The following is a 286,677-nucleotide window of genomic DNA, read 5'->3' on the forward strand; positions in this document are numbered from 1 at the left end:
GCAAAAACATTTTGAGTTTGGTGACAAACCACACAAATTACTCGCCAGACAACTTCGAAAAAATGTGAGTGACCGAATGATTCACAAAGTTAAATCTGCATCTGGGGAATTACTCTCTTCCCCCAAAGACATCAATGACAGATTCCGTCAGTTTTATGAGACTCTATATACATCTAAAGCAGATCCTAACCCCTTAATTATGCAAAACTTTTTGTAGGACTGTAATCTTCCTGCCCTGAACCAGGAAGATTCTAACTTCCTGAATAAGGAAATATCTCTCGAAGAAATTCGAGAAACAATCAAAACTCTAAAGAGTGGCAAGACCCCGGGCCCAGATGGATACCCTGGTGAATTCTATAAAACATTCAGCAACATGCTCTCTCCCTACCTGCACAAAATGTTGGTTAAGGCCAGAGAGGATGGAGCTCTCCCATCTACTTTGGAGGAAGCATTCATTACAGTTATACATAAGAAGGGTAAAGATCCGGAAGAGGTAGGGTCATACAGACCAATATCCCTCCTCAATACAGACCAAAAGATTTTAGCAAAAACCCTGGCTAACAGGCTTAGCACTTTAATTGGCAAACTGGTCCATTCGGACCAGACCGGCTTTATCCCGAACAGAAACTCATTCTTCAATCTCAGGCGCCTCTTCAACATTATGTATTCTCAGAGGTTACCAAACGTGGACCTTGCCGTTATATCTCTTGACGCCAAGAAGGCTTTTGACCAAGTTGAGTGGTCCTATCTATTCAAAGTCCTACAGAAATGTAATATTGGAGATGGGTTCATAAATTGGATCCAGCTTTTATATAGGAACCCCTGTGCGAGAATACTCACTAACCAATCATTGTCGCCCCGATTTAACCTCTACAGAGGGACAAGGCAGGGCTGTGCGCTGTCGACTATGCTCTTCGCCCTAATCATTGAACCTCTCGCTCAGGCGATTAGATCTGATGCAGCAATACACGGCTATAATACTAAAGATACTCTAAATAAGATTTCCCTATACGCAGATGACATTCTCCTCTATGTAACAGAACCCCAAGCTAGTATTCCAGCTATTCTTGATGTGATTAATTTGTTTGGTACCTTCTCGGGATACAGAATAAATTGGAACAAGAGTGAATTAATGCCCTTACGGTTACAAAACACCTCCTGGCTAGAACATCTTCCAGTTAAGTTATCTTCAGAAAAATGTACCTATCTAGGAATTGTAGTTACCAAACAATACTCCTTACTATTTAAAGAGAATTTCCCCTCTCTGATGCAAAAACTCAAGACAAACATACAATTTTGGAGAACTCTCCCAATTTCTCTGCTCGGAAGAATTAATGCCATTAAAATGGTCTTCCTCCCACAACTGCTCTACCTATACCAGAACATCCCAGTATTCATACCTAAATCCTTTCATAAACAACTGGACTCAATTATCAATCCTTTCATCTGGGATTATAAAACACACAGGATAGGTAAAAAACACCTCTGCAAATCCAAGATGGAAGGAGGATTGTCTCTCCCAAATTTTATATTTTATTATTGGGCCGCTAACCTCCGCGCGGTTACGTTTTTGCTGGATGACGCACGTCCGTCACCCAGCTGGCTTAGTATGGAGCGGGAGGCGTGTCACCCCTTCTCTATTGGTGCTGTGATTGTCGCCTGTCAATCTGGAGAGGTCACTTTATCGTAACAATCCTATTATACATAGCACAGTCCGAATCTGGAAGCAAATTAAAACCCACTTTGAGCTTAGACCAATGTCATTCATGCTCCCGGTTGCCAGGAACCCCTCCTTTGCCCCCTCCAACCTTGATAACACCTTTGAGCAATGGGGCGAGTTGGGGATAAGTACCATAGGGGATTTATATAGAGAAGGGACCTTTGCTTCCTTTGAGTTGCCGAGGGAAACTTATAATCTTCCCAGAAGTAACTTTTTCAGATACCTACAAATCAGAGACTATGTTAGGAAACACCTCCCAACATTTGGGAACGCTAAGCCTTGCATGTTTGACGGATGCATAAAAACATCCCCCACCTCAGACAAACTGATATCTCGTTTATATGATTCTTTTCAATCGGTTAGCACACCCTCTACAGATGCCATTAAGGCAAAATGGGAGGAAGAACTAGGGACTGACATTTTGGTGGCAGACTGGGAAGATAGCTTGGAGTATATGCACACCTGCTCCATTAACTCCAGACATCGTCTCATACAGTTCAAGGTATCACACAGATTACACTATTCCAAAACCAAACTGCATAGGATATTTCCTGATACATCCCCTATGTGTGATAAATGTCAGGCTGCACAGGGTACACTACTCCACTGCTTTGCCCTATGCTCTAGCTTGTATGGTTACTGGTGTGGAATTTTTAGGATCCTCTCTGAAGTTCTGGAGACTTCATTTGACCCAGACCCGCTTCTGATAATCCTGGGAGTGTCTGATTCCCTAAACGGATTAACCAACCCCCAAAAACAACTCATCTCTTACAGTCTCATTTCGGCAAAAAAACTAATCTTGTTGTTTTGGAAAAAGAAGGAAGCGCCCACTACCAAATTATGGCTCAGCAAATTGGCAAACACTGTACACTTAGAAAGGATTAGATATATTCTGAACAATAAATTATCAACATTTGATCAAATCTGGCAGCCTTTCCTCTCTTACTTGGACCATTCGGCGCTGTGAATTTGTACTTTTTAACGCACTCTCAATTGTAATATTTTAATCCACCTCTGGGCAGCACGTGCTGGCACCGCCACCCGAGCAGTAGGGAGGGGAATAAGGGGAAGGGATAAAGGGGGGAATAAGTGGGGGGTGACACCCACCCTCTTTCTACCTGTCCTTGTTCTGTATGTCTTGTTTTGTAATAATTGTTTTGTACCCAGAACTCTGGATCTTTTTATTTCTGTCTGCTCTTTTATGTTTAGTTAAAAATTGTATACCTGCCTTTCATACCTATACACCATTCCTGTGTGTGTTCAATAAAAAATATTTGAACGAAATCTATCAAAGTAGAGGACTTTCAGGACCATGCCTTGTCTTGTTGCACTACATGCAATCAGGAGATGAAGAAAGGGTTTCCATGGTATAGCTGACCCTGCTCATTCATTTCTGATTCATTTAATAAAGAGAGACAAATCTGATGGAGATTAACCAAAATCCTGACACAATTTTTTAGGAATCACAGTTTTCAGATACTGTAAAGTCAGGAAACTACATGAGATTCTTTAAGTTATTTAATTTTTGCCCTAATTTTTTCATTAAATACTGAAAAAATAAAAACAACCATACAAATTACGTTTCCCTTCCCAGACAAAGATTGTCCTGAATTTCAAGAATCCCTTAGCAAGGATCTCTGTTAACAATATAACACAACAAGAAATGGAACATGGTATACACATCTGAAATGTACAACAGCCATGTAAATCATGTTCTTGAAAGTTTTAAATACATTTTCTCTTACAGTATCAATCAAAAGTTTGGACACACCTACTCATTCAAGGGTTTTTCTTTATTTTTACTATTTTCTACATTGCAGAAAAGTAATGAAGACATCAAAACTATGAAATAGCACATATGGAATCATGTAGTAACCAAAAAAGTGTTAAACAAATCAAAATATATTTTAGATTCTACACGATTCCATATGTGTTATTTCATAGTTTTGATGTCTTCACTATTATTCTACAATGTAGCAAATAGACCAAATAATGTACATTTAATGATAAGAACTATATATCTATCCCATTACCAAAGCAGTTAGGACTTTGAAGTTTTCAGGCCAATCACCATTTGTTCAACTAGCATTTACAGTGCAATACACCATTAAAAAAATAAACATAAATAAAATATACAAATTTGAGACCATTTACCTAAAAAGATGAAAATCCCTACACAGTGTTCATTCTCTATATATCAGAAACAATTTTCTGTCATCATTCCCACAGACATTTGTTATTTAAGAAATTAGGTACAGTGGCTTGCGAAAGTATTCACCCCCCTTGGCATTTTTCCAATTTTGTTGCCTTACAACCTGGAATTAAAATTTATTTTTGGGGGGGGTTTGTATCATTTGAGTTACACAACATGCCTATCCTTTTGAAGATGCAAAATATTTTTTATTGTGAAACAAACAAGAAATAAAACAAAAAAACAGAAAACTTTAGCGTGCATAACTATTCACCCCCCCCCCCCCCCCAGAGTCAATACTTTGTGAGTCACGTTTTGCAGCAATTACATTTGTAAGTCTCTTGGGGTATGTCTCTATAAGCTTGGCACATCTAGCCACTGGGATTTTTGCCCATCCTTCAAGGCAAAACTGCTCCAGCTCCTTCAAGTTGGATGGGTTCCGCTGGTGTACAGCAATCTTTAAGTCATACCACAGATTCTCAATTGGATTGAGGTCTGGGCTTTGACTAGGCCATTCCAAGACATTTAAATGTTTTCCCTTAAACCACTCGAGTGTTGCTTTAGCAGTATGCTTAGGGTCATTGTCCTCCTGGAAGGTGAACCTCCATCCCAGTCTCAACTCTCTGGAAGACTGAAACAGGTTTCCCTCAAGAATTTCCCTGTATTTAGCGCCAGCCATCATTCCTTCAATTCTGACCATTTTTCCAGTCCCTGCCAATGAAAAACATGGTGTTTTTGCTGTTCTCGAGGTGATGAGATGTGTTGGGTTTGCACCAGACAGTGGTTTCCTTGATGGCCAAAAACCTACATTTTAGTCTCATCCGACCAGAGTACCTTCTTCCATATGTTTGGGGAGTATCCCACATGCCTTTTGGCAAACACCAAACCTGTTTGCTTATTTTTTTCTGGCCACTCTTCCGTAAAGCCCAGCTCTGTGGAGTGTATGGCTTAAAGTGGTCCTATGGACATATACTCGAATTTCCGCTGTGGAGCTTTGCAGCTCCTTCAGGGTTATCTTTGGTCTCTTTGTTGCCTCTCTGATTAATGCCCTCCTTGCCTGGTCCGTGAGTTTTGGTGGGCCCTCTATTGGCAGGTTTGTTGTGGTGCCATATTCTTTCAATTTTTTAATAATGGATTTAATGGTGTTCCGTGGGATTTTCTACGTTTCAGATATTTTTTTATAACCCAACCCTGATCTGCACTTATCCACAACATTGTCCTTGACCTGTTTAAAGAGATCCTTGATCTTCATAGTGCCACTTGCTTGGTGGTGCCCCTTAGTGGTGTTGCAGACTCTGGGGCCTTTCAGAACAGGTGTATATATACTGAGATCATGTGACCGATCATGTGACACTTAGATTGCGCATAGGTGGACTGTATTGAACTAATTATGTGACGTATGAAGGTAATTGGTTGCACCAGATCTTATTTAGGGGCTTCATAGCAAAGGGGTTGAATATATATGCACGTACCACTTATCCGTTTTAAATTCTTACATTTTTTTTTTTAAACAAGTCATTCTTAAAATTTCACTTCACCAATTTGGACTATTTTGTGTATGTCCATTACATGAAATCCAAATAAAAATCGATTTAAATTACAGGTTGTAATTCATCAAAATAACGCCAAGGGTGGGAATACCTTTGCAATGCACTGTAGTTGCTGAAATTAGGGTTGGTGTGGCTTCAGCAGAAAGTCAAAAACATGGGTTAGAGACATCACCTCCAGACTTCTCACAGAATCAGGTAGTACACCATGGCCAGGATCAACAGACAGAACTGAATAAAATAAAGACAAGGGAACGTTAGACTTACAGCAAGAAAGTACAAATGTTGTTAGACTTTATGTTACGATCATGTCTCTACTGTATGTTGTGTAGTATCCAAAGGTGTCCGATAAATCATTTTCAGGTAATTAAACTGTTGCAACTGAATACTTAACTATTTGCCAACCTAAGTAGACCAACTGAATACTCACCATAAACATTAGCACAGCGAAACCATACCAACTGATAGCCCATGTATATCGACTGAACACAGACTCAATGTGGTTGAAGCAGCCCTGGGTAGAAAGATAGAGCAACATTTTTTTATTTTACCTTTATTTAACTAGGGGCAAAACAACCAATTTTTACCTTGTCAGCTCAGGGATTCGATCTTGCAACCTTTCAGTTACTAGTCCAGCGCTCTAACCACTAGGCTACATGCCGCCCCAATGTGCTTGTGCTTCAAGAATGTGCTTACTTCAAGTGGGAGGTATAAATGACCCCTAACCACTGATAATGTACATGGTCAGATATTTTCCATACTGTTATTAGTTACGGTACAGTTATAATTCATGGTAGGTACTGTATAATCAGATCCTAGATCTGTGGTTATGAGCTACTTAAATCTTGAGCCTTCAAGTGCAAATTAGAGAACCAGAGAATCTCTTAGGTTTTAGGCAATGGGAATGTGTTCTCACCTTAGTGAACATGATGGTGTCCTGGCCGTTCTTGCAGGCCTCTACATTCACCACCTCGTAGTTGTTCTTCCTCTTGCAGCAGTAGGTGGGCCAGGGGTAGGCTGTACCAAACTTCTCCCTGAAGGTGGAGTTGTACTCTATCCAGTCCATTGGGCCATCTGTTCCACAACACTCCACCTGAAATAGGAGAGGAGAGGATGTTGTAGAAACAATACATGGGTGAGGAATATTCTTCAATCAAACAGGAATAGTTCAGTTATTCAGTCGACAAACTGATGTTGTGACAGACTTAACTCACTTCACTCAAACTGAACAAGCTACTGTATAAGTATTTGTAGAACGTGTTACTGATACACATGTTTACTGTGACAATTGTCTACTGTGTCCCTCAGCTCTACATTCTTTATCCTAGCTACATCAACACAGTCTGCAGTGGTTGTTTCTGTCCCTGTGCAGCAAACTGATCCTATCCCTTGTCTTTCCCACACTATTGGGCTGTCCAAACCGGTTCACCCAGCAGAGACGCAGCGTCACTCTGGCATTGATGATGGAGAGAGACAGGCATGCTAAGACATGCCAGACCTGAAAAATCATCTGCTACTCCCAAGGGTGTGTGCGTGTGAGTGTGTGACTGTGTGTGTGTGTTAGTGGAATGTGATACCTTTCCCTAACAGATACTCCACACAATAACCAAGGTTTAGTCGGTCTTCGTGCTAGTCGTCTGTTTGGAATGTGTGGTGTGGCTCTGATTAGTCAAATGATCCTATGTCAGATTCCTTTGTTTTGGTGACCAGTCACCTCATTCATCACTTTGTTCCATGTCAGTGTGATCCGACTGCCAGAGTCACCGTCGGCTGCATAGTACTTCAGCATCTGCTTCTTCACCAGATTACTGTTTCCAACCAACTACAAACAGCACATAGGAGAGGATGAGACAAAACGGGAGAATACGTTTAAGGTGTGTTTCTAGAATTGTACTGGTCAAACAATGTGAAGATCTGAAGGTACCCCAGGGTGTCCATTTCCCATGTACTCACATAGTCTCTGTGGGTGACTGCAGTGATACACGAGGCACACTCAAATATGTAGATGATCAACATCAGGATCAGATACTGTCAAAATCACAAAATAAACATTTTCCTTTACTTGAAAAGAACAACAGGGAAAGAGATATAGACAAACCATATATTCAACTTGAATGATATATTTTGAAGCAGTGTTCAGATGAACAAATGAAGAACTTCAGTGACCAAATAAATTGTGATGAATTTAGTATCAAAGTCTTACTGTTAGCATTAAGGCACGGCTCTTCATCGCAGCAGCCAAGATACCAAAGACACACATGCAGAAGAAGGCAAAGCCTGTGAAAATGGCAATCCAGGCCCCGGCAAAGATGTCATCCTTCCCCGACACACTAGATATTGGGTAGAGCTTGTAATCATCTACTGCAACCCAGATGGCCAGAGCGCAAAGGGCAAGACCTGCTGCCTATAATAAGGTAATAACAGGTTTATTAAGAGTTATAACAAATTGTAACCCATTATTATAACAGAATCCTACATTACAATAGAAAGTGTTAATAACCCGTACAGTATAGTGCTGAAAAGGACCAGACATCTAATGTACTGTAATACATTTCTAGGACAGCACCATAGATCTGCACAACATTCGTCTCCAATATGATTACATATGATTAAAAAAATACTTTCAAAATACAGCTACTATAGGAATAAAATCAAGTGCAACTCTTACAGCTCCAAATATATTCCCCAGGATGAGAATGACCATAAGACAGGTGGTTCCTATGCCATCAGCCATGGTAGCAGTCCTTCTGTCAGCTCCTTCTAAACCCACTGCTCCTGAGCAGAGAAGAAAAAGACAGTGAATAAATAACAGACCCAAGTGCAAGTGTTCCTAACAGATCCAAGAGAATGTAGGGCCTGGCTGGATGTAATGAATTGTTGACATGGGAATGTGTCCAGGGAGTGGCTTGATCTTATTCACACTAGCAGCAACAGAAGTGGTCCAACCAGTCTGGCGCAGCAAGAGATTGCATTGTGGTCCTTTTGAATGGAAACACTGAGATATTGACTACAAAATATGACAAAAGAAATGGATTCATGATAAACCTAGACTATATCTGGCCCAGACAGAAAGTGAGCAGTTCTGCCTGAAGCCATCAGTCCTCAGTCTACCCTTAGGCTATATAATGTTACACCTATAGCAACCGGTATTTAACCATTCTTGACCTTTTTAGGTTACAACAGTCTCTTAAATTAGCAGGTTTAAAGACTGTTAGAGTTAGAGCAATCGTCACATCATCTATTTTTACACACAACAAACATTACCTCCCCTGCAGTGATGTCAGGCCCTGAGCATCTTCTGTTGACCAAACACCTGTCATTCTGTTGCACCTGCTGTGCTCAGCACCTGTCTCAGCTTGCTGTTAAATGTAGTCTACTTCCATGATGTCATGGGGCATGTCTGCACATGTCTTGATCCCAAGTTCCTAAAAACATGAAAGAATATACATCTTTGTACAGTATGTTTACATGCATCTTCATTGTTTTGTATGTGTGCATTGTATATTGACTAATTGGGTGGTTTGCAACATTGAATTTATTGTCAACAGGCCTATTTAACATAGCTCAATAATACACTATTCCAGTGGGCTGAGTGGCATTACTATTAGTAGGTTGAGATGAAAAGCAATGATGACATCTGCTGGGGAGAAGTGCCATTGATCTTCTTAACTGTTCACACTCAAACAGGATACAGGACAATTTCATTAGGTAGTAGGTTACATTGTTGAGAATTGTGTTTCTCATGCATGGATGATTGAAAACCTCTACAAAGTAATTTCATGTCACAATAATGCTTTTGTTAGGCTCTACATTACATTTGGTCTATAAAGAAACGTGTAGGTTATTGTCTTAAAACCTCTTTGTCTTTTAATACATTATCTTAAAATGTTCCTTTCACTTGTCACTTCTTTTTGTGTGTTTAATATATATCCTAAACACACGGCTAGTGTAACAGTATAACTTTAAACCGTCCCCTCGCGTGAACCAGGGACCCTCTGCACACATCAACATAAGTCTCAGAGCAAGTGACGTAACTGATTGAAATGCTACTAGCGCGCACCCGCTAACTAGCTAGCCATTTCACATCCGTTACACTAGCAACCCACCTCGACAACATCCAGTGAAATTGCAGTGCGCCAAATTCAAATGACAGAAATAGTAATAATAAACATTCATGAAAAAACAAGTGTTATACATCGGTTAAAAGATTAACTTCTTGTTAATCCAGCCGCTTTGTCAGATTTCAAAAAGGCTTTACGGCGAAAGAATAACATACGATTATCTGAGGACAGCGCCCCGCACACAAAAGCATACAAACATTTTCCAACCAAGCAGATGAGTCACGAAAGTCAGAAATAGCAATACAATTAATCACTTACCTTTGAAGATCTTCATCTGGTTGCAATCAGAAGGGTCCCAGTTACACAATAAATGGTCGTTTTGTTCGATAAAGTCCCTCTTTATACTTCCTGGATGGATTTTACTCAGGTTTTCGCCTGCCATATCAGTTCTGTTATACTCACAGACATTATTTTAACAGTTTTAGAAATTACTTCCGAGTGTTTTCTATCCAATTCTACCAAGTATATGCATATCCTAACCTCTGGACCTGAGTAACAGCCAGTTTACTTTGGGCACGTCATTCATCCGAATTTCCGAATACTGCCCCCTGTCACTAAAAAGTTAAATGTAAAGTAAAATAAGTGACATTTGTAATTTTATGGTAATAATTATGATCTGAATATCAAACAACAAATGTAATCTTGTTTCATACCAAGTAATATTCTTGTGATGAAAGCAGCCAGTTCTTGTGTTTCCAATAACAGTCACCAGTTTGTCTCTCTCTGTATTCACACACCATAGTCTTGCTAACACCAGCCTCTCTTGCTCGCTGAATTTTCCCGTGGGACTACACACACCTTGCTCCACCTGAAAAAATATCTATATCTGTGGTGTATTTACGATGCAGCATGTGACTGACTTGGTCAACAGTGAAGTGAACAGGGTTCAGATGTTATTCCTAAAGAACTTACTACATCGGCAAACCTCTAGAAGTGAAGGATTACTCAATACAAGAGGAAAAACCACTCTAGTGATATTAGCCTTAAAATCAAGTCTGCATATCATTTTTATTTTATCTCTGCAAGGTAAGTAGTCTGTCATTATTTATGCTTAAGTATTCTCTGTCCAACTAAATCAGTATCACTTTACATTACAGTAGACGGGAGAAAGTGCTGTAATGTAGTGCTACCCTAAAATCTGATTGTTTCTTACTTCATAGTGTTATGTAGTAGGTAGCGTAGTAAAAAGACGAATAATATGAAGAAAGTGATCGTCAGTCAGTATCCCACCTTGCAAGCTGTAAAGGCTGTGGGTTTTGTTTGGTGGCCATGAGGCCTTTCGTGTCACATATGCTCCCTCTCCGGCCTCTAGGTCACCAGGCTGCTCCTTATGGCTCACGCCTGTCACAATAGTTACGCGCACCTGTGCGTCGTCAGACTCACCTGAACTCCATCACCTCCCTGATTACCTTCCCTATATATGTCACTCCCTTTGGTTTCTTCCCCAGGCGTTATTGTTTCTGTTCCAGTGTTAAGTCTGTGCGCCGTTAGCGTTTCTTGTTTTGTATTATGTTCCGTTTATTTTATTAAAACACGCACTCCCTGAACTTGCTTCCCTACTCTCAGCGCACATCGTTACATTTCATTTATTTTTTGGACTTTATTTATATTTACATATACATATTTATATTTCGTCACCAACTGAAAATATATATAATAGCTTTGACTGGCTGACCAACAGGTCAAGAGAGACAGAGCTGGCCCTGGACCAAGGTAAGATTGCTGTCTCCCTGGGCACATGTACATTCAACACCTAGGCACATACGTTGATTTCTCACATAAATGTACATTCATTCCGGTTAGCCTAGGACCCCTAGACAAAGAGAGTGCAACAATATTCGTAGGCTAGTTATTGGTTTTGTCACGAGCATTGTGTACATTATAAAGTCTTAGGAACATATAATTGTGACACATACCTTTTTAATAGTCCTTTGTTTTTTCTCAGGGAGATAAACTGAGCTCATGATGACTGGGAAACTGAGTGAAGAAATGGTGGAGCTGCTGCTGGCACCATGGCGATCGTCTCCACGGGCGACAGGACTGGAAGGCACGCTGGTGGTGGTGTTGGAACTGTATGACCACTTCCCTTTAGATGTGGCTGTTACTGGGGGAACCCAGGAGGCCAACACTCAGCTGGCCAGAGCACTGTGTGGGTTAGGAGATGAGGAGAAAAGTGCGGATGAGGAAGCTAGTGATGGAGATGCAGATGATGAAATTGAGTTTTCTGAGACTCTGACAAAAGTGCTTGAGAGAAGGAAAAGGACAGGTTTAGGAAAGTGAGGAGGATGACAATAAGAGGAATAACCCTCCCACTGAGAACCAACCGATCGTCCTACACCCCAAATCACCAATGGTCCTGCACCCTAAAATCCCCAACATTTGGATTTGGACAATTCCAAGCCTCGATGGTCAAAACCACCCTATTGAACACTTCGATGTGTAGGTGGTCCTCACCTCAGACTCTGGGAGGTTGTCTTGGTGCTGCACTATCATGAAGCTCTGAGACAGGGACCAACCTCTGTTCTTAGTCAGAGCTGAACAGGAGTGGGACCTGGTCCAGGAGAAGCTCACAGGACCCTGTAAGACCTGTGCCTGGGAGAGAATGAGAATGCGTCAGATGGAGATTGAGAGGAAGAGGCTGGCAGCCACAGCTGGAGGAGTTGAGGTCCCAAAGGATGTGAAGCAAATGTCCTGGTGTCAGCTCTCCACCCAGGGGAGCTGGACTTCCCCAGGCTGCAGGAGCTGTTGTGTAGTGCACTAGCTTCCCACAGAAAGGCTGCCCTTGTTCATTATGTTGTAGAACTTTTGGAATCAGAGGGAGGGGTGGGGGAAAGCAGACAGACAGACTGACCCTTGCAAGCTTTAGTGACATGTCATTTCAACAAACTGTATATTTTTAAAACATTTTATTTAACTTTTTATTTAACGAGCTAGATACATTATTGTCTCCTGTTGTATCAAAGCCATGATGTGAGATGTCAGAGGCTCTGGATAATCTGAATGACCTGGTCAACGTTCTATATTAAAATCTAGATAACGTCTAAGTTTATTGGTTGCATACACAGATTTAAAATCAAATGTTAATTGTCACATGTGCCGAATACAACAGGTGTAGGTAGAGGTAGACCTTACAGTATAATTTTGGCAAGTCGTTCAGGACATCTACTTTGTGCATGACACAAGTCATTTTTCTAACAATTGTTTACAGACAGAATTTTTCACTTAAAATTCACTGTATCACAATTCCAGTGGATCAGAAGTTTACATACACTAAGTTGACTGTGCCTTTAAACAACTTGGAAAATTACAGAAAATTATGACTATAATATAGAAAATGATGGCTATAGAAGCTTCTGATAAGCTAATTGTCAGGACCCGGTGCGAGAAACAGTCACTAGTAATCGTCAGAACCCAGAAGATGAGGCAGACACAGCAGTACTAGAGATGGTGGTTTAATAAAAGAACAAAATCTTCAGGCAAAGAAACTAAATCCACAATGTCCAAAAATAAAGCCAAGAGGCACAAAATGGAAATCCTCCAAAATACAAAAGAAACTCCACAAAGTAGTAAAAAACAGCAGGGAAAAACAAACCTCAAAAGACTACTCAAATAATACACAAGAACTAAACCAGAGAACCTCTGGAAAATCCAACAAGAGAAATATCTGTATAAAACAAGGCTGGGGCTGGGTGCTAACTTACAAACACTGAGCAAGGAACTGAGGAACACACAGGGTTTAAATACTAACAAGGGAATGACCTACAGGTGCAAACAATAATTAGAGCAAGAAAAACAAAAGGTACAAAAAAGGTGCAATGGGGACATCTAGTGACCAAAACCCGAACAGTCTTGGCCAAAACCTGACACGAATTGATATATTTTGAGTCAATTGGAGTTGTACCTGTGGATGTATTTCAAGGCATACCTTCAAACTCATTGCCTCTTTGCTTAACATCATGGGAAAATCAAAAGAAATCAGCCAAGACCTTAGAAAAAAATGGTAGACTTCCACAAGTCTGGTTCATCTTTGGGAGCAATTTCCAAACGCCTGATGGTACCACATTCATCTGTACAAACAATAGTACGCAAGTATAAACACCATGGAACCACGCAACCATTATACCGCTCAGGAGGCAACGCTACCAAATACTAATACCAAATACTAATTGAGTGTATGTAAACTTCTGACCCACTGTGAATGTGGTGAAAGAAATAAAAGCTGAAATAAATCATTCTCTCTACTATTATTCTGACATTTCACATTCTTAAAATAAAGTGGTGATCCTAACTGACCTAAGAAAGGGAATTTTTACTAGGATTAAATGTCAGGAATTGTGAAAAACTGAGTTTAAATGTTTTTGGCTAAGGTGTATGTAAACTTCCGACTTCAACTGTATCTCTAACAGTGCAGTAGAATGTCTCACAAATACAGTACAAATAAATATATATATATTTTTTTCTTCACCTTTATTTAACCAGGTAGGCCAGTTGAGAACAAGTTCTCATTTACAACTGCGACCTCGCCAAGATAAAGCAAAGCAGTGCGACAAAAACAACACAGAGTTACACATGGGATAAACAAACGTACAGTCAATAACACAATAGAAAAATCTGTATACAGTGTGTGCAAATTAAGTAAGGAGGTAAGGCAATAAATAGGCCATAGTGGCGAAGTAATTACAATTTAGCAATTAACACTGGAGTGATAGATGTACAGATGAGGATGTGCAAGAAGAAATACTGGTGTGCAAAAGAGCAGAAAGAAAACAAATATGGGATGATGTAGGTAGTTGGTTGGATGGGCAATTTACAGATGTTCTGTGTACAGCTGCAGCGATCGGTAAGCTGCTCTGACAGCTGATGTTTAAAGTTAGTGAGGAAGATATAAGTCTCCAACTTCAGTGATTTTTGCAATTCGTTCCAGTCATTGGCAGCAGAGAACTGTAAGGAAAGGCGGCCAAAGAGATGTTGGATTTGAGGATGACCAGTGAAATATACCTGCTGGAGCGTGTGCTACGGTTGGGTGTTGCTATGCTGACCAGTGCGCTGAGATAAGGCAGAGCTTTACCTAGCAAAGACTTATAGATGACCTGGAGCCAGTGGGTTTGGCGATGAATATGTAGCGAGTACCAGCCAATGAGAGCATACAGGTCACAGTGGTGCGTAGTATATGGGGCTTTGGTGACAAAACGGATGGCACTGTGATAGACTGTATCCAATTTGCTGAGTAGAGTGTTGGATGCTTTTTTGTAAAGGACATCACCGAAGTCAAGGATCAGTAGGATAGTCATTTTTACAAGAGTATGTTTGGCAGCATGAGTGAAGGAGGCTTTGTTGTGAAATAGGAAGTCGATTCTAGATTTAATTTCGGATTGGAGATGCTTAATATGATTCTGAAAGGAGAGTTTACAGTCTAGCCGGATACCTAGGTATTTATAGTTGTCCACATATTCTAAGTCAGAACCTTCCAGATTAGTGATGCTAGTCGGGCGGGTGGGTGCGGGCAGCAATTGGTTGAAGAGCATGCATTTCGTTTTACTAGCATTTAAGAGCAGTTGGAGGCCACGGAAGGAGTGTTGTATGGCATTGAAGCTTGTTTGGAGGTTTGTTAACAGTGTCCAAAGAAGGGCCAGATGTATACAGAATGGTGTCGTCTGCGTAGAGGTGTATCAAAGAATCACCCGCAGCAAGAGCGACATCATTGATATATACAGAGAAAAGAGTCAGCCCGAGAATTGAACCCTGTGGCACCCCCATAGAGACTGCCAGAGGTCCGGACAACAGGTTTGACACACTGAACTCTATCTGAGAAGTAGTTAGTGACACTGTTGCCACCTTCTCAGTTAGGAAAGTAGCTATTGGCTGTCCGAAAAGTCGCTAGAAGTCGCTAAATGACGTTATCACCTAGTTTGCATAATTGGCCATGTCCATGTAATTGTGATGGACGCTGTAGGAGAGAGGAATAATGTCGTGAGAGAGACAAAAAGTGAGTAAAAAACAACTTAAATATGTTGAGAACTACAAATGAGCAAGCTATAGAGCGTGGCACACACAGCGAATAAGAAGCAGATATTTGAGGCCATACTCCTCCTTCAGCACTTTATGGACCCCATTGTTAATCTCTGTCATAACAGAGGCATTGTCAGTCCCTATCCCCAAGAGTTTCTCTTTTTTAAGACAACACTTCTCGAGGAAAGCCACAACAGAGGGCTATAGATTTGGCATCTCCTCCCTCCAACTCAACAAGCCCCAGAAACGTTGATACAATTGTCTGCTTGGTGTAACTAAAGTACCTTATCACAACCCCCAGGTACTTAGAAACACTTACATCCGTGGACTCATCGAGGAGGAGGCTGAAACGCTGGTCACCCACATCTGCGACCAACTTTTTCAGAAAGTATGGTGCTAGAACACCATTAATAATTTCTGTGCACTTTGTCCTGTGCATTTTGAAGTGGGTAGCAGCAGTGGAGTCTGAGAAAGCAGCTCTACATTCTTCTCCAATGTGATCACATGCCAGGATGGAACAGTGTTCAGTGATAGCTAATGCCATGGTGGCCTCAGCCTTTTTTGCAGTTTTTTAACCATAAATGGCAGCTTGTTTTGGGTGGAACTGTTATAAGGCTTTGCCTTTTGAGTATGTTTTTGAGTTGTCATGTGTTTTTTTTACATCACTAAGTTTGGCGTAGAAATCAGCCTTACAATACAGGCAGTATGCTCATGTATCATCTCCAATAAACGGCTTCAATCAGCCTTTGAATTCAGGGTTTGATTCCCACTCCTTTCTATATTTTTGAGTGTACAGTTTAGACTGAGACATGGTGAGCTAGCCAGCTAGATGTTTAGCTTATGTCACAGAGAGGCACACACACAGTGGACAAGGTGAGTAAGTGACTGAGGCTGTGTGAGTCAAATACAGTGATTTATTTTTGTGCAGTGATTTATTTTAGACAAAGAACATTTTACATTTACATCCCGCTCTGAATGTAAGCCATGATCAGCCAGCGGCAGCTTCCCGCATGCGCAATTCATTTGCAGTCTGGATGTGGAGGGGTGAACATCTCCTGCTCTGACTGCAGCTGGGAGGGACTGCTGCGCGAGAACTGGGCCGCGTGTGAGTGCTTGTTGAGAAGAGTAAGAACCATACGTGCTTTCACATCAGAGTATCCAAAAGTCTCCAATAACACCAGAAAAAGTCGCTAGATTTGTCACTAGACGATTTTTTAAAAATGTGTCGCTAGAGGGGTCTGAATACTCCCTAAATATAGCGACAAAGTCGCTAAGTTGGCAACACTGGTTAGTGAACCAGGCGACGCAGTCATTAAAGAAACCAAGGCTGTTGAGTCTGCTGATAAGAATACGGCGACTGACAGAGTCGAAAGCCTTGGCCAGATTGATGAAAGTCGATGATAATCATTGTATGGTGAAGTTGTATCCAGTTTATGAAGTTATGGGTCATTATGGTTTTAATAAAATAAAATACATTAAATACAAATACCGCTGCAAATGAGTCATTTCATTTTTTGCAATAAAAGAAAGCCATGTTGTAATTGCTTTCCCGTACACTAGATGGCAACCATACAAAAAGAACAAGCAAAGGATTTCCAGCAAAGAAGACAACATCGGTGATTGTAATTGGTTGTTCAACGCAGCGACGAAGTCCTCTGTCATCAATGGTATGTCACGGAGGTTCATATGAGTCGTGACTCCAACTTTAGACCGCAAAAGGTAATTTCTAGACATTTCTACATTTATTCCAATAAGCATATCGTTATGTCTGTTTACCTCTCGTGAAGTTGTGCCTTCCTTTCCAACGTATGCTACACTTTTCCCCAGTTGTTTTGCATGCTAACCGGCTAACAACGTTTGCGGTTATTTTGAATGCATTGGGTAACACCTGAGAACAGGTGTTGTGAGCGAAGACTCCTTCAAAACTAACGTTACTTAGTTCCATCTGATATATTGCTGGTGTATTGTCATTTACAGTAAAACTGCACACAACCGAATGACTGCCTTTGGCCCCTACCGTAATTTGGCATCATGCCTTTACACGTTCACTGGTCTTACTTATCTAACTAATTATTAGCTAGCAAATCAAATCAAACTTTATTTGTCACATGCGCCGAATGCAACAAGTGTAGACCTTAACGTGAAATGCTTACTTACAATTCCTTAACCAACAGTGCAGTTCCAGAAGAGTTAAGAAAATATTGACCAAATAAACGAAAGTAAAAAGTAACACAATATCATCTTCAAGCTAGCTGTATTTAGGCTATTGCTGTATCCAGCTACTGCTAGGTATATGCTCAACTGGATCAAAGTGAAAACTGTCACTGACTGTACACAAAAGTTTTTATTTCAAGAAAGTACATTTCTCTTGTCTCTCTGAGTCTCCAGACAGCAAGCAGATTGAAAGGGGCTGTCATTATGTCATCATCTTATCAGGGGCCACCACCCAGACCCAACCCTCCTTCTCCACTCAAGATTAGTGGGAGACATAGGCTACAACTCTCTGAGTCAGTCATCTGTTTGATGAGTGAGAGACACCATCATATTGTTTTAGTAATGGGCCCTTGTAGCTAACTAAACTCAACTCTGTGGTGAAGGAAGTTTCTGATTATCTCCACCCACGGAGTTGAGCAGGGACCAGGCTTTGTGGAAGTCAGTCTCTGACTACATCGATTCAAGGTTATTACTTTAAAAAATGTAAATTATGAAACACTTACCTTGTACCTATGTTTGTCTTCTGTAGTTGCATGCCTTTCTTTGTCCATACTTTTTAACAAAACATTGGTCAAATACAACCACTGACCATTTCAACGTTTTCTATTTCTCAAAGATTGCTCTAAAACGTACATTACCCTGCCTAAACTGAGATTCAATTGGCACATTTTAGAGCAACAGAAATTAGGAAACGGTCGGTGGTTGTATTTGACGAACGTTGCATAACAAAGTTTGGATTTCAGCAAACAGGCACGCAACTACAGAGGACAAATATAGGTACAAGGTAAGTGTTTAACAATTACAATTTTTAGAAGTATTGACCTTGAGCAAATCGATGTAGTCACAGCTGAATTCCACAAACCCTTGTCACTGCTTCACCCCGAGGGGAAGCTCATCTTCAAAAACACTTCCTCATGGGGTCAAGTAGGCTTGGCCAGTTACCGGTCTGACAGTGTGCAGCTGTCCTTGTTTCCCCCCACTTTAACCAAAGCCAAGCTTGGTCACTTCACTGAAGTTTCTACTAACATTACTTGGTTTGCTCAGTTGCTCTTAATGCCATTTATACATTGATGCTTGAGGGATTTGTGTGGTACAGAATATACATTACAGCCCTGTTCTGTTCCATTGCACAGAGCTGGCCATCCTAGGGCCGAATGCAGAAGACAGTGGCTGTCCTGGGAGGGGGGATCGGGGGCCTGTCAGCCTGCTTCCACCTCAGCAAGAGCCCCCAGGTCTCCAAGGTAAATATCATTACCACAACTATCTCAACATATGCTGCAGGTAGACTACATCTCTACTGTAAGGCCAAACATACTGTAATTAAGCTGTTATTACACTACTGAGATGCCCACTAGGCCCTGCACAGGTACAACATTAGATTAATATCTCTCCCTGTCTGTCTTTGTAGATAGTGCTGCTGGAGAGGGATGGACGGTTCGGAGGCTGGCTAAGTTCAACTCGTAGGGATGATGGAGCTGTGTTTGAACATGGACCCAGAGGGATACGACCTGCAGGAGCCATGGGACGAAACACACTCAACATGGTAGGCACTGTAGTGTGTGTGTGTGTGTGTGTGTGTGTGTGTGTGATTGAGAGTAGGTAAAAATCAAAGTCTGTTTTCTACAGGTGGAAGAGTTGGGGCTGGAGAGCGAGGTCCTCCCAGTCACCTATGATCACGTGGCCTCTAAGAACCGTTACCTCTACGTGGGAGGCCAGCTACACAAGATGCCTTCTGGCTTAGGGTAAGGGGGGTAAGGATGAGTGATAAAATAGTACCACGTTAGACACAAACAGCTATGTTCATGCATTCACAACATGGTGAAATGAATCAACTGTAGGTAGTCTGTCTATCCAAGTCACCCTCTGTCTCTCTCCCTCCATCCAGTGGAGTAGTACGTACAGTCCCTCCGTTCTCTCGTCCTCTGGTCCAGAGCATTCTGAAGGAGATACTGATCAGCAGAGGAAAGGAGGAGGATGAGTCTGTTCATTCCTTCGTGTCAAGAAGGCTGGGCACTGAGGTGAGATGGAATTAAAAACAATACCCTAAATTATGTCCACACAACTTCCACATCAGTTCAGAGTGACAGTATGCTCCTCTTCTCTCGCTGCAGCTTGCAGACATTGCCATCGACAGCCTGTGCAGGGGAGTGTTTGCAGGGGACTGCAGGAAGCTGAGTGTGCGCTCTTGTCTCCCGCCACTCTACAACGCAGAGAAGGCCAGAGGTTCCATCATCCTGGGAATGTTGCTGGGCTCAGGTGAGAGAGAGTCCGCCACCACACCGACGCTACATAGGAATTCAGAGTCTTACATGTCCCCATAAGTCATATTGCTGACCTGTCTAATTAAGTAGATGAATAACAAGTGTGACTGTCCCCCCAGGCCCTGGACCAGACGTACCCCGCTCTACTCTGACCAAGAGGGCCGCTCAGGAGAACTGGGCCCAGTGGTCACTGAAGAGGGGCTTACAGAACCTTCCAGAAGCCCTGGAGGAGAGGATGAGGAATGGGGGACGTGTAGAGGTGCACAGAGACACCCCTGTGATGGGGCTAAGTACTAATGGCACCGGCTGGGAGGTGAGACTGCTGGAGACCTGGGGGTTGAGACGCATGTATGTGTACTGCCATTGCACTGGCGTTGTGGTGGTATATGTATTTTTAAGTTGTTTATTAAATCCAGTAAATTAATCAACTGATGTCTGTGCAATTGACTTTTTAACACAGATTCAACTGGAGGACGGCACCATCAAAGCTGATCATATCATTGCTGCTCTACCGGCAAAAGGTAAATTAACTTTTACTAAACTGGATCACTGAGCCTAAATCTTTTAACTTCAAACAGTGATTCTTAAATTCAGTCCCTGCTGTTTTGCCTGTGGACCTGGAAGCCTGTGTGGTTTTGGTCTTCAGTTGTGCTTATGTGTTGCTTTAGCTCTGGCCTCAGCACTGCCCTCTGCTGCACAGCCCCTGTCACAGCAGCTACTGGAGATCGCCACAGTGACCGTTGCCGTGGTAAACCTGGAGTACGAGGGTTCCGTCCTGCCTGTCACGGTGAGAACACTCAATGAGAATGAAGCAATTTGTTTTGCAAGATTCTCTGTTATTTTCTATGGATATGGGTGTGTTTCAGAATGTGTGTGTGTGTATCTAATGTGAGTGTTGTCTTGTGTGGCCTCAGGGCTTTGGCCACCTGGTGCCATCCTCAGAAGACAGAGGTCTCCTAGGGGTGGTCTATGACTCTGTGCCCTTCCCTCAGCACAACCGCACTGGAGGACCCACCACCAGACTAACAGTAAGAGACACACAATATATATGTACTATATTCTCTCTCTCATACACAAACAATTACAATGTGTGTGTTATAGGCCGTGCAAGAATGCTTTCCTATGTTAATAATGCACAGCATGGCAGGGACCAACCTTCCATGTATAAACTACAGTGGAACCCATCAACATATACAGTGTTCCACTCAGCGTGAATTATACATGCTTTAGACAACAGGATGACAGATCTCCAAGTCACTTACAAACACAGTCCAGCCTCAGTCAGGCTTATGGGGTCATGTCACAAGGAGGTGGTGGTGGTAGGAGTTTTCTATTTGGAATACCCTGGTGTGGAAGACATAACTAACTGCAAATAGCCTCAGGTGCCATGTGACTTGACTTCTACAACAGATATCACTCCATTATTGATGTTCCTCCTAGCCTTCTTAAGACATTATTTGATTACTGGGCAGATGCCTGTTTCTCTAGACATGTATGCAAACAGACAAGCTGCTGGCCAAGGCAAATACGGTGCAGCCATCCGTGGGACTATATCTCAGTAGCCCTGAACTAGGCTGTTGTGGAATGTAAACTCAGCAAAAAAATAAATGTCCTCTCACTGTCAGCTGTGTTTATTTTCAGCAAACTTAACATGTGTAAATATTTGAATGAACATAAGATTCAACAACTGAGACATAAACTGAACAAGTTCCACAGACATGTGACTAACAGAAATGGAATAATGTGTCCCTGAACAAAGGGGGGGTCAAAATCAAAAGTAACAGTCAGTATCTGGTGTGGCCACCAGCTGCATTTAGTACTGCAATGCATCTCCTCCTCATGGACTGCACCAGATTTGCCAGTTCTTGCTGTGAGATGTTACCCCACTCTTCTACCAAGGCACCTACAAGTTCCCGGACATTTCTGGGGGGAATGGCCCTAGCCCTCACCCTCCAATCCAACAGGTCCCAGACGTGCTCAATGGGATTGAGATCCGGGCTCTTCGCTGGCCATGGCAGAACACTGACATTCCTGTCTTGCAGGAAATCATGCACAGAACGAGCAGTATGGCTGGTGGCATTGTCATGCTGGAGGGTCATGTCAGGATGAGCCTGCAGAAAGGGTACCACATGATGGAGGAGGATGTCTTCCCTGTAACGCACAGCATTGAGATTGCCTGCAATGACAACAAGCTCAGTCCGATGATGCTGTGACACACCGCCCCAGACCATGACGGACCATCAACGTCCAAATCGATCCCGCTCCAGAGTACAGGCCTCGGTGTAACGCTCATTCCTTCGACGATATACAAGAATCCAACCATTACCCCTGGTGAGACAACTGCGGCCCGTCAGTGAAGAGAACTTTTTGCCAGTCCTGTCTGGTTCAGCGACGGTGGGTTTGTGCCCGTAGGCGACGTTGTTGCCGGTGATGCCTGGTGAGGACTTGCTTTACAACAGGCCTACAAGCCCTCAGTCCAGCCTCTCTCAGCCTATTGCGGACAGTCTGAGCGCTGATGGAGGGATTGTGCGTTCCTGGTGTAACTCGGGCAGTTGTTGTTGCCATCCTGTACCTGTCCCGCAGGTGTGGTGTTCGGATGTACCGATCCTATGCAGGTGTTGTTACATGTGGTCTGCCACTGCGAGGACGATCAGCTGTCCGTCCTGTCTCCCTGTAGCGCTGTCTTAAGCGTCTCACAGTACAGACATACAGGCAATTTATTGCCCTGGCCACATCTGCAGTCCTCATGCCTCCTTGCAGCATGCCTAAGGCACGCTCACACAGATGAGCAGGGACCCTGGGCATCTTTCTTTTGGTGTTTTTCAGAGGCAGTAGAAAGGCCTCTTTAGTGTCCTAAGTTTTCATAACTGCGACCTTAATTGCCTACCGTCTGTAATCTGTTACTGTCTTACTGTCTTCCACAGGTGCATGTTCATTAATTGTTTATGGTTCGTTGAACAAGCATGGGAAACAGTGTTTAAACCCTTTACAATGAAGATCTGTGAAGTTATTTGGATTTTTACGAATTATCTTTGAAAGACAGGGTCCTGAAAAGGGGACGTTTCTTTTTTTGCTGAGTTTAGTTCCATTTCTTCAGCAACGGTCTTATAGGTCCTTTAGGACAAAGGATGTTTGATGATTCATTTGTTATTAAACTGGCTGGCTGGCATACAGTTTCCTAAACTCAGTCCTGGGGCCTCCCATGGGTGTACGCTTTGGTTTTTGCCCTAGCAGTACACAGTTAATTAAAAAAAACAACTCCTCAAGCTTTGATTATTTGAATCCGCTGTGTAGTGCTAGGGCAACAACCAAAATGTAGGACAGAGTTTGGGATAACCTGCTCTAAATGGTTGGGCTCATGGCCTTACTGTGTACTGTCTGTGTTCCCTAGGTGATGATGGGCGGGGCCTGGTTCCAGGAAGTGTTTGGGAATCCAGAGGAAGTGACTGAGCAGCTCCTCCTGGATAGGGCCACCCAGGCGGTGACATCACACCTGGGCGTTACCACACCACCTATCTGGAGCGTCGTAGCACTACTCAAGGTAAGACGTGTGAGCGAACTGTTTCACAAGTCTTCATTTGTGTTTCAAGAGACTTGAATCAAAAGCCTCTTCTTGTTCAATTTCATTCATTAACCACTGTGTCACCAGAGGCCCTCATTGGGCCCTGTATTCAGTTAGTATTCGAACCAACCAATGATGTATTCAGTTGAGCTCCACTATGTCATAACTTATTCATGTCCCAGGGGAGAAAGACTGGAGCAAACAGATCAACAAGCCTGTTGATGATCACTATCTCACCAGATGGATGGCTCCTCTGTTTCTGTATTGGTCTTTCTCCCCCATTCCCTCTATGGAACTGGATAGGGAGGATGGAGAGGGGCACTGGGATGTTAGATCCTCTTCCCCTACTCCTACACACACCTTCACAGACACACACTACCCCAAGTCAGCTACATCAGTATTCATAGTGCTGCATCTCCTGGTTTCTAGCTCAAATCCTGATGTTTCCCTTGCACCAAGTCATTCCCCCTGTTGTATGCTAAGATGCTCTTGTCATTTATTTCATCAGCACCAACAAATCCTTTTCCATTTGTGTTATCTTTCTGCGCTCCCATGTCAACCAACAACCAGGCAGCAGAGATAGCAGGAAGTTTTGAGCAAGACAAATAGTTCAATTTGAATGGTATGGTCTGTATAGATAGACGACGCGATATTCACTTCCGAACTGACACTGTAGGGGAACAAATGTCCTATTTTTTTACATTTGTTGACAGGATGGATTCATCATTCACTGCTATCGTCCATAAATGTGATCTGAGTGCCTGCTTTCCTGTCCAGTCACTCTTAGTTTTAACGTCCTCCACCATTTGTAGGCTGGTCTGTATGTGCTTAGCCAACTCCTTGGCATTATGATGATAGTTAAGCGATGGCTTTAGCTCATACAGGTCTGGGATCAGGACAGCTAATATAATTGTCTTAATATGTAATTTATCTCCTGTAGGACTGCATTCCTCAATATTACCTTGGACACTGGAAACGACTTGGTAAGACGGGGACAGTCTTCATTTAATAGATTTAACTCTTTCTATTGTGCTGGGTATCTCTGATTGTGTGTTCTGTCTTATCTCTGTGCCCTGTACTGAAAAAGAGGTATACTTTTTATAATATACCTATCCACTGTATATCTGTTGATTTGGGCTTGATTTTTCTATCAACAGAAAATATGAGACAATACATCAGAGACCACAATCTACCCCTTAGCCTGGCTGGGTCCTCTTATGATGGCGTCTCGGTCAATGATGTCATCTTCAGTGGACGGACGGCAGCAGAGGGCCTTGTGGGAAAAGTCTAACCAGACGTTCGGGTTCCCAACCATGGATATAAGCTTATATTGTGAAATAGATTTTGGTTTTTTTCCTCATCGCATTGCGTTGTACATTTTAGTTTTGCTTTTACACAACTGTATCACAACCGGCCATGATTGGGAGTCCCATAGGGCGGCGCACAATTGGCCCAGCGTCGTCCGGGTTTGGCCGTTGTAGGCCGTCATTGTAAATAAGAATTTGTTCTTAACTGACTTGCCTAGTTAAATAAAAATACAAATAAAATGTACATACAACTTACTAGTCACCCTCTGCATTTAAGCCCTCTGCAAAGGGATGTCATTTTTTGCGCAATATTCCTGATTTAGAAGCAGCATATTTATGAAGTTTTCCATTTCTATCTCATTTGGACAAAGTACAGATTGATCCTCTAGAGATGATTCTATGTCTGAGACATCACCACTAGCCTGGAAACCACGGGTAACCCACAGAACAGTTCTCATTCTAATAAAATATTGTTTTTGAAATCAAGGTCTGGATGAAAGTCATATGTCGTCACTACGTAAAATGGAACCACAATCTGAACTGTTTTAGAATGATTTGTCCCCGTAACCTTACTTCAAGGATTTCATTTTCCATGCAGTAGTGCAAAATGTAGAGTAACATTTTAAATTCAGGATGAGATTTCATATTTTAGTTATGGTGCCTTTTTGCTAAAAGAAATCACCACCCCTTCATGAATGCACAGGCATATTTCATGTGGGAGACATGTTAAAGATGTGATAATCAGTGGTGTGTATATCCCTACTCCAACTGTCCTTTCCAGCCATCCATTTTTTACCCTATTCTCTGTGACTATAGCAGACAAAAATCTGTTATTATTATTATTATTATGATGGTAAAGTATGTGCGCTGATGTTTCATCACCGTGGTAACAGAACTACACAGACTGATATGGTGGTCTATCATATATTTGGAATCTAATTACGATAATGGAAACTTTAATTTATAAAGTGCACGCACAGTGGCAAGGGGATGGCTTGATAATGTATTTTTATACACGTTTATTAAATGAAACTTTATTATTTGGAGAATGTTGCAGAGCAATAAATATGACGCTTTGTCATCTTGTTGTCTACGTCATGGACTGTCTCAGTGAAGGACAAATTGTCTGAAAAATATATATATATATTTTTTGCCTGCATCATGTCCTTTTCAACTGACAGTGAATACCAATATGTTTTACTACCAAATGCCCATATCCAAGGCCAGAGGAAAGAGCCTGCAGAGTAACAGCTGTACAACAGTGAGCTGATGACATATTTAGGCCACAAGTCACTTCCCTCTGATCTGCTTCACAGAATGAAATAAAACAACTTGAGGCCTTGAAAGTCAGTCGCATTAACGAGAGAGCATGCAGGAGAGAGAGCGCTTTTCTCTGCTGCCTCCTTAGATATCTTGCGGAAAGTTTAGATGCCAAATTTAGGGCGAGCCGAAATGAAGAGCGGCCCTGGCACGGTTAAGAGCTTTGCTTGACATACCAATTGGTTTCATGTAACCACTCTCAACGCTGGAGCAGACTTCCTCGTTGGTTTGGGGTCGAATTCAGGCATAACAGCAGCCTCTCACAGAAGTCCTCCACCTGCGAATCCGAGACCATTATTTTTTTCCCAGTTGTGGGTGTGGTAGCGAAGCAACCTTTATTTGGATGCAATTAACATGTATTAATATTCATAACCATTACTCTCGAAAGTGGAATAACTGCTCTGGCGCACTGCATGAAAAAGAGGTGTGCTTCACAGCACCCCACCAAAAGAGTGGCAGAGGCTGCAGAACTATCGTCAAAAGTCAGACGAGGCGCACTTAAAGGTTTCAGACGGCACGCATGCAGCATTCTAAACAATGGCGGCTGGCAGTCACTTATAGATGGCCTGGAAACAGTGGGTCTGGCGAAGAATATGTAGCGAGGGCCAGTCGACTAGAGCATACAGATCGCAGTGGTGGGTTTTATAAGGGGCTTTGGTGACAAAACAGATGGCACTGTGATAGACTGCATCCAGTTTGCTGAGTAGAGTATTGGAAGCTATTTTGTAAATGACATCCCCGAAGTCGAGGATTGGTAGGATAGTCAGGTTTACGAGGGTATGTTTGGCACGGTGAGTGAAGGAGGCTTTGTTGCGAAATAGGAAGTCGATTCTAGATTAAATTTTGGATTGGAGTTTACAGTCTAGCCAGACACCTAGGTATTTATAGTTGTCCACATATTCTAAGTCAGAACCATCCAGAGTAGTGATGCTAGTCGGGCGGGCAGGTGCGGGCAGCGAATGATTAAAGAGCATGTATTTGGATTTACTAGCATTTAAGAGCAGTTGGAGGCCACGGAAGGAGTGTTGTATGGCATTGAAGCTCGTTTGGAGGTTAGTAACACAGTTTCCGAAGAAGGCCCAGACGTATACAGAATGGTGTCGTCTGCGTACAGGTGGATCAGGGAATCACCCGCAGCAAGAGCGACATCATTGATTTATACAGAGAAAAGAGTCGGCCCGAGAATTGAACCCTGTGGGACCCCCATAGAGACTGCCAGAGGTCCGGACAACAGGCCCTCCGATTTGACACACTGAACTCTATCTGAGAAGTAGTTGGTGAACCAGGCGAGGTCATTTGAGAAACCAAGGCTGTTGAGTCTGCCGATAAGAATGTTGTGATTGACAGAGTCAAAAGCCTTGGCCAGGTTTATGAAGACGGCTCCACTGTACTGTCTTTTATCTATGGCGATTATGATATCAGCTCAGAAACCGGATTGCACAGCGAAAAAGGTACGGTGGGATTCGAAATGGTCAGTGATCTGTTTGTTAACTTGGCTTTCGAAGACTTTAGAAAGGCAGGGCAGGATGGATATAGGTCTATAACAGTTTGGGTCTAGAGTGTCACCCCCTTTGATGAGGGGGATGACCGCAGCAGCTTTCCAATCTTTAACATGTAATCGTTAACATAAACATGTAGGCTATGATTTTAGATTAATATGTAATTTATGAAATTATCAGTAGGACTGTAATCGGGGGGGGGGGAATCGATGACTACACAAGTAATACAAGTTTATTTACAATGTTAATCTCGTTCTGCAGAGCAACCAGTTGTGCAGAGAGAGAGAGGTTCAGAGCCCAGTACAGGGAAAATAGAATGGGACAGCGAAAGCACTGAAAATCCATTTGTATATTTTGCCTGTCCTCAGTCCAAGGATTTTGACTTATTTTTCCAGTACCACCCAAAACAACCCCCTCACAGAGTCATTCGCAATGTATTCCACTCCAAAGATGGCACAAACAGAAAATGGCTGACATACAATGTAGTAACTCACTCCTTGTTCTGCTCAGTATGTCTTGCATTCGCAAAACCTTCAGCCAGTGATAGTGCATTTGTCAATTGAGACATGCAGGCCTGGAAACATGCCCATCTGAGAGTATAGGAACATGAGAGAAGCAAGACCCATAGAGAAAGTGCAGACGCCTTTTTCCTCAGAGCCAGTAAAGCAGACATCCGTACCCTTCTGAGTGATATGCAAATGGGAAATGTGGGCTTAGCTACAGAGGACACAGACACGAAGCTGCATATAACTTGGAAAACATGGCCGTCAATCATGGCAAGTTTCCTGAGCTTATATTGTTGCTAAGCAAATATGATGTCTGCCTACAAGAGCATGTTAGTGATTGCATTGAGAAGAGCAAGTAGCAGATGGGAAGTAAAGGGAGAGGGTCCTTGGTAACTATGATGTCCAAAACAACAGCAAATAAAGTAATTGAAGTCATCAGAATGTTGATTCAACAGACAATTGCTGTTGAAGTGAGAAAGGCAAGGATGTTCTCAATCAAATGGACACAACACAGGATTTAACATCCAAAGACCAGTGTGCAGTAGTTCTGCGATATGTCACTGATGTTGTCCACGAGAGACTCATTGCGGTCATTGACTGTGAGTCATCGACTGGACAGTACTTTGTGGACCTTGTGAAACAGACCCTTGAGAAGATGGACATAGATATCAAACAGTGTGTCGGTAATGCAACAGATGGAGCAGCTAATATGCAGGGACAACACAGGGGCTTCTCTGCATTGCTCACAGGAGAGTCTCCTAACCAAGTACACATATGGTGTTACCCACATGTCCTCAACCTTGTGCTAACTGACACCACTGGGGTTGTTGTGGCAAGTGAATCCCTTTTCTCACCCAAGAGAAGAGAAGAGAGTAGAGAGTAGAGAGTAGAGAGTAGAGAGAAGAGAGAAGAGAGAAGAGAGAAGAGAGAAGAGAGAAGAGAGATTTGAGATAAGGAGTAGAGATTTGGAGTTTTGGAGATTGAGAGAGAAAAATTAGATTGTGATATAGTGTTGGTTGTGTATCAGAAAGTGTGGTATGTACTGTTGTTGTTGGTAGCAGTTTTTCTATGTCCTGTGTTTGTGAAATCGTTAATAATTACTCTGTTTCGTTTGTTCCCAGGGGGGAAGGAGAAGGCACTTTGGGAGTGCTTAGGCAAGAGGCCCGCGGGCATACATATACCCGTAGTATATTTACTGTCTAGGCACACTAGGTAAGGCCTGGGCGGACCACCCCCTGTATTTTGGTTATGGACTTGAAGGTGCATTATGACAAAAAGGCTGTTGGCTGTTCTTTTGCACCAGGGGATCAAGTTTTAGTTTTGTTGCCAATTCCTGGCTCATCTCTGTCAGCACGTTTTTCTGGACCATATCTGGTGGAAAAGAAACTGTGACACAAACTATGTGATAAAGACCCCAGATCGAAGGTGTTCTTCCCGTGTGTGTCATGTTAACATGCTAAAAGAATATTATGTACGTGACTCTCCAGACAGCTCCTCAAGTAAGCCGGTCCAGCCCACCGTCTCCAGTGTGGCTGCGGTGGTGCTGAAGCCTGGCTGGGACCTAGAGGAGGATAAGGAGGATGGGTTGGAGTTACGCCATACGTTACAGCAGTGTGAACGCCTATGTAATTCAGAGATGCTGAAGAAGTTACCCTCTCAAATGGAACATTTGGATAGCGATCAAACTAAGGACCTTATCCTATTGATAAACAGTTTTCTCAGTGTGTTTCAGGACGTTCCAAGTCGCACGTCCATCTTGGAACATGACATGGATGTGGGCAACGCTGCTCCTATACGTCAGCATCCGTACCGGGTTAATGCAAAGAAAAGGGAGGTAATGAAAAGTGAGGTAGCTTATTTATTACAGAATGACATGGCAAAACCCAGTAACAGCTCCTGGAGTTCCCCATGTATTCTTGTTCCTAAGCCTGACGGTACGTCCCGCTTATGCACGGACTATCGTCGAGTAAATGCAGTTACAAAGTCTGATTCTTTTCCTCTACCTCGATTAGATGACTGCATTGATAGAATTGGCTCTGCTGCTTACGTTAGTAAGTTAGATTTGTTAAAAGGTTATTGGCAGGTGCCTCTGACCTCTAGAGCTTCTGACATATCGGCTTTTGTTACGCCTGATAACTTTGTACAATACACTGTGATGCCCTTTGGCATGTGTAATGTACCTGCTACTTTTCAGCGTCTAGTTAACATTGTGTTTGCAGATGTGCCAAATTGTACTGCATACCTTGATGTGGTGATCCATTCGTCTACTTGGTCTGATCATCTCTCCACTTTGAAAAGTGTTTCAGCGGTTGGAGAATGCTTCTTTAACCCTCAATTTGGCCAAGTGTGAGTTTGGGAAGGCTACGGTGACTTACTTAGGGAAACAAGTGGGACGAGGTCAAGTGCGCCCAGTAACTGGCAAGGTGGAGGCAATTGTTGCTTTTCCTGCTCCCACGACTCGACGCCAGTTGCGCAGATTCCTAGGGATGGTAGGGTACTATCGTACATTCTGTAAGAATTTCTCGACGGTAGTAGCTCCCCTTTCGTCTCTGCTTAGTCCCAAGGTACCATTTAGGTGGTCCAAGGACTGTAACCATGCTTTTGAGTCCGCTAAAGCGCTACTTTGTAGTGCCCCAGTGCTTGCCGCCCCCAACTTTGACAAACCTTTTAAGTTGGAGGTTGACGCTAGTATAGTGGGTGTGGGTGCGGTTCTCTTACAGGAAGATGAAGACAGAGTGGATCGGCCCGTCAGTTTCTTCTCCCGTAAGTTCAACTCGTGTCAGTCAAGGTACTCCACAATTGAACAAGAGACGCTAGCTTTATTGCTAGCCTTACAGTTCTTTGAGGTATATGTGGGATCCAGTGCCTTGCCTGTAATGGTCTTCACGGACCATAATCCTTTAGTGTTCTTAAAGCAAATGTACAATCAGAACCGCCGCCTTATGCGGTGGGCTCTGATTGTACAAGGATATAATGTACAGATAGCCTATGTGAAGGGCTCAGCGAATGTGGTTGCTGACGCTCTATCACGGGTTTACTAACTGGGGAAGCGTTGGTTTTTGTTATTACAAACTGTATGTTTGCAATTTGTGGTGGGCGTGTTACGTTCCCCAGTTTCTGTGTTCTGTTTTGTATTTTAGTGTGTGTGTTTCAGGAGATGGCTTCCTGAAGTACTCCCCAACCAGCTGATTGGTCGACCCCAGACTAATTGGTGATTGGAGCTGACCCCGCCCCCTCGTCAAGAAGCAGCTGACACTAATCACCATTGCCACCTGAAGATAAAAGCCAGTGTTCTGCCCCAAGAGGAGAGGAGAGGAGATATTTGGCGATTGAGAGAGAAATTAGATTGTGATATAGTGTTGGTTGTGTATCAGAAAGTGTGGTATGTACTGTTGTTGTTGGTAGCAGTTCTGTTGTTGTTGGTAGCAGTTTTTCTATGTCCTGTGTTTGTGAAATCGTTAATAATTACTCTGTTTCGTTTGTTCCCAGGGGGGAAGGAGAAGGCACTTTGGGAGTGCTTAGGCAAGAGGCCCGCGGGCATAAATATACCCGTAGTATATTTACTGTCTAGGCACACTAGGTAAGACCTGGGCGGACCACCCCCTGTATTTTGGTTAGGGCACCAAGTGGTGCTAAGTTAGGTAAGTTAAGTGGGTAGGCAGGTTAGATAGGAGAGGGGGAACTTTGATATTTACTTTCTTTGCTTTGGTTCCGTCCAGCCCTTTTTCCCCATTTTACCGTGTAAGAAAATAAATTCTAGTAAACGGTAAATTCTGCTTTTGTGTCATCCTTACTCGCACCTACAGTCCATACCTCTTGCACTTCAGAGAGTTGAGTTGTAGCAGGGAGTTGCGTTCCCTCTTCTCAGAGGCGTGCGTAACACCTACAAAAGTAGCAGTCTAGTGGTTTGCGTGGCCTGGGATGGAGTTGAATTCCCGGCCTGAATTATTGTTAAAGTCCGCCCTTGATTCTAAACAACGTGGAACTCGGACATCTCTGACTTCGGACTTCAGTGCGTTCAAGACAATTGTGAATTCCCCCCGCCCCCCCCCCCCCCAAAAAACGAGTTCCGTCTTGGAAAATAATTTAGGAATCTCTGGCATCTTTCTAGAACTTCAACCTGAAGATCACTGACGTCATAATTTGACCTGTTTTTTAAAATCGGCTTCTCACCTTTGGATCCTTCTCTCCAAGGCCAATCACATCGCACCGAATATGGATCTAGCATTCGTCTGCCAATCGTTCAGTGTGCTGTAGACGTCTGAGTGCTGACATTTTTCACACGATTCTACGAATAAAAATTGGTGCTCAAATTACGTTCCGAGGTGCTAAGTACTCTCGGCCAGCGAACACTATTGGTGTGTCTCAGCCCTTTGGTGACAGCCCCATTGTGTTGGTTATCTAGGCTAATGCCCCAATTATCCAGTATTTATAGTACTCAAGTCATTATTCTTACAATTCTACTTTGTTGAACAACAATGATGTGAGTGTTCTTCCTGTAGCAGTAATAATGCATTTTGATAATGCCATTTGAATTATTGTATTTGATTATTGATAACTGGGTGATGGAAGGCCTTTGCTGCTATAAAGCCTCAACTCTTCTGGGCAGGCTTTCCACTAGATGTTGAAACATTGCTGCAGGACATGATTCCATATATCCACAAGAGCATTAGTGAGGTCAGGTACTGATGTTGGGCGATTAGGCTTGGCTCGCAGTCGGCGTTCCAATTCATCATAAAGGTGTTCGATGGGGTTGAGGTCAGGGCTCTGTGCAGGCCAGTGAAGTTCTTCCTCACCGATCATCACAAACCATTTCTGTATGGACCTCGCTCTGGGCATTGTCATGCCACAAAATTGGAAGCACAGAATCGTATAGAATTTCATTGTATGCTGTAGCGTTAAGATTTCCCTTCACTGGAATTAAGGGGCCTAGCCCGAACCATGAAAAACAGCCCTGGACCATTATTCCTCCTCCACCAAATTTTACAGTTGGCACTATGCATTGGGGCAGGTAGCTTCCAGAGGCAGTTTGAAACTCGATAGTGAGTGTTGCAACCGAGGACAGACAATTTTTACGAGCTTCAGCACTCAGCGGTCCCCTTCCGGTGAGCTTGTGTGGCCTACCACTTCGCAGTTGAGACGACGTTGCACCTAGACGTTTGCACTTCACAAGAACAGCATTTACAGTTGACCGGGGCAGCTCTAGTAGGGCAGAAATCTGACGAACTGACTTGTTGGAAAGGTGGCATCTTATGACGGTGCCACGTTGAAAGTCACTGAGCTCATCAGTAAGGCCATTCTACTACCAATATATATCTTTGGAGATTGCATGGCTATGTGCTCGATTTTATACACCTGTCATACCCGAATCTACTAATTTGAAGGGGTGTCCACAGACTTTTGTGTGTGTATATATATTAGAGGTGTATAATACATTTCACATGCTGTTGTGCAAATGGAATAGACAACAGGTGGAAATTATAGGCAATTAGCAAAACACCCCCAATAAAGGAGTGGTTCTGCAGGTGGTGACCACAGACCTCTTCTCAGTTCCTATGCTTCCTGGCTGATGTTTTGGTCACTTTTGAATGATGGCGGTGCTTTCACTCTAGTGGTAGCATGAGACGGAGTCTACAACCCACACAAGTGGCTCAGGTAGTGCAGCTCATCCAGGATGGCACATCAATGCGAACTGTGGCAAAAAGCTTTGCTGTGTCTGTCAGCGTAGTGTCCAGAGCATGGAGGCGCTACCAGGAGACAGGCCAGTACATCAGGAGACGTGGAGGAGGCCGTAGGAGGGCAACAACCCAGCAGCAGGACCGCTACCTCCGCCTTTGTGCAAGGAGGAGCACTGCCAGAGCCCTGCAAAATGACCTCCAGCAGGCCACAAATGTGCATGTGTCTGCTCAAACGGTCAGAAACAGACTCCATGAGGGTGGTATGAGGGCCCGACGTCCACAGGTGGGGGTTGTGCTTACAGCCCAACACCGTGCAGGACATTTGGCATTTGCCAGAGAACACCAAGATTGGCAAATTCGCCACTGGCGCCCTGTGCTCTTCACAGATGAAAGCAGGTTCACACTGAGCACATGAGCACATGTGACAGACGTGACAGAGTCTGGAGACGCCGTGGAGAACGTTCTGCTGCCTGCAACATCCTCCAGCATGACCGGTTTGGCGATGGGTCAGTCATGGCGTGGGGTGGCATTTCTTTGTGGGGCCGCACAGCCCTCCATGTGCTCGCCAGAGGTAGCCTGACTGCCAATAGGTACCGAGATGAGATCCTCAGACCCCTTGTGAGACCATATGCTGACACATGCACATTTGTGGCCTGCTGGAGGTCATTTTGCAGGGCTCTGGCAGTGCACCTCCTTGCACAAAGGCGGAGGTAGCGGTCCTGCTGCTGGGTTGTTGCCCTCCTACGGCCTCCTCCACGTCTCCTGATGTACTGGCCTGTCTCCTGGTAGCGCCTCCATGCTCTGGACACTACGCTGACAGACACAGCAAACCTTTTTGCCACAGCTCGCATTGATGTGCCATCCTGGATGAACTGCACTACCTGAGCCACTTGTGTGGGTTGTAGACTCCGTCTCATGCTACCACTAGAGTGAGAGCACCGCCAGCATTCAAAAGTGACCAAAACATCAGCCAGGAAGCATAGGAACTGAGAAGTGGTCTGTGGTCACCACCTGCAGAATCACTCCTTTTTTGGGGGTGTCTTGCTAATTGCCTATAATTTCCACATTTTGTCTATTCCATTTGCACAACAGCATGTGAAATTTATTGTCAATCAGTGTTGCTTCCTAAGTGGACAGTTTGATTTCACAGAAGTGTGATTGACTTGGAGTTACATTGTATTGTTTAAGTGTTTCCTTTATTTTTTTGAGCAGTGTATATATATATATTATTATTATTTATTTATTTTTTAAATAATAAATCGTCCGATTAATCGGTATCGGGTTTTTTGTCCTCCAATAATCGGTATCGGTATCGGCGTTGAAAAAGCATAATCGGTCGACCTCTAATATATATAGTGTATTACAGGTCAGTGACACATTTTTCAGTTACATAATTCCTGCTTGTTTATCATCCCCGGGGCGCTGACCTCTGAATGAAAACAGACTGTAACGTTCCTGACCTGTTTTATGTTGTTTTTGTATGTGTATATGGTCAGGGCGTGAGTTGTGGGTGGGCAGTCTATGTTTTCTGTTTCTATGTTGGTTTTGGGTTGCCTGGTATGGCTCTTAATTAGAGGCAGGTGTTTTGCGTTTTCCTCTAATTGAGAGTCATATTTAGGTAGGGTGTTCTCACTGTTTGTTTGTGGGTGATTGTCTCCTGTTTCGTCCATGTCTGTACCATACGGGATTGTTTGGCTGTTCGTTCGTTTTGATGTAGTCTGTTCCTGTCCGTGAGTTCTACGTGTAGTTATGTGAGTTCATGTTCAGGTTTCGTCTACGTCGTTTTCTTGTTTTGTAATTTTGTAAGTGTTTTGTTTTCGTGTTGCCGTCGTATTTAAATAAAGAGATGGCTTATTTCCCTACTGCTGCGTATTGGTCCACTGATCCTTCTCTCCTCTCCTCATCTGAGGAGGAGGAGGACAACAGCCCTTACAGAATCACCCACCAAACTAGGACCAAGCGGCAAGGGAGTGCTCAACAGAGCAACAAGGACTCCTGGACTTGGGAGGAGATCCTGGACGGTAGAGGACCCTGGGCTCAGCCAGGGGAATATCGCCGTCCCAAGGAGGAGTTGGAAGCAGCGAAGGCTGAGAGGTGCTGGTATGAGGAGGCAGCGCGGCGACGCGGTTGGGAGCCCGTGAGTCAGACCCAAAAATTTCTTGGGGGGGGGCACACGAGGAGTGTGGCAAAGCCGGGTAGGATACCTGAGCCAACTCCCCGTGCTTACCGTGGAGGTAGAAGGCGTCGTACTGGTAAGACACCGTGTTATGCGGTAAAGCGCACGGTGTCCCCAGTACGCGTGCTTAGCCCAGTGCGGGCTATTCCACCTTGCCGCACTGGGAGGGCTAAGTTGGGCATCGAGCTGGATGTCATGAAGCCGGCCCAACGCATCTGGCCACCAGTGCGTCTCCTCGGGCCGGCATACATGGCACCAGCCTTACGAGTGGTGTCCCCGGTTTGCCAGTATAGCCCAATGCGGGCTATTCCACCTCGCCGCATTGGCAGGGCTACGGGCACCATTCAACCCGGTAAGGTTGGGCAGGCTCGGTGCTCAAGAGCACGTGTCCTCCTTCACGGTCCGGTATACCCGGTGCCACCTCCATGTACCAGTCCTCCGGTGGCAGCCCCCCGTACCAGGCTGTCTCTCCGGGTTCTCTCTCCAGCTGTTTCCTCCTCTCCAGCGCAGCCAGTGCCTAGACCACGCACCAGGCTGTCTCTCCTTCTCCTCCCTACAGAGCCGTCCTGCCATGACCTGCCAGAGCCGTCCAGCCAGGACCTGCCAGAGCCGTCCAGCCAGGACCTGCCAGAGCCGTCCAGTCGGGACCTGCCAGAGCCGCCCAGCCGGGACCTGCCAGAGCCGTCCAGCCGGGACCTGCCAGAGCCGTCCAGCCGGGACCTGCCAGAGCCGTCCAGCCGGGACCTGCCAGAGCCGTCCAGCCGGGACCTGCCAGAGCCGTCCAGCCGGGACCTGCCAGAGCCGTCCAGCCGGGACCTGCCAGAATCCCTCAGCCGGGACCTGCCAGAGTCCCTCAGCCGGGACCTGCCAGAGTCCCTCAGCCGGGACCTGCCAGAGTCCCTCAGCCGGGACCTGCCAGAGTCCCTCAGCCGGGACCTGCCAGAGTCCCTCAGCCGGGACCTGCCAGAGTCCCTCAGCCGGGATCTGCCAGAGTCTCTCAGCCGGGACCTGCCGCCCCTTATCCCGGTGCTGCCCCTTGTCCCGGTGCTGCCCCTTATCCCGGCGCTGCCCCTTATCCCGGTGCTGCCCCTTATCCCGGTGCTGCCCCTTATCCCGGTGCTGCCCCTTGTCTCGGTGCTACCCCTTGTCCCGGTGCTGCCCCTTATCCCGGTGTTGGCTGTTCATTTAGGGGATGTTAGTTTGAGGGTGGTCATTGGGAGGGGAAGACAGAAGCGGGGAGTGACTATGGTGGTGTGGGGACAGCGTCCAGAGCCTGAGCCACCACCGTGGTCAACTGCCCACCCAGACCCTCCCCTGGACTTTGTGCTGGTGCGCCCGGCGTTCGCACCTTGAGGGGGGGGTTCTGTAACGTTCCTGACCTGTTTTATGTTGTTTTTGTATGTGTATATGGTCAGGGCGTGAGTTGTGGGTGGGCAGTCTATGTTTTCTGTTTCTATGTTGGTTTTGGGTTGCCTGGTATGGCTCTTAATTAGAGGCAGGTGTTTTGCGTTTTCCTCTAATTGAGAGTCATATTTAGGTAGGGTGTTCTCACTGTTTGTTTGTGGGTGATTGTCTCCTGTTTCGTCCATGTCTGTACCATACGGGATTGTTTGGCTGTTCGTTCGTTTTGATGTAGTCTGTTCCTGTCCGTGAGTTCTACGTGTAGTTATGTGAGTTCATGTTCAGGTTTCGTCTACGTCGTTTTCTTGTTTTGTAATTTTGTAAGTGTTTGTTTTCGTGTTGCCGTCGTATTTAAATAAAGAGATGGCTTATTTCCCTACTGCTGCGTATTGGTCCACTGATCCTTCTCTCCTCTCCTCATCTGAGGAGGAGGAGGACAACAGCCCTTACACAGACAAGCATATTGCCACAGCCGATTCACTGTAGGAATGTGACATGGCGGCGGGGTAGAACGTGGAACGGCATGAAAGGGGCCCTAGAATTGTTGTTGAATCATTTGATGTTTGACAGTCTTCAAATTTCATCAGGACCATTTGGCCGGACCGACCGTTTTCTCTTGGATTCCAGACAAAACCTGCTTAACTAGCCTACTGCTTCTGGCATCTACTGTATGGAGAGCAGTGGCAGCTGCTGCTGCTGTTGAAATCTTTAAAATGGTTCTGGACACTGGCTTCCTCCACAGCAGATGGCCCTTGTCTCCAAGAGGAGGAGAGAAGTGATTGTGCTTCTATTTGATTAAAAAATCTATTGAGGAGGAAGTCAGGAAGACAATGAGATTTTCCCATCTATCTACTGTATTGCTTTCCAAGAATAGGCTGAAGGTAATTTCCTCACTTTCTGTTCCCTGTCCATCAGTCTTAGGGCAGTGTGTCAGCATTTAAAATTATGTAGACTATCAAGAAAGTAAGATTTCATTTTAGATTTGTGAAGAAAGTTTAAAGTTGGTGGCTTGACTTTTGTAGCCAATGTGTTTGTCTTAAGTTTGTACTCTTTCTCCCTCTGACCCCTCTTCTTCCTCCTCCTCTTCTTTGAGTGCTCTGTAATTCACACGTTGGTGGAGTAGCAGGAAGCCAAGAGGGGACAAGACTGAGAAACAGGGTTAATTCTCTCCCCACCATCCTCCTCTTAAAGGAAAATTCCACACAAAACTATATTTTGGTATTGGTTTCATTAGTCCATTGTTGACATAGTCTCAAAATGTTTTGTTTGTCAGCAATCAAGTTTTCAAGATATGTAACTATTAAATATGGGCATGATTTCTGTATTTTGAAAGTTACATATCTTGAAAACTTGATTGCTGACAAGCAAAACATTTTGGGACTACACTCTTAGAAAAAAATGTGCTATCTAGAACCTAAAAGGGTTCTTCGGCTGTCCCCATAGGAGAACCATTTGAACAACTCTTTTTGGTTCCAGGTAGAACCCTTTACACAGAGGGTTCTACATGGAACACAGAAGAGTTCTACCTGTAATCTATAAGGGATCTACCTGGAACCAAAAAGTGTTCTCATATGGGGACAGCCGAAGACTAATGAAAAGGGGAGGGACTAATGAAACAAATACCAAAAGATTGTTTTTGGGTGGAGTTTTCATTTAATGGTGTCTGGCAAAGAGAAACGGCAATATTGGCGAGCCGCATGGCCGCCAACTCCAGACTCTCCTCTGGAATATAAAATCAGCCTGTGAATGCAACTTTCATTACGCTTGTGAAACGTTGAGAAGTGAAGTGATTGGAGCAGACCCCGTCTACATAAATCAACAGCCTCTTCAATGTTTGTCTGCCCTCATCTGAATGGTTATACTGAAATGAGGATACTTGAAAGGTTATACTTTATTAGTTGATTTCAGGTTCAGATACTCTGCACAAGTTTTATGTCAACTTAATTGGTTGTTTTTCCTCACTTTGAAGAGTTTTGTTTTTCATTATCACAATCTGGAGTTAGGCGTTTTCTTTCGCCTCGAGGGGTTAACTGTTTTCAATGCATTGAAGTGAAGCACCTGCTTTCATTCATTTACCACTAACCCTCTATCTTCTGAGGCATCGACTAAATGAGCAAATTGTAATGGTCTACTGTCTCTCCTCTGTGACTGTCAATCAAATATGTATCCTTTCACTTTGCCTGACTATATTCCCTTACAGTGTCTCAATGAGAGAGATATATACTGTATATTTACTATTTCTTTACTAAAGCCTGTTGTAACACATTCCGCATTATGAGAGAATTATTGAGTTTCTGTGGGAGTGGAAAACAAATGAAGATGATTTTCATCATGCTGTTAATTCTGACTCCCTGCGTGAAGGTGAACATTTGAAATTTACTGCCCTTATCCAAAATGAGTTCTCCTTCCCTTTTATTTAGAATACAAATATTGATAGCAGTTGGCCATGGTTGTCGAGCTCCAGGTTATTGCACTCGAGTTGGTATTAATATCGTTATGAAGTCTGCGTAGGTGATTGGTAGCTGGTCTATTTGAACTGTGTTCTTTGGAAAGTCGAAGGTCATAAAAAGGTCCTCAGGTGTTGTGCACTTAAGATTATCTGAGTACTACAGTAATTGTGGGTGAAAAAATATTTGCTGCTGCCACAGTGGAAAGGGGAGATGTATTGCATTATATAATATGGTGATGTGAACCATAACACATTTTCATAAAGCTGATAATCCAGATGGTTTCGCTTTCTGAGTGACGGTTTGATTTCCATTTTGGCTGCTAGTTTTCTGTTAGCTCGAGGTTGCATTGTATTTCCCAATCAATCAGAACTGTCTAAGAGACACATCCGTGCTGTAAACTGTAAATGGCCATTTGTGTGGAGCATTGTTTTCAGCTCAGCCAACTCTCTCTGCAGGTCTCCTAGGAGGATTCAGTTGGACTAGTTTGTCAGTGCCCTGGACAGCCAGTTTATCTGGGCTTCCCCTCGTAACCCACCCTTTCTGTTTCAGTCGGACCAATACTATACAATGATCTCTGCTCTGCTGTAGTACACGGAGTCTGTCAGGCCACACCATGGACAGGAGAGGAGAGAGAGAGAACTCTCCCTCTGAGCCTCATTAGGGCTAGATTATATAAAATACTGGGGAGCTAACTGCTTCACTGCAGCCGAGCCTGATTGCTGGGAGAAGAAAAGGGCCCCAGCAGTACTAGAGTGGATATGGTCTGCAGTGCAGCACATGAGATGAAGTTTCTCAGCAATTAAAACCAAAGACATTGTCCCACTCCTTTGAAATGCAGCTAAGCGGCTAAGAGGTTGCCGTTTCCACAGTCCTTACCATCTTACCCATGTTTAACATGCAATCAAGACAGAGGGAAGGAGAAAGACCTTTACCACTCGGCACACACTGGTTGAATCAACGTTGTTTCAATAGATGTTGAGATGACGTCTGAGCTCAGTGGGTTGTGACGGTTGTAAATCTATCTAGGCACTTGACTCATCAACATCACCCTCAAACCCCCGTTGAGTGCTGTTGGGCTGTGTGTGTTGTGGGGTATATATCACTCTCCCTGTTTCCTTTCATGTTAGGGATCATATTGACAAGCGTATTACCACTCTATGCAATTACCCAGCCGTCTGCGAGGAACATAAAAAAAACACTGCTGTCGAGTTTGCATCCAACCTCTTCATAAACATGATCCACGGGAGTCTAATTAATCAGCTAATAGCATTATCTCTGTCTGAGAGAGAGGAGGTGCCATTCATGTGTGACAGTCTCTCTGCTTTTTACCCAAGCTGCCTACACTCACTCTGGTAGATCTGAAATAATAATGTATTTCCCTCATATTTAACACGTGGTTTTACGTCCCGTTAATGAATGTGTTATCATCACCCTTCATCTGCTCATCCAGCGCCCCTTCCACCACGCGTTACTAATGGTCCCGAATCATTCATCCTTTTTCCCTCCTCCACTACTCATCTTCTCCTCTACTCATCTTCTCCTTTACTCATCTTCTCCTCTACTCATCTTCTCCTCCACTCTTCTCCACTCATCTTCTCTTCTCCACTCTTCTCCACTCATCTTCTCTTCTCCACTCATCTTCTCTTCTCCACTCATCTTCTCTTCTCCACTCATCTTCTCTTCTCCACTCATCTTCTCTTCTCCACTCATCTTCTCTTCTCCACTCATCTTCTCCTTTACTCATCTTCTCCTCCACTCATCTTATATATATTTTAGAGGCCGTAAGTGACGGATGGAAATGGAGACTAATTGAAGGGATAGACATTCGGGATGTTTCCCTGGGTATTCAGAGGGAATGAGGAAAAGATATGGACAGTTTCAATTAGACGCCCTGCCACTCACTCTAGCCAACAGCCCCCATCAGGAATCATGGAGTTTAACCCTGGTATAGAGGTGAAGACCGTGAAACCATACATTACTAACTAACTCGGTATCTCTCCTGTATGTCCTTTGAATCAGGATCCTGCCTGTAAGAGGGTATATTATGTGTGTGGGGGGGTTCCAGAAAGGCTCAGAGTACTTTTTATCAAATATATTTTTATTTGATGCTCTTTGTGCTCCACGAAGCTCTATGGCACGGGTACTCAAGTACTATTTGAGAAGGTCTGGTCACACAAATGTCCTAAGTGGCAAAGATCCGAATGGATAGTCATTTATCTGTAACGGTGGTCCTCCTCCTCTTCAACCGAAAAGAAATTTTTGGGTGGTACTCACGGGCTTTTCGGGCTTCCGTGCTAGACGCGTCCCCTCATAACGCAGGTTGCCTTCTCCGGTTGCCTCTGCTCTCCTCAGTGCCTCCAGCTGTTCCCATAGGAGGCGATCCCTTCCAGCCAGGATCTCCTCCCATGTGTAGCAACCTTTACCGTCTAAAACATCGTCCTAAGTCCATTCCTCCTTCTTGCGCTGTTCCTTCCTCCGATTACACCGCTGCTTGATTCTGGATTGGTAAGTGGTTCTGTAATGGTGGTCCTCCTCCTCTTCAACCGAAAAGGAGGAGTAGTGATGGAACCAAGGCGCAGCGGGTTGTGAACACATCATTTATTTAAAGACAAGACGAAAACACGAACTTCACTATAACTAACAAAACAACAAACGGAGTAGACAGACCTGGACGACGAACTTACATTAAACACGAAGAACGCACGAACAGGGAAAATAGACTACACAAAATGATGATGTACAAAAACAAACCGAACAGTCCCGTATGGTGCGACAAACACTGACACAGGAGACAACCACCCACAACGAACACTGTGAAACAACCTACCTAAATATGACTCTCAATTAGAGCGCCAAACACCTGCCTCTAATTAAGAGCCATACCAGGCAACCCTTAAACCAACATAGAAACAGAAAACATAGAATGCCCACCCAAACTCACGTCCTGACCAACTAACACATACAACAAACTAACAGAAATAGGTCAGGAACGTGACATTATCAGCATAGTAACAAGCCCCCACCTCGCAACCCATGCAACCTCAAACTGTTCACACCCCTCATGTTGGCAGAGAGAAATTGCAGTATTAAAGCAAATTTTCTGCAATTCTACACATTTTGCAATTCCTTATGTGTGTTCATATACCAGGGGTCGAAGCTCAACTGGGTTCCAAAAAAAAGACAAAAGTGTCCGCAGTCCGCCTGTTGAGCATGGCTGTAACGGCCTTCATGTAAGACTCCATGGCCTGTAGAGTAGTGCTTTTAACAGCCATATAATAACTCCAGCCGTGTGGTTGGAATATAGGAGCAGCTAGGACATCAATAGCAGGCATTATAGTTAATGAGTGGTGTGTTTCTCACATTAAATGACTCCTGAGACCCTGAGTATCCTACGCAGTGCTGCTATGGTAATCTTGCTCCACACCTTACCAAATGGATACCTTACTGAGTGTACAAAACATTAGGAACACCTTCCTAATATTGAGTTGCACCCTATTTTGCCCTCAGAACAGCCTTAATTTGTCGGTGCATGGATTCTACAAGGTGTCAAGCATTCCACAGGGATGCTGGCCCATGTTGACTCCAATGCTTCTCACAGTTGTGTCAATTTGGCTGAATGTCCTTTGGGTGGTGGACCATTCTTGATACACACGGGAACCTGTTGAGTGTAAAACCCAGCAGTGCTGCAGTTCTTGACACTCCAACCGGTGCGCCTGGCACCAACTACCATACCCCATCAAAGGCACTTCAATCTTGTGTCTTGCCCATTCACCCTCTGAATGGCACACATACACAATCCATGTCTCAATTCTCAAGGTTTAAAACTGTTTGTTAACCCGTCTCCTCCCCTTCATCTACACTGATTGAAGTGGATTTAACAGGTGACATCAATAAGGGATCATAGCTTTCACCTGGTCAGTCTATATAATGAAAAGAGCAGGTGTTCCTAAATGTTTTGTACACTCAGTACATATGACTGTGGGAAATGGATTTGATGCAGTTAGAATAAGGAGCGCAGCCAGGATGTCAGATAACAGAGCGGACCTGAGTCCCCACCCTGCAGCGTGGCCCCAGCCCCAACTACACTGGTGATTGCAGATAAGAGCTGTGTTTGTGTAGCTTTATTAACGCATTTCTACCACAGTTTGCACCATCCCTGTGTGTCACTAACAGGATAATCAACTTGTTTATCCCTGAATGAGGCTGAGCAAGATAGATGGACACATATTGCAGTACACACACACAGGTATACGCACAGCACGGGTACACACACACACACACACACACACACACACACACACACACACACAGGTATACGCACAGACAGAGACACACAAAGGTGCATGCACAGACACTATGCAGATACACACAGGGATGGAGGTATGATTAATTCCCTGTTGGATCCACCAAATGCTGTAGATATCAATCTTTTAATTTTGAACTACAGCAGAATTGTTTTAAGTCACCCAATTGAGCACTGCATTATATTACTATGGGATTAAACATTTATTACGTTTTCTTGCAATGTTAACTCAAAAGTCCGAAAATGACAAATTTAAATGCTGTTTTGTATTTTCCTCAAACTGGACCGTCCCAAACATGACTAATCTACATCAAACAGCCTCTGTGAGTTAAAGCAGCGACTAGCTTTCAAGTCTTTGAAGATATTTCTGAAAATACTCTCCTAAATCTGTATCTCCTGAGAAGCTGTGCTAGCAGTGGGTTTTCTGTTGACTTTGTGCTTAGCCTGGAGTCTTTAAGTGCAGCACTGCGGCTGCCTCCCCCATCCTCTCCTTAAGCCCTTCTGTGGCTTCAATTCAGTTCCTGTCTGGCTTGCGGGTGAGGTTAAAATTGCTATTCTTAATCTATAAGTACCTCTGATATCAGCCAAGGCTTTTTAATAAAACTCACTGTGACCTAAAGGCTTTATAAAACACCCACCTTTTCTGTTTTCATATCTGGCCATTCTAGTTTCATTACTTCATTCAAAGTATTATAATTGGGTAAAGTAAGGCAAAACCAAGCCTCCTGATGATCTCTTCTACTGTCTCATTTGTTTGAATGAAATGTAGCCCTATGGGTGTTTTCATCTGCGTAATTACGTTGTAAAATTGTTATGAGTATGAATTGTTATAAATATAAGACGTGTTATATTATGGTCTGTATCTTTTGCCATGGATGCCATTTTCTGAGGAGGCACTCATGGATGAAGTGCAGTAACAGTACAGCATGTTGCCAGCCTGCCTGTTTCCTTAGAGAGCTGGAGTTGCTTAACAGCTATCCATGTCCTTAGCCAAATCATGAGGAGGACTTGGGCCTCACCAAAGCCCCTCTTCAAATACATTTAACTGTGTACCCAAATGCAAGGTAACAAACTGGAGAGGTTGTCGGGGTTTATGTGAATTCCTTTGTGTCCTATTGGCTTTCAGACCAATGGCTCAATTGAATGGCATCATGTTTTGTTTGAGCTGCACTCAATCTGTCTGTTTTACAAACAGGTCTGAAGAGTTTGTAGTATGTGACAGTGGGGTGATGTTAAATCACATATATTACTTGGACTTGTAATCAGCTAAGGGGATCTGAAAGAATCAGAAATGGGAGGAGGGCAGAAACTCAAGGGGAGAAATGTTTGCATAATTTGCCACTAGTATGTCATTGATTGCGAGATTAATCATTTGAGGGGCATTGACAAGAATAAATAGCAGCTCTTTCCCTGGTAATCACTAGTCATTGGCATTTACACTTAACTGGGTCTCTCTGAAGTGACTAGGACGCGGCTGGCATTAAACGAGACCGCAGAGGCCTTTACTGCTCTCTCTCACTGGTCACGTCAGGAGTCTATTGAGAAGACTGAGAGGGTAGGAAAGGATGGATGTGAGAAAAATTTAAATCTAATCAGAGAGAGTCCCTATGAGGTCCTGAGAGAGGCATTCATTTAACACCAGTAGCAACACCAGTACAGCGTTTTTCCTAGTAAGAACCAAGGACTGTAGGGTATACGTGCCTAGTTAAATAAAGGTTAAATTATTATTATTATTGTTTGTTTTTTTTATATCGGAAGGACATACTATCTGAGAATGACCTTTCACATCAACCAAACTGTAGCAGTCCAGGTGGTAATGTCCATTATTAGATGACTCCTGGGTTTAACTCCTGTTCTATTTCATACAACCATCTGGACTCTTGGTATGAACCATTCCCTTAGCTGCCATTGGACGTTTGCTCTTCATTTCCAAATGTTAACGTATTCAGTAATGTTAGTAACAGTGTTTAGATCCCATCTTTTTGCCCACACTGTTGTCAACTTCGCCCAAGCGTCCCCAGCTTCTCCTTTACCCATATCCAGATAGCAGATGTTCTGAAAGAGCTGGAAAACCTGGACCCATACAAATCAGCTTTGCTTGACAATCTGGACCCCCTATTTCTGAAACTGTCCGCCGCCATTGTCGCACCCCCTATTACCAGCCTGTTCAACCTCTCCTTCGTATCATCTGAGATCCCCAAGGATTGGAAAGCTGCCGCTGTCATTCCCCTCTTCAAAGGGGGAGACACCCTGGACCCAAACTGTTACAGACCTATATCCATCCTGCCCTGCCTAGCTAAGGTCTTCGAAAGCCAAGTCAACAAACAGATCACTGACCATCTCGAATCCCACCGTACCTTCTCCGCTGTGCAATCCGGTTTCCGAGCCGGTCACGGGTGCACCTCAGCCACGCTCAAGGTACTAAACGATATCATAACCGCCGTCGATAAAAGACATTACTGTGCAGCCGTCTTCATCGACCTGGCCAAGGCTTTCGACTCTGTCAATCACCATATTCTTATCGGCAGACTCAATAGCCTCGGTTTTTCTAATGACTGCCTTGCCTGGTTCACCAACTACTTTGCAGACAGAGTTCAGTGTGTCAAATCGGAGGGCATGTTGTCCGGTCCTCTGGCAGTGTCTATGGGGGTACCACAGGGTTCAATTCTCGGGCCGACTCTTTTCTCTGTATACATCAAGGATGTTGCTCTTGCTGCGGGCGATTCCCTGATCCACCTCTACGCAGACGACACCATTCTGTATACTTCCGGCCCTTCCCTGGACACTGTGCTATCTAACCTCCAAATGAGCTTCAATGTCATACAACACTCCTTCCGTGGCCTCCAACTGCTCTTAAATGCTAGTAAAACCAAATGCATGCTTTTCAACCGTTCGCTGCCTGCACCCGCACGCCCGACTAGCATCACCACCCTGGACGGTTCCGACCTAGAATATGTGGACATCTATAAGTACCTAGGTGTCTGGCTAGACTGCAAACTCTCCTTCCAGACTCATATCAAACATCTCCAATCCAAAATCAAATCTAGAGTCGGCTTTCTATTCCGGAACAAAGCCTCCTTCACTCACGCCGCCAAACTTACCCTAGTAAAACTGACTATCCTACCGATCCTCGACTTCGGCGATGTCATCTACAAAATAGCTTCCAATACTCTACTTAGCAAACTGGATGCAGTTTATCACAGTGCCATCCGTTTTGTTACTAAAGCACCTTATACGACCCACCACTGCGACCTGTATGCCCTAGTCGGCTGGCCCTCGCTACATGTTCGTCGTCAGACCCACTGGCTCCAGGTCATCTACAAGGCTATGCTAGGTAAAGTGCCGCCTTATCTCAGTTCACTGGTCACGATGGCTACACCCACCCGTAGCACGCGCTCCAGCAGGTGTATCTCACTGATCATCCCTAAAGCCAAAACCTCATTTGGACGCCTTTCCTTCCAGTTCTCTGCTGCCTGCGACTGGAACGAATTGCAAAAATCTCTGAAGTTGGAGACCTTTATCTCCCTCAACAACTTTAAAAATCTGCTATCCGAGCAGCTAACCGATCGCTGCAGCTGTACATAGTCCATCTGTAAACTACCCACCCAATTTACATACCTCACCCCCATACTGCTTTTATTTATTTACTTTTCTGCTCTTTTGCACACCAGTATCTCTTCTTGCACATGATCATCTGATGATTTATCACTCCAGTGTTAATCTGCTAAATTGTAATTATTCGATTTATTGCCTACCTCATGCCTTTTGCACACATTGTATATAGATTCTCTTTTTCCTACCATGTTATTGACTTGTTTATTATTTACTCCATGTGTAACTCTGTGTTGTTGTCTGTTCACACTGCTATGCTTTATCTTGGCCAGGTCGCAGTTGCAAATGAGAACTTGTTCTCAACTAGCCTACCTGGTTAAATAAAGGTGAAATAAAAATAAAAAAAATTAAAAAAAACTTGATAAACAAGGTTGATGAACGTCATGCCTTTTACTAAGAAATAGTAATCCGCCTGGTATGAAGTGTGTCTTCCGACAGACCTGAATGTACCACCCAATTAGATGAGTGCATTAATCCCATGTTCCAAACAGCTTGTTAGTAAGCAGATGCACAGAGACACAGAAACATTCTGAAGAGGGATCAAGGGATTTTCTGAAATAATTCCCTTATTTCTAAAATGCTTAAAAAATTCTGTGTGTGTTTGTGCGACTGCCTGCCTATAGTTTCTGAGTCAGTAGTTTGCTTGTAACATACAGAAGTAGATTCTCAGATCCATGTGAATAGGGAGAGTTGTTTAGATTGTGTGCCACTGTATTCAGAATCGCCAAATTAAACTTGTCTAAAATTGGAAATAATTGGGCCGCTACAGTAGTAAAGTGAGTTGATTGCTACATGAGATCATCAGGACCGTTTCCAACTCTTGAAATGCTTCCCTGCATGTGGTATTCTAAACGTCTAATCTCCGTCTAATAGCAACTAGTACCTCTATCTCCACAAGCCAAAATATGTGTCACTCAATTCGGTATAATACACACACGCGTGCACACACACACACAATAGGCTTCAGATATATGTTTTTTATGATTTATGAAAGAATAAATCTCCCCCCTGCCATCTACCACAATCCAGGGAGATTTGCATGAGTCTCTCACTGCTGGATCCGTGCTCAGATGCAGCAGCTTACCTTGCGGGCGTTGTGAGTGAGTTTATGATAGGCAGAAAGGTGTGGAGGATCACCAGTGAATCCCCAGGGGCTCTGAGTCCTACCATCAGCTCCTCTTCATCTCCTCCCCAGCCCCTAGATACAGGACAGGGCTGTTTCTCCACATCTATTAGGCCTGTAAATGTGATGTACACACCAACACGCCACTGTATTTCTGTTCGACATCGTTAAAAGCGGTAACTACTTTTTTGGCAACCATCCTTCATCATAGGATTACACAGCAGCACTCGGTATGAATTTTTTATGATTTCTGTGAGAGAATGGAGAGGAATGGAGTCTCTGAATGTGCTCTCATGAGAATTGAGATGCAGGGGAGGGGAAGTTGAATAAAGGATGGGGAGGGGGGAATGGTGAGGAGAAGGAAAGGGGAAAATGGATGGAAGAGTAAAAAACATATCAGTGGAGTGTTTGTGTGCACTGCACTAAGCAGACTGTCTGGGTCCAGTGGCAGTGAAGTGTATGAAACAGAGAGGGAGAGAGGCATGGGGAAGTGCTACTCAGAAAGGCTGGGACCGGTACAGGCTGATTAATATTGCTGCAAAGAGATGAAAACAAGAGCATAACTGAAGACAGTGGTGTCTCCAGTCCTGAGTGTGCAAGGTAAATGCTCTGTAGCTTAAGTGTGTATAGCCAGCAACACAAAATTAAACATACCTCTCATATCAGCTCGCTACTTGCATATAGCAGGACAAGAAATAAAAATGAATGATCAGGGCTGGATGGAGGCATGAAAAACACGAATTCTACCCCAACAGATTGTTCTTTCAAATAGGAATGAATAAATGTGCTTAATTCAAGCACACATGCAAATGAGAGTGTAGAATTACAGTTCATTCATGTGGGGGGTCTTAGGACTGAGATGTCATTTTGTAGTTCCCCATTAGCTTCCAGTGAACAGTACAGAACAACAGCATTGTGGCATGAGGTGGCAGCTCGGTCTCTGAATGTACAAACACATCCTGCCAGCGCCCCTCTGATCCCTACTCAAGTAAATAGAGAGTGAGAGAATTTCCCACCCGTCTGTGTGTGTGTGTATATGTTAGATGTTATTTTTTTCAGAACATAAAAACACAGCACAAATGGAGACCAATCATGCACTGGGAATTTCTGGAGTGCTTTTAACATGGCTGGTTTTCAGGCAATTAGAAGGACCAAGCGAGGAGGAGGAGGACTGGAGAGAGAGTTGGGAGGTAGTGGTGATAATCAAATCAAATCACATTTTATTGGTCACATACACATGGTTAGCAGATGTTAATGTGAGTGTAGCGAAATTCTAACAAGTAATCTAACAATTCCCCAACAACTACCTTATACACACAAATCTAAAGGGATGGAATTTTTTATTTATTTCACCTTTATTTAACCAGGTAGGCTAGTTGAGAACAAATTCTCATTTACAACTATAAGAATATGTACATATGAATATATGGATGAGCGATCGCAAAGTGGCATAGGCAAGATGCAATAGATGGTATAAGATACAGGATAAACATATGAGATGAGTAATGTAAGATATGTAAACATTATTAAAGTGGCATTGTTTAAAGTGACTAGTGATCGTTTATTGAAGTGGCCAATGATTTGAGTTTCTATGTAGGCAGCAGCCTCTCTGAGTTAGTGATTGCTGTTTAGCAGTCTGATGGCCTTGAGATAGAAGCTGTTTTTCAGTCTCTCGGTCCCAGCTTTGATGCACCTGTACTGACCTCGCCTTCTGGATGGTAGCAGGGTGAACAGGCAGTGGCTCGGGTGGTTGTTGTCCTTGATGATCTTTATGGCCTTCCTGTGACATCGGGTGCTTTAGGTGTCCTGGAGGGCAGGTAGTTTGCCCCCGGTAAAGCGTTGTGCAGACTGCACCACCCTCTGGAGAGCCTTGCGGTTGAGGACGGTGCAGTTGCCGTACCAGGCGGTGATACAGCCTGACAGGATGCTCTCAATTGCGAATCTGTAAAAGTTTGTCAGGGTTTTAGGCGACAAGCCTAAAGAATGGGAGAGGGGAGGATAATTGAGCTGTACATCATACCTACTGTATTTGCAGTGTAAAACCATCTCTCTAGCTTCCTGGAAGAGCTGAAGGTGCTTTAAACCTAGAATCTGCAGTTGAAACAATAACAAAGCTACCACCCTGCCTTGGTTTAGGTAAAAATTGAAGGATGGTCTTGGAGAAGTGTAACCACTCTCAAATTCATAGACGGAGCTATGGATGCAAGGATTGCTTAACCATGGTATAAAAATGATAGTTTCAACCATGTTTGAGGCTATACAGCGTTAGTTATTTACAAACATTGGAGTAAAAAAGCTTATTGTAGGTTCTGATGGGGTATGACAGTTGAACTAAGCTCATGAGGCATGTATAAGTTATATTCTTGAAGAATCAATGGGTATACAGTACATAATTCATTTATAAATCCAAAAATTGGTGTAGCAACTAAGGATTCTAGCTTGAAAGGAAACAAATAATAGCTGCAGAGTTAGCAGGAGAACAGAGAGCGGAGAGGGGGTGGGAGGATGGGACAGTAGACCTCAGTTTGAGGTCAGTGCTGTAGTGCTAACATATCACATTTTGCAAGGTTGGCATGGAAGGTAAATCAATGGTGTACTAGAGCCTATTGTAATACTGACTGTGTCTAGGAGATCTGTGTTCCAAGGGAAGTTTGTCTGTGTTGCTTCCAATACTTTTTTGCAGAGCAATATACTGTGTATCTCTATATATGGCTCCAGAGTTTTTGTATTTGATGTCGTCACTCTGCCATAGTTCATTTTGTGCGGAACTGTTGACATTAATTATTTAATTCAAACACTCTGACTCTCTCTCCCTCCCCCCTTCTCTTTCTCTCTCCCTCATCTCTCCTGTGCACTGCTCTGTCCTGCCCCACCTGTCTTCTGTTCATCTTGTCTTTTCCTCCCCTCCTCTCCTTTTCCCCCTTTCACTCTGTCTGCCCTTTGAATGGTGCAATTCTGCACTCACACACACCAGCACTGGCAAGATTTCTTCCCATTCATTACTGACCAAAGTGTTCTCCCCTCACAACGCAACTTTGCAGATTAGATAACGCATGAAGTACCTCAAGACAAGTTCTTTCAACACTCATCATCCCTTTAGGAACAAGAACAGATGCTAATGCTTCGTGGAAGGAGATGAAATGAGACCAAGAGTATTCTCAACATGGAACTCTGAAAGTGTAGGTCGCAAGTCAAACAAGAACAAAAATGTGTAGCATTTTTTATTGGGCTGAGAGAAAAACGGTAAGTACTCTTAAACTGCCTGACTGCACTTGAAGTTCCCAGAAGCACCAGCTCCTCTGTGAAATAGAATACAATAATATTGGAGAAAACTACCTAGACTGCATTCTCCATTAACTTGCATGAATGCATCGATGTGCTTCAGATTCTGCACTTAATAATGGGTCTCGAATCAAAGCGGTGATGTCACTGTGACATGGTGCCAGAACTTCTGAGGCTGCATCAAAGGCCTTCATCCAATCCCTCTCTCCCTATCTCTCTCTCTCCCTCTCCCCATCTCTCCCTCTCCCCATCTATCTCTCCCTCTCCCCATCTATCTCTCCCTCTCCCCATCTCTCTCCCTCTCCCCATCTTTCTCTCCCTCTCCCCATCTCTCTCTCTCCATCTCTCTCCCTCTCCCCATCTTTCTCTCCCTCTCCCCATCTCTCTCTCCCCATCTCTCTCTCCCTTTCCCCATATTTCTCTCCCTCTCCCCATCTCTCTCTCCCTCTCCCCATCTCTCTCCCTCTCCCCATCTCTCTCCCTCTCCCCATCTTTCTCTCCCTCTCCCCATCTTTCTCTCCCTCTCCCCATCTTTCTCTCCCTCTCCCCATCTTTCTCTCCCTCTCCCCATCTCTCTCCATCTCTCTCTCCCTCTCCCCATCTCTCTCCCTCTCCCCATCTCTCTCCCTCTCCCCATCTTTCTCTCTCCCCATCTTTCTCTCCCTCTCCCCATCTTTCTCTCCCTCTCCCCATCTCTCTCTCCCCATCTCTCTCTCCCTCTCCCCATCTTTCTCTCCCTCTCCCCATCTTTCTCTCCCTCTCCCCATCTTTCTCTCCCTCTCCCCATCTCTCTCCCTCTCCCCATCCTTCTCTCACTCTCCCCATCTTTCTCTCCCTCTCCCCATCTTTCTCTCCCTCTCCCCATCTCTCTCTCCCTCTCTGCATCTCTCTCTCCCTCTCCCCATCTCTCTGTCCCTCTCATCCTCATGATGTCTCCTCACACTATGGAGCTTCAACCGCTGCATATCCTTCACAGGAACCTCCTGGAGGCAGGCACTGTAATAGCCTCATTTCCACCATTTAGGCATTGTACAGTCATTGTGATGGGTAATTTGGTGGTAATTTACGCTGGGCCGTGGCCCCTGAAGGAATCCCATTTCACAGTGATGAAGGCTGTCTCCGGGGCGACGGTGTGCCTCACTGAGCCACAGAATGGGCTACGCCCCACCCCCCCTGAATTTTAGCAGGGATAATTGGCAGTAGCCAAGGCTTTTCCACTGGCCTTGAAAACAAAGTAGGGCAGAGGGTTATACCTACAGTACTATATGTAGTGTTAGTGTGTAAGTCTGGAGGACATTCTCTGCACTACTGTGTCAGTCCATCAGATGGAGATATTTATTAAGAATGGATTGTGGTCATGGATCATACCCTGCAGAAAGGCATCCTAGCTAAGTGAGCCTGCTGGTATTATAATTCCTCTGTGTTGAGCTGGTCTCTAATGATGACATCCATGGAGAGTGGTAGCTAATGGCCACATCATTGACTGTGAGTTGAATGATTGGCTCAGTAACAGGTAGACAGAAGCAGGTGTGTATTTAGTAAACCGCGTTAAGATGCCATTTTCATAATTCTTCTCAGGTTGGGTGCAGTTACATGTAATGTTGTGTGGAGCCGGAGCGGGCAGAGGGCCCTCTTAGTGCTCTTCAAAAGGCCCTTGTCGCTCATAATTAGGGGAGCCATTTGAAGATGCACTGAGAAGAAGAAACAGCACCACAAGCATCTCAAGGGGGACGGCCTCAAAGCCCAATAACCTTTTAGAGAGAGAGAGAGAGAGAGAGAGATGGACCACTTCACTTGTTTGTTATGTACAAGGACAGAAAGTGCTCAAGTTCCTCGTAGAATTAAAAAAATAATACAAACAACCATCGAGACTATTGTCAAGTATACTCTGCATAATACATTTTATTGTGTGAGTGTGGTGCATTTATCCTTGAAAGTTTTCATGGGAGGGAGGGAGGGAGGGAGGGAGGGAGGGAGGGAGGGATGAAAAGGACTACTTCTCTTGATTGTTATGTACAAGGACATAAATGTCTGTTGCACTATAAAGTGTTAGAAAATCCTTTGGCTAAATAATGTTCATGGTAAGAGACAGCAGAACATGCATCTATGTAAATGCCACAGAAGCACTGGTCCTTAAGAGTTTTCCTCTGTAAAAACTACTTTACAATACTCAAGCTCCAAATTACGGGCACACACAGAGAGCACTGTCCTCACAGTCAAGATCATTGTGGATGCGATAAGTTGGAGGGAGGTGGGAGGGAGGTTTGAACAATGTGAAATTTAGGACATGAGTAAGATTTCTGACTTTGTCAATTACCAATCTGGGTAAATGATGCAATAGAGATTAATACAATATGACACCTGATTGATTACCCTGCCATTCAGTCTATCACTCAAATATCTATTCCTTACACAAGAGGAATTATGCTTTAAACATACCACACACGCTAATTGATATACCTTAGTCTAGAATTGACTCCACAATTGTTTGGTCATGTATCACATTCATTACCTCTCATGAGCAGTCTCCAGCCATCACTCTGTTCTCGCTCACACACTCTCGCCATCACTCTGTTCTCGCTCACACACTCTCGCCATCACTCTGTTCTCGCTCACACACTCTCTCCATCACTCTGTTCTCGCTCACACACTCTCTCCATCACTCTGTTCTCGCTCACACACTCTCTCCATCACTCTGTTCTCGCTCACACACTCTCTCCATCACTCTGTTCTCGCTCACACACTCTCGCCACTCCTCTTTCTCGCTCACACACTCTTGCCATCACTCTGTTCTCGCTCACACACTCTCTCCATCACTCTGTTCTCGCTCACACACTCTCTCCATCACTCTGTTCTCGCTCACACAGTCTCACCATCACTCTGTTCTGGCTCACACAGTCTCTCCATCACTCTGATTCTCGCTCACACACTCTCTCCATCACTCTGTTCTCGCTCACACACTCTCGCCATCACTCTGTCCTCACTCACACACTCTCTCCATCACTTTGTTCTCGCTCACACACTCTCTCCATCACTCTGTTTTTGCTCACACACTCTCTCCATCACTCTGTTCTCGCTCACACACTCTCTCCATCACTCTGTCCTCGCTCACACACTCTCTCCATCACTCTGTCCTCGCTCACACACTCTCGACATCACTCTGTTCTCGCTCACACACTCTTGCCATCACTCTGTTCTCGCTCACACACTCTCTCCATCACTCTGTTCTCGCTCACACTCTCTCCATCACTCTGTTCTCGCTCACACACTCTCTCCATCACTCTGTTCTCGCTCACACTCTCTCCATCACTCTGTTCTCGCTCTCACACTCTCTCCATCACTCTGTTCTCGCTCACACACTCTCTCCATCACTCTGTTCTCGCTCACACACTCTCGCAATCACTCTGTTCTCGCTCACACACTCATCGCCATCACTCTGTTCTCGCTCACACACTCTTGCCATCACTCTGTTCTCGCTCACACACTCTCTCCATCACTCTGTTCTCTCTCACACACTCTCTCCATCCCTCTGTTCTCGTGTAACGGATGTGAAATGGCTAGCTAGTTAGCGGGTACGCGCTAGTAGCATTTCAATCAGTTACGTCACTTGCTCTGAGACTTTAAGTAGGGTTGCCCCTTGCTCGGCAAGGGCCGCGGCTTTTGTGGAGCGATTGATGCTGTTGACCCGGATCACTGGTTGCTGCGGAAAAGGAGGAGGTTGAAAGGGGGGTGAGTGTAACGGATGTGAAATGGCTAGCTAGTTAGCGGGTACGCGCTAGTAGCATTTCAATCAGTTACGTCACTTGCTCTGAGACTTTAAGTAGGGTTGCCCCTTGCTCGGCAAGGGCCGCGGCTTTTGTGGAGCGATGGGTAACGCTGCTTCGTGGGTGACTGTTGTCGATGTGTGCAGAGGGTCCCTGGTTCGCGCCCGTGTCGGGGCGAGGGGACGGTTTAAAGTTATACTGTTACACTCACTCACACACTCTCTCCATCACTCTGTTCTCGCTCACACACTCTCTCCATCACTCTGTTCTCGCTCACACAATCTCTCCATCACTCTGTTCTCGCTCACACACTCTCTCCATCACTCTGTTCTCACTCACACACTCCCTCCATCACTCTGTTCTCGCTCACACACTCTCTCCATCACTCTATTCACGCTCACACACTCTCGCCATCACTCTGTTCTCGCTCACACACTCTCGCCATCACTCTGTTCTCGCTCACACAGTCTTCGCCATCACTCAGTTCTCGCTCACACACTCTCTCCATCACTCTGTTCTCGCTCACACACTCTCTCCATCACTCTGTTCTCGCTCACACACTCTCTCCATCACTCTGTTCTCGCTCACACACTCTCTCCATCACTCTGTTCTCGCTCACACACTCTCTCCATCACTCTGTTCTCGCTCACACACTCTCTCCATCACTCTATTCCCTCTCACACACTCTCTATATCACTCTGTTCTCGCTCACACACTCCTGCCATCACTCTGTTCTCGCTCACACACTCTCTCCTTCACTCTGTTCTCGCTCACACAATCTCTTCATCACTCTGTTCTCCCTCTCACACACTCTCTCCATCACTCTGTTCTCGCTCACACACTCTCTCCATCACTCTGTTCTCGCTCACACACTCTCTTCATCACTCTGTTCCCTCTCACACACTCTCTCCATCACTCTGTTCTCGCTCACACACTCTCTTCATCACTCTGTTCCCTCTAACACACTCTCGCCATCACTCTGTTCTCGCTTACACACTCTCGGCGTCACTCTGTTCTCGCTCACACACTCTCTCCATCACTCTGTTCTCGCTCACACACTCTCTCCATCACTCTGTTCTCGCTCACACACTCTCTCCATCACTCTGTTCTCGCTCACACACTCTCTCCATCACTCTGTTCTCGCTCACACACTCTCTCCATCACTCTGTTCTCGCTCACACACTCTCTCCATCACTCTGTTCTCGCTCACACTCTCTCCATCACTCTGTTCTCGCTCTCACACTCTCTCCATCACTCTGTTCTCGCTCACACACTCTCTCCATCACTCTGTTCTCGCTCACACACTCTCGCAATCACTCTGTTCTCGCTCACACACTCATCGCAATCACTCTGTTCTCGCTCATACACTCTTGCCATCACTCTGTTCTCGCTCACACACTCTCTCCTTCACTCTGTTCTCGCTCACACACTCTCTCCATCACTCTGTTCTCTCTCACACACTCTCTCCATCCCTCTGTTCACGTGTAACGGATGTGAAATGGCTAGCTAGTTAGCGGGTACGCGCTAGTAGCATTTCAATCAGTTACGTCACTTGCTCTGAGACTTTAAGTAGGGTTGCCCCTTGCTCGGCAAGGGCCGCGGCTTTTGTGGAGCGATGGGTAACGCTGCTTCGTGGGTGACTGTTGTCGATGTGTGCAGAGGGTCCCTGGTTCGCGCCCGTGTCGGGGCGAGGGGACGGTTTAAAGTTATACTGTTACACTCAATCACACATTCTCTCCATCACTCTGTTCTCGCTCATACACTCTCTCCATCACTCTGTTCTCGCTCACACACTCTCTCCATCACTCTGTTCTCGCTCACACACTCTCTCCATCACTCTGTTCTCGCTCACACACTCCCTCCATCACTCTGTTCTCGCTCACACACTCTCTCCATCACTCTATTCACGCTCACACACTCTCGCCATCACTCTGTTCTCGCTCACACACTCTCGCCATCACTCTGTTCTCGCTCACACAGTCTTCGCCATCACTCAGTTCTCGCTCACACACTCTCTCCATCACTCTGTTCTCGCTCACACACTCTCTCCATCACTCTGTTCTCGCTCACACACTCTCTCCATCACTCTGTTCTCGCTCACACACTCTCTCCATCACTCTGTTCTCGCTCACACACTCTCTCCATCACTCTGTTCTCGCTCACACACTCTCTCCATCACTCTATTCCCTCTCACACACTCTCTCCATCACTCTGTTCTCGCTCACACACTCCTGCCATCACTCTGTTCTCGCTCACACACTCTCTCCTTCACTCTGTTCTCGCTCACACACTCTCTTCATCACTCTGTTCTCCCTCTCACACACTCTCTCCATCACTCTGTTCTCGCTCACACACTCTCTCCATCACTCTGTTCTCGCTCACACACTCTCTTCATCACTCTGTTCCCTCTCACACACTCTCTCCATCACTCTGTTCTCGCTCACACACTCTCTTCATCACTCTGTTCCCTCTCACACACTCTCGCCATCACTCTGTTCTCGCTTACACACTCTCGGCGTCACTCTGTTCTCGCTCACACACTCTCTCCATCACTCTGTTCTCGCTCACACACTCTCTCCATCACTCTGTTCTCGCTCACACACTCTCTCCATCACTCTGTTCTCGCTCACACACTCTCTCCATCACTCTGTTCTCGCTCACACACTCTCTCCATCACTCTGTTCTCGCTCACACACTCTCTCCATCACTCTGTTCTCGCTCACACACTCTCTCCATCACTCTGTTCTCGCTCACACACTCTCGCCAATCCTCTTTCTCGCTCACACACTCTTGCCATCACTCTGTTCTCGCTCACACACTCTCTCCATCACTCTGTTCTCGCTCACACACTCTCTCCATCACTCTGTTCTCGCTCACACACTCTTGCCATCACTCTGTTCTGGCTCACACAGTCTCTCCATCACTCTGTTCTCGCTCACACACTCTCTCCATCACTCTGTTCTCGCTCACACACTCTCTCCATCACTCTGTTCTCGCTCACACACTCTCTCCATCACTCTGTTCTCGCTCACACACTCTCGCCATCACTCTGTTCTCGCTCACACACTCTCTCCATCACTCTGTTCTCGCTCACACACTCTCTCCATCACTCTATTCCCTCTCACACACTCTCTCCATCACTCTGTTCTCGCTCAGACACTCCTGCCATCACTCTGTTCTCGCTCACACACTCCTGCCATCACTCTGTTCTCGCTCACACACTCTCTTCATCACTCTGTTCTCCCTCTCACACACTCTCTCCATCACTCTGTTCTCGCTCACACACTCTCTCCATCACTCTGTTCTCGCTCACACACTCTCTTCATCACTCTGTTCCCTCTCACACACTCTCTCCATCACTCTGTTCTCGCTCACACACTCTCACCATCACTCTGTTCTCCCTCTCACACACTCTCGCCAACACTCTGTTCTCGCACACACTCTCGCCATCACTCTGTTCTCGCTCACACAATCTCTCCATCACTCTGTTCTCGCTCACACACTCTCTCCATCACTCTGTTCTCGCTCACACACTCTCTCCATCACTCTGTTCTCGCTCACACACTCTCTCCATCACTCTGTTCTCGCTCACACACTCTCTCCATCACTCTGTTATCGCTCACACACTCTCGCCACTCCTCTTTCTCGCTCACACACTCTTGCCATCACTCTGTTCTCGCTCACACACTCTCTCCATCACTCTGTCCTCGCTCACACACTCTCTCCATCACTCTGTTCTCGCTCACACACTCTCTCCATCACTCTGTTCTGGCTCACACAGTCTCTCCATCACTCTGTTCTCGCTCACACACTCTCGCCATCACTCTGTCCTCACTCACACACACTCTCCATCACTTTGTTCTCGCTCACACACTCTCGCCATCACTCTGTTCTTGCTCACACACTCTCTCCATCACTCTGTTCTCGCTCACACACTCTCTCCATCACTCTGTTCTCGCTCACACACTCTCTCCATCACTCTGTTCTCGCTCACACACTCTCTCCATCACTCTGTGCTCGCTCACACACTCACGCCATCACTCTGTTCTCGCTCACACACTCGCTCCATCACTCTGTTCTCGCTCACACACTCTCTCCATCACTCTGTTCTCGCTCACACAGTCTCTCCATCACTCTGTTCTCGCTCACACACTCTCTCCATCACTCTGTTCTCGCTCACACACTCTCTCCATCACTCTGTTCTCGCTCACACACTCTCTCCATCACTCTGTTCTCGCTCACACACTCTCTCCATCACTCTGTTCTCGCTCACACACTCTCTCCATCACTCTGTTCTCGTGTAACGGATGTGAAATGGCTAGCTAGTTAGCGGGTACGCGCTAGTAGCATTTCAATCAGTTACGTCACTTGCTCTGAGACTTTAAGTAGGGTTGCCCCTTGCTCGGCAAGGGCCGCGGCTTTTGTGGAGCGATGGGTAACGCTGCTTCGTGGGTGACTGTTGTCGATGTGTGCAGAGGGTCCCTGGTTCGCGCCCGTGTCGGGGCGAGGGGGCGGTTTAAAGTTATACTGTTACACTCGCTCACACACTCTCTCCATCACTCTGTTCTCACTCACACACTCTCTCCATCACTCTGTTCTCGCTCACACACTCTCTCCATCACTCTGTTCTCGCTCACACACTCCCTCCATCACTCTGTTCTCGCTCACACACTCCCTCCATCACTCTATTCTCGCTCACACACTCTCGCCATCACTCTGTTCTCGCTCACACACTCTCGCCATCACTCTGTTTTCGCTCACACAGTCTCGCCATCACTCTGTTTTCGCTCACACAGTCTCGCCATCACTCTGTTCTCGCTCACACACTCTCTCCATCACTCTGTTCTCGCTCACACACTCTCTCCATCACTCTGTTCTCGCTCACACACTCTCTCCATCACTCTGTTCTCGCTCACACACTCTCGCCATCACTCTGTTCTCGCTCACACACTCTCTCCATCACTCTGTTCCCTCTCACACACTCTCTCCATCACTCTGTTCTCGCTCACACACTCTCTCCATCACTCTGTTCTCGCTCACACACTCTCTCCATCACTCTGTTCTCGCTCACACACTCTCGCCATCACTCTGTTCTCGCTCACACTCTCTCCATCACTCTGTTCTCGCTCACACAATCTCTCCATCACTCTATCCCCTCTCACACACTCTCTCCATCACTCTGTTCTCGCTCACACACTCCTGCCATCACTCTGTTCTCGCTCACACACTCTCTCCTTCACTCTGTTCTCGCTCACACACTCTCTTCATCACTCTGTTCTCCCTCTCACACACTCTCTCCATCACTCTGTTCTCGCTCACACACTCTCTCCATCACTCTGTTCTCGCTCACACACTCTCTGCATCACTCTGTTCCCTCCTACACACACTCTCCATCAATCTGTTCTCGCTCACACACTCTCTTCATCACTCTGTTCCCTCTCACACACTCTCGCCATCACTCTGTTCTCGCTCACACACTCTCGGCGTCACTCTGTTCTCGCTCACACACTCTCTCCATCACTCTGTTCTCGCTCACACACTCTCTCCATCACTTTGTTCTCGCTCACACACTCTCTCCATCATTCTGTTCTCGCTCACACACTCTCTCCATCACTCTGTTCTCGCTCACACACTCTCGCCACTCCTCTTTCTCGCTCACACACTCTCGCCATCACTCTGTTCTCGCTCACACACTCTCTCCATCACTCTGTTCTCGCTCACACACTCTCTCCATCACTCTGTTCTCGCTCACACACTCTCTCCATCACTCTGTTCTCGCTCACACAGTCTCGCCATCACTCTGTTCTGGCTCACACAGTCTCTCCATCACTCTGTTCTCGCTCACACACACTCCATCACTCTGTTCTCGCTCACACACTCTGTCCATCACTCTGTTCTCGCTCACACAGTCTCTCCATCACTCTGTTCTCGCTCACACACTCTCGCCACTCCTCTTTCTCGCTCACACACTCTCGCCATCACTCTGTTCTCGCTCACACACTCTCTCCATCACTCTGTTCTCGCTCACACACTCTCTCCATCACTCTGTTCTCGCTCACACACTCTCTCCATCACTCTGTTCTCGCTCACACAGTCTCGCCATCACTCTGTTCTGGCTCACACAGTCTCTCCATCACTCTGTTCTCGCTCACACACACTCCATCACTCTGTTCTCGCTCACACACTCTGTCCATCACTCTGTTCTCGCTCACACAGTCTCTCCATCACTCTGTTCTCGCTCACACACTCTCTCCATCACTCTGTTCTCGCTCACACACTCTCTCCATCACTCTGTTCTCGCTCACACACTCTCTCCATCACTCTGTTCTCGCTCACACACTCTCTCCATCACTCTGTTCTCGCTCACACACTCTCGCCATCACTCTGTTCTCGCTCACACACTCTCGCCATCACTCTGTTCTCGCTCACACACTCTCGCCATCACTCTGTTCTCGCTCACACACTCTCGCCATCACTCTGTTCTCGCTCACACAGTCTCGCCATCACTCTGTTCTCGCTCACACAGTCTCGCCATCACTCTGTTCTCGCTCACACACTCTCTCCATCACTCTGTTCTCGCTCACACACTCTCTCCATCACTCTGTTCTCGCTCACACACTCTCTCCATCACTCTGTTCTCGCTCACACACTCTCGCCATCACTCTGTTCTCGCTCACACACTCTCTCCATCACTCTGTTCTCGCTCACACACTCTCTCCATCACTCTATTCCCTCTCACACACTCTCTCCATCACTCTGTTCTCGCTCACACACTCTTGCCATCACTCTGTTCTCGCTCACACACTCTCTCCTTCACTCTGTTCTCGCTCACACACTCTCTTCATCACTCTGTTCCCTCTCACACACTCTCTCCATCACTCTGTTCTCGCTCACACACTCTCTCCATCACTCTGTCCTCGCTCACACACTCTCTTCATCACTCTGTTCCCTCTCACACACTCTCTCCATCACTCTGTTCTCGCTCACACACTCTCTTCATCACTCTGTTCCCTCTCACACACTCTCTCCATCACTCTGTTCTCGCTCACACACTCTCTCCATCACTCTGTTCTCGCTCACACACTCTCTTCATCACTCTGTTCCCTCTCACACACTCTCTCCATCACTCTGTTCTCCCTCTCACACACTCTCGCCACTCCTCTTTCTTGCCATTCCTGTTTTCTTTCTCCATCTCCATCCTATGCTCTCCACCCCCCCCATCAGTGGTGTAAAGTATTTCAGTAAAAATACTTTAAGTACTATTTAAGTCGTTTTTTAGGGTATCTGTACTTTACTATTTATATTTTTGCCTACTTTTACTTCACTACATTCCTAAAGAAAATAATGTACTTTTTACTCCATACATTTTCCCTGACACTCAAAAGTACTTGTTACATTTTGACAGGAAAATGGTCCAATTCACACACTTATCAAGAGAACATCCCTGGTCATACCTACTGCCTCTGATCTGGCGAACTTACTAAACACAAATGCTTCGTTTGTAAATTATGTCTGAGTGTTGGAGTGTGCCCCTGGCTATCTGCCAATAAATAAATAAATAAATAGTGCCTTCTGGTTTGCTTAATATAAGGAATTTGAAATGGTTTATACTTGTACTTTTGATACTTAAGTACATTTTAGCAATGCCATTTCATTTTGATACTTTATGTATATTTAAAACCAAATACTTTTAGACAGTTACTCAAGTAGTATTTTACTGGGTGACTTTCATTTTCTATTAAGGTATTTTTACTTTTACTCAAGTATGACAATTGAGTACTTTTTCCACCACTGCCCCCCATTCCTCTCTCTTCGACCCCCTTGCCATCTCTTTCTTCATCTCTCTCTGGCTTGATTCAGTGAGGTTATCATTTAGCAACTATACCAGTTCTACTAGCTGCTCGTCTCTGGTCTCCTGAGGAAGTGCTTGTTCTGAAGGGAGTGATAATGACGACACCACACTACACCAGCTTTTCCCGGAGCGCCACAGGATTACCGTCCTCCTCTCCTCCCCTGGCTGTCACTCTCTCCCTCTCTCCCCTCAGCCAGGTGATGTATAAATAAAGCCTTGGATCAGTACCGACCAATGGGAGAAATGTATCATTAAGTCTCCTCGCCCCCCGTAACCTCTTTGACCTTTAGAAGATCAGTTCAACGTACTTCTCTACACCCAAGCCCCACTCTGTTCCCCACTCTGAGGACATGGGCCTATACTGTGTATCATATGGATTATAATTAATGCGCATTTTTGTAGGGGTTGATACATTTCTTGTAAGGGAAAATCATATCTAAAATTTCTAAGTGGAAACTCCAAACTTCAGAAGCCTTTTTAAATCTCAAATACACTACACGTTTTACATTTCCTGCATATACTCTGTAGCTACTACTGTGAACAGATTGGGAGCCTTAAATTAGCCTTTCCACACTGCATTCACCCAGTGTGATGGAATGGAGTCATAAAACAGATTGTGACAGTGCTTTGGGGACTCGTGTGCTGCACGACTTCAACTGGGAATGGAAAAGATGGTAAGCCTTGAGTGTGCAAGATCACTGATTTACTCCGGTGTGTATTAGGAGGACTGATGGTATTCAACTTGAACACTTGTTTGGGAGTGTACAATGGGATAGATAGGCTTAATACTGTCTGTGTACAGCATTGTGAGGCTGAATAAGCATTAACGCCCCCTGAATCCTCTGTGAGAGTATAATTCCACACTCCATATCTGCAGCAGGCATTTATCTCTTCCATATCATTATCATGAAATCTATATTCTGTCAGCTCCCTGGCGCCATAATTTGGTTCTGAAGTATATTCACAAATAAGGTGCATGTAGATTTGAAGATGTAATAATTCAGTCACTACTACACAGCAGTCATAAAAAATAGATGTGATTTGAATGAAAGCCCCGCGAGCCAATTAGCAACGGTAGTTTGAACAGGAGAGTGGGTAGATTGCTCACAGAGGAATGTGTGGGAGGGGGTGGGGGCATTCATATACAGAGAGAAGTGTAATTTCCGGAAAATACAATTACGTTCCGACCTTGATTCATTGTCACTAGTTACTTTTCTGCACCTGTGATTCAAGGTGGAATTGGAAAGTGACATATCTCTTTCTTTCTCTCTAAATCATTGGGCTACACAGGAAGAGACTGACATTGTTTTCTTTCTTTCCCCAGTCACTCATTTTTTACATAATAAGTGAAATACAGTATATTCCATGTTTTACATGATAGACAGGTGAATCTGACAGTATCGACCCAAGGTGTCTGTGCAACTTCAGAGACTATTTGATCTCAGTTAACTAAAGCCCAAGGCATCCGCTCAGGGAGCTAACATTAATCTTCAGATTTCAGTTATAGTTATGTGACAATGTAGTCAAGCAAACTTCATACACTCCCCCTTTAACCCCCTTTAACCACCACCTCTCCACAGTCATCCCAGGTCATCTGTATGCCAGAAGACGGGTTAGCCCACTGAACTAAAGCCGCACCCACTGGGCAAAAACTGGTTGAATCAACATTGTTTCCACTTCATTTCAACAGACAATTTCTATGTGATTACGTTGAATCAATGTGGGAAACTGATTGGATTTTTAAAAAGTAATCAAAGTAAGGGAATTTCTTCATTTTTTTCACCTAACGTTTAACCTAAATCTAATTAGAGCCTGTAAGTAAGCATTTCACTGTAAGGTCTACCTGTTGTATTCGGCGCACGTGACAAATAAACTTTGATTTGATTTAATGACATTTTGTTGTTGATTTCAAATTGAATTCAGGTTAGTTGACAACTCAACCAAATGTGAATCAAAACGAGAAGTTGAACTCAGGTCTGTGCCCAGATGATAGGCATTCGCTTGGGGAGTTATAGCAAGTTTATGGTCTCAACCAAGGTTTTTCATCATGCAAGAGTGTCTCACACATTAATGGCTGATACAATGTTATTGCTCTTAAATTAACTCTTGAAATGTAATCTCATAGATAGATCATGCAGCCACCTACCTCTGCATTTCTTATAGTCTACCATTTTTCAGCAGGCAATCTTAGCATTCCCGCTGAGAAAAAATGATCACTCTTAATGAATGATTTGCACCGACTCTTAATGAATGATTTGCACCGGGTCAAATGGGACTACTGATGCCACTGTGCAGAGGGCAGTCAAAGCCGAATAGTAATGTTATCATACCAAGACGATTGCCACTCGGCAATAGAGGTCTAGCACTACGCACAGCACGGAAACCCATATATTAGATCGCACATAATGAGAAAAGCCTAGCAGTCTATAAAGTACAGGGGCGGATGAGGGGGAGGGGATTTTTGCATTACGCGTACAGTATGAGTGGCAAGCCTAGTCCGTTCCTTCGCGCACAATGAACTGTAGACTACAGCTGGCTGTTACGTGTAGTCTATGAGACCGGGCTGGGCTACAGGAGGAACAAAAAAGTGACAGTTTACTGTGGTGGTTTTACCTACAGCTTTAAATCGGCCACCTAATCTGCTATGGCAGCGATCATGGGACTCTCAAATCCAGTTCGGAAAGAAGGTAAGCACAGCGCAAACAAAGGATGCCTTGCCACTCATGGATAACCACCGAGCCAATATAACCAGAGGTGTTAATTCCAAACTACTATATTGATAGTAAATGCAACTTATTATTTTAATTAATTCCGTTTTCTGTCAAATTACAGGAATAAAATGTGTTGATATGTGGACACGCACTGGCGGCGCGCTCGGTGGTCGTGTTTGATGTAACCTACCTTTGACAGGTACTGGTCAGAGTTCGTGCAGACGTGTCGAACCAAGCACTGTTGTAGAACCGAGGTAAGGTATTTTATTAACTACCATAATTATTAAATGCTTAATAGATTAGTAACCCTGACAGTGCTGTATATATGTCCGTAGTAGCCTATATGACTGAACAGACATGGCTATTAGACAACCAAACTGGGTTCATGTATGGTCGGAGTCTGTCAGGGGGGCAAACTTCATTTGCATCAGTTTTGGGTAGCCTATATGATTCCGGCATGTTAGGCTATGTGTCTATTAAACTAGTGAAGCCAACATGCGGACAACTTCGTTTATTGAGGTTTCCATTTGTGGTTCTAATTAAAACCAGCAAATGGAAACCTGAATAAACGAAGTTGTTAATTTATTAATACATTGTTAATTTATACTGTATTTATTTTCTATCCCCATTCATCCATCCCAAATTTGTCTACGCTTTTTCTTTTAGTCTCTTCCACGCTCACGCTCTCTCTCTTCTCCCCTCTTTTTTATTCTCTCGGCAGTTTTTAGTGTGCTGTGTTATCGCCCTGTTTTCATGTTGTTTTTCAGCAAGTGAATGAAAACGTGCCCACATGTTCCTCTTATGCTCCAACACATTTCACGCTCGCCTAGGATTTTGACAGCTAGTTTAATTCTTTAGCCTACCCAGTACCCACGTGTAAACTACAATTTAAAACAGCCCCATTCTTCCTTCCTGCACAGCATGTGAAGTGTTCCTGTATTATTTCTTACCCCATTATTAACGCGCTCTGCTTTATTTGCGCCTTGCTGCTGTTTGTCATCAACGATTCACGTTCTGAATAAATAATAATTCCAGATCTGACAGTCAACTGCGACTATGCCCTGGGCGCTGTGTGTTCAACGCATCCTGTAATCCATGTCAAGGATGTTTAGAATAAGATATTTTCTCTAACTATTCACACCTTGTCAAATTGGTTATATTTTTTTACATAAAATATTATTGAAATTCTAAAAGGAAGGCATGGCTGCTCAAGAGCAATTGACATGCTTCAGATTTGATGACAGCGAATTGGATATCATGGAACCATTGGAATAGGATATGGGCGTCAGATGGAATAGTTTAGATTTGTTCTTGAATATTAAATATGACTGGGAATTGCTAAATGGTTACACTGCCTATCCAGCTTAACCACTACTCATGGCTCTGAAGATGACCCTAAGGTCAGTGGGGTGTTCACGACCCTTGGTTAGGCGCGGAAATCGACTCTGCCGCACGAGCATGCTTTTGCGGCACAGTCGATAGCGCGCCGGACCTCGGGCTAGAAGGTTGAGGGTTCGAGACCTGCTCCCTGCCTGTTTCATTACAGTATGTTGAATCATTCAATCAAGGACTTTCAGCTAACACGCATTAGGAAACTCTCAAGAAGTATATATAAGCTCTGAAAAGGTTAAGTACTGTTGTTTCTTCAAGGCCATTTCAGTCATTTTCTGGCCAGTGCAGAAATAGCCTCTGTTTTATTCTAGGAATGTATTCCTTTCCAATCATTTTTTTGTGTGTTTTTGTTTTCCAGCATTGTGATTTGTATTCTCTTTGCTGATTTAATTTAATTACTTGGCATGCATGCCTACACCTAAGGGATAATCAATTGAGGGACGTTCTATGGAAAATATTGAAGAATGTGGAAAGTGTGTTTCATAAATCACGACGCGCTAGCAGACTGGAACTGACCTTCTATGGAGCTGGATTATTTTCCAGAGAACGTATAGCGCCCCGAATTGATTATCCCTTTTATACCATGGCTATAATTGAACATATTTGCTGCTATAAATGTGTTCATTTGCTGATTGAAATGTGTTTAACACCCACTGAAGTAGCTAGCACGTTTACTAGATAGCTACAGTAGTTGCCGTGGTAACCAAACAAACTGTAACAGAGTAGGGATTGAACCAAAATGCAGCGTTGGAATATGACATACTGATTTATTGAACAAGACGAAGACGAAACGAAATACACTTGATAAACTACAAAAACATATAAACGATGTAGACAGACCTGAACGACGAACTTACATGAAACAAGAAGAAACGCATGAACAGGAAAACTGACTACATAAAACGAACGAACAAACAACACCGAAACAGTCCCGTGTGGCGCAACGTACATAGACATAGACACAGACACAGGAGACAACCACCCACCAACAAACAGTGTGAAAACACCTACCATAATATGGCTCTCAATCAGAGGAAATGAAAACCACCTGCCTCTAATTGAGAGCCATATCAGGTCACCCTTAACAAACATAGAAACACACAACATAGACTACCCACCCAAACTCACGCCCTGACCGTCAAACACATACAAAATAACAGAATACCGGTCAGGAACGTGACACAAACAGACTTGCTAGTTTAGCTAACCAAAACATCAGCCCTGGCTTGCCATTATTAAAATCCAATTCAACAATGCCAATAATGGTTTCGTTTCAACCTTTGCTTTCAAAAGCAGCTCAAACATAGAACATGTAAGAATTAACTATAGCCATTTAATTTTACCGTGCAAATATACTGTGCGTTATAGGGAAATAATGCACGCTCTAGAATGCCAATCAGAAACAATTATTCAACAACGTCATGGTATAATTAAGCAATAACGCATGAAGGGGTGCGGTATATGGCCAATATACCACGGCTAAGGGTTGTTATTACGCACGACGTAACGCAGAGTTGCCATATACCACAAACCTCTGAGGTGCCTTATTGCTATTAGAAACTGGTTTACCAACGTTATTAGAACAGTACAAAAAAAAATGTCATACAGCTTTCAGCCATTCAGCATCCAGGAGCCAAACTATTCGGTTCATGTTTATGTTAACACTAGTTGAAGAATTTTTCATTTTTCAAACACCTAAACCAGCCTTTTCCTGCAATCTAGAGCCATAATCATTATGCTTAATTCTATTCAAAATATATGTTTATTTTCCTGCATATCTAAGCATACCTCTTAAACTGTATCTTCCAGACTATGCTTCTCTGCATCTCTGCTAAAATCTGGGTGAACGATTGAAAGGAATGTGATCTGAAGGCCACGTTTCACTGTGTCCACTATGGGCATGAAGCCTCTGACTATTACCATGTCAGGGGCATGAAGCCTCTGATTATTACCATGTCAGCCTGTCAGGTTTGGCTTTGGACATGATGCTGCAACAAGGCTCCTCATTCACATTGTTCAGTTCACCAACAGCCGTAACCACATTATACATTTTTCATATTTACTTTCCATTAATGTTGTCAGCTACAAATCTCTGCATACATTTTTTGTGATTCTATACTTAGCCTATACGGTTCACATAGAGAACATTTGTTCCATTCAAGGTTTAAAACATTCTCTCTCTCCCACCTCCTTATCCCATCCTCAGTCAACCTATCACCTGGGTGGCTTTCTATTTCCCAAAGATAAATTAAAGCGTTTGCATGTATGCCTCATCTGCCTGAACTTGTCAATTTTAGTTCATTGGGGTGGAAACGAGGCAGTGAGGGAGAGAGATTGGGAGAATATTAAGGACTACAGGTGTTGGCAATGACAGTGATTTGATTAAGAATACAGAGGTGCTGTTCTGGCATACTGCTCATGCTCAGCCACCACAGCCCATTATCAGCCTTACTCAGCAGACTACCGTGCGTTGGCGGAGGAGAAGATCGCGTATTGAGTTGTCCTTTTCACTTTCAAATTGCCTTCAAATTAATGTCAAAATTGGTTTATGACACAATCGCGGTGAAGAGCAAATAAGTTTACACCATTTAATTCTGTCAATTTGTATTCTGTGTGCGGAGGAAGTGTATTTGATTTCTACATCTAATAGTGTTTCATTTTATCTGTAGCATTATACAGACCAGGCCTTGAAATACATCCACAGGCACACCTCCAATTGACTCAAATAATGTAAATGAGCCTATCAGAAGCTTCTAAAGCCATGACATAATTTTCTGGAATTTTCCAAGCTGTTTAAAGGCCAAGTCAACTTAGTGTATGTAAACCTCTGACCCACTGGAATTGTGATACAGTGAATTATAAGTGAAATAATATGTCTGTAAACAATTGTTGGAAAAATGACTTGTGTCATGCACAAAGTAGATATCCTAACCGACTTACCAAAACTATAGTTTGTTCACAAGACATTTGTGGAGTGGTTGAAAAACGAGTTTTAATGACTCCAAGCTAAGTGTATGTAAACTTCTGACTTCAACTGTATAAACCCCAAACTTCCCGGAGCGCTCCTCTCAAACGAATGTCATGACTGATGTGCTACCCATCCTTAATTCAGGCAAACCTGGATTCTCTCAGTTATGAGAATCGAAGCTTATGGCCTTGTCTAACGTCCGTGGCGGCTATGAACTTCACTAGAGCATACACACCATACCGCCAGTAACTATGTTGTGTAGATGAGGGGCCAGGGGAATAAGATGGGGGGGGGGGGGCTCTTGTGGGCCCTTGTGTCTCAGAGTTATAGTCCAAGGGAGTTACATTGGCATTCTGGAGAGTAAAAATTGATTTAAATTATCTCTCATCCTATGGATGACAGAGGTTTGTGCAGGGGTGGCTGTTGTGGCCTTCTCTTAAGGTAATAAAAAGAAAAACAGACACCGTCCTCACGGGAGACACTTCTGAAACACCTTGGGCCAGAATGGTAACAGTGAAGAAGTCAAGCAAGCTAGTGTGATACCTTCATCACACTGGCTTGCAAAGCCACTAATGGGATTTCCCTGCTCTGCTCTGACTTCTTGGTATTGGCCAAAAGTTACAAGACAATTTTCACAGAGTTTGTACTATATGAAACAGCCATAGAGGGGTCCCATACCTTGTCGTAAAAGTGACTGATCCATCACTAAGACCTGGCAATGAGTATACAGTAAGAACAAAAGTGTTTCTGTAGCTCTCTCATGTTACCCAGCTTCTCTCCGTTGTTATGCAACCATTCAGCAAATTAACATCCCTTCATCATGAAGCCATAAGACTAAAACAGGACAGAACCTGACCTGACCTGAGGCTTTAATTAAAGATACTAAATGCGGGAAGTGACTGGACTTCCCACGATACCGTGCTTATTTACCCAAGAGAACACCAGGATTGTTTATTCTGAAATAAGCTCTCGTAGTGGGTTTAAAACAAATGCCAAATCTAGAGCAGTAAATCGCTCACAGGTATCAACCATCTTCCTGCCCCGCTACCTCCCCCAAAAAACATTTGACACAGTAAGGCTGTGTGGGCTCTTCAAACAACCTCCGTTACACATGCCCACCTCCCCCTCAGTTCAAAACCAAGGCTAACACCCCTTCTGAACCCTCATTAGTATTCTCTGCAGTGCATTCGTAGCTGACCATCGCTGACCATTTTGGTTACTACATGATTCCATATGTGTTATTTCATAGTTTTGATGTCTTCACTGTTATTCTACAATGTAGAAAATAGTAAAAATAAAGAAAAACCCTTGAATGGGTAGGTGTGTCTAAACTTTTGACTGGTACTGTATATGAGCCAAAGGCTTACTGTGAAACATGCTAAAATCGTAGGCAGGAAGTCTCATTAAAGGCCCAGTGCAGTCAAATAATTTTCTGTGTTTTACATATATATTTCCACACTAAGAGGTTGGAATAATACTGAAATTGTGAAAATAAGGATAATGCCCTTTTAGTGTAGGAGCTGTTTGAATAGACAGCCTGAAATGTCAGCCTGTTTTGGTGGGAGGGAGTTTTGGCGTGCCTGGTGACATCACCAGGCGGTCAATAACAGCTGGTGCGCGATGTCTAATATTAAGGTAGTCTTGAGGTATTGCTCACCTGAGGTATAGTACCTCATGATAAGCTGTAGACCACACTATTTGTATTTTTCATAGCCGTTTATTTACCACCACAAACCAGCGCTGGCGCTAAGACCGTACTCAGTGAGCTGTATAAGGCCATAAGCAAACAAGAAAATGCTTATCCAGAAGCGGCGCTCCTATTGGCCGGGGACTTTAATGCAGGCGGTGCTCCTAGTGGCCGGGGACTTTAATGCAGGCAAATTTACATTTGTTTTACCTCATTTCTACCAACATGTTACATGAGGGAAAAACAGATGGGGGAAAATATATAATAGACCACCTTTACCCCACACACAGATACGTGTACAAAGATCTCCCTCGCCCTCCATTTGGAAAATCTGCTTTCAAGCAAAACCTAAAGCAGGAAGTACCAGTGACTCGCTCAATACGGAAGTGATCAGATGACGCGGATTCTATGCTACAGGACTGTTTTGCTAGCACAGATTGGAATATGTTCTGGGATTCATTCAACAGCATTGAGGAGTATACCACCTCAGTCACCGGCTTCATCAATAAGTGCATCGACGACGTTGTCCCTACAGTGACCGTACGTACATATCCCAACCAGAAGCTATGGATTACAGGCAACATCCGCACCAAGCTAAAGGCTAAAGCTCACGCTTTCAAGGAGCGGGACACTAATCAGGACGCTTATAAGAAATCTCGATATGCCCTCAGACGAACCATCAAACAGGCAAAGCATCAATACAGGACTAAGATTGAATCCTATTACACCGGCTCTGACGCTCGTAAGATGTGGCAGGACTACAAAGGGAAACCCAGCCGCAAACAGCCCAGTGACGCGAGCCTACCAGACGGGCTAAATTCCTTTTACGCTCGCTTTGAGGAAAGCAACACTGGGCCGAGCAGGCGCCCATTCACAGCGACAGTGCTGTAGGGGAGTGGGTCAAGAGTTTCAAGTTCCTTGGTGTCCACATCACCAACAAACTATCATGGTCCAAACACACCAAAAAAAGTAGTGAAGAGGGCACGACAACAACTTTTCCCCCTCAGGAGACTGAGCCCCAGATCCACAAAACGTTCTACAGCTGCACCATTGAGAGCATCCTGACTGGTTGCATCACAGCCTTGTATGGCAACTGCTCGGCATATAACCGTAAGGCGCTACAGAGGGTAGTGCGTACAGCCCAGTACATCACTGGGGCCAAACTTCCTGCCATCCAGGACCTATATACTAGGCGGTGTCAGAGGAAGGCCCAAAATGTGGTCAAAGACTGCAGTCACCGAAGTCATAGAGTGGCGCAGCGATCTAAGGAACTGCATCTCAGTGCAAGGCGTAACTGCAGTCCCTGGTTTGAATCCAGGCTGCATCACATCCGACCGTGATTGGGAGTCCCATAGGGCAGCGCACAATTGGCCCAGAGTCGTCTGGGTGTGGCCGGGGTAGGCCGTCATTGTAAATAAGAATTTGTTCTTAACTGTCTTGCCTAGTTAAATAAAGTTTTTTTTTTAAATTAAGTATAGCAAGCGGTACTGGAGGGTCAAGTCTAGGTCTAAAAGGCTCATAACAGCTTCTACCCTCAAGCCATAAGACTGCTGAAAAGTTAATAAAATGGCCACCTGGACTATTTTCATTTTACACTACTGCTACTTTATGTTTATTATCACTTTACCCCTACCTACATGTACAATTTCCTTGACTAACCTGTACCCCCGCACATTGACATGGCACCGGTAACCCCTGTATATAGCCTCATTATTATTATTTTTATTTATTTTTTACTTTAGTTTATTTAGTAAATATTTTCTTAACTCCATTTTTTTTAAACTGCATTGTTGGTTACGGGCTTGTAAGTAAGCATTTCACAGTAGGGTCTATACCTGTTGTATTCGGCGCATGTGACAAATAAAATTGGATTTGATTTGAAATTAGTGAAAGACGTCCTTCAGCTAACTTTAACTGTTGAAAAGTCCCAAGTATAAATACTCTAAAGTACACACACTAAGGGGTAAAAAAAATTTATAAGCAATATAGTGTTTTTTTAGAAAGAACTGCAAACTTCAAGGAGTAGAGCATTCAAGGAGTTGGTCTAATGAGAATCTGTGATGTCATCGGTCTCCCCTCTTGCTTGAGGAACAATAGAGGAGCAATAGAGAACAAAAGAGGAAAGCCCCCCCCACTTGTGCTGTGTAATGACTTACCTGGGCCACCTATTGAGATGTGCCTCTTGTTAAGTAAATCAGGTGTTAAATGAGGTGAAAAGGAGACCAATAAGAAAGAGATTTCAAAACCTCTACCAATAAGAGTGTCACGATCGTGTGGCGGATTGACGGACCAAAACGCAGCATTTGGAAAATAAGCCATCTTCTTTTATTTTAAAGACGACGAAAAATAAACACGAAACACTTAATACAAACTAACAAAACAACAAACGATCGTGAAGCTAATAAACGTTGTGCACACACACAGGCTACAAACGTTCTGACATAGACAACTACTCACAACCAATGAAAGCCTATGGCTACCCTAAATAAGGCTCCCAATCAGAGACAACCGAAATCAGCTGTCTCTAATTGGGAACTCATTCAGGTAACCATAGACTCTCCTAGACAACTAAACATACATAGACAACGCTAGACACATGTACTCAACACAAACCCATATACTATACCCAACAACCCCTTTACCATAAAAAACACCCAAAACCAACAAAACACAAACATTCCCCATGTCACACCCTGACCTAACTAAAATAATAAAGAAAACAAAGAATACTAAGGCCAGGGCGTGACAAAGAGCTAGTTTTCAGTTTTCCCCTTTCCACTCAGACCACTCTTAGTAACATTTTTGCTTGGGAAATTGCTCTTCGCTAAGAAGCTATTTTTGTTTATTTTTGACCATTTTAATTGGAAACAATTACAGTAAGGTATTTAATTTCAACCCAGAAATGATTTGATATTAAGATAACCACGGTTGCATTAGACATTTAAGATCATATCAAGCCATGTAAATGATTATGCTCATATCTAATAATGCTACACAAGCTATTTGAAAATAAAAAATAGCAGTTACAACTCATTCTCTGACCCCCTAAGATGAAGTTCTCTCAAGGGCAGAGTGTTTAAGTGTGGTACAAAGCCCTTAAAGATAATGTGTAGACTACAGTGTGAAGTGGGAATGCAGTGAGTCTGCCTGGCTCTCGTTTCAGCCTCACCCACTTCGTTTTACCTCCACTCCATTCTCGTTCTTTTCACTTCTTCTTTCTTGCAGTATTCTTTAATTCCCGTCTACCCATTCTCTCTCCCAACTGCTGTTCTCTTTGGCTATGTAATTTAATGGCTGAGGGGAGTGAGCTCAAACATCCTCTCTCTGTCCTGGCAAGTCTGTCTGTCTCTGTCTGCCTGTGGCTCTCAGTTTGTACTGGACAGGTCATTTCATTATAAAGCATTACACTTCAATGAAGCCATTATACCCTCATCATCCTGAGCCAAAATGGGAACCCAGATGAAATGAGTAAAGTGACTAGGGAAAGAGACTGAGGAGCAGGGGAGAGTGATACATGGAGTGAGAAAATAAGAATAAAAAAGTAGAGAATCACTGGTGCTCTCGACAAGATTCTCACAAAGGCGACACAGAGAATGAGACTTCATATTTTTCTCATACTGGTGACATGACATTTCATCCCAGCAGGCTGGCCTCCATCCCTTATCCCTGACAGAACTATTCTTTATTCTGGGTGGCATTAGCGCTGTAACATGCTGTGCCAGTGGAGCTATGCTTCGGAAGCAGATGCTGCCTGGCTGCTCTGCACTGGGGTCAGTCCTGTCTTTAGGACGAAGCCATGTTGGTTGACTGAGCCTCTGGGGAAGCTGCTGTGGTCAGAAGGAAAACTTGGAGAGAAGCCTGTGAAAACACACACAGACATGGCCACTGCTACTGCTATTGGCAGTAGTGGTACTGGTGTCAACACTAGACCTAACACTCACCGATTCGCCTAACACCTGGCTATTCCAGCCTCTCCACCAGTCACCATCTTCCCTCTAGCCTCTCCTCTCTGACCTTTCCAACCACACCTGTCATTTCCTTTCTAACCATGAACCCCTTCTCTCCATCTCTCTCTTTCTGTCCCCTATTAAACTATTCTTTACTGTCTCTCTCGTTATCTCCCTCCCTGAAACCCTCTACTTGACCGATCTGCTCGCCAATCTACTCTGTCACCCTTGCCTTTTGCCCTGTCCAACATGACACCTTACTCTGTCCCTCTCTCTTTCCTTCTCATTTTCACTCCTCATTTATTTTTCTCTTTTCCCTTTCCTATATCTCTTTATCTACTTCCTTCTCCCTGTTTATTTACTTGTCCCCCTCCCTTATTCCCTTTCTCTCCGTACCCCGCCAGTCCTTGGCTAATGTCTCTCCTCCCAGTCATACATGTATGCAGCATGTTGTCCCCTTGTCTCTTTAATCTTCTCTCGTCAGGCGAGCCCACCTCTAGATGGATCAGTGGCTGATTTGTGGCCTCCCAGCGTGTTCCGTCTGTCTCTGCCTGTCCTCCCGCCGCGTACCCCACAGAGACCTGCATTATTAATATGGCTTTCAGCTTTCACACATTTCCTGCTGACTAACAGGCAACTCCTCATCACACCCACACCTACTGCCAGTGTTCTACCACTGGACAGAGCATGGGGAATGGAGGCTGATCCTTTTAAGCGTATGACTTCAAAGAAGTTTAATCGGGAGTGTGTGTGTGGCAGAGAATGTTTTCATCTCAACATCTAAAACCAGGGACTTAATGAATCGCTGCTGTCAGGTAGGGGTCATTAGAGAAATATGCTGAGAGTAGGTGGTGTTGGTAATGATTCATTATTTGTCCATTATAAATGCTGGGCGGCAGTTTATAGAACGGGGGCAGTCTGGATCGCAGTCTGGACCATTACTTTGCCACCCTACTCTATAATTAACATCTATTTATTTAAAGTGTTGGGTGTTTTGTTCCAGAAGCTCTGTGCCCTGTAAACATGTTTTAAGCTATGACACTGCTGAGCTGAGAGAGAACAGTTGAGAAGGGTGGGAATGAGAGGGCTACTTCCACTCTGTTAGAAAGGGATCACAGCAGCGATTGAATGAGGGTATGAGGCATGAGTTGATCAGAGGCTTGACTTCAGTGCCGGACAGGGGTTGAGGTGTTCAGAGCCTTCAGTGCCGGACAGGGGTTGAGGTGGCCAGAGCCTTCAGTGCCGGACAGGGGTTGAGGTGTTCAGAGCCTTCAGTGCCGGACAGGGGTTGAGGTGTTCAGAGCCTTCAGTGCAGGACAGGGGTTGAGGTGGCCAGAGCCTTCAGTGCCGGACAGGGGTTGAGGTGGCCAGAGCCTTCAGTGCCGGACAGGGGTTGAGGTGGCCAGAGCCTTCAGTGCCGGACAGGGGTTGAGGTGTTCAGAGCCTTCAGTGCAGGACAGGGGTTGAGGTGTTCAGAGCCTTCAGTGCCGGACAGGGGTTGAGGTGGCCAGAGCCTTCAGTGCCGGACAGGGGTTGAGGTGTTCAGAGCCTTCAGTGCCGGACAGGGGTTGAGGTGTTCAGAGCCTTCAGTGCAGGACAGGGGTTGAGGTGTTCAGAGCCTTCAGTGCCGGACAGGGGTTGAGGTGTTCAGAGCCTTCAGTGCAGGACAGGGGTTGAGGTGTTCAGAGCCTTCAGTGCCGGACAGGGGTTGAGGTGTTCAGAGCCTTCAGTGCAGGACAGGGGTTGAGGTGTTCAGAGCCTTCAGTGCAGGACAGGCTCATCATGGATGGATGGTGTTGGAGACGAGCTCAACTCTTCCGCTGAGGGCAGGACAGGATTTGACTGGGAAGACAAAAAACAATAACACAATACACTACACAGTTAGACAAAAGAGCTAAGAATGAGTTAGTCCAAGCAAGGAGTAAAATCATTGATGTTTAATAATGTGATTGGGTTTGTGTATGTGATTGAATCTACATACAGTAATGAGAGAAAATTGACAGGGCTACTCACAGTGCTTGGAGTAGAAACATTCAATGTGCCAGTGGATGAGCGGACACATGAGACATGGCTTCAGTTCATGTCAGGAGAGAGTTGACAATGGTAGTGGAGTGGTCATCACCTCTTAATCAGGGAACAGGAGGGGACATTCCATTACAGCTGCGGCATCACAGGTTTGGGCAACAAGTTTGTCCATGAAGTAAAACTTAGGCATCTCAGAATTCACAAAGTCAAACACAGACTGCGCATCTCGCACACTTGACACATTAAAGTAGCCCAAGAAACATTCCTGAATAAAGCCCCGATAAAGCCGTGGGGAAAATTGTTCTCCCTGGGGCCTGGAGTTTTTCTTTTGACAGTGATTACGTCTAGTCTATGAGAACATGCTGGGCTACAGGAGTATTGTAAAAAGGGTTTATATGGGCTATGATGGGACAATTTTTTCTAATCAGATCACATAGTTATAAAAATCTCCTGAAGAAAACCCTGTCAAACTGCAGCAACCTTGTACTTGTTCATATTAATTATATTTAGACTAGACGAACAGGGGAGTTTCCTCTACCCAGACACAGAGACAACAACTGATAGACAATATAACTCACAGGGCAGAGCTTGCAACTGTAGGCCTCATTAAAAATGAACTCACAGTCTATGTCATCACTCTTATGTTGATTGATAAATTCCAGTTAATCATTTTGGATTGAAAAGGTATAGGCAGCATAGCCAGCCCAAGTTTGAATATAAACCAAATTTGATCACATTCACATTTTCTCCTGACAAACAATGGTCTATAAATACATATATGGTAGCTAGCTAACGCTTATTTTTTTATTTTTTTATTTAACCTTTATTTAACTAGGCAAGTCAGTTAAGAACAAATTCTTATTTACAATTACGGCCTACACTGGCCAAACCCTAACCCGGACGATGCTGGGCCAATTGTGCGCCGCCCTGTGAGACTCCCAATCACAGCCAGTTGTGATATAGCCCAGGATCGAACCAGGGTCTGTAGTGACGCCTCTAGCATGCCTCTGAGATGCCGTACCATAGACCACTGCGCTACTCGGGAGCGATGTTAGTACTTTCTACTAAAGTTAGCGAGGCAAATAGAAATAAATTGCACTAACTCCACCCAAAAATACAGTTCTAAAACCAAGAAAACAATATATAATCTACCTCCGTCTCCTATAGTTTGAAAAAACGAATTTGAATTGAATAATATCCCTAAAAATGTTCAACTATCACTCTTCACTGTCAATCTCTATCCAATAAGTCACCAACTCACCAAGCATCTCAACACATAGAACCCCCATAATGCTCTGTGGCACAACCGCAATACAACACACTAGGTTCGTTCTCTGATCCTAATCCTATGATTTGATGGACAACATGTTTGTTCATATTGCAAAAGCTTTGATTGGTTGGAGGATGTCCTCCGGAAGTGGTCATAATTACATTGTAGGTCTATGGAAGGAGGTAAGGCCCAAGAGCTTCCTAGGTTTGGTATTGAAGTCAATGTCGCCAGAGGAGGACGGGGAATAGCTGTCCTCTGGCTACACCATAATAATAGCCTAAAGTGTGTTGTTGAGACTACTGTAGACCTTCATTGCAAAACAGTGTGTTTTAATCAGGTATTTGGTGATGTGAATATATTTAATGTTTCATTATTTTTAATTCACTGAGTAAGATGGTCCTCCCCTTCCTTCTCTGATGAGCCTCCACTGGTACACACACACACGTACACAGACATACACATACACACACACACACTCGGAAACACACACACGGACACACTCAATCTTGTCATTAGTTTATCTTAAGCGCTGCTTGTAGATCTTTATAACAACAAAAATGCAACAAGATGACATGAGGTGAGTGAGAGTGTTCCTGAGGGAGGGAGAATGTGGCTTTCTGCTCTGCCCCCCACACTTACCACGGGAGACTGGAACTAGGAGCTTTGATCCCAGCAGCTCACAACAGCAACTTCTGTCAATACAAAGGAACAGATGGCCATGGAGCAGTATCCTTGGACTATCTGAGTAATCCTTAAGCTCACTCCCTCTCACATTACACCTGCTATACTGCCTTTAGATAGCAGTAATCCGCTCTGGAATCTACATAACGACAAATGAGGAAGCTGAGTTGTTTTGTTTTGCTGGTGGCAGACATTGCAAGTCGCTTTGCAACTAACCGAGATTTGTCTCAGGCTGATGATCATGCAATCTACATCTCCAGTAGTCTGCAATCCATCTGAAGTTCAGTCGTTCTCATCTTTAGAATGCTGCAAGTCACACACCGCGGTGGTGGATAGATCTGCATTGACTGGAGTGATTTGGGAGGATGACAAAAGGCATAATGAGGCAGATTCACTTAAAAGGGTTTCACTGTATCCTTTCTACAGTGAGCCAGGAGTCACGTAGTTAGCTGTGAAAAAGAGAGGGTCATATGTGTATGTGTGTGTGTGTGTGTGTGTGTGTGTGTGTGTGTGTGTGTGTGTGTGTGTGTGTGTGTGTGTGTGTGTGTGTGTGTGTGTGTGTGTGTGTGTGTGTGTGTGTGTGTGTGTGTGTGTGTGTGTGTGTGTGTGTGTGTGTGTGTGTGTGTGTGTCTGTGTTTGTGCCCTAGTGTGTATGTGGGATTTAACACTGTGAAGTTGTTCTGAGCATAATTAATTACTTGTGTGTTCTCTGTTTGGCTTGAGGGTGTCTGCTGTTGCTGATCAATGGCAGAAATGAACCATGTCTCTGAGCCTCGCCTGCCCAGGCTGACAGAGGTGAACAGCAATAATGAGTTGATCTGGAGAGCTGTTCATAAAAGCTTACGTAGGCTCTTCTATATTTTATGATGAATTTCTGGTATTACTAAAAAAGCACCACACCTCATTTCAGTTTGACATGAAATGTCACAGGTTTGTCGCTAGTCCGCTACACAGTGGAATTTGAATAATCTTTCATGTAAATATGCTTTTATGTTTTCCAGCAAGAAAGCGTACTGTTTGGGGCCAGAAACTGTGGCCCAAAGCTTCGAGGCCATGAATTGCTTCAAAAGGCGTTTTGGACAGGATGTGGAGAAACAGGACCAAAAGCTGTCAAAACCAAGATGGGATACCCCCAAAAACAAGGTGATGGAAGTTTTGATGGAATGTATCAATTTATCAATAACTTACTTTGTTAAATCACACAGTCATTAACCCTCTTCTTTCTTTCTTTTTCTTTCTTTCTTTCTTTCTTTCTTTCTTTCTTTCTTTCTTTCTTTCACACAAACAATACACAGGTGCCCACAGACCGGACCATGGTGGTGGGTGGCAGGCAAGGTGGGGGCGGTAAAGGTTCCAACCGTTCAGGACGTACCCTGAGGAAACGGCGCCAGCGCTACGTGGAGAAGGACGGCAAGTGTAACGTGCATCATGGCAACGTGCGCGAGAAATATCGCTACATGACAGACATCTTCACTACCCTGGTGGACCTGAAGTGGCGCTTTAACCTGCTGGTGTTCACCCTGGTCTACACAACCACCTGGGTGTTCTTCGGTCTCATCTGGTGGCTCATCGCCTACATCCGCGGAGACCTGGACCACACCGACGATGGAGAATGGATCCCCTGCGTCAACAACCTCAACGGCTTCGTCTCCGCCTTTCTCTTCTCCATCGAGACGGAGACCACCATTGGCTACGGCTACCGGGTCATCACTGATAAATGCCCAGAGGGAATTCTCCTGCTTTTAGTCCAGGCCATCCTGGGCTCCATCGTCAATGCCTTCATGGTGGGATGCATGTTCGTCAAGATCTCCCAGCCAAAGAAGCGAGCCGAGACGCTCATGTTCTCCCACAAGGCGGTGATCTCTGTGAGGGACAGCAAGCTGTGTCTGATGTTCAGGGTCGGAGACCTGAGGAACTCGCACATCGTGGAGGCCTCCATCCGAGCCAAGCTGATCCGCTCCAAGCAGACCAAGGAAGGGGAGTTTATCCCTCTCAATCAGACGGATATCAATGTGGGCTTCGATACGGGGGACGACAGGCTCTTCCTGGTGTCGCCACTCATCATCTGTCACGAGTTCAACGAGGGCAGTCCCTTCTGGGAGATCTCACAGGAACAGCTGGAGAGAGAGGAGTTTGAGGTAGTGGTCATCCTGGAGGGCATGGTGGAAGCCACAGGTGGGTTCTTCTAATTTAAGGTTCGGACCGGGGGAGAGTAAGCTGATCCTAGATCTGTGCCGCCAAACTTCTACCTGGAGAGATTTTTATTGTAATCAAAATGATGTAGAAAAGGATTATTAAAATAACATTAATAACACTATAATTACAGGTACTTTAATGTATAATATGAGAATCTAATGCAGGTTTGTGTGACATTGTTTAGAAGCATTCATTCACTTGGTGAGATAAAGAGGATGCAGTCGACAGGAATCACTCGAGACTTGCAGGGTATCACCAATTAATGTTGGCTCTGAATGCACTTGACAAGGACTGCAATTACATTGGCCTAAATGGCCACAGCATTGTCCTGTACGCTAATATACTCTATTAGGGTCTTCTGGCTGCTGTGAGAAGCGGAAGGGACTCCACGGAAGCCCGTCTGTGTGTTTGTGGGAGAATCCCAGACCTGTCAATAGCATAGCCTCTGGGAAATTAAACGAGTAGAAGACGTCTAGGGAATTCTGGTCGGAATGGTGATTGAATTGGGTCGTTCCAGCAATTTTGTGCCTTTTGTGAAGTGTAACTTGGACAAAATAAATGTTTGATTTCACCCACATAAAGAGCACATGTTCAACTTAATAAAAAACTGGTTTTCCCATTTCAAGAAGATAAAAAAAAATATATATAGTAAGTGCCTATTAAGTGACAAATAAAGTAACAGGGTTGTCAATTTCTTCTTAAATCAGCCATAAATCCCCTTGTGACAGGGGGAATGGAAGCTTGTTGGGTGCAACACGGAGTGGCAATTGAATGAAAGCTTGCCCCAAAAAAGTATTTGTTAAAACATTTCTAGCCTGTCTACGGTTGACGTGTTATGTTCGACCCTTTCAGTTTTCCACCACAAAACACCAGAAAATGGCCAAAAAGATTAGAACCAGCTCACCTGCTTTTACTCTAGGATTTGACTATTAGATGTTCAATGTTTCTGTTAAAAAGGAATAATTTCACCATATTAAAATGAGAGTTCAGTTCACTTAACAGGGTTGACCTTAAAATGAGGGACACTAGTCACATGAAATAAATAATAATCTTCAGATATGACTTTGTCAAAGCAACAAAATAGCTAGGTCTTTACAATGATGGTGAAACTTGGAGACATTTTGGGGTTAAGTGGGTTGAAATCTTCCTAGAAGTGACATAGGGTTGACAGAGGGACATGTCAAAATGCTGGATTTTGGCACTTTAGCAAGCCTTTAGTCATATTAAAATTCTCCTTTATTGAATTATCCATATGGTCTATATTAAAGGGCACTTCATTTAATATAACAGACTTTTAAAATTAAATATTGGTGCACAATTTCTACTTAAAATATCAAAGCGACACAAAAGGCACTCTTTTCATGGAATGACACAATTCCCTTTCCCACCCTATCCCTCCCACTGGCAAGGATTATCGGTCCAGGAGTGGGCGGTGGCAGTGAACTGAACCACTGCTCAAAGACACACTGTGGGTGATTTACCCTTGGTTTTCTTCATGAGGATGCAGACCGGGTGGGTGTTATTGCTTCAGATTTGTTTTTGATATTCTACTCAATATATAGACTTTGGTTTAACGGAGGGACAACGTTTGATCCATCGCACAGCAAGGGCTGTTTTTTCCTCAGTATCCCATGTCAATATTGACAGTTTAGTCAAGGGACAAACTAAAAGATAATGCTTTATTGAATTTTTAAAAGCTATCGACAACAGTTTGTTGTTTTGCTCTTTTCCCTCAGGGATCAAACCCAATCAGGCCTTGAAGTGGGATTTGCCTGAAGTAGGAAAGAGTTTGCTGTTAATCTCTCAGGTGCTTAAAGAATGGGAGCTTCTGCAACGTAGATGCAGGGAGTGTCACACCCTGGCCTTTGTTATATTGATTTTCTTTATTAGTTTAGTTAGGTCAGGGTGTAACATGGGGGATGTTTGTGTGTTTTGTCTAGTTTAGGGTGTGTGTATTGTTTAGGGGGTTTTGTAGTAGATATGGGGTAGTGTTCAGTGTAGGTGTTTAGGAAAGTCTATGGTTGCCTGATTTGGTTCTCAATCAGAGACAGCTGTTTATTGTTGTCTCTGATTGGGAGCCATATTTAAGGCAGCCATAGGCTTTAGGTGTTTGTGGGTACTTGTCTATGTTTAACGTTTGTAGCTTGTGTATGCACTAACGTTTGTAGCTTCACGGTCGTTTTGTTGTTGTTTTGTTAGTTTGTCTAAGTGTTTGGTTTCGTGGTTTCATCTTTTAATAAAGAGATGTATTCATATCTGTAACGGCAGTCCTCCTCCTCTTCATCTGAAGAGGAGGAGTATTGAGGGAACCAAGGCGCAGCGTAGTGAAATGACATATTTTATTAACGAAAACACGAACTTGACTAAACTAACAAAAACAACAAACGGTGTAGACAGACCTAGACGACGTACTTACATAAAACAAGAAAAACGCACGAATAGGAAACATAGGCTACACAAACCGAACAAACCGTAAACAGTCCTGCATGGTGTACAGACACAGACACGGAAGACAATCACCCACAACGAACACTGTGAAAAGGCCTACCTAAATATGACTCTTAATTAGAGGAACGCCAAACACCTGCCTCTAATTAAGAGCCATACCAGGCAACCCATAAACCAACATAGAAACAGAAAACATAGAATGCCCACCCAACCTCACGTCCTGACCAACTAACACACATAACAAACTAACAGAAATAGGTCAGGAACGTGACAGTATCCCGCTGCGCCTTGGTCCGCTTATATTGACTATCGTGACAGGGAGTTAGGAAGCAAGTGCAGTTGGTGAGTTTAATAAGGAAGAACATGACGATATACAAAACAAGAGTAGCGTACTGGGAATGAAAACCAAGACTGCCTGAAGACTGAGGCTACTGAGGGCTAAATAAAAGGGAAGTAATCAAGGTACTGATGAAGTCCAGGTGCACATAATGATGGGGAGCAGGTGTGCGTAATGATGGTTGCCATGTGTGATGCTTCATGAAAATACATAGGCTAATTGGTATGTTGATTGTATATTAAAAATCATCATCAGGTACAGTATGTAGGTATCCCACTGTATACATGATACCATTGATACAATTGGCAGTATTTTTTATTCATTCAGCGTGCAGTTTACATTCTAAGAATTACAGCAAAATCATTATAATGTGATACATTTGCTGCAAGTGAAATGCAAATTAACTTATATACATATACATTATGGCCGCTGAAAAAAAGAACTGTTGATACATTGCAAGGTTGTGAATCCTCCAACCCGCAACCCCTTACTTCTCTTAATATCAGTGTGTGTGTGTGTGTGTGTGTGTGTGTGTGTACATTGGTCTGTCTGCCTTGATATACCCCTGGTGCTGGCTGTGCATGGTCTGTCGGTTTGTTTCAGCATTCCTGTGGATAATATGTACTGTAATTGATGTGGCTCTTCACGGTTTACTTGAGCAGAGGATGAAAATACTCACAAGCTATTTATAGGCAATCCACGTATAAATATTCAGAAAGGTGTGTGTGTGTTTTTATCTGTGTGCGTTTCTGCATCTGTGTGTTTGATGTGTGTACACATGTGTGATTGAAAGAGAAGATGCACATCTCTGTATTAGAACCACTCGTCAGCCTATTTCCTTTTCCCCGGTGAGTTCCTGTCTCTCTCTCTTGTCTCAGTTGTTTTAGTACAACCCTGGAAACCCTGCTAAAATGTTTGCTCAATGAAAGGAGTACAGCTCATTTAAAGTCAGGAAGACAAAGCATAGTGAATCTTAATTAGATCCTCAAATCACACCGACGCAGCTTGAATCCGGGTCTTAATATAGTTCCATGACAAGGGCTTTTTTTTTAACATTTAGATTATACCCAATCACACAGTCGTTTCAAGTTCCTATCCTCTATTTCATGTATGTAATGTCTGTCTCCCTCCCCCTTTCTCTCTCCAGGAATGACATGCCAGGCGCGCAGCTCCTACCTAGACTCAGAGGTCATGTGGGGGGAGCGCTTCACCCCTGTGCTCTCCCTAGAGGAGGGCTTCTACGAGGTGGACTATGAATCCTTTCACCACACCTACCCTACCCCGACCCCCACCTGCTCTGCCCAAGAGCTGGCAAAGAAGGGAGAAGCCATCCCCTTACCTCCCCAGTCCCCACCTCCAGTCCTGGAGCTACCCCCACCACGTCCAGAGAAGGAGGAAGACAAAGGGGAGGAAGAGGTTGGGGCGGAGGAGCTAGGGGATGGAGAGGGGGATAACGTTAGCAATGGAGAGGCCAACAGGATGGATGATGGGCATGAATGAGTGTGCATTGGTGAAAACACAAACCATGTCATCCGATGATGCTGCTCACTGGTTTAAAAGAAGTTCATACATGGAAACGAGGCTACAAGAGGTAAGATTTCAAAATCACAACATCATGAAGATAGGCAAGAAGTACTTGTGCAATTGACTCAATGTCTCAAATGGCTTTGATATCAAACTTCATCAACTGATGAGTGTCAAACATAAACTATGATATACTATAGTTTTTGACTACTATTAGAGGGACCAAAGGTAAGTCTTCACGCGGACTCATTTTTTTATTACAGCATTTAGTGCCAATATTCTGATCTAAAACAACTTGGATAACTGGGTGAATATGGTTTAAAAAGTTTCAAATAATGGTATGTAAATTATTGAATACTTTGTACTAGACTAGAGCAATGTGTGTAAGAATGAATGTGAAAGAGGATGAATTAAAGGAGGCCTGGCCAAATGCCCATCCATTTCAAGTATTTTGATACACAGGTTTTGCTTACATGTGTTCATTTTCGTGAATGAATATTGACCTTGTATTCAAATCATAAATCACTAAGTTTGAAAGGCCTTTGCCTTTGAATTAATTGTTTAAAGTTATGGTTTGGATTTCTTGCACCATTTTGTTGGCTTCACAAATGATCCTGTTCAAGGCATTTTGGAAAGGTTTGCTATTAGTGGGCGTTGGCAACCACCTAATAAATAATTGAGCGCTTATCATGGAAATTGAAATGTTTGAAGCCTTTTTTGTATATTTCTGCATTTTACATTCACGCCACACAGTGACCACACAGATAGGTTTTTAGAGGTTGATCATTCACTCTGAAGTTGTGCCATATTGAGTCTTACCTTGGTGAAGATTTCCCTCTACTGGCTGTAGAACGTCATGACAAGAGCAACCTGGTCCTCTTGGGTCTCTCTCCAACTCCTTCCAAGCCTGATCAAGTAAGAAAAAGATGAGGGGAAGGAATAATCAGTCCAATTTTGTTATGCAGTCATATATAAGTCAGTCATTAATCATCGGACAAGGCGTAAAACCCCCAAACACAAGCAAATTGTGACATTGGCAAGTATGGTGAAAGGTGTGTTTATCATAATGAAGCAGCAGGGGTCCCTTAAAACTGTACCCATTCTAATTGTTAACAAGGAATACTGCACTGCCACTGAAATCAAACTCAAAATGACATAATACCGTCAAATCACATAGAAAACAAATTATACATAAATCAAATCATACACAAAGTCCTACATGTGATCGCTAAGGTGACAGGCATACTACATGTTATACAAATTGTTGTCATGTAGTCCAGGGCAGAGTTAGCTCTACAGCTGGAGATCGAATGGGAATACTGAAACAATGTTGCAAATGTCGAAGAGACAGACAGCAAGGTTTATATAAGTCTCTGATGTTGAAAACTAAATGTTAGTCTAAAAGAAATGTGAGATAATGTCTAGATGCTTTTTATAGTGGAGATCAAGTTTATAAATTGACTGGCTGGGATGATGAGACAGTGGATTGCGTAGTCAGATGAAACAGAGTAAATATCCATTTTAACGTCATAGATTTATCTAGTGGTAATTTGTGGAATAGACACCGGCTGGAATGAGGTATTAACCAATCAGCATTCAGGATTAGTCCCACCCATTGTATAACCTTTATTATAAACTGAGTGGTTCGATCCCTGAATGCTGATTGTCTAACAGCAATGGTATACCACGGGTATGACAAAACATTTATTTTTACTGTTCTAATATATACCTCATTAGACCACACCCCCTCGTAATCATTGCATGCAATATGCATTTGGAAACCTCAGAAACCTCAGCTATACTTTCATAGCACACCAAAATAGTTTTCAGGGGTTGCATTAGCGCAGTATTCTGCCTTTGTTCAGCAAGAAATATCTTGCTAAAATGCATCTTATTGTAATTTCTGCATGGCCTCAGACAAATATTGTGCTTGACTTGCATTTCTCCAGTCGGATGAGAATTCACCAACGTGTATCTCTGGTATTTTTCTCAGCGTAGCCTACTTTTCTCTGGTAAAATGCAAGATTAACTTCAAACAGAACATTAGGAAATGTAACTGGCTACATTATTTATATGGTAAACATTTGAAATATAATGGCCATGAATTGTTTCTGCAAAAAAAAAAGACCTTGCCTTTTAATTGTAAGCTCATTTACTTGTGTGGGTGCTAGCCAAATAGCATTGCACTGCTGTTGTCAGCTGATGAAAATTAAGCTATTTTCTGCCAAATGTGTTGCACTAATGTATTTTCTGTGAAGGAAAACTAGTTGCATACCCCTGATCACTCTATGATCAAGTGAAATGGTTTAAAATGCAGATTTATTGATGGTCTGCATTTTGAAAATGCAGATTTCTGAACTCTAACATGACTCCTGGGAGTCAGGAAGCAGGTGCAGATGGTGAGTTTAATAATAATGAACATGGAGAGTTACTAAACAAAAGCAGCGTCGAGACACCAATACTGCCTGATGACTGAGATTGGTGAGAGCTATATGAAGGGAGAGTAATCAGGGTGGCGATGAAGTCCAGGTGTGCTTAACGATGGGGAGCAGGTGTGCGCAACGTGGGTTGCCAGGATCGGTGGTTAGTAGACTGGCGACATCGAGCGCCGGAGGGAGTAGGAGTGACGGTAGTAACCCCCCCCCCCGACGTGCGGCACCTGCCGCAAGACGACATCGGCCAGGAAGACGGCCCCAAGGGCAAGTAGCGGGCCGGACGACGTAATGGAAATCCAGGATGACGTTGGGATGTCCGCCACTGGGACCCAAGAGCGCTCCTCAGGACTGTACCCATCCCACTCCACCAGGTACTGGAGCTGACCCCCCCAACGTTGGGAGTCATGGAGAGACCTAACAGCATAAGTGGGGGTCCTCGAAGTCCAGGGCAGGGGTGTCGCGGGGGACAGCATCAGCCAGGGGACCAGGAACCACCAGCCTGAAGAGTGAAACAAGGGTGAGATCCGGTAGTTGGTGGGGAGTTCTAAACAATAGGTTACCCCATTGACCCTCCGGAGGACCTTGAAGGGCCCCACAAGCCAGGGGCTCAGCTTCCACCAGGATGGAACACGGAAGCCTCACTGCGGTGGTGCACCGCCTGATCCTACTGACGGCGGAACCACGCTTTAATTACAGGGGCCTCCGAGCCAGGGCCGGCTGATATCCCAGGATGCACTGGATGATTGTCAGCCTGGTGGTGGAGTGACGAAGTGAGTTCTGGGCAGGGAAGGAACTCGGGCCCACTCCCCCTGCCGGTCCTGGCAGTGACTCCTTAGGAACCTCCCCAGCTCCTGGTTGGTCCTCTCCACCTGCCCATTAGACTGAGGCCGGTACCCAGATGTGGGGCTGACCGTGGCCCCCAGGTCCTCCATAAAGGCTTTCCAGACCGGTGACGTGAATTGGGGACCATGGTCAGAATTGATGTCCTCCAGAAGGCCATAGTGCCAGAAGACCTGCTGGAATAGTGCTTCAGCGACCTGGAGAGCGGTCGGTAGACCAGAGATGGACATTAAGGTCTATGGACATAAAGTTTATGGACAGATGTGATCAAGGCCGCTGAGACACGGGAAGGGGAAGTAGTTTACCTGCTGGAGCATGCCGGGAGATCTGGATTGAGTACCAACCCGAACATGAGTTGACACAGTGGGCGACGTCCTGCACCAAGTGGGCCGCCAGTATTTATCGGAGAGGGATTGGATGGTGCGGGGGATACCTGGGTGTCCAGCGGCGAGGGATGTGTTCCCAGGTCAACAGCCAATCTCTCACCCCGTGGGGATGTAGATGCGCTCTGGAGGGCAGGTGGCAGGAGTGGATTCTCTCTCCAAAGCCAGGCGGATGTCCACATCTACGTTCCAAAACACCGGGCCAACGATATGAGAGGACGGCTTGATGGCCTGGAGGAGACTCGCATGGCCCTCCCACGACGTGAAACCAAAGGGTGCGGGAAAGCAGGTCCTCCAGCATCCTGGTCCCCAGGCGGTGATTCTCATCCTTGACCAGGAGATGATGGGGTTATGGAGTTGGAGCCACGGGAGGCCTAGGATGACTGTGTACAGGTGCGGTGTTGAAGGGAAGGCTTTCCTGGTGCTTGGGTCCCATAGTGAGGGTGAGTGGTGCTGTGACATGAGTAATTGTGCCGGATCACAATGGTCACATATCCAGGGCTTGGACAGGAAAAGGACAGGAGAGCGGGTATGAGGTTAAGTTCAGGGAGGAGGCGAATGCCTGGTCGATAAAGTTCCGTGGCACTGGAATCCACTAAAGCTGTAGAGACAACACTTAAGGGACTGCCAGTGAAACGGGAACCAGAAAGGGTTTGGAGGAAAACGATGATAATGGAATACTCACGTCTACCCTGGGAGATGAAAGGTCACGGGGCCACCCCTCTGCTCTAATGGACCCTGGGTTAGGATGCGTCGGACACCACTGAAGCTGGTGCCCCTCCTGGCCGCAATAGGGACAGAGCCCCAGCTGTCTCCAGTGACTCCGCTCTGATGCGGAGAGGTGTGGCCCCTACCTCCATGGGTTCAGGCTCTGCCTATGGACAGCCAAAGGATGGAGGTGAGTGGCGAGGTGGGCACTCCCAAAGAAGGTTATCCAGATGGATGGCCATCGAGAAGAGAGCGTCCAAGGATATGTTGTCATTCCGACATTCCAACTCGGTCTGGACCTCTTTGCGCAGTCCACTAAGGAATAGAGTGCGAAGCGCCAGCTCATTCCAGCCGCTGGAGGCTGCCACAGTCCGAAAGGTGAAGGCGTACTCCGCAGCAGTCTGGACAACCTGCTGGAGTTGGAAAAGCCCTCCCTCTTTGCCCTCTGGAGGATGGTCGAAGACTGCACTGAACAGAGCCATGAATCTCTCATAGGAACCCAGCTCCTCCTCTCCTCTCTCCCAGATGGCCGTAGCCCACTCCAATGCCTGTCCGGTCAGCAGGGAAATGACCGTGGCAACCTTGGACATCTCGGTGGTGGGGGCTCCCGTCTGATAGGCAAAATGGAGGGAGCACTGGAGTAGGAAGCCACGGCATTTCGATGGAGTGCCGTCATACTTCTCCGGAAGAGACAGTCACAATGCGCTGGGCGGATGGCTGGGTAGGCTGGGGGACTGGCTCAGTGTGACGAACCATGGTAGGAGGCCCTCTGTCAAAGGTATGGAGAACCTTGCTGGTGTTGTCCAGGCGGTGGACAATGAGGAGGACCTCCTTCATGGTCGTACCCAGTAGAGCCAGCTGGTCGTGGTATTGGTGGAGTAGATGACCCTGTTCCTCGACCGTCTGGAAGATAGTGTAATCATCTGCTGCTTCCATAATTTCTGAGGCAGTATTCTGTAAAAAAGACGTAGGGAGTCAGGAAGCAGGTGCAGATGGGGAGTTTTATAATAATGAACATGGACAGTTACAAAACAAAATAAATGTTGAGACATGAAAACAGAACCAATACTCCCTGATGACTGGTGGTGAGGGCTATATGAAGTGAGAGTAATCAGGGTGGTGATGAAGTCCAGGTGTGCTTAAAGATGGAGAGCAGGTGTGCGCAATGAGGATTGACAGGTGTGCGCTATGTGGGTTGCCAGGACCAGTGGTTAGTAGACAGGCGACGTCGAGCGCCTGAGGGGGCTCTAATGTAACTCTAATGTATTGTAGTCAGAAGGGTAAAGCCGAGGATAGGCTCCTTCACACAGAGCTAAATCAGAAGCCAGTGGCCTACGTGTAGTGTCTAAAAATGCATATAATCTTAAAGAAAAAAATCAGTTGGCTCGCTAGAATTGACACTAAATGCAAATGAATATCCATGAAGAACAACTTTTCGATATCTTGTATGTCGTCACCATAGTCCCTATTGCAGGGGTCACCAACTACATTCAGCCGCAGGGTGATTTTTTCTAGAGTGGATGGTCGGGGGGCTGGAACATTATTATAAATCATTTGTACACCGCAAATTGACCACACGAAGCTCAAACAATTATAGTATTTGACAAAAACATAATCATTTAAAATCTTGATTACTTCTTCTTATTCTTTGGTATCATGGAGTTTGCACATTGTGTTTGTGCATGCTGCCGCCTACTGTGTGGTAGTGTGTGTTTAATCCCGTTACATTTTGTGATACAAAAATGTAAAAGGGGAGGGAAAAGGAAAGAATTGCACCACCAACTAATCCTCCGCCTACAGTCTATACCACTATTTCATAAATACATACAAATCACCACCCCATTCCACTACTTTGACCCTAACTGATCCTACACCAGGCCGACGGCCTGGGAGGACGGGACTCTTTCATTCAACACAACTTGTAACTCTTCTGCAGTAAAACATTGTACACCCGAGTACTTCTCCGCAACTGCCACCACAAAAAACAATTATGTGATTTACATTTAATTTCTGAGGTACAACTGATAACCATGGCAATGAATGCTAAGAAGTTAACCTTACTGAAGCACAAATTCATATCACTCTCTAATGGCCTTGGCCTACTACTCACCCTTGACCCATCATCCTCTACTCTCTTCACTGCCTCAGCATATGACAACATCTTTTCTACTCTGACCCTGGCAATCTTAACCTGTCTCTCTCACAGCAACATGGGCCCCCCCACAATTTACACACAGTTTATTCCACCGATACTACACATTCCTTTGTCCCATGCACTTCTTCTCAATTCTCGGAATCTCCCTCCTACACACTGTTGCAATATGACCATAAGCTTGGCATCTGAAACACCTTAGTGGATTTGGCACAAAAGCTCTCACTGGGTAACTGATATATCCTAACATGACTTTGTCAAGTAAAGACTCTGCTTCAAAACTCAAAAGGACAGACAATGTCTCCTCAGTTTCACCACGCTCGCCACCGGGTCTGCGTCGCACCAAACGGTGGGCGTCACAGGCATAGGGAGTTTTCCATTTCAGTTGCTCCACCTCAACACTTAACGTCACCCCAGTAATCACTCCTTTCAAAGGCCCCCTGCCCCCGGAGAGCAAAGCAAGTCACAGATCTTGTCCCTAGTCACGTGATGCTCCCTCTGGATGGAAGAAATACAGAAAATAATCACAAGTCCACTTCGAGCTACCTTCACCAATTTAACAGTACCCAACCTATTTCCTACCCAGCCTGAGACTACATATGGATTAGCCAAAAGGCAGGGATACACTTTCTCCAAAAATGTCTCTCCCACTGGGCCCGAATCATCATTTGGATGACCATTTGGGCGAGGCTCGTACTCTGAGGACTTCACCACACCTGCCACCATAGGTAATTCATCCTCATGCTCGTCAGGTTCCATTTCTGAGCCATCAGAGACAGTAGAATAGGGTTTGTACCTGGCCCAATTCTTAATCAACACACATCTTCCCACTACACTCAGCTCTTCTCCTTCTTCCTCGCTGTCCATAACCATGTCTATCTGTTCCCCACGCACGCTCTTGCCGCGCTTTCATTGCTTGCAGAGCATGCACTGATGGCATTTCTCCAAAGTCCAACTTCTGTTTCTTAGCCCATATTACTAGTCTGGCTATCTCTGGCCTCTCCGTGATTCCATTTCCAAACCTTGATTACATTGGGATAAAATCAGTAGTGGGGTGTGGGTAAAATCACTGGGGAAGCCCCCAAAAAAAGGAATATTACAACTTATGTGGTGTGATAATTGCATTGTTTGCTCTATAACGAGCTAATTCATATGCCTTGCGACCTCCGATATATAGGCCTAAAGGCAGAGACAATAAGACACAGTGGTAGAATAAATTAAACCAGACATTTGTTTTATCACAAAACCGGAGAGCAACCTCTGCCCGGTGAAGTCCACAAAGCATGTAAAAGACAGTTACATGACCTACAGCATGGTCAAGCAATTTAATGTTTACAACATTTTTGGATCACAAACAACTATTGATTTAGAACCAAAGAGGTTTACCGCAAGTCGTAAAGAAAACAGAAGCTGCCTCCACTATACCAGCACCATTTAAACTTGAACATTTCAATATCATCAAATCACCTCTGCTTAGTCTAATAAAGTGACAACTAAAAGATACCAAAAACAATTTAGTCCAATCCACATAAGCTACATATGATGTGGCTGTCAAAGTTTCTGATTTCTGTGTGCGTGTGTAGATAGTATCTGTGCATGCACGTTAGTGCAAGTAGAAAAATCATGTTGACCCTACTTGTAGAGGATGCCATCCTCCTCTCATGTTGACAAAACAGTCTTTCACTCTGTCATGCAGTACATGCTTTCATTTTTTGTTGTCCTAGGCTACCTGGCTAAAATGCTTGCTCGCTAGCCTAACTTTCATTCATGGGCAATGTCAGCTAGTTAACATTAGCCTTTTACATCTAGCTACATATTGAACTTCCATCTCAGGCCAGGGGCACAACAATGTATATATTAATGATTGGATCAGAATCACCTTTATAATCATTGGCCAATAGGGAGAATTAAGTAAAACCAGTCCAAATCCCTATCTCCTTCCATGGCTAATTTAGGAAAGGGACAATTTTAGGTAGCTAGCTAGCCACCGAAGGACAACAATACAATCAGCTGCAACAATTCAAGTTCTTTCTGTACACTGCATTCGGCTTGACTTTTTCCACATTATGTTGCAGTCTTATTCTGAAATGGATTCAATTATTTTCCCTCCTCATCAATCTACACACAATACCCCATAATAACAAAGCAAAAACAGCTTTTTTGACATTTTTGAAAATGTATTAAAAAAACCGGAAAGATCACATTTACATAAGTATTCAGACCCTTTACTCAGTACTTTGTTGAAGTACCTTTTTGCAGCAATTACATTCTCACGTCTTCTTGGGTATGATGCTACAAGCTTGGCACATCTGTATTTGGGGAGCTTCTCCCATTCTTCTCTGCAGTTCCTCTCAAGCTCTGTCAGGTTGGATGGGGCAGCGTTGCTGCACAGCTATTTTCAGGTCTCTCCAGAGATGTTAAATTGGGTTCAAGTCCGGGCTTTGGCTGGGACACTCAAGAACATTCAGAGACAACACTCCTGCGTTGTCTTGGCTGTGTGCTTAGGGTCATTGTCCTGTTGAAAGGTGAACCTTCTCCCCAGTCTGAGGTCCTGAGCACTCTGGAGCAGGTTTTCAGCAAAGATTAGTCTGTATTTTGCTCCGTTCATCTTTCCCTCAATCCTGGCTAGTCTCCCAGTCGCTGCGTCTGAAAAACTTTCCCACAGCATGATGCTGCCACCACCATTCTTCACCGTAGCGATGGTGCCAGGTTTCCTCCAGAAGTGACACTTGGCATTCAGGCCAAAGAGTTCAATTTTGGTTTAATCAGAATCTTGTTTCTCATGGTCTGAGAGTCCTTTAGGTGCCTTTTGGCAAACTCCAAGCGGGCTGTCATGTTCCTTTTACTTCGGAGTGGCTTCCGTCTGGCCACTCTACCATAAAGGCCTGATTGGTGGAGTGCTGCAGAGACGGTTGTTCTTCTGGAAGGTTCTCCCATGTCCACAGAGGAACTCTGGGACTCTGTCAGAGTGACCATCTGGTTCTTGGTCAGCTCCCTGACCAAGGCCCTTCTCCCCCGATTGCTCAGTTTGGCCGTGCGGCCAGCTCTAGGAAGAGTCTTGGTGGTTCCAAACTTCTTCCATTTAAGAATGATGGAGGCCACTGTGTTCTTGGGGACCTACAATGCTGCAGAAAGTTTTTGATACCCCTCCCCAGATCTGTGCCTGGACACAAGCCTCTACGGACAATTTCATCAACCTCATGGCTTGGTTTTTGCTCTGACATGCACTGTCAACTGTGGGACCTTATATAGACAGGTGTGTGCCTTTCCAAATCAATAAAATTTCCCACAGGTGGACTCCAATCAAGTTTTAGAAACATCTCAAGGATGATCAATGGAAACAGGATGTACCTGAGCTCAATTTCGAGTCTCATAGCAAAAAGTCTGAATACTTATGTAAATAAGGTATCTGTTTTTTAATTTTTTATAAATTAGAAAAAATGTCTAAAAACCTGTTTTCGCTTTGTCAAGGCTGTAACATAACAAAATTAATTTCACAAAAACACATTTACTGGAAGAACTGTGCAGATGCAAAGTTTCGTAACAGAATATGAGCTTAGAATAAAAAAAAATGTTGCAAAACCTATCCATGGCCATAATATTTCTAATGCTTATCATAGAAAGAATGTAGCCAGCTACATTTCCTAATGTTTTGTTTGAAGTTAATCTAGCATTTTACTGTAGAAAAGTAGGCTACACTGAGAAAAGTATCTTCATACCAGTTAGAGCGTTGTCTGCTGACAGAATGCCCTTTCGTGAATTCTCATCCAAGTGGAGAAGTGCATCTGAATCAACATATTAGTCTGATGCTAAGCAAAAATTACAATAAGAAGCATTTTAGATCTGCGTTTATAAAACGCAGCAAGATATTTCTTATGAGTTTTGTATTTTTTTCCAGCGTTAACGCGACCCCTGCATGGTGATGTACAGTGGCTTGCGAAAGTATTCACCCCCATTGGCATTTTTCCTATTTTGTTGCCTTACAACATGGGGGAAAAAATGATTTTTGGGGGGTTTGTATCATTTCATTTACACAACATGCCTACCACTTTGAAGATGCAAAATAGTTTTTGTTGTGAAAAAAAAAAGTAATAAGACAAAAAAACTGAAAACTTGAGCGTGCATAACTCTTCACCCCCCCCAAAGTCAATACTTTGTAGGGACACCTTTTGCAGCAATTACAGCTGCAAGTCTCTTGGGGTATGTCTCTATATGCTTGGCACATCTAGCCACTGCGATTTTTGCCCATTCTTCAAGGCAAAACTGCTCCAGCTCCATCAAATTAGATGGGTTCCGCTGGTGTACAGCAATCTTTAAGTCATACCACAGATTCTCAATTGGATTGAGGTCTGGGCTTTGACTAGGCCACTCCAAGACATTTAAATGTTTCCCATTAAACCACTCGAGTGTTGCTTTAGTTGTATACTTAGGGTCATTGTCCTGCTGGAAGGTGAACCTCCGTCTCAGTCTCAAATCTCTGGAAGACTGAAACAGGTTTCCCTCAAGAATTTCCCTGTATTTAGTGCCATCCATCATTCCTTCAATTCTGACCAGTTTCCCAGTCCCTGTTGATGAAAAACATCCCCACAGCATGATGCTGCCACCACCATGCTTCACTGTGGTGTTCTCGGGGTGATGAGAGGTGTTGGGTTTGCGCCAGACATAGCATTTTCCTTGATGGCCAAAAACCTCAATTTTAGTCTCATCTGACCAGAGTCCCTTCTTCCATATGTTTGGGGAGTATCCCACATGCCTTTTGGCGAACACCAAACGTGTTTGCTTATTTTTTTTCTTTCACAATGTCTTTTTTCTGGCCACTCTTCTGTAAAGCCCAGCTCTGTGGAGTGTACTGCTTAAAGTGGTCTTATGGACAGATACTCCAATCTTCGCTGTGGAGCTTTGCAGCTCCTTCAGGTTTATTTTTGGTCCCTTTGTTGCCTCTCTGATTAATGCCCTCCTTTCCGTGAATTTTGGTTATATCCACATTATACCATATCAAATACAGACATGTAGCGAATACAATAATTTTTTTGACAATTTGTTTTGTATTCATTTTAATGATTCTAAATAGTTTCCCTCTCTTGGCAGGTGCCATATTCTTTCAATTTTTTAAAATAATGGATTTAATGGTGCTCCGTGTGATGTTCAAAGTTTCTGATATTTTTTTAGAACCCAACCCTGATCTGTTCTTCTCCACAACTTTGTCCCTGACCTGTTTGGAGAGCTCCTTGGTCTTCATGGTGCCGTTTGCTTGGTGGTGCCGCTTGCTTGGTGATGCCGCTTGCTTGGTGGTGCCCCTTGCTTCTGTGGCCATGCAGAACAGCTGAGATCATGTGACAGATCATGTGACACTTAGATTGCACACAGGTGGACTTTATTTAACTAATTATGTGACTTCAGAAGGTAATTGGTTGCACCAGATCTTATTTAGGGGCTTCATAGCAAAGAATACATATGCATGCACCACTTTTCCATTTTTTTTAAACAAGTTTATTTATTTTTTTCACTTCACCAATTTGGACTATTTTGTTTATGTCCATTACATGAAATCCACATAAAAATCTATTTAAATTACAGGTTGTAATGCAACAAAATAGGAAAAACGCCAAGGGGGTTGAATAGCTTTGCAAGGCACTGTATCCTGAATAAATACACAAAAAGGTAGAAATAAGCAATATCCTACTTTTGCATATTATTGTAATGAGCTCCGCCCCTGAACAAGGCCACATATGTTTTGTCCGGACCAGACCAAATCTGAAACAATCATAGATGTCTATGCTTCGTAAGTTTGGACATTACAGTACAGCAAAGTAGAGCACACTACTGTACTGAACTCTATTGTATTTCTAAAAACGTGTTTTCGCTTTGTCATTATGGGGTATTGTGTGAAGATTGATGAGGGAAAAAATTATTTAATAAATTTTAGAATAAGGCTGTAACGTAACCAAATGTGGAAAAAGTCAATAGGTCTGAATACTTTCCGAATGCACTCTATGCTCTCAATGCGATTTGATTGGTGTGACACTAAAATCCAAGCTGGCTTCCCTTGACACTTTTTTTTTTTAGCTGCGCCAGGATACACTATTTTATGTTTTCTTACTTTTTTTCCTTGGTTAAATTTTGGGGGAAGCCTGGCTTCCCTTGGCATCCATGAATACATGCCGCTTATATAGTGGGGTCCGAATTTGTATATATATATATATATATATATATATATATATTATTATTATTATTAAACAGTAACGTGCAAAACACAAAAGACAGAAAAGCCAGAGGGACAAAAAAAGAAGAATAAGGAAGAGGGATTTTTTTTATTTTTGTATAATACAAATCCACATTATACCAAATAAAATACAGACATGTAGCGAATACAATTATTTTTTAGACATTTTGTTTTGCATTCATTTTAATGATTCTAAATAGTTTTCCAAATCAGATTTAAAACATTTTTAAGGGCATTTTTCTTAATACATTTTGATTTGTGTATGAAAAATGTTCCTCGTAAAATAAAGAGATTTATGACATACTGGCATTCAATTGTGGAATCAGTGTAGTAAAATAATGTCAAATTTAGATATTTCAATGGTTATATGCATTTTGTTGCCAAGACATAGTTTCACATCAGTACAGAACACCTCACTATGTAAACAATTACAAAATAAGTGTTCAATAGATTCAGTTTTTAGTTCACAAAAACTGCATTCACTGGTAGCATCAGGTATATATTTAGAAATCAAGCTATTACACAGGTAAAATCTATGGACAATCTTAAAGGAGATCTCCTTTTGAGGGGCGAAGGTAGCCTAGTGGTTTGAGCATTGCGCCAGTAGGTTGCTGGATGGAATCCCCGAGCTGACAAGGTAAAAATCTATCATTCTGCCCCTGAGCAAGGCAGTTAACCCACTGTTCCCCGGGGACGTGGATGTCGATTCAGAGGGGTTGGGTTAAATGCGGAAGACCCATTTCAGTTGAAACCAATTTGTGTGGAGTGAGCCAAGCACGGCGCCAGTTTACATCAAACGATGAAGCCCAACAAAATATAGCAGAAGGAATAGAATTCCTGTAGAAAATATCCCTTAATAAACGATTGCTGAATTTCTTATCTAGTAAACCAATGCCATTCACCTGTGTATCACTTACAATAGGAGATGATATATGCATATATCCAAAATATGCATTATTCTGAAGTAAAGATTTTATCCCACTTTTCCAAATTAAGTTGTACAATCGCTTATCTAAGGTGGATTTGGGAAAAAATATAGGATGAACGAGATAGCCCCTCAGTTTTGGATTAAAGCACCCTCCCTTGAATATTTAAATCCCTCCCTAACCATGAGGATAATTTATTTTGATAGATTCAGTTACAGGATTCAAATTAAGTGTTTCTGATCTGTTTCACCTGTCTTTGTGCTTGTCTCCAACCCCCTCCAGGTGTCACCCATGTTCCCCATTATCCCCAGTGTATTCATACCTGTGTTCTCTGTTTGTCTGTTGCCAGTTCGTTTTGTTTGTCAAGTCTACCAACGGTTTTCCCTTGCTCCTGTCTTTTTCTAGTTCCTGTTTTCCCGGTTTTGACCATTCTGCCTGCCCTGAGCCTGCCTGCTGTTCTGTACCTTGTCACACCACCCTGGATTATTGACCTCTGGCTGCCCTGACCCTGAGACAGCCATTCTGTACCTCATGGACTTTGATCTGGATTACTGACCTCTGCCTGCCCTTGACCTATCGTTTTGCCTGTGTCTTGTCCTGAAACGTGATATTAAGCTCATTCACAGCCTTAAGATTTTTGGTGATCTTTACACCTAGGTAGGTTACAGTATCTTTTTCAGTGATGTTACAATCTGCTGGATTGACAGCTCCTTTCAGAACAAACTTCTCACATTTCAAAATATATAATACCAAACAACCTCTCTCTCAATGTGAGCAAGACAAAGGAGCTGTTTGTGGATTATAGGAAAAGGAGGGCCGAACAGGTCGCCATTAATATCGACGTAACTGAAGTGGAGCGGGTCAAGAGTTTCAAGTTCCTTGGTGTCCACATCACCAAGACAGCTGTGAAGAGGGCACAGCAATACCCTTTCCATATCAGGACACTGAAATGATTTGGTACGGGTCCCCAGATCCTCAAGGTTCTACAGCTGCACCATCGAGAGCATCCTGACCAGTTGCATCCCCGCCTGGTATGGCAACTGCTCGGCATCTGACCGTAAGGTGCTACAGAGGGTAGTGCGTACGGCCCAGTACATCACTGGGGCCAAGCTTCCTGACATCCACCTATATACTAGGCGGTGTCAGAGAGGCCCAAACAATTGTCAGGCTCCAGTCACTGTTCTAGACTGTTCTCTCTGCTACCGCACGGCAAGCAGTACCAGAGCGCCAAGTCTAGGAACAAAAGGCTCCTTAACAGCTTCTACCCCTAAGCCATAAAACTGCTGAACAACTAATCAAATAACCACCCGGATTATTTACATTTTGGAGAACTGCTTCACAATATCCAATGCTAATCTAGCTTGTGACACATTTTTCAAACAAAAGTGAGGTGTCATCTGCCAGTTGGGGATATCTTGATCTCTCTGACCTAGAATTGAAGGCATGACATTCTAGGTCAGAGAGATCAAGATATCCCCATATCTTGATCTCTCTGACCTAGAGTGTCATGCCTTCAAATAGACTTTGATAAACTAATGAGCAGAATGTTTGAGATACTAATAAAAAAAGTGAGATTGGACAACTTTGTCATATTCCTTTGTAAATGTTAAACATTGAGGATGTTCCATGGCAGTTTGATACAGCTATTGCCACCATTATACAGAGTTCTAATAGCACCAACAAAAAAATGACCAAACTTCAAATGCTTAAGACAATCAAAGATAAAATTGTGACTTACGGTATTGAGAATTGTGTAAATTGTGACTCCTTCAATTGAGCTTTCTCATTAAGATCAAGCTTCTTATAGAGCTCAGCTACCTCACATCGCCTTAAACCAAGCAATTTTCCATAAGTAATACAGGCTGAGTGGATTTTAAATTTCAGCAGTTCCCAATATTTCCTATATTCTGCATTAGAGGTAGTTACATTTCCATTAAACAGATGTTTTAAATCATCATGCAGTTATTCAATTTCCAATAACCACCAGAGTATTTCTTATCATCATTACTGCACATTCTTAGTCAGCCATATGACTTTATGATCCGTCAGGACTGACTTTAGGCAGTATTTTTTACCTCTACAGTATTGGGCTCAAGACAAGAAAGTCCGACATTATTGACACAATTGATAAAGATGAGCAAAAACAACTGGAGTGTACTTATGGACGTCCAAGCTAGATGGCGACAAAATCCCAAGCGTCCAGACCGTGGTGTATCATGGGAAGGAGGAATCTGATGACCACTTTATTACGTAGTTTCTGAGTCTTCACAAGAAGAAGGTAGAAGAGAAAACCGGTAAAGCAAATTCGAGCTGTTTTAGATTGAGAACACAGCAATCGACCAAATATGACACCAGGTAAGTTATTTTATCAATTGAGTAAACGAGGATACATAATCGAAATGCCGGTCAAAGTCTAACAATTATGAAGCCCAAATATTATTGTGAAGTTGTTTAATATTCCGGCCTGGTGTTGCGAGCAGTAACGTTAGCCATGGTTTCTCTTACACAACTTGGACAAAAAGTAAATGGTGCATATAGCTAACGATACAGTTTCAAGTAGGACGTGTGTGTTCAATTTCACCTAATGATCATTCATATTAAAGTGTTTGGACTGTATTTGCATCTGCTGTGATTTAATGCACATTTTCCGCAATGGTGAAGCCCGCATGGCACTAAAATTAAACACGTGTTCATACGCACTAGCGTTAGCTAAGTAGCTAGCAAGCAATCTAGGTAACGTTAGTTGTTGTTCGCACATAACATACGTATTCTAGTTATATTGCCTGAACGTGGTTTGGGTTTGAGTGCCTAGCGAAATATTTTTTTTACGTTATTGGCTCATATACTCTCAACATGCTAGCATTGGTAACCAGGTCATTAACTAACCCATTGCATTCGCTAGATTCATGGCCGCCCATGTCATGCTGTTTACCCATTATCTTTGGTTTACCACTCGATCTCAAATACAGTATTCTAGTTAGATGGTAAACTAACACCGAGACATACAAAAATATTGAATGTCCTGTTCCATTTCCAAGTTCTTTGTTGTACCCCTTTAATCCGCTATTAAAGTATCAATTCATCACAGATGGTGAAATCAACCTGTATTTAGTTAAGTTATCATGGCTGTAAGACAAATAGGCATGCATTAGTTGTTGGGATCTATGATTCTATAAGTAATCTATACTGTAACATGCACCATAAATCTGAAGCATCTCTTATTTGTTTGCACCAGGTCCTGGCAACATGTAATGTGCCATAGACATTTGAATGTTACTGTAACATGCACCATAAATCTGAAGCATCTCTCATGCATTTGTTTGCACCATGCCCTGTTAACATGTCATGTGCCATACACATTTGAATGTTAATCTCCATTTTTCACAATCTTTCATCTTCCTTTTAGGATTCAGCCCTCGGGGTGGTGATCGAGGAGGCTTCCGAGGAAGAGGGAGCTTTGGAGACAGAGGTGGTGGACGGGGAGGTTTTGGAGATCGAGGCGGGCGGGGAGGTTTTGGAGATAGAGGCGGACGGGGAGGATTCAGGGGCAGAGGTGGTGGTAAGTCAAACATAGTTAGATTTTATTTGACAGGTTTTTAGGTTTGATGCCATGGATGAAAGTTGTTTTCCACAAGTGGTTAATTTGGACAAGAACTGGACATTAAGTGTTATTTCCCTGTTACAGGAGGTGGATTTAGGTCTCCAAGTGGCGAGGGTGGCTTCAGAGGCCGTGGAGGTGGTCGTGGCACCCCCAGGGGTAGAGGTGGACGTGGGGGCTTCAGCGCGGGCAGGAAAGTCACAGTGGAGCCTCATAGACATGAAGGTGAGTGGAAAAGTTGGGGAGCTGTGCAATACAAGCTGTCTCCAGCAGAGGCCTGTAGTTGCACTTTTGTTTATAGTTCAGCAGCACCCACTCTACACAATTTCTTCTTAACTGTAATGTTCCCAATATATTGGAGTGTTGTAATTTCACACGTCTCTTTTTTTCCGCCTTCAGGTGTGTTCATCTGCCGTGGTAAGGAGGATGCCCTGGTGACAAAGAACATGGTAATTGGAGAGTCTGTGTATGGAGAAAAAAGGATGAATGTCGAGGAAGGAGAGACGAAGATTGAGTACAGAGCGTGGAACCCTTTCCGGTCAAAGCTGGCAGCAGCCATCTTGGGAGGGGTTGACCAGATCCACATCAAACCTGGCTCGAAGGTCATGTACCTGGGAGCTGCATCAGGGACAACAGTGTCCCACGTGTCAGACATCGTTGGACCTGTGAGTATATCCCCCCCCCCCCCCACACACACACATAATCAGAACTCATTGGTTTAGTTGGGCTACTCGATAATGGTCTTGTTTAGAACAATTAACTATCACAATGAAGTGTGGACCTTCATTCCTTTGACCCCTGTACATGTAAGAACTTTTCCTCTGTTTTGCAGGAGGGTCTTGTGTATGCTGTGGAGTTCTCTCACAGGTCAGGGCGTGATCTGCTCAATGTTGCCAAAAAGAGAACCAATATAATTCCCATCATTGAGGACGCCCGGCATCCACACAAATACCGCATGCTTGTTGGTAAGTCATCAAAATCATACACTGATGCCAAAATACTGTGGTGGTTTATGTATGTTTTACTAACTCTGGCTGTACCCTCTGTGCAGGCATGGTAGATGTCATCTTCGCTGATGTGGCCCAGCCTGATCAGACCAGAATTGTTGCACTCAACGCTCACAACTTCCTCAAGAATGGAGGGCACTTTGTCATCTCTATCAAGGTAAAACATTGAGACTGTGCAAAAGGCTGTGTTATTCAGGGTTAGTGGTGCCATCTTCTGGAATACTATTCTTAATTAAGCAGGCAAACTAAGATATTTGACGTTGAACATTCTGCATTGAGCTGCAAAGCTTTTGATTTTAGGAGCAACTTAGATTACTGTTACTGAGGGCCAGTGCTTCAGGTGCAGTGGGTTTAAAGTACGTTTGTCCCGTCTCCCTCCAGGCAAACTGCATTGACTCAACGGCAGCACCGGAGGCTGTGTTTGCTGCGGAGGTGAAGAAGATGGGCTCAGAAAACATGAAGCCCCAGGAGCAGCTGACACTGGAGCCTTATGAGAGAGATCACGCCATCGTAGTAGGAATCTACAGGTGAGGAAATGCTTGTTTATAAATGTACATGGGTCACATTAATGGAAAAAACAATATGCATAATAATAATCTTGCTGCGTTTTATAAACGCAGATCTAAAATGCTGCTGCTTGCAATTTTCTGCTAACACTAATTTTGCTTCAGTTGCACTTTTCCACTCGGATGACGAACGGTACATATTCAGACAGCGTTCTAAACTTCAAGCAAAACCTTAGGAAATGTAGCTGGCTACATTATTTCTATGATAAACATTGCAAAAAAATACCTTGCTTTTTCGTTGTACGCACATTTAATTGTGTGGCTACTAGCTAAATAGCATTGCACCTCTGATGAATGAAGTGATTTTGTGCTGAATGTGTTGCACTAATGTATTTTCTGTGATGGAAAACTAGTTGCACGCTCCTGGTCACTTTTGAAGCAAAAAAAATAAAAATACTTGCTTTAATTATAAAATGCAGGTGAAATGGTTTAAAATGTAGATTTTTGTTTATCGTCTACATTTTGTAAATTCAGGTCTCTGAATTCTAACACGACCCCTGATGTATTATATTTAACTATTTTGCCTGGATTTGTTGCATAAATTCATATCTATAAATCTGAGTTTTGGCACAATTAATTTACAGTCTTTTACCCTGCAGAATGTATTTTGTCTTTGTAATAAGAATGTATCAAATATTCCTTCTTACAGACCTGCCCCCAAGAATAAGAAGTGAACTGGCCCTTAGCAGCTGTGGCATAGTGACTTTTTCTGTGGACCCACCTGCCGTGGGGGGGGGGGGGGTTGCTCAGCACCGGGGTACTGATTGGACCCCCACATGCTTACACCCATATCCGAACTGACCATTTTAGTATTCCTGTCTCCAGAGCTCGGAAGGTTGCTTGTCTGTTTTTTTGTGTTGGGGGGGGATCACTTCGCTAATTAACTCTGTGGTGCCATGTACTGTACAGAGGGAAAGCCTGATATGTTGATTTAACTTTTTTGTTTTTTTTGTTTAATATTCACATTTGTAATCTTATGCTTTTAAAGAGCAACTATTTCTGTTTATCGTTGAAGTCAAAGACAATTGTTTTTCCTTGATGTTAAAACAAGACTATGGCTTACCTATGTGTATGTTTCTCTTTGATATTTTTATTAAAACAGTATGTGATTGTATATTTTATTTAGTTCTGCACTTTAAGACCTGGTCAGAGGAACAATGTGTTATCATGACATAAGTTATGGTCGCTCAGAACTATGCCGAACAAAAATATAAGTGCAAGTTGAGGGAGTTCGCAATTGGCATGCTGACTACAGGAATGTCCACCAGAGCTGTTGCCAGGGTATTGAATGGTGATTTCTCTACCATAAGCCACAACACATTTTTTAAAGAGAATTTAGCGGTATGTCTTGCCTCACAGTCGCCGACCAAGTGTACCCAGGATCTCCACATCTGGCTGCTTCACCTGCGGGATGGCTGAGGGGAGGAGCAGGGTGCTGAGGAGCATTTGTCTGTAATAAAGGCCTTTTGTTGGGGAAACGCATTCTGATTAGCTAGGCCTGGCTCCCGTTGCCTACGGGCTGCGCAGTCATGTGAAATCCATAGATTCGGTCTGAAATCATTTATTAACTCGGTAAAATTGTTGCATGTAGCGTTTATTTTTTGTTTTGTGTAGTTTGCTATAGGTTAACTTCGTGTGGACGTCGCTTTTGAGTAATGACGAAATTGTATTCACCGTTACCAAATGACGGTTTCTGAAAGCGGTGACTAGCTGCTATAGTATTAAAACAACCTACACACCGATTGTGTCAGCTCGTGCGACAAAAGACCATTTTCATCCCAGTGGTGACCGCCGCCATTTTAAGTGAGTGAACGACCATACAGATTGGTCAGTGGTTTTCGTCAACGCGCGAATGAGGCGGGTAATTTGAACATGATTGGTGCTTGGTTGATGGGATATGATTCACTGATGTTAACTAGTTAGGTGCTGGTAGTATGATAGTCCCTCAGAAAATTTGTTAACAAACACTTAAGTTTCAAGCACAATTGAAACATTCTAAGTGCTATTTCTCATTTACCAGTATTACGACCATTTAAATAGCTAAATATATCTAACAGCATGCCCGTGAATCTAAATGTACTCATTTAGCTAGTTAATTCGCTAAGGTGCTAACCGTATTGGTGATAACGTCAAGGTTTACTGTTCAGGAAACATGCACGTGCGTGCTTGCTAGCTATGTTACGGCTTGCTAGCAACGTTGGCTTGGTTGGTTAACTCACCCTAAAACCTAATGTTGCCCTTTTAAATGCCGAGGCAGTTTACATAAACATGTATTACCGCTGCGTTAGATTATGAACAGGCTATCCATGTGCTGTTTAATTTCACACCAAGGGTAGTAGATAGTTTGACTGTCGCAGGTTTATTTTGGCGGCCATTTTGTAGGGGGAATGCAACTCAAACAGGCGGGAACGAGCTTCGTGTCGAGGGCGCGCTTTTCGTGTAGACCCTGGTCTAAGCGATAGCTAAAGCTGTCTGTGGTGTGATCGAGATTAACGGGCAGAGAGGGGGGGTCCCTTGCGAATGCACATCGCTAGTTATAGCGGTGCAACAAATACCCCAATTTTATTTTAATCGTTTATTTTTTATTTAAACAATACTCACCCCCCGTTCACCACAACATGCAACACGTAGTTGGATATTAGTACTAACAGTTACAGTGAAAGCTAGCTAGTTAGTTAGCCAGCTAACGTTAGCTAGCCTCCCAGACTCAGCAGCTACGATAAACCCAACGTTACCCGTTTGCTAACGTTACATGGTTTCTTAAGTGAAACAGCGGCCACGAAAGAATCAACGGGGAGATAATGTATATTTTGGATGACAATCTAGCCATCGCCATGCTACCCAAGCGGTACCACATCTGTTACCTGTGAACTGCTCAATTAACTAGCTTGCGCTGCGCTGGGCGGACCGCGCCGAACCTCCGGTTTCATCCTGCGCTCTTGCTGGACTGCGTTTTGGAGACTAAACTCACTGAAGACCCGAGTTTTGACGGGGATTTATTGCAAAAAACGGGACTACCCTCTCGTTGTTAGGATATCTCACCCATCAGAGGGGTGACAGTTTGGGGGTGGGGGGGGATTGGTTTACCGGTTCTTATTCTGCCCGGTACCTGTGGTGGAGGCTAGGACGGAGGGAGAGAGGGAATACTGATAATGGCTGCTCCGGGAAGCTGGAAACGAACCACCGCCTGAGGTAAGAGAAGCTTGGTTTATTCACTCACTGGGTTTTAACTCATTTGTTGTGAAGATGCCCTTTTTTGTCATCAGTCGTCATGTGTTTGAAGAAGACCATGATGATAAACTGACATCCATACAAACAGCACCTTCCGTACCCTCCCATGTCCTCCAACCTTCAGCATCAATATGCCATTTCAATCGCTATGGTTCTAGTTAATTGTACAGGACATTCATTTGGCTTGTAACATTATTTATCGATTCGTACACTTTGTGGACAATTGAGAAAGTAGCTACATTTCCCCCGTAGTGATGCCTTGCAATGTAGTTGGTTGTGATTCGCCATGATGGAAAACTGCCATAGACAGCTACAATGTATCCGAGGCTAGTTCAGACTATCCTTTTCCATCTTTTAGAAATCACATTCTCAGTAGGAATGAAGTAGGATTATCAAAAGTCACCCTGCCCAGTAGTCTTAATATTTTGTATGGGCAGTGTTGGCCATGTAAGCTGTCCATTAATATGCATCATCATGGACTTATTACGATTTGATGTATGACTGGGATATCCTCCCTTTTCAATGCATCACACAGCCACTGTTCCTACTTGTGGTAAAATTGAGAAATGATGGATGCCATATTCTAAATCACTCCTGCCTAATTTTATCTGCAGTGTTTCCTTTAACTAGCTAATGCAAATATTTTAAAGAATGTCCAAAAGCCACTGCACTGCTGCAAACTGCATTTTAGAATTCACAGCAAGACAGCGTGGAAGGGTATTGTAATCTCTGATGAAGGCTGTGGTTGGTGATTCAGGAAAAACTGATACATTAAAGAATGTCATAATTATATATATATTTTGATTTCGGTATGAAGGATGACATTACAACCCTTGGATCTTCATACGTTCACACGCGTGTGAATTGGGAGTGACATGCAGTTTCTGATGAAATTGCCACCTAAGACTGTGAAAAGCAGTCTGTTATTGTGTATTTGTTGGTGAATATTTTGAATAACCTTTGTTGCAAAGTCATACCCTGGATAAATCTCGGTGCCGACACCCTTTCCATGTAGCATTATGAGCAAGCCCCTTGCTGTGGTGCTGAAGTAGAAATGCCGGTTCAAAATGGATTCACTTTCCTCTTTCCTTACCATGTTGGCTTCATTCTCTTACTGTTACCACTGCACTGAAGTGAAACCGTTATTACACGTTAATGCATATGTCGTTATGATTTGTACACGTCATAATTTGATGTATTTTGATCTTAATGAATGTATCCATAATCCACGTCCATCATGTTTGTTAACCCTAACCAGAAAAATCATTCCCTCGTTGGTTTTTAGGTGAAAGGTTGGGTGCAGTTTGACATTGTCTCTAAGCTACTGAGTCATGATTCTTTATTGAAGTGTTGCATGTCCTCATACATTTGGAGCATTAAAATGGATGATTCTCAGTAAATGCTGTATTTCCAAGTTGCATAGATGATTTCAATGGTCAATGTTGAATTGGTCAATGTCATTTATTGTGGTTTAGCATTCTGAACCATATTATAAACATTTGACTGCATGTGACAAGGACCCATTTATTTTGTCAACAGCTTTGCTGAATACACGGTGTGATACATTCTCTTGCAAAGATATTGAAAGACCAACTTGAGTGTGCATTACATCCCTCCATACCATAGCTTCATGTTGTAGGCCTGTACACCCCCCTCTCTAGTACTCTTTCCCTCTCAATTTGGGGTGAGAGAAAAGCTCTGTTCGAGGTTTCTTTTGGTACCGGTAGCGGAGTGACACGCTGTTGTGAATGGACTGGCTGACTAACTTCATTGTACCGAACCTTGACATGTCTGTGAAGTGCAGCAAGTTGGTGTTGACTGGTCACCAAAATACTGACTGTGTGAAGAGGTGCTGTTTTGTGTCAGTCAAGCTGGGTGTTTGGGAGTGTGATTCCGGGATGATGAGATGCTCACCTGCAAGGATGACTTTCCGGTTATGTTGCAAATATGTATTAGAGCTCATGAGCACTTGGTCCAGTCAAAGGGCATGCCACTGTTTTACTGGTGAGCATGTGTGAAAAGTTTGTGCTGGCGTTTGCAGGTGCAAGTCGGCGTGTGTGTGTGTGTGTGTGTGTGTCATGAAGCCTAGTAGCGATCATGATGATGATGGGGGTAGCTGTCTGTAAATCGGACTCTTACTTGAATCTAGTAACTTTAACCCAGGTACCAGCTTGTTACCCCCACTCCCTTCCCAGGCTCTTTTTCTGGTGAACCTGGCACTGGTGAGGCAACAGATCGCTTGTTTGTCTTTGGAGAGACCACTTGAGGGGGCCTTCCCCGTTCATCTATTGATTTACTCCTGAGCTTGATAGCTTAGGGAGGAGTTGCAGGGGACACCCACTCGCACACAAGTTCACAGTCCCCCGCCACCACCTCCCGCGCCTAGCGTTTACACGGTGGCAAACTTGATATATAGCGTAAGCAGTGTCTTGCCTGTTACCGAGAAGGCACAGTCCATAGCCCACGCTTTTCGAGGCAGTCCTCTTTGAGCACAAGCCCTTGAAAAGTGTGTTAGAGAGGGACTGGAAGGAAGCAGGTCCAGGGAGTTTACAGTAGAGTGAAAGTTTGCACGTGGACTTTAGAAGGGCCTGGAACGCTACTTGGACCAAGGTTGATTGAACTGCAGCCTGTCGGTCCCCTATTAAACCTGCCCAATATGCCCCTTCCCCTCCCTATTCTATTCCTGTCCAGCAGTCCCAATGTGACTTTGCCCTCAGTGTCTCCATCTCTCTCTGAGAGGACAACCCCACCCACTTCTCCAGTCCTCTAAAAGTACATTTGATTTTGATCTGGCTCTGAATGAACCCATTTCCTGATGCACAGCAACTTCACTACCTCATCAGTACTCAAGTTGCCCACGTGCAGTGTTTTCCCTAACATCACCCTCATCTCAGCCTTGATATGTTGCCCTGTATCTTGTCTTAGATTAGTTTTTATAGAAAATGTTGTTTTTAGGTGCCACTGGATACTGATTTTGTATCTCAGATGGACACTGAAGGCCCCAATCTGGGGGACACACTGGTGAGTGTACCAGTACATTCACTGATGCTTTCTTGGTCACAGACTATATGAGGTCTCTGCTTGCACCTTTGGCTCATTATCACCCCACCTTGACTGGCATGTGTCTCAGTGAAGTTTGAGTTTCAAGACTGGGCTACCTGCACAGTGTAACCATAGAGTTGGCAACTAAACCGCTACTTCTTCAGCCAATTCAACATCTGATCAGCTTTGTGTTCTTATAATTGTGTTTATAATTCTCAGGACGTCTAAGGTAATGTTATGGAAACTGGAAAATGTTGAATGTGAGAGAAGGCAAAGGACATTCCATTCCGTATGCTACGTCAGTCAGTAAAATCTGCCTAAAGTGAATGGTTAGATCAATTTGCAATGGAGGAACGCTTGGAATGGATTCGATCAATGGCATCATATGTACATTTGTCATCAGTCATTTAAGTAAGTGAGCGTAGCGATCATAATTACATAAGTTGATTACTCTTTGATTCATTATATGTATTTACTACAGTGATTAGCATGACCATAACTTTTTTTTGCCCATCTAGTTTTGAATGATAACTATTGGAGAAAGCCCAGCATCTTAAAAACTGAAGGACACTACTGTAATCCCACAGTTCCAATTTCTCCCCCTGCTGTTGCCAGGAGCAACCAGGCAAGCTACAAGAAAACCACAACATTTTCTCACTCTCCCCCCTTCTCTCCTTCCATTTAACCCATATCCTCCTTTTCAGGATACCTTTTTTTGGTACAGATGTGAATCAAGGTATATTTCAAGAACTGAGGTGAGGGTTGTGGATGAAACCCACCAAGTCAGAATTAAAGCCCAGCAGGGCCTCCCGGGTGGCGCAGTGGTCTAAGGCCACCAGAGATTCTGGGTTCGAGCCCAGGCTCTGCCGCAGCCAGCCGCGACCGGGAGGCTCATGGGGCAATGCACAATTGGCCAAGCGTCGTCCGGGGTTAGGGAGGGTTTGGCCGGCAGGGATATCCTTGTCTCATCGCGCACTAGCGACTCCTGTGGCGGGCCGGGCGCAGCGCACACTGACCAGGTCGCTAGGTGTACGGTGTTTCCTCCGACACATTGGTGCGGCTGGCTTCCGGGTTGGATGTGCGTTGTCAAGAAACAGTGCGGCTTGGTTGGGTTGTGTTTCGAAAGATGCATGGCTCTCGACCTTCGCCTCTCCCGAGTCTGTACGAGAGTTGCAGCTATGAGACAAGACAGTAACTACTACCGTAATTTCCGGACTATAAGCCGCTACTTTTTCCCACGCTTTGAACCTTGCGGTTTATACAATGACGCGGCTAATTTATGGATTTTTCCCGCTTTCACAAGATTCATGCCGCCTAAAAACTGAGCACCGTCACATAATGTGACGTAAATCGAGCGCGCTCAAACTTCCCATAATTCTGATTACGGTAGTCATTTTGTCACCCTCATCATGGCAAAGACACGGAGAAATTGTCACGTTCCTGACCTGTTTTTCCTTTTTCTTGTATTTATTTGGTTGGTCAGGGCGTGAGTTGGGGTGGGTTGTCCATGTGTTATTTTTCTATGTCGGGTTGTTTGTGTTCAGCCGGGTATGATTCTCAATCAGAGGCAGCTGTAAATCGTTCTCCCTGATTGAGAATCATACTTTTTGTATCTCGGGTTGTATCTTGTGTCTGTATTCGGGTCGTTTCTCTTTTGTCATTTTGTTTCGTTAGTGTTCCGTTTATTTGGTTAATAAATAATCATGGACACAAACCACTCCGCATATTGGTCTGATCCTTCTCGCCTATCCTCCTCGTCCGAGGAGGAGGATTACGCCGAACGTTACAGAAATGCATATGATGCAGCTTTCAATTTGAAGGTGATCGATCTGGCTGTTGGAAAAGGAAATAGAGCTGCTGCACGGGAGCTTGGCCTTAATGAGTCGATGATAAGACGTTGGAAACAGCAGCGTGAGAAACTGACTCAGTGCAAAAAGACAACAAAAGCTTTGAGGAAAGAAAAGCAGATGGCCCGAACTAGAAAATGAGGCTTGGATGACAAGTGGGGAGAAATCCTTCACTAAAACGGGCCGCATGCGAAGAGCAACTTATGGTCAAGTCTGCCAGTGGGTCCTGACAGCATGGAGCATTGTCAAAAAAAATAAAAAAATAATCCACTATCATCAATGGGTTTCGAATGGCTGGACTGCTGCGTATTGAAGAGGGCAGCATGAGCTCAGCGGGGAATTTGCCTCCGGATGAAAGTGACGAGAGCGACAATGAAAACGATCCAACATCGGATGAAGCAATTCTGAGGCTATTCAACTCCGACACCAAAGGAGATGACTTCAGTGGTTTCAGTGCACAGGAGGAAGATAGTGACCAATGACTTTCTTGGTAGGCTACTGTTTACTGTTATTTTTTTTTAAATTTGTTACAAGCCGTGTTTCGTTAAAGCCTATTTATTTTTGTTACAAGCCGTGTTTCGTTTAAAAAGCCTATTTATTTTTGTTACAAGCCGTGTTTCGTTTAAAAAGCCTATTTATTTTTGTTACAAGCCGTGTTTCCTTTTAAAGGCTGTGTAAAGTTCATTTATTTCAATGTACCGGTAGGCACCTGCGGCTTATAGACATGTGCGGCTTATTTATGTACAAAATACATATTTTTTTTTTAAATTCAGTGGGTGCGGCTTATATTCAGGTGCGCTTAATAGTCCAGCAGGCTTATATTCAGGTGCGCTTAATAGTCCAGCAATTACGGTACTAATTGGATACCACAAAATTGGGGAGAAAAAAATAATAATAATAAAAAAAAAATTAAAGCCCAGCCTTGTGGTACAGACCAGTAACTGAAGTGGAAATGCTCAGTCTGTTTGAAAACTAGTGTGTCTCTTCTAAGTTAATTGACAGACAAGACCGCTGAATAGTTGGTTGGTGGTTTGGTTTACTTTAATGTAGCTGTAAGCTAGGTGTTAATAGCAACTGGCAGACTCGTGTAGTGCTAACATAACGTTAGTAGGGAATAGGCTGACTTGCCGGGTTCTCAATATTACATCACCCCCCTGGGAAAAAAATATATTTTTCCGATATGACTTCGGCATTATTCGGAATTCTGATTGGTTTTATAGAATAAATAACTATTGCAAATCCATATGTTACATGTGGTTTATGTTACCCTTTTAAAACTGAATCCAACTATTTTAAAACATTTATTGAACTTAGTAGGGAGTCAACTAAATGTATTAAATTAATTAATTAGCCCAAGTTTATCATAAGACATAAACAGAATGCAATAGTGATTTGTATTTCCTGCAACTTTCTGAAGAGGCAACAAGAATTCCCCGTCTGTGTATGTGCTAGAGGTCGACCGATTTTGATTTTTCAACTCCAATACCGATACCAATTATTGAAGGACCAAAAAAAGCCGATACCGATTAATCGGGCTAATTTATAAAATGTAATTTTTAAAAACAATTTATATATATATATATATATATATATATATATATATATATATATATATATATATATATATATATATATATATATATATATATATATATAATATATATATATATATATATATAATATATATATATATATTACAACAATACTGAATTAACACTTTTATTTTAACTTAATATAATACATAAATAAAAATCTATTTAGTCTCAAATAAATAATGAAACATGTTCAATTTGGTTTAAATAATGCAAAAACACAGTGTTGGAGAAGTAAGTAAAAGTGCAATATGTGCCATGTAAAAAAGCTAACGCTTAAGTTCCTTGCTCAGAACATGAGAACATATGAAAGCTGGTGGTTCCTTTTAACATGAGTCTTCAATATTCCCAGGTAAGAAGTTTTAGGTTGTAGTTATTATAGGAATTATAGCACTATTTCTCTCTACCATTTGTATTTCATATACCTTTGACTATTGGATGTTCTTATAGGCACTATAGTATTGCCAGCTTAATCTCGGGAGTTGATAGGCTTGAAGTCATAACCAGCGCTGTGCTCAAGCATTGCGAAGAGCTGCTGGCAAACGCAGGAAAGTGATGTTTGAATGAATGCTTACGAGCCTGCTGCTGCCTACCACCGCTCAGTCAGACTGCTCTATCAAATATCAAATCATAGATTTAATTATAATATAATAAACACACAGAAATACGAGCCTTAGGTCATTAAGCCTGGTTCCTCTCCAGGTTTCTTCCTAGGTTCTGGCCTTTCTAAGGAGTTTTTCCTAGCCAGCGTGCTTCTACACCTGCATTGCTTGCTGTTTGGGGTTTTAGGCTGGGTTTCTGTACAGCACTTTGAGATATCAAATTTATTTATATAGCCCTTCGTACATCAGCTGATATCTCAAAGTGCTGTACAGAAACCCAGCCTAAAACCCCAAACAGCAAGCAATGCAGGTGTAGAAGAACGGTGGCTAGGAAAAACTCCCTAGAAAGGCCAAAACCTAGGAAGAAACCTAGAGGAACCAGGCTATGAGGGGTGGCCAGTCCTCTTCTGGCTGTGCCAGATGGAGATTATAACAGAACATGGCCAAGATGTTCATAAATGACCAGCATGGTCAAATAATAATAATCACAGTAGTTATCGAGGGTGCAGCAAGTCAGCACCTCAGGAGTAAATGTCAGTTGGCTTTTTTAGCACGTGCGGTGAACAGGTCAGGGTTCCATAGCCGCAGGCAGAACAGTTGAAACTGGAGCAGCAGCAAGGCCAGGTGGACTGGGGACAGCAAGGAGTCATCATGCCAGGTAGTCCTGACACATGGTCCTAGGGCTCAGGTCCTCCGAGAGAGAGAAAGACGGAGAGAATTAGAGAGAGCATACTTAAATTCACACAGGACACAGGATAAGATAGGAGAAGTCGTCCAGATATAACAAACTGACCCTAGCCCCCCAACACATTAACTACTGCAGCATAAATACTGGAGGCTGAGACAGGAGGGGTCAGGAGACACTGTGGCCCCATCCGATGATACCCCCGGACAGGGCCAAACAGGAAGGATATAACCCCACCCACTTTGCCAAAGCACAGCCCCCACACCACTAGAGGGAAATCTTCAACCACCAACTTACCATCCTGAGACAAGGCCGAGTATAGCCCACAAAGATCTCCGCCACGGCACAAACCAAGGGGAGGCGCCAACCCAGACAGGAAGATCACGTCAGTGACTCAACCCACTCAAGTGACGCACCCCTCCTAGGGACGGCATGAAAGAGCACCAGTAAGCCAGTGACTCAGCCCCTGTAATAGGGTTAGAGGCAGAGAATCCCAGTGGAGAGAGGGGAACCGGCCAGGCAGAGACAGCAAGGGCGGTTCGTTGCTCCAGAGCCTTTCCATTCACCTTCACACTCATGGGCCAGACTACACTCAATCATATGACCTACTGAAGAGATGAGTCTTCAGTAAAGACTTAAAGGTTGAGACCGAGTTTGCGTCTCTCACATGGGTAGGCAGACCATTCCATAAAAATGGAGATCTATAGGAGAAAGCCCTGCCTCCAGCTGTTTGCTTAGAAATTCTAGGGACAATTAGGAGGCCTGCGTCTTGTGACCGTAGCGTACGTGTAGGTATGTACGGCAGGTCCAACTCGGAAAGATAGGTAGGAGCAAGCCCATGTAACAGTAAAACCTTGAAATCAGCCCTTGCCTTAACAGGAAGCCAGTGTAGGGACGCTAGCACTGGAGTAATATGATAAAAAATGTTGGTTCTAGTCAGGATTCTAGCAGCCGCATTTAGCACTAACTGAAGTTTATTTAGTGCTTTATCCGGGTAGCCGGAAAGTAGAGCATTGCAGTAGTCTAACCTAGAAGTAACAAAAGCATGGATTCATTTTACTGCATCATTTTTGGACAGAAAATTTCTGATTTTTGCAATGTTACGTAGATGGAAAAAAGCTGTCCTTGAAACAGTCTTGATATGTTCGTCAAAAGAGAGATCAGGGTCCAGAGTAACGCCGAGGTCCTTCACAGTTTTATTTGAGACGACTTTACAACCATCAAGATTAATTGTCAGATTCAACAGAAGATCTCTTTGTTTCTTGGGACCTAGAACAAGCATCTCTGTTTTGTCTGAGTTTAAAAGTAGAACGTTTTCAGCCATCCACTTCCTTATGTCTGAAACACAGGCTTCTATCGAGGGCAATTTTGGGGCTTCACCATGTTTAATTGAAATGTACAGCTGTGTGTCATCCGCATAGCAGTGAAAGTTAACATTATGTTTTCGAATGACATCCCCAAGAGGTAAAATATATAGTGAAAACAATAGTGGTCCTAAAACGGAACCTTGAGGAACACCGAAATGTACAGTTGATTTGTCAGAGGACAAATCATTCACAGAGACAAACTGATATCTTTCCAACAGATAAGATCTAAAGCAGGCCAGAACTTGTCCGTGTAGACCAATTTGGGTTTCCAATCTCTCCAAAAGAATGTGGTGATCGATGGTATCAAAGGCAGCACTAAGGTCTAGTAGCACGAGGACAGATGCAGAGCCTCGGTCTGACGCCATTAAAAGGTCATTTACCACCACCACAAGTGCAGTCTCAGTGCTATGATGGAGTCTAAAACCAGACTGAAGCCTTTCGTATACATTGTTTGTCTTCAGGAAGGCAGTGAGTTGCTGCGCAACAGCTTTTTCTAACATTTTTGAGAGGAATGGAAGATTCAATATAGGCCGATAGTTTTTTATATTTTCTGGGTCAAGGTTTGGCTTTTTCAAGAGAGGCTTTATTACTGCCACTTTTAGTGAGTTTGGTACACATCCGGTGGATAGAGAGCCGTTTATTATGTTCAACATAGGAGGGCCGAGCACAGGAAGCAGCTCTTTCAGTAGTTTAGTTGGAATATGGTCCAGTATGCAGCTTGAAGGTTTAGAGGCCATGATTATTTTCATCGTTGTGTCAAGAGATATAGTACGAAAACACTTAAGTGTCTGTCTTGATCCTAGGTCCAGGCAGAGTTGTGCAGACTCAGGATAGCTGAGCTTTGGAGGAATACGCAGATTTAAAGATATCAGCTGATGTATGCTTTAATAATACATTTGATTTGTAAATAATAATACATTTCATTTGTAAACAACAGCTGGTGCACGAAATCTAAGGAAGTCTCTAGATTTTGCTCGCCTGAAGTAGAGTATATTGTGATAAACTGCAGGCCACACTACTTGCCTAGAGTTCTCAGCTATACTTTTCGTGGCTGTTTATTTACCACCACAGAAAGATGCTGGCACTAAGACCGCACTCAGTCAGCTGTATAAGGAAATAAGCAAACAGGAAACCACTCACCCAGAGGCGGCGCTCCTAGTGGCCGGAGACTTTAATGCAGGGAAACTTAAATCAGTTCTACCAAATCTCTATCAACATGTTAAATGTGCAACCAGAGGGAAAAAAATTCTAGATCACCTGTACTCCACACACAAAGACACGTACAAAGCTCTCCCTCGCCCTCCATTTGGTAAATCCGACCACAACTCTATCCTCCTGATTCCTGGTTACAAGCAAAAATTAAAGCAGGAAGCACCAGTGACTCGGTCTATAAAAAAATGGTCAGATGAAGCAGATGCTAAACTACAGGACTGCTTTGCTATCACAGACTGGAACATGTTCTGGGATTCTTCCGATGGCATTGAGGAGTACACCACATCAGTCACTGGCTTTATCAATAAGTGCATCGAGGATGTCGTCTCCACAGTAACTGTACGTACATACCCCAACCAGAAGCCATGGATTACAGGCAACATTCGCACTGAGCTAAAGGGTAGGGCTGCCGCTTTCAAGGTGTGTGACTCTAACCCGAAGCTTACAAGAAATCCCGCTATGCCCTGCGACGAACCATCAAACAGGCAAAGCGTCAATACAGGGCTAAGATTGAATCATACTACACCGGCTCTGACGCTCGTCGGATGTGGCAGGGCTTGCAAACTATTACAGACTACAAAGGGAAGCACAGCCGCGAGCTGCGGGCGGCAAGAAACACTGAGGCATGCATGAGAGCATCAGTTGTTGCGGACGACTGTGTGATCACGCTCTCCGTAGCCGACGTGAGTAAGACCTTTAAACAGGTCAACATACACAAGGCTGCGGGGCCAGACGGATTACCAGGATGTGTGCTCCGGACATGTGCCGACCAACTGGCAGGTGTCTTCACTGACATTTTCAACATGTCCCTGATTGAGTCTGTAATACCAACATGCTTCAAGCAGACCACCATAGTCCCTGTGCCCAAGAACACAAAGGCAACCTGCCTAAATGACTACAGACCCGTAGCACTCACGTTCGTAGCCATGAAGTGCTTTGAAAGGCTGGTAATGGCTCACATCAACACCATTATCCCAGAAACCCTAGACCCACTCCAATTTGCATACCGCCCAAACAGATCCACAGATGATGCAATCGCTATTGCACTCCACACTGCCCTTTCCCACCTGGACAAAAGGAACACCTATGTGAGAATGCTGTTCATTGACTACTGCTCAGCGTTCAACACCATAGTACCCTCAAAGCTCATCACCAAGCTAAGGATCCTGGGACTAAACACCTCCCTCTGCAACTGGATCCTGGACTTCCTGACAGGCCGCCCCCAGGTGGTGAGGGTAGGTAGCAATACATCTGCCACGCTGATCCTCAACACTGGAGCTCCCCAGGAGTGCGTGCTCAGTCTCCTCCTGTACTCCCTGTTCACCCACGACTGCATGGCCAGGCACAACTCCAACACCATCATTAACTTGGCTGACGACACAACAGTGGTAGTCATGATCACCGACAACGACGAGACAGCCTATAGGGAGGAGGTCAGAGACCTGGCCGGGTGATGCCAGAATAACAACCCATCCCTCAACGTTACTAAGACTAAGGAGATGATTGTGGACTACAGGAAAAGGAGCACCGAGCACGCCCCCATTCTCATCGACGAGGCTGTAGTGGAGCAGGTTAAGATCTTCAAATTCCTTGGTGTTCACATCAACAACAAACTAGATTGGTCCAAACACACCAAGAGAGTCGTGAAGAGGTCACAACAAAGCCTATTCCCCCTCAGGAAACTAAAAAGATTTAGCATGGGTCCTAAGATCCTCAAAAGGTTTTACAGCTGCAACATCAAGACCATCCTGACTGGTTGCATCACGCAAGGCACTACAGAGGGTAGTGCGTACGGCCCAGTACATCACTGGGGCTAAGTTGCCTGCCATCCAGGACCTCTACACCAGGCGGTGTCGGAGGAAGGCCCTAAAAATTGTCAAAGACCCCAGCCACCCCAGTCATAGACTGTTCTCTCTACTACCGCATGGCAAGCGGTACCGGAGTGCCAAGTCTAGGACAAAAAGGCTTTTCAACAGTTTTTACCCCCAAGCCATAAGACTCCTGAACAGGTAACCAAATGGTTACCCGGACTATTTGCATATTTTACGCTGCTGCTACTCTCTGTTTATCTTATATGCATAGTCTAACTATACATTCATGTACATACTACCTAAATTGGCCCGACCAACCAGAGCTCCCGCACATTGGCTAACGGGGCTATCTGCATTGTCCCACCACCCGCCAACCTCTCTTTTTTACGCTTCTGCTACTCTCTGTTCATCATATATGCATACCGTAATTTCCGGACTATAAGCCGCTACTTTTTTCCCACGCTATGAACCTTGCGCTTTATACAATGACGCGGCTAATTTATGGATTTTTCCCGCTTTCACAAATTCATGCCGCCTAAAAACTGAGCACCGTCTCATAATGTGAAGTAAATCGAGCTCGCTCAAACTTTCCATCATTCTGATTACGGTAGTCATTTTGTCACCCTCATCATGGCAAAGACACGGAGAAATGCATATGATGCAGCTTTCAATTCGAAGGCGATCGATCTGGCTGTTTGAAAAGGAAATAGAGCTGCTGCACGGGGGCTTGGCCTTAATGAGTCGATGATAAGACGTTGGAAACAGCAGCGTGAGAAACTGACTTAGTGCAAAAAGACAACAAAAGCTTTCAGAGGGAAGAAAAGCAGATGGCCCGAACTAGAAAATGAGGCTTGGATGACAAGTGGGGAGAAATCCTTCACTAAAACGGGCCGCATGCGAAGAGCGACTTATGGTCAAGTCTGCCAGTGGGTCCTGACAGCGTGGAGCTGCTGCGTATTGAAGAGGGCAGCATAAGCTCTGCGGGGAATTTGCCTCCGGATGAAAGTGAGGAGAGCACAATGAAAACGATCCAACATCGGATGAAGCAATTCTGAGGCTATTCAACTCCGACACCAAAGGAGATGACTTCAGTGGTTTCAGTCCACAGGAGGAAGATAGTGACCAAGGACTTTCTTGGTAGGCTACTGTTTACTGCTATTTAAAGAAAAAAAAAATGTTACAAGCCTGTTTCGTTAAAGCCTATTTATTTTTGTTACAAGACGTGTTTCGTTAAAGCCTATTTATTTTTGTTACAAGCCGTGTTTCGTTTAAAGGCTGTGTAAAGTTCATTTGTTTCAATGTACCGGTAGGCACCTGCGGCTTATAGACACGTGCGGCTTATTTATGTACAAAATACATTTTTTTTTAAATTCAGTGGGTGCGGCTTATATTCAGGTGCGCTTAATAGTCCAGCAATTACGGTAGTCACTTTAACGATACCTACATGTACATACTACCTCAATAAGCCTGCCTAACAGGTGTCTGTATATAGCCTTGCTACTCTTTTTTTCAAATGTCTTTTTACTGTTGTTTTATTTCTTTACTTACCTACACACACACACACACACACATACCTTTTTTTTCTCCGCACCATTGGTTAGAGCCTGTAAGTAAGCATTTCACTTTAAGGTCTACACCTGTTGTATTCGGCGCACGTGACAAATAAACTTTTATTTGATTTGATTTGATTAGATATTTGATTTGATTAATATGGTCAAATCCAGAAACGATCATTTCTAAAACAAAACATTTATTCTTTCAGTGAAATACGGAACCGTTCTGTATTTTTTCGAACAGGTGGCATCCATAAGTCTAAATATTGCTGTTACATTGCTACAATGTTATGTCATAATTATGTAAAATTCTGGCAAATTCATTACGGTCTTTGTTAGGAAGAAATGGTCTTCACACAGTTCGCAACAAGCCAGGCGGCCCAAACGGCTGCATATACCCTGACTCTGCTTTCACAGAACGGTACATTGGTGCTGCGACAGTGCTTTTTTTCGCGAATGCGCTTATTAAATCATCACCTGTTTCGCAAAGTAAGCTGTGATTCGATGATAAATTAACAGGCACCGCATTGATTATTTGCAACGCAGGACAAGCTAGTTAATCTAGTAATATCATCAACCATGTGTAGTTAACTAGTGATTATGTTAAGATTGATTGTTTTTTATAAGTTTAATGCTAGCTAGCAACTTACCTTGGCTCCTTGCTGCACTCGCGTAACAGGTGGTCAGCCTGCCACGCAGTCTCCTCGTGGAGTGCAATGTAATCGGCCATAATCGGCATCCAAAAATGCTGATTACCGATTGTTATGAAAACTTGAAACAGGCATCGGTCCACCTCTAGTATGTGCGGTACGCGCCACGTTGTGTAGCCGTTAGCGATGATGTTAATGAAAAGTATTCTGGTAGATAGAAAGGTTTCCCAAAAACCTTCTCAATTAAATGTTAACTACAAAGTTGCCTATGCTTACCTGCCAGAATAAGATCATGATTATTTGCATCAATCGAGTAGGTATTTGGTTTTCACGTGTGCTACAAAAACACGCTAAACAGCCTCATTCTAGGTGTGCACTGGAATTAAATTAACATTTCTCAAACTTTTCCCAGACCTCAAAAGTTGTTTCCTGGTGTGATTTAAGCAAAAAACATAACAGATTTTATAGGGCCCTACTTTAGGCACAGATCTACGATAAGCTTAACCTTAAAATGCAGAGCTGCTTTTGTACACCATTCATTCATTCACATATCTCCCTTCCTGTCTGTCCGCCATCCTCTATCATTCATCTGTAACGAAGGTGTAGGTCTTGGGTTTCGATGGTGCCAAACTGTTTACTGATCAGTTTGGTGTTTGTGCAATTCGAGGAATAGGACACCTGACCCCAGATCAGTGTTTTTAATTAGTAACTTCCAGAAAGGACCTTGCCAGGCTAATTCTCATTTTCTTGCCCTGCCCCTGTTAGTTTCCTGTCCCCTTTAATGCACTTTTCTCTCAGTTCTTCGAATGGCTCATAAATGACTAATGAAAGGCAACACACACTACACTGGCTCCTTCACCACTGGCTGACAGGTAGAGGAGTGCTCTGCCTGGCTCTTGACTGGGGGATGAAGATCATCACCTGTATGATGATCAACCATCATCATACAGGTGACCTGCCAGCCAGGGATATAAGGTGAAATGGTTAGCGGTTGTTATCCTAAACTTGTCCCGTAATGAACAGTTTTGATTTATATTATAGCTCCTTGAGAACTGTATGTAGGCCTACTACTGTGGATTGTTGTAGATCTGTTGATTGTCTTCATGAATCCTGAATAAATTCCAAAAAGCTTACTACCCTCCCACAGGTCACTGCTTCCCTCCACAATATCAGAAAGTTGTCGCTTGAGGAGGCCCTGGGTCATTTCCAGTATGTAGGTGTATTTACAATATATATGGGCGTACATGGGGTCATTGGGGTGGTTGATTAAGTGTGTGTGTGTGTGTTATGAGTGGTTTATTAACTTCTCTAGGATATGTGGGACGGTAGCGTCCCACTTGGCCAAAATCCAGAAAAAATGTAGCGCACCAAATTCAAATATATTACTATAAAAATCAATATTTCATGAAATCACACATGAAAGACACCAAATTAAAGCTACACATGTTGTGAATCCAGCCAACAAGTCTGATTTCAAAAAGGATTTACGGGGAAAGCACACCAAACAATTATGTTAGCTCAGTACGTAGCCACAGAAAAACACAGCCATTTTCCCAGCAAAAGATAGTAGTAACAAAAAACAGAAATAGATAAAATTAATCACTAACCTTTGAACATCTTCATCAGATGACACTCATATGACATCATGTTACACAATACATTTATGTTTTGTTCGATAATGTGCATATTTATATCCACAAATCTCGGTTTACATTGGCGCCATGTTCAGAAATGTCTCCAAAATATCCAGAGTAATTACAGAGAGCCATGTCAAATAACAGAACTCATCATAAACTTTGATGAAAGATACATGTTTTACATATAATTAAAGATACACTTGTTCTTAATGCAACCACTGTGTCAGATAAATAAAAAAAACTTTACGTAAAAAGCACACCATGCAATAATCTGAGACAGCGCTCAGATTTAACAACATTTCTCCGCCATGTTGGAGTCAACAGAAATACGAAATTACATCATAAATATTCCCTTACCTTTGATTATCTTCATCAGAATGCAGTGCCAGCAATCCTAGTTCCACAATAAATCTTTTTTTTGTTTGATAATGTCCATTACTTATGTCCAATTAGCTAATTTTGCTAGCATGTGTAGTACACGTGTCCAAATGCTCGCGCAGATGCAGGCAAACGTCGGACAAACTTCAGAAAGTTGTATTCCAGGTCGAATAAACTGGTCAAACTTAGTAGACAATCAATCTTCAGGATGTTGTTATCATTTATATCCAATAACGTTCCAACTAAAGCATTCTTTCATGTCTGTATAAGTAATGGAACGCAAGGCGACAACATGAGGAAAGCCCGTGATCATGAACTGGCAATCTGCCAGACCACTGACTCATTCCCCTCCCATCCGGTCCCACAACACAGCATAAGCTTCATTCCACGTTCTACGGACTGTTGACATCTAGTGGAAGGCGTATGAAGTGCAAACAGATCCATATATTACAGGGAATTGAATAGGCGATGACTTTAGCAACAACCACTCTCAGAATTTTCACTTCCTGTTTGGATTTTTATACTCACAGACATCATTCAAACAGTTTTAGAAACTTCAGAGTGTTTTCTATCAAATAGTAATAATAATATGCATATATTAGCATCTGGGACAGAGTAGGAGGCAGTTCACTATGGGCACGCAATTCATCCAAAAGTGAAAATGCTGCCATCTATCATAAAGAAATTAAGCATGACGCCCTGCCCTTGTTTGTGTAGTGGTAGGCACAGTGGCTTTTCTGAACAGTGCTTGGCCTGTTGGAGAGCTGACGGTGTGGTGGACAGGGCCCTGGGTGTGTCCCCTCCTTGGAGTGAGTCACTGCTGGGCTGAGCCTGGCTGGTCTGGGGCTCCAGTCTGTCCATTTACCTTTACTGGAAAGAGGTAGTGGACTGGAGAAATTAAATGTTCAACCCGGGGTCTGAAGACTCACAGAACGTGAAGGGCAGGCTTTTGCTTAAGCCCAACACTAACACACCTGACTCAACTAATCAATATATCACCAAAACCTTTTTTTATTTTAATGTTTTAGTACTCGTCTGGAACAAAAGTCTGCACACCTTTTGGTTCCTACTAACCAGGATGGAAAACTTGAGGGAGCAACTCCACTCATCACAGTCAACATCTCACTGTCACTCTGAGAGGGCCAGACTTTTATGTTGTTGCCAGAGCAGTCCATAATCACTCTAAGTGTAAGGTGGACTCTGTAATCATTGGATCTGGAGGACAACCACAGGTGCTAGTTGTTCTGTAGCACAACTCCCTCCCAACTGGCTGGTTAGTTTTTAGGTTAGTATTCAATTTGAATGTTGATCAGTTTATGGGTAGAAAACGTGTAACATCACTATGACTAGGGCCAGTACATGTGTTCTCCTGGCTAAGAAAAATGAATGTGACCTCCTGGCTAGGGCCCTATATATGACACCTTTCAGTCCGTAAAGGGTGCTTGTTTAGTTATGTTGTAACCATATTTGTCAGTGGCTCTGTGGTCTACTTCCATGTTGCTGAAAAAGCCACAGGATGGTTTTTCATTACCGTCAATACCGTTAACTATTTATTTATTTGTTTTTTTAATGAATACCTGTAGTCAACTTGTGCAATACATTAGGAGATAAAGAACATTGCGTTCTTCATTTCACCTGTCACGTTATTATGAAGAATATGGTAGTCCCCAGTCACGTGGTGTTTGTTTACAAGCACACAACAACTAGAGACTGAAGACTTGTGAGTCACTGTTGTGCAGCATGCACCAGGTGATCTAATTACAGTATGGAATTCACAACTAAATGTTTGCTAGCCAGATATCTTTTAACTATTAAGCTAACTGTCTGTAATGTGCTAAATGCTCTGCAGTTGTGCATTTGGTTTGCTATTTAGTAGCTAGTTATCTTCTTCCAAAATCAAGGATTCACTTGGTAACAGCAGAAAATCCCCTTCTGGATCAAGAGCCTTGCTGGCTAATATTTGAATTGTGCCTTCAGCAAACTGTGACAATCAATTTTTTGTTACTTGTAGAGTTTAGGTCAGAACCTGTACAAAATGTTCGCAATGCGCTCGCTAGCATTCTCTATGGGATTTCACATGTACAGTTGAAGTTGGAAATTTACATACACTTAGGTTGGAGTCATGAAAACTAGTTTTTCAACCTACACAAATTTCTTGTTAACAAACTATAGTTTTGGCAAGTCGGTTAGGACTTCTACTTTGTGCATGACACAAGTAATTTTCCCAACAATTGTTTACAGACAGATTATTTCACATATAATTAATTGTATCACAATTCCAGTGGGTGAGAAGATTACATACACTAAGTTGACTGTGCCTTTAAACAGCTTGGAAAATTCCAGAAAATGTTATCGCTTTAGAAACTTGTGATAGGCTAATTGACATGTATAAAATGGCGGATTTGGCGGATGCCAGGAGAACGCTACCTGCCCCAATGCATAGTGCCAACTGTAAAGTTTGGTGGATGAGGATTAAGGGTTTGGGGCTGTTTTTTCATGTTCCCGGCTAGACCCCTTAGTTCCAGTGAAGGGAGATCTTAATGCTTTACCATGCAATGACCATTCTAGATTATTCTGTGCTTACAGCTTTGCGGCAACAATTTGGGGAACGCCCTTTCCTGTTTCAGCATGACAATGCCCCTGTGCACAAAGCGAGGTCCATACAGAAATGGTTTGTAGAGATCAGTGTGGAAGAACTTGACTGGCTTGGACAGAGCCTGACCTCAACCCCACAGTTAGGGATTTTTATTTTTAGCTGACGGTCTTATCCAGAGCAATTTACAGGAGCAATTAGAGTTAAGTGCCTTTCTCAAAGGCACATCAACAGATTTCCCCCCTGCACCTTGTTGGGTCTGGGATTTTCAGTTACTGGCCCAATGCTCTAACAACAAGGCTAACTGCCACCCTGGGATGAATTGGAACGCCGATTGCGAACCAGGCCTAATCTCCCAAATTCAGTGCCCGACCTCACTAATGGTCTTGTGGCTGAATGGAAGCAAGTCCCTGCAGCAATGTTCCAACATCTAGTGGAAAGCCTTCCTAGAAGAGTGGAGGCTGTTATAGCAGCAAAGGGGGGGGATCAACTCCATATTAATTCCCAAGATTTTGGAATGAGATGTTCAACAAGCAGGTGTCCACATACTTTTTTTCATGTAGTGTATGACAATCTGGATACCGCCCAAGCCTAGTGAACATGTTATTGATGCACCAGGAAGATGCAGAACGGTGTGAGAGGGGTGAGTGGGTGTGTGTGAGAAAAATGCATGTTTCTGTGTGAGTGTGTTTGCAGTGAGCGGCTGCTCTCCTTGGTGCTGCTTTTTTCCTCGGCAGCCTGCTGACCTGCTTAACTCAGCTGAGAGGGAGCTGATGGAGGAGACAGAGACACTGAAAAGCAAGGTAACAGAGGAAGAAAATAAATAAGGAGATTAATCAAGTAAAGTGGAAAGGGATTTACAAGGAGAAGGAAAGAGGGAGAAAGACGACAACATAACATGTCAAGATAAGAAAGTGTAGGTAGCCACTGTTTGTCAGTGTGGGGGAGGGAAGAGGGACAGCAGCTCTTAAATAGACCTTACTACTTCATCACTTCAGCAAGCCTTGATCCATGCCTGTACTGTACTAGATGATCCTCCTATGAATAAAAACATCTCTTCATTATGCATATTTTATATATGATGAGCTTTTATAGATGGTGGAGCATACAGAGACACAAAACCTGACTGATGGATTGGTTAATGACTCTTCTACTGTAGGTTTTATACATTTCCATGTGACCAAGGCTTGGAATTTAATCAAACCACCCATAGCAATGTTTACATTGTTTGTTAACAAACTACTATCACTGCACTCACCTATTCTGACAACTGGAAGCATATGGGCATTTCCATATAAAAGGACACATGAGCATCAACATGTGAAGTTCATAGGAGCATTTCAAATGAAAGTTGAGTCTATTTTTTTTTTAGAAAGTAAGGCATATATAACATTTTTCAACCATTTTCCATCCTAAAAACTAGGGATACGCAAAGGCTTTGATTTCTGGTCAAATAGATGGAAAAGGGGTCTTCGACAATATCTACCAGAAAGTCTTAAAAGGTATTAGAAATACATCAAAGCACAATGTTAAAGACCCCTGCCAACTAATATTTAATTCATTTTTATTTAACCATTATTTAACTAATTAATATCAACACTTCTATTTAGTTTTGGAGAAATTATTTACCTTCTGTAAATTTAAGAAACATTGCCTTGTGCCTTGTAATTCCGTTACCAAAAACACACATCTGTGTAAGATATTTTCTAATTTCTCTCCCTCGTGAGGGAGAATACTGAAAGTTCACAAAGTAACAAGTAATGGTAGATCTACCAATTAGTTCGTGTTTTTACTGATATCAAGTTTGTTTTTGAATGATGTGACTAAAACTGTTAACTCTGTTACGAAATTGTAGTCACAAACCCCAGTTGGGTCACCTGCTACTGTTCTCCCTTCCACTGGCATACTGTTATTCAACTCAGAACAGTTATTTTGTCTTTCTGTCGTCTGGTGGTCAAAGCAAGACTGTGAAAACAGTCTGGACAATCCCTCCCTCGCTCTCTGTCTCTCCAGTTGTCACCTCTCCCAGCCCTTACTGACACCTACCACCTACCCTGTTTCCATCTACTGTAACAAGCATCCTCGCCCCTCATCACCGACAAATACCGGATGTCCATGGATGTTGAAAAGTAGTTGAAATTTGGTCAGTCCGCCCTGGCCAGACCAAATCTGAGTTTGGACAGTACAGCACAGTAGAAAAAAGTAAAGAAAAGTACACTACTGTAGAGCTCAGTACAGTAGCGCACACTACTATAAACTCTACGGTACTGTACTGTACTCTAGTGTGCTCTACTTTGCTGTACTGTAATGACCAAACTTGCGAAGCATGTCTATGATTGTTTCAGATTTGGTCTGGTCCGGACAAAACTTATGGGGCCTTCTTTAGGGGCGGAGCTTATTACAATAATATGCAAAAGAAGGATATTGCTTATTTCTACCTTTGTATCTATTCAGGATACATCACCATGCAGGGGTCGTGTTAATAACACAGAATTCTGTTTTTTCACGCAGATGTTTTTTTTTTTTTTTTTAAAGCATAAGAAATATCTTGCTGCGTTTTGTAAACGCAGATCTAATATGCTTCTTATTGTAATTTTTGCTCCGCATCAGACTAATTTTGTGCTTCCGTTGCACTTCTCCACTCGGATGAGAATTCACGGCATTCAATCAGCAGACAACGCTCTAGCTGGTGTGTAGCATCTTTTCTCCAGTAAAATGCAATATTAACTTCAAACAAAACATTAGAAAATGTTGCTGGCTACATTATTTTTATGATAAACATTAGAAATATTATGGTCATGGATAGTTTTTGCAAAAGAAACCTTGCTTTTTCATTGTAATCTCATTTACTTGTGTGGCTGCTAGCCTAATAGTGTTGCACTTCTGTTGTCATCTGATGACAATTAAGCTTTTTTCTGCGGAATGTTTTGAACTAATGTATTTCTATAAAGAAATACTATAGGAAAACACACCCCTGATCACTCTGTTGAAGCAAAAAAAAAACACTGGCTTTCAATATAAAACATAGATAGTTTTTATGATCTGCATTTTTTTTAAATGCTTATTTCTGAACTCTAATGCAACCCCTGCCATGAAGAGAATGCTATTCATATCCATAATTATGCAGGTCTAAATATTACAGGTCAGGGACCCATGATGTAAATCCATTTTACCTACTGTAGTTCAGTAACCAAAATTTAAAAAAATCAAACTCAAGATGTCATAGCTGACACCCATTCTTTCTGCAGACATTATTGATTCTTAATTCTGCGATTTTGGAAAACATGGTCACACAAAAATAAGAAGTATTAAAAAAAATAGTAAATGTGTTTTTGAGATTCTATTTTAAATTGTTCAAAGTAGTCCTTGTGTATGGTGTGTTAAACTTTGAAGTGTAATGTTTTTTTAGCATACAATAGCATACAATTTAGCATACAATTTAAAATGAGAAATCGGGGCCTCCCGGGTGGCGCAGTGGTCTAGGGCACTGCATCGCAGTGCTAACTGTGCCACCAGAGTCTCTGGGTTCGTCCCCAGGCTCTGTCGCAGCCGGCCGCGACCGGGAGGTCCGTGGGGCGACGCACAATTGGGCTTGCGTCGTCCGGGTTAGGGAGGGTTTGGCCGGTAGGGATTTCCTTGTCTCATCGCGCTCCAGCGACTCCTGTGGCGGGCTGGGCGCAGTGCGCGCTAGCCAAGGGGGCCAGGTGCACGGTGTTTCCTCCGACACATTGGTGCGGCTGGCTTCCGGGTTGGAGGCGCGCTGTGTTAAAGAAGCAGTGCGGCTTGGTTGGGTTGTGCCTCGGAGGACGCATGGCTTTCGGCCTTCGACTCTCCCGAGCCCGTACGGGAAGTTGTAGCGATGAGACAAGATAGTAATTACTAGCGATTGGATACCACGAAAATTGGGGAGAAAAGGGGAGAAAAAAAAGAAGAAGAAAAAAAAAAAAGAAATCTGAGTCAAAGTGTAATTCCTTTACCATGGTAATTCCCATCTACAAAAAAGCTAATGTGGAGACTAAATACACCATTGCACGTTTGATTGAATTGACCCATAACTTCTTTACTTTGAAGGTTAACCTGGAATGTATTACTGCTGTGGATGACTTTGCACTTGTGGAATACACTGTACTGTATTTGTTAATGATAGGTTGGTGTATGAATGACAAGATTGTGACCTTTTATCCCCGCAGGTTCACATATTGCTCTTGTACTCTTACAGTGCATTCGGAAAGTATTCAGACCACCTTTTGTTACGTTACAGCCTTGTTCTAAAATGGATTACATAAAAATGTTCCTCATCAATCTACATACAATACCCCATAATGACAAAGCGAAAACATGTTTTTAGAAATGTTTGCAAATTTATGAACAATTAAAAACAGAAATACCTTATTTACATAAGTATTCAGACCCTTTGCTATGAGACTTGAAATTGAGCTCATGTGCATTCCATTTCCCTTGATCATCCTTGATGTTTCTACAACTTGATTGGAGTCCACCTGTGGTAAATTCAATTGATTGGACATGATTTGGAAAAGCACACATCTGTCTTTATAAGATCCCACAGTTGACAGTGCATGTCAGAGCAAAAACCAAGCCATGAGGTTGATGGAATTGTCTGTAGAGGCTTGTGTCGAGGCACAGATCTGGGGAAGGGTACCAAAAGCTATCTGTAACATTGTAGGTCCCCAAGAACACAGTGGCCTCCATCAGTCTTGAATAGAAGAAGTTCGGAACAACCAAGACTCTTCCTAGAGCTGGGCGCCCGACCACACTGAGCAATCGGGGGAGAAGGTCACCTCCCTGACCAAGGCCCAAGAACTCAATGGTCACTCTGACAGAGCCCCAGAGTTTCTCTGTGGGTGGGAGATCCTTCCAGAAGGACAACCATCTCTGCAGCACTCCACCAATCAGGCCTTTATGGTAGAGTGGCCAGACGGAAGCCAAAGGGCACCTAAAGAACTCTCGAACCATGAGAAACAAGATTCTCTGGTCTGATGAAACCAAGGTTGAACTCTTTGGCCTGAATGCCAAGCGTCACTTCTGGAGGAAACCAGGCATTGCTCATCACCTGGCCAATACCATCCTTACGGTGAAGCATGGTGGTGGCAGCACCATGCTGTGGGGATGTTTTTCAGTGGCAGGGAGCTTAGTTAGGATTGGGAGGAAAAATCAACAGAGCTAAGTACAGAGAGAACCTTGATGAAAACCTGCTCCAGAGTGCTTTGGACCTCAGACCCGAGCAAAGGTTCACCTTCCAACAGGACAATGACCCTAAGCACACAGTCAAGACAATGCAGGAGTGACTTTGGGACAAGTATCTGAGTGTCCTTGAGTGGCTCAGCCAGAGCCCGAACTTGAACCCGATCGAACATCTCTGGAGACCTTACAATAGCTGTGCAGCGACGCTCCCCATCAACCTGACAGAGCTTGAGAGGATCTGCAGAGAAGAATGGGAGAAATTCCCCAAATACAGGTGTGCCAAGCTTGTAGCGTCATACCCAAGAAGACTTGAGGCTATAATCGCTGCCAAAGGAGCTTCAACAAAGTACTGAGTAAAGGGAGTCTGATTACTTATGTATATAGAATATTTATGTTATATTTTGTTTTATATACATTTGCAAATTAAAATAACCCGTTTTTTCTTTGTAATTGTGGTATTTGTGTGTGTGTGTGTATATTGGTGTGGAAAATAATGCATTTAATACATTGTAGAATAAGGCTGTAACGTAACAAATTGTGGAAAAGTGAAGGGGTCTGAATACTTTCCTAATGCACTGTGTGTAAATGCCGAGGTCCTTGCTATCCAGATGTTGAATATTACAGAAAATCCATGATATCTCCTTTGACCAGCCGTATGAATAATGAGACCCTTAAGTTTTGCTAGAGTTAACTCCTAAATCCAGTGTGTCCTCCTTTCAGCATGCAACAAACACATCTTTCATCAGAGATGACCCTCGAGGCACCGTCTGTGTAACGCTATCACATTGTCTATGGGGAATGTTTACGAGAGAGGAAGGGGTATCAGGTGGTCGGTTTGACTATAGGTAGTAGGCCTACTTGTTTGTTACTATCACTTTTAAGCTGTTGCTATGGCAGTATCCATCCACACAGTGGCTTGCTTGTTGTGAATATTGTCCATTCACATCTCCCACAGCAGGGTGTTTCACTGACGCAGGTCAGGTCCAATTTAAGGGCAAACTCCACAAGAGTGAACCCTCTTCATTCCAAGGAGTATCTCTTACCTCTTATTCTCTCTTAACGTCTCCACTTGTGCCCTTCTTTCCCACTCTCTATATCTACCTCATCTCACTCACCCTTTTTTCATTTCTCCCCTACCTTCTTCAGCTTGCTCTCGCTCCCACCTTCCTCCACCTTTCTACCTCTTCCTTTCTTATTCCCCCCTTAGCTCTGTTTCTCCACCCCTCTCTCTTAGAGATTTCATTCAGCCGCAAATTTTGAGAATTGTTTCGGCCGCCGGGATTCGGGCTTGCCGTGCTGTGTAAAACAAAACATTTAAATAATAACTCTGTCTACATACCTTTTACTACTGCGCTCTCTCAGCAGCTGCAGCCACTAGCGGCGCCAGGATTCCAATATTGTCTGGGCTAGAGAAATTTGTGGCCATGATGAAACACATTTTTCTGGAGATTTCAATGTTTTAAATTGCATTACGAATATGCTGGAGTGTACTCGGCAGAATGATGATCCACAAGACCATGACTGGCAGCGCATCCCAGAATTAGGAGAAGCCCATATTCCAATGGCATATGTTAACACCGATACATCCTAATAAATTACACCCTATGACTGCCCTGCTACTGTACCTTGCTGGACCTGGTAAACTATTGAAATTGGACCCAAAACTGATCAAAATGTTTTCCTAATCAGGCATAGGCTTCATGCAGTTATTTTGTAATAAAACATGCATTCATGTTTGGCAGAAAATCTTATTTATTTATTGTTTAAATATTAAAAGCTCTTTTATTTCCCTTTCAAAAGAAAATGGTTAATACACTTGATTTATGCTACATAATTGAATACTAAATGTGTCTGATCATTGATAGATGACCAAATGAATAAATGAGCTACCACCTCCACTTGTTTGCCCAGCCATGTAGAGATCAATTAGTTAAACCAAATCACATTGATTCATTATCAGGCAAGTCACAGGCTTTTGTTTGGGAGTTGGACAGGCTGCTACTATACGAGTGAAGATCTACTTGTTAAGCTACATGAAATTAGGGCTGCACGATATATCGGTGAGCATATCGGAATCGGCCGATATTAGCTAAAAATGCCAACATCGGCCCGATGTCTAGTTTAATGCTGATGTGCAAAACTGATGTCAAAGCTGACGTGCATACCTATATAACGTAGGTAGATGATGTAATGACGCCGCAAAAAATACAGCGCTACACAGAACAACGCAGAAAAATATTAAGCGCACACTTCCAACTACTAAACAAGTTCAAGTTGAGCAGTTGTGGGCTAGTTGTAAATCATGCAGCACCTTATGTCAAGATCGCAGATTTTAGAGAAACAACAAATGTCGGTACATATAAGTGTCTTATATTGGCTGAAAGCTTAAATTCTTGTTAATATAACTGCACTGTCCAATTTACAGTAGCTATTACTGCGGAAAAAATGCCATGCTATTGTTTGAGAGCTCCTAACAACAAAACACTTTTTTCACTGCGATAGGTTTGATAAATTCACCTCTGAAGGTGAAATGTGTACTTACATTCTGAAATCTTGCTCTCATTTATCATCCCAAGGGTCCCAGAGATAACATGAAGTGTCGTTTTGTTAGATAAATCCTTTTTCATATCCTAAAAAGGTCCATATAGCATGCATGATCGATTTTGTATTTCCACTCGTTCAATTTGCAAAGAAAGGAATCTGTGAAAGTCTCACCCTAAATGTTGTTTCAACGAGTCAAATCACGGTTGTATGTATTCCTCAGAGATCCTAGAACGTAACAAAACTTCACTTTATCATTAGGGGTGTAGTATATCCTGTAGGACAGCATATTTGGTCAGAGAGCGACGCCTTCATGGCACGCTGATAATGCGGGCGGTCTTCACTTGAACGATCGTATCTTTGTCAAATAAGCCCCAATCAGGGTCAAACAAAGCTAGCTAGATAGCCAATCAGCTGGGCTTTACAGGAGTATCCGGAAACCCTGTGTCTGTCGCAAAATGTAGGTGCTAACCTTTTGCGACAGCATGCCTTTTCCTTTTGGACAAAAATTATAAGAATATTCAAAGTTATGAAGTTATGAAAACCGGTTGTTTTGCAAATGTTGAAATTATAATATGGCTACTAATACAGGAAAAGCTAAATCAAAGTCCAAGTATACAGATTTGACGATATTCTTGCAGAGAAATGTAATATGAATGCAACTGTCTCCTTCACGATTTGCCCAAATGGTTCTGGGTGACTTCACACTAAATGTCATGGAGAACGCTCATACTTCAAGTTAACCGTCTGAAGCTTTGCACATACACTGCCATCTTGTGGACACCATCGGAATTACAACCAGAATGATGGCTAGAACTGGGACCTTTCTCTTGCATTTCAAAGATGGTGGTAGAAAAAAACTGTTTTCCCCCTTTGTTTTCTTCTACTAGATCTATTGTTATATTCTCCTACATTCAATTCACATTTCCACAAACTTCAATGTGTTTCCTTTCAAATGGTACCAAGAATATGCATGCTTTAGGGCCTGAGCTACAGGCAGTTAGATTTGGTATGTCATTTTAGGCAAAAATTGATGCCAAAAATGTCAAATCGGTGCATCCCTACATAAAATGCTCTCAAAATGTTCTGATCAGTGATAGGCCTATATGAGAAAACTAGAATAAAGATGATCATGAGCACACCTCAATTTAGCCAGATATCCAGATATCTGGTAACCAGATATCCAAAGATTCAGTGAAAAGATAAGTCTGACATTGATTTATCAAGACGAGTCCCCACGGTTGTCTCAAAGCTACGTGATGGCACTGTCCCAATCAAAACGGTGCTGAAATTATCATCTTGTTGACCACACACTGCTATTACTTTACATTTTGTGTAATGGTCGGATATGACTTTTGGGAATTTCAGTATAAGCAACAGTTTGATACATGCATTGCCTTCAATTGCATTAGCCTACTTTATACCAATATTTTCCGTCATTCAGTTGCTCATAACTACGGTGAGTTTTCCTCTCTCGCTTTTCTAAGATGAGGCCTGTTTCCTCTCCTCACTCAGCTGCCTCCCGCCTCCGCTGCATTGTTCTCAACACCAGTTTTAAATTAATATACAGTTCTAGAAATCAGGCTTTTTCCCCGGGTTCGGGCTTAATACATTTCTGTGATGTAGGACCGAGCCTGGGTTCAGGCTTCAGTTCACCAGGCTGGGTTAAGACCGGGCTCTACTCTCTATACCCCTCACTCTGTCTTTTACCCATCCTCCTAACATCCCTACTCACCCTTCCCCATGTTTGACTTATGCAACTCATCCCTCCCCTCTCCCCCTCCAGTCTGCAGCTCCCTGCCTGCATGATGTTGGGACACTAATGCTACGGTGGTGGACAGTAGGGGGGTAGTGCTGTTGCTAGGGCTGCCTCCCAGCCCTCTTATGGAGAGAAGAGAGAAAAGTAGAATGGTTTGATTTCTGAGTCCTGAAACTGGAAAAATGTCAGTGCCAGGTCTCAGGAAAAGCAAGCATCCCATTTATCTTGGCATGAGGGGTTTTGAAACCATTGAATGGTGTACCTGTATATGTTATGTGACTTCTCTTAGCAGGACATTTACAGAGCGGTTGTGCGTGGTGCCACTGACAGGTGTGGCATTGTGACTTTTCTGAGGTGAACGGATTCCTGAACTGAGGGGTCTTACATCACTGTAAAGGTAAATAATTGAGGCCATCCCCTCGCATGTAAAGTAGCGTTGCTCATTCCCCCCCAAAAGAGGACTGTATTGTTAGCAGAAGTATCGTAATCTACATAGAAAAGATAGGGTGTCACATTCTAGTTGTAAGAGTGGAGGAAGCTATTTAGTGTGATACCTGCTTATTCCTCAATAGCTCTAAATGGGCTGTCGCTGATGGTGACTGTGCTGTTCCTGGCGCTTCACTTTAGCTCTAGTGGGTGGTGGTGGGGATGTGTCAGTGACCATTGACAAGTCTGCAGTTTCTCTCTCTGTCTCGCTCTGTCTTTCTCTCTGCCTCGCCCTCTCTCTGTCTCTGTTTCTCCCTCTCACAGCCTGGCTCTTCAGGCGCTGAACGCATCACTGTGATGTAATTTTACTTATGGAGCAGGGTGGTTATGTGTGTGCTGTCTATAAGGGCTGTTTGCTGTGGCGTATGATGGCTATAGGATAGGATGTACACTGTGAGCAGTGCGGAGAGCATATAGGATCTGTATCAGGGATGATGCTGGCTGGGTCAGCAGAAAGTGGGTCAGCACTGGGGGAAGAGAAGAGAAGCTTTACACTGAAACATGCCACACAGAGACAGCCACGGATGGAGCGGGCCTCTATTATTTCATCATGGTGCTCTCAAACACAGACGTGACCATGGTGGCCACCTTTCCACACCCAGGTTGACAAATGTATCTGTGTCTTTCTGTGGGTTCTTAGAAGACCCAGTCGAGGAACAGAACATTACCCTGATCCCTTTCAGGCCAACCCAGGGGCTTTGTCCCCTAACTAGTAAATAGTCTGCTTGTCTCACAGCCTTTGTGATCCCTGAAATAAAAGCATCACGCTACAGTTATGGGCTTTAATGAGTCATTGGTTTCACCTCAGAAAAGGTTTTCGATGGAATGGATACGAGGAGAGGTTACCAATTTTTTTTCAGGGACAAAGTAACAGGGGCTTAGGAGAGGGTTGAAGAGCCTATGACGTGTGTGAACCTGTGTGACATATGGCCTAGTCAAACATTTGACCAATGACGTATATAAATGAGAATGTGTTCTCAGTCAACTTACCTGGTAAAATAACGGTAAAATAAAATAAATAAAATATAAACCCTGGATAGCTGACGCTATGTCTTGGCCAATAAGAGCCTTTGAAGCCACCCGGCCGCCATATTCATACTCCTCCTTTCGAGGCTTTGCGCAATGGGAGTGAATCGAGGAAAAACGATATCTCCACATTAAAATACCCAACTTGTGAAAAATACCACGATGTACGGCATATGGATGCAGCCAGCCCCAATTCAAGGAATATGGGAAGACCTTTCAAATTTAAGTATTGAAATTATTAGTGTAGAAAATGTAATTGTAGGTCTATTTTGAGAGACTACTCCTGACAGCTTGTGGTCCTGTGTAACCATAGTAACGCATGTAAGCATGTGTCTGTGGTTTAACTAAATTACATTAGCTAGCTAGTTAACGGCTAATGTATGCTAGCTAGCTTACAAAGCAATAACCTATTGTTGATGTTATTAAGCATTGATAAGGTGGTGATAAATGTGTACCATTGAACTGCTGTTCTTACGGAATTATATATAGTCCTTTCACCGTTGTGACAATGGATGTAGTTAACGTTAGCAGCCAGCCTAGTAAGAAGGCCAACAGTGAACCAGTTCCTAGGTTTATTATACTAAGAGTAATTTATTGATCTGGACTTTCTTGCAATTTCTTTTTACTGGCTTCATGGGGGGAGTAAATTTACATCAGATTGATCTTAAATTGGTCAACAATATTTAAAACATTATGGGATCCTGCGTTAACTTCTCCAGCTTTACATTCTAGAAATTAACATTGTGCTGCTTTGTAGGGTAGAGGGGTGAGCTACATGTAATCATTTCAATCAACTTTTCCCCCCCTTACAAACACTGTAATGCATACTTTTTAAACAATGCATAATATTGTATGAACTGAACAGGAGTCAATCCTTTCTCAATAAATATGAAAAATATTAACATTTCAATACATTTTTTGAGTTTGTATGTTGCCGTCCCCACTACAACAAATAAATACTTCAATGCACGTATTTTTGTCCTTGAAACATTCCATTGAAATAGTGTAAATTCCCATTAATTCCTACGGAGTTTGTTCCTAATGAGTAGTATCAATATGGCGGACGGTGACTTCAGAACAACCTCTGTCAGTCATCTAGTGAATACATATAGAGTACCAGTCAAAAGTTTGGACACACCGGGTGTGTCAAGGGTGTTTCTTAATTTCTACTATTTTCTACATTGTAGAACTATGAAATAACACATACGGAATCATGTAGTAACCAAAAAAGTGTTAAACAAATCAAAATATAATTTTGATTTTTCAAAGTAGCCACCCTTTGCTTTGATGACAGCTTTGCACATTCTTGGCATTCTCTCAACCAGCTTCACCTGTAATGGAACAGTGGGTTAACTGCCTTGTTCAGGGGCAGAACAACGTGTATATATACACTGCTCAAAAAAATAAAGGGAACACTAAAATAACACATCCTAGATCTGAATTAATTAAATATTCTTATTAAATACTTTTTTCTTTACATAGTTGAATGTGCTGACAACAAAATCACACAAAAATGAACAATGGAAATCAAATTTATCAACCCATGGAGGTCTGGATTTGGAGTCACACTCAAACTTAAAGTGGAAAACCACACTACAGGCTGATCCAACTTTGATGTAATGTCCTTAAAACAAGTCAAAATGAGGCTCAGTAGTGTGTGTGGCCTCCACGTGCCTGTATGACCTCCCTACAACGCTTGGGCATGCTCCTGATGAGGTGGCGGATGGTCTCCTGAGGGATCTCCTCCCAGACCTGGACTAAAGCATCCGCCAACTCCTGGACAGTCTGTGGTGCAACATGGCGTTGGTGGATGGAGCAAGACATGATGTCCCAGATGTGCTCAATTGGATTCAGGTCTGGGGAACGGGCGGGCCAGTCCATAGCATCAATCCACCATCCCCAATGGTGGAACAAACTCCCTCACGACGCCAGGACAGCGGAGTCAATCACCACCTTCCGGAGACACCTGAAACCCCACCTCTTTAAGGAATACCTAGGATAGGATAAAGTAATCCTTCTGACCCCCCCCTTAAAAGATTTAGATGCACTGTTTGTAAAGTGGCTGTTCCACTGGATGTCATAAGGTGAACGCACCAATTTGTAAGTCGCTCTGGATAAGAGCGTCTGCTAAATGACTTAAATGTAAATGTAAATGTAAATCAATGCCTTCCTCTTGCAGGAACTGCTTACACACTCCAGCCACATGAGGTCTTGCATTAGGAGGAACCCAGGGCCAACCGCACCAACATATGGTCTCACAAGGGGTCTGAGGATCTCATCTCGGTACCTAATGGTAGTCAGGCTACCTCTGGCGAGCACATGGAGAGAAATGGAAAGAAATGCCACCCCACACCACATGGAAAGAAATGCCACCCCACACCATGACTGATCCACCGCCAAACCGGTCATGCTGGAGGATGTTGCAGGCAGCAGAACGTTCTCCACGGCGTCTCCAGACTCTGTCATGTCTGTCACATGTGCTCAGTGTGAACCTGCTTTCATCTGTGAAGAGCACAGGGCGCCAATGGCGAATTTGCCAATCTTGGTGTTCTCTGGCAAATGCCAAACGTCCTGCACGGTGTTGGGCTGTAAGCACAACCCCCACCTGTGGACGTCGGGCCCTCATACCACCCTCATGGAGTCTGTTTCTGACCGTTTGAGCAGACACATGCACATTTGTGGCCTGCTGGAGGTCATTTTGCAGGGCTCTGGCAGTGCTCCTCCTTGCACAAAGGCGGAGGTAGCGGTCCTGCTGCTGGGTTGTTGCCCTCCTACGGCCTCCTCCACGTCTCCTGATGTACTGGCCTGTCTCCTGGTAGCGCCTCCATGCTCTGGACACTACGCTGACAGACACAGCAAACCTTCTTGCCACAGCTCGCATTGATGTGCCATCCTGGATGAGCTGCACTACCTGAGCCACTTGTGTGGGTTGTAGACTCCGTCTCATGCTACCACTAGAGTGAAAGCACCGCCAGCATTCAAAAGTGACCAAAACATCAGCCAGGAAGCATAGGAACTGAGAAGTGGTCTGTGGTCATCACCTGCAGAACCACTCCTTTATTGGGGGTGTCTTGCTAATTGCCTATAATTTCCACCTGTTGTCTATTCCATTTGCACAACAGTATGTGAAATTTATTGTCAATCAGTGTTGCTTCCTAAGTGGACAGTTTGATTTCACAGAAGTGTGATTGACTTGGAGTTACATTGTGTTGTTTAAGTGTTCCCATTATTTTTTTGAGCAGTGTATATATTATTTTTACCTTGTCAGCTCGGGGATTTGATCTAGCAACCTTTTGGTTACAAGTCCAACGCTCTAACCACTAAGCTACCTGCCTCCCAAATTATTCCATATGTGTTATTTCATAATTCTAATGTCTTCACCATTATTCTACAATGTAGAAAATAGTAAAAATAAAGAAAAACTCTTGAATGAGTAGGTGTGTCCAAACTTTTGACTGGTACTGTATATCATTGCATATGACCATGGTTGACAAAAAAAATTGCAGTAAAGACATGTCTTTTTCCCATGTCATTTCAGCAAGCCATGACACTGGAAGAAAGCAAGCCATGACACCCACCATCCCAGATTGTTCTGGAATTGTAGAGAACTGGTTGTTAGGTTGGAATTGGTGTGGGGGGTCCGCCAGTGGCTTTTGTTCATTTTATTGGATTCCTCATGTCTTACTCATTATTAAGAATATTATGGTCCAAATCAAATGTTCGGTACTATATTTATTGAAGATAGTAATCCTATGAATTAAAATGGCCAATTTGGGTGAAATCTATAAGCTTAATTTCTCAAATCAAATGATAGTTCAACTAAATGTTTCAGGAACGCTAATCTTATATGTTTCCTAATTACAGAAACAATTTCAGCACAATCTGAGATGGTGGGTGTCAAAACCCTCTTTCTTGTGCTTTTTGAGGTGGAACGACCCTATTACAATTAGGGATGCACGATATATCGGAATCGGACGATTATTAGCTAAAAATGCATTTGTCTGTCAAAAAAGATGCAGTAGCACTGCCAAAGCTGTACAGAAACTTCTGCAAACAAGCAAACAACGGCCACGACCAATGTGTTTACAATACCGTGTTGGTAATAATGCATCATTTGTTCAACCGGAACTTCTGGGGTAGCTAGCTTTAGCTTGTTACCTAGCTAGCACCAATACAACCAGCCTGAAAACAATGATCAGTAGAAACTGCAGTCATTTTCATTATTCTTAGCAATGATTTTCGGGAATCCTTTTTAGTAAGTATTAGCTATGTTGCTATTTGTTCATCTATTGAAATTGAACTTCAGTACATGAAAATAAATAGTTAGCCAGCTACTTAACCCTGTTGCACAAAGCTAATGTTATACGCAGCCAGCTAGCTTCATCTGGCTAGTGAGGCTCGACCGGACCGGGTTATGTGTTGTGAAGCTAGCCACAATAAGGATTAGGCACAATAGTAGAATTTGCGGTTTGCCTTCATAATATAAGTATGTCTTTGACAGTGATGCAAATGAATAAAGAGTAGAATTATGCCATACTTTTATTTTGAAGGCTAACCGCAAAGTCCACTATTGTGGCTAATCCTCATTGTGGCTAGGTTCACCATTAATCAATTAAGAACTGTCTTATAAGTTAGGGTTATTTTAGATGATGACACCTAGCTATATAGTTAGCTAGCTAACTAAAGCTACTGAAATAGATTATGTCGTGTTATTTGACATGTCTCTTTTTTGACACGCAAAGACCCAAACGGTGTTCCATAGAAATCCTGGTTGAGAATGAAACGACTGAACAAATGAACAACGAAACAGCACAGCAAGTAAGTGAAAGAAATAGGTTTTGATTATGTTTTACTGGTAATGGGGACATGCGTAAATGCCAACAAAATAACTTGTTGGTCAGTGTGTGTGTAACCTTTATTTAACTAAGCAAGTCAGTTAAGAACAAATTCTTATTTACAATGACGGCCCGGACGATGCTGGGCCTATTGTGCCCCACCCTATGGGACTCCCAATTACGGCCAGATGTGATACAGCCTGGATTCGAACCAGGGACTGTATTGATGCCTCTTGCACTGAGATGCAGTGCTTGAGACCGTTGCGTCCATGTGTGTGTGTAACTATTTAACTGGACTAGAATGCTTAATAGGGATCGGCGTCCCGTCAACGGGCTAGTTGTAAATCATGCAGCACCTTATGTCAAGATCGCAGATTTTAGAGAAACAACAAATGTCGGTACATATAAGTGTCTTATATTGGCTGAAAGCTTAAATTCTTGTTAATATAACTGCACTGTCCAATTTACAGTAGCTATTACTGCGACTAGAATGCTTAAAAGGGCGCTAAAATGTTAAATATCGGTATAGTTGTTTTTTCTTTGCAAGGAAAATATTGGTATCGGCCGAAAATGTCATATTGGTGCATCACTAATTACAATTCATAAATCTGACAACATCAATGCGGGGTAGAGTAGTGTTTTTGACTTCGATACCAGGTTTAGTATCACAATACTTAATACCAAAACAATACCACTGCATAAAAAGGCATATTATCCAAAGTCACAGAATAGCACTTGATCCAGACAAACTCAGCTACTGCTTTATTCAATCGTTGGGCGTCTTGAGTTCAATATCAGTACATTTGCATTTTTTTTACATAATGGTAATCACTTATTTGAATGGTAAATCTCTATTGATAAACTCGGTAAATTAAGCTGTAGTCTATCCACAATACAGGTGAATGCATATTCAATGTGTGCATGCATTGAATTAATAATTAGGCTACAAAATAAACTTTCCAGTGACACTGACACACCCATTGATGAAGATGAAGCATAGACTACTCACCGGAGATGGCCGAAGCACTCGTGCCAATATCTCAAGGTAAGCTACTTTTAAAAACAGTGCTGTTTGCTCCAACTCGCTCAAAAGTTGAGAAAAAAATGGTTCGCTTCTACAGACAGATTAGTCTTCTCTTTTCAGCAGTAGGCATTTGCTTTACAAACGGTAGGCCTACATTTTTCTCGCAATTGTATTTTGAAATTTGTGAAAGGCAAACTGACAGCCGCAACCAACTATAAAAATATAATTCATAGATGGAGGTTCCCATTCAAGTCAGGTGCACACAGTCCGACGCACAAAGTGACAGGGTTAGAGCTTCCAAAATCCTTCTGTGGATTATATCTATGACCACAACGCAACAAGCTGTTCTACACTGAGTGTACAAAACATTAAAGACACCTGCTCTTTCCATGACAAACTGACCATGTGAATTCAGCTGGAAGCTATGATCTCTTATTGATGTCACTTGTTAAATCCACTTCAATCTGTGTAGATGAAGGGGAGGAGACAGGTTAAAGAAGGATGTTTAGGACTTGAGACAATTGAGACTGGGATTGTGTGTGTGTGTATGTGTGCCATTCAGAGGGTGAATGAGCAAGACAAAATATGTAAGTGCCTTTGAACGGGGTATGGTGTCAGGTGAACCTGTTTGTGTCAAGAACTGTAACCCTGATGGGTTTTTCACATTCAACAGTTTGCTATGTGTACCAACAATGGTCCACCACCCAAACAACATCCAGCCAACTTGACACAACTGTGGGAAGCATTGGAGTCGACATGGGCCAGCAAACCTGTGGAAGGCTTTCGATACTTTTGTGAAGTCCATGCCCCGATGAGTTGAGGCTGTTCTGAGGGAAAAGCGTTTCAGTATACAGAAGTTTCATATACTGTTCGTGCAACACTAGGGTAGAGAGCAGAGACCAAGTCACATATTCATAATTGCGTCCCTTGAAACACTTAGGCTGCATTTATACAGGCAGACCAATTATGCTATTTTTTCCACTAATTGTCTTTTGACCAAACACATCAAATCTTTTCACCTCAGCTCTTTTTCAGAGGTGATTAGATTGGTCGAAAGACCAATTCGTGAAAAAAGATCAAAGATGTGTGAACACCGCCATAGAGATCCACTCACACAAACAATTATCCACACCATAAAGATGTTCAGACACCTGAGGAGCCACATTACCCTTGAGCATACTGAGCCCATATCCATGCACTCGCTGATCCCATGGCAAGCAGACACATACCAACCCGCCTTGACATATGTTCACCCCCCGCACACACCTCCATGTGCCCACATACCCGAATGCATCCATATGACACTGGCAAACAGTGGCAGGGTCCAGAACATGCCACCAGTCCGAGCCGCCCAGCCCACCCACCTGCCACAAAGATCCCTTGTTTGGACACAGGAGTGACCAGTAGATCAGCCAGACCACTCAGACCCAGTTGGACTACGGACAAAGAGCACCATTCCTTAATCCCCTCCTTGAAGTAAACACAGATCTGAGATGGTATGGAGTGGTGAAAGCTCTCTCTTATCCAATCACACATAGATCTGTGATTACCTCTAGGAATGAGGAAACATTGTCCAACTATTGGAGCAGGGCCCTAAGAGGTAGAGCTATGTGGGAGTGTCAGGAAGCAGCGCTTGGAATTTCCAGGTGTGTGGCGTGATGGGTAAGGTGGGGAAAGGGGGTGGTGGATGTGCCCCCTCCGGTTGGTCTGCCCCAAGGTAACACCCGGCACTTTACCCTGATTGCCCTAGAGATGAACCCCTACTACAGAAATGGGTTCCACAAATTGTAAGTGGCTTTGGATTAAACATGTCATTCAAATAAATTAATTAGCTAGCTCGTCTGTCTGCTCAGTAGACTCTAGGCAATGGCTATACATCTGTGTTAATGATTGTGAATATTTACATCTTTTGTCCCTTTTGACAGCCTGCGTTTGTACACCTTTGCTTGTGCTGCAGACCGTGTGCTCCCATGGACAGGCTATTTGTGCTCACATACGTGTGTGTGTGTATGCTTGTAAGTGAAAGGCCCTGTTGTCTCTGTGGGAGTGTGAGACTGTTCCCAGCTTCAACAATGACAGCCAAAGTGACTGTCTGTGTCCCTGCATGCCTGCACATACCCTTTGCCAGCCACCATGCCAGCTCTAAACTGGCACAGCAAGAATTAAATAGCCAGAGCTTCTAGAGATTATAGCTGGCTTAACAGAAGCTTAATCACATCATATGTGCAGTATAGGGTGAATAGGAAAGGAACAGTGACCAAGAGGGGGAGGAATATATATATTTTTCAGTGAAGACTGGGAGAGGACTTTAAAAGGAGATGGGAAATTGTTATTTTAGGTACTTTGCAGGCTACAGCTCTACCACTGTGGATTTGAATAGAATGAATGGTAGGTGCAGGTTCCCCTAATAAAAGCCTGTTTAACCCTTAAGCCAACATCAGCTAACTTCTGTTTTTAGGGTTTTCAACTCTGGTGCTCTTTGTGCTGTAACACATCTCACAAAGTTTTTTCACCACTGCTAGCTGAGTCACTGAAGTCAGAACTCTTCAGATAAACTTGACGACAGCACTCTTCACTGATAACGCAGAGCCAAACATGCTTTTGTGAGGCAAACCAGTAACCACAGGAGTAACGCGGTCCTTGTTATCGATGGACTGTCAAGCATGATCCTTTAAATTACAGTCAGATTTTCTCTTGGGGACTTTCCTTTACTCCTAAGGTGTCAGTTGGAATTAAATTGTGCAGCTATTTATAAACCGTGATCCATCTTTACCCATTTTGTCTGTGTAAGTAGTCCCATGTCCGGTGCTGTGTCAGTTACAGGGCAACCTTGTATCCTAGTGCCGATGCAGAGCTGGACTGGCTGGATCCTTCCAAGTGAGGGAATTATTACCCAACGAATGTGATAAGTAGTTAGTATTGATTGAATTTGTATTTGACTACATCCTCCACAAGCCCTCCCTCTGCAGGAAGAGGCCACATCTGTGACAGATCCATGTCAATTAACCCACAGTGGCCTGTTAACCCGTGTACCTGAAGTTAAATCAACGTTATTCAATACTCAGATGTGCCTGGTGTGAAACACTGGACATGAGAGGAAGACTCTAATGAAATGCTGCTGCAGAGTGTTGGGCTCCTGTGAGGAAAAGACCACCACACTTGAGACCTTGGGGTGATTGGAGGGCAGAGGCCCTCCAGTGCATTTTTGTCATCAGTTTAAAGGTGCAATATGCAGAAATCGCTCTGCTATTTCCTGGTCACTAAAGTTCTAATAGTTTGCCTAATTTCAGTTTGTGACCCAAACAAGTGTAGAGAATCATTGTACCATCTAAACCGCTGTGAAATATATTTTCAATAACCAAAAATATTGTATTTTCAACTGTTTGAAGCTGGTGCACAAAACCAAAAGTAAAAGACGCAAAAATTAAACTTAAAAACGGTAAGCATAGAAATAGCCCACATAGAACAGATCTATTGCTTCTTAGACTTGCTTTCAATGAGTGACAGATCTATAACTCACATTTAAAATCAAATGTTATTTGTCACATGCGCCGAATACAACAGGTGTAGACCTTACAGTGAAATGCTTACTTACAAGCCCTTGACCAGCAATGCTTTAAGAAGTTAAGAAGAAAATTTTTAAATAGATAAGTAAAAACAAACAAAAAAAGGAACATAATTAAACAAGCACAATTTCTATGTCAATTTGGTCAGGTCGCCCAAAAAGTTATATATTGCAGCTTTAAACTGGATCGGTTGCTTGCTGGATGGCAAATTGAGTGTCTTATTATTTTTATGTCTCTGTTTAGATATTTGAATAGATGCTGCAGCTGTCCTTGTCTGTCTGTTCTTCCTTACTGTAGTTTTTTCTGTAGCAATGCTACCGTACCTGTAGACTTACGGTAATTGTGCTATTGGCTTGCGAAACTTCCTTCTTACTGCACGCAGAGACATAAACATTTTATAACTCCAGATAAATGCCAGAATCTCTAAGGCAGATGTTTAGATTTATATAAAGAAAACTGCCACTGCTGTTCATTGATAACAGCTAACCGTGTGGTTTTCAGCTGGGGGTTTTGGGAGAGACCACAGCCTACAATATATAATGTCCTCACTCCCCTATCAGAATTGAGTCGGTGTCTACAACCGGCCGGTACTTAGGCTACAATTTATTAATTTCAGTCGCTGTTATGTCACTGTTTCTTCATCATTATGCATAGATATTGTAATGAATCTAGGATGGAGAGCAGGTAGATTTGACTCTCCAAACTGTAGGCTAAAAATAACTTCAGCCTGTTTCCAGAAAATCTGCAAATTATTGTTGTGATGCTATTTCGGTTAGATAGTCAGTACAAGGTCTAGTCCTGGCTGTGGTGGTATGTGTTCTGTTTTCCAATAGATTTTGTAATGGGTTTGTCTTTTGGCAAGTCATACTGCCGGAGCCGTTTCTAATAATGTTATTGGTGACTGTGAAATGTTTCTGCCTGCCTATCCCTCTCCAAATCCATCCTGACAGTATAAACTGCAGCTATTTTAGGAGTTATAAGTTCATGTTGAAGCAGGAGCTGATGGCAAAAAGGAGTTTCTCTATACTTGACACTGAATCTAGAAAATGTTGACCTACATTTAAAAAAGCATTGTGTGACGTGATCCTAGCCACATCCATGTAGTATTTAATTGCACTTTGCACTGGAGTGAGTTGCTCCCCTATAACACAGTGCAGTTGCTTGGTGCTGGTCAGAAAAGACATCACTCTTCCTCTGGCAGTGCCCAGCCAGTGGTTTGTTGTAATAGCTAGGGTTGGCCACTGGGGGCAGCAAAGGAGGGACCACCAGACCCTCCTCAAATTTAACAATGTTTGGCCTGCATCACACCCGTTAATCTACTTCTCTGGATGTTTATCCTGGTCCTAAAGTCAGCCCGGTGCTGTCACAAAGCCTCAGTTCCAATTCCTCTTACTACTATCAGTTGATTAAAATATATTTTGTTATTTTCTGCCTTTACTTGTATGCAAAATGTATGCTGTTAATTTAAATGGAAGAGCAGGAGGGTATTTTTTTGCACACAGACAGACTGTCAGAACTAGAACTGTGCCATTGCCTCTTATGGGTATATCCCAAACAGAAACCTGATCTCAACATAAACTCTCCCTGACCCCTTAAGAAAAAATAACCCTTAATCCTGGCATTGTAAACCATGACATAGTGCAACATTGGAAATGTCTACATGCATGCCGAGACAACATTGTGTTATGTGCAATAGATGAGGATCCTGTTTAACGCTTTTGGGTCTCTGTGTGACACCGTTTTGTGGTATGTGTGACTAGCCCCTTCTGTCTGTCTGCTGGAATGAATGTGTGCTTTTCAGGTGAAAGGTCGAGCAGGGGGAGGGGGAGCCTCATCAGGGATTAAGGGTGGGGATTCTCTGTCTCTCTCCGGAAAGGGTCAGGCATAAACGCAAAGATACTTGCATAGTGATGCCGTGTAAGCCCTCTGTGCCATTATCCCTCCCCCTTTAATACAGACACAGTAATGCACACAAATGAGGGTGGACCTGCACCTGCTTGAGAACAGGTTACAAGTTTCTGGCAAAAATGTATATATATATAAATAAGGAGCCAAAAGAAATTTGGGAATTAAAATATTGTAAAATGTAAATGATAGAGAAGTATAATTAATTAATTAAATTGTGATGAAAATCATCATTTATGTTGTAGAATGCTTCCTGAATTTATTAGAATTGAAATGGAAATGATGGTAACTCTGTGCAGAACACATTTATACCTCAGTTATGTTCAGCGGTTTCATACAGGAGAATGGAGACCTCTAGGTGTCATTAGCAGACATTGAAGGAGATGTTTGACTAGAAAGATTTTCCTTTTTTTTTGTTTTTAAGTGATCATACAAAAAAGTTATTTCCTCTTTTCTATTCAACAGTTATCATTTCTAAGCATCACATAACAAAAACATAAGAGATTATGGGACTTTATGAAATGCTTTCTGTGTTGAATTTCATTTGTAAATCTGCATGGTTACTCGCAAGGAAGCAAACAGTTTAAGTTTACCCCTGCTATAAAAAATAATGTCATAACTTTATGACACTAATATTATCTAGATTGCTCAATCTGTTTGTCCAGTATTCCCGGCACGGACCAAGTATTTGCCTCCCCTTTACTTCACTCCTACACCTGTTCTTGCAAGGACCTCCCGGGTCCTATTTATGGACGAAGCGCCTCTAACTTCTTTCAGTGTTAAACTTGACTCTCTGCCTGCTCTTGGGTTTCTTGGCAGAACTCTAGTGGCAGTAGCAACATTAGGCCATTTTTGTCACATGTAACTCCAACCTTTCCTGTACACTATATAGCCCACTGGGAAACATAACACATGCTCATGCTCATCACCTATGACATGCCTTGCGCCTGTTTTGTAAACGCCTGTAGTTGCCGGGTGGAATTATGGGTAATGGCTAGAAGGGATCCAGCTTTTGTCAAATTAATGTAAAAAGTATTCTTTTTTGCATTTTAGCTAACCCTAAACCTTTTCCTAACCTTAAGCTAATTCTCCTAACATGCAACGAAAAGTCAACTCTGATGTTAATTTCACAAAACCTGGATCCCTTCTAGGCATGACCAGGAATTCTGTCACATTTCCCATTCCTCCCTGAGGTCCTTGAGCTGTTGTGATGATCAGAGGGGCATGTTGTAACAGAGGATGAGGCATAGATGTATATTTTGTTTTACATTGTTTCACTCAAGTCAAAGTTAGAGATTCAAATATCAGTTTCTTGTCAGTGTGTTACTTTTAACAGTTGCAGCTTGATGTACCATACTGCAAGTTCTAGATAACTTTAATAAATCAAGCGTTTTACATCACTTTCTATTGCATATTTTTCTATGTTTTACAAAGTGAATTGTATTATTGGCAAATTTTATTATATTCCATTCCTAAGGGACTGGCATGGGGTGTCAACGGGTAGTAAAAAGGTTAGTGCCTTTTTTTTTTTTTATGTGGAGACCTTGGCCACAAGGAGCCATGTAACCTTATTTAGTTGTCAGGATTTCACCGGTCGGCAATGAGAGCTATGATATATATTTGGATATTCTGCCTGTAGATAGGGAGGTTGAAAATACAGCAGAGAAGCATGTGATTCGTTGTTGGTAAGGATTCCATCATCCCTGCGCTGGGTGAGAATGAGTGATGATTAAGATGGGTGAAATCAATGCTTGTCTCTGGGTTTACTTATCGCATAAATTAAATGACATTTAGTTCAACACTATACACACACCTTATAAAACATCTTCCCAGGCTTTAGCTGAGTTGAAACGCAACCCCGGTAACCTCCCCGCAGTGTAATTGTAATTCGCTGCTGTGTTACCCCTCCGTTCCTCTGGCGCTCGCTAGCTTCTTCTGTAGAGTTCGACTACCGTATCTTCCCACTGCATCATGTTTACCTAGCAACACGCATCACCCGCTGCCGGCCCTCCCATTGGTCATTTCAAAACGCACCCGGGACCAATGGCAGGGCTGTTACCATGGTACAGTGTGTAGTTGCCGGGTGGAATTTTGCTGCAAGGCACGTGAGTCCCGGAGTCTTCGCCTTGCGTTTTTAATCTCGGGTGTCTGGGAGCTTTGCAAACGTGATTTATTGGAACCGAGTCACACTCCCTTTGGAGAGTCAGCTCACATAATACACGTACACAGTTATCTATACATTTGTGCGTATACAATCAAAATAGTGTAATGACACAAGGAGGCTGCACCAGTTCGGTTTGGATTGTATGTGCCATGCTGTGCCTCTGTTCGGCGCTAAGGGGAAAGGGGGACTGAATTTGCTGGCTAATTGCTCAACCAAGTTTAGTATAACGTTATGATGTTGCTATTCATATTTGGTGTGTCATATTTTGGAACAAAGATGGAGAGCGGCTGTGGTGTCAGTCTCCAGATCCGCTTAAAGACTGTCGAAGTCCCTGGCATTTTGGAATTAAGTTATAAGCAGTTTACACATACATTTGGGGACATAATTGTTATTTATTCTATTAGATAGTAAATGTATTGTTATTTTTCTCATAATTTGTATGTTTCTGGTAACACAGTTTTTTTTAATGTTCAGACCATTGAGTCATTGTTGTTGGTGACTGTTTACATCCTAATTTGTGGTCTAGAGAACATTCGTAATTGAGAAATATAGCAATACCCTGCGACTTTTAAATTGCCAGTCTTCCCCAGAACATAGCAAATGCATACACAGTGCAAACTGCAGAGCAACCCCAGGTGCTATTGTAAAAGTAATTCTAAAGTTCTTGTCCTGCATGCAAATTGTACATTTATTTTGGGTGTGAGCACCCACATCCCCCTTCCCATGTCACCTACCACCTCAGTAACATCCCTGACCTATAACCTGTCATTGGGGTTTAGTTTTTGCATCAACAGTGCTCTCTTATGGAAGTGACACGTGCTGCATAGCTATTGCAAATATCTCCAGCTCGCAGTTTGATTAAATTGTGTGCTGAAATCTATCCCAATCCTTGCATGATGACAGTAGCTGTCTGCAGTGAAGTGAAGTTAAAGTTTTTCTGAAGGGGGAACACGCACATTCACTGGCTACCGTGGAGGATGAATGACAACACGGTTAACCTCGTTTTGTACATCCCCTCCCATCTCTCCAGTTGCTGTTCTTTTGGGGGAGAATATGGAAACGGATACCCAACATGAACACGCAGGATTTCACAACATGCAATCTCCTTGAGAACAGACAATGTTGTTTTAGCTCCATACTTCACAGGGAATTATTTTCAGAGTTTTCAAAATACCAAGGCTAAATTATCACAACATTACTTAACCTGCCCTTTTGTGTTTTACTGGATTGAGATACATATACATTTTTGAAGTCGTCTGTTATTATGTCATAGATAATCATTTACCCCATTGCCATTTATTGGTGTCATAAGGGTGTAAAATAGTTTTTCTTCCTGTATTTGATCTGAAGAAACAAAGTATATTTTGTTAATATTCCCCAAAAAGTAACTCAGTTTGATCACATTGTCAGTGTTTTCAGATATTCTGGATCATGTAATTGCCTGTTTTGCTTGTTAGCCTAGTTTGTGTGACTTGCAGGCAAGTTTTTTATTTTTTATTTACTGGACACACTATTTTAACTAGATGTGAAAGGTCACCTGGCAGATGTCCCTGTGCATTAGATATTCTCGTTTTCTGTTTTTTTTGTGCTCTATCAAGTTATGCATGCTATTTATGGGAAGTTTAAAGTATTGTTTGAACTTTTCTATATAGATCTTTTTTGCATGACTTCATGAGCTACCCCTTTGGTCGCATTTCTAGTGATATTTCCCCCTTCCCCTATCTGTCTACCTGAGGTCTTTAACTGTTTCCGCGGGCACGTCTTTCTGCCTCCGCGATGCATTTGGCGACGACGAGGAGGCAAGGGGACAGGGCAGCCTCATTTTCTATCTCCGCCCACATATCCAATTTGACCAATTCAAGCAGCTGAAGGGACGTCGTCTGACCAATCACGCTCGAGCTGCCGCGGCGTCGGATAGCAACAGAGTCTGCGAACGCGCACACTGGGGGTGGGGAGTGTTGAGCTCACGATCGAGGAAGGCGCGCCAGGGAAAGCGGAGAGTAGTGGCGGTGGAAAGCAATAAGAGAAGGGGAAGGGTTTTGCCAGTGTGCGTTCTTTAGCACAGAAAAGGTGGAATCATTCTCAAGGACTGGTAGAACTAAATGAAGCTTGCAGAAATAGACATGGTGAAGGACAGCAAACAAATTAGCTGTCTTAGTAATTATTTTCTGAATAAACCTGAGGAACAGGAAACAACTTTTGTCCTTATCATGACTTGTAATACACTTCTGAAAGATATAGTCATAAATAGGCTACAGCTTCAAGTTGACTCAAATATAGTGTCACAAAATGCTTGCTTTACCGATTACATTACTGGTTCTAAGGTAACTTGTTTGACTTTATCCAATACCTTAGTTATTAGTTAGTTATTTTCGTTATGCGCCATCGGACTCAACCTTTTGTTATATATTGAGATGAGTTGACAAGTTTTTCCCATAGCATGTATACTAGTTGCGGAATATTGTTGCGGTTGTCAATTTCAGATATTGTGTGAATAATGGTAAGGGCTTTTATTTGGGCACGCGCACCTAGTGTCGCCCCATCAATGTAGTCCTTGTCTATATATATGTGTGTATGTACAGTATATATATGTAATGTATATATATCTGCCTGTTACTATAAATGGAGAGGAGCAACTTTGTGGCGCAACTACTCTCGAAAAGGGGGGATATGAAAAGTCTCAGGGTTGACATCATGTAGCAGTGTGTGTTACAATATTTAAAGTGCCCCGCGTGTAATTTCACATAAACAGATAAATAAATCTCTGCGTAATGTCTCCTTGCTGTACTGTGACTCTACGTAGCCCCGCTAATTTAAGAGTTTTAAACATTAATGTGCGTGGAGCTGCGTCAACCCAGCTGCTATCGGAGTGTATCTCCACAGCCCCCCCTGCGCTCGAATAGCTGTTGGAACAATCCGCATCGCAGGGTGTGGATCCAGAGCGGTCCAGAAAGGGTAGCCAGCACAGGGAGTAATAACGGGAGAGGGGCGAATATGAGTTAATGCTACCCGGGAAGAACACCACCTCGGAGGTGAATATCCTGCGAGAAAAATTTGAGGATTGAATGAAAAAATAGTTAATTGTTTGACCTGGAGGTATCAAAGGCGCGAGGAGAGAGCATCGAGCCACATACGGAAGCTCCTTACTGACTGGCAGCGAACGACTGCGTAGAAGACAGTGTGAGAGGGAGGTGACAGTGTTGAAAAGTATATTGCTTTTGTTCATTTGTAACTACGGAGTATTGGGTTTTGTTTTAAAGGCACGTTTTTATTTTACTTTCGCGGGGATCGCGACTCACTTCCGGAAACCCACTTTATTTTTTGTTGAGCAGTCGCTACATTTTTGTATCAACACTGACGAAGAGACTCCAAAACCGGAATATTGTACTGTCGACAATGTTTTGTCAGACGAGATACGGCAATTTAAAATAAAAAGTATATGGGAGAGTGCGGACCGCATTTATTGAATATATGTTAAATATTATATTCAACTATTTTACATTCTGTAGTTAACAAACAGCCTTTGCCACCCAAGTGAACTGGCGAGAGAGAAGGATACATTTTTGCTGCGTATGTGGACGCGTCTCTGGCACGTCAAAGAAAATCAAAATTGAAGATTCACTAATCTTTTTTTTTATTATCAAGAGAGGCGCATTGACTCTACCTAGATCAGAGACTTTGGAATAGAGCGCAAGAAACTTACACTGAAAACGGTTTTACTTTTGTTGTGCCTTGGAATACCCTTACTTGCACATTAAAACTTTGCTTTGTCGTATTTCTTTTTGCATGCATATGTTTATTTCCTCTTCCTGCACACGATAACATTTTTCACAAGCTAAAGGTTGTCACTCGTGTTTTTAGTTCCGTGTCCCTCTCCTCCCACGGTTTCGACCTGGCAGCGCTTAAGGGCACCAGTTAACTGTGGACTTCGCTAGTTCCGTTCAAGGGGGAAGGGTAGATTTTCATGTTTATGCATCTGGTGAAGGAGACAAAGACAAAAAGCTTTTACTGTGGATGATTTATCTCTCTGAACTGTACCTTTTGTGTCACTGGATTAAACCACCAGGTTGAAGTTCGGGAAAGAAAACAGCACAGATGTTTTTGGATTGCCTTCACCTGCTTATTTTTTGAGTGATTCGTTCACAATAGGATACTTAAACAGAATCTAAGAGGCAAAGGCTATTTTTAGGGAGAGTGATGGGGTAAATGGTGGTAGTTGGAAATTGAGACCCCCACCCTCAGCCCAACAACACTTCCAGCTTTAGCTCTGGTTCCATTGTCAGCTGCTGAATTATCAAAACTGGAAATCCGAGTGGGGGTCCTGTCTCAGTCAAGCTCCCAGATATACATCTCACCCTTGTCTACAATCTGACTGTATCTTCTTTGCATCTTTGACTGGAATTAAAAAATAAATTCAACAAGGAATAATGCATGAAACTCCGCACTTATAAGAAGCAAACTTGAGTAACCAAATATTTTCTTCCCCATATACACAGAGAAGCATATTTTTATATATAATATATATATATATATATATAATATATATATATATATTAAATAAGAAATAGCTATGAATTATATAAGAATATGTAGTTTAAATAATTATATTATATTTTTACGTCAGAAATAAATAAGTATTGTTGCCTGAAACCCAGTTCATTGCCTTAGAGAATCATTGTAATAAAGAAAACAGGAAAGACGACGTGAAACTTTTTTGGAAACAAGTTAATGGTGCCTTTTTAGTTTCGTTGGTTCCTAATGTCTCCACCACTTCAGGATTGAATTGTTGACAAAGAAATATTTTTGTGTGAAACCCTTATATATACCTGCCTTTCCGGTTCAAACTTGAGTTTTATTGTCGTTGGATGTATATTGCTGAATTGCAGAGATTTCTGAAGATTTCTGAGGCGAGGATTACCCCTTCACTCTACACTTGATGCATCCTCATAGTTTTCCAAAGTAATTTTGGAATCCCCAAATTATAAACTTTGACTTGATTTCTGGGATACAGCGGCCCAACACACAAGAGTTTCCGATGGTGATCACTTCGTCAGTGGAGGAGAAGCCACAGCCTTCTAACAGAATGGTCGCAAATCTGCCGACTGAATCCTGGATCAACAACCCAGAGCAAAGTCGCTACTTACCAACTCAGTCACACCTACTCCGGAAACCGACAAAAAGTTAGTACCAATATTTTTGGTTTGTGAATGAGTATACACACTCTTACTTGAACATACTGATGCACATAAACACTCACACTCTCGCTCTCACTAATCACATGTGTTGTAAACTTTTAGTGGATCAATCTAAGCAAAGATAGTTATTTGTCATACTTGAATGATGAGTGTGGAATTATAAGTAGTAAAGTATGTCACTATTGCATCACCTGTGTAGTTCTCTGTGAAACCCCTCTCTTCCAAAAGGTTCACCACCTCTGTGGGATGTTATCATGGAGCTTTTGTACCATGTGATATCCTCAATGCTCTTAGTTGAGATATGAGTGTTGTGTATCCTTACACGTTCATCCTGTATGAAACAAACCGAAAAGACCGATGTTCGTTATAGCATGAGTTGAATCAAGAAGTGTCTGCCTATGGCACAACTTCCTGGTTTCTCTTGGTTGGTTCAATGCGTGTAAATGTTCGGTGTTGTGAGCTGAAGCAGTTTGGTCTCTTTGACTTGAGCATTGTTCATGCACAGTTTTGACTTGTGCGTTGTTCATGCATAGTTTCTACGATCTGGGGTGTTGATGACACTGTGGCACTTATCCTCCTCCAAAAGTCATGAACAATGACAAAACTGCGTGTATAAAAAAAATAAAACAAAAATAAAAAAGAAGCAAGCATTATAGTGATGACGTAATGAGAGGAGGGCGAGAGAATCGGGGAAAGACCTATCCATTATTTCCATATGAGTCGGAGGATTAAACTTGAAGCTGCAGAGCTCCATTGGTCGGTGTCCTACTACTGTTCGCATGGATGCATCAAGTACAGTTTTCATCATTGTTGTAGAGCGCTTCGGTGGAATAGCGTACACGTGTTTTAACGTAGTAGAATGGAACTAATACAGATATTGAAATGTTTTGTCACTGGCATAACAATGATGTAATTACAGACTCAACCTGTTCATATTGTTCTGGCTTCATTTTGGACCTCGGGTTGGACAAAACCACTACCTCAACAATAGCTGTGTTAAACTTTTATGCTCTATCATTTTAAGTCGTTTTAGGTTTATTTTAGGTTTATTTTAGTAGGGCCTGGGATTTCCAGGAATACTCATCACAAAAACTCAAGCAAGCCCCACCTAGAGGAGTTCCACCTAGGAGACCCCTGCCAACCCCCTCTCCCCTTCTCCTTTCCCACAATTGTCTCCAGCCACTTGTTCAAACAATTGTGGGAATAAATTCATTCCCTTTCAAGGTTACTGTTGCTCAGGCTTTACTACTGGAGTCCATTGATCTTTTGGTCCCAGTGTTTCCATGGATGGACACATGCCTTTTATGTTCTGCACAGCTGTGCTCTACTTGTACGAGTCGTGTGGTTCACACTAGAGCGTGTTTTACCATGACAGCCCGGCAGCTGGGAAATCCTAGCGAACTTGGGAGATCCACAGTCCGTGCGTGTGGTTGCAAAACAACTTTATTGATCTGAGTGTTAAACCTCAAAGCCTGTGATGGGGCCCTTCTCCACCTATCCTTTCTTGGGGTCTGATGCATATTTTTAATTCTTAGATTATGTTTCTATCACCTCTGTTGTGGAGATTCCCTTAAAGTTTCACAGGGTTACATAATATTTGACATTTGGGCAATTCACAGTTTATTTTATGAGTATCATGACAGATTTATGTTGTTGCTGTACAAGTCAAGTGCCTCACGGAATCCCTGCCCCTGGGGAATTGCACATCTTATGTTCTGTCACGTTTCACAGTATCTAACTGTTTTAGATGGATTCTCACTGTCTGGACCTGCTGGATCAATACAGGTCAATCAAAAGCAACACCTGGACCTACAGGTGCAGGGGTTCAAACTACTTTTGAACACCAGGCTTATTGTTGTGTTATTACAGAGGATGTAGCCTGTTTTATTAATGACAAAGATACCTTAGTGTGGTGATATTCAGGCAGTGAATAGCAAGGTCTGTGTTTAGTACAGGAAGCAGCTTGTGGAGATGATGATGCCTATTCAATGGACGGAATAATAAAGGTGGAAGTGGAGGGAGAGTTGGGGATGGGGGTAGATGAAGGCATGAATGAATACTGAGTTTGGGGTTTATCGGTTTATCCTTTCATTTGATTATTTATTTGTATAGGGGTTTCCCATTCTTTCCCAGTTCCGGCACTGGCTCAAGAAGGGAATTCAATTGTCCGTCAATCATTTATCCACTTAATGCTCTTTAGATATAAATTACTTAATTGGCCCATTTTTAAGAAAGTTTTCAAGCAAGCAATCTAAAGCTTCTACGAGGACGACCACACCAGCCACCACCCCCACTGATCCCAGTCTGACCAGCTGGTCCAGCATGGTAGCATGGAGCCACCTCTGACACTGCCATTGGTCAATCACAGTCAGCCATGCATTTTGTCCATGGCTGTGCCCTTGATGCTTGACATTGTAGCACTTATTTTAAGGTCACAGCTTTCCATGGTGCTGTTTATCTCAGGAGTTTCCCTTAAAGCTTAAGCGAGTTATCGGCATGCGGCTGAGAAGCCAGGAGAAAGGTTGGGTTGAAGAGTGAAGCACGAGGAGGACACTTGTTGAATAGCTGACGGGATTCACCTTGTAGACTGCTTAGTGTACTGTAGTTTAATGCAGGTTCTCCCCATAAGCCTTAAATTGGATTGCAGCTTGGCTCAGGAAAGGACTGTCTGTGTCCCTCGCTGGCCTGTCGTCCCATCCCCCCGCTGAGAGACTCCCTCTCGTGACACAGTGAGCCGCCACTGAAGTGGGCACGGTGTCTTGGGGTTACATTGAAACTTAGCTCACCTACTGTTGTCTGTCATAGCATGGTTGGTAGAAGTCTAGTCGATATTCAACAAGGTTTCTGCTTGATCAGAAACAAAAATGATCATGCACTGAAATAACGACTTGGTGATTACCTAAGTTGGTGGCCAGAATGTTTTGGCAGTTGGAAAGTTATCTAGTCGCCCCGCCTCCCCTCAACCATAAGTATTTCTCATTGGCCAGACCTCGGGCTCACTCCTAATATTGCTATCTCTATTGGAAGGGGGTAGGGAGATGGTGACACTTTGAGTCCAAGTTTACAGCTGAGTGCATAACTTTTCAATGCTGCCATTATCACTTCCTAGTAACAGCGATTTAGCAGGCTAATTGTAAATCAACACATGGCTGTAGTTGTCAATTGTAACTCAAAGCTCCTCTCTGGACTTTAAGAGGTATCAGACTCTGTGAGACAGGAATAGAAAGTGCAGTCTTTATACCCACATATCTGGGTGACTTCAGCTATTTCCCCCTTTAATTTAAGTTATTTTTATCTGAGTATCCAACTCTCTTTCTCTGCTGCCTATTTCCATCCTCACAGTGTGGTGCGGGCTGAGCGGACGTGTGTAGGTTACTGACTTGAGTAACTGGGTAAGCATTTCACTGTTAGTCTACACCTGTTGTTTACGAAGCATGTGACAAATAACATTTGATTTAACTGTCTGAAAAATGCCGGAGAGAAATAAGTAATGTTTGAGAAAGTGTGACTCTGTCTGGTTCATTTATTTTCTGTCTGGAAATGTTGAAGATATGATAATAGTTAGGCCTAAGGCCAAAGGTAAAGGCATGGTGGGAGCTTCTTTTCCAGAAGTAGAAAAACACACGGAGAAGACAAGGGCCATATCAGAGCTGGGGAAAGAAAACAAATCTCAGGTTAGGCCCTCCATTAGTGGAGTTTGGACTGTGAGACTGAAAGCAGAGGTATCTGAAGCAGTCACACAAACCCCACGACCTCACCGCTGCCCTTTGCTCCTTTCCCTCCCTTCATCTTGTTTGTTTCCTGCACTAATTTATGGTTTAAAGGTGAAACGTCTCGTCCCCTTGCTTACTGTGGTTGAGTTATGTTTATCTTTCTGACTTTCCAGTAAACAAGATACTGAAGTTATCATTCATTCCCCCCTCCAAGAATGTGACTGAAGTGATGTAATCAATGCTCTTGATTGCTGTGTTAACAAGATCCCCAGACAGTATTGCCTGTTGGACTGTGTTGTGTTTTGTGTGGTTACAGTTAGTGGCAGGTGGCTGTTACAATGAGCCTGTCCTCCTATAGCTCCTCCCACCAGCCTCCTCTGGTGTAGAGGAGGTGGTGGTGGAGTGGTGCTATATAAACTGCTGTCCCTTGAGATTGTCCCACTCTGTGGAATGTGATTCATGTGGAAGTAAACAAATGCACCGTCCAATAAATCAGTCTGGATTGAGTATCCTTGTTGTTGTAGCTTAGCTGGTTAGGGGGGACCTCTGCAACGCTCCCAAGTCTGTCAAAATGGCCCTTTAGGCTTCACCCCTCCATCTCCCTCAGAATGTAGCTAAGGGGGAAAGTAAGTTTGTCCTTTTCTGTGGCTGTGACTTTTAGACTGGTGATGAAGCAAGGGATGTGTGGACTAGATATTGTTAGGGAGGCGAGTACGTAGGCTAAGTGTTTGTGGTGGGGGAGGGTTGAGGAGATTTGTGTTGTGGTGGTGTTTCGCTTCACACTAGTTAAACACGTTAAAGGGTAGGAAGCATGAGTTTTTACTCACCAATGTAACAGTGTGGTCAGAGACTTAGTTGGAGTCATGATCTGGTTACTTACAAGTACAAACATAGTTATGTTTTTGGGTTATTACATATTTATTACCTTATTCCTGGATAACTTCTAAACTTCCTACAATGCACTATTTCTCAGTCATTTGGAGGATATATGCTGTGCTATTGAGTTTGTATGCTTGCTCAGTAGCCATCTAAAGCTGGCTAACGTTAGCCACTAGCCATGCTAGCATGTAATTCAATTCCAGACCATGTGTTGGCGGTGGTGACCTACAATCCACCAATCACAGGAAGTGTGACGTGAACAAGAAGTAGATGGGGCACGTACGGCCATGGACACGGCAGGCTCTAGTGCCTTCGTGCAATGGGCTTGTCTGTTCTCCTTTTTGTTTTGTCAACTTTTCGGGCATGTTCTCTAACATTAGCTCTCTAGTTAGCTTGCTGGCTAAGATAACTGCATATAGCTAGCATTCTTTGATAACTGGTTAGATGGCGTTATGTATTTCTAAAACTTTGGTTTACTTTGATGTAGCTATAAGCTAGTTGTTAATAGCAACTGGCTGACTCGTAGTGCTAAGGTAACGTTAGCAGCCTGGTAGGGCTAACCTTAGCAGGCTAGTAGGGTTAACGTTAGCAGGCTAGTTGGCCAGCAACCTTGCAGGTTGATTTGGTACAATAAATTGATAAAGTATTTGCTTTTAAGTTGGCTGAAAATGTATTTGAAACCAATAGTCATGAGTGCAAACAATTTGGTTTAATTTTAAGTTATACATTGTGTTAGTTTACCACCCCTTCGACCTCCTCTAAACCTTCCCTCCCCAACACCCCCTTTGATGACGCAAGTTTGAAAGGAAAACATTTATTGTGCAGCAGAAGCAGAGCTCAGTGTGCTTGTAGCCTGCATCTGCGTGACCAAGCGGTGGTCCAGCCGTCCGACATCTTTTGGCAGACAAACAAACCCCCCCCGGCCTCCCCCTGCTGCGCATAACTCACAGTATCCACGCTGACACAGCCACTTCCATCATGGAAAGCACATAAAACATTTAGCAAGCAAACTCTCCCGTGCTTCTCTCCATCTCTCTCGACTCTCGACTCATCTCTCTCGACATGCCCAGGCTGCTGCCTACCAAAGGAGCTTGGTCACACTGAGATCGATTAGACAGTCTAATGAGTTAGTCCAGAGCTGAGGAGAACCTGCAGCCGTCCTAAGATGTGAACAAGCCCTTCTCAAAAGGGGGTGAGAATTTAAGGTTCTTTGGGTCACAGTTGAAACTTATTGGGAAAGGGGGAGTGGTGTAGGTGAGCGGCTGTAGGTTGCTACGTTTTTGGAAACAATAACAAACATGGCCACCTGACCCAAGAGGCATGGGAAAGCTTGCATGACGTTGTGTGTGTGTTTGATACCTTCTGTTGTGCCACCCTATGTGCCATCAGGGGTTTCAGGCAGCAGATTAGCTTCAGTCGTTGCTGACAAGATGGGCATTTGGGTACTAAGCACATCCTCATCCGTACTAGCTCTCTCTGTAGTAGAAGTTGTCGAGCCAGAGCCCAGAAAGTACCACGGCCACAAATCGTCCTGTACCAGGGCTGTCGTCGGCCCTCTTCTCCCATTGCATTTGGGAGAGGATTTAGTTATATTTGTATGTACTGTGTGAGCGCTCAATTTACCAGTGTCACTGTTTGATTAGAGGTCGACCCAGATGGGTGTTATTTATTGCTTTCAGTCTGACTCAGCTTTGAGGGGCTGACTGTCTAAAGTTCATTGGGGGTGTTGGGGTAGAGGATAATTATTTGAGCTGCTCTCAAATAAATAAAGCACTCTGTTGCTGCCCGCCGGCCGGCGCTGTGAGCAGGCCAGTGATATGAGGAGGTTTAGCTGGTGTCTGGGCATTGGCAGGTGGAGATTGTCACCAGGAGAATAAGGAGTTTTTCCTGACCTAATCGTCAGTCAGTCCACTCCATAGGATGGCTCACACTTCCAGGGAATGCCCAGAACTTCCTCCTTTATCAAACTACTGTGATCGGTCATATGATGCTACTTCCCTCCGGCCTGTCTTTATCCTGTTGGATTGTATCCAGTGATTGACAATGACCAGATGTACAAGCCAGTCATGTCATGACAATGATCTGATGCAGCAATCATGTCGGGCAGTGCAGGCTGGAAGCGGACATTACCGCTGTGTTCTGATTGGATTGTTGCCCGGTATGTAGACGCAATAGTATGACATTTGACCTTTGAGAAGAAGCTAATGGTCAGGGTCAGTATACTGAGGGTCCAGAGCCTTTACATTGAGGGACATACTGAGATTCTGGACAACTAGAGATGTCGTGTGGAGGGACAGGAGGGACACACAGGTACGGTATGACATAGAACATGACATGACAGATGGAATGTCATATTCATGATGTACAAGTGATGTACAAGTGATGTACAAGCAGCCAGTCTTGCTCTCACACCCCCCCCTTTCACACTCTTTCACAGTCTGGGCCTGAAAAGTGCAGTGTCAGAGTGCGCAGTATCTGTGTCTCAGCTGTGCCTGTCCCTCAGTGCCAGCGAGCCGGCCATGGAGGGAGAGAGGAGAATGAGTGTCCTTAGTGACCTGACCTGGCCCAGACACAGTCGGCACCACGAGGGCATGGGCTTAGCTTCCCCTGCCACTCTCCCTCGCCGGGTCTGCACCCTGCACGAGGTCAGCTCAGAGACAGTTCTAGAAGAAGATTTAGCTTTTGGAACTTTCTATAGACAGTGGTGCCTTCTCTTGTGACCACTGACAATGGACATGATCAGTCAGGAAAGTAGTCTGGCTGTCGTCAGCGTGACAGAAGGAAAAGTGTTCTATTTACTCTTGTGCTAAACACTGAAGTAACTTGTTGGCAGCATTGTGAATGAGTTGCTGTCTTCAAAGTTCAAGGTGATCTTACCATTCACAGAGGGAGCTCTAACGGTACTGCATTACCTGCCTGTTACCTGGCTCTGTCAGGTGTGCCTGTATGAGAGCTTGGAGATCCTGACCGGACAGTGGAGAGATGACGGTGGTCCTCCTTGCCCGTGTTGTGGCGGTGAGTGTGTTGTTAGTGTTGTTAGTGTGTCAGTGTACCAGCCAGGCATCCACAGTGTCATTGCCTGAATGGGAGCATACAGACCTGCCTCTTTACCTCCACTCTATCCCTTCCTTCCATCATTCCATAGCCCCCCCCCCCCCCCCGCCTTTTGCTCTGTGTCCAACTTTGGCTTGGTGGCACCACTGCTCCCGTTACCCTAACAGGGTATAAGAGGGGTCGACAGGGCCAGGGAGGGGGAAGGGACGGTGGGTTCAGCTGTTGGCCTTACACACCCCACCCCATTTCATTCCTGTTCCTTGGAGACAGGGAGTGGGCTAGTCTGTTGCTATGGTGACACCCTGATTGGCAGCTGTATTTGGTCAGCTGTAGAGGGGTGGGGTGGGATACCTCATGGTCCATGCACGGTTAATTGGTGTAAATGATTACTTTAGTATGTATATATTTAACCCAGTCCGATTTGACTCTTGCATAAGTGAGGATGAATTTTACCCTGTGCAGTACACCTGTGTGTCTGTCTATAGATGGCTGTGTGCCCTTACCTACTATATTTTATTAATATCCAGCCCCATTAGAGACAACATTTGTGTGAGTGCTTTGGCCGATTAGGCGAGAGAGACTGGGGGAGACAGAGAGCGAGAGAGACTGGGGGAGAGGGAGAGAGACTGGGGGAGAGGGAGAGGGACTGGGGGAGAGGGAGAGAGACTGGGGGAGAGGGAGAGAGACTGGGGGAGAGGGAGAGAGACTGGGGGAGAGGGAGAGAGACTGGGGGAGAGGGAGAGAGACTGGGGGAGAGGGAGAGAGACTGGGGGAGAGGGAGAGAGACTGGGGGAGAGGGAGAGAGACTGGGGGAGAGGGAGAGAGACTGGGGGAGAGGGAGAGAGACTGGGGGAGAGGGAGAGAGACTGGGGGAGAGGGAGAGAGACTGGGGGAGAGGGAGAGGGACTGGGGGAGAGGGAGAGGGACTGGGGGAGAGGGAGAGGGACTGGGGGAGAGGGAGAGGGACTGGGGGAGAGGGAGAGGGACTGGGGGAGACGGAGAGGGAGAGAGACTGGGGGAGAGGGAGAGAGACTGGGGGAGAGGGAGAGAGACTGGGGGAGAGGGAGAGAGACTGGGGGAGAGGGAGAGAGACTGGGGGAGAGGGAGAGAGACTGGGGGAGACGGAGAGGGAGAGAGACTGGGGGAGACGGAGAGGGAGAGACTGGGGGAGACGGAGAGGGAGAGAGACTGGGGGAGAGGGAGAGAGACTGGAGGAGACGGAGAGGGAGAGAGACTGGGGGAGACGGAGAGGGAGAGAGACTGGGGGAGACGGAGAGAGACTGGGGGAGACGGAGAGGGAGAGAGACTGGGGGAGACGGAGAGAGACTGGGGGAGACGGAGAGGGAGAGAGACTGGGGGAGACGGAGACTGGGGGAGACGGAGAGGGAGACGGAGACTGGGGGAGACGGAGAGGGAGAGAGACTGGGGGAGACGGAGAGGGAGAGAGACTGGGGGAGACGGAGAGGGAGAGAGACTGGGGGAGACGGAGAGGGAGAGAGACTGGGGGAGACGGAGAGGGAGAGAGACTGGGGGAGACGGAGAGGGAGAGAGACTGGGGGAGACGGAGAGGGAGAGAGACTGGGGGAGAGGGAGAGAGACTGGGGGAGACGGAGAGGGAGAGAGACTGGGGGAGAGCGAGAGAGACTGGGGGAGAGCGAGAGAGACTGGGGGAGACGGAGAGAGACTGGGGGAGACGGAGAGAGACTGGGGGAGAGAGACTGGGGGAGAGAGACTGGGGGAGAGAGACTGGGGGAGAGACTGGGGGAGAGAGAGAGAGAGAGACTGGGGGTAGAGAGAGAGAGAGAGAGACTGGGGTAGAGAGAGAGAGAGAGACTGGGAGAGAGAGAGAGAGACTGAGGGAGAGGGAGAGAGACTGGGGGAGAGGGAGAGAGACTGGGGGAGAGGGAGAGAGACTGGGGGAGAGGGAGAGAGACTGGGGGAGAGGGAGAGAGACTGGGGGAGAGGGAGAGGGACTGGGGGAGAGGGAGAGGGACTGGGGGAGAGGGAGAGAGACTGGGGGAGAGGGAGAGAGACTGGGGGAGAGGGAGAGAGACTGGGGGAGAGGGAGAGAGACTGGGGGAGAGGGAGAGAGACTGGGGGACAGGGAGAGAGACTGGGGGACAGGGAGAGAGACTGGGGGACAGGGAGAGAGACTGGGGGAGAGGGAGAGAGACTGGGGGAGAGGGAGAGAGACTGGGGGAGAGGGAGAGAGACTGGGGGAGAGGGAGAGAGACTGGGGGAGAGGGAGAGAGACTGGGGGAGAGGGAGAGAGACTGGGGGAGAGGGAGAGAGACTGGGGAGAGGGAGAGAGACTGGGGGAGAGGGAGAGCGACTGGGGGAGACGGAGAGGGAGAGAGACTGGGGGAGACGGAGAGGGAGAGAGACTGGGGGAGACGGAGAGGGAGAGAGACTGGGGGAGACGGAGAGGGAGAGAGACTGGGGGAGACGGAGAGGGAGAGAGACTGGGGGAGACGGAGAGGGAGAGAGACTGGGGGAGACGGAGAGGGAGAGAGACTGGGGGAGACGGAGAGGGAGAGAGACTGGGGGAGACGGAGAGGGAGAGAGACTGGGGGAGACGGAGAGCGAGAGAGACTGGGGGAGACGGAGAGCGAGAGAGACTGGGGGAGAGGGAGAGAGACTGGAGGAGACGGAGAGAGACTGGGGGAGACGGAGAGGGAGAGAGACTGGGGGAGACGGAGAGGGAGAGAGACTGGGGGAGACGGAGAGGGAGAGAGACTGGGGGAGACGGAGAGCGAGAGAGACTGGGGGAGAGGGAGAGAGACTGGAGGAGACGGAGAGGGAGAGAGACTGGGGGAGACGGAGAGGGAGAGAGACTGGGGGAGACGGAGAGGGAGAGAGACTGGGGGAGACGGAGAGGGAGAGAGACTGGGGGAGACGGAGAGGGAGAGAGACTGGGGGAGACGGAGAGGGAGAGAGACTGGGGGAGACGGAGAGGGAGAGAGACTGGGGGAGACGGAGAGGGAGAGAGACTGGGGGAGACGGAGAGGGAGAGAGACTGGGGGAGACGGAGAGGGAGAGAGACTGGGGGAGACGGAGAGGGAGAGAGACTGGGGGAGACGGAGAGGGAGAGAGACTGGGGGAGACGGAGAGGGAGAGAGACTGGGGGAGACGGAGAGGGAGAGAGACTGGGGGAGACGGAGAGGGAGAGAGACTGGGGGAGACGGAGAGACTGGGGGAGAGGGAGAGAGACTGGGGGAGACGGAGAGGGAGAGAGACTGGGGGAGACGGAGAGACTGGGGGAGAGGGAGAGAGACTGGGGGAGACGGAGAGGGAGAGAGACTGGGGGAGACGGAGAGGGAGAGAGACTGGGGGAGACGGAGAGGGAGAGAGACTGGGGGAGACGGAGAGGGAGAGAGACTGGGGGAGACGGAGAGCGAGAGAGACTGGGGGAGACGGAGAGCGAGAGAGACTGGGGGAGAGGGAGAGAGACTGGGGGAGACGGAGAGCGAGAGAGACTGGGGGAGACGGAGAGCGAGAGAGACTGGGGGAGACGGAGAGCGAGAGAGAATGGGGGAGACGGAGAGCGAGAGAGAATGGGGGAGACGGAGAGCGAGAGAGAATGGGGGAGACGGAGAGCGAGAGAGACTGGGGGAGGCGGAGAGCGAGAGAGACTGGGGGAGGCGGAGAGCGAGAGAGACTGGGGGAGGCGGAGAGCGAGAGAGACTGGGGGAGGCGGAGAGCGAGAGAGACTGGGGGAGGCGGAGAGCGAGAGAGACTGGGGGAGGCGGAGAGCGAGAGAGACTGGGGGAGGCGGAGAGCGAGAGAGACTGGCGGAGAGCGAGAGAGACTGGCGGAGAGAGAGAGAGAGGTAACATGCAGAGCGAAATAGAGGAGGAAAGAGGGAGGGCGAGAGCGGCATTGTGGGAAGGGTTGCTGATACAGCACAAGCTACCAGGTTTATTTATAGAGACCTCGCCGCCCGGCCCTTGGATACTAGCAGCCAATGAGCAGCTAGAGAGGAAGGGGGTGTCACACTCAGGAAGTTCTCAATGTGTTCACTTCAGCATTTAAAGGCACAGTGTGACATTTCTCAGTGCTCGGCAGATAGCCCTCATAACTATCGTCATATCCCTCCCAACTGAGGCCAGGGCAGAACAAGGCCTCTCATAACAACAGCAGTTTCCGTGCGTTATGAAATTTCTCTTCTGTTTTTTGTAGACCGGTTTTCTACTGCTTTGCAATTCTGATTCCAGTGCATCTACAGTCATTACTGTAGCATAAAACCACAACATTGCAGGTGCAGCTGTCCTATTTAGTTGACCATTTTAAAGCTGGGTTGTATTGTTAACCTCTCACAATGCATGTCCAATGCTGATGGAGATTTATTAAACAGTCTTTGCTGTAGAACGTTGTCGTATTGATCTGAAAGGCTGATTAACTGTAGCCCTGTAAGCTTTTGATACAGGTCTGTGTGAGTGCGGTTACATGCACACAATAATGCAATTTATTGTGGATAGTCAGATTAATATAATAGTTTGATTAAAACGTTTACATGCTTTGCAAGAAGAAGGATTTCCCTAATAATACTGTTTATATGGACACATCTGAGATCAGGCTACCTGAAAATAAATGTTCTACCACAGCGAGCATATTTCATTTTGAATTCGGACAAAAATTGTATGTGAAAACGACTTCTAAAACGCATATATTGTTGTTCCAAACACACTTCACTCTGGCTACAGAGGGAGGCTCGCCCTGCTGGTGCTAGCACATGTGCAGATCAAAGACACCGCTGGAATGTCGGTGTTCACATGTCCTAATAATTAAAAAGATTGCTCAGAAAATGATCTGCCTACTGACATAATCAGTTTAATATTGAATTATTAGTGTACATATAAACATACTGTGTGTGTTTTAAAGTTTTATTAGTGGTAGTATGTACAGGATACACATGGCATACACTGTTCAACGAAGTGCTTACTTGCAGGTTCCTTCTCGACAATGCAACAACAATAAGAAATATGATAAATATTTGTGTCTGTGTTTCTTTCTTTCTCTCTGTATCTGTGCCGAGAAAGAAAGCAGTTTGAGATGAGTCACATATGTAATGTTTCCTCCTTCCCTCTCAGCCCACTCCTGATGCCGGTGTTGGGACTCATCCTATCATTGGATGGAATGTGTGCAGTCACCCCTCAGGACCGATGGTGCTCAGATGTGCTGTTTTGCACTTTGTTTAAACTACGGCCATTGATCGGCGGGCTATTTCAAGTTGTAATGTGTCGTTAATAAATTTCACCCCCGTTATTCCTCACTTTAAAAGCCAGTGATAAAAGCATTGGCTGTGAAATATCTCAATTTCATTAACCCCTTTTCATATAATTTTTTTCTGCACTTTACTGGAGATGTGCAATTAATCTGTTGGTTTTGCAGGACACTAGCACAGTGGTTGAGATTTTCATCAGACATTGCACTGTAAGATGTGTTGAAAGAGTTTGCACTAAGAGTAACCAAACCGTTGAACAGGACATGCTGTTGGTACTGTTCAGTAGTGTAAGGTCATTGGAGCCCCATGTCCTCTGTTTGATCTTCCTCACATCTGGAGGGAAGAACAGAGTTGGGGACGGACAGACTGTATAAGTTAAGGGACATCATTTCCCCGTCTTGACATTTGACCGGCAGCATTTTTAATTTACCGGACATTTGAGAGATTTACCGGAACCATATGCATTGGATGCATAACCTGATCAGGGAGTCCACCCACAGTCCTCAGAATGACAGAAATCACATTTTAAATGATAGTAATTCATATTAACAGAACGTGCAATTGGAGGATGCAACGATGTGCGTCCTTCTTACTGAATTCTGACGTGCACTTTGAAGATGTTAGAATAACTGCACGTTTACTTTTCCTCAGCCAACAAGAAGAGTAACGAACAGCAACATCACTAGCCTGTCAATCTACTATCCCCATAGTGGAAAAGTTTACTGGTCAGCTTGTCGAGAAAGAAATAGCCCATTCCAAACAGACTCTGGGACAGTTGTGGAACGATATATCCCAAATTCATACAACCAGTAGGCCTAGGTAACATGAAAATGAGTCTGATGCAACCGATCAGAACGTTTAGCTTAAAATGTTGAAAAAATATTATTTCACATTATAAGCGCAGCAAAGCACACATGGTTGTAGGTTACGCGCGAATGTTTGTTCCATAATGCAATTCGCGGGAAAGACAGCAAAAGCGTAAAGCACATACGAGTGGTTTCATGTGACAGAGATGGACAAATCTGTTCGAAATTTAAGAAAGAGGGAAATGTAATATGCAACAACTAGCACGGGTTGCTAATATGACTAGTATTGTGCCTTTGGCTACTGGACAATGAAAGAAAAGTTGTCTAATTTTGGCTAGGCTTTTTTGAGGCAAGGTAAGACATGCCTCATAGGTAGTAAAACGTTCATGTTTCAAACAATTAAGTAAATGTTTTGAAAATGCGTACTGCCTCCAGCTCATGCAAAGTGGTGTGTGACACGCTGATGAAGCCTGCTTTTCGTTGCCTATGCATTTTCTGTTTGAGCTGCTGTAGCAGCAGTTCTCGCGCTGTCTGACAGATTCTCCTCTCTGTATCTGTACGTGTGTGATAAATATGATACATAACCAATGTACTGCCAATTTAATTCCACTAAATTATGCAAATTAACCTAATAGACCGATAAGCATGACCAGTCAAATGTATTTCCATCGACTGGTATTTCCATCAATGAATAGGCTAAAAAGCATTAGTTTTCAATGTTTTGGCCGACGCCAAATTTTATTCACCAGCTTTTCTTTCTTTTTTTTATTGGCTAAAAGCCGTCTATTACAGGCTAACGGAAACCCGGGTCTGAACTTAAATTTGATTCAAACTTTAACTTAGAACAACCAGGATGAACATCTTGTCGTAAACCTTCTACCATCCACAACTAGGTCAAAGCGTGGTCTGACTCCGTATGTGTTTAATGCCAGTGGAATGAGTTTCCAGGCTGGTTTGCTGAGCCACTGGCGGATGTTTTTTGTTTTTGTACAAGCGACCAGCCCCCCTTAAGCTAAGTGAGTGAGTTCAAAATTCTGCAGAGGCCAAGGTTTACCCAGGAGCCAGCGGTCCGAACTGCTGTGTCTTGGCTTTGGTGGAAATCAGGCTTGAGCGTGCGGCACTGTCAACCCCACACTGGACTGCTCTTACCAAGCCTGCTGTGTTCCAGCCATGATTTTAGCTCGACTGCAGTCAAACTGCAGGCAAAGCAAAGTCTCAAGACTGCAGAGAATCTCAGTCAAGTTGAACCTGGGATTCTGACAGAAAAACAAGTCTGGTGGAACTTAATGACAAAGCAAAGCAGCACACTAAACAGTGACTCGTCATTTTTTCGTAGGATGATGCAACAGTCTTGTCACACATTGGTTTGTCCCATTGAAGCTTTAACCCACATTGTCCATCTTTGCTAGCTCCCTTGATAGAATCAGAAGATTTTAGTGCTCACAGCATTCAGCAACAAAAATGGTTTTGGTTAAGTTCCATCTTCTATATCTTGTGAGAAGCCACCTCTCCTTTCTCTTTTCATATAAAAGCAGGAGTTGCAGTGAAAGAGTTCTGCTTGGAAATGTCCTCCTGGTTTTGAGGTGTGACAATCTGGACTACTGACCTCCACAAAGGTCTCTTATATCTTTCTCTCTGTCACACACTCACAGACTCACTCACACACACACACACACACACATATACACTCACAGACACACCGGCTTTGTCAGGTTGACCTTCAGTAGAAAAAGCTAATGCTTTTTCTACTGAAACAGGACACCCTCTTGCATAGAGATATTTCACGCCACCATTATTTGTATGATCTTTCTGACAGTGAGCTAAATGGCCCTGTGGAGTGGTACCCTACTAAGTAGCCACCCTACCCTCTTGCTCTACATCCTTGATAGGGTGTATGTGTGTGACTTCAAAGAACAGCCAAGAAGGGTGTGTGAGAGAGCACATGTGTGCTTCTCCTCTGCAGTGCAGTGCTCGTGCCCACACCCACGGCAGTGCCAGTGTATGTATGATGAGTTAGGAAGCTTCATGTCGATGTATTTTTTCTAAAAACCTCTCCCCCTCTTGTCGTCCTTTCTCCCCCTTCCCTCCATCTCAACGTCTATCCTGCGAAGGTGGAAGCAGCTCAGGATGCAAGCCCCCCTCCTCTACCCTCTGCCAGCCTGCCGCCTTGGGCTTCTCCCCCGCTGAGCCAACCATGTCGAGCCAGCACAGCCACCCCTCCTTCAGCAACATCCACTCCATGGCTGAACAGCAGCAGGTACCCAGCGGCTAACGCCCTCACAGGACACTCCTCTAATGCTCTGTTTAGAATAATACTCTGTTTAGGAACTGACCTTATACTGACGCTATATATACACACACACACACACACCCTGATGCTATACACACACCCTGATGCTATCCACACACACACACACATCCTGATGCTATACACACACACACACACACATCCTGATGCTATTCACACACCACACACATCCTGATGCTATTCACACACCACACACACCCTGATGCTATACACACACACACACACACAACCTGGCGCTATTCACACACACACAACCTGGCGCTATTCACACACACCCTTATACTGACGCTATACACACCCACAACTCATCACGTGAACGTAGGTATTAGCATCACATACTGAATGGACATAATGATAGGCTACCTACCTGTTGGATTGTACTATACATCCACAACTTCAAACACGTCAGCATCACGTACAGTACCAGTCAAAATTTTGGACACACCTACTCATTCAAGGGTTTTTCTTTATTTTTACTATTGCAGAATAATAGTGAAGACATCAAACTATGAAATAACACATATGGAATCATGTAGTAAAGAAAAAGGATTAAGCAAATCAAAATATATTTGAGATTCTTCAAAGTAGCCACCCTTTGGTTTAATGACAGCTTTGCACACTTGGCATTCTCTCAACCAGCTTAATGAGGATTGCTGAGCACTTGTTGGCTTCTTTTCCTTCACTCTGCGGTCCAACTCATCCCAAACCATCTCAATTGGGTTCAGGTCAGATGATTGTGAAGGCCAGGTAATCTGATGCAGCACCTTCACTCTCCTTCTTGGTCAAATAACCCTTACGCAGCCAGGAGGTGAGTTTTGGGTCATTGTCCTGTTGAAAAACAAATGATAGTCCCACTAAGTGCAAACCAGATGGGATGGCGTATCGCTGAAGAATGCTGTGGTAGATATGCTGGTTAAGTGTGCCTTGAATTCTAAATAAATCACCAACAGTGTCACCAGCAAAGCACCATCACACCACCTCCTCCATACTTCACTGGCGGAACCACACATGCAGAGGTCATCCGTTCATCTACTCTGCGTCTCACAAAGACATGGCGGTTGGAACAAAAAATCTCAAATTTGGACTCATCAGACCAAAGGACAGATTTCCACTGGTCTAATGTCCATTGCTTGTGTTTCTTGGCCCAAGCAAAGTTCTTCTTATTGGGGTCCTTTAGTAGTGGTTTCTTTTAGAGGTCGACCGATTAAACGGAATTGCTGATTAATCGGGGCCGATTTCAAGTTTTCATAACAATCGGAAATCGATATTTTTGGGCGCCGATTTCAAGTTTTTTGTTGTTGTTTTTTTCAATGACGGCCTAGGACAGATTTTTAATCTTGTCAGCTCGGGGGATCCAATCTTGCAACCTTACAGTTAACTAGTCCAATGCTCTAACACCTGATTACATTGCACTCCACGAGGAGCCTGCCTGTTACGCGAATGCAGTAAGCTAAGGTAAATTGCTAGCTAGCATTAAACTTATCTTATAAAAACAATCAATCAATGACTATCATTGCTCCAATGTGTACTTAACCATAAACATCAACGCCTTTCTTAAAATCAATACACAAGTATATACACGGCTCAAAAAATTTAAGGGAACAGTAAAATAACACATCCTAGATCTGAATGAATGAAACATTCTTTTTAAATACTTTTTTCTTTACATAGTTGAATGTGCTGACTACAAAATCACACAAAAATTATCAATGGAAATCAAATTAATCAACCCATGGAGGTCTGGATTTGGAGTCACACTCAAAATTAAAGTGGAAAACCACACTACAGGCTGATCCAACTTTGATGTAATGTCCTTAAAACAAGTCAAAATGAGGCTCAGTAGTGTGTGTGGCCTCCACATGCCTGTATGACCTCCCTACAACGCCTGGGCATGCTCCTGATGAGGTGGCGGATGGTCTCCTGAAGGATCTCCTCCCAGACCTGGACTAAAGCATCCGCCAACTCCTGGACAGTCTGTGGTGCAACGTGGCGTTGGTGGATGGAGCGAGACATGTTGTCCCAGATGTGCTCAATTGGATTCAGGTCTGGGGAACGGGCGGGCCAGTCCATAGCATCAATGCCTTCCTCTTGCAGGAACTGCTGACACACTCCAGCCACATGAGGTCTAGCATTGTCTTGCATTAGGAGGAACCCAGGGCCAACCGCACCAGCATATGGTCTCACAAGGGGTCGGAGGATCTCATCTCGGTACCTAATGGCAGTCATGCTACCTCTGGCGAGCACATGCAGGGCTGTGCGGCCCCCCAAAGAAATGCCACCCCACACCATGACTGACCCACCGCCAAACCGGTCATGCTGGAGGATGTTGCAGGCAGCAGAACGTTCTCCACGGCGTCTCCAGACTCTGTCATGTCTGTCACATGTGCTCAGTGTGAACCTGCTTTCATCTGTGAAGAGCACAGGGCGCCAATGGCGAATTTGCCAATCTTGGTGTTCTCTGGCAAATGCCAAACGTCCTGCACGGTGTTGGGCTGTAAGCACAACCCCCACCTGTGGGCTTCGGGCCCTCATACCACCCTCATGGAGTCTGTTTCTGACCGTTTGAGCAGACACATGCACATTTGTGGCCTGCTGGAGGTCATTTTGCAGGGCTCTGGCAGTGCTCCTCCTTGCACAAAGGCGGAGGTAGCGGTCCTGCTGCTGGGTTGTTGCCCTCCTACGGCCTCCTCCACGTCTCCTGATGTACTGGCCTGTCTCCTGGTAGCGCCTCCATGCTCTGGACACTACGCTGACAGACACAGCAAACATTCTTGCCACAGCTCGCATTGATGTGCCATCCTGGATGAGCTGCACTACCTGAGCCACTTGTGTGGGTTGTAGACTCCGTCTCATGCTACCACTAGAGTGAAAGCACCGCCAGCATTCAAAAGTGACCAAAACATCAGCCAGGAAGCATAGGAACTGAGAAGTGGTCTGTGGTCACCACCTGCAGAACCACTCCTTTATTGGGGGTGTCTTGCTAATTGCCTATAATTTCCACCTGTTGTCTATTCCATTTGCACAACAGCATGTGAAATTTATTGTCAATCAGTGTTGCTTCCTAAGTGGACAGTTTGATTTCACAGAAGTGTGATTGACTTGGAGTTACATTGTGTTGTTTAAGTGTTCCCTTTATTTTTTTGAGCAGTGTATTTTTAAACCTGCATATTTAGCTAAAATAAATCCAGGTTAGCAGGCAATATTAACCAGGTGAAATTGTCATTTCTCTTGCGTTCATTGCACGTAGAGTCAGGGTGTATGCAACAGTTTGGGCCGCCTGGCTCTTTGCGAACCTATTTGCCAGATTTTTACGTAATTATGACATAACATTGAAGGTTGTGCAATGTAACAGGAATATTTAGACTCATGGATGCCACCCGTTAGATAAAATACGGAACGGAATAAGCGTTTTGTTTTCGAGGTGATAGTTTCCGGATTAGTCAAAGGTATATGGTTTAGAGAGAAATAGTCGACGCGTTATAATTCCTGTAATAACTTGCGGCTGAACTTGAAAGAGGTTCCTTCGTTATTTTACCGTTCATGTCTTCCATAGAGAATGTCTTGATCTACTTCAAATAAGGTCTGTGTTTCGTGCAGGCTTAAACCGCCTCAACGTTTTGATACCCTTGTAAATCTCACTAGGATAAGGAAACGTTTGTCAACATATTTTCATAAATCCACTCTACAAAAAAATGATCTTCACTTATCAGAGTTACCTTGTCCTATGAATATCTACACAGTTATAAAATTGGCAAGGTGGTGTTAGCCTACACGAAACACAGACCTTATTTTAAGTGAATCAAAAAATATCCTATGAAATAAATGAAGGCACCGCTTTTCAGATTTTGCTAGAAGGTGTCATGGGAATTATGACTCGCACTTTGGTCGTCAATTCTTACCATGCCCATTTTTAAAATAGGATTTCCTGCATATAGAAATGACAGTTTTTGTTTTCAACTTTCATCACAGGTAACTTACTCTATTTTTATTCAAACAGTTGAGTATTTGTCTCCTAAGCAGACTCTTCAGTATCATTGTCACTTCAGAGCTGTGTGTGTGTGTATTTATGTATTATATTAAGTTAAAATAAAAGTGTTCATTCAGTATTGTTGCAGTTGTCATTATTACAAAAATGTGTAAATTATTACAAAAATGTATTTTATATATAATACACATAGCCCTATATAGCCCTATTTGGGCTATATACAGTGGGGAGAACAAGTATTTGATACACTGCCGATTTTGCAGGTTTTCCTACTTACAAAGCATGTAGAGGTCTGTAATTTTTATCATAGGTACACTTCAACTGTGAGAGACGGAATCTAAAACAAAAATCCAGAAAATCACATTGTATGATTTTTAAGTAATTAATTTGCATTTTATTGCATGACATAAGTATTTGATACATCAGAAAAGCAGAACTTAATATTTGGTACAGAAACCTTTGTTTGCAATTACAGAGATCATACGTTTCCTGTAGTTCTTAACTAGGTTTACACACACTGCAGCAGGGATTTTGGCCCACTCCTCCATACAGACCTTCTCCAGATCCTTCAGGTTTCGGGGCTGGCGCTGGGCAATACGGACTTTCAGCTCCCTCCAAAGATGTTCTATTGGGTTCAGGTCTGGAGACTGGCTAGGCCACTCCAGGACCTTGAGATGCTTCTTACGGAGCCACTCCTTAGTTGCCCTGGTTGTGTGTTTCGGGTCGTTGTCATGCTGAAGACCCAGCCACGACCCATCTTCAATGCTCTTACTGAGGGAAGGAGGTTGTTGGCCAAGATCTCGCGATACATGGCCCCATCCATCCTCCCCTCAATACGGTGCAGTCGTCCTGTCCCCTTTGCAGAAAAGCATCCCCAAAGAATGATATTTCCACCTCCATGCTTCACGGTTGCGATGGTGTTCTTGGGGTTGTACTCATCCTTCTTCTTCCTCCAAACACGGCGAGTGGAGTTTAGACCAAAAAGCTCTATTTTTGTCTCATCAGACCACATGAACTTCTCCCATTCCTCCTCTGGATCATCCAGATGGTCATTCGCAAACTTCAGACAGGCCTGGACATGCGCTGGCTTGAGCAGGGGGACATTGCGTGCGCTGCAGGATTTTAATCCATGACGGCGTAGTGTGTTACTAATGGTTTTCTTTGAGACTGTGGTCCCAGCTCTCTTCAGGTCATTGACCAGGTCCTGCCGTGTAGTTCTGGGCTGATCCCTCACCTTCCTCATGATCATTGATGCCCCACGAGGTGAGATCTTGCATGGAGCCCCAGACCGAGGGTGATTGACCGTCATCTTGAACTTCTTCCATTTTCTAATAATTGCGCCAACAGTTGTTGCCTTCTCACCAAGCTGCTTGCCTATTGTCCTGTAGCCCATCCCAGCCTTGTGTAGGTCTACAATTTTATCCCTGATGTCCTTACACAGCTCTCTGGTCTTGGCCATTGTGGAGAGGTTGGAGTCTGTTTGATTGAGTGTGTGGACAGGTGTCTTTTATACAGGTAACGAGTTCAAACAGGTGCAGTTAATACAGGTAATGAGTGGAGAACAGGAGGGCTTCTTAAAGAAAAACTAACAGGTCTGTGAGAGCCGGAATTCTTACTGGTTGGTAGGTGATCAAATACTTATGTCATGCAATAAAATGCAAATTAATTACTTAAAAATCATACAATGTGATTTTCTGGATTTTTGTTTTAGATTCCGTCTCTCACAGTTGAAGTGTACCTATGATAAAAATTACAGACCTCTACATGCTTTGTAAGTAGGAAAACCTGCAAAATCGGCAGTATATCAAATACTTGTTCTCCCCACTGTATGTGTGTGTATATATATATATATATATATATATATATATATATATATATATATATATATATATATATATATATATATATATATATATATATATATATATATGTATGTATATATATGTATGTATAAAACATTTTTGTTGCTGTTATTAATCGGCCGATTAATCGGTATCGGCTTTTTTTGTCCTCCAATAATCGGTATTCGACCATGAAGGCCTGATTCACGCAGTTTTTGAGATGTGTCTGTTACTTGAACTCCGTGTAGCATTTATTTGGGCTGCAATCGGAGGCTGGTAACTCTAATGAACTTATCCTCTCCAGCAGAGGTAACTCTGGGTCTTCCTTTCCTGTGGCGGTCCTCATGGGAGACAGTTTCATCATAGCGCTTGATAGTTTTTGCGACTGCACTTGAAGAAACTTTGAATTTCTTTAAATGTTCCACATTGACTGACCTTCATGTCTTAAAGTAATGATGGACTGTTTTTTCTCTTTGCTTATTTGAGCTGTTCTTGCCATGATATGGACTTGGTATTTTACCAAATAGGGCTATCTTCTGTATACCACCCCTACCATGTCACAACACAACTGATTGGCTCAAACACATTAAAGAAGGAAAGAAATTCCACAAATTAACTTTCAATTAACAAATGTGCCTTATTAAAATGCATTCCATGTGACTACCTCATGAAGCTGGTTGAGAGAATGCCAAGAGTGTGCAAACGGTGGTTACTCAGAATCTCAAATATAAAATATATTTTGATTTGCTGAACACTTTTTTGGGTTACGTGATTCCGTATGTGTTATTTCATAGTTCTGATGTCTTCACCATTATTCTACAATGTAGAAAATAGTCAAAATAAAGAATAACGCTTGAATGAGTGGGTGTTCTAAAAATTTGACTGGTACTGTACTCTATTGACAAGCAACTACAACCACCATCACTGATAGATAGTTCTGTGGCTAGGCAACAGTGTTGCCTGTATACATAGGTAAACTCAAACATGCAGTTATTTCATTGGAAATTACTCCTTCCACTCACATTGTATAGTGACCTTTATTTACTTTAGTTCTTTTAACCGCTAGTTAGAATACTGCAGGGATGTCTTGGACAGTTTTGGGGCTCCCCTCACCACCTGTCCCTTCCAGGTGCTGTCTGATGCGACCATACTGCAGAGGAGGATCCCCCCAAGTTTTAGAGATCCCGCCAGCGCCCCGCTGAGAAAACTCTCTGTCGATCTGATCAAGACTTACAAGCACATCAATGAGGTGAGTGGAGTGTGTATTTTAGCCAGCCATCAGGTCCAACAGGACTCTGCTGCTGCAGGAGTCATAATCTCCAGGAAACATCACCTCACAGCTCACCTGCTGGGATCCGGCCCTCGAGGGTCCAATCCGGCTCAGGGACGGTTTGAGTAAAATAAAAATGCTTTTTTTGGGGGGGGGTAGCTTTCAATATACTTTCAATATACTTTTAAATGACTAAAACAAAATCAAAACTGTGTAGAAATGATAATGGATTTATTACATTCATACAGTTTCTTGACTGTCCAGCTCACTTAGCACCAAAATCAAAGCTAGCAAGTCAGGGAACAACAGAAATTTTTTTGCAAATATTGATGGCGAGGAAGTATAACCAATTTTCGGTGCCACCCTCCGGACCTCGTTGAAGACCGAATGAGGCCTCCAGGGCAAAATTTGTTTTACACCCCTGGTATAAACATTAGATTCTGGTTGCTTTCCCAAATGTCCCTGGTTTTCCAGAAATCCCAGTTGGAAAGTTACCAGAGTTTTGCAACCCTAGGTATATGTAACTGCATTAGCATAAACTGATGTACAAGTGAAGGATATCAGTTTTATCATTGGTTTGGTCTTCCGAGATCTATCCAAACAGTAGTGTGGCAAAATGAGAAATATCAGTGACTTACCCCTCTTTCTCTTTTCCCGCCCGGCCCTTCCTCTCGACATCTCCTCTCCTCCGTGTCCAGGTGTACTACACGAAGAAGAAGCGGCGTGCCCAGCAGGTGCCCCCGGAGGACTCGAGCACTAAGAAAGAGCGGAAGGTGTACAACGATGGCTACGATGACGACAACTACGACTACATCGTCAAGAACGGGGAGAAGTGGCTGGACCGCTACGAGATTGACTCGCTCATCGGCAAGGGCTCCTTCGGGCAGGTCAGTGGACATGGGGGAGAGAGTTTACAGTTTAGAGAGAGTATAGGGTAGGGGGGAGGATAGGTCATGGGATAAGTCGGGGGGGTAGGGGGAGGGTAGGTCAGGGTGAAGGATAGGTCAGTGGGGAGGAGGGGGGGGGTAGGTCAGGGGGTAGTGGGAGGATAGGGCAGGGGGAGGATAGATCAGGGTGTAGGGGGAGGATAGATCAGGGTGTAGGGGGAGGATAGGTCAGGGTGTAGGGGGCGGGAGGATAGGTCAGGGGGTAGGGGGAGGGAGGATAGGTTAGGAGGAGGGAGGATAGGTCAGGGGTTAGGAGGAGGGAGGATAGGTCAGGGGGTAGGAGGGGGGAGGATAGGTCATGGTGTAGGGGGCGGGAGGATAGGTCAGGGGGTAGGGGGAGGGAGGATAGGTTAGGAGGAGGGAGGATAGGTTAGGAGGAGGGAGGATAGGTTAGGAGGAGGGAGGATAGGTCAGGGGTTAGGAGGAGGGAGGATAGGTCAGGGGGTAGGAGGAGGGGGATAGGTTAGGAGGAGGGAGGATAGGTCAGGGGGTAGGAGGGGGGAGGATAGGTTAGGAGGAGGGAGGATAGGTCAGGGGGTAGGAGGGGGGAGGATAGGTCAGGGGGTAGGAGGAGGGAGGATAGGTTAGGAGGAGGGAGGATAGGTCAGGGGGTAGGAGGGGGGAGGATAGGTCAGGGGGTAGGAGGAGGGAGGATAGGTTAGGAGGAGGGAGGATAGGTCAGGGGGTAGGAGGGGGGAGGATAGGTCAGGGGGTAGGAGGGGGGAGGATAGGTCAGGGGTTAGGAGGAGGGAGGATAGGTCAGGGGGTAGGGGGCGGGAGGATAGGTCAGGGGGTAGGAGGGGGGAGGATAGGTTAGGAGGAGGGAGGATAGGTCAGGGGGTAGGGGGCGGGAGGATAGGTCAGGGGGTAGGAGGGGGGAGGATAGGTCAGGGGTTAGGAGGAGGGAGGATAGGTCAGGGGGGAGGAGGGAGAAAGAAGAGGATGGAAGAAAAGAGAGGAGAAACACTTCCAAAGTTTAAGGCACAGGTGTCAAACTCATTCCACGGGGGGCCGAGTGTCTGCGGGTTTTCGCTCCTCCCTTGTACTTGATTGATGAATTAACATCACTAATTAGTTAGGAACTCCCCACACCTGGTTGTCTAGGGCTTTATTGAAAGGAAAAACCAAAAACCTGCAGACACTAGGCCCTCCGTGGAATGAGTTTGACACCCCTGGTTTAAGGTGAAGAGTTGCATGGGGTGAATGAAGTATGTCTACAGGCGTGAGGAGAATAAACGGGTCATTGCTCTTGTGGGCCAGAAGAAAGAGGAGAGGGATAATGACTGTATTTTGTTTGGTGAAGGAGCTTTGCCTTGGCCCCTACCACCTGCATATACTACAAACAACATGGCCACCTGTCTGACCTGTGACCTTGCCCATCCCGCAGGTGGTGAAAGCCTATGACCACCACGAGCAGGAATGGGTGGCCATCAAGATCATCAAGAACAAGAAAGCCTTCTTGAACCAGGCCCAGATAGAGCTGCGACTGCTGGAGCTCATGAACAAACATGACACCGAGATGAAGTACTACATAGGTGAGGGCACACACACACACTCTGCTTTAAGCCCCCACTTATTATCTAACACTATTGCATTGTATACCATCTACTAAAATGCATTCATACTGTGCCTCTTTGACGTCACATGCAATCTGCTCCACATTTAACATCTCAATTGAAATATAGACCAATGCCCTACTTCTCATATATCCCTATGTATAAATATCATGCTACATACATATCAATCCAGTAGCCTTCGCAATGATAAACCTGTCACAGAATCACCTCTATCTTACTAAGCTCCTATAGCGCTGAGCGAGGTGATTGACACACAATAATATAAAAATAGATGGCATTTATATGGCCGAGCTGTTTTCCATGTGGTCAAAGCACCTTGCTCTCCACTCCAAGGGCACACTGTCACTCTGGAAGTCACCTCAACCACTACCCATGTAGAGCAGAGCACCCAGATAGGTTACTGCAGTATACCGCTTCCCCTACTAACCTCCCTCCTCTTCCCTCCTCTCCGCCTCTAGTCCACCTGAAGAGGCACTTCATGTTCCGGAACCACCTGTGCCTGGTGTTCGAGCTTCTCTCCTACAACCTGTACGACCTCCTGCGCAACACCAACTTCCGCGGCGTCTCTCTCAACCTGACCAGGAAGTTTGCCCAGCAGCTGTGCACGGCGCTACTGTTCCTGGCCACGCCCGAGCTCAGCATCATCCACTGCGACCTCAAGCCAGAGAACATCCTGCTGTGCAACCCCAAGCGCAGCGCCATCAAGATCGTGGACTTCGGCAGCTCCTGTCAACTAGGCCAGAGGGTGAGGAGACTAGCTGATTAACCAAGCACAGAGATATAGAAGACCCTAATGAACCCAATGCATGTGGGGGGGGGTTGATGAGAGAACACCATTGGGTTAGGAGAGAGGGAGAAGCAAGGGGAGGAAGGACTACACCTTACCAAGCACATCAATATACACAGTCCACTCCTGAAATCAGTGCACTGCAGTTCACCACTCCCAATGTATCCTTTGTGAATTGTTCTGGGTATATCTGCATGCTCCTGTGTGTTATATTTCAGATCGACTTAAACCAATGCATACATCAGCAGTCGACTGTGGTTTATATAGTAGGCCCTTAATGCACGCTATATACCCTCTAGGGGGGGGGGGGGGGTGGGTAGAGAAGACAATTGGGGCAGGGAGAGAGGAGGGAGCTGTTGGGGGGCATAGAGAGAGAGATGCCGGGGAAGGGAGGAAATGGTAGAGGTAGAATGAATAAGAGACAGCATTTTGTACACCAGATAAATGTTCATTGTATATTAACCTTTTCTGAAACATTGTATTATTTGTCTGCTAATGCCTCTGGATATCTCAGGAAGAGAGAGAAGAGAAGGGTGGGGTAGACAGATGGATGGATGAGGGAGAGAATAGCCCAGATGATGATTTCGTCTCTCCGTTTCAAAAGAGAATGAGCTCAGTTTTCTGCAGAGGGTAAATAGACATGGAGAGGGAAGCTATGGAGGGAGGACGTTGCCAGGTTGAATAGGAACTGGCATTCACAGCACGTCTTTGAGGACTCTTGGGAAGATGAGGAAATGGGCCTCACTACAGTGCTCAAGTATAGAATCCCAGCGGCTCTGCTGCACCCAGTTTAGATATTTCTACTCAGCTTGGCCTGCCCCCGTGTGGACGAACGGTGTCACTGCACCACTTCCACCATTCTGTCTCCCTCCACCAGTGAGTGTGCTCTAATTTAGATTAGAAATGTTATTAAAGGGACACAGCTCTGTTCTGCTGTAACCAACATACTGGAGCTAATACCTTTATCTTTTGTCATCACATTTTCTCCCCTCGTCTTTCTATCTCGCTCTCTTCTTTGGTAATATATTTAATTTCTTTACCTCACCCCTACCTGTCCATCCCTCCTCTGTCTTCTCTCCCCTTCTCCCTACCTTCTTCTCTCCCTTTCTCCCTACCTTCTTCTCTCCCTCTTCACCTCTTTTTGTTTCTTATATCACCTCATTCTGTCCCTCCGTCTTCTCCTCCACCACAGATCTACCAGTACATCCAGAGTCGGTTCTACAGATCTCCGGAGGTGTTACTGGGCATGCCCTACGACCTGGCCATTGACATGTGGTCCCTGGGCTGCATCCTGGTGGAGATGCACACGGGAGAACCCCTCTTCAGTGGCTCCAACGAGGTAGGCTGTGAGAACACACACAGCATTGGGTGTCGATGCAGAATTTGTCCCTGACCTGCCCTGTTGTTTCTTTCTCTCCAGGTGGATCAGATGAATAAGATAGTGGAGGTACTGGGGGTCCCTCCCAACCACATGCTGGATCAGGCTCCCAAAGCACGGAAGTACTTTGACAAGCTGTCCGACGGTCTGTGGACTGTCAAGAAGAACAAGGACATAAAGAAGGTACTTTACCCCTCAGCCTCCGTGAGTAAAACTCTGCTCTTACTTAATCTTCTCATCTCATCTCATCTCCGAACCACATCCTTCCTGTCACTCACAACGCAGTAGGTTCAGGTTCTCCTGTCACCCCACAAATCTTGGATCAGGTTACCTTGCTCTTACCTCCAAACCTAAACTTAACTACTAGGAGGATGGAAAGATATTTGACCCTAGTGTCAGAGGTTAGAGGCAACTTCTCTACGAACTTCCTACTTGTATTAACCATTCACCCGTAGATAGAGAAAGAGAGATGGGTAGAAAACCGAGGTGGAGGGTTAGCTTGATTTTGGTAAGTAGTTTGTGCAGAAGAGGTATTGTCTCCCTTTTCTCATTTCCAACCTAAACTCCCACTCTTAGGAAGGAGATCTGAGCCCTCAGCATCTTCCTCTCCAGTCATCATCATCTAAACCGTAAAACCCCTCGTCATATAACTTTCCCTAATTGTCTAAAAAGTTCCTTATCGTTCCATTATTCTATGTGTATCAGAAGCATTACATAGCCCTTAATAAGATAGAGGGATGATACGAAGGAGCAGTGGAGGCAGGTGAAAGGTAGAGGTTGAACAAAGGGAGAGGCCTGGGTTACGTTGGAGGTGAGAGAAAGAGGGGGAGAAAAGTTTGGATCAGATGTTAATTAACTTTGTCCAAAAGGGATTGGAGATGGTGGGGGATCAGCCATCTCACCCCAGAGGCAGGCACACCTGGGTGGGTGTGTGAGCACGGGTTTACACCTATGGGTGTTGCCATGAATTTTCACTAGACGATTAGGGGTTAAGTGAATGATATAGTGCAGGATAAGACAACTTATTGTTAGTTTTAGGACTAGGAGCTGATGGTCTTTAGAAGGGAGACCATCATGTAAGGATACATGTTGGAGGTCTCATCCAGCTTCTCATCACTGGCTTGTTGTTATGTAAATAAAGTAGGCCTAATAGTGAGTCTATCCATTCATAATATGCATTCTACTGACCATCAATCATTTCACCGTCATAACATCATGCATGCTTGCATGTGTGAAATTCAACCATAATAATTACTAAAAGTCACTAAAACTGCCTCGAAGAAAATGAGAACTCAAGTGTTTCTCTGCACCTCCCCACATCCATATTCTCTGTTCTCCCCCTTCTCTCTCTCACTCTATCCCCCTCTTCAGGAGTACAAGCCTCCTGCGACGCGGCGGCTCCATGAGATCCTGGGGGTGGAGACCGGGGGTCCTGGCGGGAGGCGGGGCGGAGAGCAGGGGCACGCTCCCTGCGACTACCTGAAGTTCAAGGACCTGATCCTGCGCATGCTGGACTACGACCCCAAGACGCGCATCACGCCCTTCTACGCGCTGCAGCACAACTTCTTCAAGAAGACGACGGACGAGGGCACCAACACCAGCAGCTCCACCTCCACCAGCCCGGCCATGGACCACAGCCACTCCACCTCCACCACCAGCTCCGTCTCCAGCTCCGGTACGGGACACAGCAGTTAGTATACAGTATACCCTTACCATAAGCCACAGTCACAGTCCACTGCATGGGGAAACATCTAGCAGAAACCACTGCAGAGGTCAAACCTCAATAGAGAACTAAGCATTGGCAGCCAATTTGATCCCATATTACCACTGCAGTGTTTCCCCCCAGATAATTCTCTCCTATGTTTGTGAAAAACACCAACATTTCCTTAGATTGAGAGCTATTGAAAGTCCATTGAATCCATGTTGGTTAGTACTGTAAAGGATCTTGTCTGGGAGATCCCTCCCACCTACATAGTCTTCGGGGGAACACTGCAGTCTACTGCGTCATAGTGATGGTTGTTCAATGTTACATCTCAGCCAGCCCCTACAGCCCCTCACTATCTGCAACAGCTACACAGTCTCCATAGAAACAAGCTCCTAGTTACTTCAGCCGCAGCTCAGTCCCTACAGCCTGCAGCACACCGTCACCATAGCAACAGCTCAGCCTCAGCGGCCTCTCCTCTGCCACAGCTACAGCTCCCATTCACCATGGCAACAGCTAGTCACCTTAGCTACAGCACCATGTTCAGCAGCTCAGCAACAGGTTATGGTCCCAGCAGTGATGGACTGTCAGTATGTTGACGTAACACAACTATTGTGTATTCTGACTGACTGAGTGTCTCCTCCCCTTCTCCTCCCCTACTCCGTCTCTCCTCCCCTACTCCCTCTGTCCAGGTGGATCTAGCGGTTCTTCCAATGACAACCGGAATTACCGGTACAGTAACCGGTACTACAACAGTGCAGTTACTCACTCAGACTACGAGATGCAGAGTCCACAGGTGAGCGGTTTAAATCTGACCTCACTCTGATGTCTCAGATCTCATCACATGGAACAACATGTTCTTCCTCTATACCAGCTGGAACTGACATTTGTATGATGTACTGTAGATTCTGCATTCTCTGTTTCTAACAATGACCTCTCTTCCCCCCCCCACACTGCCAAGGCTCCATCTCAGCAGCAGCTACGCCTCTGGCCGGGTGGAGAGGGGGGCATGGGTCCTCTGTCCAACAGCGGCAGTAGCGTTGGCGACCCCCCATATCCTCAGCTGCTGCTGCACAAGCCGGCGGCCACGCAGCACTCGCGCCACTTCCTGGGAGGCAGCGGCGTCGGGGGCATGATGGAACCACACCACCCACACCCCATCTACGGCGGTCACCACGGCAACGGGCGGGGCCTGCGGCAGACTGGGCAGGGAAACCAGCCCCAGGGCCAGGCTTCACAGGGCCAGCAGGGCCAGCCCCTGATGCCCATCTCCTCCCCACAGATGCCGGACAGCATCGAGCTCAGCCTCACACACCACCACCATCTGGGTCAGTCTTCCATCATGCCGCCCCCATCCAGCTTGGACTCCAGCCAGTACGGCTCCTCCAACCTCCACCTGGGCCTCTCTGCCTTTCGGACTAGGACGGTCATGGCCCCCCAGCCGCCCCCCGCCGGCTCTCAGCAGCAGTTGGCCCAGCCCCCAGCCTCTCAGGACAGCTTGGTCGCTGCCTCCGGGCTTGGATACATCCCCCCATGCTACCCGGGCAGTAACAACAATAACAACCCTCCCCAGGGTAGCGTGGTCGGGGGTGGGATGCTCACCGGGGGGCCCCCACCTAGGGGGGTAGGGGGTGGCGGGGGGAGGCCGGACTCTGAGGAGTCCACCATGATGGGTGTGTGCGGCAGTGGAGGAGGCGGTGGTCAGAACGCGGCCAACTCTTGATAAATCTTGAACAAATTCCAAAAGCCATACAATTTTAACAACGACAACATTACAATTTCAACACATATACATTATACACACTTGAGTTTGAAACAAATACGGCCACACATACAGAGACAAACTTATGAAATATCAAAGGAATTTAGTTTTGTTTTGCATGGGAGAAGGTCGAGGGAGAGTAAGAGAGGCTTTGAAACCATTTTTATCCTTTTTTCAGTTTGTTTGTTTTTCTTTTGTTGAAGGAAAGAAACGGGGCTCAGTAGTTGGAATGGAAAGTTTCAGATAAGTTTGTTTTATTGTTATTAATATTATATTATTTGATTTTATGTGATTTAAGGAAAGGTTTGCAGCGAGATTTTTGTTGTTTGGGTTGTATTTTGGAATGAAGACCGCAAAAGTAAATGAATGGTTTGAAAAGTGGTAATTGTTGGTTAAGAAGCGGGAGGCACGAGAGAATACCCTTATGCTATTTTTAACATCTTTTTTATTTTCTTTGTTTTTGTTTAGTTTTTCTAAAGTCTAGGTTTAATTGTACATGTTTTATTTATTAAACATCACTACATGAGGAGGAGGGTAAGCGGGGAGATCGGAAGAGCGCTAAATTGAGAGGTGGTTTATTTATTCATTTTAATTTATACAGGTTTTTTTTCTTTGTTTTTTGCTGATGGACAGAAAACACTTGTGCATACACAGAGAAACAAACAAACTAGGGTCTTTTTAGTTTGTTTTTCAGTTCAGTATATCTCACCCCCGAAACACACACACACACTTTTGTTACATTTTTTTTTATGTTTCCAATCTTCTATCGCTTGACACTGGCTTATATATCTGAAACTATGAAACAGATCATAGAAATAAAATGAAGCAAATGACAAAAGCCGTAGTCACCACACAGTGAGAAACTATACGATGAGGAGGCTGAAACATTTGACGAAGTGAGAGGCTTTCAAGAGGAGAGGGGGAGCAGAACTTCTTCACAAAAGGAGGAAGTGATTCAAGAACGAAAAACAACAAAACATTTTGCCACAAGGAAAACCAAAATGCTTCCCTGTTGTTTAAAAAAAAATGTCTGCCTTCTACTTCAACATCTAACCATCTAACCAGACTCTTTCACCCTCTTTCTCTGTCTTTCTTTCTGTCTTTTCTTATTCACTTTTGTTTTGGACCATAAACTACAGAAATGTAACACACATTTTGGGTTGGAGTAACTGGATATGCTAAGCCAAATCTTGCTCGCTCTCTCTGTCTCGCTCTCTTCTCCTCTGCCCCATTTTTCTGTTGGAAGGAGGGGGGAGGGGGGCAATATATAGCAGGAGGGAGGAGTACATACTAATGAGGGGACACTTTCATGCCCTCCTTACCCCTACAGCCCCAGTGACTGACTTCTCTGGCCTCTTTTCTTTCTCCTGTCTTTTTTCTCCCCTTCCCTCCCTCCTTCACGACACTCTGTGAGTGCTGTTTGCCATCAAGTCAAAAAAAAAGTGAACTACTTCTCTCTCGGCTGCTATCTACACTTTCAACCATGTACGGATTGCTGCTAAAGAAAACAGACAGACAGATAAATAAATAAAAATGAAACTTTTTAACCATCCTGCTTCAGAAAAAAATGGAAAAATAAACCACTGCATCTCATGTATTTATTACTATTTAACAAGAAAAAGAAAAGGTAAAAATTAACCTGTTTTCTGTTTGGTTGCCTTCCTGCTGGTGAAAGTTGGGCATTGACTAAATGTAACAGTTAAAGGTGTTATTAAAACACTCTTAGTTTAAGTCAGCCACTGGGCGGGGCCTGAATGGGGAACCTGGGTGAGAATAAAGTTGGATATATAAGAATAAAGAGTATACTTTTGCACACAAAGGTCAAATGCAAATCACAGCTTTCAGTCGACAGACCCTCATCTGAGCAATGTGCATACAGTAGCAGGCCTACCACAAAGACAAACTGTTGATGTGGCAAGCTAAATGATCACTGACATGGCATAATAAATCTGAGATTTGCGTTTGACCTCAAGTTATTTCATTCTTTTTGTTGTTGTACCTGAGTGTAACTGGTGTTGGTTGGTTGTGGTGGGGATGATGTCTGTGAAGAACCACAAAGTTGGTGTTGCTACTAATATACTTATTAGGAATCAGTCGCGTCATTTGGATAGTCTTGCACTCTTGTGACAATATTTTATTGTTGCCAATATACAGTAGCAGGCAGCTCTGAGTTAAGTGTAAACAGTATTATAGCTAGATACAATGATTGGTGTTTTACTATCAAATGGGTACACAGTGTCCCCACTGTATTTGAACCAGTGTCTTCCTGGAGGTAACGATTGATGAACACGTGCTACGAAGTGTTAAAGACAGGTTATTGTTACCCTGAAGACCTACTCTATGCCTCTAGCTGTATCTTTGGTCGCAGCTTACGTTAGCACAATCCTCCGTTTATCTATTCCATTGTCAATGGTAAATGCTGTTTAGTTCAAAATGTTGTCTGTGGGGTCACCTATACCATAGAACGACATGCAATTAGAACCAATTTAGGACCGTTTGACTCATGTTCATCAACACATTTGCGCTCTTCCTAGTTGAGAGTTATTGAATATGAATATAACAGGTGAAGGCCAAGTGTTGTATTCGCACAAGTCACTGAGTAAAATTGAGAGCACAGTTTATACTGGCATCTGGTGGAAAGATAAGTGAATTACATACTCAAAGTTTACATTGTAACAACATTGTAGGCTATGCATAATACGTTTTCATATATCATTGCGAATATAATGAAGTGAATCATTAATTGATCATCTACGCCCAGTAGCCTACATGCAACGAACGTCGCCGTGTGTGCCAAGTGCGTAATTGTTGCGCCAAAACCAGGTGAGCGCAATTATCAAGCGCCTACATGATTAATCTTTAAATGGTCACTAGTTTGCTAACAGCAGTGTGTCCACGAGGCGCTCTGGACAACAGAGTTTTTTTTTTTTTGCGGCTTTGGTCACGTTGAACATGGCACAAGTTGCGTGGATGTTTTGTCTATTTGTATGGATTTTTTCTGCCTGTCCATTCACACAAGTATCAGCAGAAGCTGATTTTAACGTTGACAGATGGGGTGGTCAAGAGCATCAAGACTACCAATTTGCGGAGCGGCACCTCCCTGGCAATGTACCAGGGCGTGAGGTGATCAGGCCTCAGATAGTGGAAGACGATGCCATCGGTGCCCCTCGGTCAAAACCACCATACTACTTCCTTCCCATGTTCCAGCACTCTGCGGTTCCCGTCGTCGATAGGGACTTGTTCAGACCAGTCGCCGGGAAAATACGTTTCCCCAGTATCTTGACCAACCTCTTGCTTCCGCTACAAAATAGTCCAGAGCGCAACCACTTCTCTCCCGTGCGTAATCCGCGTGGAGTGGAGGTATGGTGCGGGTACAACAAGATATCCGTGCGCATCAACAGAGGTCAGCTCAGGTTTAGGTGTCTGGCCTCCATGCTCTTCCTGGGCACTTGCCCCGTCACCCGGGTCACCCCACTTTTCTTTTACTTCCATTATGACCTGAATAACTGTGGCAGTACTCAAACGGTAAGATGTGTTGGGATACATTTTGCCCTCTATCCATTTGGAGCACACTCTTAAACTGACCCTAAAATATGTACTATTTTCTGTTAATGACTTCCAGACCATGAATGGCCAGCTGGTGTACTCCAGCTCACTTCGCTTTTCTCCAGAACCACAAGGGCCAGTGATAAGAGCCATACCTCTCAACCTCCCCATTCAGTGCATTTATAACCGGTACAGTGCCCAATAGACTAGTCTACAGTAGGCATTTATACTTCAGTCTTACTACTCTGTGAATGAGTTTTTTTTTTGCCGTTTACCATCCATTTCCTTAACAGATTCCACTACTCCTACAAAGTTGGCTATGTACCTGAGGTGCATGACCGCACTCTCTTGAAGAGTATGAATGGCAAACACATGTTTAGGCTCACTGCATGCAATGGTAAGTAAACATGTCCCATTACAAGAGTTGGCAAGATGATTTAAGGTGTAGAGAATGAGGGGGAAATATTTTTCTCCAAATCTAGAGCGATGGGTAGAATTGTCGGCAGAAGAGGGCTACATGCTTGGGGAGCCAATGTACTTCAAAGCCTACGCAGCTTTTGTCCCCAAAGATGAGAGTGTGTTTGTTGATTCCTGCTTTGTTGCGACATCCAAGGACCCAAATACCACACCCCGCCATGAAGTAATTCACAACTTTGGGTAATCAAACACTTAAGTTCTCACACACTGCTGTAGCTATAGCATTTGTATCTATTCTAGTGGTGGGTATATCCACGTGTATGTGTTTTTAGATGTATGGTGGACAGCAAGCGGAAAGGCAGTCAGTCCCAGTTTTTCTCCAGAGAGTCAAATGACCTGCGCTTCACTGTGGATGCTTTCCTGTTCCCCCAAATCACTGCCAAGGTTAGGCTATATCCTTTTAAAGGAACACAAATGTTTCCACAACGGTAGCGAATAGTGATTTATATAATCCGTACTCTGTTCCACAGCGTCTCTACCTGCACTGTATTATGACTGTCATGAAATCCACTTCAAAGCAGAGCGCCAAATCCTGCACGTACAATAACACAGTGGGAAGGTAACTGTCTTTTTAGAGTCTCAACAGTAACCTCGACCAATCTGATCTATTTCTATATCCAGTGGTGGGAAAAGTACCCAATTGTCATACTTGATTAAATGTAAAGATACCTTAATACTCAAGTAAAAGTGAGTCACCCAGTAAAATACTACTTGAGTAAGTATTTTAAATATACTTAAGTATCAAAAGTAAATGCTAAATATTTTCAAATTCCCTGTATTATGCCAACCAGACAGTACTATTTTATTTATTTATGGATAGCCAGGGGCACACTGACATACTTTACAAACAAAGCATTTGTGTTTAGTAAGCCTGCAAGGTCAGAGACAGTAGTGATGACCGTGACTTCTCTTGATAAGTCTGTGAATTGGAACATTTTCTGTCCTGTTAAGCACTCGAAATGTAATGAGTACTTTTGGGTGTCAGGGAACATGTATGGGAGTAAAAAGTGCTTTTTCTTTCGGAATATCTGTAGTAAAATAAAAAGTTGTCAATATAAATAGTTAAGTACAGATATCCCCAAAAAGTTGTACTTAAAAGTATTTTTACTTATACCACTGTCGATCAATCATCGCCCAATAATTACTTCACAAGTTACATATACGGTGGTCATGATCAGTGTGTGGGACACTGATAATAATGAAATCATTAAGTAATTTAGTTGTCATGCATTGTTTTTTGCACTGGTTAAGTAGAGGTTTATTCACTAGAAACCAAACGGAAGCTAACGAAACAGGGAGTGACCTACCTGAATTTGTCCAATAGAAACTCTCGTTTTTGTTGCAAAAGTGTTTACTCCAAACTGAAAAATCTCCATTGCAAAACGTTTTGGACTAATGATTACACCCCTGGTTATGTCTTGTTAGGTGGGAGGAGCTGTATGGCCCTCACTCTGTGTGCTCCTGCTGTGATTCTGTCTGTGACGTGTCAGAGTTTTGTAAGTATACAACACAGTTAATGTTGGACCACCTTTTTTCTCTCTAATTCATCAAAGATGAATTAGTCAATATAATGTATGCTGATCTGTAACCTGTGGTTCTGTCTGATGTAACCAGGGCCAGCCTTGAAGTATCCTTCAGTGAAAAGCCTGATCACCAGTGAACCCTGGAGAGTGTTGGAGGACAGGGAGATGAGTTTACCCATTCAGGCTGAGAGACAGCCAGACAGTGAGGAAAGGGTGGAGGAGACCTTGGCAGTCACTTATAAAGAGGAGGAGAAGGTGAAGTTTAAAAGTTTGGCAGTCACTCCTTGGGAGGAGGACAAAAACATGTCAGTCGCTGTTATGAATAAAGTAGAGGGGGTGCAGGAAGGGATAGTTATAGGAGTGAGAGAGGGGGTGGTAGCCAGAAAAGAAGGGGGTGTGGAGGAGCCGATTGGGGACAAACAGGCTGAGGAGGAGGTGATTGAGGTGGAGGCTGAAGAGAATGGCACAGACAAAGTAACAGCAAGTGTAACTTTGAAACATGTACCTGAGGAGGAGATGCCTGAGGGTGAAGAGGTGGAGGTAAAGATTGGCAATATTCCTGAGGAGAATACTGTGATGGTTAAGGAGGTAGCTCAGAGGAACATGTCAAGTGAGTTGAGTGTTGTCACCACAAATGCTAAGGTGTCAAAGAAAGTTAAAGAGCAGGTTGCTGGGATAGAAGGGTCAAAGGTTGAGAGAGTGGTGGTTGGACAGATGCCTTTGGTGGACGAAGCAGCAGCGTTTCTGCAGGGGTACATGGAGCCTGCCGAGTGGAGAGAAGATTACCAAGGACCAGCCCTAGAGGAGGAGCTGGGGAGGTTTTGGAAACCATCCACAAAGGTTAGTTTTCATATAGTCTAGTCACTGTTTCAATGCCGCCTACTTGAGTGTTAATGTCAGTTTCAGTTGCAATCATTTCAAGTGTTTGTCATACCAGCCGTTTTTAAAATTGACCTATTTCTTCTTTTCAGGACAAGCTTGCTGTGCTGGAAACTTCTGTCCCTATTGGAACATTGACATAAATGTAATTCTTATCAAATATTTAAGTTAATTTATGTGTCCTTGTATGATTGAATATTAAATTACCCTTGTTATAAGCAATGAACAAAGCTCTGAATGTTTTCATGGTAGCTGGACATTTGAGGGATGATTTATTTTTGTGTGGGTGTACAGTGGCTTGTGAAAGTATTCACCCCTTGGCATTTTTTCTATTTTGTTGCCTTACAACCTGGAATTAAAATAGATTTTTTTGGGGGGGGGTTTGCTTCATTTGATTTACACAACATGCCTACCCCTTTGAAGATGCAAAATATTTGTGAAACAAACAAGAAATAAGACTAAACAGGAAACTTGAGCTTGCATAACTATTCACCATCCCAAAGTCAATACTTTGTAGAGCTACCTTTTGCAGCAAATCCAGCTGCAAGTCTCTTGGGGTATGTCTCTATAAGCTTGGCACATCTAGCCACTGGGATTTTTGCCCATTCAAGGCAAAACTGCTCCAGCACCTTCAAGTTGGAGGGGGTTCCGCTGGTGTACAGCAATCTTTAAGTCATACCACAGATTCTCAATTGGATTGAGGTCTGGGCTGTGACTAGGCCATTTTGAGACATTTAAATGTTTCCCCTTAAACCACTCAAGTGTTGCTTTAGCAGTATGCTTAAGGTCATTGTCCTGCTGGAAGGTGAACCTCTGTCCCAGTCTCAAATCTCTGGAAGACAAACAGGTATCCCTCAAGAATTTCCCTGTATTTAGCACCATCCATCATTCCTTAAATTCTGACCAGTTTCCCAGCCCCTGCCGATGAGAAAACATCCCCACAGCGTGATGCTGCCACCACCATGCTTCACTGTGGGGATGGTGTTCTCGGGGGTGATGAGAGTTGTTGGGTTTGCGCCAGACATAGTGTTTTCCTTGATGGCCAAAAACCTCAATTTTAATCTCATCTGACCAGAGTACCTTCTTCCATATGGTTGAGTCTCTCACATGCCTTTTTGTGAACACCAAATATGTGTGCTTATTTTTTTCTTTAAGCAATGGCTTTTTTTCTGGCCATTCTTCCGTAAAGCCCAGTTCTGTGGAGTGTACGGCTTAAAGTGGTCCTATGGACAGATACTCCAATCTCCGCTGTGGAGCTTTGCAGCTCCTTCAGGGTAATCTTTGGTCTCTTTGTTGCCTCAGATTTAATGCCTTCCTTATCTGCTCCGTGAGTTTTGGCAGATTTGTTGTGGTGCCATATTCTTTCCATTTGTTTGTAATGGATTTAATGGTGCTCTGTGGGATGTTCAAAGTTTCTGATATTTTTTTATAACCCAACCCTGATCTGTACTCCTCCACAACTTTGTCCCTGACCTGTTTGGAGAGCTCATTGGTCTTTGTGGTGGTGTTGCAGACTCTGGGGCCTTTCAGAACAGGTGTGTATGTATAGAGATCACGTGACTGATCTTGTGACACTTAGGTTGACTTTATTAACTAATTATGTGACTTCTGAAGGTAATTGGTTGCACCAGATCTTATTTAGGGGCTTCATAGCAAGAGGGGTGAATACATATACACACACCACTTTTCTGTTTTTTTTTTTTTTATTATTATTTTGTAACAAGTGATTTTTTTAAATTTCACTTTACCAATTTTGACTGTTTTGTGTATGTCCATTACATGAAATCCAAATAAAAATCCATTTAAATTACAGGTTGTAATGCAACAAAATAGGAAAAATGCCAAGGGGGATGAATACTTTTGCAAGGCACTGTATATTGAAGATTTAAACAGAATGCCATAATTATTTTACACACAAGAATGCAGAACTAGGGTTGCAAAGCCACTGGTAATTTACCAAAGCTCCTGGAACATTCTGTAATTTTGGTAATTAACATGTAATCTATGGTAATGTTGGTCATTTTATACTTGAATAACTTTTTAAAATACATTCATAGTATTTTTGTAAGTGTATATTTGGGTCCATATTGTCCATGAGTTTCTGGTGGATAGACTTTATGGTTAATGAGAAAATAGCCTAATTAATGAAAAAATCTGAACAATGGCATTATTTTCAATAAACTCTGCAACTCTAACAACTTGATTTTCTTTCACAACTGCTACCAGTTGGGTGTGAAATCATTAACAGAGATACGTTTGTAAAAAGAATAACGGATATTTAATGCTGAAATCCTCATATTAAACACCAATGGTATTCAGTAAGTTAAATGGTTTATGTTGAGAAATGTTTTACAGCTTGTCATTCTATTTAAATTTAAATTTCATGTTATCTGATTCATTTATCTATTTACATGAGATAGACACCTGTGATAATCTGAAGTACCCAAAAAGGCCACTAGACGTACTGTTATAAAATTCCAAAGAAACTTGAAATTACCCAAATTCTGGTAGTTTACTGGTAAACTTTGAAGGTTCCCAGTAATATACCCTCCCATTGAAATTGCATTGGTCCCATCTAGCATTTGGAGCTAGAAACAGAGCTGCCATGTCTATCGGAGCCACCTTGGTCACTACATGCAACCCTAGGCAGGACTGATGTAACACTGTTTCAAGCTATAATGTGGGGATGGCAACAAGTGGTGCCTTTCAGATACAAATGATGTTGAGCATATGTAAATGAAATATTACAGTGTTGGAGAACTTGCTCTCACACACACACACTTTACTCTTTCAGCATAGTTGGCCTACTTCTCCAATAGAAATCCGAGATGACGCTTGTAGGCAATGTCATGGCGAAGTGGGCTAGCTAAGCTCATGTACAGAAACTCGTCATCAGGTCTTATTCGATCACACCGACAGCGTTTTGCTTAAAATGGTACGCAGCGTCATCTGGATATTTGTGCAACAAAAGTTCAACATTCACCGTCTACCATTTCTGTCAAGCCGTCTACGCATACAGTTTGACTCATACGTTCGATAAATCCAACATATGCACCACACAGAACGCCCTGCAAATGCCTCTGCAATGCAATGCTGCAAGGCAAACGCAACGTTCCATTGGAAATGAATGTAATTCTGGTGTACCAAAATGCAATTACGCAGTCGGTGTGATCGAGGTTTAACTGTCGTCTTGCGCTGAACTGCACATGTGCAGGCTGTCAAGTCAAATGCACTCCTTAGATATGTTGTTTTTGACGAAAAAGGAAATCTTGTCACTTTCATGAGGTTTGCGTAATAACATGTTCAACTACTTAAGACATTGTTTCAGAAAATTAACTAAGGAAGAATTTTTCACTTCACATTGACTTCTCAAACACCAAACCCCATCCTGGTCTGCTCTGTCTGTTTCGCAAGCATTCCCGTAAGTCTCACAATGATGTGCCTCTGGGTTTAAAAACTGATTGAAAATCAGGAGGCTGATGAGAGGATCTATAGAGGGACGGGCTCATTGTGAAATACATTGAACAAAGTCCAACGTTGTTTCCATGTTCGAAACCGTTCCATTTATTCCCAGTGGTGTCTATTCATGGATGCAAAGGGAAGCCAGGTTTCCCCCAAAAATTCCCCAAATCTCACCGGAGAAAGCATCCGAGCGAGCTAAACAGCGCTGTCTGTCTCTGTATGTATAGGCCATCTATCTGATGCTGTCTGGTCCAAAAGAGTATGAAATTGATGCCGCCAGTAGCATTGAATGCAAGGCAAGCCTTTTGTATAAAATAATATCCAATCAGTGTAGATCAACTGTGAGTGGTCCTGGCGCACACATAAAAAGTGTCAAGGGAAGCCAGTTTGGATTTGGCTTCACTCCAATCACATTGCATCGAGAGCAAACATTGACAGAAACTCGTTGTGCATCTCATTGTATTGTTGTCCTCTGATGGCTAGCTAGCTATCTAAAATGGTCCCTTTCCTAAATTAGCCATGGATGATAGGGATTTGGACTTGTGGTTTTAATTTATTCTCCGTACTGGCCAGTGATTATAATGGCGATTCTGATCCAACCATAAATTCATACATTGTGCCCTTGGCCAGAGAGGATGGAAGTTCAATGTGTAGCTAGTTGTAGAAGGCTAATGTTAACTAGCTAACATTGCCCGTGAAAGGAAATTAGGCTAGCGAGCAAGCATTTTAGCCAGGTAGCCTAGGACAACAAAAAATGAAAGCGTGTACTGTATGACAGAGTGATAGACCGTTTCGTCAACATGAGAGGAGGATGGCATTGGCGTTTCTCTACAAGTAGGGTGAGCCAACATGCTTTTCAATTTCCACGAACGCGCATGGCCACATCATATTTAGCTTATGTTGATTGGACTACATTGTTTTTGGTATCTTTTAGCTGTCACTGTATTAGACTAAGCATAGGTGATTTGATAATGTTGAAGATGAAATGGTGCTGGAATAGTGGAGGCAGCTCATGTTTCCTTTGCGACTTGCGGTAACTCTCTGTGGTTCTAAATCAATACATTTAACATTTACATTTAAGTCATTTAGCAGACGCTCTTATCCAGAGCGACTTACAAATTGGAAAGTTCATACATATTCATCCTGGTCCCCCCGTGGGTATTGAACCCTGGTCCCCCCGTGGGAATTGAACCCACAACCCTGGCGTTGCAAGCACCATGCTCTGCCAACTGAGCCAACTGAGCCACACGGGACCACATAGTTGTTTAGTGGTCCTAAAATGTCAGAAACAGTAACTTGCTTGACCATGCTGTAGGTCATGTAATTGATTGTTACATGCAATATGCTTTGTGGACTTCACCAGACAGAGGTTGCTTTCTGGTTTTGTGATGAAACAACGGTATGGTTGAATTTATTCTGCCACTGTGTCTTCTTATTGTCTCGGCCTTAGGCATATATATCACAGTGGCAAGGCATATGAACTAACAGGTTATAGAGCAAACAACGCAATTATCACAACACAGGTTGTAATATGGCTTTTTATTCTGTCTTGGCTTCCCCAGTGATTTTACCCATGCACCGCTACTGTTTATTCCATTCCATCCATTAATGTGCCCGTCCTCCTATAGCTCCTCCCACCAGCCTCTTCTGGTGGAAATGTCTAATTATTTTGTATTCTGTGTGTGAAAGACCTGACAGATATTTTCATAAACCTCAAGACATGTTTCCATAATAGCCTGACCATGGATAGGTGGATGTGGTTATCCAGGTATCTGGGGCATGGAACACAAACAAGGAAGTAACGCAACATGTAAAACAGAGTGAAAGATGATTGGTATCAGTCACCTCAGTAGATGGAGAGCATTTCAGCCTCTGCTCTAACAACTCACTCTTACTTAGAAACCTACAATGTTGTTTCTTGTGGTGATGGTGTCATTTCACCTGATGAAACAAAGTGACACATGCTCCTCTTTACCACAACTCAGCCTGGATGGAGACTACATTCTGGGAGGACTATTCCAGCTGCATGAGAAGTATGGAGTGACTGGTACAGCGACTGACACTGAAAACAGAAAACCTGAGGTGCTTCAATGTCACAGGTAAGGCAAAGTCTGCTTTCACCACTGGGGGGAAAAAACAATACTGTAAATGTCAAACTTTTTTTGTTGCACACATGGACAGTAAAACTATGCAACCTTTTATTCTACATCCCAGGTTTAAATTTTCCTCAGCAAGCTACCAGCAGATTCAAGTCATGAGGTTTGCTATTGAAGAGATCAACAACTCCACATTGCTGTTGCCTGGTGTCAGCCTGGGCTATGAGATTTTCGACTACTGCTCTGACTTGCTCAGTTATGGGGCTGCTCTGGAATTTCTGACCCAAAAGGGAAGAGGAGCCATCCCCGTGTGGAACGGTACAAACTACAGACCTAAAGTAATCTCAGTCACTGGCCCGTTTGGAAGCAGCCAAACCATCAGTGTCACCCCTCTGTACATGCCTGAGATGATTCCAATGGTAAATAGTATTTTATGGCACAATATAACCTCATGATGGTGCTATTTATTCAGTAGCTCCCTTGTGTTTGTACTCTTCGTGAATGGTTCTGTAGAACACTGCAATGTAAATGTACCTGTACTGTAATGCTTGTTCAAATATGACAATCCTTGTTCTTACAAAAGCATTATTGTTTTGTGTTTTACTTCAACAGGTGACTCATGGGGCATCAAGTGTCCAACTGAGCTACAAAAACAGATTTCCCTCCTTTTACCGAACCATTCCCAGTGACAAATATCAGGTGGAGTCTATAGTCCGTATACTCCGACAGTTAAACCGGAACTGAGTGGCTTTCATCGGTGGTGATAATGACTACAGCAGAGACGCCTTGGCAGTTTTTCAGGATGAGATTAGACCAACTAACATCTGTTTGGCATACCAAGACACCATTCCCCAAAACCAATCCTTAATAGGGCGTCTATTCAACAACATAGCCATGTTCAATGTCCAGGTTATTCTAGTCTTTGCCAATGTGGAGTTTGTCATTCCTTTCATCCAAAAGGCCATAGATCTCAGAGTGAAGGAGAAGATATGGATCGCTAGTGAGACATGGTCCATGAACCAAGAGTTGATCAAGAAGAGTCAGATTGAGAGGATAGGGACGGTCTTAGGTGTCACTGTACAGAGGCACAAGGACCTGAGAGGATTTGATGAGTTCATTAACAACACAGTAAAATCCTGACATGGACTTGAAGGAAAGATGTGGTCAGATTTGCTCTGACTGCAACTCCACCAGTGCCCAGACAATTATTGGAGAGGAGCCGACATACAGCTTTGTCATCTACTCTGCACTGTATGCTGTGGCTCATGCACTCCACAATGCTTTGTGGTGTGGGACATGGAAATGTGCTAACTCAGAAATCATTGCTTATCCTTACATGGTAAGTGAGCTGCATCTCCTTCAACATGAAGCCTTATGGTCAACCACATCACCAAAAATATGATTATTAATTGACATCATCTTTTATTTGACCATTTTGTCTTGCATTCCCAGGTCACTGAGGCACTAGAACAGGTCAAATTAAAATTGGAAAATCAAAGTATAGAGTTTGATGAGAACGGGGACCCACCTGCTCATTACGACATTGTACACTGGGACTGCAAAAATGAAACATGTTCTAATGTGGACATTGGCTCATACCTTACCAACCCCACACCAAGCTTCCATATTAATGAAACTCTCATACATTGGTTTGAGGGCACAAAGGTTAGTACTACATTCTTCAAAAGCATGCAAGTATACATTATACACCATCAAAACACTGCGTGGTATTCAAATTAGTGATAACTGATGCTGGTCTTTTCCACAGTGATATTTTAAGCTGTTCCTACTTCTTGCAGGCTCCAGTTCTGCAGTGTTCTAGTGAGTGTAAATCTGGCTCCAGAAATGTTCAAACTGGCTTCCACACCTGCTGTTTTGACTGTGAGATCTGCGCTGATGGAAAGTACATCAACCACACTGGTACTGAGCAACATGACTTTGTTTTTGCCTGGAGTTTTTCCTGGACAGGTCAAGAGGTCAGAAAGAACACCTATGAATCATATGACAAGAATGATTGTTATCTGTACACATATTAGAATCTGTCACCCAGACTTTCTCTTCCCTTCCTCTCCCAACAGCCGATCCCTACAGCTGCATAGCATGCATAGCATGCCAAAAGGATGAGTGGGCCAGGATTGGCAGTACCTCATGCACTAAGCACTCTATAGAGTATCTGCATTCTGATGCTCCGTTGGCCATTTTTCTGATGTTCGAGGCCAGCTCCATCATCCTCATCTCAATGGCCATCTTGGTTCTGTTCCTTTGTAAGAATGACACCCCTGTGGTAAAGTCAGCCGGTGGGAGGCTCTGCTTCCTCATGTTGTGTTGCTTGTCCATGTCCTCCATCAGTGTCTTCTTCCACATCGGCAAACCCACAGAGGCCATCTGCACCTTACGCAATTCTGTGTTTGTAGTCTTCTATCTGGCCTGCCTGTCCTGTCTTGCTGTTTGCTCCTTCCAGATTGTCTGTATCTTCAAAATGGCCGCCAAACTGCCCAAAGCGTATGATTTCTGGGTCAAGCATGGGGGTCAGTGGATCACTATTATCACAACCACTGTCATAATGCTGTTTCTGTGCATTTTGTGGATAGCCATTGAAGGACCCAAGCCCAATCAGATAACATTGTATAGCGAGGTAATTTTGGATCGCACATATGGAGTCATCCCCATCTTTTATGTGATAGTACTGTTTGCCGCTTTGCTGGGTATTGCATGCTTTAGTTTTGCCTACATGGGAACTGACCTGCCCAAAAACTACAACGAGGGTAAATCTATCACTTTCAGCTTGCTTATCTTCTTCATCTCTTGGGTCATCTCTCTGACGGTGCACCTGTCTACCAAAGGAAAGCACACACTCTCCGTCACTCCTTGCTCTGTGCTGTGCAGTCTGTATGGTATACTCTTTGGTTACTTCCTCCCTAAATGCAATATCATTATCATTACACCTGAGCGTAATACAGCAGCCTATTTTCAAACTGCAATCCAGAGTTACACACTTCAACCTAGATAATGTACATATGTTGAGACATATTGTTGTGTGGCACTAGAACTGCCACTATTGTGTTCTGTGATGTTTCTTTTCAGTCAATATCTATATTTTTTAATACCATGCTGTTTCCTCCATAAAAGCATTTTAATTGTTTGCCTATTAATAAAACACTTTGTAAATTATTGTTTGTGTCGAATCAGATGACACTAGGTTAAAAACAAGTAATAGCGAGTATCAAGTGCATTTATTATCCAAAATACTTTCAAAGTTCACACTTTCACTCTAAAAGAGTGCAAAACTACTCTGCATTGTAGCAGGGATTCACCATATAAAAACAGGATGAACATAATGACTGAAATAAGTATTATGAAATATTATGGCATGCTCTATGAAGTGCTTAAAATAAGCTGTTGAAGTTTGACACGGCTGTACAACAAGCTGGGTGTAAACTAACAGCACCATGCCTGTAATTGTTTTCTCATCTTGTTTGGAAATTCTTTACATGAAGTTAGAGATGAGTACAGAGGCTAAGTAACACTAAAGTCCAACTGAATAACTGATAAACTCTGTGACAAACCAAATAAAGGCTGATTTAGTCCCATAGAGCCTTCCTATGGTCAGTTAGTTTCCTTGATTGGAGGCAGAGTTCAGACGTCTTTACGAGTTTTTCTGAGGGACCTTGATTGTTACCTGAGGTAAAGAATAAAATATGTTTTGAAGCTTTGACATTAACACATTTTGTGAACATAGATACAGCTGCTTATGAGATGTTGCTGTTTATTACGTATGCAACGTGTGGCAACAGCGTTCATACATTTACGTATGTGGCCCAATGGGGCATGAACATTTTATCCTACAGTATTGTGGTAGTGATGGGGTCCTTACCGTTTTCACTTCAGTGTAGTTGTCCAGGCCATACTCTCCCAGCTCACGACCGTTACCAGAATATTTGTAGCCACCGAAGGGGGCTTGTGCTCCAAACACATTATAGCAGTTAATCCTTAGGAGAAAGAAATGGACAAACCACATACACAATTATCGTATTTTAATGGGCCAACTTCTGGACCTTTTATACTACGGAAAGAAATTGACAATTTGATGGACATAATGTAAAATAAAGTCAGCTAGAAATCAGCGTACCAGACAGTACCAGCGCGAATTCCGCTAGAGATGTAGTGGGCCTTGTCGATGTCTTTGGTGAAGACAGCAGCTGCCAGGCCGTACTTTGTGTCGTTGGCTCTCTCAACCACCTCCTCCAGAGTCTTAAACTTCAGGATCTGCATCACCGGCCCAAAGATCTGAACACAGACAAAGTGTTATAGAGGATAAATTCATTTAAAGAATCTAACCTAAAGAGATCTGTTCTCTGAAGAGAACATGTTACACATGTATGAGCTTGTCTGGCTACTTTCCTTAGAGCTAGAATACTTAATTGAAACAATAAAGCATTCTCCTCGCCACAGTTTCGCTAAAAAGCTAAGGGATGGAAAAAAAACACTCAAATTCATAGACAGTGCTATGGATGCAAGAACTGACCATCCGTGATATCCCATGTATAGTTTTAACCATGTTTTGAGGCTATACATTGTTTGTTTACATTTGTTGTTTACAAACACTGGAGTAAAACAAGCTTATATTGTAGGTTCTGATGGGGTATGACAGGGTATGAACTAAGCTCATGTGTCACGTTCTGACCATAGTTCTTGTGTGTTTTGCTTGTTTTAGTGTTGGTCAGGACGTGAGCTGGGTGGGCATTCTATGTTGTGTGTCTAGTTTGTCTGTTTCTATGTTTGGCCTAATATGGTTCTCAATCAGAGGCAGATGTTTTGTGTTGTCTCTGATTGGGAATCATATATAGGTGGCTTGTTTTGTGTTGGGGTTTGTGGGTGGTTGTTTCCTGTCTTTGTGTTTCTCTGCACCAGCTAGGACTGTATCGGTTTGCCACATTTGTTATTTTGTATTCGTTGTAAGTGTTCACTGTTTATCGTTAAATTAAACATGTTGAGCACTGGCTACGCTGCGTGTTGGTCCGATCCTTGCTACACCCTCTCTTCTCGTGAAGAGGAGGAAGGCTGCCGTTACATCATGAGGCATTTATACGTTCTATTCTTTAAGAATCAATGGGTATACAGTTGAAGTCGGAAGTTTACATACACTTAGGTTTGAGTCATTAAAACTCATTTTTCAACCACTCCACAAATTTCTTGTTAACAAACTATAGTTTTGGAAAGTCGGGTAGGACATCTACTTTGAACATGACACAAGTCATTTTTCCAACAATTGTTTACATACAGATTATTTCACTTATAATTCACTGTATCACAATTCCAGTGGGTCAGAAGTTTACATACACCATGTTGACTGTGCCTTTAAACAACTTGGAAAATTCCAGAAAATGTCTTGGCTTTAGAAGATTCTGATAAGCTAATTGACATCATTTGAGTCAATTGGAGGTGTACCTGTGGATGAATTTCAAGGCCTACCTTCAAACTCAGTGCCTCTTTGTTTGACATCATGGGAAAATGAAAAGGAATCAGCCAAGACCTCAGTAAAAGAATTGTAGACCACAAGTCTGGTTCATCCTTGTGAGCAATTTCCAAATGCCTGAAGGTACCACGTTCATCTGTACAAACAATAGTCCACAAGTATAAACACCATGGGACTATGCAGCCGTCATACCGCTCAGGAAGGAGACGCATTCTGTCTCCTAGAGATGACCGTACTTTTGTGCGAAAAGTGCAAATCAATCCCAGAACAACAGCAAAGGACCTTGTGAAGATGCTGGAGGAAACGGGTACAAAAGTATCTATATCCACAGTAAAACGAGTTCTATATCAACATAAACCTGAAAGGCCGCTCAGCAAGGAAGAAGCCACTGCTCCAAAACCGCCATAAAAAAAGACAGACTCCTGTTTGCAACTGCACATGGGGACAAAGATTGTACTTTTTGGAGAATTGTCCTCTGGTCTGATGAAACAAAAATAGAACTGTTGAGCCATAGTGACCATCGTTATGTTTGGAGGAAAAAGGGGGAGTCTTGTAAGCCGAAGAACACCATCCAAACCGTGAAGCACGGGGGTGCTTTGCTGCAGGAGGGACTGGTGCACTTCACAAAATAGATGGCATCATGAGAAAGGAACATTATGTGGATATATTGAAGCAACATCTCAAGACATCAGTCAGGAAGTTAAAGATTGGTCGCAAATGGGTCTTCCAAATGGACAATGACCCCAAGCATACTTCCAAAGTTGTGGCAAAATAGCTTAAGGACAACAAAGTCAAGGTATAGGAGTGGCCATCACAAAGCCCTGACCTCAATCCCATAGAAAGTTTGTGGGCAGAACTGAAAAAGCGAGTGCGAGCAAGGAGGCCTACAAACCTAACTCAGTTACACCAGCTCTGTCATGAAGAATGGGCCAAAATTCACCCAACTTATTGTGGGAAGCTTGTGGAAGACTACCCAAAACGTTTGACCCAAGTTAATCAATTTAAAGGCAATGCTACAAAATACTAATTGAGTGTATGTAAACTTCTGACCCATTGGGAATGTGATGAAAGAAATAAAAGCTGAAATATATCATTCTCTCTACTATTATTCTGACATTTCACATTCTTAAAATAAATTGGTGATCCTAACTGACCTAAGACAGGGAATTTTTATTAGTATTAAATGTCAGGAATTGTGAAAAACTGAGTTTAAATGTATTTGGCTAAGGTGTATTTAAACTTCCGACTTCAACTGTATATAATTAATTTAAAGTTCATTAAGGTTCAAAAATGAATGTAGCAACTAAGGATTCTAGCTTCAGAATAGCCACACAAATATACTTTAGACAAGCAAAATATACTGGCTTTTCTTTCCATTTTCATGGGTATAGCCAGTAGGGGGATTCTGTCAAGGCAGCCCCGAGAGCCAAAATGGTGAATCTTGACAACCAGTTTCATGAAGAGTGAGTTGTTAATTATAAATGCCATGCTGTACCTCCTCACGGGCGATGGTCATGCCGTCCTGGACATCTCCAAAGATGGTTGGTTGGATGAAGTAGCCACGGTCTGCAGCCACCCCTCCCCCGCACATCAGCTTGGCCCCCTCACTCTTACCACTGCTGATGTAGCCCAGAATCTTCTTGAACTGTTCCTCATCCACCTAGATAGGGAACCGTTTTACAGTGCTCGTAAGTGGGTGTCTTATTAATGTGTTAGGAAGAGAGCTATAAACCAAACCAGACTACATGTGCTTGTGTATATGTATGCATGCAAGTGCGTTCTTGTAGTTGTTTTCTGATAAAGGCTCTGCATTTGGAAATGCTGGTACCACAGTTATTTCAGTACAATAGAGTGTGTAGCTCTTCTATTTTTATCCAGTGTCTTATGTTTGGGTGTGTGTCTTCAACTCCTACTCTACTCGTCTGGGCATGGCTTCAACTCCTACTCGTCTGGGCGTGTCTTCAACTCCTACTCTACTCGTCTGGGTGTGTCTTCAACTCCTACTCTACTCGTCTGGGCGTGTCTTCAATTCCTACTCTACTCGTCTGGGCGTGTCTTCAACTCCTACTCGTCTGGGCGTGTCTTCAACTCCTACTCTACTCGTCTGGGCATGTCTTCAACTCCTACTCTACTCGTCTGGGCGTGTCTTCAACTCCTACTCTACTCGTCTGGGCGTGTCTTCAACTCCTACTCTACTCGTCTGGGCGTGTCTTCAATTCCTACTCTACTCGTCTGGGCGTGTCTTCAACTCCTACTCTACTCGTCTGGGCTTGTCTTCAACTCCTACTCTACTCGTCTGGGCGTGTCTTCAACTCCTACTGTACTCGTCTGGGCGTGTCTTCAACTCCTACTCTACTCGTCTGGGCGTGTCTTCAACTCCTACTCTACTCGTCTGGGCGTGTCTTCAAGTCCTACTCTACTCGTCTGGGTGTGTCTTCAACTTCTACTCTACTCGTCTGGGCGTGTCTTCAACTCCTACTCTACTCGTCTGGGCGTGTATTCAACTCCTACTCTACTCGTCTGGGTGTGTCTTCAAGTCCTACTCTACTCGTCTGGGCGTGTCTTCAACTCCTACTCTACTCGTCTGGGTGTGTGTTTTCAACTCCTACTCTACTTGTCTGGGTGTGTGTCTTCAACTCCTACTCTACTCGTCTGGGTGTGTCTTCAACTCCTACTCTACTCGTCTGGGTGTGTGCACCATGCATTATTTCTAACCTGCGGTCCCTGCTCAGTCTTCATGTTGAAGGGGTCTCCCACCACCCTGCTCTTGGCCCGCTCCACACTGCGCTCCATAAACTCATCATAGATGGTGTCCTGCACGTATGTACGGGAGCCGGCACAGCAGCACTGGCCCTGGTTAAAGAACAGGGCAAAGTGGGACTGTTCCACCGCCTCCGCCACTGCAGAAAGAGAGAGAGAGAACACAGTCATACATAGCCGATATGTTTCCACTTGACGTTTTGCAGCATTGGACTCCATGAAATTGACACCTGGCCTTGGGGTGAGTAGCTGCTGGAAGTGTTGTGGAATCCAATGGGCTGCTTTAGCATTAGCAAGCCTAGCATGCTGACGAAAAGGCAGTTTAAAAAACTAGCAGTATTTTAATCTTCTCGATTTTCCATGTCGGATAATGGGATAATTAGGAGTACTGTGACATCTTCCATCCCTGGACTGAGGTATGTTTTCTAGCCCTATCCTGCATTTGTCACTGCGGTGCAAACATTATAGCTGAGCAAAATTTCGACTTGAAGAGGAAGGTGTATAACCTCAAGTCGAAACATATCGGCTAAGTCAGAAACAGCAATCGCAATCAAACAAATAAAGACACACAGGCAAACATGCACATGCCGTAGTAGATTTCAGAGGAGGCTGGTGGGGGGTACTATAGGAGGACGGGCTCATTGTAATGCTGGAATGGAATAAACAGAACGGTATCAAGCACGTCAAACATATGGAAACCACGTTTGACTCCGTTCCATTAATTCCATTAGTCATTACAATGAGCCTGTACTCCTATAACTCATCCCATCAGCCTCCTGTGGTAGATGTCCTTCGTTGTAAAAGTAGCAGCTGTCTGCTGCAATTGATACTTCATAAATAAAACGGAGACCACACTTTGCTTAAGATATTGCTGTAGCTGACTATCCAAATTAAGTGTTCCCATTTTTGACATATTTATAACTGGATGCCCATCCCAAAAGTAAAGTTGCCTTGAGCCATACTCACTGTTGGCATCAGACATGATTATGTTGGGGCTCTTTCCTCCCAGCTCCAGAGTGACCTTCTTCAGGTTGCTGGAGCCAGATGCCTGCTGGATCAGGTGACCTACCTGGACACATAGAGCATGGAGCTGCTTAGACAGCACAGGGCTCATTCTCATACACACACTAATACACCAAAACACATTGGCCATATGAAAGCAGTGACTCAGTTCTTTGAGATGCCTGAGGTATGGGCGGTCTGTCTTACCTCAGTAGATCCTGTGAAAGCCACCTTATCCACATCCATGTGGGAGGCGATGGCAGAACCAGCAGATGGACCCATACCAGGCAGGATGTTCACCACACCTGGAGGGAAACCAACCTGAGAGGAGAGAGAGAGAGAGGAGAGAGCTTAAGAAATGTGGTAAGGAGGGTGTGTGTGTGTGTGTATTAGTGTACCAACCTCCTTGATGAGACTGGCCACATACAGGGCAGTGAGGGGGGTCTGCTCAGCCACCTTCATCACCACAGTGTTGCCTGTAGCCAGAGCTGGCCCCAGCTTCCATGCCTGCATCAGCAGAGGGAAGTTCCACTGAGGGAAGATAGAGAGAGGAAGAGAGTGAACGGTAGAGTGAAGACAGACCATATCAAACGTGTGCATAAACTCATGCAAAGTACACAGACATAAATCCATGCAGGCACTCAACACATTAACGTCCAGGCTGCCACGATATACCACAGCCTTGCAGCTCTACCAGGTTTTGGAGGCAGGGTGTCACCTTAAATTACATATCCAAATCATGTTCAAATTGCGAATATGAACTATTGAGAAAGTATATTGAGAATGTTTCTTAAGATTCATCAAGGAGGTCCATTCCTAACCCCTGAACGGTTTAAGATTCATCAAGGAGGTCCATTCCTAACCCCTGAACGGTTTAAGATTCATCAAGGAGGTCCATTCCTAACCCCTGAACGGTTTAAGATTCATCAAGGAGGTCCATTCCTAACCCCTGAACGGTTTAAGATTCATCAAGGAGGTCTATCCCTAACCCCTGAACAGTTTAAGATTCATCAAGGAGGTCCATTCCTAACCCCTGAACGGTTTAAGATTCATCAAGGAGGTCCATTCCTAACCCCTGAACAGTTTAAGATTCATCAAGGAGGTCCATTCCTAACCCCTGAACGGTTTAAGATTCATCAAGGAGGTCCATCCCTAACCCCTGAACAGTTTAAGATTCATCAAGGAGGTCCATTCCTAACCCCTGAACAGCTTAAGATTCATCAAGGAGGTCCATTCCTAACCCCTGAACGGTTTAAGATTCATCAAGGAGGTCCATCCCTAACCCCTGAACAGCTTAAGATTCATCAAGGAGGTCCATTCCTAACCCCTGAACGGTTTAAGATTCATCAAGGAGGTCCATTCCTAGCCCCTGAACAGTTTAAGATTCATCAAGGAGGTCCATTCCTAACCCCTGAACAGTTTAAGATTCATCAAGGAGGTCCATTCCTAACCCCTGAACGGTTTAAGATTCATCAAGGAGGTCCATCCCTAACCCCTGAACAGTTTAAGATTCATCAAGGAGGTCCATCCCTAACCCCTGAACGGTTTAAGATTCATCAAGGAGGTCCATTCCTAACCCCTGAACAGCTTAAGATTCATCAAGGAGGTCCATTCCTAACCCCTGAACAGTTCCTTCACTCACTCACCGGGATGATCTGGCCACACACACCAATGGGCTCATGACGGGTGTAGCAGAAGAAGTCTCCATCGATGGGAATGGTCTTCCCCTCCCACTTATCTGCCCAGCCTGCACAGTACCTGTGCACACACATGCACACACAGACAGTAAACACTTGGACTCAAGAATCCTCAAAAATATTACACCTTTCAGATATATCAAAAGGGATTTGGGGGATGTCAATATTTCTCAACTGCATTAAGTACTCACTACATTCCATATTCAGTAAATACCAGGAGGACACGAGACTCAGTAGGGCTACCATGTATAAATGTTTATTATGAAATAGAACTGCAGCAACTATAGTTTCAGATATCAAGAGTAGAAGGAAATGTGTATTTTTTCAAAGAAGGAAACTGTAAATGAGTCTATTTCCAATCCATTAAAAGGTAAACAAGCAGACAGTAGATTGAGATAGTGATTGGATCCACAGTGAGTATACAGCAAGCAGTCTAGGTCATGGTGCTGTGTGCCAGCCAATCAAATAAGGGAGGTTTGGCAGTCTGCAGTCACATTCTTGTAAGAACTAATTCACAGTCAGTCTCACCCTCTTTTTCCCCCTTTCTTTCCCACCATTCTGTCTCTGCCTCGCCCTACAACTTCACACACACTTGAAATGTAACAAACATTCAACCATATAGCATAACGCCACATCTGTCACTTAAGATTCATGACAACTCATACATTTTGGTTTGCAGAAAGTAATAATAATAAATGTATTATACAGAATAATTATACAGAATAATATCAAGGTGCATAAAATAAAAACCAAATAGAACGTTAGAAGGCAACTGACACAAAAAACACAGCTGACACTACAAGGGACAAAGTCACCAAGGAGCACAGCTATCAACAGAAAACCTTCCTAAAGAGAAAGGTTTTTAGGCCCGTTTTAAAGGAGCCCAGAGTCTGTGGTGCCTTCAGGTGATCCGGGAGAGCATTCCAGAGGCTGGGGGCAGTCGAGCTGAAAGCCTGATCCTCCAAGGATAAAATGCATGCGTTCATTTCACTGCTCTCACACTTACACACTGCAATTTATATTACTGTGACTGACCTGAGGCACTTGACCACCATGGGCACGTCCACGCTGTAGGATACGGCATAGGGCTTCCCATTGTCCAGGGTCTCCAGTTCCTATGGCAAAATAAGGTCAAAGTGTCAACAGAGTTCCGCCATGGCCTAACTGATGAAGTTTAAATGAGGACAAATAGTAGCAAGGCTGTATTCTGTATTACGTAACATTGTCAAACAAAGGTGTCATTGTACACTGATGATTCATGTTTTCTTTTAAATCCACAATTTGGATCCCTCCACAGCCTCAAAGGATCTAGATGGCAGCTTTATTAAATAGTACCCGCAAAACACCAGTCTCAACATCAACAGTGAAGAGGCGACTCCAGGATGCTTGAGGACTTCTGAGGCTTCTGTTTCTCAAACTAGACACTCTAATGTACTTGTCCTCTTGCTCAGTTCTGCACCGGGGCCTCCCACTCCTCTTTCTATTCTGGTTAGAGCCTGTTTGTGCTGTTCTGTGAAGGGAGTAGTACACAGCGTAGTACGAGATCTTAAATTTCTTGGCAATTTCTAGCATGGAATAGCCTTCATTTCTCAGAACAAGAATAGACTGACGAATTTCAGAAGAAAGTTCTTTGTTTCTGACCATTTTGAGCCTGTAATCGAACCCACAAATGCTGATGCTCCAGATACTCAACTAGTCTAAAGAAGGCCAGTTTTATTGCTCCTTTAATCAGCACAGCAGTTTTCAGCTGTGCTAACATAATTGCAAAAGGGTTTTTGAATGATCAATTAGCCTTTTAAAATGATAAACTTGGATTAGCTAACACAACGTGCCATTGGAACACAGAAGTGATGGTTGCTGATAATGGGCCACTGTACGCCTACGTACATATTCCATAAAAAATCATCTGTTTCCAGCTACAATAGTCATTTACACCATTAGCAATGTCTACACTGTATTTCTGATCAATTTGATGTTATTTTAATGGACAAAAATGTGATTTTCTTTAAAAAACAAGGACATTTCAGAGTGACCGCAAACTTTTGAACGGTAGTGTGTGTGTGTGTATATATATATATATTTGTGTTTTTTTTACAAAAAAATATATGAGGGATTGGAAACAATGCAGACAATTACATTGCTGGAAGCCATCTGCAATAATAAAGCTGATCTACCCCCTAACAAATGTTAATTAAAAAAATGGCAATACCTTCCTAGAAAGAGCTAATAGATATCCAGTGTTGTACACAGAAGCATACAGTATGTATTTAGAGGTAGGCTCTGTAACATGCTGCTAATGGGCTAAACAGATGTTTTACTATAACATTGTCATATCAAATTACAGGGACTATTTACTGCTACAGGGTGTTAATCAGTTCAGAGTCCAGTTAAACACCAGTAACCCTCACTTTAGTTAGGTCACATTAGAATCCAATATTTTGAAGGGGAAAACAAGAGTATATGTGGTCAACATAACACACACGACAAAACGTATCTAGATACAACATTTACAGGCACATACAGTTCATGTTGAAGACATTGGACTGTACATACTTAAACAGATTGGCCAGTCTTACAAGTACCGATGAGTCACTGGCTTGGCTCTGGACAGACTCCCTCTCAAATACACACCATATCCATATATAACATGTAGGTAGAGCCGGCTCCGTGGACAGAATCATTGCTATTTCCAGTCCTGATGGACCTTGCACCCTGATGGACCTTGAAAATCTGATTTTAGCAGGGCCTCATTTACCAGGCAAAGTAGGGCAGCTTCCTGTGCTGAAGCTGTTCATTATTTTATCAAAACAAGCCCAGAGAAACCCTTTCACCACTATAGCCTTTCCCCTATTACTTTCGCCAAACCTGTAACATAACACCAACAAATATGTTTTGTGTATGTCTTGTAAGAGCAGCACTAAGGAATTATTTTACTCCACTTCCACAGCGGTTTCTCAGTGTTGATCATGTGACCTAGCCGTGACCCTGCGTCTCTATCTCTGCCATGTGACTTCAGCGTGGGAGCTGCTCAGGTCAGCAACCTGTGGAATACAGGACTAACAGTGACTCTGCAAAATATGGCGCTGCTGTTTACAAGCCAAATAAATCTATCTGAACATACTTTTTTAAAGATAATATTTCTGAGTAAAACGTTTCCACCACTGGAAGGTAACATTTGTCATCAGACAAAGCAGTATGTCAGTGCCACACAAGTCAACTCTAATACAATCCAAACAATTTAGCTTTCTTTGGCATGACTGCCAGAACAGAAATGTTGTGCATCTAATTAGCCGCTCATAACACCACTTCAGGTTAATCATTTATCTCCATTGACCAGCAGAAATGGGACGGAGTCACTGACCGCTAGGTAGGCTGTGTCCCTCTCGATTGCGTCTGCCAGCCGGCTCAGGAGCAGCCCGCGGTCCGACGCGTCCATACGTCGCCATGGTGACCCAAACCTGAAGGCCTCCCTGGCAGCCTTCACAGCCTTGTCCACATCTGCCTGGAAAGAGGGAGGAGGCCACAGAGGGAAAACAGAGGGAGATGAAAAGACAAGCAAACCAAATCAGAAATATTAGATTATATAATTTGAAAAATGGAAAACAGAAAGGAAAACAATGCACACTGCTGCTCATGCTCGCAGGTGATATTTATTTACAACAACGTTTCAACCCTTAGGTCAACAGGCATCATTTAAAAAAATAACATCAAGTAATTCAATTGCAACAGTGTAATAACACAAAAAGATAGTCACACACCTGGCCCCTGCAAGATTGTGCTCTAATTACACCTGTTGTTACGGTTAATTTTTCCCCATGGTTATTTTACCCTCTCGTCCTCCTACCACACCTAATTGTCATGTTTCTGCTTCAGGCAACTTGTTGTTGTCTTAGCGTGCCAAGGATGTTGTCACGTTCTGACCTTTATTTCCTTTGTTTTGTCTTTATTTAGTATGGTCAGGGCGTGAGTTGGGGTGGGCAGTCTATGTTTGTATTTCTATGTTTTGCTATTTCTGTGTTTGGCCTGATATGGTTCTCAATCAGAGGCAGCTGTCAATCGTTGTCCCTGATTGGGAACCATATTTAGGTAGCCTATTTTGTGTTGGGTTTTGTGGGTGGTTGTTTTCAGTCTTTGTGTGTCTGCACCAGATAGAACTGTTTCAGTTGTCACTTTTGTTGTTTTGTATTTTGAGTGTTCACCTTTATTAAAGTAAGATGAACAATTACCACGCTGCACATTGGTCCTCCGATCCTTCTAACTTATCCTCCTCAGACGAGGAAGATGAGAGCCGTTACAGATGTAGTGGTGTTGAATACAGAAACAGTGAGGGGCCTGTTCAAATGCTTTGAAAATGCCGCCTTACTCCCTTCCTTGAGACAGTCATTACGACTGCAAAGGTCCTGCTTTCACCAATCCAATTATATTAGATCAGTGATTACTCCAAGGAATCAAGCATGTAAGTCTTGTAATTAGACAGAACAGAGCCAGGTTTCAAGGCAGTTCCAGCCACTGACCTTGTCTGCCTCAGCCACCTGACAGATGACCTCTCCTGTGGCTGGATTGATGGTGGGGAAGGACCTCTTGCTGACGGCATCCTGCCACTCGTTATTGATGAACAGCTGTAATGAGACAGAGGAGATTTGATTAGGCTCTATGTTTAGATTACATATGTTATCACAACTCTTTGATCCAATAGACCGAAAATAAATTGGAGCCAGTATAAACACTGTATTGTTCAGTTGCATCCCATTACGTCCCTTCAGTTTTTATTTGTGCAGTATTGTAAGATACTGTCTCTGACATAATATTACAATGGTTTAGAAGTCTCTTTATAAATTCCTCCAAAACAATTGAACAGAAACACATGCATGTACATGTGTTGTGGCTGTCTATGTACAAGCTGGTCTTTCAACTCTAGCAAACGTTTTATTAATGCAACCCAGGAAGGTTTCTGGCTGTCTGTCACATTACAGTTTTGCATAACACCATCATACCCAACAATTATCGAGTGTATATGTAATTCAGTTGACCTAATGTATCGGATAAGTACGTTCTCACAAGGTTCAATCAGGTCAAGTGTTTCAAGTGTCAACAAGAGTTATCAACAAGTAGGCTAGCTAGTCAAGCAACAACAAATAATGCATCTAGTCCAAAAGATATTGCAATTCTCACGTATGCCTAGTTGCCTTGCAATGAATTGCACATGACAGAAATACACTAAACCGATCATTTCAGTCGTGTGCAACAATGACAATAGCTACTCAACAGGTCATTCAACAGGTCAATGCTTATCGCTTACCTTGTTATAATGGACTTCGGGCTGTGCGCTTGGAACCGGGATGGCGGCCGCCGAATACTGACAATTGGAAATGCCAGAGATTCTAGGCAAAGTTCGGGATAACACAATTCGAAGCATGGTTCTCCTTCAACACAAAGGTGTTTGTCAACCAGGGAGAGTGGAGAGCGGGCTTTCACAAAGTATTGTACAGTGAAGTCGATCGTCATCTGTTACCCGCCCCCAAGAGCATGCACAGTAGAGCCTTCCTTAGATTACGTTTTCAAAGTGAAATGTAGGCTATAGTGCCTACATCAATACCGTTCAAGTTCATAAAGGGGAAAACAGTGGGGTAAAACATAACATAAATGAAATAAAAATAGCAAATCAGACCTCAAAAACACATTTTGTTACAATATTTAACTTCATCTTTGCAACAGCCTCCCCAACATCCAAAAGAATGGAGAGTAAACTATTCAACCAAGGTAAGGGAAACATTAACAAAGCAATATTATAAATGAGGGCACATTTTCAACACAAGAAATCATGAGCAAAAACAAGCAGACAGGTTATGCACACCCTCATTCCCAGTGGTGTAAAGTACTTAAGTAGTGTAGGAGTGTGCCCATGGCTATCCATACATTTAAAAAACATTGTGCTGTCTGGTTTGCTTAATATAAGGAATTTGTCATTATTTATAATTTTTCTTTAACTTTTTATACTTAAGTATATTTTAGAAATTACATTTACTTTTGTATACTTAAGTATTGTATATTTAAAACCAAATACTTTTATGATTTTACTCAAGTAGAATTTTAGGGTGATTATGCAACTACGGGCACTTCTATGTCCTCGGGTCAATTTTGGGGATTTTATAAAAAATAAAACAAATACAAATATTTGTATGTTAAGTTCACACCGGAATCACCCCATACTTTTTAAAACATCTCTCTATCAAGTATTCTAGCTACTTTTCAGATGCATTTTATACCTCAATTTCACTATTTTGCCCTTGTCCCTGACCCAGACTTTTAAGCTTCTACTATGTCTTTCTCTGAGAAAACATTAATAATTACACATTATATAATGTTATGTACTACTGAAAGAGTCAATTAAATAAAATCTAAGACAGACTTTAAAGAGTTGCAATGGATCAGGCAACACACCACCTCAGTCACCAGATGACTTGCAGCCAGAACATGAGGCTAACATACGTTCCCCTAACTTACCTGCCCTGATACCCCTTCCTCATGGTCTGCAACAGGAATGAGAAGTCGAATACTTGCTGGAAGGAAAAAGGTTGGAAGAGGTCGCTCAAAAGCATACAGAGATCTTAGTATGACAAATGTCAAACTTGATAATGCTTTACGGAAAGCTGAGAAATACAAAAAAAGGTATGATCGACTGATGAACAAAATGGAGAGACAAGATTCCCCAAAGACAAAACAGCAAATGAAGGGAACTCGGAAGAACTTGAGAAGGATTTTATTGTTTCAAAATACCATCATTGTAGAGTTAAAACAAAACTATTAACAAAATGTGCAGTGCCAAGGACAAACAAGTGGCTTCAAAAATGCTCAGAGGCAACATCCTGAGAAAGTATGGCCTGGTCAAAGCCGCAAACAGAGAATTTAGCTTTTCAGCAAAAGCAATGAGGGCAAATGAAAACAGGTCATCGAGTCTCCAATACTCCAGGAAAATCAGTGTAACAGAATCAGCACTGCCACAGGAGAGAAGATCACTAGATTCTATGAACGTGATGACAACAGCAGAGCAACAACAGGGAAAAAGGACACACTAACAAGGAACAAGAAGAAAAAGCAGAAGCGCTTCTTGAATGGCACAATTCAGAACCTTTATCAGAAGTTTAAGGGAATATTCAGATATTCAAATTTCCTACTGTGAATTCTGCAAAAGACGTCCTTTTGGGGTTGTCAAGTCAGCAGTCCAAGATAAGGACACATGTCTCTGCAAAACCCTCACCAACCTCCAGTTCATGGCTGACAAACTACAGTATCACAAAGTGATCAGCTGCAACAACAATGAGAACCGTATTGAGTCTTTCTGCTATGAGAACCTGAAGAAAGAGTGCATGTACACAGAGTTCTCCCTTTGCCAAGCCAAAGAACTTAACAATCTGACTTTGATGCTGGATAGCAGACATGGTGGTTTGAGTGGAAAAACAAAGCTGAAGAGAGAGAGAAGGAAAAACAAAGAGGGAAACATGGAGAAGTTCACTGTACATCTGACAGTAAAAGAAAAGGTGTGTGGCACACCACAGATTCTACTGGAGGACTTCTCCAAAGGATTGAAGTTGGGGAAACATATGTACAACATTCGACACCAATACTCCAAAATGAGAGAATTAAAAGAGAATCTGCGGAAAGAGGAGATCATCGTGCATATTGACTCTGCAGAGAACTCAGGGGCGCAACTTTCACTGGGGACGGGGACGGGACGGGGGGAATGCCCCCCTCACATTCTGAAATTGCATTTTTGTCCCCTCCAGTTTTATCATTTGAATGTGATACAAAATTGAGGCAATGGTGTGCTTTAGGACCATGCAGACACCTCTGAGCGGTCGGGTATGCTGGTTGGAGTGTTTATCCAACTGGATCAAACAAATAATAATAATTACCCCCCCCCCCCCCCCCCTCTTCTAAAACCAAAGTTGTGCCACTGACAGAACTACCTGCGTAAATACACCAGTGAAATCCAGGCAGTTCACTTTGGTGATTCTCACATGCAGGTGACCCTCCACACCTGTGTTGGACATATCACAAATGATACCGTTTCATTTTGCTCACTGAGCTCTTCTATGCGGATGACCCCTCTGCAATCTGGGCTTATCTCTCAAAACCACTGGTCTACTTCCTTGAGCTCTGCCCACTTTTGGAATCTTACTTTTTCTTAAATGAATTACATGTTCTACAATGGTTGTTCAAAGTGTTTGCAATAAAATATTGTTTTCATAAGTTTTATTTTACATAGATGTCATTTCCACCACACCTTGTCATTTCCACCACATCCATATTTTTAGGTCAATTAGTATACTATGTATAATTTACATTTATTGATTTGTTTTAGATAGGGAAATCATATGGTTGTTATCAAAATCTCACAAAAAGGTTGGGTGGAAATATCTTATTTCATGATAAATAAATCTTTTCAGCTGTCACAAAGGCAAGTGTAAGGGCTGTCGTTCTCCTCATCCTCGGACGAGGAGAGGAGAGAAGGATCAGTGGACCAATACGCAGCATTTGGGAAATAAGCCATCTCTTTATTCGAAACGACGGCAACACGAAAACAAACACTTACAAAATTACAAAACAAGAAAACGACGTAGACGAAAACCTGAACATGAACTTGCTTAACTAAAACGTAAAACTCACGGACAGGAACAGACTACATCAAAACGAACGAACAACCAAACAGTCCCGTATGGTACATACATATACGAAACAGGAGACAATCACCCACAAACAAACAGTGAGAACACCCTACCTAAATATGACTCTTAATTAGAGGAAAACGCAAAACACCTGCCTCTAATTAAGAGCCATACCAGGCAACCAAAACCAACATAGAAACAGAAAACATAGACTGCCCACCCAAAACACACGCCCTCACCATAAACACATACAAAAACAACATAAAACAGGTCAGGAACGTTACAGCAAGTTTATATATTCAGGCGTTGTGTTGAATTATTTATTTTAGGAAAACCTTAAAAATCACTTAAAACAATATTCAATGCAAGTTAATGTACAAATGTATAAGAAATGTGTTATAAAATAATTGTATGATATTTCATTTTCAACTAAAACTAACACCTCAAAACAAGATATGGTATCAAGAACAAGATGAAACTAGCTGAAACAAGCCACTTAGATTCTCCACATGGCAGTTTGTCATTGTTGCTAGTTATCTAGCCATCCAGAACCACAACAACTCACAAACTTCTGCACCATTAAGGGAGTGAACATGCACATTGTTTTTGTGAAGTTGTCAGCTAACCAATCTACAGGCTATTTAGTGTTGTCTAAATCAAATGATCCATTGCCTATAGCCTATAGGCTACAAAGTACAGTTATATTTCTAAGATAGCTGCTGGGATGGTGTAAATACAACTAGGCTGCATTACACAATCTAATGAATATTCCAAGCCTGCTCTGCTCTTGCTGATCAAAAACCTTTTGTGTGCTGCCTAACCAATGGCTGTGCTGTGTAGGCCTACGGTGGCAGTTCAGGGGGAGAGTCAAAGGCTTCTTCAGAAAATACATTTTGATTAGGCCTAGTCTAAAAAATGCACTACCTTACGCACAGAGTAGCCTATAGACATCTCATGTTGCTGAAAGTAGGTAAATTCGAGTAGGCACAGTCTTCATTTTAGACTTTACTAACAACAAGAGGGCTTTGTGTTGGAGCATATTTCTTCCTATTTAAGAAATAAGAGATAGGTCTACCTGTTTGACAGACGAATTTAGGCTGTAGGCTGCTATATCCACAGATTTGTTGGTCAATTCCTCCACCCACCATGCACTCTTTAAATAGCCTACCTCCGTGTCAGTGAAGGGCTGTTAAGTTAAAACCAAGACTCGAATTGAGGGGGTATGAGAGAGTATGCCATAAGCCTACCTTTTATTAAAGAAAATGGCAAAAAGCACAGGCCCACCACTTGTTAGCTTAAGATTTTGAAGAAAATAGAACAAGGGTTTAGATAAATATATTTTGCTGAAGGGAGGGGCAGTCATTTTCATTTCAGAGGTAAGATTTTCTCCATGTAACCCTTATTATAAATAGCGCTCACTCCCTTAATGGGGCAGAAGTCTATGAGTTGTTGTGATTCTGGATGGCCAGATGGCTAGCAACAATGACATGAAACTGCCTTGTGGGGAACTATAAGTGGGTCGTTTCAGCTAGTTTCATCTTGATACCATATCTTGTTTTGAGGTGGTTTGACGGATTTCATGTCAATGCTAATATGGCTAAAATGAGCTAGCTAGCTAACAACTGTAACTACACCACCGTTCAAAATTTGGGGTCACTCTGAAATGTCCTTGTTTTTGAAATAAAAACAATTTTTTTGTCCATTAAAATAACATCAAATTGATCAGAAATACAGTGTAGACATTGTTAATGTTGTAAAGGACTATTGTAGCTGGAAACGGCAGATTTTTTATGGAATATCTACACAGGCGTACAGAGGCCCATTATCAGCAACCATCATTCCTGTGTTCCAATGGCACATTGTGTTAGCTAATCCAAGTTTATCATTTTAAAAGGCTAATTGATCATTCGAAAACCCTTTTGCAAGTATGTTAGCACAGCTGAAAGCTGCTGTGCTGATTAAAGAAGAAATAAAACTGTCCGTCTTTAGACTTGTTGAGTATCTGGAGGATCAGCATTTGTGGGTTCGATTACAGGCTCAAAATGGCTAGAAACAAAGAACTTTCTTCTGAAACTCGTCAGTCTATTCTTGTTCTGAGAAATGAAGGCTATTCCATGAGAGAATTGACAAGAAACTGAAGATCTTGTGTACTACGCTGTGTACTACTCCCTTCACAGAACAGCGCAAACTGTCTCTAACCAGAATAAAAAGAGGAATGGGAAGCCCCGATGCACAACTGAGCAAGAGGACAAGTACATTAGTGTCTAGTTTAAAGAATCAGACGCCTCACAAGTCCTCAACTGGCAGCTTCATTAAATAGTACCTGCAAAATACCAGTCTCAATTTTATTAGTGAAGAGCCGACTTCGGGATGCCGGAGTCGAGTTCCTCTGTCCAGTGTCTATGTTCTTTTGCCCATCTTAATCTTTTATTTTTAATGGCTAGCCTTGGATATGTATTTTTCTTTACAACTCTGCCCAGAAGGCCAGCATCCCGGAGTCACCTCTTCACTGTTGACATTGAGACTGGTGTTTGCGGGTACTATTTGGATTAGCTAACACAACGTGCCATTAGGAACACAGGAGTGATGGTTGCTGATAATGGGCCTCTGTACGCCTATGTAGATATTCCATTAAAAATTAGCTGTTTCCAGCTACAATAGTCATTTACAACACTAACAATGTCTACACTGTATTTCTGATCAATTTGATGCTATTTTCATGCACAAAATAATTGCTTTTCTTTAAAAAACAAGAACATTTCTAAGTGACCCCAAACTTTTGAACAGTAGTGTATGTATTTGAGAGACAAATAGTGCTCATTGTGAAAATGTATGCCTATTTGTTTTCAATAAACGTTTGAGACAATTAGTGAATAGTGACAATTAGTGATTAGTGAATATGAACCATGTGAACCATGACTAGAGAACTGTGCAGCCATATTTCAGAGGCAGTGCCTTTTTAATAGTGGTGTATAATGTCAGACTTTTCAAAAGAGACAAATGTTTACCCAAGAAACAGGATCTGGCCTGCCAGCTCAATAAAGGGAGTTAGATAAGGATAGATAAGACAGGTGTGTCTGCCCATGCTTTATCAGCTTCCTGAAAAAAACTTGTAAAGGTCTGTTGAGACTCATTGTGTGGCTGTGAGATTAGCAAGGCCTTAGTAGACAACGATGTGTATAAACCCTGGAGAGCTAATGCCATGTAATGGCAAATGAGAGGCTTTGAAGCTACTGGCTGCCATATTGGTATACCCCAGAAGGAGCAGTCCTCCATAGGAATTAATCGAATTGCACTGTATTTAAAAAAAATGTTTCACGGATAAAATGACATGTATTTAAGTATTTCTTTGTTTTAGTGGGGACAGTAACATCTGTAAAACAAAAATGCTTTCAGGAATATTTTTTTATATTTTTATTTCGAATTTTCAGGTTCAATTCACTTAATATAATTTAAAAGTATGCATTATGGTGTCTGTAATAGAATATACTTGTCAAAAACAAATATAGACATTAATTAATAAATTAATTTTATAGCATCGAAATGGCTGCGTGGTGGCTTCAAAACAGCGACACCTGCCAATATTTAATAAACCTTAGTACTACATTCGGGTAGGTATAGTAATCCTTGAGGCATGGTAATCCTCTATCTGCTGTATCTACCACCAGGAACAAGTCATTTCCCCCCACCTCAGACAAGGGTGCTGGTTCTAGGCTGAAGCAGTAGCCCGGGGTGCCCAATGTTCCTATGTGGGAAGGTGGGACAGAGGTGTGGAACTGTAACTGAACTTGAACTAGGAGGACCGTGGACGGGACCTCTAGAGATCATTCAGCTTCTGCTACTGTGATGCCTAGTCACTTCACCCCTGCCTTTATGTACATACATGCAAATACCTCGTACCCATGCACAGTGTTATGTTTCTGGTACTCCCTGTATATAGCTTCATTCTTTTGTATTTTATTCCTCTTGTGACATATAAAATTATATTTGATTGATTTGATTGGATTTTGACAGCAGTGCTCTGCATAGTGGGGCAACTACACTGAGTGTACAAACATTAGGAACACCTTTCTAATATTGAGTTACATCCCCTTTTGCCCTCAGAACAGCCTCAGTTCGTCAGGGCATGGACACTACAAGGTGTTGAAAGCGTTCCACAGGGATGCTGGCCCATGTTGACTCCAATGCTTCCCGCAGTTGTGTCAAGTTGGCTGGATGTCCTTTGAGTGGTGGACCATTCTTGATATGCAGAAGGAAACTGTTGAGCGTGAAAAACCCAGCAGTGTACTACCATACCCAGTTCAAAGGCACTTAAATATTTTTTCTTGCCCTTTCACCCTCTGAATGACATACACAATCCATGTCTCAATTGTCTCAAGGCTTAAAAATCCTTATTTAACTTGTTTCCTCCCCTTCATCTACACTGATTGAAGTGGATTTATCAACTGATATCAATAAGGGATCATAGCTGTCACCTCGATTCACCTGGTCAGTCTGTCATAGAAAGAGCAGGTGTTCCTAATGTTTTGTACACTCAGTGTATACTGTCTGACACCAGGTTGTTTTGCTGTAGTAACCGTATGTTCACTATGCCACCTGGTGGCGTAGATGTTTAACTGCATCATCAAATACAACATTACCGCAGAAATGAATTAGTATAGAGTACCACAATATGAGTCATAATACCCATAAAACCTAGCGATCAAACAGGGAAATGGTTCTAATCGTTTTTCCACCATTCATTTTTCCCATAGGGATTTTTGAAACACTTACAATAAGGGCTGTATTTTGTGAAGGCATACCCTTATGTGACGTTTTGATAACCGTGTAAAGGTGACTTTTGTCAATATATTTGCCTGTATTTACCCCCCCCCCCCCCCCCCCCAAATGAATGCTAATTAGCTGCTAATGTGGCTACCATAAAGAACTACAAATACCATGATGATTTGGTTGAGACTGACAATTTGAGGCAAAGGTAATAATCTCTGGATTAACTATCTAATGTTAGCTAAATGTAGTAATTAATAAATTGGCTACATTTCTTTAAATTGACAATCCTGTAAACTGTCTTGTGCAAGTTTTAAATTGACACAATACCTGTTAGCAAAGGTGTCCGCTAGATATGACCTGCAGGAGCTTGCAGGGATTTGCAGTCTTGCATGATGTCTACTTTGATGATAATTAACATTTTCGAAACTGAGAGTAAATAATGCTGAATATATTGATAAAAGTCAACTTGTCCGAGAGATATTTACATTGTTTTCAAAACATCTTGCCAGGCAGGGTAAGCCTACATGAAACACAGCCCTTATTTCCCTATGGGGAAAATGGTGGAAAAAGGATTAGAACCATTTCCCTGTTTGACCGCTAGGTTTTATGGGTGTTATAACACCTCCACTGTGGGGCTCTATTACACAGAACCTTTAGAAGTTTGTTACTGATGTCCACTATAAGCAAGTCTGTCTGTGAATGAAATAAAATAAACACACCTGTGAAAATACATACTGAATGGGAGGGGGATGAGGTCCCATAAATAAATCCTTTGTTTGGATTCATTTTTATTATTTGATTTATTTATTATATTACAGATCACATCACAGTACACCAGTCAAAACGTTACATATATTATAAGAGAGGCATATACATTTCCATGCTGATGCTTCACCCCTAGATGGCGACATTAACTTCTGTTTCCTTGTATAGCAGCACCGGCTAATGTCCATGAAAATACCTTAGAGGTTTGCCAATAAAAAACTTTCCTCGGTTGAATATACTGACCATGATGTCTATTATACTGACCCAGAAAATGGTGTCATACACTGTTCCATTGAAATTCACTTTATCCTTTCCACATGTTAACAGCTCCCTCAACATAACTTTCACAGCCAGAAGTCTGTTAAAATTAAAATTCTCTTTCATAAATAAATTAATAATTCCCTTCAACTTTCCCTTTTTCCATTTACACATTGCTGATATCATTTCCTCTGATTTTACATTTTACCTCCAACGTCCTACATTCATTCTTCCCTTTCAACCCCTGAAGGAGTGTGAAAACTCACGTGTTGGGGATATAAGACTAGATGCCCTGAAGTTAACACGGATAGGTTGGGAGACCTTAGGTAAGTCCTTAGTGATTTCGAAAATCTCCTGTTTATCTGAACATACTCCTTTGGCGATCGTCTCAAACTCCATGATAGACTTGTACTCTGAAGGAGAGGGAGATCTGTACAGGTCTTTGGGCGAGGCGGCTTTGCTGGGAGTGAAGATGGGCACACGGAGGGCGTTCTTGTATGGCAGCTGGTACTCCTTCAGCATTCCACCCCTTGTGCCCATCTTGATCCTCTGACTGGGGTTTCTCTGGACCAAGAAATGAGCCACCTGTTTCTGCTTGTAGGTCTCCTTTCTCGAGGAGTCGTTCTCAAACAATGTGGTCCTGGAATCAAGCAATAGCATTTTTTAAAGAGCAGTTTGAAAGTGTCCTGCTGTTCTTGCTGTTCTTAGACACGTTATTTGTAAGACCAATATATTCTTTGTGAAAATATGTTAATTTAGTGAATGATGATAATGAATTTGTGGCACACATTGAACATGGACAACAGCACTCGGCTGAAACAGTGATTAAAAGCTAAATTTGATGAAACTCTCTATCATGCTAATATACATACTGTTGTTCTGGTCTTGTTTCCATCACCAAGTCCAACCAAGTGGCCTGGTAGGACTCCTTCTTCTCCTGGTCCTTCTCCTTTACATCGCAGTGGGCATTTACCAGATACACATCCCCACTGTGTAGACTGTTAATCTTGTGTGTGTAGAGCATAGTGGAGACAAAGATGAGAGAGTTGACGGACTACCTGTTAGATGTGCTAATCTATAGGCTTCTCTGGGACTTGCTTTTGGCTGGAGATGAAGGATAGTTGGTCTGTGTGTGAGGTTGTGTGTTGTACTGTTGTTCTCCAGAGCCTCTTATAATGTTACGGTTCTATTTTTATCCTACTACATCATACCATTGCCAATGCTGTCACCATGGTTGGCTCAGGTTGGTTGGCGTTTCAGGTTGGTTTACAGCTGTCCTGTGAGGAAGGCGACCAGTGGAAAGAGTGACGAACCCCACTTTAATTTCATTGACTTGTATTAGCGTTGTATTAGCCAGTCCAAACCACACAACGAGGTTAAAGGTCAGTCATGCTCCTCAGACTTCTCAGATACCTCATAGGCTAAATGCTTCAGGATATTGCTCAAGGTAATATGACTTCTGGTGGCAGAATTGCGCACATAGTATACATTGTATTTAATCTTTCACCCAAATGTCAGAGCCAAAGTACAGGGAACATTTTGACCTTCATCTGAATGTATTTAACATTCATTCATCATCTATTTTTTCCCCCAAAGAATTGTACAGTTGTATAAATAAACCTAGATGGAGAGTTAGAGTAATGTTCGGAGTCCATTGTTCTTGTGTCATGCGTCAAAGTTGCAATTATCAGTGCATGTATTAGTGGACAGATTACCCAGGTATTCCTCAGTAAGGGTTGCTCTGTAGTTTTATCTGTACAATAATTCCATGTGATGATGTAGAGGTATGGATCCTGGAAATGCTAGCACGCCATCTGGAAGTTTTGCAATAGATGGACCTCTCTTTACATTGTCCTTTAACAATACTGATTTTGTCACTGAACAGATTTGACCAGATTTGAGTAGTAATGAATATATTTAAGATATTTTCAACATCAAGGCCTTTTTAGCGATGCCATACATGTTATCTAGATCCTTTTCTAAAGAAAACAGATAATTGTAGAAGTTTGTGTCTTTATTGATCACCAATCATCACTTTAGACAAACAATATGTTATGCCACATTTCTCATAGACCAACTGTGGGTCTCACAAGCAAGTTGTTGTGTATATAGTTCCTTTCTGTTAAATGTGATCTTTGCTTAACACCATTTTAATAACAACATGGTAGATTAATCATCGAAACTAAGAACTGACTATTTAGATGTGATCATTTTCTTCTAATCATAGTTTTAGAGAGAAATACAAACACCAATCAAACTATAATGAAGAAAAATATACAGTTACAGCTGATATAGGGAAATCAGTCAATTTAAATAAATAAATTAGGCCCTAGTCTATGGATTTCACATGACTGGGCAGGGGTGGTCTATGGTTGTGAGACCAGTTGGACATACTGCCAAATTCTCTAAACCGACATTGGAGGTGGCTTATGGTAGAGAAATTAACATTACATTTTCTGGAAACAGCTTTGGTAGATATTCCTGCAGTCAGCATGCCAATTGCCCCTCAAAACTTGAGATATCTGTGGAATTGTGTTGTGTGACAAAACTGCACATGTTTTGTGGCCTTTTATTGTCCCCACTACAAGGTGCACCTGTGTAATGATCATACTGTTTAATCAGCTTCTTGACATGCCACACCTGTCAGGTGGATGGATTATCTTGACAAAGGAGAAATGCAGGGATGTAAACAAATTTGTGCACAGATTTTGAGAAAAATATGCTTTTTGTGCATATTTTTTATTTCAGCTCATGAAACATGGGACCAACACTTTACATGTTGCGTATTTATATATATATATATATTCAGTATACATAGATAAATCATGGCTGATGGGTCTATGAGACAGTATAACGGCCTCTTTAAGATCGAGGAACATCAAGTGCCCGCTGGGGAAATTATTTGGGGTCATTCTGTAAGGTGCATGGTCAGGTTTCAGAGTCATTGCCAAATCAACACAGCCTCCGAAACAGACACCTTGGCTGTCAACCTCGGCAGCTATTCCCCAGCACCAGCCACTTTCTGAAGCTATGTCCTAGCAAGCCTCTGCGCTATTCACTTTCTGTCCCACTGAAAGGGACACTATGATGAAACTGCTTCATGCCATGAGTTCAGCGGGTAGGCATGTGAGCAATGATTGATGCAGTGATGGAAGATTGACAATGACTCCCTGAACTGACATTCTCTGCATACCTCATATCAACTTTCCCTCTTTCCAGCTTTGAAAATGTACTGTCGATGATTCAGGAACAGAACAGTCAAAGTTGATTATGTCATAATTCAGTGCCACATGCCATTGTCAGCAACAGGTGCTGCAGCTGTTATCATGCATTGCTCCAGGAAGCTACATTGGTGTCATAAAGCTTAGTACTTCAAATACATCAGCAATTCTTCAGCCCAACTTCACATGGAAAATGAAATGAACAAGCTGTCACAGGCTATGGCGTGGGTTCTTTGGCATTACCCTCTAGCCGTGAGGCTGAAACTTAGTAAGCTGGTATTGGGCAATGACAGTTTTCTTGGATTCATCCCAATGAGAACAGCCTGTTCTGTTGAATCCATCAGTTCCCAAGGAAAATATTTATGATGCAGAGTTATCATGGCACTGAAAGTAGATGAGCAAAGGTTGATTTTAAACAACAACAAGAGAGCAGAATGTTACTTCTGATTGAATCTAAAATATTGGTTATCTGTTTCCTTTCCTCGGATAATGCTTTTTATAACTTTATAACATATAAAATATGATGCATCACCCTCCAGGTATGGTATCAAGACTAATTCAAGGTTGAATAGGCTAAGTAAGAATTTTGTCCACAAATGTACTGAAATTTCTATTATATGTAAATAGTTTATGATTAGTGAAAGCAATAGTGTAGTTATTTTGTTAGATACTTCACCCTATTAGCAGAAATCGTATTTTTTCAAAGTCATTTTAGCTGTCGGCTGTGGCGTTTAGCTGTTCGGTCTGAACTGATTCATACTGATTCACAAATCATGGGAGTGTATCGTGTTATGCAGACTTTGACTCCCACAGAGGCCGGTGTTGCTAGGCAACCCCCTGCACTTGCGGGGCAGGTGGCCTGCTCCCTTCATGGCTAAAGCCAATGTGAGAAACGTGGCATTAAACATTTGTTCTATGAAACAAAATAAATACAGCACGCTGACCCACAAACATTATTTGCTAGATTCATGATAGTGTTGTTAGACAAAGCAAGGAAAGTAAACTTCAAAACTTGATGTTTTATTGGAATTTGCAGCTGTTGTTGGTAAGTAATGAATCTGCTAGCTTCTGCCTTGACTTACTAACGTTATATCTTAAATTTTCTGATATCGCTGGTTACGACATTTCAATTAGGTCTCAATGGTGAAGAAACATGATAGGGTTGGTGGACATAGATGGAGAAAACAGGACATAGTCCTAGACAAGATCCAGTGGGATAATCAGAAGAGTGAAATACATGTGTGATTAAGTTAAAGATGCAGTTCGGGATCTTAAGCACAACACATTTGTAACATTGTACGAATTAGATTCATAACATTTTATACGAATTGCAAAAATGTAACATATTGTAATGACCTGACTAGATCATAAAGGAACAATTGTCCAGACAGAGGATTGAGTTTACGGATTGACGGTTTATTAAACCAACTTTACACAGGCTACTGTTTGGCCGTAGCCCAGGCCAAATAAATGAAAGATAACCCACAAGCCAATCGTGGCCTTCCCTTGTGAAGCCCAGACTTAATTAAGAGAGAAAACAAAGGCTAAACCTGATCTTAACTTCTAATGCTCCATCCCCCTGCCCAACCCCCCTCCACGCCACTCCGCAAACCGACAGGATGCCCGGCATCAGAACATTCCAGGCTATCCCGTGATTGGCAGAGAGCAGGTTGATTGACATGTCGGACCCCGCGAACACTGGGTACTGGTCAGTACAACACAACCACCTACTAGCCTAACACATAACACACAGCTGTCTGTGCGGGTCGCTACAATATCTTATGAAATGAATGACAAAGTACACTATTGGATTCCATAGTACACAAAAAAACGTAGACCCGACCACATTCAAAACTACTGGCTGAAATTATCCAAAAGTTCTGGAGCATCACTTTAATGTTTGCCTGGCGACAAACTGAATTATTCAGCTGCTCCATTGTTCCTGCAAACTAACGTCAGTGGGCGTGGCGTAGCGTTTCGCCGGAGCAAGGACTTTGGGTAGCCAGGTATCTTTAATGTTATACGATCATGTTTCAGTGGACGTCCACGTAGGGATACATGACGGGGGCTACATGGGTGAATGAAACAGCGTGAATAAAAGTGTTTTTCAAGTAAAAGGTTTTCTAGTAAATATTTCTTTGCTGAAGGCAAGTCAAGTGCTATGCTGCCAGACCCATCCCCCCAGTTGAGAAAAACATGAATGGGCAGCACCTTTGACCAAAATTAGAAGTTATAGAATGCAGCCGAGATTGTAGGCAATTATTGTGATAACATGTGACCCCTCCAAACACGACTTCAGTTACTGTAGTGCACTGCCTCTCATTTGTTTTTTATAACCTGATAGGCCTACTATCTAGTCGCTAAGTGTCTCAACTCACGACTTCTCATCTTTATGTGTCTAGACGTCTCCAGACATCAAGATGAAGATGATGGCTGAGTCCTATTCATGACATTTAGATTTTTGTAACCGATTTTTGTCCCCAAAATTGGCTACAATATGATACAGTGTAGGCCTATGCTTCGTAGAACCATTCCTGCCATCTGCTGGTGAATCCAGTCAGTCACATAATACAACCATGATCAGCATTTCTTTGTGGCATTTCATCTGTAGCCTTTTTACGTTAATTTTGTATCTTTAATGTACAACTTGAATTCTCCCCTTACAGTGAAAAATATAATAATGTAAGAAAAGTCAGAATTTAATTGTACAAAGTTGATACAGCGTTATGATGCATGTATTATCTGAGATCGAGGACTATCCATCTCCTTGGAATAGTACCATTATAAGATACATAATGTTTTTGGCTACACTGCCTACGCTTGATAATAGCACCTGCATATGACAACGGCCAGTATTTCCCCGGATAATTACTGTATATGGGTGTTGTATCGAACACGGAGACAGACAGGATGTGGAGCTGAAAGAAAGAAGGCGGAGAATAGTTGAAAGTCGCTGGAAACGTCGCAAAATCCGAAAAGATTGCAATGGAATGATGCCCTTTATTTAGGAAAAACTAACAACGAAAGGGTAAGTGTAATTGATGTGACTTTTCTGTCCTTGTCTAAACAAATGTTACATTTGAAACTTATCGAGGCCCTTTCCAAGGCATTGAGACAGGGATATTTACTAGTCGCACTTCCCGAAGTTGGCTGCCAGACATGGGGGACAAATGGAGTTTCCGATTTCCCATTTGGGAAAAACACGTAGGAAGGAAATATACATATTCTAAGTATTCCATGTAACTGCAGTGTAATTTTCTTAAACCTTTGATAATAGGTTTTATTCTGAAGTAGTTGTTTTTTACTTTAAAAATGAAAAATCTATGTTTTAAAAAAAAACTATTTGACCGGAGTATGCGTGATTTGTGACCAAGTCAAAACATTTTACTATTCAATAGCCCTTTCTCAGTATTATTTTTGTTAGTAGCCTAATTTGGGAATCGAATATGTTTTTTTACTGGCTGAACTATTCTAAGCTACTGAACATAATAGAAAAAGTAATGACGTGGTTCGCATGGTTCGCTATATGCCAATCGATACAGTAGCAAAACATTCGATTGTTTGGTGAAATCATAATAATAATCATTACATCAATTTTGATCGATTTGTTTATTTCTAAAGCAATTCTCTCCACAGCTCAAACACACATGTAAACTAAATAAAACAACAAATAAACAACCATACAAAAGTGCAAATGGCTATTGCAACAGATGAAAAAGTGAAATAAGTGATTTATGTTCTGAGGTACAGCAAATTATACACTTATTGAATGCAAACTGCATGCATTCCAGACAGTGCTTTCTGTGAATCATTACCTGTGTAAGATTAGATGGCGTGGCATGCTCCAATCAGACATTGTTACATACCAAACTTCACAAGACACTTAAAGCTTCAAGCCTGTATCAACAAGCTGATGTTGTTATTAAATTACCTGCAATTCAGTGTGCAATTCCACCACATAATCTATTCTCCACTGCAGAAGAGACTGGACAGATGTATTTCTCACTAGCAATAATCCACTCAGATCAATATGAATTATCTGTGTGTACCCTTTATTTAACTAGGCAAGTCAGTTAAGAACAAATTCTTATTTATAAGGACAAGTTTATCAGTAAGATTTAAAAAAAAATTGACGTTAAAGGCCCAATGCAGTGAGAACGTGATTTTCCTGTGTTTCATACATACAGTGGGGAGAACAAGTATTTGATACACTGCCGATTTTACAGGTTTTCCTACTTACAAAGCATGTAGAGGTATGTCATTTTTTATCATAGGTACACTTCAACTGTGAGAGACGGAATCTAAAACAAAAATCCAGAAAATCACATTGTATGATTTTTAAGTAATTCATTTGCATTTTATTGCATGACATAAGTATTTGATCACCTACCAATCAGTAAGAATTCCGGCTCTCACAGACCTGTTAGTTTTTCTTTAAGAAGCCCTCCTGTTCTCCACTCATTACCTGTATTAACTGCACCTGTTTGAACTCGTTACCTGTATAAAAGACACCTGTCCACACACTCAATCAAACAGACTCCAACCTCTCCACAATGGCCAAGACCAGAGAGCTGTGTAAGGACATCAGGGATAAAATTGTAGACCTACACAAGGCTGGGATGGGCTACAGGACAATAGGCAAGCAGCTTGGTGAGAAGGCAACAACTGTTGGCGCAATTATTAGAAAATGGAAGAAGTTCAAGATGACGGTCAATCACCCTCGATCTGGGGCTCCATGCAAGATCTCACCTCGTGGGGCATCAATGATCATGAGGAAGGTGAGGGATCAGCCCAGAACTACACGGCAGGACCTGGTCAATGACCTGAAGAGAGCTGGGACCACAGTCTCAAAGAAAACCATTAGTAACACACTACGCCGTCATGGATTAAAATCCTGCAGCGCACGCAAGGTCCCCCTGCTCAAGCCAGCGCATGTCCAGGCCCGTCTGAAGTTTGCCAATGACCATCTGGATGATCCAGAGGAGGAATGGGAGAAGGTCATGTGGTCTGATGAGACAAAAATAGAGCTTTTTGGTCTAAACTCCACTCGCCGTGTTTGGAGGAAGAAGAGGATGAGTACAACCCCAAGAACCCCATCCCAACCGTGAAGCATGGAGGTGGAAACATCATTCTTTGGGGACGCTTTTCTGCAAAGGGGACAGGACGACTGCACCGTATTGAGGGGAGGATGGATGGGGCCATGTATCGTGAGATCTTGGCCAACAACCTCCTTCCCTCAGTAAAAGCATTGAAGATGGGTCATGGCTGGGTCTTCCAGCATGACAGTGACCCGAAACACACAGCCAGGGCAACTAAGGAGTGGCTCCGTAAGAAGCATCTCAAGGTCCTGGAGTGGCCTAGCCAGTCTCCAGACCTGAACCCAATAGAACATATTTGGAGGGAGCTGAAAGTCCGTATTGCCCAGCGACAGCCCCGAAACCTGAAGGATCTGGAGAAGGTCTGTATGGAGGAGTGGGCCAAAATCCCTGCTGCAGTGTGTGCAAACCTGGTCAAGAACTACAGGAAACGTATGATCTCTGTAATTGCAAACAAAGGTTTCTGTACCAAATATTAAGTTCTGCTTTTCTGATGTATCAAATACTTATGTCATGCAATAAAATGCAAATTAATTACTTAAAAATCATACAATGTGATTTTCTGGATTTTTGTTGAAGTGTACCTATGATAAGAATTACAGACCTCTACATGCTTTGTAAGTAGGAAAACCTGCAAAATCAGCAGTGTATCAAATACTTGTTCTCCCCACTGTATTTCCACATAATGAGATTGGAATAATACTGTGAAAATTATGATAATGCCCTTTTAGTGTAAGAGCTGTTTGAAAACACCAACTGAAATTTCAGCCTGTTTTCGTGGGATGGAGTTTTGGCCTGCCTGGTGATATCACCAGTTAGTAGACCAATAAGAAAGAGAGTTGCAAACCGCTCTGCCAATAACAGCTAGTTTTCAGTTTTCCCCTCCCCACTGAGACCACTCCCAGACAGTCCTAGCAAATATCTTTGCTAAGAAGCTAATAATGTTTTGGGGACCACTTTAATTGAAAACAATCACAGTAAGGTACTTAATTGTTAACCAGAAACTATTTGATATTGAGATAAAAACTGCTGTATTGGACCTTTAATGCTTTGGAACCAAACTCCATACTAGCCCTTCAAAACACACCTGATAAATTATACTCTGTTCTTTTTTTAAAGCTTGGGATATCCGAATGTGCCACCGTGCTGATGCCGTGGTGGCTGATGGGGAATGTTTTACCTGTCGTTACTACTTTTGTCTCCATGGATAGGACCCCAGCAAGCCTAGAGGAATGTGGATGAAAGAGTGATCCGGCCTCCAACATAAAGTTATCCCTCCACTGAACCAAGTAGAGCTGTTTATACACAAATAATTTAGCCTAGCAACTGGCTGCCACCATAATGATACCCAGGCTGGTCTGGGTGTGCCTGGCACTGATAGGGGCGAGGAGCTGCCACGCCCACAGTCTGTTTACCTGTGAACCCATCAAGGTGCATCGCTGCCTGGGGATGCTCTACAACATGACCTTCTTCCCCAACATGATGGAGCACTATGACCAGGACATAGCAGCCAGCAGGATGGAGGTGAGTGTTTCTCACTGTGATAAAACCCTTAGATTTCCCATCAGACTTGCAGCGTAGAGGGAAAAATTACTTTGCAGTTTGTTACAGATGTAGGATCTTAATTTGAGCCAGTTTGCTAAGGCAGGAAAATGATCCCAAAATAATCTTGCACCAACAGGAAATGTGAATTATTTATTATGTCGATTATAATTAATGGACATTTTTGTAGGGTTTGATACATTTTTCGTAAGGGAAAATCAAGTCTAAAATGTCAAAGTGGAAATTACAAACTACCAAAGCCTTTTTAAACCTCAAAATGTTTGCCATGAATCCAACAGGTGCAAAAGGATAATTGTGTATTAAAATAACTATTTTCAAACCATTTTCTATGTACTTGCTAAGATGTAGAGGAAATGCAGTCTTTTAATGGATAAATATTTGAACTGCACTGTTGTTTAAGGGCTTGTAAGTAAACATTTCACGGTAAGGTCTACACTTGTTGTATTTGATGCATGTGACAAATAAAGTTTGATTTGATAGCTGAGTATTGAAGCTTGTGTGTCTTAGCATTCTCAAAGGTCTTCCACCCTCTCTCACTGTAGCTGCAGTGTTCAGTTACATGTAATGTAGTTTACGAAAGTTCAATCAGAAGACTGCATGCTCGTTTAACTTCATCCAGTCAGCAGAACATAATTCACTTTTGTTTCCTATGCTACAGGCATCCTGGGAGTGAATACAAACGTATCATCGTCAGCATAGCGTCTTGTTTCTCCTCTTTCCTATTAGCCATGTGTGGAATGCCATTCACTTTTTTACCTTATAGCCTATAAGCACGGCACAATAATGCACATTCCTCATGCTTGCTGTTTAACCTATGGACTCACTTTTGCAATTATCACCTTCCTCTCTCTCAACCAATGGGTGTAAATCTAGGGAGGTATTTATATGTCAACTTACCCTCGTTCTCTCACTTGCTGTTTTTCAGCAACATTTTTTGACAGCCATCCACCTCCCCACCACCACCAGTTATAATAACCTTAAGGCCCGCCATTGGAACTCCTTTCACCCGGTGGGGGGGTTCCGATGCCAGCAGTCCCGCATATGGCTACCTGCCATCATTGCCAAAAGAGACTGACCCTACTGTTATGCTTTTTTTTACACAGAGCAGCACATAGGTCAGAACGCAATCATGGTTACATTAAGACATCGTGGAGTCGGCGGGAGATATGGGTTGGAAAAGATACCTCCATGCAGGGATGGGATATACCTCAACTTCAATAGAGGAGTCACTACTGTGTGAATGTTCTCTTTTGCTTTGAAATTGTACTCCAAATGTTACCTTTATCCACACTGATGCATCAAGAAGATTGAAATACTGCTAGTTTTCCCAAAAAACGTTCCTTTTGTCCTCATGCTAGCTAGCAGTAGTCACCGCAGCCATTTTGGAATGGCAGTGTCAGCCAATCAGCTCCTTTTGTTTTTCATTCTATAATGGCTGCTGTGGCTACTGGTAGCTAGCATGAAGACAAAAATGGCAGTTTTCCAGGAAAAGTAGCAGTATTTCAATCTTCTTGATGGAACAGTGTGGATGAAGGTCAAATTTGGACTATAGTGGTATATCCTATCCCTGCATTGAGGTACGTTTTCCAACCCGTATCTCACGCCGGCTCCACAGTGTTTTCATGTAACCATGATTGAGTTCCAACCTCATTGTAAACAAGCGTAACGGTAGGGTCGGGATCCTTTGGCAAGCTGCCATCACATCATCTGGCTTTCATGATCTTCTCCCAGAGACAAGGCCATTCCTCAAACTATTTAATAAAATGTCATATTGCATTCCATCTTTATGGTTCATTCAGTTAAGCCTGTACTCTATTTAAATCAGTGTTTGGCAGACAGTGATATGCTGGAGGACTTTTTGTGTGATGTCTATCTATCAGGCTGAGCTGAGGTGCTCCTCTTATTTCAGGACAACCTCAGGGAGCCACAGGGAACTCTGGGTACTTTGTCGTGTGGGGCGTCCTTTGATTTAGGAGAGGAAGGGGAGGGAGACACACCTACCTCACACAAAGATTAGCCAGCATTCCTTCCACACTGTACTCTCTCTATTTCTACCTCCCCCTCTCTTCCTTTCTTTGTCTCCCACTCCTTCACTTCACTTCAAAATGTCAGTGTTAGGTATCTATAGTAATAGATGCATGCAGTACCTACTGCTGACAGACAATCTGACCAAATGGCCTGTTGGAAAGTGTGCCATAATGGGATCTAGGTATTGTTATGAAGTTGACTCTCCTGTTGCTCTTCTGTTCAGTGTTATTCGATAGGATTTTCCGGGTTGAGGACTAGCCCTTTCCTTTAGGGGCATTGTTCCTGTTACGATGTCAATGTGCCAATATTCCACTAGTGTTTGGCAGCTTAGTAGTAACACTTTCAGCACCTGTTAGGAAATAGACCTAAATAGAGTGAAAACTAGTATATGTTTTTATTATACATTACATACTCAACCATTGCATTTTGAAATTAGGATGCCATATTGCGTAGCCAGCCCTTTCCTGCAGTTAAATGACCAAATCGCCATCTAGTAGCCTTATAGGTGAAATGTTATTCATATTTTCATAATTTAATAATTAATAAACATATTTTTTTTAACTGAAGGAAATCTGGTGTTTCTATGTCAAAAGTTTTTGTTATATTTCAGTTTTCTGTAATGTATATAAAGTGTAATATTGGGATGCTAAATTTAAATTGGATACATTTCAACTCTATATCTGACATGGTACAGCTGTTTTCTTTTTTTTAAGCCCATAACCATGTATGTGAGGTGTATACTTTTGTTTCAAAGTAGATTTGTTTAAGGCCTTACCAAGAAACATTCTGTGTGACCCTGATTTAGCCTACTGCAGTAAAAGGTTAATTGAGTCATTGTTATCCATAGTTGAGGGACCTTGAGTGGAAATCCACAGTAGCGGGATCATTCTTTTTGAATGAGGACATACAGAGGCCCCAATTCCAATACATAATAAATGTCTAACTATTTACAGTGGCTCCACAGAAAAATACAAGAAACGGCAGATTGTAGACTAAGAAGAGCTCTTTGAGATGGAGTTTGGGACCTCCAAAGAAGTGAAACAAGGACTCATACAGTCGGAGAGCCAGTTCCCCAGGCCCCGTTTAGATCTGGGCTGCAGCCAGACTGGAGCTGGGGAAACCGTCAGGGAGAGAACGTTGAATAGTGTGGTTGTTAGATTGGCCCTGTACTGATGGGGAAATGTTGCTTATACAGTGTAAACATCGGCTGGATTCACTGTCTCCAGCAGTCATAGTTCTTTCTGCATAACTGCATTTGTAAACTGAACAGGAATGTTTGATAACATGGTGTATCTGATTCAAACCAAGTGGCCCTTAGATTAAGATGGCCACATGATACAGTCTGTAGTCTTTGAAGGATGCAGTTACAATTGTTTTGGGAATGATTTGTGGCAGCCGTTACAGATGGTATCTTAAGATTTTGTGATATGGTCGTTACCTCGACAAGATCTGTTTATTTGGATAAACTCTGTTTAGCGTGACTCAACAATGCCAAATATAACCATTCATGCTTTGGTAGAAATCACTGTGAACTCGAACGGTTGTTAGATCAGAGCAGCAGCTTTAGTGTGATGGAATGGATACTGAGCAGAAGCCCAACAGTTCTGTCCATTCCAGTCAACATCCCTCTTGACTCCTTGTTTCCAAATAGTCCCAGAGTCATTTCCTGATGCCCCCCCCCCCCCTACTCAAATCTGTTGAAACGAAAGAAAATGAGTCAGCCTATGAAAGGAATCCTTTGTGTGGCACCATAATACAGTGCATTACAGCCTCTTATGTACTGTAGCCTTCTAATATTTTGCAACCAAGTCACGTGTACAGGAAAATAAAACAATTCTATTTATGGATCTGCCCATGGCAAGGTAACTGCATGGACTGTATTGTGGCCGTGGGTGACAGTATTAACCTCACGTTGACTGACTTTTAATTACAAACTGTTGTGATGTCTAGATGAATCTAGTTGAAATCAATATTGGTTGTTTGATTAAAAACATGTCTGACCATTTGTTCAGCTCCAGCCTTACAGGTACAGCTACAGGAGTACTAGTATTTACTAGGGTAGCAAAATTCAGGTCACTTTTACAGGTTTTCCCAAAATCCTGGTTGGAAGATTCCCTAGAATTAGGACAGAAAGACAGAAATCCAGAAACTACAACCAGGACTTTGGTTGTACTTTTCCTCAACTCAATCCTTTGAATTGAGGAAAAGATACTGGCATTTTGCAACCCTAGTATTTACAGTATGTTCTTGAACCATAAAAATCTGAATTTATCTATGTCTATCTTTCGCTCTCTCGATCTCCCTTTCTCTCCCTCATTCTCCCTCTTTCTTTCTCTCTCCCTTTCTCCCTCTCTCTCTTTCTCTCTCACTCCCCCTCTCCCCTTCCCTCCCTCCTGTCTCCTTAGCCCTTCATGCCACTGGTCAACCTGCGCTGCTCTCCAGACGTACATCACTTCCTGTGTCAGGCCTTTATCCCAGCATGCACTGAGGACACCAAAGTCATCCGGCCATGTCGTGACCTGTGTGAGAAAGTGAGGTCAGACTGCAGGAAGGACATTGGCACCTTCGGCATCACCTGGCCTCTGGAGCTGCAGTGCGACAGGTAAATGTGACTGACTGAGTCGAACTCAATTCTCCAGGTCTCAGGCCAGGTTACTCATCACATGTGCGAGGTTCACTGAGCCACAACATCTGTTACATACATAGGCGTGTTGTACTGTACCAAGTTTTATAGATGAAAAGGCACATGCCTGACATTTTTCAGGTGACCAAATAGTAAACGTTTATAAACTGCTTGCAAACATCCAGTTGACTAGTTATTACATTTATCAGCACTACGTTTTGAAATGGTATTCATTTAGTTATGGTTTTGACTCTTTACCCCACTTTTTCTCCTCTAGATTGGAGTATTGCCTCTACTCTCCTGATGGCTCAGCCCTGCCACCAACCAGACTGACCACACCCAAGACCTCTCTATCTGCCAAGAGGGACATGGGCTTCTGGTGCCCCCTTCAGCTGAAGACCCGACCCGGCCAGGGATCCACGTTCCTGGGTGCCGGGGACTGCGCTCCCCCTTGCGCCAACATGTACTTCAAGCCCCATGAGATCGAGTTCGCCAAGACCTTCATCGGGGTGTGCTCCATCGTCTGCCTCTGCGCCACGCTCTTCACCTTTCTCACCTTCCTCATCGATGTCAAGCGCTTCCGCTACCCCGAACGGCCAATCATCTTCTACGCCGTGTGCTACAGCTTCGTGTCGCTCATCTACTTCATTGGCTTCCTGCTGGGGAACAATGCATCCTGCAACAAGGTCTGTGTATGTCTGTGTCTGAAATGGCAACCAATACTCTGTATTGTGCACTACTTTTGACCAGTTTCCCCAGAGCCCTATGGACCCTGGTCTAAAGTATTGTAATACAGTTCATTCGGAAAGTATTCAGACCCCTTGACTTTTTCCACATTTTGTTACATTGGCCTTATTCTAAAATTGTTGTAATAGTTTTTTACCTCATCAATCTACACACAGTACCCCATAATGACGAAGAAAAAAAATTGCTAATGTATTAAAAAATATAAATATCACATTTACATAAGTATTCAGACCCTTTACTCAGTACGTTGTTGAAGCACCTTTTGCAGCGATTACAGCCTTGAATCTTCTAGGGTATGACACTACAAGCTTGGCACATCTATATCTGGGGAGTTTCTCCCATTTGTTCTCTGCAGATCCTCTCAAGCTCTGTCAGGTTGGATGGGGAGTGTTGCTGCACAGCTATTTTCAGGTCTTTCCAGAGATGTTCAATCGGGTTCAAGTCCGGACTCTGGCTAGGCCACTCACAGACATTCAGAGACTTGTCCCGAAGCCACTCCTGCATTGTCTTGACTGTGTGCTTAGGGTCATTGTCCTCTTGGAAGGTGAACCTTTGCCCCGTTGGAAGGTGAACCTTTGCCCCAGTCTGAGGTCCTGAGCGCTCTGGAGCAGATTTTCATCAAGGATCTCTCTGTACTTTGTTCCGTTCATCTTTTCCTCGATCCTGACTAGTCTCACAGTTCCTACCACTGAAAAACATCATGCTTCACCGTAGAGATGGTGCCAGGTTTCCTCCAGACATGATGCTTGGCATTCAGGTCAAAGAGGCCAATCTTGGTTTCATCCGACCAGAGAATCTTGTTAGTCATGGTCTGAGAGTCCTTTAGGACCCTTCTGGCAAATTCCAAGTGGGCTGTCATGTGCCTTTTACTGAGGAGTGGCATCCGTCTGGCCACTCTACCATAAAGGCCTGATTGGTGGAGTGCTGCAGAGATGGTTGTTCTTCCATCTCCACAGAGGAACTCTAGAGCTCTGTCAGAGTGACCATCGGGTTCTTGGTCAACTCTCTGACCAAGGCCCTTCTCCCCTAATTGCTCAGTTTGGCCGGGCGGCCAGCTCTAGGAAGAGTCTTGGTGGTTCCAAATTTCTTCCATTTAAGAATGATGGAGGCCACAGTGTTCTTGGGGACCTTCAATGCTGTGTAAATGTTTTGGTACCCTTCCCCAGATCTGTGCCTCGACACAATCCTCCTGTTTCGGAGCTCTATGGACAATTCCTTTGACCTCATGGCTTGGTTTTTGCTCTGACATGCACCGTCAACTGTGGGACCCTATCTAGACAGTTCTGTGCCTTTTGAAATGCTGTCCAATCAATTGAATTTACCACAGGTGGACTCCAATCAAGTTGTAGAAACATCTCAAGGAGGATCAATGGAAACAGGATGCACCTGAGCTCAATTTCGAGTCTCATAGCAAAGGGTCTGAATATTTATGTAAATAACGTATTTCTGTTTTTAATTTTTAATACATGTGCAAAAATGTCAACCTGTTTTCTCTTTGTCATTATGGGGTATTGTGTGTAGATTGATGAGGAAAAACATGAATTTTAATACATTTTAGAATAAGGCTGTAATGTAATTTTTTTTGAAAAGGTGAAGGGGTCTGAATACTTTCCGAATGCACTGTATGTAAGGAATAGGGTGCCATTTGGGATACAGCCCATGTCTGGTGATGTATGTCCTGTGATGATATCTGAAGTCATGTAGCTATATATTGTGAAGTTTTATATGTATGCCAGGTATACCTCTTCTTTTCCTAGAAAACTTCTCTATGGGACATAAAGGTTGTCATTCATTCATTAATCTATTTATTCATTCATTCATCCCAGGCGGTGCACCCGGCTGCCATGGACACGGTGGTGCTGGGCTCCCAGAGTAAAGGCTGTACGTTACTCTTCATGCTACTCTACTTCTTCTCCCTGGCCGGCATCGTCTGGTGGGTCATCCTCACCATCACCTGGTTCCTGGCCGCCGGGCCCAAGTGGAGCTGCGAGGCCATCGAGAAGAAGGCGGTCTGGTTCCACTCTGCCGCTTGGGGGATCCCCGGAGCACTAACTGTCATGCTACTGGCTCTCAACAAGGTGGAGGGAGATAACATCAGCGGGGTGTGCTTCGTGGGACTCTATGATCTGGACGCGCTGCGGTACTTTGTGCTGGCGCCGCTGTGTATCGGGGTGGTGGTGGGGCTGTCTCTGCTCCTGGCTGGGATCGTGTCGCTCAACAACGTGCGTCAGGTGATCCAGCACGATGAGAGGAACCAGGAGAAGCTGAAGAAGTTTATGATCCGTATTGGGGTGTTCAGTGGTCTGTACCTGGTGCCCCTGGTCACTCTGCAGGGGTGTTATATCTATGAACAGAGCCAGCGCTCCACCTGGGAAAACACCTGGATCAATGACCGTTGCCAGGAGTACAGCATTCCCTGCTCACACAAGGTAACACACGCTCAGCACTAGAACATTTTCATAATAATTTGATATCTCTATGAAGATATGCCACTGCAAAATTCATCTCAAATTAATAGTTGTTAAAAAATCATTGCTGTTCTTATGCCTTCGTTCAGCCACAGTAAAATGTATGAATATATTTGGCAGACGTTTAAATGGAAATGGTCTCATTAAGCAATAAGGCACGAGGGGGTGTGGTACAACATCCGTAGAGTATGACCCTACCTCACACAGGAAGTGGCGCAGGTCCTAATCCCAGCACTTGTCCTCTCCTGTCTGGACTACTGCAACTCGCTGCTGGCTGGGTTTCCCACTTGTGCCATCAAACCCCTGCAACTTATCCAGAACGCTGCAGCCCACCTGGTTTTCAAACTTTCCCAAGTTCTCCCATGTCACCCTGCTCCTCAGCACACTCCACTGGCTTCCAGTCGAAGCTTGCATCCACTACAAGACCATGGTGCTTGCCTACGGAACACTGCCTCTCCCTACCTATGCTCAAGCCCTACACCCCAACACTCTGTTCTGCCACCTCTGGTCTCTTGGCCAGCTCCCGTTCAGCCCAGTCCAAGCTCTTCTTTGTTCTGGCACCCCAATGGTGGAACCAGCTTCCTTCCCCCTGACAGCAGAGTCCATTCCCATCTTCCGAAAGCACCTAAAACCCTACCTCTTCATAGAGGATCTTAAATAATCCCCCTCCCAAAAAAGATAATAATAAAATATTCCTGAAACAACACAATTGCTCTTGACCCACCCACCATCTTTCCAGCTTTACTGATAGCTACTTTATTGAGAAAAGGTGTACTTACTGTGATATGTGGTTGTTCCACCTAGCTATCTAAAGATGAATGTAAGTCTCTCTGGATAAGAGCATCTGCTAAATGGTTCAAATGTAAATGTACACTACCGGTCCAAAGTTTTAGAACACCTACTCATTCAAGGGTTTTTCTTCATTTTTACTATTTTCTACATTGTAGAATAATAGTGAAGACATCAAAACTATGAAATAACATGTTAGGAATCATGTAGTAACCAAAAAAGTGTTAAACACATCAAAATATATTTTATATTTGAGATTCTTCATATAGCCACCCTTTGCTTTGATGACAGCTTTGCACACTCTTGGCATTCTCTCAACCAGCTTTACCTGGAATGCTTTTCCAACAATCTTGAAGGAGTTCCCACAGTTAGCTGCTTTTCCTTAACTCTGCGGTCCGACTCATCCCAAACCATCTCAATTTGGTTGAGGTCGGGGGATTGTGGAGGCCAGGTTATCTGATGCAGTACTCCATCACTCTCCTTCTTGGTAAAATAGCCCTTACACAGCCTGGAAGTGTTTTTGGGTCATTGTCCGGTTGAGAAACAAATGATAGTCCCACTAAGCCAAAACCAGATGGGATGGCATATCGCTGCAGAATGCTGTGGTAGCCATGCTGGTTAAGTGTGCCTTGAATTCTAAATAAATCACTGACAGTGTCACCAGCAAAGCATCCCCGCACCATAACACCTTCTCCTCGCTTTACAGTGGGGAAATACACATGCAGAGATCATCCGTTCACCCACACCGCATCTCACAAGGATATGGCGGCTGGAACCAAAAATCTCCAATTTGGACTCCAGACCAAAGGACAAATTTCCATTCAGGGCTCAAACCACCCGGTTTATAACACTGTAATGTTGTTTCAGACTACAGAGTCTGGTCGTCCAGACCTGTCCCTATTCCTGATTAAATACCTGATGACCCTGGTGGTTGGGATCTCAGCTGTGTTCTGGGTCAGCAGCAAGAAGACCTGCTCAGAATGGGCCTTCTTCTTCAACAGGACCAGGAAGAAAGAGTAAGGACACTTCACTAATGCCTGTCTCTCAACTGCTGAAACAAATCATATTTTTTACATGGATTGTATCCCAAATGGCACCCTAAGGCAAAAGTAGTGCATTATATAAGGAATAGGGTGCCATTTGGGAAGCAACTTGGGTTTTACAGTATGCAACATTCCCAGATTGCAGATAGATATAATTCTACTGTGTTCTAATTCTATTTCTCTACCCAGCCCCATTAGTGAGAGCCGCAGAGTTCTCCAGGAGTCCTGTGAGTTCTTCCTCAAACACAACAGCCGTGTCCAGCACAAGAAGAACCACTACAACCCCGGCTCCCACAAACTCAAGGTCATCTCCAAGTCCATGGGCACCAGCACCGGTGCCTCAGCCACAGGCAACCACGGCACCTCAGCAGTGGGCAACCATGAGGCCATCCGGGGCCAGGCTTCTTTCTCTGAGGCCAGGGGCTCATCTGAGGCCTCTGCCAGGGAGCAGCTGGAGAGAGGCAACTCCACCCGTGGCTCCAGGCTGGGGGAGAGGGACAGGGAGAGGGAGAGGCAGCCTAGTGGACAGGCCCTGTCTGGAGGGAGAGAGGGGGCAGAGAGACGTAGTAAGAAGGGCAGCTCCAGCAAGGTTAGCAGCCGCTCAGAGAGCTTCCACAGAGTCCCAGAGGGAAGGTAAAGACAGATACTTTCACCCTTTTGCCCAAGTACTTTCTGACCTACACATACGTACTTCAAAAGATTTTGTCTGCTCCACTGTTAACAAGGTTGTTTTTTACAAACTTGTCTTGTAGGATGACTCCCCGGAGTGAACTATCAGAGACGAGACAGGTGCCCAGTGGACAGCACCTGGCTTTAAGCCACTCCCACAGCGGCAGTGCGAAAGGCTCCGTCCCTCACCTGGTTCGCCAGTTACCAGAGGAGAAAAAGGACAAGGACAGCAGCTGCTGAGCCCAATCAACAGGCTCCTATGATACTTAACACCAACAGAGATGGGCAACTCTGGTCCTCAGGAGCTGGACTGAGTGTCTGCTGGTTTTTGTTCTTCCTTTCAAATGAGCAACTGATTTAGCCTGTCATACCATACCAGATGTGTACACTCTCAGAACAATTAGTGATATTAGTGGATGGATTTAAGTACCAGAGGGAGAAGAGAAAACCAGCAGGAAGTCGAGAAAATCCAGAGGACAGGAGTTTTCCTTCACACCACAGAGACAGGAAGGAGGAGACTAGGTGGGCCACCAGGGTCCTAGAGTGCTCCCTTCAGTGACCGACCCAACAGGTGTAGCTACTGTACATCAGTCAGCTCGACTGGATCACTGGCCACATCAAGGTGAATGAGGTTAGAGAATCATGCAGCCCTTCAGAACAATGGTTGCATTTCCCTGCTGTAAAACAGTCACTTAACATATTGTTTATTTACTTATGAAAGCTGTACTTTTCGGAGGGTAGATTGATATGTAAAGTGTGTAGAATATACACTGCCAATTTTTATGTAAACTATTTTATTTTCTATCACTGGACTAGTCTTTACACTGAGTTTAAGTGCTTGAAAATCTGAAAGTCGTTTCACCAAACAATCAGAACTTCAACGATATCTAGCTGTGGTGGTTAAATCTATTTTATTTTTGTATGCAAATGGTTAATGTCATGTGAATGTAGACAATTCCATCATGAAACAATGAGTAGCAAGCATAGTAGTTCTGTAGTTAAAGTAATTGCAGTAGACAGGTTCTCACTACCAATACTTTTCATTCCTTTTCCATTACAGTGTTTTTCAGTATATCTATAAATAGTTACATAAGCATTTTTCAATTTTGCTGACTGCTCATAAAGTTAATTTCCTGTAAATCTGAGTGGAGCATGTATTTTTTTATACTGCAGTTCCTAGAAGAGTGTGCCCCATGAACTAAATCATGGTCTTCAGATAACCTACTTTTTGTCTGTCTACCTACAGATGCTTTACATGTGTGACAGTCATTCCATGTGTGCATTCATCTCCAGTGAAATATGTGCACAAAGTAACCAGGCTTATTTCTGGCTCTTGACCAACAAGTTGTTGTGGTTGGACATCTCACTACACTAGAAGAGTTACCACTTAAAGATGAACCCAGTGCAAATGACTGAGTGATACTGTACAATTTGTACTGAGATAGAATTTATTTTTTTGAAGTTTATATTTCTGCTACGCCGCAATTATCTTTAAACCAAATATAGTAGTATGTATATCTAACATAACTGATGATCCAATATGAAAACACCAGTAGAAAAATCAGAGACGAAATCCAATCCAACGCATGTTGAGTTGAGTTGATCTTTTTTGACCAATGTGTGGCTTTTGTTCAGTATTTCAATTGTCATGATTCTTACTGGTAATCCATGAATTGTGTTTGACAGCACACGTTTTTCTTGCAAGCATTTTCCCGAAAGGCCTGTAGGGAATAAGTCTTGCACACTGTATTAATAAAAACCATTTATCCATCCATACATACTCACAATAATTTGAGAAGTATTTGAATCCCTCCATGCTATATTGTTTTATTCTCTTTAATCTGTCGCTGTCCTTATTCTTCATCCAAATGTATTGTATATTATTATGTGGCTATCAGAAGACAAAGGTTACAGCTAAAGGGAATATGTTCTCTTGCTTCCACTCCTTCACACATTAATAGTATAACCGCTACTCATCCTTGATTGCATATAGACTTGTTTAGGCTGTAGAATTCTTATTTTATTTGAAATTGCCTATACATTTTTGTGCACTTTTGTAGTGTTACGTTGTATGCGCTATTTGATATATATTTTGTATCAAATGTATTTCCTTTTAATAAAAGATTATTGAATAAAATAAACTGAAATGTAATTTGTCTCATGAATGGATGCCTGGTTTTGTATCGCACATACAGACAGTGAACCATGTTTTCATGTCTGTTATTTGTTGCGTTAAAAACAACTAGGAACTCGGACATCTCAGATTTCTGACTTCAGTGCGTTCAAGACGGGAAAAAACTAGCTCCGACTGGGAAAGATCTTTTTGAAAGTTCATCCAACTTGGAATTCCAAGTCAGAAACTGATGTCTTTCTAGAGCTCAGATTTTTTGACCTGAAAATAGCTGACGTCATGATTTGACCTCGTTCTTTTCTGGGTTCCCAGTTGTCTTGAAAGCACCAATAGACATAACCTATAATTGTTTGTAGTCATCAACATAATCATCATCAGCAAGCCTACAGGAAAGGAGTAATCGGGACCTCTGACTTTCTCATCCAATGAGTTTTGAGAAGGAGATGAGGCGAGAGGACACAAGGAGTATGCCATTGAGATCTTCCCAATTTCATGAAATAATAGAGTAGGATACCCACATATAACTGATTCCATACCATGATGTGGGTCTACAATAGATTAGAAATTACATAGTTCCATTTTCCCAATCTGTTATTAGTGGTGGGGCACAGGGCAGCCCACAACAACTGTAAACAAGCTGAAGCATAATCAATATGTTGGGCTCTATTCAATCTGTAATGCTGAAGATTTATTTTGTTCTTTATTGCTCCTCTATTATTCCTCAAGCAATGTGGGAGGCCGATGACATCACAGATTCCCATCACACCAACTCCTTGAAGTTTGCAGTTGTGTCTAAAAAAAACACTATTTTGCTCAAAAGTTTTTTTTCTTCTTCCCTTTAGTGTGTGCACTTTACGTTATTTATACTTGAGATATCGCTTTTCAACAGTAAAAGTTCCAAATTCGCTGGAGCACTTTGTTATAGTGAAGCAATTGAGGGGGAACAAATAGCCTAAAACGGGTCTTGAACAAGTGACCATGTGGTTAAGACATGTTCGAGTTCCAGACCAATTGACACGCAGTAGGCTCACATTATTAAGATCATTTATATTTTCAAATAAAATGTTATTTCCCGCCCATGACAACTTATGAGTAGGTCCAGACATTTGACAAACTTCAGTGACAAAAACTCATGAATCATACGCTATGTGAGAACACATTTATAGGCAGAGTATAGGCGCGCTCTAAACTTCCTTAACCCCCACTCACTTGAAGTACGGCGCAGCAGAGCAGAAGGGAAGTGCTGTGGTCTCTCTCGATCTTTTGTGAAAATAAAAGATGGTATCAGCTCTAACTCGTCTGCTGCTCATCACCTGCGTGATTCTACCTTTCCATGGAGCAGAGAAATTGAGAAAGGCACTTGACAGGAAGGATGTTGAGTACGAAAAGGTAAAAGAACTCATCTCAAATAAACTATTTTGGGTTAAAGCTGCACAGCCCTCAAAGTGCCGCATCTACCGAATCTCATCCCGCTTCATTTGACCGATGTTTAAGCCTTTAATTGTTGCAATTTCCTTTCATTATTTAATCCTTTAAAATATCAGAACGGTTTTTTTCAAAGATATTTGCTTTTTAGTGATTTTCAGTTCTATACCTACTACCATCATGTTGAATGTGCTGTGGATGATTGGTGCCACGTTGACCAGTGGCCACTCGCTAATGTTCTTTCAATATTATATGGCATTTAGGGCATAACTGATGCAAACAAGAAGTTGACAAAGGTCCAACATGCAGAAGAATAACAAAGACCCAGACAGAAGTTACGAGGGGTCTGGCTGGTTCATTGTTTGTTCACTGGGCACAGACGTAATTTCAACGTCTAGTTTTTATTTACATTTGGTTCAGTTGTCAACTAACGTGAATTCAACGTGAAACCCACAAAATGTCAACATGTCATTTGATTTCGGTTAAACGTTTTTTGAAAAAAAAAATACGAAATTCAATTATGTTGATGACTTTGCAAATCCAATTCGTTTCCCACGTTGATTCAACTCATCACATTGATTTTGTTGGGGTTGTAATCACATGGAAACTACATTTTCAACCAGTTTTTGCCCAGTAGGTTTAGCCTACTGTAAACTAGTGGGTGGTTGCTTTGGTGTAGTCCTAGTGCATACATCTGACCAGCAGTAAAGGACTGCATGGTAATAACTGAGTAATGTGATTTGATGAACAGCATCTTGTTATTATCTGTCTAGTGTACTGGAAACGATGCAGACAAACCAAACTGCACCAGAATCTCTGCTGAATCCGATTCAAGAACCTCTTATTTGAACAACATGGTAATAATCTCATCCTTTCCAGAGCATATCGTTTTTTTCTTGCCAATGTAACGTTACTGTGTATTCTGTATGTCTGTAGCAGCATGCTCTCACCCTGGCTTGAAGTCTGCACACTGTTTACTGAGACATCACTTTTTTATCTATTTTAGGTCTTCTTTTTGTCCAGCTCGTTTGAAAAGTTTGGATCTGTGTAAAACCTAATTGAGTCCAAACTTAATGTATGGTGTGTTGGGGATTTCTCAATGTTAGTCCATAGTTGCAATAACAGTCACTTTCTCTGTTATCACAGCAGTAGTATGTTTGTCTGTGTAAAGTATAAACACTGTATATTATACAGTGGGCTACTGCAGTTTGTTCAGCATGTTTCAAAAACAGAGGTTCCTTTCATGGCTTTTGAATTCTCTCCAGAAACAAATCAAACCCAAATAAACATCAGAGACATTCATTCCCTCAATGGTGGTCTTATAATGATATTGGATCCAGTCCTGTATGGCTCAGTTGATAGAGCACGGCACTTGCAATGCCAGGATTGTGGGTTGGAGTCCCTGGACCACTCATATGTAACAATGAATGGATAAAAGTGTCTGCTAAATGGCATATATTAATAAAGGATAATAACCACATTCAAATATATGTATAGTCACAGAGGCATTTACATATTGTCACTTATAGGCTACTGTATTATGTATCTCAAATCCCATACATGTGCTCAAGTGCATTAATAGGATAATACTTGGTTTATCTTAAAGTCACAATCTGTTATTTCAACATTATGACCCTGGTACTTTGTTTGGTAGGCTGAGGGACCCAGATACATCACTCCCCCAGTCAGAGCAGACCCCCAGGTGGCTCCACCATAGCCATTGAATGGCAAAAATAGTCCTGGGTCCAGTTTTCCAATAGCGATGGAATGTAGGCTTGCGAGTGTTTTAAAGATACATCTTTCCTACAAAGGCCGAAGATGTATCAGGCGTTTCCCTAAACACCATACAGAGAGAATCGTCGCTAAGTGTATCGTTGGAGCACGTGTTGATACTGTTAGGATCGAAAGAAAGCGAGTGCTGCTTTCGCTGTTGTCGGATCAGCTTTCTCCATCAAAATCTTTCCTCAACGTTATAATTATTTCACAATACTGACGACGGAACAGCTCCTACACCTAGATAGATATTACCACTTATGGCTGGAAATATTGAGGGTATTATTCTAATGATGAATTTGCGCTAAATCACTGATTTGGCAGATCATTGTGCACATGTTAGGCTACACACATCATAACATATGTTGAGACAAATTAAAGACAGCAAAATATAACTAATTTTATTGAACATGAAATGTATTTCAAAATGATTGAAATAGGCCAATAGCTTACTGTTTATATTTTAATGCGGTCATCTCTCATTTGAAACATATTTTTATAGGTCCCTAGTTTGTATCAATTGCAAAGACAGTGGCAACTTTTAATTTTTGTTCTGAAGTTATCATGCTCACAGAGACAGATGTGATTCTATGTTTAGCGGAGATCTTCTGTGTATAAAGTGACGTGTGAGGGCAAATAAAGCATTTTACGGCACGCTTAGCTGTTCTATGAGTGGTCGTTAGATTTCGAGTGTTTTCAAGTGCAACGTTAATAGCGATGGTTTTGGGAAACAGCTCGGAGATATAACGATGCTCCTACGAAGGTTCTAACAATGAACTTAGCCTTAAGATGCTTTTGGGAAACCGGGCCCAGGTCTCTTCAAGCCTGGTATATTGCTCACTATACCATTTGTGTCTCGACAGCTGGAATTTAAATACGGCATGTAATTCCATAGTCTACCCCATTTTATATTTGATTTTGGCATTCCTGAAATTCTCATTGTCTAAAAGTAATATGAACAATATCAGCTCAAGTTAGAACAAGTTCTTGAAATAACCAGTTCACTGTAATATAAGCTAAAGTTGTCTTTGGTTTCTTTTTTTGTTATAGAGGACTCAGGCTTTGCACAGCACAGCACAACCTAGCACAGCACAGCTGCATGACTAATAATGAGCGGACATTTTCCTAGCCGATTCTCAACGGTTACTAACGACTTCATTGAGCACTTGCATTTTTTTTTCCTATGTTCCTATTTATCCTTTGAGTGAATGTTCTTGATCTGAGAACATGGCTACATTATTTATTCTGATACAATGTGCTTAGCTAAGAGTATCACAAGTTTGTATGTTAAATACTGGACTCTAGGCCTAGTACATCAGACAACAGCACAGAAAAATACTTCCTGATTTCCCCCGATTTACATTTACTCAGTTGCAGATTTCCCAATTATATCTAAGTATGAGAGTCTTACGATAAGCAGTCATGTTAGAGAAGCATGGTTTCTCTCTCTGTGTGTGGTATGGTTACTTTGGCCAGCCTGTCTCTATGTGTTTGAGTCACTGTGAGTAAGAGGGAGCATCTGTTTAAACAAAACAGAACTGGACATTGAATCATGCTGGTCTGTCTGTCTCAAGTCATTGACTGACCACAAACACAAGAACACAGATTTACACTCTGAATTCCTGCTTCGTTCACTCTATCACTCACTTATTTTGGTCACAAATATCTCAGACATTTGACATCTTCTTTTGCACTTTTGTGATTGGGAGTCAAGTCCCCCTGGATACAAACTGGTTAAATCAATGTTGTTTCCACATCATTTAAACAAACAAAAATCAATGTGATTGGATTTGCAAAAAGTCATCAACGTAAAGGAATTTCATAAATGTTTGTCTTTTTTTCACCCAACTTTTAGCCTAAATTCATGACAAGGTTCACATTTCTGTTGATTTCAGGTTAAATTCACGTTAGTTGACAACTCAATCAACTGTAAATCAAAACTAGACATTGAACTGACGTCTGTGTCCACCATTATCCATTACAGGTCTAGATGTCCATTGTCATGAATGTGGGCACATACATTTGATGTAGTTCATATGATGCTTAGATGACAACCTGGTATTTCTTAACTCTAGGTGGTATGTTATTAGTGTGGTTATTAGAACAGTCTGTCTCTCCCTCTTGTTCCCCATTATAACAGTGTCTCTTTCTCTCTCCCTCCATCTCTTCCTCTCTCCCCCCCTCTCTCATTCTCCAGTACAACAGCTGCCCCCAGGGTCCGGCTGGTACCCCTGGCAGGGAGGGTAACCCTGGCACCAATGGCATCCCTGGGACCCCTGGCATCCCGGGGCGCGATGGCATCAAGGGGGAGAAAGGAGAGTGTGTGAGTGAGGTGTTTGAGGAGCCCTGGAAACCCAACTACAAGCAGTGTGCCTGGAACTCACTCAACTATGGGATCGACCTGGGCAAGATAGCTGTAAGTAGCAGGCAATGCTCATTAGACAGGATCTGGGGCACGGAGTAATATAGTTACATCAGCATTATTACTATATTGATCATCCATAATAATGTTGATTGTGTTCGTTTAGAGAAAAGCATTCGTTAACATGTTATTTAAATTTGCTCTTAAGCCTCTGTACTAACAGTATAATTACTGTTAACAACATTGTATTATTCACGCTGAATTGAAATGAGACATGAATACAAAACATAAAACATTGAAGATGCTATCATTGGATGCTAGTGTTGGGATTTCCTCTCCACCTCTTGTGTCTCCCTGTAGGACTGTACATTCACCAAGCTGCGGTCAGACAGTGCCCTGCGTGTGCTCTTCAGCGGCTCCCTGAGGCTGAAGTGTAAGACAGCCTGCTGCCAGCGTTGGTACTTCACCTTCAACGGAGCTGAGTGTACAGGACCTCTGCCCATCGAGTTCATCATCTACCTCGACCAAGGCAGCCCTGAGCTCAACTCCACCATCAACATACACAGAACCTCATCTGGTAATCAACCTTATACTCACTACACAGAACCTCATCTGGTAATCAACCTTATACTCACTATACACAGAACCTCATCTGGTAATCAACCTTACACTCACTATATACAGAACCTCATCTGGTTACAGATTATACCACCAACATGTATAGCTCATCCGGTAAGTGGAACGGAGCTAAACTGAGATAGTGTAGCTAGTGGTAGCCATTTGTTTGTGGTGCTATTTTGCTTATATATCTCAAATGTGAAATCTATTGTAGCCTTAAAATATGAATAATATCTCTACTATTACTGTTTAAATTCTACTGTGAAGCAAGACATTTGGCATACGCATGCCTACTCCATATTATTATCATTTTTTCTTTAGCTGCCAAGTTCACCACTGTAGCAAGACCAAAACAAAGCAATTAACAGCCCTTCTATTGGCACACATACGGCAGTGTGTGTTCAATGTAACTCAGGAAGTTGTCTTGTAAATATACCTCAATGACCTTAGTATTTTTCTCAGTGACACTTTGTCCTTTTAACTATGCATTAATGACTGTAGAAACAACACTTTGTTAACAGTTGTTAGAGTAACTCCTCTTCTTGTCTTGTCCCAGTTGAAGGGTTGTGTGAGGGGATCTATGACGTGTGATTTCCTCTCGTCTTATCCCAGTTGAAGGGTTGTGTGAGAGGATCTATGACCTGTGTATTCCTCTCGTCTTGTCCCAGTTGAAGGGTTGTGTGAGGGGATCCGGGCAGGCCTGGTGGACGTGGCTATCTGGGTGGGGACCTGTGCTGACTACCCCAGAGGAGACGCATCTACAGGGTGGAACTCCGTATCCAGGGTCTTCATAGAGGAGTTGCCCAAATGAGGCCGTCTTTATTAAGTGATGGGACCAGGCCCCATAGAGAAAGAACCCCTAACAGTCCTTCTGAAGCCTTTGACTACATATCAGTTTAGTTTCTGGATGGGTTCCTAGTCTTTGACAATGTCCTCTGGCCAATCAGACAACTTCAGTTGTGGCTAAAGCCTCTACAGGATCACTGATGTTCACTTGAATGTTTTGTACTACAGCACATGGGTAGGGTCTAGTATATTGGCCACCTGAAATTAGATTTATTCCTCATTAGTCCCATTCCTGTTTAATAAGGCAAGATTTTGAATTACTGTCAATTAAGTAATATGTTATATGAATCAAGCATTGTGTTACTCATTACACTATAACATGTTTTCCTATCAGAAAATACGTTTTTTTATTTTTTATTTGTGAATTCATAAAGAAATGCATGGGTAGATATATTTTTCAAGTGACAAGTTAACACGGCACAGCTTTAAATTTTATCTGAAGGAAAAAAAGCTAACAAATGTTTTCCTATCAGAGAAGAACATCATTTGAACATTGGTTTATGCATTACCAGGTAAATTAATAAAGAAATGCATGTGTTGATATCTTTGTTATCTTTGTTAAATGTAATCTGAAGCTACAAAAAGCTAACAAATGTTTTACTATCAGATAACTTTTGTTGAACATTGTTCATGCATGACCAGGTGAATTCATAAAATAAATTGTGTTCACATCGTTTTGAAATGACAAGTGAACACAGCACAGCAAAATGTAAAATTATCTGAAATGCAAAAGCAACATAAAGCTTTAAACTTTAATAGAACATTTTACATGAAAATGAACTAATGCCAATTCAACATTGATATTTCAAATTAAGACTTCTGAAATTAACATTATTTCAAAGATGTTAAACGGTGCAATCAGTCATCTGTGATCATTTCCTATGACATAATTATATGCACTACAGTATGATCCCAATCCATTAAATGAAAACAAATTGGGCGTACATTAGTACCCTGAAAATAGCAGGTATGCTCTTTTAACACACACACACAAACACACACACAGCCAGCCAGCAGCATTGAAAGAATGGTTGCTTTTTGCTTTGATGTTTCACACCCACATCCCGTACAGTACCAGTAGGTCTGTTCTTCTGTGATGCATCCAAGGAAGAGACAGAGACCAGTCTTTAATTATCAGCATTGTCAACATCATGTTTTGACTCGGCTGCCAGAGGTGCATCCAGGTGATATGTCTGCTTCAGTTGTCCAGTTACCTGCTGTGACAGTTCTGCAGACTTCAGTTCATGGCTTATCTTATCTAGCGCCACATACACTGTCTGAATCCCTTCCTTTTTGTGGTCCTTCCATGGCTGTCTCCTTAGTCCTCCTCACTTCTGGCCCATCAGGAAGCGAGACACGTTCTCATAGACCACGAAGGTGATACAGCAGGCTGGGGTGACACGGATCAGGTTGGGCACCATGCCTTTATAGAAACCTACAGCTCCCTCATTCCTGTGGAGGAGGGGCCAAAAGAAACACAGTAGTCACTATGTGGGAGAAAAAAAACAGACTGAAATGGCAGCATTGGAATGGGCGTTAGCAAGCTTTCTCATGGCTCTCTGTAGGGTTAGAGTTTGAAGCTGCAGATCTTCGTTGCTTCATACTGTTATGTTACCTAACCCATGAACATTGTTATATGCCCAGTTAACAGTCAATTCTACCAAGTTTTGGCTAGTTAACCTAAAACTATCTGTTTTCCCTGTATGTACAGTAAACCAACAGTGTGGTCTTGGCCTACCTCCATGTCCTCCTGACCACATCCAGGACTCCATTGTACTTATTATGCTGGTCCTGCAGGCGAGCCCGCACCACCTGGTAAGGGTATGTGGTAGCCACAGCAAATATTTTGGATAGAGCTGCCATTGTGATATATTCCAATGGATTCTGGTCAGACCGAGAGAGAGAGGTTGGAGGAATGATGCCTGTGAGTCACTTCTTTCATAAGCATTACGGTAATTCTTCCAGAAATCCTGCAACACTTAGATGTGGGTTTTCTTAATAAGTAATTTAAAGGTTTATTACCCATATGGTTGAGTCATTAAAACTAAGCGTGGTTATAGAAGTCTTAATGTTTCCTCACTGCAGTCTGCACTCACCAGTTTAGCTTCTGAAGGCATTTTCTTATATTTGTTGTAGTCTCTCTTCAGCTCCTCATAGGCCATGAACTGCAATGCCCCGTGTGATGTGCCAAATAAACCAGGAACATACCCCTGGAGGATTAAACACCGGGGTCATTATCTGTACCTGACAAATAAACTTTGAAATGAAATGTTATATATTATCTTCCAAATCCAATTGATATGATCATGGTATTTATAATATTGAAAAATACTTATAGCTGATTTAAAGACACTAATATCTTGAAAGACAATTTATCCTATCGACTACCCAGGCTGTTCAATTCCGGTCCTGGAGGTCCGAAACACTTCTGTTTTTTTCCCTACCTGGTAGTTAATTGCACTCAACTGGTGTCCCAAGTCTGAATTAGTCCCTTATTAGAAGTAGAGGATGACAACCAGAAGTGTTTTGGCCTTAGAGGACTGACATTGATCAGCCCTGTCCTGTGCATGATCTACTTCTACTAACACTACTAAATACTTTATTGAGGAAAAAAATGTACGTATTACTATGACTGTGAACAGCTGTGTAAAGTAGTTAAGTAAAAATACTTTAACATACTACTTAAGTAGTTTTTGGGGTAGCTGTACTGGTTTGGTGCCGTCTGGATTGCCTAATATAAGGAATTTGAAATGACTGATACTTTTGCTTTTTATACTTAAGTATATTTTAGCAATTACATTTACTTTTGATACTTAAGTATATTTAAAACCAGATACTTAAACTTTTAATCAAGTAGCATTTTAATGGGCGACTTTCACTTGAGTCTTTTCCTATTAATGTATCTTTACTTTTACTGAAGTATGACAATTTGGTACTTTTTTCACCACTGACTGAAATGTTGTCGTCTCACCTAGCTATCTTAAGATGAATGCACTAAATGTATGTCCCTCTGGATAAGAGTGTGCTAAATTGCTAAAATGTCAAATGGATGTACTGCCCCCTAGTGGTAGTCTACAAGACATACATTCAAATTTTATGCAACTACAGTACATACTGTAAAACTTCAATAAAAGCTGCAATATGTACCTTTTTGGGCAAATGACCAAATTCACATTGAAATGTGAGTTGTAGGTATGTCACTCATTGAAAGCAAGTCTAAGAAGTGGTAGATCTGTTCTATGTGGCTATTTCTATGCTTCTCATTCTTAAGTTTTGTTTTGCGGCTTTTACTTTCGGTTTGGTACACCAGCTTCAAACATCTGAAAATACAATATTTTGGAGTATGGAAAAGCTATTTCACAGCGGTTTAGATGGTACAATGATTCTCTACACTACACTAAATTAAATGAGGCTAACTCAAATCAAATCAAAGTTTATTTGTCACGTGGAACAAATACAACCTTACAGTGAAATGCTTACTTACAAGCTCTAACCAACAGTGCAATTAAAAAAAAAAAAAAAGTATTAGGTGAACAATAGATAAGTAAAGAAATACAAACAACAGTAAAAAGACAGTGATAAATACAGTAGCGAAGCTATACACAGTAGCGAGGCTATAACAGTAGCTAGGCTATATACAGGCACCGGTTAGTCGGGCTGATTGAGGTAGTATGTACATGTAGGTATGGTTAAAGTGACTATGCATATATGATAAACAGAGAGTAGCAGTAGCGTAAAAGAGGGGTTGGTGGGTGGCGGGACACAATGCAGTTAGCCCGGGTAGCCAATGTGCGGGGGCACCGGTTGGTCGGGCTAATTGAGGTAGTATTTAAATGGATGTATAGTTAAAGTGACTATGCATATATGATAAACAGAGAGAAGCAGCAGCGTAAAAGAGGGGTTAGGGGGGGAACACAATGCAAACAGTCCGGGTAGCCATTTGATTACCTGTTCAGGAGTCTTATTAGAACTATTAGAATTTGAGCAACAAAGAAATGTCAGAGCGATTTCTGCATCTTTAATAGCCGTGGTGTTTATTTGCTTCAATCACTGAACACAATCTGTGCTTATTAGAGACAGGCTTCTATTTGAGCCAGGCTTCTATTTGAGCCAGGCTTCTATTTGAGCCAGGCTTCTATTTGAGCCAGGCTTCTATTTGAGCCAGGCGACTATTTCCTTAATGCACACAGCTTTTCTCAATGAAAAGTTGAAAAGACTACCACACTGTTTATTGTGACCAGTATAAACATTATAATAACAAATCCATTGTAGATCAGACTTGCAAAGACTAGCGTGCCTATCATACTCCCCAATTTCGCGCATCAGCTACATAGAAAGCTCCATTTGATCTCGTGTTTTCTTTTTGGTGGCGCCATGGCTAGCAACAATGACTGAATAAAAAAAAAAATGTTGACTGTGGGAATATCAGAGCTTTGTCCATGGTAACCTCGTAAACAATTCATTTAGACCCAGCGTTTATTTGAAACAGGCATTTATTTGCTGAAGTGTTTGCCGATGCCCGGCTATTAAAAAGGACAGGTGGCTATTTGAGACAGCGTTAAATTGAAGTGTTATGGTACATTGCCTAATTTTAGGCTGTGAGGGATCTTAATGAGAAAACATGTTTACATATGGCACCATTCACATGTCCTGCACATTCACTGGACCTGACCTGTAAGCAGACAAGAGTCCTAATAAGCTCTATTCAGGATACAGCCATCATACATACAGATGACAAAACCTGGGTTATACTGAGCCTCACCCTGTACAGTCCAGGTATCCCCTCATGCCGGTAGATCTTCACCAGTGCATCCATCATCCCTTTATACTGTTTCCTGGTGGGATCAGCGTTATACTGCAGCACCAGGCGAGTCTTAGTCACCCAGATAGGGTTGGTTAGGGTGAGAGTCAATACACCTGGAGACAGAGGGAAAAGAGGTGAGTTTCTGAGCTAACACACACACACCCACCCCCACCCACCCACCCACCCACCCACACACACCCACATAAGTGTACAACATGAATTAAACCAAACTACAAGCTCTACGCTACATTACATGGAGCCTGTGAAGGATGGAGCTGGTGAAGACCCCTATCTCATTAAGTTTAATTAAAGTCACTTGAGGTTGGTAGAACATGACACAGGGCAGTCAGTGTCTTTCTTCCCTTTACCATTGTCTGGCAGTGAGTGCAGTGCATTAGTTTATTCCACTGAGCTCTCTAACATCATTAGGCTAGGGTAAATCAAATCACATGACTGTATATAGCCAAAAAAGGATTAAAAGGTCACAAAATTTACCAGTAACTGTAATGTAATGTATACACATATGTACTTTTTCCTGAGTCAGAAGTGTCAAATATTTTGTTCCAACCCGTCAGTCACACACCTGATTCAACTAATCAAAGTCTGGACTAGTGGAGCAGACTATATGTTTATTTCGCTGTGTAACGGTAACTGTTTGATTGGAATGAAAGCATGGACCGACCCACACTGGTCCTATGCGGATAGATAAAACAGTGTTGACCTTCGAAGTTGTGGTTATAGAAATTGTAATGACCTCACGCCACCATCAGTGTGTGTGTCCCTGGGGTCTAGACAGAGGCAGTACTAACCTGCTTGGGTGGCTGACAGCAGGTGTTCTGTGGCACTCAGTTCAGACTGACGCCCTTCCTTAGTGTACGCCTTGATGGCATTGTAACTGTGGGGGAAGTTAACACAGACAGTACAGAAAATTCATTGGACATTTCAATAGACAAATCCCTAAGCTACCATTGCTATTTAAAAGTGCTATTATCAACAGTCATGTTAAGTTATGAGTTCATATTTGATTGGATAGATCAGGGGATTTCAAACTGGGCTGCAGGGCACACGCAAACATTGTTTTGGGGGGGGGGTTTAATGTGAAAAATATTTATTTTATGAATATCGCTAGCTGCAACAGAATACCATCGTGGATACAATTTTTACGTCTCTGTGTCCAGTATGAAGGAAGTTAACCCACTGTTCCTAGGCCCTCATTGTAATTAAGAATTTGTTCTTAACTGACTTGCCTAGTTAAATACATAAAATAAAATGTATCTCTCAACCAGCTTCATGAGGAATGCTTTTCCAACAGTCTTGAAGGAGTTCCCACATATGCTGAGCACTTGTTGGCTGCTTTCCCTTCACTCTGCGGTCCAACTCATCCCAAACCATCTCATTTGGGTTGAGGTCGGGTGATCGTGAAGGCCAGGTCATCTGATGCAACTCTCCTTCTTAGCCAAACAGCCCGTACACAGCCTGGAGGTGGGTTTTTGGTCATTGTCCTAGCGAAAAACAATTGATAGTCCCACTAAGCCAAAACCAGATGGGATGGCGTATCGCTACAGAATGCTGTGGTAGCCATGCTGCTTAAGTGTGCCTTGAATTCTAAATAAATCACTGACAGTGTCACCAGCGAAGCGAAGCACCCCCACACCATCAAACCTCCTCCTCCATGCTTCATGGTGGGAACCACACATGCAGAGATCATCCGTTCACCTACTCTGCGTCTCACCAATACACAGTGGTTGGAACCAAAAATCTCAAATTTGGACTCATCAGACCAAAGGACAGATTTCCACCGGTCTAATATCCATTGCTTGTGTTTCTTGGCCCAAGCAAGTCTCTTCTTCTTATTGGTGTCCTTTAATAGTGGTTTCTTTGCAGAAATTCAACCATGAAGGCCTGATTAACACAGTCTCCACTGAACAGTTGATGTTGAGATGTGTCTGTTACTTGAACTCTGTGAAGCATTTATTTGGGCTGCAATTTGAGGTGCAGTTAACTCTAATGAACTTATCCTCTGCAGCAGAGGTAACTCTGGGTCTTCCTTTCCTGTGGTGGTCCTCACGAGAGCCAGTTTCATCATAGCGCTTGATGGTTTTTGCGACTGCACTTGAAGAAACTTTCAAAGTTCTTTACATTTTCCAGATTGACTGACCTTCATGCCTTATTTGAGCCGTTCTTGCCATAATATGGACTTGGTCTTTTACCAAATAGGGCTATCTTCTGTATACGACCCCTGTCACAACACAACTGATTGACTCAAATGCATTAAGGAAAGAAATTCCACAAAGGAACTTTTAACCAGGCACACCTGTTAATTTAAATGCATCCCAGGTGACTACCTCATGAAGCTGGTTGAGAGAATGCCAAGAGTGTGCAAAGCTGTCATCAAGGCAAAATGTGGCTACTTTGAAGAATCTCAAATCTAAAATATATTTGTTTAACACTTTTTTGGTTACTACATGATTCCATATGTGTTATTTCATAGTGTTGATGTGTTCACTATTATTCTACAATGTAGAAAATAGTAAAAATAAAGATTAGTAGGTGTGTCCAAACTGTTGACTGGTACTGTATATATTTGAAATAATACCATATTTGAGCACTAACAATCCAATAATAGCTAGACAGTCAGGGATTTTATTATAATGTCTGAGCAGCAGAACACAGCATTAAGCATTGCAAAATGCATAGAATTGCTGGAAATTAGCTTTAAAACCGTAGAATTGTCTCTCAGCTCCATGCCAAACTGTGTAGAATTGCTGTAAACTAGCTTCAAATCTACAACATTTTATGTCACCTCAATGGAAACGTTTGTAGAATTGCAGAAAATTTGATTTTGTAAAAAAAAATGTCTGCAGTTTACCTGGTAAAGAAAAGTAAAAAAAAAAAACCTGGGATAGACTATTGAAATTCAAATATATGTCAGCTGATGGACTGTCATGTCATCCAGTGTCATATTGTAAAGTTATTATCCCTGAGAAAGTAGACTGGTTTTACTTCTTCTGGTTATACATACAAGAAGAAGTAGAGGCCCCATGATGCCCCAGCACCCCAGATGTTGGGGGTGACTCCTTGGTAGAGTCCTCGGACCCCCTCCTGCTGCCACACATTTCTCAAACAATGAATAATGCCATTATATTTAGGTCTCAGGTCCAGTCCATCACTCACTGCAGGAAAAGACAAGGCAGGGGAAAACATGCACTGTCAGAGTCAACAGAACATCAACTGTTATAGCCAGGTAGCAAGCTACTCCTATGTTATTACCATGTGCCGATTGCATCATTTTCAGGTTCTTACACCTGTCAAAGGTAGAAGTTAGCTAGCTGCTGCAAATCCTTTTTAGTCAGGACAAATAAACACCTTGTAGCTAAGAGGTTTAGAGCCACACATTGACATACGTTACCTGCAAACCTGATTTTGACTAGGTCAAGAGGGTGAAGCACCAGTGTTGACACGACTCCTCCACTGAGTCCTGCAACCAAATTCTCTATTTTGACATGGCTGTAGACTTGCTGGATATGTCCAGTTATGGAGAAAGGTGTGCTACTTCCAGGGGATCCCGAAGAAGCAGGAAGTCCTGTAGCAGGACTCATGTTTACCTAGTTATTCTGTGAATTTAGCTAGAAGGTAACGTCAGCTAATGTTATTTGATTCTTCAGATTTTATTGAACTGAACGCGCACGCTTTCGTGCTACTGTAAAATCTAATCCCGGAATCCAAAAGGCACATACTTGAAGTAACCACATCATATTTTGCGACGTTTTAGTGACCCACGTCTTTGTCATGTGGTACAAGCTACATTTATGCCTGGCACGACCTTTCCAATGACTAGTTCGCAGCGGATATGCCCAGTTCAAAACAACTGGTACTCAGACCTCGGAAATCGCCGACTTCCGTGGGTTCAAGATAACTGGGAACTTGGAAAAAATAGCTCCAACTGGGTAAATCGTTTTGAACGTCATCCAACTCGGAATTCCAAATCGGAAACTCGGACATCTTTCTAGAGCTCCGACTTTCCTACCCGAAGATAACTGACTTCATGATTTGACCTCGTTTTCCCCCGCGTTTCCAGTTTTCTTACGATGCAGTGTTCAAACAACAGCCAACTCGGAAATCTCAGACTTCCGACTTCAGTGCGTTCATGACAACTGGGAACTCGGAAAAACGAACTCCGCCTGAGAAAACGTCATCCAACTCGGAGTTCCAAGCCGGGAACTCGGGCCTCTTTCTCGAACTCGGACTTTCCGACCTGAAGATCCCTGACGTTTTTTCTGAAATCCCAGTTGTCTTGAACGCACCAAAAGCGCCAATCCCGTTTAGGAAATGTGACGCAATGTGGAGGACTTTACTATCCCACAATGCAACAGTAAAAGGAACACCCCCAACCACCATCCGCAAATCCTCTAGATGGCAGTCTGCAGATTTGCAACAATCGCAGCGTGTGTTATGAAGCTGTGTTTACGTTGGTGAACTGAAATTGTAAACAAAATGAGTTGCTTATGGATGGGTAATGTAAGTCCTGATATGTTATTAATAACAACTTTGCATGCATATAAAACTAGCATTAGCATATCCTAGCTCTTGTGTGACTCCCACTTTAGGATAGCTAGTGTTACCTCCCCTCAGTGCTACCACCGTGATAACAACTAGCTCGTTAGATAATAGATGCACCCTCAGGCATTTTTAATATTTGGCCAACGTTAACTAGTTCTTGCTCACTGACAAGCCCCAAAGAGCCTCTAGTCTAGTGAAGACTGTCATTTCTGGGTGATAAAGACCACGCCAAGTCAGTGACCCTGAACGTTTGAGAATATGTTCAGTTGAATGTAGCTAGCTAGCTAGAGTGTAGAGTACAGAGTGTAGGCAACTTACAGTAGCTAGCTAGAGTAGAGGTTTTCTGTTCAACTTAGTGTTTTTCTCTCATCCCCTGTAGTTAGAGCCTTATATGGACGAGAAGTTCATCTCTCGTGCATTCGCCACCATGGGAGAGCTTGTGGTGGGGGTGAGAATCATCCGGAACAAAATGAACTGGTAAGACGGGAGAACATTAGGCTACTACAATAGAAGGGTTATGACTAATGCAGACTTTTTTTGTCTTTGGGGATGTCTTGTAGCTACTGTATATTACTATCACTATTCAACAACAGAAGAACTTGCACAACCACCAAACACGACACGTATGTGTTTCGGTCCTTCTCCACCTTGTCTAGGGGTGCGGCAGGCTATTGCTTTGTTGAGCTGGCGGACGAGGCCACTGCAGAGAGGTGTCTAAGGAAAGTCAACGGGAAGCCTCTCCCTGGAGCCACACCGGTACAGGGCCACCACACACACACAGCACTTAATGATTCCACATTGATTTCCAATCCCGAATCAACACATAGCCCGTACCTACTACACCTATTTCAGGCACTCTGAGGGGATTGGATATGTATAGGGCATATGGTGAACTATTGATATACCCATTAACTTTATTAGAAATAAATAACGTCTGGAATAATCCATTCTGAAAAAAACTCTCTCTTCTCTACAGCCGAAGAGGTTCAAACTAAACCGCGCCACATATGGAAGACAAGGAGAGAGCAGGTATGTACTGCATGCCACTGAACTTACTTTGTCCAGGGACTAACGGAGCCTCCCTTCATACAGTAGAGAAGGTAGTTGTGTGTAGATGAAAGAAGACACTTTTACTCCATTTGTTTGGTATGTTCAAGTTGTCTCCCATCACAGATGTAGGACATATCCCAAATAATCCACACTTTTCATTCATTACTCATTATTAATAGCATATTGATTTTTAATAAATATTATGTTTATTCATAAAGGTTTTCTTTCCTGTAAAAACAGAGGTGGTTACTCAGACAACAGGTACAATCAGCCATACTCATACAACAACCAGTACTACCAACAGTACCCTGACTACTACTCCAACTGGGGGTATGACCAGAACACAGGCAGCTACGGAGGTTACAACTACAACCACTATGACTATAGCAACCAGGTGTGTTCTCCCACCCCCTCTACTCTATCACTCTTTACATATACATAAGCGGTACCATTCTAATGACCACTGAACATGTGATGTTAGAGGTTAATAACCATGGTTCTCAGGGTTAGGGCATGGCTGTTGTGAGTAAAGACCTTCTTTTTGTTTTAGGGTTATGGGGAGACTGAAGATGATGGACTGGAGTGTGAGTGCTCTGTTTTCTTTCATTTCTCTAGCTTCATGATACAAAAAAGCAGCTTAAGTATTTGACACTATTTGACATAATGTATTGAACCTAGGCCTGGAGTATAGCCTTCAAACTGTCCAGTCTGTCTGATCTTAAAGGCTCTTGGGCTGTGCCCCTTTGTCTGTGTGCCTGACTGTGTGTTCTTACTGTGTGCCTCCTGCAGACCCCATGGTGGCATTGGATGTGGTGGCAGTCAACAGGCAGTACATGGAGGAGAGTGAGGAGCTTTATGATGCCCTCATAGACTGCCACTGGCCTGCCCTGGAGCCTCCTGGTCCTACTGCTGCTGCACCATCCAAGGCACAGTAGAGCTAGCAGACCCCCTGGTCGACAGACAGCAACAGTCGGACTCTCAACCTCTCGATGTGGATTGTTTGGAACAGCCCAGTGTGAAGGTTCAAAGGGTAAAGGCATCTCGTCCTGCCTGCCAAGAGTAGCTGGTCTTCAGTGTCTTGTACTCTTGCAATGGGCTAAGCTAAGCGAACAGACCACAGTGTATGATTCGTGTGATTCGTGTGAACCCAGCTACAGTGACTGAAAGGATGCCCCACTCATGTTTGAATTTAATTTAATTTTTATTGCTCACCCCCACTAATTTCTTTTGGGTTATTGGGCACTGGTTTTGTCCAATTGCCCAATGAACAGGCTTGTTTCGGTGCTTGATGTCTTTGTAATCATATCGTAAATGGACTGCAGTGCTAGTATGAGCCTCTGTCTTTTCCCTCCTTCACATAGCTTCCTTTTCATATTTATTGTCCACACTGGAAAATAGCATAAGATTGAAATATAATCCCTATTCGATACCCTTTTCAACCTATTGATTATCTATCTAGGGTCACTTGCTTTTTATTGTGGAGTGGAAGACTGTGTAGTGGGTGTTTTAAACCTTTCTCCTCCATGTTATAATTTGAAAGCTGTGGTACAGACAGGATTGTTGATTCTGCTTTGTGTAAATATTCGTCAACACAAGACAATGTTGAGGTGTGTGTATTCATTCTCAATTCATCAGTAGCACTTTATAATAACTTACATGAATAATATGTTATAAATGCTTCATAAATTAATATAAATGCTTTTACATGTTTTCATATAATGAAATACTTTAAGTTGGTTATGAATGCTTGTTAATTTGAGTTATTATAAAGTGTAACTGTTTCATCAATATCAAATGAAATGTCCTGTTTAGCAGGATATGATGGTATTCTTTAAGGCTAGTCTACAGATCACCTCATATTACTGTAGTTGAAATACAGTATCAGATCAGCTTGTTCAGTGTTAATTAGCTCCGAGACCACATGCTGACTACAGCAAAGAATATCCGTATCTACAAGCTCACATCACCAGTGTTCATGTGTCTTGCTTTTGAAGAGAAATACATGTGACATTGATGCTCTGAGACCGACATGTATTAAAAGCTAATTTTGATACATTTAATTAATTATATAATATATTTGGTTGTGAATTTATTGCATTTTTTTGTCTTTTTAATTTGCTATTTTTCAGGAGTGTAGCTATGTCTTGGCAATGTGGAACAACCTAATTCCTAAACAAACTTTAGGCCCCTAAAATAATCTGTTACTCTATTTGAAAAGAGGGGGGGGGGGGGGGGGGGGGGGTATTCCTTCCTAGAATCCTCCTCAATTAAAGGCTGGAATCAGAATCCTGAAGTGAAACAATAGTAATACAGAGCCTTCAGTTTGCATCCAGCTACCTCAATCATTCCACACACCCAGCCCCAGAGAGTGTCTATCGTTGCAGACTGTTCTCATAGACTAGATGTAACATAGTATACGTAAATCCGGAACACTCAAATGAGTATGTTATGTTTAGTTTGGTATGCTCATATAGGTTTTTTATGGCAAAAATGAAAGTAGGTTGGTCGGGATGGATAGGTGGGTGGATAATGTGAACGTCTAGCAACCTGAAGGTTGCATGTTCAAATGTCATCATGGACAACTTGAGCATTTTAGCAAATTAGCAACTACTTAGCATGTTAGCTAACCCTTCCCCTAAGCTTAATCTTTTTAGCTAATCCTTCCCCTAACTTTAATCCTTTTAGCTAACCCTTCTCCTATCCTTAACCCCTAGAGCTAGCTAACATTAGCGTTAGCCACCATGCTAATGTTAGCCACAACAAATTGGAATTTGTAACATATACGTTTTGCAATTTCGCAACATATTGTACGTTTTTCAATTGGTAACATACGAAATGGATGATGGACATCAACAAATTAATACATACCATATGAAACGTAACATATACTAAATCAGTGGTCACCAACCGGTCAATCTCCAAGGCATTCCTAGTCGATCACCAAACATTTCTGTAAAAATGCTAACGATAAAGCCTTGCGTTCCTATTTTTTGTGTTTGTTTCACGCTGTTGGCGGTGGGTGCACTTGATTCAGCAGCCCTAGCACCGGGAAGGCAAAGTGTTCCCCTTTTGAACCATTTCATGTGTCTGAAGGTAGAACTCCGCCTACCCGGCAGGCCCCGAGAGCGAATCAAGTGCATCTATAGGCCTACAGTTTGCCAATCAGATGGCTCAGATTACTGTGTCTGCACAGTTTATCGAGCCATAGACTGGAAAAAAAGAAGCATCGAACGCACAGCAAAGTTGATACTGACATTTCACAACTTTTAAAACCATGACTAGAGAGAGACAACGACTACAGCGAAGAGCTGCTGTTTTTATGTGTAAGTTCATGTTTAAGTTGTTATTCAGCACTGTCAACACTTTGTTCAAAACAGTTATAAGCCATTAAATGTGCGTTCGCCCTACTTCCAAATGCTACAAACAGTACTACAGCTGCAATGAACGAGTTTAGCAAAGTGTTCCGATAAACTTGAGTTGTTATTATTAGCGGCTTGTATTTTTTAATATGTAGGAATATTTCACTTTCTCTGGTCAAAGGATTAACACCATGAATTGGTGCATGATGCAGAAATACTGCAGTGCGACTTGAGTTTTGCCATCAGCTGGAAGACTGTGTCCTCTTTTCTCATCTGATGGTCAGTCTGAGGGGAAGGAGGACAGAGGGACAATGAGTCGGGTGACCGCAATTCCCGTCCTTCCCCTCAGACTGACCATCAGATGTAGGCCATCAGTCCAATATTTTTTTTTTTTTTAATATTATGCGCACTTTGCGGTGCTTCACGAGTAATACAACAAATTGATCATCTACCTGTTTTTTCCCCCACAAAATGGTCTGAGAAGAACAACATTGGCAGGGCAATTCCAGCATTGCCAATACGCAGTGATAATCTATTAGGCCTATAGCCTACTGCACAAACCTCATTGCTACAGTACTGTTTTAATTGGTTAATGTTGCATAGGCTTATGTTTTTTAAGTCATGATTTAAAAAGTCAGAGGTAGATCTCCACTTGCATTTTGACTATGGCGTATCACAGATTTACGTACAGAATAATACAAAATGCTCTGAGACCATGTTGCAAAATCCTACCCACTCAATCTGTTCATGTCCTACTAATGGGCCTGACACCGGCTGGTCATGTGAGTGAAGCTCAATGCAGCAGCCTTTGGGATCCATTATAAGAAGCCGTGTGAAAGTCATGGGACAGGCACAGGGCAGCCTACTACTGCTGGTCTCTATTAAACCAAAAGGCTTAGTTATTCTATCGTTAGTTATGTTGACCTAGATTTTAGGACTGAGTGACGGATGTTGCTCATAGTGGCCTGATAATAATGAACCTGCAGATTGAGCTGCCCTCCAATCATAACCCAACCCTCATATCAGAGATTCGAATCTGTCATCAACAGAGAAAGTAGCCTATAACCTAACATAAACAAATCAGAATTCATAAAATGAGTTACTTTTCTATAGGGATACACTTGACCCGAGGTTGCTATTTTACTTATTTAGTACAGATCTAGTATGTTTCAGCGTATGAGTTTTTGTCTGCTGCCTCAGAATATAAGCAGAGTAGTGACTTTGACACAATCACATCCCAATCGCACACTGAATAACTGTGACCAACAACCAACGTGTGACGTCGCATTATGGGCTCGGTCTTAGAAGAAATCTCATTATACGGAGACATAAACGGGAAACGACGCATTATACTGCAATCGCATTGAAAAGTAAGGGTTTTATCATAATATTTTATCAACCATTTTACATATGTAAGTAGAAAACAGATTTATCTTGATTGTCTACACTGGTTAAACCACCCAGAAAGTAGGCTACATTGCGACTGCCAGTGCCTATAACTGTAAGTGATTCAACTGGATAGGTAGGCTACGTTGTATCTACAGCGTTCAACACATAATATGGAACTGGTTACAATTGTTTCTGTGTAGCTGTAGCTGTTTTCTTAATTAAGTTGAATTGCTTGTCTTCTGCCTTTCGATTTTAATTAGCCTAGTGGCCTATAGGCTATACAACCCATTGAAACCAATAGCCTATATGAGCATGTCAGACTGACTGAGGGCTCTCCATAAAAAAATGTTTAATGTAATGCAGGCTTGTCGCTGTCACTTTATAGATTTTAGCTAATATTTCAGATGTTATGGTTGAATAATAGTGTTAAACCGAGGGTATTCTTAAATAGTCATTCATGTTCAATTGGGCTATACTATAGCCTACAATCATGAAATGAGCAGGTCACAGAATTGTCTAATTAATAATCAGTTAAAATTATAACGTGACCTCATATCTTGGTCGTGGTTGACCCGCTAAATAACGTTTCTGGGATATTTTTTAGCAACAGTAAACTACTGTTATCTGGGCCATTATAATGAAGTAGCGCGCCAAGTAGACGGGTATTTTTGTTATGTGCACATGGATAGCCAGCCTCAAGTCGGCTCCGATGCCAGCCGAACCTTCGCTCCGATTGTAAACAACCTGCGTTCATGACGAAATGTGGCCTAGCCTATGCGGCAATGTGCACTGTAAGTAGTCGATATATTATAGCCCACCAATGTGGTCGGATAAACCACAACTATTTCTGTCTTTCCATCCTTACTTAGTCTTATGTAGCTTCTAGTGATGATATTATATGCACTCTGACAATGGTGATTGTTTGAATATATGAAGGCTGCTATATGTGACTGTATGACAGGTGTGTCCAACAATTCAGTCCCCACTACGGAGTGTGACAGACGCCAGGAGCAAGGATGTCATACGGGAGAACAGACAGCTACCACCCGCAGCCGCGAGACTTCAGCAACCTCACCCAGACATGCAGTGTCAACATCCAGAAAATCACACAGAACAGTGAGTGGTGAAATGAACAAGACAGTGACAGAACCCAGTGTTCTACTGCTGCGAGTGACATGTTGCAATGCACATTTCCCTGTATGGTATATTAAAGTAGGCATATTCTATTCTATAACCTACCCTAACACCAGATACCCACACTTTGGACAATTGACTATCACAAATACGTCTAGGAGGCTTGATGTTTTGGGTTTATTTGTGTCTTCCACCTACTTCTGATCTCCTCTGGAATTAACTAATATTAGCCAGAGATGTCTGAAGTTTAAAAAAATGAACTTCTGAGACAAGAATAGCCTGAGTCTGCATACAGTATATAGTACTCTATTTAGAGAGAGAGAGAGATAAAGAGTTGTTATATCCTGCTTTCTCAGTTCCCCCTTCTCTTAGTTCAGCTCACCTCAGTTTTTGTTTTGCTATACAGCTGTGCAGATCAAAAACATGCTGTACCAGATGGGGACGAGACAAGAGACCCCAGAGCTGCAGGACAGACTGTGAGTACTACTGACACTACTGCTGACTACTACTACTGACTGCTATTCAGTAACTAAGTAACTGCTAACACTAACTGACTACTTCAACACTTTGCCTTTTCCACCACTGATGGGGACAACAAGAGCATCACTAATGAAATATATATATATATGTATGTGTGTGTGTTTGCTACTCACAGCCAACAGGTACAGCACTACACCAACCAGCTGGCCAAAGAGACCAACAGACACCTGAAAGATCTGGGCTCCCTGCCTCTCCCTCCCTCTGAACAGGTGAGTGGAAGTTATATGCATAGATACTGTATATTTTTATAGTTCTATGGAAAAATTCCACATCTATGGACTGGTCCCAGATCTGTTTGTGTAAGCATATCTGGGACCAGGCTACATCAAAGTCCTACTAATGCTAACATTTTCAAACTAACTAACTGTATGTCGATAATCTTGTGTTCTATTTCCTGATACAGTATATCATCTTATCTAACAACCCAAATGTGTAAATCATATCTAACTCTGGCGAGGACATCTCACCATACAGTATATTCTACTGAATCTATTCTATTCTGCACTACTCTGCTCTGCTTTACTCTATTCTACTGTACTGTTCTCTACTCTGCTCTATTCTACTGTACTCTACTCATCTCTACTTTGCTGTACTCTACTCTAATCTACTTTACTGTATTGTGGGATTGATCCTTCCAGAGACAGCAGAAGATCCAGAAGGACCGACTGATGAATGACTTCTCTGCAGCGCTCAACAACTTCCAGGCAGTCCAGCGACGCGTGGCTGAGAAGGAGAGGGAATCAGTGGCCAGGGCCCGGTCCGGGTCCCGCCTCACGGTAAACACCCTGCTTTCTCATTGGCCTAGAATTAGCCGCCTGTCATAGTCACTCACCAATAGTATTATTAGAAAGGCAAAATGAAACACAGTTTCATTGCCATATTACAGTATGATGACTGATTAGTGTAATGCAATGTTTTTTTTTCTTTTTCCCAAACCTTTATTTAACCAGGTAGGCAAGTTGAAAGCAAGTTCTCATTTACAACTGCAACCTGGCCAAGATAAAGCAAAGCAGTTCAACACATACAACAACACAGAGTTACACATGGAGTAAAACAAACATACAGACAATAATACAGTAGAAAAAAATAAGTACATACAATGTGAGCAAATGAGGTGAGATAAGGGAGGTAAAGGCAAAAAAAAGGCCATAGTGGCGAAGTAAATACAATATAGCAAGTAAAACACTGGAATGGTAGATTTGCAGTGGACGAATGTGCAAAGTAAATATAGAAATAATGGGGTGCAAAGGAGCAAAATAAATAAATAAATACAGTAGGGGGAGAGGTAGTTGTTTGGGCTAAATTATAGATGGGCTATGTACATGTGCAGTAATCTGTGAGCTGCTCTGACAGCTGGTGCTTAAAGCTAGTGAGGGAGATAAGTGTTTCCAGTTTCAGAGATTTTTGTAGTTCGTTCCAGTCATTGGCAGCAGAGAACTAATGTGAATGAGAGTGTTTCAATGATGGGTTTGTTTTTATTTCAGCAGGGAGATGAGGGGAACGTCGATGAACAACTTGTGACATTTGAAAAGTAGGTACACAGTGGAGGTAGAATCCTATCAAATATACTGTTATAATAAAAATGTTAAGTTGTAACAAAGGTGTGTGTTTGTGGTGTGTCTGTGTCCGTGGGTTTGTGCGTGTGTGTGTGTAGAGATGATGATGACTGGAGTCAGAGTCAGACCCAGCAGCTGGAGGAGCCAGAGGTCACAGAGGAGGACCTGGAGGTCATCAAGGAGAGAGAGACCAACATCAGGCAGCTAGAGGTACTCACCCAGCTACCAGCTCCACTCACATTCCATACAGGAATCACAGAGCCATATTACATTTACATTTGAGTCATTTAGCATACTGTTGAACTCCAAATCAACCCTTTGCCCAAACTCTCTAGTCAGCGGAGGCTGGTGGGAGGAGCTATAGTAGGACGGGCTCTGTGTAATGGCTGGAATGGAATGAATGGAACGATATCAAACACATCAAATATATGCAAACCACATGTTTGATACCGTTCCATTCATTCCATTCCCACCAGCCTCCACTGTCTCTAGTATAGCCTGACCTTTAGCCCCTATTCCCGAGTATAGCCTCTCCTGTAGATATGACAGGACTGGGGTGGGGGCTAGGGAGTAGGGTTCGATTTGGACTTCAGCCTAACTAACCCTCGTGGTGATTTTCTCCCTTTCTTCTCCCCCTCCAGTCTGACATCATGGATGTAAACCAGATCTTTAAGGACCTGGCAGTGATGATCCACGACCAGGGAGAGATGATCGGTTAGTAGACTTGAAATGGATTTTCTCCCTCTCTGGTTTGATAACATGCTGGTTCAGAAGGATGCTGTCTGTGAAGGTTTAGAATTCCATCTGATACTGTATCAGTCCTGGCTCCTGTGAACTTGCCCTTCACTGTGTCTCCTCTCCTCTCTGTTTCACAGACAGCATTGAGGCTAATGTGGAGAGTGCAGAGGTCCATGTAGACAGAGGTACCGGACAGCTCCAAAGGGCCGCCAACTACCAGGTAGGGCTGTGACAATTATGGAATGACCACCATTATTGAAAAATGTTTGAGCTTATAATGCATCTTTGAGAACTAGCTATGGCATACCTAATGAATACTAGTCTAATAAAAAACATGGCCAAAAGTGGCCAAAAGTTTTGAGAATGACACAAATATTAATTTTCACAAAGTCTGCTGCCTCAGTTTGTATGATGGCAATTTGCATATACTCCAGAATGTTATGAAGAGTGATCAGATGAATTGCAATTAATTTCAAAGTCCCTCTTTGCCATGCAAATAAACTGAATACCCAAAAAACATTTCCATGCATTTCAGCCCTGCCACAAAAGGACCATTGAAGGGAAACATGGGAAATGTCACCTCAGTGTCTCTGTTCTTTACAATGACTTTAACTTGACATGATCTAAAAGAAAAATAATCAGGATTGATGACAAATGGGAAAAATAATGGTCTCTAAAAGTAGTTTGCTCCCAGATATTCTTTTTTACTTTGTTGTATATTCTTGCTGTATTCTCTGTAAATGCATTTTACTTCCAATAAAGCGCATTAATTCGGAGGTTTTAACTGTCATACCCTACCTTTTCATTGTCTCTTTTAAACTGAAAGGAAGTGTAACTGTTACAACATAAAATGTATTATTTTTCTTTACTGAATATTGACTTTATGAATATATGAAAGATCATTGATCATCCGAGATCATTGACATCATGTCAGTGATTCTCTCGTTAACACATGTGTGAGTGTTGACGAGTACAAGGCTGGAGATCACTCTGTCATGCTGATTGAGTTCGAATAACAGACTGGAAGCTTCAAAAGGAGGGTGGTGCTTGGAATCATTGTTCTTCCTCTGTCAACCATGGTTACCTGCAAGGAAACACGTGCCGTCATCATTGCTTTGCACAAAAAGGGCTTCACAGGCAAGGATATTTCTGCCAGTAAGATTGCACCTAAATCAACCATTTATCGGATCATCAAGAACTTCAAGGAGGCCGGTTCAATTGTTGTGATGAAGGCTTCAGGGCGCCCAAGAAAGTCCAGCAAGCGCCAGGACCGTCTCCTGAAGTTGATTCAGCTGCGGGATCGTGGCACCACCAATACAGAGCTTGCTCAGGAATGGCAGCAGGCAGGTGTGAGTGCATCTGCACGCACAGTGATACGAAGACTTTTGGAGGATGGCCTGGTGTCAAGAAGGGCAGCAAAGAAGCCACTTCTCTCCAGGAAAAACATCAGGGACAGACTGATATTCTGCAAAAGGTACAGGGATTGGACTGCTGAGGACTGGGGTAAAGTCATTTTCTCTGATGAATCCCCTTTCCGATTGTTTGGTGCATCCGGAGAAGCTTGTCCGGAGAAGACAAGGTGAGCGCTACCATCAGTCCTGTGTCATGCCAACAGTAAAGCATCCTGAGACCATTCATGTGTGGGGTTGCTTCTCAGCCAAGGGAGTGGGCTCACTCACAATTTTGCCTAAGAGCACAGCCATGAATAAAGAATGGAACCAACACATCCTCCGAGAACAACTTCTCCCAACCATCCAGGAACAGTTTGGTGACGAACAATGCCTTTTCCAGCCTGATGGAGCACCTTGCCATAAGTCAAAGGTGATAACTAAGTGGCTCGGGGAGCAAAACATTGATATTTTGGGTCCATGGCCAGGAAACTCCCCAGGCCTTAACCCCACTGAGAACTTGTGGTCAATCCTCAAGAGACGGGTGGACAAACAAAACCCCACAAATTCTGACAAACTCCAAGCATTGATTATGCAAGAATGGGCTGCCATCAGTCAGGATGTGGCCCAGACGTCAATAGACAGCATGCCAGGGCGGATTGCAGAGGTCTTGAAAAAGAAGGGTCAACACTGCAAATATTGACTCTGCATCAACTTCATGTAATTGTCAATAAAAGCCTTTGACACTTATGAAATGCTTGTAATTATAATTCAGTATTCCATAGTAACATCTGACAAAAATATCTAAAGACACTGAAGCAGCAAACTTTGTGGAAATTAATATTTGTGTCATTCTCAAAACTTTTGGCCACAACTGTAGAGGTGCTGACTAATGGAGAATATACCTAATGTTGTTTTTATATCTAATGAATACAACACAGCTTTGGTGATACCCCTGTCTCAAAAACGAATGGTTTTGACCATTTGGAACTTTTGTAAAGGAAGCTTTTCCTCCCAAGTGTGCCGTTATGCTCGTAAAATAACTTTACCCTCTTCATGTAATAATGAAAAACCGCTATTGGGTGAACTATTTGTAAATGAAAATAAAGTTGAATCCTCCCTCCTAAAATGAACGTATTAAGATGAATATGACAATATTTTTGGTTATTGTCCATAATTGTCGGTTACACAATTATACGATTATTGTGTCAGCCCTACTACCAGGTATCAACACAACACCGTCACAACATGGGCCGTGTTTGATTTGTAGATAAGTCCGAATGATCTGTCGATGATCAGCGTCCTTCATTTAACCAGGCAAATCAGTTAAGAACAAATTATTATTTCCAATCACCAATCACGGCCTGTTTGTGCTCCCTCCCCCTGTAGAGGAAGTCCCGTAAGAGGATGTGTATGCTGGCCATGGTGGTGTCTCTGGTGGTCACCGTCCTGGCTATCATCATCTGGCAGGCCATCAAATGAGAGGACAGGAAGAGTACCGGGGAAGGATTTTAATGGCATATCGCACTGACAGCCAAGAATGGCTTCCAATGGAGCGTCTGAGTGAGTGAATGTGTGTGTGCGGATGTGCGGGTGTGCGTGCGTGCTGGTGTGCGTGCGTGCTTTCAAGCAAGATATAGACAGAAGCGTAAGGAATAATTGTATAAATTCTCTTCCCCATCTGTACATATTATATACTAACGGTTCTAACACAGCCCTGCACTTACTTCCATGTCAGCCATGCAAATCATCTCTGTCATTATTACATACATTACTGTGTTAGAATATGTCTGATCTAATGCAATGCCGCACAAGTTTGTATGTATATAAATGCCATGTGTACGGTTTGATATGGTTTATTTTCTGCCTCCCTATTCTCTTTATGTTGTAAATGTCTGATTCTCTTCCAGATGTCTTATAGTCTATAGTATTACCACAAGGACATGATGTAGTTGAGATAAGGATGATTCCTTTGATAGCACACAAACAACAAACCAAATGTTTGTATTATTACTATGATGATGATGATAATTATTATTATGCTCACTTTCATTAATAAAATCAACTGTGCAAAGAGTCCTGACGGTGTCACGCAGGGCTATGTACGTTCCACAAGATAGCGCTGTTATGCCAGTATTATGAGGTCAACGTGTAAGGTGCACAAGCACCATGTAGTCTACCATGCTTTTATTTAGCTATTAAACAAGTCAAGATATACTAAGCGTGTAGTAGTCTTGCAATTTTGCAGTAGTGTTTATGATGTGTGGTAGGTTGGTTAACATATTGGTACCTTAATAAAACATGTTTACTATATGTTTATAAGACACTGTCCTGCTAACTATGCACAAGATTAGGGAGCATTTTCCATGGTACTGTCATGGGGATTTGAAGCGGTGACGACGTTTATTATGGAGACTGTGTCATGCTCGACTCACACCTCTCCCTTGTGATTAGTGAGCTAGCCTAGTTTACCCCTGCTCCAGGTCTATTACCTACGGGTGTTGCCTTTCCAGGTCTTGTCCCAATCCTAGTGCCCTGCTGATTCCAGCTGTGGCACCAGCCTTAGAGTCAATGATCGCCAGAGTGGGAGAAACTTGTATTGAAAACCACTCAGCAAGACAACTAACTCAGGAGATAGGGCGACCTGTCACACCCTAATCTGTTTCACCTGTTCTTGTGATTGTCTCCACCCCCTCCAGGTGTCACTTATTTTCCACAGTGTATTTATCCCTTTGTTTCCTGTCACTGTGCCAGTTCGTCTTGTATGTTTTCAAGTCAACCATTGTGGTTTTCCAGTGCTCCTGTTTTCTATTCTCTTTTTCTAGTCTTCCCGGTTTTGACCCTTGCCTGTTTTTCTGCACTCGGTACCCGCCTGCCTGACCCTTCTGCCTGCCCTGACATCGAGCCTGCCTGCCACTCTGTACCCCTTGGACTCAGAACTGGTTTTGACCTTTTGCCTGTCCATGACCATTCTCTTGCCTACTCCTTTCAGATTATAAAAAACAACGAAGACTCTGTGTCTGCATCTGGGTCTCGCCTTGTGCTCTTATACGACCCAGACTCTCCTAGGACTATAAGATACTTTCTCCACTTGGCAACTGTCATTACTTAAATAATTTTACACCTACAGGTGCACGCAACAAACCCTTCACCTGTGGACCTGGAGTTACTCCCTGTAATGGAACTACTGTTCCATGAGACAAGAGGTATAGTTACCGTCAGGGTTGGGTAGGTTACTTTCTAAATGTACTCCGTTACAGTTACTAGTTACCTGTCAAATTATAATCAGTAATGTAACTTTTGGATTACCCAAACTCAGTAACGTAATCTGATTACATTCTGTTACTTTTAGATTACTTTCCTCTTAAGAGGCATTAGAAGACAAAAATGGATGTTACCAATTGAATGACATCTATTGCAGGATAAATCAATGTTAAAGTTTACATAGCTGGCCATTATTGGATGTTAAATTTTACTTTATGGGTTGGTAATGTAGACTTCCTCTAACCCATCGCTTTCTACTACATATGATTAAATTATAGACTTTGGTTTTTAATGTAAAGCTATCAGAATTCCAGTCATTCCAATAAATGTTAGACCCCTTGATCTTCAAGAATAGGACATTAAAATATGGAAGTATAGATTAGCCAAATTGTTTTACCGGAGCATGATCCCAAAACTAAGGACTTATTAGCCAGCCCTACTCTGTTGTTTATTATTTTGTTGTCATGGAGGACTGATTGGGCTCATTGATTCGAGTTGAAAAATAAATGCTGCACTCGTGGAATGGTATGCTTTGAGCACTACTGAAAAGTGCTGTTTACGTGAAAAATGAATGCCAAATGCTGCATTTGCTATCGGACTGTTTACCTTTTTGTTGGTGACACTTTGATATCTTGATAATATGCAGCTGTTTAAAGGGTAAATCCACAGATTAAAAAATAACAAACGGTTTGCCCCGCCTCTGTTTTGGTAAAAAGCTGAGGGGTGGGCCTGGAGAAATGTAACCACTCTCAGAATAATAGACAGAGCTATGGATGCAAACACTGACCATCCATGATAAATCCAAAAATGGATGTAGCAACTACAGATTGCCCCTTTAAGTCTATCAAAAGCGTTCAAATTTGAGCATATCCATTAGGCATATGGATTCTTTTTTTTATTAGCAAGAATTAGATTGCGCAATAAAATACACTTTTATTCCGTAGGCTTGGATCCGCACTATGCAGCTGTTGCAAGAGCACATTTTTCACTGGCTGTTCATTGGTTTCAAAAACAATGATTGATAGGCAGCTAAAACTTTTTGAATTCATACATTATTGGGTTCAAATACACATTTAGATTGGTGAACAGCAATCCACAACACCGACAATCTGTTAGGCGCAAATAGCTTAATGAGAGCGCAGCAGTGTGATTCACATCAATGCGCAAAGTAGATATCAATAATAAGTGAAATCCGTATTGCCGCAGACTACACCACTGCTGTCATCCTTTACTCCCCAACCCTGGTTGCTGTGTCAGTTAGCCTTGTTCCTAAAAGTTTATCTAAAAACAGCAGTAAAAATAGAAAATTAATCAAAAGCACCTCTGAGCACAATACCCCAAAAGAAAAGAGATTCTATCCCTCAAACAATTTATATACTGACATACCCTTTAACTCCTACTTCAAAACTGGTTATGTCTGGTCCATATTGGACTCACCCACCCCCAAGCCCCATTTTTCGTTGCACTTGTCGATCTCCAGAAGGACGTCAAAGGAGGGTTTGGAGGAAGTTCATGTTCCATTGCCCTTTCTTCAACCTACCTGTCTGGTTCTTCCCCAAGCTCCACCCTTGGATGCTGGTGTCGGCAATGACCATGCTTACTCTGCAGTCCTTGGCTGACTGCGATGCTGCCCAGCTTTCCCCTTACTGTTTTTCCTGCCCCACGATGAATCTCTATTTTTCTGGCCTCATGCTCCCTCTGTCCTAGAATTAACTGTAGCTCAGCAGGGATGAGAGTTACATCCATGGTCACGACACCCCCCTCCATGGATTAACTCTCTCTCCTGGTAGATAACCTTTCCATTGGCCTGGTGAATGGTTCGGGTTCTGCCCCCACACAGCTTTCCCCACGACTTCACCTCATGGATATATCCCATCCTTCTCCCTCCAGCTCTCTCGGGTCATCCCACTCCTTGTGAGCCCAGCGAGGTGTGCTCTGTACCTCAAGCTTTTTTACCATTCCATATCTACCTCCGGCAACTGGTCCCTGAAAATCCAGTCACCACCAGACCTCTTCTATCACTGTAGACCTCTCTACACAGTTGGTGCATAGTGGTTCCCCTCGAGGTCAACCATAGGTAATGGCATCCTACATGGGCAATCCCGCATGTTCCACAGTGGGCCTACAGAAACAAACGGCCATTGTTAGCATGTAAATAAACCCACGAGTGACTGCGGCCCCTCATGAGTTCAGAATGTTTGTGGCCCCCACCCCCATCAAAGTCGGAGCTCCGACTTGTTCGCTCTGTAAAGGGGATACCGTACATTATTAACCATAACATAATCAGTCCATTTATTTGTAATATAATCCAGTCTAATGCAGTGAACAATCCCAACACCAGCAGCCACCCTGAGATCTTACACACAGCTCAGTAGTATCTGTCACCACAGATACACACCTGTCTGCGGTACACCCCATTCTTACGCGCTGTTCCCAACCTGCCTTGTTGATGCACATTCTTGCTGCCCATGTTCACACACACCACCAGATGTATTCCTAAATACACCACTATCAGTGCTTCTATCACCCACAACAGTGGCCTCAGGGTTCCATACCGTTCTAATCCTACGTCCACAGCTTGACACACCATCAACACTCCACATTTGCAATACTGGTCCTTGTCTTGTTCCGTAGGGCATCTCCTCAATAGGTAAACCATAAACAAACTGCATTAGTACCTCCAGGGCGCTCCCAACCATATCCTCCCTCCTAGTTTGATGTTTCCCCCTAGTAAAATTATAATCCTAATTACCCAACCTTCCTTCCATGAGCCCTGTACACAGTATCCCAACCAAGGTATAGTCTACCCCACTCACCCAGGACTCATTCAGGTGTGTCTCGTTCTTGGTGTAATTGCCCTCATTGCTGCTGGTGAGGTTAGCCGACATCTCACCCCTTGGCTCCTATCCTCTCAAGTGCATCCCTCACCTACAACACTTGACTTATATCACATTTTCTCCCTTCAACGGGTAGTGAAACTGCTCCACCTCTACTTCCCTTTTCTGCATACAGAATGTTTTACTGCTGACTCAGGGGGGGCTATTTTAGCCCATTCTGTCAGCAATTCTTACACTCACCAAAAACGGAGCCCCTTCCTACACGCAGGAGACCGGGTTCAATTCTCTGATGGGATGGGGAGCCACTCCCAGCTATGTTCCCTTCTGCCAAGACTATTATTACCCTGTTTACTAACTGCTCTTGTTCAATTATTACAGGTCCATCACGGAGCACCTCGGATTCCGGTCTTGCGTCAAACCATGAAACTTTCGACATACCTTGGATAGCCCTTCTCCTCTCCTCCATCTGCTCCCTGAATGTTTTCCGAGTGCCCAAACTCCTAGGTTCAGACTTGATCAACTTAGGGGGACCTCCTTCCCTAAGGTATCCTCCATTCCCTGGTGCTATATAGCCACCTGGCCCGGAGCGTGCGGTTCTGTCCCCACCAGCGCCCTTGAGGCCCCTTTGGCACAGCTCCACTGCAGTGGTTATTTTCTGACCCTTTACCAAAACAACCAGATCCTTCCGGTTACATCCATCCCATAGGTCAAGACAACTGTAGCTAGTGGTTGTCGTGGAGACAGTGGAGGAGATAGCTGTGCTGCTGTTGCGGTGCCATGAGTGGTCCTCATCATTGAGAGATTATCTGTCATTCCTCCCCCGCTCTCTGTCTCCGTTTACCGGCCACTTTGGCACAATGGCTCAATGGCTTATCAAACCGCCCTCTCCTCCCCTTCATCTACAGTACACTGATTGGGAATGACTTGCTAGGTGGAAATAATATGGTGGAAGCTCATCATTAGGCTGGATTTCACGTGGTCAGGTCTTTCAAATCAGTGCAATGAAGGAGAGGAGGCAAGGAGAGGACAGACTTTTAGACAATGGAGAGCGAGCCAGTGAGTCAGTCCTCTTGTGTTAGACACACACACCTCCCTGGTCCTCCTAGCTGTGACTATGCAAGCAGCTTCCTGATTACTGGAATGGGACCTACAGGTACACTGACTAATGAAGAAGACAAGGAAATGAAGACACTCTCCTCTGCTCCTGGACATGTGTTCATATGAGTGTGTGTGTGTGGGAGAGATGGAGAGTTTACTGAGTTTGACTTGAAGCAAAGCAGAACCAATGGCTCTAGCTAGCTACCAACTCTGTGAAGCTAGTTGGGATGTTTTTAATGCCAGTACTTTATGTTGGGGACATATTCAGAGTGATGTGTGTGACTGGAGCTTTGAACTCTGGAAAGTGTGTGTGTGTGTTTATACACTCTTTAAAAAAGGGTCCAAAAGGGTTCTTTGGCTGTCCCCATAGGATAACTATTACGATCCAGGGAGAACCATTTTTGGTTCCACGTAGAACCCTTTTGTAGAACCCTCTGTGGAAAGGATCCTACATGGAACCCAAAAGGGTTCTACCTGGAACCAAAAAGGGTTCTTCAATGGGTTCTACTATGGGGACAGCGGAAGAACCCTTTTAGGTTCTAGATAGCTCCTTTTTTTCCTAAGAGTGTAGGAGCCATACTGGAAGACACCGCTCACCTTTTCTCTTTTTCGTTACGTCACAAAAAATAGAAGAGTCTCTTGTTCGTCAGAAAGAATGAACAAATGAACGTCTTTGGAGCACAGCGAGAGAAAAGGCCAGATAAGAATCCCCCGTCTGAGTCTCATTATACGAGAGGAATGAAAAGAGGCACTTCGTTTTCCATATTCTCTTTTATCAGAGGCCAGTCTCCTTTTCAGTTTCCCTGTCGTGTGTGTGTGTTGTATAGACCCAGACACATATCGGCGAGGCTGATCTGCTGCTCTGATGGACACGTACAGGATGAAGACAACGAGGAGGAGGACGATGGCCTGTTTTCTCTTCTCCACTACGAGATGCAACAGATTCTCTCTGCAACAGGAAATCAAAGTAGGCTAATAAATAGCTCTTTTTGAGGTAATAACAAATGAAAATGTCCTGGGAGTGGGAGTGGAACTAGAGGCAATCTCAGTCCTCCTGTATAATCTGGGCTCTGGTAGCCTGTAGTTACATTACTTCATTTGTATTTATTAGGGATCCCCATTAGTTCCTGCCAAGGCAGCAGCTACTCTTCCTCAGGTCCAAACACATTAAGGCACTTACGTTACTCATTAAACAAAAGATAAAACAAGTACATCATATAACATTATTACACCACTACATATCTACAATACAAAATGTATAATACCCCCATAAAACAATATTACAATGTACGTGTGTGTAGAGTGTGTGTGCTAGCGTGTGTTCATGATTTAAATTAAACACAATATTCTCTTCCTTCATAGAATACGTGTCATAATATAATTGTAAACCAGTACTGTTATAGCCTCGTTGCAATATAAGGCTTTCAGAGACAAACAAACCCACACCACTTTCATCCTCTGATCTGCCTCTCACCCTCACCCCTCACCTCTCACCATACACCCCCCACCCCAGCTCAGTCTATCTGTCTGTCCTCTCTACTTACCCCTGAAATCTACCTGCCCCCCACCCCTCCTTACATATCCCCAGTTCTGTCCCCTTCCTGTAGCTCTGTGTTCCCCTAACACGGTGCAGCAGGCCTGTCACACTGCATTTGTAGAGCTGGACTGCCTCCTGGGACAGTGTGTGTGTGTGTTTGTGCCTCCCAGGACAGTCTGACTCATTTGTATGCAGGAATGGGAAACTATCAGTTCTGTGGAAACGGGTCAATCATAGCAGATCTCCGTCTCGCCTGTCAGTTAATGAGGAAATAAATGAGTTCATCATCCAGACTCACAGATGAAGGAAGGAACACAGAAGAGTATGTGATATGTATAAGAGTTTGTGTATGAGGTTAATAGTTATGGGCTTGTAGTTAATGGCTGCATCTAATGGAGAGTAATGGGACACTATCACAAGCTTGTCCCTTGTCGGACTAATCTTATCTATCATGGTGTGTGTGTGTGTGCGCATGACAAAATACATCAGTGTATCTTTGCATGAGTAGAGTCATTAGAGTCGGCGTACAGTGTGTGTGGTTTCCTCAGTCAATACAAGGTCCAGGGCCTCTATCTGGGGAGTCTCTAAAAATAACACTAATGACAGTGCTGAGAATTCTCTGAAAGAGATTCATTACGCCTCGGTTTGAGTTCACCAGTGGTGTGTGTAGGGGTGGATGTATTTGTCTGACATACTTTATCCTAACCAAAGTTAGTACCAGACATTCAGATATCCCTACATGCTCATACTCATTGGCATTTTTCATACCCACCTGCTCTCTCTCTCTCTCTCTTCCCTCCCCCCTCTCTCTTTCTCTCTACCTGTCTCTCTCTCTCTTTCTCTCTACCTGTGTCTCTCTCTCTCTCTCTCTCTCTTTCTCTCTACCTGTGTCTCTCTCTCTACCTGTGTCTCTCTCTCTCTCTCTACCTGTGTCTCTCTCTCTCTCTCTCTCTCTCTCTCTCTCTCTCTCTCTCTCTCTCTCTCTCTCTCTCTCTCTCTCTCTCTCTCAGACAGATGAAGACCTAAGGGACAGATACTTCTCTCCCCTCTCTCTGCCAAGGTTGTTTAATGCCATGGCCCAATTAACACCATCCCTCTCTAAATTAATGAGGGAGAAGGTCCACCATTTGTCAAACCTGAACATACACACAAACACACACTAGCGTGTGGAGGGTGTAGTCCTATTTATAGATGGGTTGGGTTTCTGATAGTCTTTGTATAGCTGCTGGTAGCTGGCACAATCTATATCACATTCTCCCTGTGTTTAAATGTAGTTGCACACTCACGTACACACACTGCTTGAATTGGTCCGGTGCACACCAGCACCTCTAATGCTGTACTTTGTAAGTACGGGTTATTTTAATCTCAGACTGGAGTGTGCCCCGGGGGATAAACACTGCTCCAATATTTGCTCTACAATATGAACATTGGTACTGTAAAAGTACCAACGTCTAAAATGAATTGCACCTCTTTTATAATGAGATTGAGTTTGATAACCAGGGTAGTGTGTTGGTGAGCATGTATGTTTAGTGTTCTGAGTAGCCCGTGGTGCAACAACAATGTTAACCTTAGACTGGAGTGTGGGA

At 43.3% G+C, this 286,677-nt stretch overlaps 14 protein-coding genes and 1 pseudogene across 29 annotated transcripts; 11 read left to right on the plus strand and 4 right to left on the minus strand.

Moving 5' to 3' along the window:
- Window positions 1-4,205: 4,205 nt before the first annotated feature.
- On the minus strand, window positions 4,206-8,315 carry LOC129857308 (uroplakin-1a-like). Its single transcript, XM_055925424.1, has 7 exons — window positions 8,127-8,315; window positions 7,662-7,862; window positions 7,412-7,486; window positions 7,173-7,280; window positions 6,375-6,551; window positions 5,889-5,972; window positions 4,206-5,689 (listed from the first exon to the last, which is right to left on the minus strand). The coding sequence occupies exons 1-7, from the start codon at window positions 8,190-8,192 to the stop codon at window positions 5,645-5,647; spliced, it is 756 nt and encodes a 251-aa protein (XP_055781399.1). The 5' UTR covers window positions 8,193-8,315; the 3' UTR covers window positions 4,206-5,644.
- An 8,882-nt stretch (window positions 8,316-17,197) lies between these two features.
- LOC129857309 (protoporphyrinogen oxidase-like) lies at window positions 17,198-25,418 on the plus strand. The gene is made up of 13 exons (XM_055925425.1): window positions 17,198-17,307; window positions 18,936-19,043; window positions 19,211-19,345; window positions 19,429-19,544; window positions 19,688-19,820; window positions 19,914-20,058; window positions 20,183-20,376; window positions 20,524-20,584; window positions 20,732-20,850; window positions 20,978-21,091; window positions 23,455-23,604; window positions 24,566-24,608; window positions 24,783-25,418. The coding sequence occupies exons 2-13, from the start codon at window positions 18,957-18,959 to the stop codon at window positions 24,914-24,916; spliced, it is 1,431 nt and encodes a 476-aa protein (XP_055781400.1). The 5' UTR covers window positions 17,198-17,307; window positions 18,936-18,956; the 3' UTR covers window positions 24,917-25,418.
- A 40,842-nt stretch (window positions 25,419-66,260) lies between these two features.
- kcnj21 (potassium inwardly rectifying channel subfamily J member 21) lies at window positions 66,261-87,786 on the plus strand. 3 transcript variants are annotated; one of them, XM_055925428.1, is made up of 5 exons: window positions 66,261-66,585; window positions 66,731-66,863; window positions 81,581-81,722; window positions 81,875-82,754; window positions 84,512-86,799. In XM_055925428.1, exons 3-5 carry the CDS (start codon window positions 81,633-81,635, stop codon window positions 84,718-84,720), a joined length of 1,179 nt encoding a protein of 392 aa, XP_055781403.1. In that variant the 5' UTR covers window positions 66,261-66,585; window positions 66,731-66,863; window positions 81,581-81,632; the 3' UTR covers window positions 84,721-86,799. The 3 variants fall into 3 exon arrangements, with proteins under 3 accessions (XP_055781403.1, XP_055781401.1, XP_055781402.1); XM_055925426.1 differs by having other exon boundaries at window positions 66,299-66,585; window positions 86,708-87,786; XM_055925427.1 differs by lacking the exons at window positions 66,261-66,585; window positions 66,731-66,863 and adding an exon at window positions 81,222-81,374 and having other exon boundaries at window positions 86,708-87,786.
- Window positions 87,787-102,996: 15,210 nt separating this feature from the next.
- Window positions 102,997-107,036, plus strand: LOC129857314 (rRNA 2'-O-methyltransferase fibrillarin-like). The gene is made up of 8 exons (XM_055925435.1): window positions 102,997-103,106; window positions 104,158-104,310; window positions 104,437-104,574; window positions 104,749-105,014; window positions 105,182-105,314; window positions 105,401-105,513; window positions 105,738-105,883; window positions 106,572-107,036. Exons 1-8 carry the CDS (start codon window positions 103,097-103,099, stop codon window positions 106,594-106,596), a joined length of 984 nt encoding a protein of 327 aa, XP_055781410.1. The 5' UTR covers window positions 102,997-103,096; the 3' UTR covers window positions 106,597-107,036.
- Window positions 107,037-108,321: 1,285 nt separating this feature from the next.
- LOC129857311 (dual specificity tyrosine-phosphorylation-regulated kinase 1B-like) lies at window positions 108,322-191,030 on the plus strand. Of its 5 annotated transcripts, none has more exons than XM_055925433.1 (11): window positions 108,322-109,114; window positions 173,613-173,758; window positions 180,765-180,884; window positions 181,604-181,792; window positions 183,240-183,387; window positions 183,888-184,174; window positions 185,409-185,555; window positions 185,637-185,798; window positions 186,966-187,284; window positions 187,989-188,092; window positions 188,258-191,030. In XM_055925433.1, exons 2-11 carry the CDS (start codon window positions 173,696-173,698, stop codon window positions 189,017-189,019), a joined length of 2,301 nt encoding a protein of 766 aa, XP_055781408.1. In that variant the 5' UTR covers window positions 108,322-109,114; window positions 173,613-173,695; the 3' UTR covers window positions 189,020-191,030. The 5 variants fall into 5 exon arrangements, with proteins under 5 accessions (XP_055781408.1, XP_055781406.1, XP_055781404.1 ...); XM_055925431.1 differs by lacking the exon at window positions 108,322-109,114 and adding an exon at window positions 155,536-157,810 and having other exon boundaries at window positions 185,637-185,777; XM_055925429.1 differs by lacking the exon at window positions 108,322-109,114 and adding an exon at window positions 155,537-157,810.
- Window positions 191,031-191,121: 91 nt separating this feature from the next.
- On the plus strand, window positions 191,122-195,819 carry zp3d.1 (zona pellucida glycoprotein 3d tandem duplicate 1). The gene is made up of 9 exons (XM_055925434.1): window positions 191,122-192,583; window positions 192,681-192,793; window positions 192,898-193,001; window positions 193,087-193,261; window positions 193,354-193,465; window positions 193,552-193,640; window positions 194,507-194,577; window positions 194,696-195,444; window positions 195,576-195,819. Exons 1-9 carry the CDS (start codon window positions 192,011-192,013, stop codon window positions 195,624-195,626), a joined length of 2,037 nt encoding a protein of 678 aa, XP_055781409.1. The 5' UTR covers window positions 191,122-192,010; the 3' UTR covers window positions 195,627-195,819.
- A 5,380-nt stretch (window positions 195,820-201,199) lies between these two features.
- Window positions 201,200-202,423, plus strand: LOC129856828 (taste receptor type 1 member 1-like; annotated as a pseudogene).
- A 650-nt stretch (window positions 202,424-203,073) lies between these two features.
- Window positions 203,074-204,161, plus strand: LOC129857316 (taste receptor type 1 member 1-like; the record flags this gene model as incomplete). The annotated part of the gene is made up of 1 exon (XM_055925438.1): window positions 203,074-204,161. A coding segment is annotated over one exon (978 nt), but the record flags the coding sequence as incomplete, so codon positions are not given.
- Window positions 204,162-204,255: 94 nt separating this feature from the next.
- LOC129857315 (aldehyde dehydrogenase, mitochondrial-like) lies at window positions 204,256-217,504 on the minus strand. Of its 2 annotated transcripts, XM_055925436.1 has the most exons (13): window positions 217,276-217,504; window positions 216,491-216,595; window positions 215,338-215,478; window positions 213,012-213,091; window positions 211,926-212,037; window positions 210,682-210,810; window positions 210,487-210,600; window positions 210,244-210,346; window positions 209,233-209,417; window positions 208,013-208,177; window positions 205,171-205,328; window positions 204,916-205,030; window positions 204,256-204,720 (listed from the first exon to the last, which is right to left on the minus strand). In XM_055925436.1, exons 1-13 carry the CDS (start codon window positions 217,390-217,392, stop codon window positions 204,688-204,690), a joined length of 1,557 nt encoding a protein of 518 aa, XP_055781411.1. In that variant the 5' UTR covers window positions 217,393-217,504; the 3' UTR covers window positions 204,256-204,687. The 2 variants fall into 2 exon arrangements, with proteins under 2 accessions (XP_055781411.1, XP_055781412.1); XM_055925437.1 differs by lacking the exons at window positions 216,491-216,595; window positions 217,276-217,504 and adding an exon at window positions 213,312-215,017 and having other exon boundaries at window positions 215,338-215,414.
- An 8,707-nt stretch (window positions 217,505-226,211) lies between these two features.
- Window positions 226,212-227,566, minus strand: LOC129856679 (telethonin-like). Its single transcript, XM_055924416.1, has 2 exons — window positions 227,308-227,566; window positions 226,212-227,075 (listed from the first exon to the last, which is right to left on the minus strand). Exons 1-2 carry the CDS (start codon window positions 227,457-227,459, stop codon window positions 226,673-226,675), a joined length of 555 nt encoding a protein of 184 aa, XP_055780391.1. The 5' UTR covers window positions 227,460-227,566; the 3' UTR covers window positions 226,212-226,672.
- A 3,040-nt stretch (window positions 227,567-230,606) lies between these two features.
- On the plus strand, window positions 230,607-248,834 carry LOC129857318 (frizzled-6-like). Of its 3 annotated transcripts, none has more exons than XM_055925440.1 (8): window positions 230,607-230,701; window positions 235,872-236,276; window positions 240,749-240,945; window positions 241,244-241,652; window positions 243,540-244,142; window positions 245,838-245,986; window positions 246,203-246,646; window positions 246,766-248,834. In XM_055925440.1, exons 2-8 carry the CDS (start codon window positions 236,094-236,096, stop codon window positions 246,920-246,922), a joined length of 2,142 nt encoding a protein of 713 aa, XP_055781415.1. In that variant the 5' UTR covers window positions 230,607-230,701; window positions 235,872-236,093; the 3' UTR covers window positions 246,923-248,834. The 3 variants fall into 3 exon arrangements, with proteins under 3 accessions (XP_055781415.1, XP_055781414.1, XP_055781416.1); XM_055925439.1 differs by lacking the exon at window positions 230,607-230,701 and adding an exon at window positions 232,215-232,684; XM_055925441.1 differs by lacking the exon at window positions 230,607-230,701 and adding an exon at window positions 232,215-232,684 and having other exon boundaries at window positions 235,964-236,276.
- Window positions 248,835-249,984: 1,150 nt separating this feature from the next.
- On the plus strand, window positions 249,985-256,378 carry LOC129857321 (collagen triple helix repeat-containing protein 1-like). 2 transcript variants are annotated; one of them, XM_055925443.1, is made up of 5 exons: window positions 249,985-250,202; window positions 251,012-251,095; window positions 254,209-254,427; window positions 254,734-254,950; window positions 255,660-256,378. In XM_055925443.1, exons 1-5 carry the CDS (start codon window positions 250,092-250,094, stop codon window positions 255,800-255,802), a joined length of 774 nt encoding a protein of 257 aa, XP_055781418.1. In that variant the 5' UTR covers window positions 249,985-250,091; the 3' UTR covers window positions 255,803-256,378. The 2 variants fall into 2 exon arrangements, with proteins under 2 accessions (XP_055781418.1, XP_055781419.1); XM_055925444.1 differs by lacking the exon at window positions 251,012-251,095 and having other exon boundaries at window positions 249,988-250,202.
- On the minus strand, window positions 256,160-264,772 carry LOC129857319 (mitochondrial folate transporter/carrier-like). The gene is made up of 7 exons (XM_055925442.1): window positions 264,051-264,772; window positions 263,664-263,814; window positions 261,451-261,536; window positions 260,600-260,754; window positions 257,934-258,047; window positions 257,576-257,721; window positions 256,160-257,289 (listed from the first exon to the last, which is right to left on the minus strand). The coding sequence occupies exons 1-7, from the start codon at window positions 264,238-264,240 to the stop codon at window positions 257,166-257,168; spliced, it is 966 nt and encodes a 321-aa protein (XP_055781417.1). The 5' UTR covers window positions 264,241-264,772; the 3' UTR covers window positions 256,160-257,165.
- A 260-nt stretch (window positions 264,773-265,032) lies between these two features.
- Window positions 265,033-268,323, plus strand: LOC129857322 (tRNA selenocysteine 1-associated protein 1-like). The gene is made up of 7 exons (XM_055925445.1): window positions 265,033-265,159; window positions 265,581-265,678; window positions 265,858-265,957; window positions 266,178-266,230; window positions 266,492-266,645; window positions 266,802-266,835; window positions 267,041-268,323. The coding sequence occupies exons 1-7, from the start codon at window positions 265,136-265,138 to the stop codon at window positions 267,184-267,186; spliced, it is 609 nt and encodes a 202-aa protein (XP_055781420.1). The 5' UTR covers window positions 265,033-265,135; the 3' UTR covers window positions 267,187-268,323.
- Window positions 268,324-270,843: 2,520 nt separating this feature from the next.
- Window positions 270,844-278,434, plus strand: LOC129857323 (syntaxin-12-like). 6 transcript variants are annotated; one of them, XM_055925452.1, is made up of 10 exons: window positions 270,844-270,980; window positions 271,961-272,115; window positions 272,540-272,609; window positions 272,789-272,882; window positions 273,312-273,449; window positions 274,158-274,204; window positions 274,328-274,439; window positions 274,871-274,943; window positions 275,105-275,187; window positions 275,503-275,757. In XM_055925452.1, the coding sequence occupies exons 2-10, from the start codon at window positions 272,016-272,018 to the stop codon at window positions 275,587-275,589; spliced, it is 804 nt and encodes a 267-aa protein (XP_055781427.1). In that variant the 5' UTR covers window positions 270,844-270,980; window positions 271,961-272,015; the 3' UTR covers window positions 275,590-275,757. The 6 variants fall into 6 exon arrangements, with proteins under 6 accessions (XP_055781427.1, XP_055781424.1, XP_055781422.1 ...); XM_055925449.1 differs by lacking the exon at window positions 275,503-275,757 and adding an exon at window positions 277,745-278,434 and having other exon boundaries at window positions 270,845-270,980; window positions 271,936-272,115; XM_055925447.1 differs by lacking the exon at window positions 275,503-275,757 and adding an exon at window positions 277,745-278,434 and having other exon boundaries at window positions 270,845-270,980.
- Window positions 278,435-286,677: the final 8,243 nt, after the last annotated feature.

This window comes from Salvelinus fontinalis, chromosome 6 (assembly GCF_029448725.1).
Source record: "Salvelinus fontinalis isolate EN_2023a chromosome 6, ASM2944872v1, whole genome shotgun sequence".
Lineage (NCBI taxonomy): Eukaryota > Metazoa > Chordata > Actinopteri > Salmoniformes > Salmonidae > Salvelinus > Salvelinus fontinalis.

What these genes read in the sequence shown, in the direction of transcription:
- LOC129857318 (XM_055925440.1), top strand. Translation starts at nt 236,094, where the DNA reads ATGATACCCAGGCTGGTCTGGGTGTGCCTGGCACTGATAGGGGCGAGG. An exon ending in CTGGAGCTGCAGTGCGACAG is followed by an intron (nt 240,946 to 241,243) that starts GTAAATGTGACT and finishes TTTCTCCTCTAG; the next exon opens with ATTGGAGTATTGCCTCTACT. An exon ending in ACAATGCATCCTGCAACAAG is followed by an intron (nt 241,653 to 243,539) that starts GTCTGTGTATGT and finishes CATTCATCCCAG; the next exon opens with GCGGTGCACCCGGCTGCCAT.
- zp3d.1 (XM_055925434.1), top strand. Translation starts at nt 192,011, where the DNA reads ATGGCACAAGTTGCGTGGATGTTTTGTCTATTTGTATGGATTTTTTCT. An exon ending in TACAATAACACAGTGGGAAG is followed by an intron (nt 193,641 to 194,506) that starts GTAACTGTCTTT and finishes ATGTCTTGTTAG; the next exon opens with GTGGGAGGAGCTGTATGGCC. An exon ending in TTTGGAAACCATCCACAAAG is followed by an intron (nt 195,445 to 195,575) that starts GTTAGTTTTCAT and finishes TCTTCTTTTCAG; the next exon opens with GACAAGCTTGCTGTGCTGGA.
- LOC129857315 (XM_055925436.1), bottom strand. Translation starts at nt 217,392, where the DNA reads ATGCTTCGAATTGTGTTATCCCGAACTTTGCCTAGAATCTCTGGCATT. An exon ending in TGTGTGGCCAGATCATCCCG is followed by an intron (nt 210,811 to 211,925) that starts GTGAGTGAGTGA and finishes ATCTTCCCTCAG; the next exon opens with TGGAACTTCCCTCTGCTGAT. An exon ending in TGACCATCGCCCGTGAGGAG is followed by an intron (nt 205,329 to 208,012) that starts GTACAGCATGGC and finishes GTCTGTGTTCAG; the next exon opens with ATCTTTGGGCCGGTGATGCA.
- LOC129857323 (XM_055925449.1), top strand. Translation starts at nt 272,016, where the DNA reads ATGTCATACGGGAGAACAGACAGCTACCACCCGCAGCCGCGAGACTTC. An exon ending in CCAGAAAATCACACAGAACA is followed by an intron (nt 272,116 to 272,539) that starts GTGAGTGGTGAA and finishes TTTGCTATACAG; the next exon opens with CTGTGCAGATCAAAAACATG. An exon ending in CGACCAGGGAGAGATGATCG is followed by an intron (nt 274,944 to 275,104) that starts GTTAGTAGACTT and finishes TCTGTTTCACAG; the next exon opens with ACAGCATTGAGGCTAATGTG.
- kcnj21 (XM_055925426.1), top strand. Translation starts at nt 81,633, where the DNA reads ATGAATTGCTTCAAAAGGCGTTTTGGACAGGATGTGGAGAAACAGGAC. An exon ending in GGGATACCCCCAAAAACAAG is followed by an intron (nt 81,723 to 81,874) that starts GTGATGGAAGTT and finishes AACAATACACAG; the next exon opens with GTGCCCACAGACCGGACCAT. An exon ending in GGGCATGGTGGAAGCCACAG is followed by an intron (nt 82,755 to 86,707) that starts GTGGGTTCTTCT and finishes TTCTCTCTCCAG; the next exon opens with GAATGACATGCCAGGCGCGC.
- LOC129857321 (XM_055925443.1), top strand. Translation starts at nt 250,092, where the DNA reads ATGGTATCAGCTCTAACTCGTCTGCTGCTCATCACCTGCGTGATTCTA. An exon ending in CCTCTTATTTGAACAACATG is followed by an intron (nt 251,096 to 254,208) that starts GTAATAATCTCA and finishes CTCATTCTCCAG; the next exon opens with TACAACAGCTGCCCCCAGGG. An exon ending in TCGACCTGGGCAAGATAGCT is followed by an intron (nt 254,428 to 254,733) that starts GTAAGTAGCAGG and finishes GTCTCCCTGTAG; the next exon opens with GACTGTACATTCACCAAGCT.
- LOC129856679 (XM_055924416.1), bottom strand. Translation starts at nt 227,459, where the DNA reads ATGCTCTACACACACAAGATTAACAGTCTACACAGTGGGGATGTGTAT. An exon ending in GAAACAAGACCAGAACAACA is followed by an intron (nt 227,076 to 227,307) that starts GTATGTATATTA and finishes GCTTGATTCCAG; the next exon opens with GACCACATTGTTTGAGAACG.
- LOC129857314 (XM_055925435.1), top strand. An exon ending in ACTTTGTCATCTCTATCAAG is followed by an intron (nt 105,514 to 105,737) that starts GTAAAACATTGA and finishes GTCTCCCTCCAG; the next exon opens with GCAAACTGCATTGACTCAAC. An exon ending in ATCGTAGTAGGAATCTACAG is followed by an intron (nt 105,884 to 106,571) that starts GTGAGGAAATGC and finishes TCCTTCTTACAG; the next exon opens with ACCTGCCCCCAAGAATAAGA.
- LOC129857308 (XM_055925424.1), bottom strand. Translation starts at nt 8,192, where the DNA reads ATGGCTGATGGCATAGGAACCACCTGTCTTATGGTCATTCTCATCCTG. An exon ending in TGGGGAATATATTTGGAGCT is followed by an intron (nt 7,863 to 8,126) that starts GTAAGAGTTGCA and finishes ACCTTATTATAG; the next exon opens with GCAGCAGGTCTTGCCCTTTG. An exon ending in TCGCTGTGCTAATGTTTATG is followed by an intron (nt 5,690 to 5,888) that starts GTGAGTATTCAG and finishes TATTTTATTCAG; the next exon opens with TTCTGTCTGTTGATCCTGGC.
- LOC129857309 (XM_055925425.1), top strand. Translation starts at nt 18,957, where the DNA reads ATGCAGAAGACAGTGGCTGTCCTGGGAGGGGGGATCGGGGGCCTGTCA. An exon ending in AAGATGCCTTCTGGCTTAGG is followed by an intron (nt 19,545 to 19,687) that starts GTAAGGGGGGTA and finishes CCCTCCATCCAG; the next exon opens with TGGAGTAGTACGTACAGTCC. An exon ending in GACCCACCACCAGACTAACA is followed by an intron (nt 21,092 to 23,454) that starts GTAAGAGACACA and finishes TGTGTTCCCTAG; the next exon opens with GTGATGATGGGCGGGGCCTG.
- LOC129857322 (XM_055925445.1), top strand. Translation starts at nt 265,136, where the DNA reads ATGAGTTGCTTATGGATGGGTAAT. An exon ending in GGAAGACAAGGAGAGAGCAG is followed by an intron (nt 266,231 to 266,491) that starts GTATGTACTGCA and finishes CTGTAAAAACAG; the next exon opens with AGGTGGTTACTCAGACAACA. An exon ending in TGAAGATGATGGACTGGAGT is followed by an intron (nt 266,836 to 267,040) that starts GTGAGTGCTCTG and finishes TGCCTCCTGCAG; the next exon opens with ACCCCATGGTGGCATTGGAT.
- LOC129857311 (XM_055925429.1), top strand. Translation starts at nt 157,666, where the DNA reads ATGGTGATCACTTCGTCAGTGGAGGAGAAGCCACAGCCTTCTAACAGA. An exon ending in CTTACAAGCACATCAATGAG is followed by an intron (nt 180,885 to 181,603) that starts GTGAGTGGAGTG and finishes CTCCGTGTCCAG; the next exon opens with GTGTACTACACGAAGAAGAA. An exon ending in CGAGATGAAGTACTACATAG is followed by an intron (nt 183,388 to 183,887) that starts GTGAGGGCACAC and finishes CTCCGCCTCTAG; the next exon opens with TCCACCTGAAGAGGCACTTC.
- LOC129857319 (XM_055925442.1), bottom strand. Translation starts at nt 264,240, where the DNA reads ATGAGTCCTGCTACAGGACTTCCTGCTTCTTCGGGATCCCCTGGAAGT. An exon ending in TGGGGCCTCTACTTCTTCTT is followed by an intron (nt 261,537 to 263,663) that starts GTATGTATAACC and finishes CTTCCCCCACAG; the next exon opens with TTACAATGCCATCAAGGCGT. An exon ending in GGATACCTGGACTGTACAGG is followed by an intron (nt 258,048 to 260,599) that starts GTGAGGCTCAGT and finishes TTAATCCTCCAG; the next exon opens with GGGTATGTTCCTGGTTTATT.